We start from the raw sequence: 288358 nt of genomic DNA on the forward strand, positions 1-288358 counted from the left end.
CAGGTTACAAAAGGTACTATAAAATGTAGACTAATGGCCAAGTGCAGTGGCCAGCACTTTGGGAGGCTGAGGCGGGCGAATCACGAGGTCAAGAGATCGAGACCATCCTGTCCAACATGGTGAAACCCCAACTCTACTAAAAATACAACAATTAGCTGGGCATGGTGGTGCATGCCTGTAGTCCCAGCTACTCGGGAGGCTGAGGCAGGAGAATCATTTGAACCTAGGAGATGGAGGTTGCAGTGAGCCGAGATGGCACCACTGCACTCCAGCCTGGTGACAGAATGAGACTCCATCTCAAAAAAAAAAAAAAAAAAAAAAGTAAACTGGAGGCAAAGATACATAGACCTAAGGTTGTAAAGGGACAAATTGTGTCCTCAAACAATTGCAATATCCAGGCAGGATCTCCCAGAGATGAAGAAGAGGCCAAGGAATAGGATATAAAGTCTCCACCCTTAGTAACTAGGTGCAGGGAATGATAGCACTATTTATTGACAGCCCACACTATGCTGTGCACCTTACTGGGTGCCTTCCACCCATTTTTTTTTTTTAATATCCTTATGATAACTCTTTTAGGGAATAGTCTAAAAGAGAAGAGCTGTTACATAGTTTGCTCAAGGTCACACCAAATAGTTGACAGAATGGGCTTCGAACACAGGTCTGATTTTTTTTTCACAGTTTCAATGGACATTTTTATTGTTTATTTAATGCATCATCAATTTCGTCTACCTACCTACAAATGGAATTTCACCTTGTTTCCACATCAAGTAGGGAAACAGTGACAAAACTCATCGAAAGAGCTACCTCAAAATAAGAGCTACATCAAAAGAGAACTAAGCTAACACAGCATTCTAGATCTGACTGATTTCTAAAACCTGTGGTTCTTCCTTTAGCCAGGTGACACTCTACAGCTTCCCACAGGCAATGGGCAGGTGGAGAGGGTGGAGCCTGAGATGTTTTTGGAAGCCACTGAGCTAACTGGTATCCCTGACTCTTCTCACCTAGGTATGTGTAGCAGCTGCTTTTCCGTTAGCGCCTTGGCAGGATTTCTGGAGCAGAGCAGGGATTTTGCTAACCAGATCAGTGTATTGGGTGATGCGCTATTGAGCCCCAGACACTTGTGAACTCCTTTCTTTGTACAGTTGCCAGATAACATTCAAAACACTCCATTAAGTTTGGATTTCAGATGAACAATGAAGAATTTTTTGTATAAGTATGTCCTCAATATTGCAAATATTGCATGAAGCAATTAATTTGCTAAACCTGGCAACACTACTTCTTTGCCCTATTTCAAAATGCCTTAAATTAGATTTTTGTTTTTTTGAGAGATAAGAGTCTCATCTGTTGCCCAGGCTGGAGTGCAGTGGTGCGATCTCAGCTCACGGCAACCTCTGCTTTCTGGTTTCCAGCGATTTTCCTGCCTCAGCCTCCCAAGTACCTGGGATTGCAGTCATCTGCCACCATGCCCGGCTAATTTTTTGTATTTTTTTTTTTTTTTTTGAGACAAGAGTTTCGCTCTTGTTACCCAGGCTGGAGTGCAATGGCGCCATCTCGGCTCACCGCAACCTCCGCCTCCTGGGTTCAAGCAATTCTCCTGCCTCAGCCTCCTGAGTAGTTGTGACTACAGGCTGCGCCACCGTGCCCAGCTAATTTTTGTATTTTTAGTAGAGATGGGGTTTCACCATGTTGACCAGGATGGTCCCGATCTCTTGACCTCATGATCCACCCGCCTTGGCCTCCCAAAGGGCTGGGATTATAGGCATGAGCCACCATGCCCGGCCTTTTTTTGTATTTTTAGTAGAGACAGGGTTTTGCCATGTTGGCCAGGCTGGTCTCCAACTCCTGACCTCAAGTGATCCTCCTGCCTCAGCTTCCCAAAGTGCTGGGATTATAGGTGTAAGCCCCCACACCTGGCCTTAAATTAGAATTAGAGGGTCATTGAGTACACTGGAGTGACTTGCCACTCTACACATGTTCTTTAGCTTGAAGTTACTGGAATTGTAAGAAACTCTGAACCACAAGCACGTCACTCCTTCCACCCACACCCCATCAGGCTGTGAAATGGTTTGTCAAAGGATGTCACTCTTATTCTTTGTATTAGTTTCCAGTGCAGCAAACATAAATCTATACGTATATGTGTGTGTGTGTGTGTGTGTGTGTGTGTGTATGTGTGTATATATATATATATATATATATATTTTTTTTTTTTTTTTTTTCTGGAGACACAGTCTCACCCTATTACCCAGGCTGGAGTGCAGTGGCACAAACTAAGCTCACTGCAACCTCCACCTCCTGAGCTCAATCAGTCCTCCCACCTCAGCCTCCCAAGTAGCTGGGACTACAGACACTCACCACCATGCCCAACTAATTTTTGCATTTTTGCAGAGATGGGGGTTTTGCCATGTTGCCTAGCCTGGAATTGATATTCTTTAACTCAACAAAATTTCTGTTTCAAAACCCCATTGCTTCTAAGAGGTAGCAGAATATAACCTCTGTCCAGTCAGGCTGCACGGTTCCTGTCCCTTTTCCCAGAATTGTTCTCAGAACTCACATACTGCTAAATGTGTTGGGGGAGGGAACCTTCCATTTCTTGATGTCCTCTGTCTGTGCAAATTATTACTGAGCCCCAGTCCATATGGCCTCTTCAATCTAGGCGCTTTCTATTCTTCCCTATTCTGCTCAGGTGCAAGCATCATTCTGCAGCTTCTGTTCCATGCTAAGGCTCCAAACCCTTCTTGCACAGAGTAACCAACCCTCTCCAGATTTTTTTTTTAAGTCTACAGCACCCAGTATTCCCAGATCTCTCCACCAAGCACTAACCAGGCCCGGCCCTGCTTAGCCTCCAAGATCAGATGAAATCAGGCACATTCAGGCTGGTACGCCCTATACCTCTCCAGGTTCTTACTGCTCCACTGGAGTTCTTAGGGGGTGAAGCAGGGTCTGTTCTGCCATTTCATCCTACAAACTGTCTCTCCAGGGCTCTTCTCTCAGGGAAAGGCATACAGTCCCTCTAGAGGACACGAGGGCACCTGTGTCCAGCCCTCAAACATTTTTCCTGGGTATCTATTCCCCTCAAGAGCTTAGGTTTTCAGAAGACACTGGATATTTATTTCCTTTTCACCCTAGCTGCTTCTTCCCCCAAGGCAATAAACGCAAAATAGTTTAGCTGCTTGCAAGTAGGGGGAAAAGAAGCACTAAAGAGGAATGTACCCTAACCAGCTTTAAACATCCTCAGGCCTTTTTTTTGAGATAGGAAGTCTTGCTCTGTCACCCAGGCTGGAGTGCATTGGCACGATCTCAGCTCACTGCAACCTCCACCTCCTGGATTCAAGTGATCCTCCTGCCTCAGTCTCCTGAGTAGCTGGGATTACAAGTGTGTGCCACCAAGCCCTGCTAATTTTTGTATTTTTAGTAGAGACGGGTTTCACCATGGTGACCAGGCTGGTCTTGAACTTCTGACCTCAGGTGATCTGCCTGCCTCGGCCTCCCAAAGAGCTGGGATAACAGGCATGAGCAACCGCACCTGGCCTAGACGGGACATATTTAAAGTATGGGTTCTCAGGCCATATTCCAGACCTACAGACTTTCTAGAGTTGAACTTAGAAATCTGTCTTCTAACAAACTCCCAGTATTTTGCTTATGTACTCAGTTGCACTGGTCCTCTGACTTGCTTTTGGCTAAAACTCCCTGAAAGTCACTTTCTTTCCCACATCCTCTGTCTTTTTTTTCCTTTCTTTCTTATTCCTGTAATGGTAACATCCAATTAGAGTCCCTTCCATAGAACTAAAATCTGGTCTGTATCCATTTCTCAAAGGGAAGATAAGATGGAGGTGGCCAAGAGGATGTTCTTATGTCTTGTCTACTCTTACCTTTTTTTATTTTTTGACACGAAGTTTTGCTTTTGTTGCTCAAGCTGGAGTGCAATGGCGTGATCCGGCTCACTGCCACCTCTGCTGCCTGGTTTCAAGTGATTCTTCTGCCTCAGCCTCCCGAGTAGCTGGGATTACAAGTGTGCACCACCATGCCTGGCTAATTTTTTGTATTTTTAGTAGAAACGGGCTTTCACCATGTTGGCCAGGCTGGTCTCAACCTCCTGACCTCCTCAGGTGATCGGCCTGCGTCGGCCTCCCAAAGTGCTGGGTTTACAGGCATGAGCCACTGTATCTGGCCTCTTACCTGTTTTTTATCACATTTTTATCGTCCTGTTCTTGTTCCAGGTTGAAAATCTGAATGTAATCCACCAAACAAGCCCATCTGAAGAGCATAGCTTCAACCTGTGTCAGATGCAAAAATATTTTGCAGAAGCCAGGAGTGGTGGAGTGCACCTGTAATCCCAGCTACTTGAGAGACTGAGGCATGATGATCCCTTAAGCCCAGGAATTTGAGGTTGTGGTATGCTGTGATCAGTCCTATAATGGTCACTGCACTCCAGTCTGGGCAACATAACAATACATCATCTCTCTTTTTTTTTTTGAGACAGAGTCTTGCTCTGTTGCCAGGCTGGAGTGCAATGGCGCTATCTGGGCTCACTGCAACCTCCACCTCCTGGGTTTAAGCAATTCCCCTGCCTCAGCCTCCCGACTAGCTGGGATTACAAGCATGCGTCACCACACCTGACTACTTTTGTATTTTTAGCAGAGACGGGGTCAGGCTGGTCTCGAATTCCTGACCTCAGGTAATCTGCCTGCCTTGGCCTCCCAAAGTGCTGGGATTACAGGTGTGAGCCACCATGCCTGGCCATTGTTTCTTTGAAAAAAAAGTTTTTTTTTTTTTATTCTTGCACGGAGCTTCAGGAAAAACAAAAAACGAAAAACTTCCAAGACACCTAAATGCTGCTTGATTCTTATGGAGACTCATCAGCATTCCCTTGAAAAACTGGGAAGTTTTCCTGTGTATCTATTCCCCTAAAGAGCTTAGGTTTTCAGAAGACACTGGACATTTATTTCCTTTTCACCCTAGCTGCTTCTTCCCCCAAGGCAATGAATGCAAAATAGTTTAGCTTTTTGGGGAATAGATACACATGTAAACTTCCCAGTTTTTCAAGGTTTGGGGATACTTCTACAGGAAAGAGACTAATCTATTAATATATATCCCCAAAGTAGGTAAATTACATAGTAAGGTTTTTTTAGATTGCTTGCATGGATGTGTTTATTGTTAATAAACTTATTTGGAGAGAAGAGTTCACTCTCTTTTAAGTGAATATGGCTAGGTAGGCCATGTTCAGCTGCCAATATCATCGGCCTATTTTATTCCAAAATGAGGTTAGGAGTGCTGAGCTAAACTGGCGCCCTTAAGGGTTATATCCTAGAGACTAAAGACACGTTAGCTGAAAGTCATTCATGAGCAATGATTGGGAAGACTCACCTGCTAGGATGGTTGTTGATATTTATAAAGGTCAGCAATATTTCTTGACTTGACTCCACAAAAAGTCATGTATTATTATTACGACATCAGAATACTATTCCACTTGAGATAACAAAGCAAAGGGCATTACAGCCAGGCGTAGTGGCTCATGCTCATAATCCTAGCACTTTGGGAGGCTAAGGTGAGAGAATCACTTGGGCTCAGGAATTCAAGACCAGCCTGGGCAATACAGTGAGACCTTGCCTCTAATTAAAAAATAATAATAATAAAATCAAAGCAAAGGAGGAACGAAGAAGAGGTGCAGGCTGAGCAGGAGGCAGAGAAGTGAACTGTAGCCTAAGCAGGTTCCAGTAACTACCTCTTTTATTTTAAGAACTGAGTATCTCGTTCCAGGCTCAAATTACCAAGAAGTACATCTTTTCCTTTAAAGTTGATTAAGCAGCAGTATCTCTTCCAAGCTGAAAATATTATAGAAGATGCCAACTGTCTGCAGAGGACTCTTCTAGATGCTGTAAATAAAGAAAACTAGTTTTCCTGCACAGAATGTCCTTTTTCTCCTAAAAGATTGGTACAGAATTGGAGTTAGGAACCAAAGAAATCACAGACTTCACAGGTTGAAAGGAACTGTAATGTTCTCTTAGGCCAGTCCCACAAGTAATGGGTGAGTTATTTCTTCTGCTTCCCCTCTGAGCATCTGCTGGACTTGGGCCTTATCACTCCGGAAATGGAGATCTGTGCTTCCTGAGCAGTGGAGAGCCATCCTGGCTGGTGACAGCTGTGTCTGAGTGGGAGTCTGGAGGACGGAGGGCGCAGTGGGAACAACTTGCTGTTTACTGCTCCCTGCTGAGCCCTGGGGGCCTGCTCTGGGGACTTGGCCTGGAAGGACTTGAATCTTAGGGAGGCTTTATCAGCAAGTCTCACCAATAAAAAAGGCAATGGAGGCTCAGAGAGCTTAGGCTAAATACTCAAAGTCACAATTTTGTGACTAAGTGACAGAATGGACATCTCCGGACTCAAATTCCAGTGTGTTTTATACCATTTGAGGTGTGGTGTCACTTTATTTATATTCATCGAGTAGTTTTTTAAAATCTTAATATTGTTCATTAAAGTACGTCTCTGGCCAGGCACAGTGGCTCACGCCTGTAATCCCAGCACTTTGGAAAGCCAAGATGGGCAGATCATGAGGTCAGGAGTTTGAGACCAGCTTGGCCAATATGCTGAAACCCTGTCTCTACTAAAAATACAAATATTAGCCAGTGTGGTGGTAAGTGCCTGTAGTCCCAGCTATTTGGGAGGCTGAGGCAGAAGACTCTCTTGAACCCGGGAGGCAGAGGTTGCACTGAGCTGAGAGCACCAGTGCACTTCAGCCTGGGCGACAGAGTGAGATTCTGTCAAAATAAACAAATAAAATAAACTAAACTACATCTCCTATTTCTCTTTCATTGACAGCACTAGGATGACAGAGGTGCAGAAAGGACAAAAGAGAACTGACATGCCCTGAAATGTTATAATACATCAGGTTCAATACCAGACACCCTACATGTAGCATCTCATTTAATTTTCACCATGATCCTATAAAGTATATAGTATTGCTCCCATTTTTTTTTTCTTTTCTTGTTTTTGTTTTTTTGTTCCCATTTTACAGATAAGGAAATTAAGACTTAGAAAGGTATAAATAGGCCAGGTGCAGTGGCTCACACCTGTAATCCCAGCACTTTGGGAGGCGAAGGTGGGAGGATTGTGTGAGGCCTAGGAATTCAAGACCAGCCTGGGCAACAGAGAGAGACCTCATCTCTACAAAAAAACAAAAATTAAAAAATTAAACTAAAAAATATTTTTAAAAAAGATTAAATAACTTGCCCAAGTTCACCTAGGTGTCAAGTATTAGAGCTGGGTTTTGAATCAAGTTCTTTCTCAAAAGTCATTAAATTATACTGCCTCCCATGCCCCTAAGCAAGAGAAACTGGATATCTAAATGATCACTTTTTTTGGTGGGGACGGAGTCTTGCTCTACTGTCCAGGCTGGAGTGCAGTGGTGCCATCTTGGCTCACTGCAAACTCTGCCTCCCAGGTTCAAGCAATTCTCCTGCCTCAGCCTCCCGGGTAGCTGGGACTACAGGTGCGTGCCACCATGCCCTGTATTTTGTATTGAACCCAGGGGTTTTTTGTATTTTTAGTAGGTACAGGGTTTCAGCATATTGGCCAGGCTGGTCTCTAACTCCTGACCTTGTGATCTGCCTGCCTTGGCCTCCCAAAGTGCTGGGATTACAGGTGTGAGCCACTGCACTCAGACTAAATACCCACTTAACTTCAATTAGCTCTGCTCAGATTTTGCATGTACTTCAAGGAAAAGCCTTTATATTGGCCTTTTATCCTGAGCTTAATTGACCAGGAGACACTGATAGTCCTGTGTAAAAAAAAGTTACTCATTCAAGTAACACTTGCATTTTTACCTAGTCCCAAAAATAGCTGATGGGGATTACTTGAACAAAATAAGAGAAATTTTTAAATTCCTCAGTTTCTTCATTGGCCTATCAGTCATTCAGAAACATGTTTTTTTGTTTGTTTTGTTTTTGAGACATAGTCTTGCTCTGTCACCGAGGCTGGAATTCAATGGCGTAATCTCAGTTCATTGCAACCTCCGCCTCCAGGGTTCAAGCTATTCTTCTGCCTCAGCCACCACACCTGGCTAATTTTTGTATTTTTAGTAGAGATGGGTTTTTGCCATGTTGGTCAGGCTGATCTTGAACCCCTGACCACAGGTCATCTGCCTGCCCTGGCCTTCCAAAGTGTTGGGATTACAGGCGTGAGCCACCGCGCCTGGTCAGAAACATGTTATTTAACTTTCTTATATTTATATAGTTTCAAAAGTTCCTCCTAATTTATTTCTAGCTTTATTCCACTATTGTCAGAAAGATATTTGGTATGATTTCAATTCTTTTAAGTTTGTAGAGACTTGTGGCCTAACATGCGGTCTATCCTGGAATATGTGGCATATGCTGATGAAAATATTGCACACTTACTAAGAACTGAGTAAAAGACAAACAATAATAATGATAGCCGGGCGCAGTGGCTCATGCCTGTAATCCCAGCACTTTGGGAGGCCAAGGCGGGTGGATCACGAGGTCAAGAGATCGAGACCATCTGGCCAACGTGGTGAAACCCTGTCTCTACTAAAAATACAAAATTAGCTCAGCACGGTGGCATATGCTTGTAATTCCAGCTACTTAGGAGGCTGAGGCAGGAGAATTACTTGAACCCAGAAGGCAGAGGTTGCAGTGAACTGAGATCCCACCACTGCACTCCAGCCTGGCAACAGAGCGAGACTTCATCTCAAATAAATAATAATAATAATAATAATAATAATAATATTATACAGCTCTTAATGTTCTGATACAAGCTGTTAGGTCCATTTGGTTAAAAGCACAGTTTAAGTCCAGTTCTTCTTTTTTAATTTTCTGTCTAGATGACGTGTGCAATGCTGAGAGTGGGACACTGAGATCCCCAACTACTATTGTATTGGAGCCTCTCTCTCTCTTTAGATCTAGTACTTGCTTTATGTATCTGCATGCTCCAGTCTTGCGTGCATATGTATTTATAATTGTTACATCCTCTTGCTAAACTGATCCTTTTATCATTACATAATCACTTTTTCTCTTTTTATGGTTTTTGACTTAAAGTCTGTTTTATTTCATGTAAGTAAAGCTACTCCTGCTCACTTTTTTTTTTTTTTTTTACTTTTTGTTTTGGTTTGTATGGAATATCTTTATTATTTTTTATTTTCTGAAATGGGGTCTCACTCTGTCACCCAGGCTGGAATGCTGTGGTACGATCATGACTTACTGGATCTTTGAATTTCTAGGCTCAAATGATTCCTCCTGCCTCAGTCTCCTTGGCACTACAGGTGTCCACCATCATAGCCAGTTAATTTTTAAAATTTTCATTGAGACAGGGTTTTGCTCTATTGCCCAGGCTGGTCTCAAACTCCTGGGCTCAGGTGATCTTCCCACTTCAGCCTCCCAAAGTGCTGGGATTACAGGCATGAGCCACCATGCCAATATTGCATGAAATATATTTTCCACCCATTCACTTTCAGTGTAATATGTGTTTTTACAGTGAAGTGAGCTTCTTATAGGGAGCATGTAATTGGGTCATGCCTTTTTTTTTTTTTTTGACAGACTCTTGCTCTATTGCCCAGGCTTGAGGGCAGTGGCACCATCTTGGCTCACTGCAATCTCCACTTCCCAGGTTCAAGCTATTCTCCTGCCTCAGGCTCCTGAATAGCTGGGACTACAGGCACCTGCCACCACACTCAGCTAATTTTTTGTATTTTTGGTAGAGACAGTGTTTCACTATGTTGGCCAGGCTGGTCTCAAACTCCTGACCTCAAGTCATCCACCTGCCTCAGCCTCCCAAAATGCTGGGATTACAGGTGAGAACCACTACGCCAGCTTGGGTAATAGTTTTAAAAAATCTGTTCAGCTAGTTCATATCTTTTTGAAACATTTGAATACATTTTTCAAGGCTAGTCAAGTGAAACAGTGGGAATGGAGAAGAAACAAAGAAATCAGTAACTGGTTGCGTTCAGTAAGTTGTAAACACCACTGCACTCAGACCCTCAAGCGTTATCTTTCAAGAGGGAGTTTAATCCATTTACATTCAAGGATTTAAGGTTATTATTACTAGGTTAGGACTTACTTCTGTCATTTTGTTAATTGTTTTCTGATTGTTTTTGTATATCCATTGTTCCTTTCTTCCTCTCTTAATGTGTATCATTGTGATTTGGTGGTTGTAGAAAGTAAAAAGTTCCTCTTCAAAGTTTCCCTTCTTGTTAAAGAATAATAATAGTAAATGTTAGAAATCATATTGTTTTAAAGACTTTCTTCAAAGCCTTCTTGATTTCTGCTAATAACTCTTTGTTAAGCCCTATCATATGCAGCTGTTAAACATGCTCACAGGCATGTAGCGCATTCTCTGTCCTTGTACTTTAACCCAGATATTTGTGTGCTGGACATGCTTACAGGCATGTCCCAACTCGCAGCCTATGCCCCTTCTTATTTGGGAAGGCCGTTACTTTTCTAATTCCTTTTGTAAGCAACGGCCTCTTTTCCTTTGTTCTCCATTGCCTTTATCTATTTAGAAAAGTTTTAAGTTGTTAGCCAATTTGGTTCAGTTTAGATATGAAGATCGGACACAGCAGTTAGGACCCAATGTGTAAGGAATAACTATGCCTGCCTTTCCTTTCTTTATTGTACTCTTGTGGTAAGATGGCTAATGGGAGCACCCTTTCTGCAGAAAGTAAAATTGCCTTGCTGAGAAAACTTTTTGTCTGAATGCTAATTTTTCCTTGTGGTACCTGGGAACAAGCATTCTGTCTCTAACAGTAGTTTTCTGTAGTATTAAGGTTTGATTCTTTGCTTTCTTTTTTGTGTATCTGCTCTAGCAGTGAGTTTTATACTTGTGTGTTTTCATGATAATGATTATCATCTTTTCACTTTCAGATATTGCAATCCCTTGAGCATTTTTTGTAAGGCTGGTCTATTGGTGATAAATTTCCTTAGTTTTTGCTTGACTGGGAAAGACTACTTCTCCATCATTTCTGAAAGATAAGTTTACTGGGGACTAGCAGATTTTTCTTTCAGCACTTTGAATATATATCATCCCATTCACTCATGGTCTGTAAGGTTTCTGTGGAAAAAACTGATGTTAGTCTAATGGGAATCCCCTTATATGTGACTTGACACTTTTCTCTTGCTGTGTTTAGAATTCGCTTTTTCTTTGACTTTTGACAATTCAACTATAATGTGCCTCAGAGAGAACCTTTTTGAATTCTTCAGCTGAAGGATTTGTTTGGTTCTTTTTTTTTTTTTAAAGTTACAATAGAATCTAACTTATTATTATGAATAAAGGCCATCTTTTGGACCTGCAAATAGTATGTTAAATATTGAGGGGAGAAAGGAGAAATAAAAAGGAATATACATGAAAAGTGGGGGTGGTGCAAGTGTAGAGGGAACATTCTCAGAAAGAGGCAGAGTACAGAAGGGTATGGAGGGACAGTGGAGGCACTCATTTACGGTGTAAATGTGGGAAGCTGTTTGCAGCAGAGGAAAACAATAAGCTATTCGATGCTCATTCCATATCTGATGCTCAGTTAGGCCACTGAGGGAGTTGGTTTACATACATCATCTTATTTAATCTTTTCATTAACTGATAAGACTGATAATTGTCCTTGCTTTATATGAAAAAAACTGAGATTTACATGAGTATGTCCAGCTAATTGGTGGTTAAATTACAAGGCAAAACCATGTCTTCCCTACTCCAAAGCCCAGTTATTTTCTTTAGCATTTGATAAATTTCATTTGTTGAGAGTACTATATTTGTAACATCATTAACTTTCTCTTACCAATATATACCTTTCTCCAAGCTAAATCAGGTGTGTCCCACACACTCACACAAATTCCACATGGCATGAATCACATATACTCATAAAAGGAACGATTTCCACTTACAGCTACATACACCTAGGAGAGGTCAAAACTGAGTGCTGGGTTTCATCAAAACTGTTTTTAACCAGGTGAAGTCATTAAACAACCATAAACTTTCAGCAAACTAACATCCCACAATTAGAAATTTGAGTAATCTGGTATGTACAGAACCTTATTGGACTGCCTCTTCCAAACTTCTTTTTTTTGAGACAGAGTCTCACTCTGTTGCCCAGCCTCCCAGGTTCAAGCAACTGTTGTTCCTCTGCTTCTAAATTAGTTAAGACTACAAGTATGTGCCACTACACTGTCTTTTTTTTTTTTTTTTTTTTTGAGACGGAATTGTGCTGTGTTGCCCAGGCTGGAGTGTAGTGGCACAATCTCGGCTCACTTCAACTTCTGCTTCCTGGGTTCAAGTGATTCTCCTGCCTTAGCCTCCCAAGCAGCTGGGACTACAGGTGCATGCCACCACACTCACCTAATTTTATTTTTATTTTTAGTAGATATGGGGTTTCACCATATTAGCTAGGACGGTCTCGATCTTCTGACCTTGTGATCCATCTGCTTTGGCCTCCCAAAGTGCTGGGATTACGTGAGCCACCACACCTAGCTGCCTCTTCCAAACTTTCTGGAGTGGATTTTGTAGTGGAAGACTTTCACCTCTAGTTGAATTTAATGTGCCAGTTGGGAAGATGTAGTGACTGTTTCCAGATAGGTGCAGTGCTATAGTCTCTGTGCAGCTTTTTCAGCTGCGTTCAATGTCAGCAATAAAAAAAAAAAGACACGGGCTGTTTGTGGCAGCAGTGTAGGTTGTTAATATCCTGTGAGTTCCATGTTCAGGTGCTTGGAGTGGCTGTGGGATGAGGGTCTTAATCCCAGGGTCTCTCAAACCTATTATGGCACCCGGGTCTTGGGATGCAGGTTTGCTCTCTGTAGGAAGTTTGGATATATGTTGCCCATAGAGTTAGGATCTGCAACCCTGAGGTACCCCCTAGGAGCTTGGGCCCAGAGGACTGCATTTAATTAAATTAATTAATTTATTTGAGATGGAGTCGCACTCTGTCACCAGACTGGAGTGCAATGGCGCGATCTCAGCTCACTGCAACTTCTGCCTCCCAAGTTCACGTGATTCTTGTGCCTCAGCCTCCCAAGTAGCTGGGACTAAGGGAGAGTGCCACCATGCCCAGCTAATTTGTGTGTGTGTGTGTGTGTGTGTGTGTGTGTGTGTGTGTTTTAGTAGAGACGGGGTTTCACCATGTTGGTCAGGATAGTCTCGATCTGCTGACCTCATGATCCACCCATCTTGGCCTCTCAAAGTGCTGGGATTACAGGCATAAGCCACTGCACCTAGTCCCAGGACTGCATTTTATAACTGTGATTCTAACTCTAGTAGGGATGGGGGACAGGGCAGAGCACTAGCCTGACTCTGGCCATGAAATGGTGCTCTAGAGGTATGGGTCTGGGGATCCGGGCACACCTGCAATTCAGGAACCTGAGCCAATAGAGCTCAGTGGAAACTGAGGTCCCAGGGAATGAGGCACTGTGTAGTAGTGACTCTAGACCCTGGGATGGTGGGGCTTGGCAGTATCCCAGCCTCTGTGAGACCAGGTGCAGTGGCAGCAAGTAACCCAGAATAATGGAGCACAGTTATCATTTGGGACCTAGGTTGGGGCAGGGAGCAGCATAGTCATGATTTTATTCTCTAGGGAGAGGGGTGTCTCAGCAGCTCAGACACTAGGGGGACATTCCAGCCCCAGGGAAGCAGAGTGCTGGAGTTGTCTGGCTCGTAGGGTAAGGAGTCTCAGCTCAGCCACTGGTCTGTTTCCCTGGGATGCAGGGTCCTACCTCATCTCAGCCCAGAGATGCACAGCTGCTGAGATCGGCCAGGACACTGATTCCCTGGTGGGGGCAATGTGCCAGTTCAGTTCAGGCCTGGGGGCATGACTGTTCTGGGCAGCCTAGGTACTGTTTCCCTGGAATGCAGAGACTTGTTTCAGCTTAGGTACTGGGATGCATGATCATTCTGGGTGGCCAAAACACTATTCACTACCTGGGATCCCGGGTGCTGCTTGAACCTAGGCACTGGGAGGCATGAGTGCCCTGAGCAGCCAGGGCACTGGCTTTCTTTTTAATTTATTTTGAGACGGAGTCTCACTCTAGCCCAAGCTGGAATGCAGTGGCACAGCGTCAGCTCCCTGCAACCTCCGCCTCCCAGGTTCAAGAGATTCTCGTGCCTTAGCCTCCTGAGTAGCTGGGATTACAGGCGCGCAGCGCCACCATGCCTGGCTAATTTTTTTATATTTTAGTAGAGATGAGGTTTCACCATGTTGCCCAGGGCGGTCTTGAATTCCTGAGGTAAGGCAATCCACCTGCCTTGGCCTCCCAAAGTGCTGGGATTGCAGGCATGAGCCACTGAGCCTGGCCAGAAACAGGAAACTGCTTTAGCTCCTGCCTGAGGAGAAAAGGGGAGGGGTAGGTGGAGTGGCTTTACCTCTGCTTGGCCCCATGGAGAAGGGTATAATTACTGCTCACATTTCAGCTTAAGGATGTTGGGATACCAGGCTGGGTGGTTCAAAGGCAATTTAGCTTCAGGGATGAGCGGGGGTCTGTAACTACTTGCCCACAGAGCAAGTCACTCTCCAGTCATAGTTCCAATTCCAGGCTGGTGCAGTGCAGCAGCATGTGGATCAGGGCCAGGAGTGGCCAGTGCTGGCTCCTTCTTTTGGGGCAGCACGGCTGTGTGGACTCCAGGCAGCTTCCTCAGCTGAACTTAGTGCCTGTGAGGACTGCAGGGGACAGTGGTGAGGTTTGTAGGTGTCCAACGTTGATGTGAGTTGCTGGGATCCCCTTGTATACCTCTTTGCTGAAGGGGGAAGAAGGTTCTCAGCTGATCCCAAATGGGGGATGCAATGGTAGAGGCCTGGCATTTCCTTCCATTCTCTATGTGGTCATCCTGAGATTCGGCTATTCCTCTGGTGCACTCCAGCACTCTGTTATTTTCATTAAAATGTCGTTGTTGGCCAGGTGTGATGGCTCATGCCTGTCATCCCAGTACTTTGAGGCTGAGGCAGGTGGATCACCTGAGGTCAGGAGTTTGAGATCAGCCTGGCCAACATGGCGAAACCCCATCATGAACCTGGAAGGCAGAGGTGACAATGATCCAAGATCACGCCATTGCACTCCAGCCCGGGCAACAGAGCAAGACTCTGTTTAAAAAAAAAAAAAAGTCATTGTTTATTTGTTGTTCTGGCTGTCTTTGTAGGAGGAATGAGCACTAGGGGCCATCTTGCTAATGTTACTTTCCATTTGGTCATCTTATAATGTCTAAAAACAGGCTTGCCCCAGTGAACCCTGGTGAGCTTCATCTTTCTACCTCAACTAGCTCATTAAACCATGTTTCTAAGCAGAGACAACATTCCCCTCACTACCCTTGACACCAAACAAATGGATTTTAAATTTAATTTTAAAATGTGACCATATGAAGCTGGGCATGTTGGTACACATCTATAGTCCCAGCTATTCAGGAGGCTGAGGTGGGAAGATGGCTTCAGGCCAGGAGTTTGAGTTCATCCTGGGCAACATAGCCAGAGCATCATCTCAAAAAAAAAAAAAAGTGTTAATGTATGAAAATTGTTAAGACGTTTTTAAAAAAGAATAGTGAAGCTGTGGTGGCTTGAACTTATAGTCTCAGTACTTTGGGAGACCGAGGCAGGAGGATCACTTGAGCCCAGGAGTTTGAGATCAGCCTGGGCAACACTGCAAGACTCTGTCTCTACAAAAATACCTGGGATGCTGAGGTGGGAGGATTGCTAGTGCCCAGAAGGTCAAGGATGCAGTGAGCCTCATGCCAGCCTGGGTGACAGAGCGAGACCCTGTCTCAAAAAAAAAAAAAAAAGAAAAAATAGTGAAGGGGACACTTACCTTAACAACTTTCAAAATATACTGTAAAGCTGCTATAATTACACATTGTGGTACATGTAAAGGATATAAACAAATCATAGAGGCAAAACATAGAGTGACGAAACTTGGAGTAGGCAACTTTCCTTGCGGTCACTTATCTTTGGCAGAGAGAGAAAAAACTGCCTTAGTTCCTATCAACTGATTTACAACTGTTTTGGAATGATGCCTAATTTGAGAGTGCACATATTTTTGAGATGGAGTCTCGCTGTATTGCCAGGCTGGAGTGCAGTGGCACGATCTCGGCTCACTGCAACCTCTGCCTCCTGGGTTCAAGTGATTCTTCTGCCTCATCATCCCGAGTATCTGGGACTATAGGCATGCGCCACCATGCCTGGCTAATTTTTTTTTTTTGGTATTTTTTAGTAGAGACAGGGTTTCACCGTGTTAGTCAGGATGATGAAACCCTGTCTGTACAAAAAAATACAAAAATTAGCTGGGCATAGTGGCATGTGCCTATGGTCTCAGCTACTCGGGAGGCTGAGGTGGCAGGATCACTTAAGGCTGGAAGGTCAAGGTTGCAGTGAGCCATGATCATGCCACTGCACTCCAGCCTGGGCAAGAGGGGACACTGTCTAAAATTAAAAAAAAAAAAAAAAAAAAAAAAGATATTAAAGTAGTACAGTGAGTCTGGAAAGAGGGTAGGATCAGTAAGAGGTAGAACCAAAAAGGTAGCTTGGACTCAAATCAAGCTGGACTTAGGATGGTTTAATAGAACTAGAGCTTGCCTTTTTTTTTTTTTTTTTTCCGAGATGGCTGTTGCCAGGCTGGAGTGCAGTGGTGCCATCGCGGCTCACTGCAACCTCCACCTCCCAGGTTCAAGAATTTTCCTGCCTTAGGCTCCCGTGTAGCTGGGAACACAGGCACCCGCCACCAGCCCAGCTAATTTTTGTATTTTTTAGGGGAGACAAGGGTTTCACCATGTTGGCCAGGATGGTCTCTATCTACTGACCTTGTGATCCACCTGCCGTGGCCTCCCAAAGTGCTGGGATTACAGGTGTGAGCTACTGCATCTGGCCTTTTTTTATTTTTATTTTTTTTAAGGCAAGGTCTTGCTCTGTCACCCAGGCTAGAGTGCAGTGGCACAATCTCAGCTCACTGCAACCTCTGCCTCTTGGGTTCAAATGATTCTCCTGCCTCAGCCTCCTGAGTAGCTGGAATTACAGGCATCTGCTACCACATCCAGCTAATTTTTTGTATTTTTCGTAGAAATGGGATTTCACCATGTTGGTCAGGCTGGTCTTGAACTCCTGACCTCAAGTGATCTGCCCACCTCAGCCTCCCAAAGTACTGCGATTACAAGTGTGAGCCACCCCTCCCCGCCTAGAGCTTGCCTTTTTAGTCAGATAGACTTATGGCCTGGTGCTGCCATTCATCTACTGTCTGACTTTCAGCAATTTTCTCAAACTTCTTTTCTTCATTTATAAAATGGAGATGAAAATGTTTATCTTACAAATTGTTCCAAAGATTCAATGAAATAATGCATGTAAAAGACATTCTACATACTAGACATATATTCAGAATGGGAAAAGTGAGGGGTTAGAGGCAGGGAGATCAGCTTTTGAAGCTATGAAAATAAAGTTGGCTATTGATGAAAATGAATTATAAGATATAATTAAGCTGTGCCAGGACCGGGCACAGTGGCTCACACCTGTAATCCCAACACTTTGGGAGACCAAGTGGGCAGATCACGAGGTCAGGAGTTCAGGATCTGCCTGGCCAATATGGTGAAACCTAAAAAATACAAAAATTAGCCAGGTGTGGTGCTGAGCACCTGTAGTCCCAGCTATTCGGGAGGCTAAGGCAGGAGAATTGCTTGAACCTGGGGTGCAGAGATTGCAGTGAGCAGAGACTGCGCCACTGCACTCCAGCCTGGGTGACAGAGCGAGACTCTGTCTCAAAAAAGAAAAAAAAAAAAAAGAACGTAGTGCCTAGAAATGTTGGTCTAGCAGAGAACATTCTTCCCAAGGAAGCCACTCCCAGCTGTTATTTTTTTTCAGGCTCTACATTCTTTAGTTTTGAATCATGTGACATATGGAAATTATCTTTTTTTTTTCTTATTTTTGAGATGGATTCTCACTCTGTTGCCCAGGCTGGAGTGCAGTGGTGTGATCTCTGCTCACTGAAACCCCCACCTCCTGGGTTTGAATGATTCTCCTGCCTCAACCTTCCGAATAGCTGGGACTATAGGCATGCGCCACCATGCCAAGCTAATTTTTGTATTTTTAGTAGAGACGGGATTTCACCATGTTGGCCAGGCTGGTCTCAAACTCCTGACCTCAAGTGATCCAGCTGCCTTGGTCTCCCAAAGTGCTGGGATCACAGACGTGAGCCACTGCACCTGACCAGAATTTATCTTTCTTAATGAAAGGACTCACAACCAAGGCAAAATGAAATTTTTAGGTAAGGAGCTACTTCTTTTCTGGTTTCCCTTTGAGCAAATTCTTTCCAGTTCTCACTGAACTCCCAGAGGCCCCCAGGAAGGGAAACTGGCAGCTCCAAATGACCCTTTCCTCTCCCCAGGAGGACACAATGAGGATGCTGCAGTTGGTCCCCATGACTCCCATTCCTGTGCTAGTGGACATAGCTCGAGCCATAACCCCAAAGGCATTTTCATAAACAGCTATTCTCCCCATAAGTCCGTGCCATAGAAACACAAGGTTGTATTTTTGTTATGATAAAATGTGTGTCTAAAAAACTACCAGCAAATGTGACGGCACCGGTACTACTATATCTTGGAAATAACTGTGACACACCTGCCTCTAACTATCCAATAAAACATGTCCTAAACCCAGTTTGTTCTTAGTCATAACAGCAGATGAATATGTCACTGACCTGAACACCAGTGGTCTCACACTAGCAAGGGGAATGATGATTTGTTCATTTTCTCTTCAACTAATACATTTAGTTGTCATCTTTGATTTAAATACGAAATAGCTGCCTTCCTCTTCCTAAACCTATTCTCTAAAATTCAGATAAGCTTTGGGGTTTCTTTGGATCCCTTCTCTCCTCTCTCATGGAAGTTTACACAGGGCACCCTCCTGTCCAGGACAAGTCAGATCTAATTCTGTGTAACTTCAGAAAGGCTATTGTGAACAGCTGAGATTTTTTCTGGGAAGATTCTGTAATAATTCTGTAAGAATTCAAAAAAATTCTGTTTTTAGATAAGATTTTTATAATAAGCTACCTTTAGCCACTACTTTACTGTTGGCAGGGTGCTGCTACTTGCTGTAAAGATTTGGGCATCCTGAACAGGGATAACAGCCAGTCCTACCTGCTCCAGATACCCACCCCTCCATCACAATGGGATTGGTCCATCTGGAACTTGTGACACTCACCACACCCTTCTGTCCTCTGGAGGTGCCCAGTTCTCCCTTCAAGAGGCCCGTCTGTCCATGACATGCCAGCAGGCTGAACACAGAGACTGACAAGAGAAGTGTGGCCTGGATCCTGGCTTTGCTAAGGCTCCATCAGTAACTTCTCTGCCTCAGTTTTCCACTTGTCAAACACTTAATGACCATAATACCTATGGGTCTGTTGCTGTGGGGATTAAATGAGATAATGAATATCAAATGTTTGGAACAGTGCCTAGTACACAGTTGACCCCCAATAAATGCTAGCTGATATTATTATTGTTTAACAGTACAGAGACATGCACACATAATATGGTACATCAGATGTGAAACTAATGTCAGGGTTATTAAAGAGAAACAATTGGTGTTTTAAAATCTGAATTACACAGTTTGTATTCTAAAACACACACACAAACACACACACACACACACACACACAGAAATCTGTACCAATTAAACACAATAAAGTTGAAAGGGGATATAAATTACAGTTTTTCTTTTTTTTTTTTTAAACAGACAATAGTAAAATACTACAGTCAGCTCACTATACACACAAATCATGAACAGCAGCTTTTCATTAAGGTTTCCAATGTCTTACTCATTTACCAACTCGAAGAACTGAAAGAAAAAAGGTACAGCAGGCTGTACGCATTCTCTCTCTCTTGCGCTCACAACACATTTATAGCTGTACATCCAGACTGATTATACAGGCATCTACAGAATAGGTACAGAAAGGACTTTTGTAAAAATTTCCATACACATAATCCTTCAATGTCTCCATTCATAGGAGGATTTTATAAATGAAGACACGACAGCAGGGTCACCTGTATTCGATCATCTCCTGCAAACATGGTAAAGTATGAACCACTGAACTTCATAGCTCAGTCCATCTCCTCAGCATTTTCCAGAATCAAGCAAAATAACAACAGCAAAATCACACCACAGTGAAACCTACCAATCCAAAACAAAACCACACACACGAAAATCAACACCTCCCACCCCACCCACCCCACCACGACTCCTGGCTGTCCTTGTGTTTTCTTACAGTAATACTGCTCTCTTCATTCCACCTGCCCGGCTGGGCTGAGCCATGGTCCAGGCATCTGTGGATTCAGGGCCCCAGTCACTGTCAATGGTTATAATACAATGTCAAGTCAGCAGGTGGTGGGGCAGGTGGAAGACCAAAGAATATAGCTGTGAGATTTCTCAGTGTGCTTATGAAACAGAGGACAGAGAACGGCAGCACGTGGCTTGGTAGCCAAGGGAATTATGGCACCAAACTCGCAGTCAAACATACATGTTCACACAAAAGAGTGGACAGCAAAAATGTTGTCTTATGTAAGTTCTTTGGTTATAAAGAACAGCATTCTATAACCTTTTCTGCAAAGAGGGATTTGCAAGCTCATTCTTAGGCAATAAAATATTTTTCATCTGCTCATGTATAAGAGATCGCCCAAGTTGCTTTGTAACAAAGTCCAGTACCTTATAATTTTCTACAAATCACCTTTATCTGCATTTTAGTGTGTAGCCTTGTCTGTCTCCAGACATACTATAGATACACGTTTCATATACATAATATATATTATTTATAAAAAACAGATTAGAGCACTGACTCCAGATTCTACAGTAAGAACTGATGAAAATTGTACAAGAATAGTCTGTTGGAGTCTGTAGAGGTTTCTATACAGTGGAGGTGTGTAGTAAGTGCAAACAAAAATACTGTCACTTAGCTAAGCCAGGATTTTCAGTTCTCTTGCTTTCTGGAAAAAGCAGAGGCTGTTGATTCACCCAAGTGACAAAGTGCTGCCTCTCCCACTAGGGAGAGGAAAGGAGGTGGCCCAGGAAGTGCCCGGCGTGGCTTCTCCAGCTTCTGGTCTGAGGTCCAGCCGGATGGCAGCATGTTTTAAAGATGGAGCTGGTGTTTGCCCAAGATGACCAGGTGAACAAAGACGCCAAGCTGTGGCCTGAGGAGGGGGTGCGTGCCGCTCCTACCTCGAGGTCGTGTCTCCCTGGAATGCAGAAGCTGGTGAGTTCATGCTTCTCATCCCTACCTGCCATCCCACCCACAGCACCCAATCTCAGCCCATTCCACACCCACTACAAGAAAGGAGCTCTTCCTAAAGGGATTCACAGGATTGGTTTTATTATGGAATCCAATGCTGGAATTCACACTATAGAAGCCCTGAGGTGATGTTTCTAGGAAAAGTAATGACAGCAACACCCAAAGTAAAAGTTAAAAAAAAAAAAAAGCTAGGTTGGGTACGGTGGCTCACGCTTGTAATCCTAGCACCTTGGGAGGCTGAGGCAGGTAGATTGCCTGAGCTCAGAAGTTTGAAACCAGCCTGGGGAACACGGTGAAACCCCTTCTCTACTAAAAATACAAAAAACTAATCGAGCGTGGTGGCCTGTGCCTGTAATCCCAGCTACTCATGCTGAGACAGGAGAATCGCTTGAACCAGGGAGGTGGAGGTTGCAATGAGCCGAGGTTGCACCATTGCACTCCAGCCTGGGTGACAGAGTGAGACGCCATTTCAAAAAAGAAAAAAAAGTTACTTCTAGATGTGCAGTCCAAGTCATTTCAGCGGTTTGAACAAAAGTCCAACTTAGAGTTCTCAGAAAAAATTTTAAACCATCAAAACAAATTATTGAAACCAATGTAACAAAAACATTAAGTCAAAAATATTTTTCATTTTTGTAGAGACAAGGTCTTGCTATGTTGCCCAGGATGGTGTCAAACTCCTGGGCTTAAGTGATCCTCCTGCCCTGGCCTCCCAAAGTGCTGCGACTATAGGCATGAGCCACTGTGCCTGGTCTCCAAAAACTCTTTAATGGAGAAAAATCTCCATAATCCCATTATTTTGATATAACCACCATGTTTGTAAATTTCATTTTAAACCATGGTCTTTGGCAGGAACACACTATTCTGAAAACTTTCCAATCCTTACCTTTTCCTATTGGGTCCTACATAATCTAGGCAAGAATGGGGTTGTTGCCCCTCTTCCCTCTTCCATGGGCAGTGCTTCCCACAGTATGGCCCTCAGATGCCCTGTCTCCTATTACTCTATGGGGGTGGAAGGGGATGGGGAGGAAAGAAGGGTTTGTGAATACCTTATTTCCCCTGATGCACACTGTATAAAGCAAAATCTTAGGGCTGGAGGGCAGTGACTCCTGGGAATTTGAATTTTTAAAAATTTTATTTTATTTTTAAAATTATTTAAACAGAGACAGGATCTCACTCTGTTGTCCAGACTGGTCTTGAGCTCCTGGGCTCAAGTCATCTTGCCTCAGCCTCCAGAATAGCTGGAACTACAGGCGCAAGCCACCAAGCCCAGGTGAATTTGATTTTTTTTTTTTTTTTTTTTTTTTTTTTTTGAGACAGAGTCTTGCTCTGTTGCCCAAGCTAGAGTGCAGTGGCGCGATCTTGGCTCACTGCAACCTCTGCCTCCTGGGTTCAAGTGATTCTCCTGCCTCAGCCTCTCAAGTAGCTGGGACTATAAGCATGTGGCACCATGCCTGGCTAATTTTTGTATTTTTAGTATAGATGGGGTTTTACCATGTTAGCCAGGCTGGTCTTGAACTCCTGACCTCTGGTAATCTAACTGCCTCAGCCTCCCCAAGTGCTGGGATTACAGGCGTGAGCCACTGAGCCCGGCCGTGAATTTGAATTTTTAAGAGGCACCCTCTGCCACACGCTCTGTGCCCCTAGAGTTTGTAGCACCTTTAGGTTTGAGAAGCAAACCTAACGTTACAGTAAATAATCAGAGTCTTTGACACTGGCCTTTGTGACGAACAAGGACTGAAAAGCTGATGTATACCAGCCATGCAGCTTCTGCTTTAATCCATGTAAAGGAAGTTGAAGACCTAAACACATGCATGCATTGCTTGCAAGAACAGTGGTGAGTGACTATCATTATTCTTACGTTGGGGAAGGAAGTCTTTTTCTTCTTGTCAGAGATGACTGTTTAGGTTTTGGCAGTTCAGTAATGAGGATGCTGTATAAATGACCATACACTAAAATTTTAAGAGCTGGTATGGAAAGCAGGGGCAAAAGCATTGGGGTAAAAAGCCACATCGACGGAATAACTTGCTCAGCAAAACAAAGGGATAGAGTGGCAGCATGATTATCTTACTTTCACCAAGCCTCTTTCTAGCTCTGTCAGTTCTTTATTTTGCTAAGCCATGACTCTTCTTCCATACCTCTTACAGTTGGTGGTACTTCGGAGCAGAATACTCAGAAGCAGAACGTCTCTTATTTATATAATTTGCAATTTTCCTTAGCAATAGTAGTAAAAACTCATTTTGTTCCCATATGAAAATTAACCAACATTTATTGGCCAGGTGTCGTGGCTCACGCCTGTAATCCCAGCACTTTGGGAGGTGAATGGATCACCTGAAGTCAGAAGTTTGAGACCAGCCTGGCCACACGGTGAAAATAAACAAAATTAGCCAGGTGTGGTGGTGCGTGCCTGTAGTCTCAGCTACACGAGAGGCTGAGGCAGGAGGATTGCTTGAACCAGGAAGGTGGAGGTTGCTGTGAGCCAAGATCGTGACACTGCACTGTAGCCTGGGTGACAGAGCGAGAACAAGACTCTGTCTCAAAAAAATAAAAATAAATAAAAAAGAAAATTAACCAATATTATAAACCAACCTGAGTTACTTCCAAAGCCCAAACTTCAACTGCTGGTGAAATTTGCCCATACCTCCCCAAAGCACTTTTCCACCTATGGGCACCAAAGGACTGTCTTTTTCCAGTTCTACAATATATATGTTTTTCTCTCATTTTAATATCTCTGAAATTAGGGTGTGTCTTATAACCGTTTGTATTCTAAAGTTTAATTGGCAGTATTTTTTCTTAATGACACATAAAATAATGGATCATACAGTAATGAATCACAGATTTGATGAAGTATGATAGATGCAACCAGAATACTTTGGGAAAGCTAGTAACTGAACATCTCAGGGAATGGATATGAACTTGATCCTTATCCATCTGAACACTTAATTGAACACCAACCCATATGCCAGGTAAAAAAAAATGCACTGGTCCTATAATTTCAAAATTGCATTCTAGTTCCCAAGGCGGACTTGCTCTTCAACAGGGCCAGCTGTGCAGGAAGTGAGCCTGCTTCTCTGTGGGCTCATCTTTGCTGTCAGAAACATCTGGATGAATCTTTCCTACCAAGTCGTTGCAGTGAAGGGCCTCTGGGGTTGTATACAGTTAGACGTACTTACTGACAGCACAGAACCCAAAGGGCTTCCTCTGGAATGATTACCTGGTCATTCTCTAACTTGGAATGCAGCTGGCTGGGGTGGTGGAGCCCATCTGAGACGGTCTTGCTGCCTGTTTTATTTGGTAGGTTCTTCCTACTCGAAAGCTCTCCAGCAGAAGAATATGTCAAACCATCAAAATCTTTTCCCTCTGACACCCCCATAAACTCTGTGAAAGAATGGTCCTCAAGGATGTTGGTGGTGTGTTCTACTGTCACCTCCCTGGGGCAGAATCCTCTGGCTGGCTGGCTGCTTTTGCTAGGGCAGACATCTAGTTCTGCACATGAGCCAGTCCTGCACAGCGATTTGGAGTTTTTCTCAGGGATGCTTTGGGATGATGGGCTCCCTTTGGCTAAGGCACTGTTTTCCTTGAGTGGCACCATAATTATCTTGTCCTTTACCAAGACTTTTTCTACTTCTGTTAACTCTTTGTTTGAGGATGGCCTGAAATCATGCACAAGCGATGGTGTGGAGTGCTCGGTGGAGTCTGTGTCCTTTGTCTGAAGGGCCAGCTGATCTGAGCTGTCACTAGAAGGGACCACCATATCAGACAGGGTGGCATTGGAGGCACTGTGGGAAAAGTAGCCACTGGTAATACTGCTGGTGGTAGGGCTACGGGACACTTCTTTCTCCAAGACCCGTGAGTTTGACAGATCTACTTTTGAAGAAAACCATTCCCTGTTCTCCAAGCTGGCATTGTAAACACTGAAGTCAGCAAACTCCACAGGCACATAAGTCTGTGAACTTATCAGCTTCCTGTTAATAGCTTCCAGCTCATTTTCTTCCTCCTCAGAGTCCTATAGAAGTAAAGCAAAAGTCAGTCATTAGCTCCCTGTAGTGACTGTACTGTTGAGACAAGTTTTAAATACTTGGCTGCTAAAGGCATTTGCATTCACATGGTGTTCAGTGTTTTCTTTCTGTCTTTCCAAATCTGGCTAGATCATGCCACCTATTGTAGATATAGGTATATCAGTATTCTCAGAGACCTGCAAATATAAACCCCTTGTCATCTAATATGAAGGGTATTTAGTTCTTCTAGGCTCACTCAGTGCTAATTAGAAATCATTCCTTCCCTGGTTTAAGAGAAAGGATGGAACTGAAGTGCATTGGACATTTTATCAGTTATTCAGAATTAGTTTTTAGTTGTGATGTTTTCTCTTTTCTCGTTAAATGAGCAGAGAAACAGGCAGAGGAAGAGAAGAGCCACTCCATTTGTCTTTAGAATCTTCACCTTGAAAAGCAAAGTACAGGTAGTTAAGATAATTTGTAAAAATTTCTCAGCTATTTTATGGGGGAAAGGGGAGTTAAACAAAGAACCCAACTGCAAAAGGGCAAAAAACACAATTTCAACACTCACTTTTATATTATACTAAATATTGTAAGGCAATAAAATACTAACAATTTATCTGACAATCATTGTCTTCTAGGATTTTTGGGAAGTATGAGTAGAGGGTTTGGCTAGAAGGTGAAGAAGGCATGGCAAAGTTTAAATGAAAATCTCCTTTGTAAAATAGTTTTCAAACCCTGTTCATAACAATCGGTAAATACTTGCAAAAGTGGGTGTCACCAACTCCCCAGTCTCTCTCCAAATGAATGGTTCTTTTATTTTTGGTAGAAAAAAAATGTGGATATTTTACGTCCAAATAAAATAAATGATATACTCTCTAGCCATCTGTAATTAACCTCAGAAGCACCTAATGAAATCGTAAATATTCCTTTTAAAATGTGTCTTTCATTCAACAAATACACACTGAGCATCCACTACATGCCGGCCATCATCGTAAGAACTTGGGAATACCAACGGTGAGCAAAAGAAGGCATGCTCCCTCCCTCAGAGAATTACAACTTTGCACTCTTGCTCTTGGAACAATCCTGGACTCTGCATGGACGGATAAAAATTTCATTTACAGGAAAACTTAGATACCTCAAAAATAGCTTTCTTTCATTGGTCATCTGGTTTAAAATATCTGTACAATTAAAACAACTAGATGCATGTAAAGACCTGGAACCAAAACATCAGCCCTATTCATTAAGTTTGCATATTATTTATTTTAAGATTTATTTACATTTATTTATTTATTTATTTTACAGGCAGGGGTCCACTCTGTCACTCAGGTTGGTGTGGAGTAGTGCAATTGTAGCTCACTGTAGCCTCAAACTCCTGGGCTCAAGCAATTCTCTGATCTCAGCATCCTGAGTAGCTGTGATTACAGGTCTGAGCCACTTTACCCGGCCCATAAATTTGCATTTTAATTGAGATGGGGAGGGGGCAACATCTTCAAGGTGTGGCAAATACTTGTTTACAAATGAACATAACTTTCATCTGTTTAGATGAATAGTAGTATTTTCTTTTGCATCTCAAGATTCTACATACCTCAATAGTTTAATACTTCTTTGTTTTTTTTTTTTTTTTTTTTTTTTTTGAGACAGAGTCTTGCTCTGCCATCCAGGCTGGATTGCAGTGGTTCGATCTCGGCTCACTGCAATCTCAGCCTCCTGGGTTCGAGCTATTCTCCTGCCTCAGCCTCCCAAGTAGCTGGGACTACAGGTGCATGCTTCCACACCTGGCTAATTTTTGTATTTTTAGTAGAGACAGGGTTTCACCATCTTAGCCAGGATGGTCTCGATCTCCTGACCTCCTGCCTGCCTCGACCTCCCAAAGTGCTGGGATTACAGGCGTAAGCCACCGTGCCCAGCAGTTTAATACTCTCTTAAATGCTTCTCAGCTTTTAAAATAATTAGTTTTTATAACTAAGTTCTAAAAATGTGACTGAATATAAATGTGTAAAGGAATTGGTGATCTTAATTATTTAGCTATTAATCAAAGGTGAATATCAAATATTAGTGATAAAGTTCCTGAAATTGGCAAAACAAAATTTTTGGAGACACTAATCTATTTCCATCTTATCTTAATCTGCATTCTAAATTAAGTAGCATTATCAAAAAAGTGGGTGGGGTAGAGCATTCTTTCCCTGGGGTTTGGGGTAATGTTGGTGAAGGAACAAAGACTGAATAGAATTGTCTGAACCAGTAGTCTTTGCCTATATTTCCCATATTCTCTACTTGTCATGTTTAGACTCAAAATTAAATTTCTTTTTTCTTTCTTTTTTTTTCTTTGGAGACGAAGTCTCACTCTTGTTGCCCAGGCTGGAGTGCAATGTTATGATCTTGGCTCATTGCAACCTCCACCTCCTGGGTTCAAGCAATTCTCCTGCCTCAGCCTCCCAAGTAGCTGGGATTACAGGCACCTGCCACCATGACTGGCTAATTTTTGTATTTTTAGTAGAGATGGGGTTTCACCATGTTGGCCAGGCTTGTCTCGAACTCCTGACCTCAGGCGATCCGCTGGCCTCAGCCTTCCAAAGTGCTAGGATTACAGGCGTGAGCCACCTCACCCAGCACAAAATTAAATTTCAAGTGTTTGTATCTCTTCTATTTCCTTTTGATTTAAGCTGGCAAAGAAACACAATTCTCCAAGTCCAAGCATATATGATGCAATTAATGACTAAATTACTATTTACTATAATTAATTACTAAGGTTATTTACTGCAAGGAAAATCAAATTTAAAGATGAGAATTAGTAATTTGGGGTCCTTTATATGCTTGAAGTTATTTCTTCTCAAGACCAAGGAAAGGCCTGTTATCCTAAAATATAATTTTGCTGAATGAAATATGTAATCATGAATTTACTGAGTAGAAAAAGTTGTAAACTTATCAAAGATAATAAATTATTCCTAAAGGATTAGAATGACATTAATAAAACTAAGAATCTGCAAAGCCCCAAGAGATTAAGTTCAAATAGGTAGCAGTTCACAGTGGGGAAAATAACCCAAAATCCCAGAGGAAAAGATGAAAACAGTAGGGAAGCTTATTCCAGAAAAAGGAAAATTTAGCAGAGATTAAACATTTTCCAATACTTAAAAGGAGACTGAATGTTTACTGAGTTATTGCCAATTAAGTGATGATTTAATTGGCTTAAACTGTATTTGGAGGGAGTTTGGTTTAGACTTTTTATACCAGAAATATCATTTCTCATTGTATCTTACAGAAGAATAAACTAAGCACCTTCCTACAATGTCTTAAGGACAAAAATAAAGAAAACCCTACCTAAAGTGGTGCATGGAGTCAAGTTCTCCAGCTTTTCTATAGCTACAGTCTTCATTTGATTTTTGGAATTTAACTTATGCTGCTATTTACCTATAGACAAAACACCTTGATTTCAAAAACAGATTGAAATCCACATTAAAGCAGTGATTCCTTGTAAGGAGTTTCACTTTATTAATGTAATTTCCACTTCTATTATAATCATGTCTGTGCTGTTCACCAGAGGTCTCTGCAGAACTGTACCAGCCAAGGGCTCCAGTACTTCTGTCCATGGTACTGAGGAGTGAGCCCTTTGTCTGAAGAGCAGCCGCAGGGCATACTGGAACTGCACTATCTTTGGAAGCACCTGGAGTCACTGGAGTCCCCTCAATTATGCTGAGGAATGGGGCTCTTTGGTCTTATGCTCTTATTAACTGTGAGACTTTCAGCGAGTTGCTCAACAATTCTAACCCTTTGTTTCTTCTTCTGTAAACTAGAGGAATAAACCACATGTTATCTATGCAAGACCTAAGAGAAGGGTCATGTGGATACTAGGAAAAATCACTGACTTTCTGCTATTCTGTATGTTTTGTGACTTCAAAAAATAGACTCCAAAGGTATATTGTTGGCTCTATCTTATTCATAGGAGACATGAAGTACATATGTATGTCTTCTCAAACTGATCAAACAACAAAATATTGCTTTAAGAATCAAGCATAGCCATATTGACTATATTTTATTACAGAAGTTACTATGGTAATTAGGTGGGTTAAACAATGACAGGAACAATGTCTTGAAACTGTCCTTCTTAAGAATGATTTCAAACTCTCTTGATCAGTCTGAACTCCTGAGTCACTCTGATTGTTCAAAAGTGGAAGAGAAAAGAACGTGAATTAGTCACAGAGGAAGAAAACAGTTTGTACCCACTTATAAGAGAAAAAATAAAGTTTCCCAAAGAGAAACAGGAACCTTAGGTCAAACAAACAATGCACTTAAACTCTACCAAAGCACCCTGAAAAACTGCTATCTGGAGTGAATTAAAGAGCCCAAAAACCTCTTGGGTGCAGAATGCTCAGCAAGCCAGTTTCCTATGGAGAGTAGAGGACAAGTTTTTCAAGTAAGACTCTGGCAAGAACAGTAACACCATCAAATCCTCCTTACTGTACTCCATGGTGCATTCAGTCATAGAGTCTAACCGCTGCTTGAGACTTCTTGGGTCAACATAATCTGGTTCCATCCTGCCCTCTGCTAGCTGAAAGCCCTGAGATGGGTTTTATTTTAAAATATTAAAGGGAAAGTGAAGAAAACATGAGTCTAGCCCTGTGAACTGTGAAAATACCTGCGGAGCAGCCCAGAAAGCTCATCCAGTAGTCTCTTGAGGGTGTCCTACCAAAATGTGTTGTTACAATAGGTTTAAATTGAGTGGCTGTGCACCACAGTGATAAGCGTCATGCCGATAAACAGATCCAATCAGACACAGAGCCTGAGAATTGGCAAGGGAACAAACTAGTCATTTGGCCTTTTTTAGCCCAAACTGCAGCCCTTGTTAAAAGAGCAGGGGGTGGTCAGGTAAGTGAGGGAACAGCTCAGCAAGATCTGGAGAGATGAAGGAGCAGCTATTAATATGTGGACTCTTCTCCATCAGGAACTAGGATGGGGTTTTGGGATAGAGGGACGGGGAGAAACCAAAGGCAGAGGAGGTGAAGAGGGATAAAGAAATGGAGGGGAAATGGTGCTTTTCTTCTTTCCTCATATTAGAAATGAGAAGGTTGTTTCTGAAGATCCACTAGCACCCCAAGCATGCAGGGGGGTGGCCAACTGCACATCTGGATTAAGCTGCAGTTAGTTCTCACACAGTGTGCGTTAGGAACTGTTAAAAGATGTCACACTAATAAGCTTTGGGAATGGGTCTGGCATGGTGTCACTGGGAAATGAGACTCCCCACACTCTGCCCAGCAGAGACGATCAGATGCAACATAAGCATCAAGCAGCCTCCTGTCTCCCCGAGCTGGCTTTACTTTTCAAAGCCTAGGAAGCCACAGGAGGGTGAAAGCTGAGACAAAAAAAAATTACAGAATTCTTTCCAGGCTTGAGAATATACAGGGTTTTTTTTTTTTTTTTTTTTTAATTGAGGTATAATTTATAACCTAGGTACCTGGTATGCAGTGTTTTCAAAACTGTATCTCAAATTTATAATTTTAAAACCAAGTGCTAAGGAATGAGGTTTCACAGGTAGAGTTTCAACCTACCTGTGGCAAAATATACATAAGCCATCCTGAATGCAAGGTCGGTACCAATGTATGGGAATATATTTTGCCAGGTAATTAACAAAGGCTACCCTAGACAGTGAGATGATGAAGGGTCATGGTAGACTGCAGTGCAGCTCTAACTACAGAATTATCTTGGCAATAGCATCAGGCAACATAAAAAAGCTTCCAAACATATCGACAGCTAAATGCATGATTACTTACTCCAAGTAAGTGCAATTCCTCTAGGTAGATTAACTTCAGAATCTGGGCAATATGTATAGGCACATTAGAAATATTTTGGTATTAATTAAAGATATCTCTTTGTTACACTTTTTATAAAGACCAGAAGCAATCAAAGTGCCTTTCTCCCTTTTTCTATGCAAACTTATACTAAGCAAAAAAATAAATAAAATAAAATTGTAGATCATGGCCACATCCATGCAAAATATCTTTACCAACGGTCATATTTTAATTTTTTTTAAGACAAAGATCCAATACAAGTCTTAATTTCTTCTAGCATTTGGATGATTGTCTGTGAAAGGGCCTTAAACCCACCACCAGGCAATATGACAGAAACGGTTCCAGAACTTACAATCTTCTTCTCACGTTTGCTATTGTGTTCTACTGGCATGCTGCTGCCATTGCTTCCTGAGGGCACAATGCAGCCAGGGTTATGTGCCTGAGGTGGAGGCATGCTCTGCAAAGGTTAAGACACACAGATGCATCACACACAAAAGACGACAATGGCCAAAATACACATTAAGTACATGCAAGTTAGAAAAGCAATGCTAACACCCTTATTACATGTGAGTAATGCAGCAGCCAATTCTGCAGGCCAGAGTTAAACTACTGGAGAAATATGACAGGAATAAACAGATTCTGTGGCAAAAAGCATAATTAGTCTTATTTAAAAAACAGCCTTTTGACCAGGTACAGTGGCTCACGCCTGTAATCCCAGTGCCCTGGGAGGCTGAGGCAGGAGGATCACTTGAGGCCAGGACTTTGATACTAGCCTGAGTAACACAGCAAGACCCTATCTCTATAAAAAACAAAATTAAAAATCCCGAATAAGACAAAAAAGAAAAATAATTTTAAAAAAGCCTTTAATATTTTCAAAACACCTAGAAAACATCTTTCTCACTTGAAACATAAAAAATACTCTGAAAAGTCATGAACACAAAGAAATAAAACCACAGCAGCAACAACAAACAAGAGATTCTACCATGACTCTGCATGCTTGAGAAAGAGGAATTCGAGAACGGGGGTCCACGGAGTGATGACCATGCACGTCCACATGCAGCACTTGACTTGTTAATGCAAATGGCTGCTTCACAGGCGACACACTCTGCTCTATTCTGCACATAACAGACAAGTCAAGCATTTACCTCCTGGCTTAGAAGAGGCCTTGCTTCGAGGGCTGTCCTTTTCTTATGCTCCTCTTTTACAGGCATTAGGGGCTTGAAAAACTTTGGCGGCTGAGGAGAGAATGCTTTAAAAGGGCTGACAGTTAAGGCATGAGGAGTCTCTGATGTACAACCTGGGGAAAATGAGAAGTTATGAGTTTACAGATGCTGCACACTTTAAGCAACACATAGGAACTGAGGCAATGACCTAGCCATGGGAATATCCGGGAGAACAATGAAATTCATAGGATAATATTTGGCTAAGCACGAAAACAGATGTATACCCACCCTGTGCAATACAGGGAGACCAGACTGTAAAAAACAAAAAACAAATAGCTGGGCATGGTGGTGTGCCCCTGTTGTACTTGCTACTCAGGAGGCTGAGGTGAGAAGATTGCTTGAGCCCCAGGGGTTAAGCCTGCAGTGAGTTATGATGGTGCCACTGCACCCCAGCCTGGGCAAAAGAGAGAGACCCTGTCTCAAAAAAAAAACACAAAAAACCAAACCAAAACAAAACAAAGAAAAACCATGAAATAGATGTAGGCAAGAATAGGAATAAATCTATGAAGTCACAAAGAGTTACTAAAGTGCTAATGTATGTGAACAAAAATGAGACACCAAATTTCCTACACTCTTTTCAAGATCCAGCTTAAGCGTCACTAACCAGACCAATTTCAGCTCATGCTGATTTTCCATTTCTCTGAATTCTCACAGCCCTTATTAATACCTGCATGTTCATTTTGGCACTTTATCATTTAACATCTATTTTCTTTTTTTAATCACCAGGAGCCAAGCTAGATTAACATCTTATTTTCTATACTCTTGTTTCCACAGTTACATTTTAAGACAGAAAGTTGAGGCTCAGTAAGTACTCAATGAATGAATACTGTGTACATTTTCTTGCAAGCCTCTTTTTTTCCTGCTCTATATGACTAAGGGAGCACAATTCTTTTTTGTTTGAATCATTTCTTACCCCTTTGGCCTCTTTCCTCCCTTTCCAATTTGTTAGCATAATGGTGAATATATCTTATATTTTACCTACTAATATAAGGTATAAGGTCACAGAACTGGTTCATATAGCCAAAGAATACTATTCCCATAAAGGCAGGTAGACTATATAATTTAGGTAATAATATTACCATGAATCACTCATTTTGGGTATCATTTTTGAAAACTGCTTTACGAATCAAAGTCATGTTCTTTTAAAAATTCCTTTAGGTACACAAACATGACAGAGCTGGACATTCTTCTCGTGGAAAATAATATGATTTGTATGTGTCTCAAAACTGGACTTCAAAGTCAGGAAATGATGTATGAAAGATGATTTGGAAGTTCTAAAGTGATATACAAAAAGCCTACGATTATTTGGGTGGTATGTTGGATACAAAACAAAAATAGATCAAATAAGTGAACGTGATAGGTTCCATTCAATAAGACAGCTTTGAATCCATCTAGTTAATTAGAATATCAGCTTCATATTTCATTATATGCCACTAGTGAAAGACTTTTTTTCATGCATTTTCTAAGTAATTACAAAGAAATATCACTGCAAAATAATCTCACCACTACCTTCTTTATTCCTTCGAGGAGAATCCCTGGGTAAAGTTCCATAACATGCTACATCTTGGTAACTGGAGCTGTAGTCAGACATGTCTAACTGGTTCTCTGGCCAACCCTACAAGGGAAAAATATAGGCTAACTGTAATTGAGTCACTCTATAACAAGAAATAAAACCCAAGTTGGAGTTTCTTCTATTTTTCAATTTTCAGTTTTTCTACTCTTCTTTATTTTTATTACGAAATATTTCAAATATACAGGAAAGGCCTGAATATTATAACAAATACTGTCTTAACCAAGGTATACCCAGAGTGGATAAATGTCAATATTTTATTATGTTTGCTCAAGATTTAATAAAGTTATTACAAATGTAGTTTAATCTTTTGGTCCCATTCATCTTCCTCTCTCCCCAGAGGCAGCCACTTTGAGCAATTTGGCATATATCCATAATGACTTGATAACTTAATGAGCAAACTGAAACACTCTCAGAAGACATCTGTTCCATTAGTAATTCTGCCTGGGTAGCAGGCACAGCTGGGACCGTCCCAGGCAAACTTGGCAGTGTGGTTATTCTACCCATACTTGTGATTTAAAAGTTTCAAATAGGCATAAGGTATTGATATACAAAACAGAGAAAACTCTAGCATATCATATGAGCTTATTTAACCTTATTTCAACTTCTCAGGAGTTGACTGCCTCTGAGGACTAAATTTTAAACTTCTTAAGGACATAAATCTGTGCTTATACTTTTTGGATCATCCACAGTCTCTAGCACAGTAACTCATATATAATATGTATTCAAGAAATATTTGTTGAATAAGATAATGTTGCAATTGGTCCTTAATTTTAAATCCCTGTTTTACCCACTTGAAATAATTTTGATTATGCTATGGTGGATATAACACCTTCTCCAATCAGAATTAGACCCATAAACACACAGATATCTATTCAATTTTGTGGTACTGTCCTAGTATGGAATCTATCACAGTAAGTAACAATGTAATACTGAAAGTGCATAGCAATTGGTTAGATGTGGTGGTTCAAACCTGTAATCGCATCACTTTGGGAGGCTGAGATGGGTGAATCACCTGAGGTCAGGAGTTCGAGACCAGCCTGGCCAACATAGCAAAACTCCGTCTCTACTAAAAATATGAAGCCGGGCGTGGTGGCTCATGCCTGTAATCCCAGCACTTTGGGAGGCTGAGGTGGGTGGATTACGAGGTCAAGAGATCGAGACCATCCTGGTCAACATGGTGAAACCCCGTTCTCTACTAAAAATACAAAAATTAGCTGGGCATGGTGGAGTGCGCCTGTAGTCCCAGCTACTCGGGAGGCTGAGGCAGGAGAATTGCTTGAACCCAGGAGGCGGAAGTTGCAGTGAGCCAAGATCGTGCCATTGCCCTCCAGCCTGGGTAATAAGAGCGAAACTCCGTCTCAAAAAAATAATAATAATAAAATAAAATAAATAAAATAAAAATACGAAATTAGACAGGTATGGTGGCAAATGCCTATAATCCCAGCTACTCGGGAGGCTGAGGCAGGAGAATCACTTGAACCTGAGAGGCAGAGACTGCAGTGAGCTCACTGAGCTGAAATTGTGCCACTGCACTCCAGCCTGGGCAACAAGAGAGAAACTCTATCTCAAAAAAATAAATAAATAAAATGAAAAAATGCACAGCAATTTCACATCAAGCGTTTGAATTTGGAAATGGAGCTGTGGAGAGAACTATTTGCTTATGATTAAGATGAGAAGCCCAGAGATTTTCTTTTTCTTTTTTTGAGTTGAAGTTTTGCTCTTGTTGCTCAGGCTGAAGTGCAACAGCGTGATCTCGACTGCGTCCTCCGCCTCCCAGGTTTAAGTGATTCTCCTGCCTCAGCCTCCTGAGTAGCTGGGACTACAGGTATGCGCCACTACTCCTGGCTAATTTTGTATTTTTAGTAAAGATGGGGTTTCTCCATGTTGGCCAGGCTGGTCTCAAACTCCCAACCTCAGGTGATCTGCCCACCTCAGCCTCCCCAAGTGTTGGGATTACAGGTGTGAGCCACCATGCCCAGCCCTTTTTCTTTTTTTAAACTGACAGGATCAACCAAGTAAGCCCCAGAGATTTTAAAAGTTATGGGAAGACCCCATAACTTTCCAGACTGAGATTCTGCTAAAAACCTAACCGTGCTCATAGGTGCACACCTTATCATCTTCATCAAAGCCAGAAAGGTCTGGTCGGCTGGAAGAGACCTATAAGAGAAGAATGGTTTTATCAATGTGGTTAATATATTTAATATGTTTCTTTTTATATAAAGAAACAATGTCACAGTTGAAGCCTGTATTATTCATTCTTCTCCTCCTCTTTCTTCCCTCTCCAGTAGTAACTACCCTCAATTTGGAGTTTATTATTCCCATACAAGTTTTATATAATTTTATGTGTATATACTCATAACCAATAGTTAATATTATTTTGCATATTTTATACTTTGTATGAGTGATAACTTACTATATATGGTCTTATTCAATAGTCAAGTATTGATATGTGTACTATTTTTAGTATCATTTAGTTTTAAATATGATTTGTATATGTATGAGAATCTCTAGAGTATGTATCTAAGGCATGAAATCTCTGGGTTGTACATAAGGTATGAATATATTTTGACTGCTTTTCCATACAGGTTTTAGAATCAACCTATCAAATCTTACAAAAAATTCTGCTGAGAATTTATAGATTAGCTTAAGGACATGCCAAGTTTTTGATACTGTGAATTCTCATCAATGAGCATAATCATTATTTTAGTTTAGTCCTTTTTGTTGATAGCTGTATTTAGGTTTCTTATTTGTTCTTGATTCAGTCTTTACAGGAAATTTTCATTTTATTTAAGCTTTTACATTTATTGGCATAACACTATTCATAGTTTACTCTTATGATGTCTAAATTTCTGCTCTTTCAAGACTAATAGCCTCCTTTTAATTCCCAGTAATATTTGTATCTTCTCTCATATTTTCTTTTCTTCCCCAATCAATCCTAACTAGAAGTCAGGTCATTTGACTAGTCTTCTCAAACAAGCTGATTTTCAGTTTTGTTAATTATTCGTTTTCATTTCACATACCTCTGTTCTAATATTTATTATTCCCTTCTTTATTTGAATTTATATTTCTTTTTTTTTTTTTCTGAGATGGAGTCTTGCTCTGTTGCCCAGGCTGGAATGTAATGATCTTGGCTGACTGCAACCTCTGCCTCCTGGGCTTAAGCGATTCTCCTGCCTCAGCCTCCTGAGTAGCTGGGATTAGCCACCATGCCTGGCTAATTTTTATATTTTTCAGTAGAAACAGGGTTTCACCATGTTGGTCAGGCTGGTCTTGAACTCCTGACCTCGGGTCCACCCGCCTCAGCCTCCCAAAGTGCTGGGATTACAGGCATGAGCCCCGTGCCTGGCTATATTTCTGCTTTAATATTTCCTTCTTTCTTAATTTGAATGTATTCTGATTTTTTCCCTAAATTTAAACAATTTTATCTATAAATCTCTCTCTATGAATTTCTAAAAGATAAGGAACTCCCTTTCCCTTTTTAAAAATGATAACCACAATACCATTATCACATCTTAAAAATTTAAGTGATTCCTAAATACTATCAATTATATAGTCAGTGCTCAAATGTCTCCTAAACGTTTCACTTCACAGTTTACTTTGAATCAAGATGAAAATAGCTCATATATTGCAATTGGTTGATATACCGCTTAAGTCTCTTTGAATCTGAGTTTTCCTTTTTGAAATTTTATTTGTTATAAAAACAATTAAATTTAAATTTATTTTGAAAAGCTAGGTCATTTGTTCTGCATCGTTTCCCATGGTCTGAATTGTGCTGATTAAATCCCTGTGGCGTCATTTAATGTTTTCCTCTGTCCTCTAAATATTAGTAGTTTAGAGTCTCTCTCTCTTTCTTTTTTTAAAGAGACAGGGTCTTGCTCTATCACCCAGGCTGGAGTGCAGTGGTGTGATCATAGCTCACTGTAACTTTGAACTCCTGGGCGCTAGTGATCTTCCTGTGTCAGCCTCCTGAGTGGGACTACAAGTGTGTGCCACCACATCTGGCTATTTTTAAAATATTTTTGTAGAGATGGGGTCTCACTATGTTCCCGAGGCCGGTCTCAAACTCCTGGCCTCCAGTAATCCTCTCTAAATTCTTGATCAGATTCAGATTAAAAATATAATATATTTTCAGATTACTTCATAAGCAATTTTTCTTTACTTTTTAAGCTAGATGTTTACCTAGTTGTTTTTACTCTACTTTTTAATATAAGCACTATAAATTTCCTAATAGTAGCCCTCACTCTTTCATTTTTTTCTACGGTCTGGTATTCTGCTTTATACAGAATTATAGGGAATTTAGGGTGAATAATTTCTAAGTACCACTTTAACTGCATCTCACAAGCATTGATCTATGTATCATTTTTATTCTTATTTAGTTTTAAATACATCCTAATTTCCATTATAATTTCTTCTTTGACAGCTGAGTTCAGGAAAAGTGTTTTTCAATTTACAACTATATGAGTCACTCATCTATTTCTAATAAATGCATTGTGGTCAGAAGAAGTAATCTGTGTGATAATGATTACTGGGATTTGCTCTGTAATCCACTGTAGGACAATTTTTGTAAATGTTCACTATGTTTTAAATAATTTTCTGGCAATTCTGGAGAACAGGAAGGCTGTGTTTTTCCTTGGAAAGACCTTACTTCCACTCAGCTGCTTCTGGGAAGTGGCTGCTTTGAAGTGGTCCGTGCACTAATCTGTCCTATCTGTCTGGGACAGTGTTGTCCCTGCTAGAAGCAGTTTCTGTCAATTGGATTTTCTAGAAGAATTGGTTGAGAAAAATAATCAAAATGGTCAAAGGAACAACTAGGGACTCCCAGAGTGCCTACATGCAGTGGCTGACTCCTTATCACACTGATGGTGGCAGACTTAGCTCCACCAGGGTAGCTAGAACGGGCACAAAAACTGACCCTGGAACAGCCAGCACCTACGGACTCGGCTGCCAGGATTCTTAGCTGACTCCACCATCTCTAACCAACTAAACTCAATTTATGTCTTAAGAAACTTCTTTCAAGGAGATAACTTGCTGAACAGGAATTTATAAGATTGAACAAATGGCTCGGTCTTAGACAACCGTGCTTCCTGGTGTGCGTCCCTGATACAGAGAAGTAGGCCACACTTTGAGATGCCCACACCAGTGCCATAAGCTCTCTTGCCACTGTGTGAACTCCACCTTCCCCCACCCCAGATCCTGAGACGTGTCACACAGGAGCAGATCCTTGGCAGGATGCACTTACATTATGAACATTTGGTGTACTGAGGCTCCTCCGAATGTGCCGGGCTTTGGTGGAAAGTGCTTCTTTGACTGTGACAGCCTGTAAACATAATAATTTGAAAATAATACCTTTTTTTTCTACTAGAGATGGAGTCTCACTCTGTTGCCCAGGCTGGAGAGTGCAGTGGTGAGATCTTGGCTTACTGCAACCTCTGCCTCCCAGGTTCAAGCAATTCTCCTGCCTCAGTCTCCCAAGTAGCTGGGACTACAGGCGCATGCCACCATGCCTGGCTAATTTTTTTTTGTATTTTAGTAGAGATGGGGTTTCACCATGTTACCCAGGCTGGTCTCGAACTCCTGAGTTCAGGCAATGTCCTTCCAAAGTGCTAGGATTACAGGCGTGAGCCACTGCACCCGGCCAATACTTTATTTTTTATTCTATTTATAAAAGTAACATAGGCCGGGTGTGGTGGTTCACGCCTGTAATCCAAGCACTTTGGAGGCCAAGGCGGGCAGATCACCAGAGGTCGCTAGTTCAAGACCAGCCTGACCAACATGGTGAAACCCTGTCTTTAAAAACAACAACAACAACAACAACAACAAAGTAACATATGTTTATTTATAGATTTAAATATAGACTACTTCAGTTCTACATGCACATACATTTATAAACTGGAATATTATTTTATTCACTTATTATTTGCTTAACAATTTATCAAAAACATTTTTTTAAAGATAAATAAAACTGCAGGGTGTGGTGGTTCATGTCTGAATCCCAGCACTTTGGGAGACTGAAGCAGGTGGATCAATTGAGACAGGAGTTTGAGACCAGCCGGCCAAAATGGTGAAACCTCATCTCTACTAAAAAATACAAAAATTAGCTGGGCGTGGTGGTGGGTGCCTGTGGTTCCAGCTACCTGAAAGGCTGAGGCATGAGAACTGCTTGAACCTGGGAGGCAAAGGTTGCAGTGAGCTGGGATTGTGCCACTGCACTCCAGCCTGGGTGACAGAGCAAGACTCTGTCTCAAAAATAAATAAATAAACAAATAAATAAAACCAGGAAAACAGCAGAATGAAAGACACTTACGTTGTGAAATTTTTATACAGGTGGACAGAGGAAACGTAGAAGAGAGACCGCTAACTCTATATCTCACTTGCAAAATGACAATGAAGTGTGATGCTGTTTGTATTTTACTCATGCAGCAATTCAGGTGGGATTTCCATTAAGGGAAGATTTTTCTGATAGGCGCCAATCACATTCCTCCTATTAATTAACACATACCCTCCATAATGTCAGCTGTCGCTCCTATGAAATGACATATCTCATCTTATAGTTCCATTACTTTATGGATTATTTTCACTTGAATGTCCTGTTGTCACCTCAAAAGTTAACTCAGGTCTAAAAACTAGGGAGATAATACTAGTCTGTGGTTAAGCATATGGGCTTTGGAGTCAAACTATTTGGCTTTACAGCTGACTTTGAACCTCTTCCTAGCTGTGTAACCATGAGTGAGTTAGCTAACTTCTGTCAGCCTTAATTTTCTCATTTGAAAATGGGGATTTCAATAGTACTTATCTCAGGGGGTTATCTTGAAGATTAAATAAAATAATATATCTACATTACTCAGGCTCAGTGTATGGCAAATAGGAAGTATTCAGTAAAAGTTAGTCATTATTTTTATTACTGTTTTGCCAGAATCCTTTCAATGAGATGGCTACTCAAGTGCTCCTTCTCTGATAGACTTAGTATTTGGTAAATCAATTCATGTCTGTCCATTGTGGGTGAAGGCTGGTGATTTCATCCTTGGTCCAGATATTCAGTTACTTGCCTGCCGGAGCCGTTCAAGACTCAGAATGTTTTCCACCTGCAGCACACCCCGAGTGTACTTCTCAATGTACGTCTCCCCATCTGACGTGCCTTCGTTTTCACTCCTTGCTGCCAGGAGAGCAAGCGTTTCCCGGTCCTCTATCTCCTCAGTTGCCTAAAAGGACGGGAAGGAAATGACAATACTTTGATGTGAACAATGTTTTCTTCCAAAGTGTGGTGAGAAAATGTTTTAGAAATCTGGAGAAAGAACACATTCTCCATTATTTATATATTGATATTTTTAAAAGTAGCATATGTTTTACCTTTGGTATATTGGATACTATTTCATAAGTTACACCACAGGAATAAACTATATTTTTCAGGGATATTCTCCTCTTCAAACTCTGGGTGAAACTCTGGTTAAAAAAAAAGCTGAATTAAGCTATATGATAAATGTAAGTTATTTTGTATTTTACAAATTGTAAACGCATTATGAGTTACTATGTTTTTGATATGCACAATACCCAGCATAAGAGAAAAGAACTGAAGCTAAGAATCCCTATCTCCAATCCCAAGGGGTACTAATGTCCAGCTGTTAGTTGGGAATTAGGCTATAGAATCTGCAGCATGTTCAGGGTTTCTGTGGTTGCTTCTCTCTCCCATTCGCTGCCTTCCTTTGATCTCTCCAGGGTTTAATCAGTCATTCCTGAGAGGCCAGACAACACCGGAGAGGGTCAGTTTCACTGACAGCACCTCTGAGATAGGATCCATCAAAGCAGCAGGATAGGGATTTGTTTGGAGTCTGCCTCTTGCCCTGGTTTTGTCATTCACCTGCTTGGACCTGGCACTTAATCTCTCAGCCTCAGTTTTTCTACTTTTCAAACAGTGAAATACCACAGCTCCACTGCCTGTTAGGATTATACGTCTCCAATCAGTCAAGTTGAAAGTGCCCTTACTGGATGACACTGACCTCTGCTATCCTAATGCCCACTATCTTGGATAAATGAGAATCGGACTATAACTTGGCCAGAATGGTCACATTTTGCACATCCCCTGCATTAGCACCACAAAACACTGCTTTGTGATAGAGAGAGGGAAAAAAGTTTGAGCTTAGAGCCAGAATGGCAGAATCAGGCCTTGTTATTACCTGCTTGTTGTAAATATTGGCTGCAATCCGTTTTCGTAATACTAGCTCCATAGCAGCCGGGTGGCTGAGCTGGACTGTGGTTTTCACAATTAGGTAAATCCTTTCATTCTGTGGTGTGACCCTATTCAAGTGAACAGAATCATGCACAGAGGAATCCCAAGAGGCTGTGACTGAAACCTAGGAGTGGGGGAATGAGGGGGAGATGGAAATAAGACACAAGTCAGGCGTAGCAGTTTTACAGGGCATACAAGAGAAAGAAAATAAATCCAACTCACTGTAATCAAACAGATTTCTTTCCTCACCTTTTTTGAACAGCAACACCAATGTTCTATTTTTTAAAGTACCCAGTCTTTTTCCCCAAGGCAAACCACAGCAGTTTACTGGGAAAACAGGCCCACAAGGCATGTGTGTTAATCTGAAGCCCTTTAAGAGAAACTTGGGGGTTAATTACCTCATCATCACTGTGTTTTATGATGGGCAGGTAGAAAAACTGGCTGCCATGCTCCTTGGGCAGGATGGAGTTCACTCCAGATGCATGGGGGCCGACAAGCTGCTCATTGGCACTGAGGTCATCCGCTAACCACATCCAGGGCACAGAAAAAACAGCAGGGGGTAAGTCAGTTTTTAAGCAAACACCAAAAATTTCAATATATGCTTTTTACAGTTGAAGTTAACACATGACACATTTAATTTTTTCTTCCATTCCTTAAACTGCATTTGAAACAGAGACGCCAAGACTCACAACAGTTTTTTTCTTTTCTAAAAAATTATTGTTATTATTATTATTATTATTATTTTTTTTTTTTGAGACGGAGTTTCGCTCTTGTTATCCAGGCTGGAGTGCAATGGCGCGATCTCGGCTCACCGCAACCTCCGCCTCCTGGGTTCAGGCAATTCTCCTGCCTCAGCCTCCTGAGTAGCTGGGATTACAGGCACGCGCCACCATGCCCAGCTAATTTTTTGTATCTTTAGTAGAGACAGGGTTTCACCATGTTGACCAGGATGGTCTCGATCTCTTGACCTCGTGATCCACCCGCCTCGGCCTCCCAAAGTGCTGGGATTACAGGCGTGAGCCACCGCGCCCGGCCAAAAAATTATTTTTTAATAGAGATGAGTTCTTACTATGTTGTCCAGTCTGGTCTTGAACTCCTAGGCTCAATCAATCTTCCTGCCTTGGCTTCCCAAAGTGCTGGGATTACAGGTGTGAAACACTGTATTTGGCTTTTTTTTTTTTGAGACAAGATCTCGCTCTGTTGCTGAGGCTGGAGTGTGTGGCCTGATCATAGTTCACTGTAGCCTTCAACTCCTGGGCTCAAGATCTCCTGCCTCAGCCTCAGTAGCTAGTACATGCCGCTAGGCCTGACTAGTTTGTAAAATTTTTTTGTAGGCATGGAGTCTAGCTTTGTTGCTCAGGCTGGTCTTCAACTCCTGGACTCACGCAGTCCTTCTGCCTTGGCCTCCCAAAGCCCTGGGATTACAGGCATGAGCCCATTGTGCTCCACAGCTTTTATTCTTTAAAAATACGATAGGAGTTGGCTGGGTGCAGTGGCTCATGCCTGTAATCCCAGCACTTTGGGAGGCCAAGGCAGGTGGATCATGAAGTCAGGAGTTCAAGACTAGGCTGTCCAAGACAGTGAAACCTCGTCTCTAATAAACAACAACAACAACAACAACAAAAAACCAAACCAAAAAAAAAAAAAAAACAAAAAATGATAGGAGCCAAAAAGTTGCCTTGTGAGTCTCCTATAAGATGGAATGAATATATTCCATTGTTGTCCCAGGAGCAAGTATGTTCATTAAACAAATCTTAGAGGCCAGGCACGGTGGCTCATGCCTGTAATCCCAACATTTTGGGAGGCCAAGGAGGGTCGATCGCAAGGTCAAGAGTTCAAGACCAGCCTGGCCAAGATGGTGAAACCCCATATCTACTAAAAATACAAAAATTAGCCACGCGTTGTGACAGGTCCCTGTAGTTCCAGCTACTTGGGAGGCTGAGGCAGAGAACTGCTTGAACCCGGGAGGTGGAGGTTGCAGTGAGGCCTGGGTGACACAGTAATACTTTGTCTCAAAAACAAAAAACAAAAACCCTTAGAATTTTGTTGCTTTCTGATGTCAATTCCTCCTGTAAACTGTTGTTAGGTTTGTTGTCCTACCTAATAACTTACCATAAATTAGAGATTTTAGCAGTTAAATTATCAATTTAGAATCAAAGTTCTGAGTACTTGGGAGAAATATGAAGATTATCTTCTTCCAGTGTCCCAACGTCCTATCCAATATGGGGTTCGCCCTTCACAAATCTCTGTAAATGGCCAACCAGACTTTGTTTATATACCTCCCATGACAGAAAACTCACTATCTTATGAGGCATACATTTGACATCCAGGCTTTAAAAAAAATATATTCACATGAAGAGCCAAAGCTACCCTCCCTGTGTCTTCCATCCATCCATAACTGGGCTTCCTTCCAGAACAGAGGTTTTCAGGCTGTGTTTTGAGGAGCCCTACGGCCCTGCCAAAGGGTCTGCCAGGAGCCTGCCCACTGCTAACTCAGCAACTCTGCTGTTGTTTTCTACATATGGGATTCCATTTAATATTTTGTTTAGAAAAGGATTTTACTGCTAAAGCACATTGGAAACCATTGTTCTAGACTTGTCCAGCATCCATGTAATTGCCATATGAAGGACTACCCTTAAGGCAGGGTTATACTGCGATCATTTCTGCCATCAAAACTATTTGAGGAGCAGAGTTAAGGGCACTAGTCAGAAATGCAGATTCATAGGCCCCTGCCAAGCCTAAAGACTCAGAATCTCTGGGGGTGATTATTTCCCCGGGGAATTTCTTTGTCTATTGTTTCAGCACAACTGCTTTAATGCTCTTGTATGCAGTTCTCAATCACCTTATGTTCTCCTTTTTTGATTAACTATACACATATCATGCTTATATATTTGATTAGAACAAAAATGTCACTTAATTTGACACATGAGTGATTAGAAGAGTGATTTAAATATCAAAATAATGTGAGTCTGAATAGATTACAAACCTTAATTAAATACAATAATCCCTGTGACTTTAAGTGTCTACTTACCATTCAAGTCGAGGAAGAGAACTGGTATGTGGGTTTCCATTCCAGGAGGTGGGATCCTAAATTTAATAACAAAATTTAATCATAACAAAATACATATTTTACATCTTATTAGCTGATAAAACACCACAGAGCTGTGGAAGCAAAGAGAACCATGGCAGAGATGCAGTTTCCACTAATGAAATACTTTCATATTTCTTGACTTCCTTGTAGACATAAATCATGAGAATTAGATGAATTATATAAAAAATCTTCCAGTTATATGAGTTACAAGTAGTTAATTGAAACAAAGATTATTTGAAGCCTTTCTAAAAAGAATTCCAGTGAGAGGGAAAGGGAAGGGGATGTTGTTAGGGTGGTGATAGGGGACAGGATCCGAGCCTAGAGGAAGGAAACAAAAGCTCATAAGGACAGAAGGAAAGACATGTGAAAGGAGGCAAGCATGTGTACAGAAGAGATCGACCAGTGTTTTATCAAAAACTGGCCCAGGGACAGGTGTGGTGGCTCCTGCCTATAATACCAGCACTTTGGGAGGCCAAGGCAGAAAGATGGTTTGAGGACAAGTTCAAGACCAGCCTGAGCAGCACAGGGAGAACTTGTCTCTACAAACAACAACAACAGCAACAACAACAAAAACTAGCCAGCTGTGGTGGCACATGCCTGTAGTCCCAGCTACCTGGGAGGTGAGAGGATGGCTTGAACCTGGGAGGTCAAGGTTGTAGCGCATCAAGATCACGCCACTGTATTCTAGCCTGGGAAACAGAGCGAGACCTTGTCTCAAAAAAACAAAACACTGAAAAAACCAACTTGTCCTGCATCAGAACCACCTCAGAGGCCTCTTAAAGGGTCCCTTTAAAAATGCAAATTCTTATTTAAAACAATTAAAAAAGAAGAATCATGGGTCCTTCCTTTCTCTTCTGAATCAGAATAACTAGGGATGAGACCCAGGCCTACATGTTACAGGCCCTCAAGATGATCTGAACTTTGAAAACACTTCATATGAGAGAGACTGAAGTAAGGAGAAGAACTATCTAGAGAGGGCTTTGAGGGCCAGAACAAGATTGGGGTGAGCAGGCTGTCCATAAGAAGTGGCTGACAGAATTACTGCAAGAGACCTACAGGATTCCAGCACAACAGCAGCATCTGCAGGGAGAAACATCAGCTTACAATTATATGCCTGCAGATTCAGAGTTTCTAGTTTCATAAAACATATCATGAAATTGATCACATTTCCATTTATCATGAGAGATGCAGATATTATCACTAATATTTCTATGCTGTGCTCAAAAGGAATCTGATTTTCTCTTAAATGCCTTGGACATATAATAACAAAAATGAGAATGGGAATAAGCAGCAGCAGCTAGGATTTATTGAATGGGCATGAAAGGTATTTTATATACATTATAATATACAAGATAATATTTTAATATATAAGGTATTATATATACATTATCTCTAATTCTCACAATACTACCAAAAAGGTAGCTCCACTAATTCATTTTCTGCCCTCTTCAGATACTTTCCAGCCAAAATAAAAGAATTTCTGGCTGTCAGGAAGCCATGTCCGAGTTGCTTATGCAGAAGAATCGAGGAATATGGTATGTGATTCCTGGCCAGGTGACCAATGCTCTCTGGCTTCCTGTGGGAGACAGTTGGCTTCAGTGGGAAAGGAAAAAAGGGGCGGAAGCACTAGACATGAGTGGACATTCCCTAAGCAGCTCAGCTGGTTGGCATTTGCTGTGACAATCCTGGAAAGTCTCTTGCATGGCTCTTGCCACAGGCGACCTGTACCATCTCCCTAGGTCTGCACAGAAGGAAGGGCAGCCTTACCAGTCGGCAGGTGCCCCAGGAATCCCACTGCCTGGAGCAGGCACCAGCACAGCATTCCTTTCCTCGGTTAGCCCTACCCACTGCTCCACAAGCTGGGCTTCCCGCTCGACATCATCCTCTGTTTTCTCTGCAGAACAAAATGAGGGGATCAATGCCAACAAGAAAGAAAGTACAACTTCTCCATTTACAAGGAACAGATATCAGCCTGGGCGACATAGTGAGACCCCATTTCTACCAAAAAAAAAAAAAAAAAAGCAACAGCTAGGGAGGGTGGTGACATGCATGCCTGTAGTCCCAGATGCTCAGGCAGCTGAGGTGGGAGGATCACTTAAGCCTAGGAGTTCAAGGCTGCAGTGAGCCATCATCATATCACTGCACTAAAGCCTGGGCAACAGAGCGAGACCCTGTCTCAAAAAACAAGCAAACAAAAACCATAAACAGATTTCATTTAGTGCTATCCATAAGTGGCTTAAACATCCGCTACATCCCTTAAATGGAGTTGAGCCTGTGAAGTTCAAGCAAGGGGATGTATAGGGAGCTGAGAGGGGCTGTGACACCAATTTTAGAAACCATAAGCCAGAAACAGCAGAAAGAGCATTGGAACAGCAATTAGATGACTCAGGTTATTTTACTGGTTCTGTAGTTTGGGGAAATTATTCAACAAGTCTCCCCAACCTGTCAAACAGGGATAACAGAAGTCATGTCTACTTCACATACTTGCTGGAAGGATCAAATGAAATATGGATGTGACACTACTTTGCAGAACTATACGTGACTTTACAAAGACAGAGGATTAAAAAACACCAAAGGCCAGACACAGTGGCTCACACCTGTAATCCCAGCACTTTGGGAGGCCAAGGTGGGCAGATCACCTGAGGTCAGGAGTTTGAAACCAGCCTGACCAATGTGGTGAAACTCTGTCTCTACTAAAAATACAAAAATTAGCTGGGCATGGTGTTGGGTGCCTGTAGTCCCAGCTACTCGGGAGGCTGAGACAAGAGAATTGATTGAACCCGGAAGGTGGAGGTTGCAGTGAGCTGAGATCGTGCCACTGCACTCCAGACTGGGCGACAGAACGAGACTCTGTCTCAAAATAAAACAAAACAAAAACAAAACACACCATATACCTTACTCTGTAAAATCACCTTTATTTTCATTGAGGCTTATCATGAAAGGGATTTTATTTGATATGCTTTGAAATCCTCTTACTCATAATTCAATTCTGGGGCTCCCTGAGTACAGTCAAAGTGAGTTTTCATTAGCAGCCTCAGCACATACACAAAGCAACACCACATGTTGAGCCAAGATGTTTTCCTGAGGGAGATTTTTTGCTAGCTTCTACATGAAATGGATTCACATGCATGATGTGTTCTTTGCTGCAGAACCAACCACAGTGAGTAGACCATGATGTCTGGATGAGAGACTAAGGATTTTAAGTGCATATTTCTATCTAGAATCCAAGTGGCCACTGCTACCATTAGCAAGCTGCACCCTTGGATGCACACTTGCTTACGTATCCAAGGGCACAGCTTGCTTATGGATGGATAACAGCAATATTCACTGTGTGGCAGTGAATGGCATTGCAGGGGCCACGCTGAACCAGCTGAGTGCATGTCAATGGCCCAACAGTGGATAGGTGCCGAACTGCTAAGTGGTTTGGTTTCAGAAGTGACCCTTTGGCTGCTGTATGTCGTAGGGCCTCGTGCCCAGAATACCTCATATTGACATACCAGTATTGATCACATTTGTGTCCATCAAAATGAAATGTGAATTTGACATGTAATGTCACAGTTTTATGACATAGCTCAGAGTTTTATACTTATTACTTTCAAATTTGGAGGCTTCTGAAACCAACAATGTATAATATAATGGACTAATGTCCGTAATTGTTACAAGTTCACAAATCTAAACAGGCTGGGTGCAGTGGCTGACACCTGCAATTCCAACACTTTGGGAGGCTGAAGTGGGAGGATCACTTGAGTCTAGGAGTTTGAGATCAGCCTGGGCCACAAAGTGAGACCCCCGCCATCTATAAAACATTTAAAAATTAGCTGGGTGTGGTAGCTCATGCTTGTAGTCTCAACTACTCAGGAGACTGAGGTAGGAGGATCTCTGGAGGCCAGGAGTTCAAGGCTGCAGTGAGATATGATCCTAGCACTGCACTCCAGCTTGGGTGACAGAGCAAGACTCTGTCTTAAAAACAAACAAACAACAAAAATAAGATACTACTGTCCAGTTAGGGGACGAAAGCAACCTACTGCCATTGTGTAAAAGTGAAAAGCTCCTCCCAAAAAAGAGTTTGATCTCACATACCTGTTTTATTGCTGACTTTTTTAATCTGTTCATCCAAGTATTCTCGCCGTTTAATGAGTGCATCTGACCACCGCTCTCTTACGCAGTTTAAGTCTTCTTCCTAACATCAGGGAGGGAAAATATTTTCCTATAGACTGCATACACAAGGATTTCTTTTTTTAAAAAAAAAGATGTTTAAATCGACTAGGAAACTTTTCAGTAGGAAAAGCCATTGAACATTGCCATGTGATTAATATGCAAGAAAGCAGAGAGGCCTCAGTGACACTGCATGTTGATCAAAGATGCTGTTACCCAGAAATCGGAGCCCCTGGATCTCCAAAAGGATAATTATACTTAAAAGCAAGACAAGTTCAAACTATACCAGCTGTCCGATTTTTTTTTACTATGTGTGTATGTATATTTAAATTGTAGCTATTCATTGCAGGATTTGTGATCCCAAACAGAAGGACAGCACAAACAGAGCCCAAACCAAGGAACAACTAATGGAATGGAAAATGACAAGCATTTTCATAGCTCATAGTTCAGTAGTCTGATAACACAGATTTTCTGAAATGCAAAGAATAGGTCAGCAGATAACTTTTCAAACTTGCCACAAACATTTTACTTGCAACCACCACCGTGAGGCTAACCAAAAATCTCCCATGCAAACCCCAACATGCAGTCAGCCATGCTTTAAGAAATCCTCTAGGCAGCCACTGGACTGCACTGTGAAAAACGTGCCAGGAAGCGCACAAACAGCCGCAGGACGTTAGTCAATGGCATTGCTGAGATCCAAGGGGATAATGATATTTCCCTGAAAGTTTTTTCTTCATGGAATTATGAGTAGGGAAAGAAAATCCATCAATTCTATTAAATATGCTCTTTGGCTTGCCTAATTCCAGTTTAAGACTTAAGATGTTACATCAAGAATAGATACCTAGGACCTCTGAAACTTTACCTACAGCGTAAAGTTTATCTACATTTTTTTTTTTTCTGATTTGGAGTTTCGCTCTTGTTGCCCAGTCTGGAGTGCAATGGTGCTATCTCAGCTCACTGCAACCTCCGCCTCCTGTGTTTAGGCGATTCTGTTGCCTCAGCCTCCAGAGTAGCTGGGATTACAGGCGTGCGCCACCACGCCCAGCTAAGTTTTGTATTTTTAGTAGATATGGGGTTTCACCATGTTGGCCAGGTTGGTCTTGAACTCCTGACTTCGTGATCTGCCCGCCTTGGCTCCCAAAAGTGCTGGGATTACAAGCGTGAGCCACCACGCCCGGCCAGTGTACCCACATTTTACATCTAGGAAGGCACACTGAGAAAACATCCTTTGAAGATGTGTGTGGAGAATCCATACAAAGACTGGGAACCAAAAAGCTTCATCTTGGTTTGCTGCTTTGACCATTTCTACATAACCCTACACTCCACGGTATCAGGCCTGTCAGAGCTGACAAGGTACAATCTCAGTTTGTATATCTGTATATTTTTTCAAGATTTCCAACCAGTAAAAGCTGAGATTTAAATTCTACAGGTTATGGAGAACTAAGTACAGCCCTAATGAGGGAAGAAAGCTGGCTAAACAAAACACAATTATGTGCATAAAATGTCTTCAATTTTCCTACGCAGCAAAAGTCTTTTAAAATAAAATGTCATATTACAACAATATTAGCTCTTGGATGTAAGGAGCAGAATGCATGTTAGCATGGGAAAGATAAGAGTCCCTAAAAGATTATGAATGGATAACTGCAATATTTTAAGATCGCCCATTTTATTTATTTATTTACTTATTTATTTTTGCAGGAGACTGGAGTTTTATTATTACTCAGATCAGTCTCCAGATCATCCATTTTAATACAGTGACAATGATCTTGCTTAGCAATAAGCCAGTAAATTGAGATGGCATAGCAAAAAGGCAATTATTTGATTACAAATTGTGAACTGACAAGGAAACCTATAGGAATAGTATTGAGTTTGATTACATATAAAGCAAATCAAAAGCAAGTGAAAAACTGTATATTCTCGCTCTAGGACCCTCCTTCGTCCTCCCTGGCCTCTGCTTTGCAAATGCTGGCAATTAGCAGTAGCTGTGCCCCATGCCGCAGGATTGACAGCAGTAGCAATACCTGATAACTATCCATATCATCACCATCCTCATCATCTCTCTGGTAGGAAAGAATAAACACAAAGGACATGCATTTTGTTTTTCAAACAGCATACAGGGAAAATAATTCTTTAAGCTTAACACACATTAAAATGTACAGCTCACATAACATAAGCATAATAAAATACTAAATTGAATCTCAAAAAGGGATAATGGATTTAATTCACTTGTCTACAATTTAAAGAATTTTTTACATCAAGAAAAGAGTCAGTGAAACATAAAAACTTGGCTGGGCTCATGCCTATAATCCCAGCATTTGGGAGGCCAAGGCAGGAGGACCTCTTGAAGCTAGAAGTTCGAGACCTGCCTGTGCAACACAGCAAGACCCCATCTGTACAAATTTTTTTTTTTTTTTTTGAGATGGAGTCTTGCTCTGTAGCCCAGGCTGGAGTGCAGTGGCGTGATCGCAGCTCACTGCAATCTCCGCCTCCTGGGTCCCGGTTCAAGCAATTCTCCTACCTCAGCCTCCCAAGTAGCTGGGATTACAGGCACAAGCCACCATACCCAGCTAATTTTTGTAATTTTTAGTAGAGACAGCGTTTCACCATGTTGGCCAGTCTGGTCTTGAACTCCTGACCTCGTGATCTGCCTGCCTTGGCCTCCCAAAGTGCTAGGGTTACAGGCGTAAGCTACCACGCCCGGCCTGTACAAAAAATCTCAAAAAAATTAGCTGGATTTGATAGTGTGCCCCTGTAGTCCCAGCTACTTGAGAGACTAAAGTGGGAGGATCACTTGAGCTGAGGAGATGGAGGCTGCAGTGAGCTCTGATCACACCACTGCACCTCAGCCTGGGCAACAGAGCAAGAGCTTGTCTCCAAAAAAATAAAATGAAATAGGGCCAGCCATGGTGGCTCACATCTGTAATCCCAGCACTTTGGGAGGCTGAGGGGTATATCATGAGGTCAGGATTTCGAGACCAGTCTGGCCAATATGGTGAAACCTGTCTCTAGTAAAAATATAAAAATTAGTTGGGCGTGGTGGTGCATGCCTGTAGTCCCAGCTACTTGAGAGGCTGAGGCAGAAGAATTGCTTGAACCTGGGAGGCGGAGGTTGCAGTGAGCCAAGATTGTGCCATCGTACTCCAGCCCGGGCAACAGAGAGGGACTGCATCTCAAAATAAATAAAATAAAATAAAATAAATAAAATAAAAATAAGAAATCTCTTAGCTGGGGATAGGAACCAACATCATTGAGCCGGGCCTTACACCATTGTCATACAGACAGGTGATGTGTATTTTGGGGTAGACTATTTGAGATTTGAGATAGGCTTGGGAAGACAGAATGGCAAAACTACAAGAAAGATTCTCTTGCCCAATCTCAGTGTGAGCAATGAGGCAACTAAGCCTTAAAGGATGAAATGATTTAACCTTAGGATCACACAAATCATGGCAGTAAGAACTGTAAGCCACGCCTGTATGAGGTCTCTAACCTCAGCTGTCTTCCCTTATGAAATCATCCCAGGGGAAAGCTGGGGAAACCTCAGGCTATATACACACACGAGTCTGTACTACACTGTTGAAATAAAAGCACAGCATACTATTTGGAATATAAGGATTTTTCAGTATTCTTTATTGACCATAAAATCACTTGAGAGAATCACAACTGTTTCAAACACTGCAACATTGTAAAATAACTAAAGAAAGTAACAATTTTTGCAAAAACATTTGGCAAAATAAAGTAATCGTGTTGAAAATAAAAGGGCCTTGGTTGAAACAATTTTCCTTAGAAACTAGAATCAAGAATCCCTTAATTTAAGATTTGTGACTACAAAAGTGCTTTAAGAATATAGTCAGCTGGGCACGGTGGCTCACGCCTGTAATCCCAGCACTTTGGGAAGCCAAGACGGGTGGATCACGAGGTCACAAGGTCAAGACCATCTAGGCCAACATGGTGAAACCCCATCTCTATGAAAAATACAAAAATTAGCTGGGCGTGGTGGCACATGCCTGTAATCCCAGCTATTCGGGAGGCTGAGGCAGGAGAAATGCTCGAACCCAGGAGGCGGAGGTTGCGGTGAGCCGAGATCGCGCCATTGCACTCCAGCCTGGGTAACAAGAGCGAAACTCCGTCTCAAAAAAACAAAAAAAAAACAAAAACAAAAAATGTATATATATGTATATATATAGTCAAAATTATTTTCATATATACCTCAAAATGAACAGCTTTTTTTTTTTTTTTGCTTTGGTCATTATCAGTTATGTGACTTACTAAATATAGTCCTAATATTTAAGTAATTTTTCTTGAACGAATACTTCCTATTAACGTAAAAGAACAAATAGCTCTAATTTATCAAAACTTTTTAAACTAAGGAGGTAGTTGTATTCACTGAAAACTGGCCTAAGCATTCATAATGTAAAGTTGTTGAAAAATCAGCATATTCTGTATTGGTTTCAGCTACTGCATCAGAATAATTCTTTTTTTTTTATTTTTTGCATCAGAATAATTCTAAAGCACTGTCTCAAAAACAAAAACACTTAACAGACATCACTTGCAACATGGCAGCAAAGAAAAAAAAGCCTTTAAAATAGCTACAGTTCAAATTTCAAGAGCATATAGCACTGGGGAGAGGCTAATATTTTAAAGTTCACAATATGACAAAAATCAGTTTTAACTCAGAGGTAGAGCTTTTTTTTCCCCCCTTTTTAAAAAAAAAAAAAAAAAAAACTACAAATAGTTGCTGGACATGGTGACTCACACCTGTAATCCCAGCACTTTGAGAGGTCCAGGTGGGTGGATCATTTGAGGTGAGGAGTTGGAGACCAGTCTGGTCAACCTGGTGAAATCCTGTCTCTAAGAAAAATACAAAAATTAGCTGGGTGTGGTGGTGCATGGCTGTAATACCAGCTACTTGGGAGGCTGAGGCAGGAAAATCGCTTGAACCAGGGAGATGGAAAAAATGCAGTGAGTTGAGATCATGCCACTGCACTCCAGCCTGAGTGACAGAGTGAGACTCTGTCTTAAAAAAAAAAAGAAAAAAAAAAAAAAAAAAGAAAAAGAAAGCACCACGTACCGTGGCTTACACCTGTAATCCCAGCACTTTGGGAGGCTGAGGCGGGTAGAGCACGAGGTCAGGAGTTCAAGACGAGCCTGGCCAAGATGGTGAAACCCCATCTCTACTAAAAATATAAAAATTACCCAGGTGTCTGTAATCCCAGATACTCAGGAGGGTGAGGCAGGAGAATCGCTTGAACCCAAGGGGCGGAGGTTGTCGTAAGGTGAGATCAAGACGCTACACTCCAACCTCAGCAACACAGTGAGACTCTGTCTCAAAAAAAAAAAAAAAATTGATCCTTGGAATGTTCCTCAAGGGAGAACATTTAGTTAGTTCATGATCCACATAGTGCAGGTCACCGTTTGGAACCCACAATGTTTTTATTGAACATCAGAGATTTATTAAGCCACAAAATTTTATTGTGGAAAGAGACCTCAGAGGATTATTAAGTCTAACCTCATCATTTTGGAGAAAAGGGAACACAAAGTTTAAATCATCCAGCCAAGATAACCATTTAGTAATGCTGAACTAGACTTAAGAACCCAGGTCTCCTCACTCCAAGTCTAGTGTTCTCCTTCAACCGTGCACCCACGAAGAAGTTGATGGCTAAGTGAAGGACTGAACTGGTATGAGAATACCTACAACCCCATTTCCTGCTCCACGGGCTGCACCACACATAAGTAAAAGTCTGGTGGAGAAGCCACAGCAGTCCTGTCCTCGAACCTACATTCATACTCTGAACGAAGTGTGGACAGATGTTCCGAGCTAGAGGGAATTTTGGGCTTGAAGAGGGAAGGCAGCATCTGACAAAGCTATTACTGCCTTGAAGTTGAACAGTCTGTGCACTGACTTTTGGCTTCCAGAAAAGTCTTTGCCTAAAAGCAACGAAGCCAAAAGGAAACTGAGATAGAGGAGAAAACATCCTCAAGTTTGGCTGGGCTTAGACTCAGACTCCACAGAGGAGAAATGTTTTCTCCTCAGCACAAGAGGGAGAATGCTCTCAATCACATATGGGGGTGAGGGAGGCAGATTTAACAGTGATTCTCCCCAGTTCCTAACTCATATCTGGTAGTAAACTGGGGACTCAATGAAGCACATTCATATTTTTAGGCTACTGGGGGACAAGTTCCTAATTTTTTTTTTTTTTTTGAGATGGAGTCTTCCTTTGTCACCCAGGCTGGAGTGCAGTGGCATGATCTTGGCTCACTTGCAGCCTCTGTCTCCAGGGTTCAAATGATTCTCATGTCTCAGCTTCCTGAATAGCTGAGACAATAGTCATGTGCCACCACACCTGGCTAGTTATTTGTATTTTTAGCAGAGACAGGGTTTTGCCATGTTGGTCAGGCTGGTCTCAAACTCCTGGGCTCAAGTGATCCTCCCCACCTCAGCCTCTCAAAGTGCTGGAATTACAGGCATGAGTGACTGTGCATGGCCAAGTTCCTAATTTTAGAAATTCTTTTCATGGAGTACTGAGTAGCTCTGACTGATAATATGACCAATTCTTAGATGTTTTCATCTTTTTAAAAATGAGAATATAATGTTTAGGAAAGGAAGATTTAATGAACAAAAATGATCATAAGAACACATTTTAACAAAAAAAGAAATAAAGCTTTCAAAGAGCTGGTTTATTATGACAGTGTATGAAAATAATTTTACACTATAAATAAAAGTGGCCAGGTGTGGTGGCTTACGCCTGTAATCCCTGCACTTTTGGAGGCTGAGGTAGGAGGATCACTTGAGTCCAGGAGTTTGACTCCAGCGTCGGCAACAGAATGACACACCCTTCTCTACAAAAAATAAAAGAATCAGCTGGGCGCACTGATGCATGCCTGTAGTCCTAGCTACTTGGGAAGCTGAAGTGGAAGGACCGTTTGAGCCCAGGAGGTGAAGGCTGCAGTAAGCCATGATCACACCACTGTACTCCAACCTGGGCAACAAAGCAAAACCCTATCTTAAAAAAAAACAAACATGGATCAGGTCAGGCAGTAATGCCAAAGATACAACATATTTTGGGCCAGATATAAAACAAAATCTGCCTAAAGTAAACAACTACTATAGCATTAGGATGTGTATGTTTATAAATAAAATTATTATTAATCAACACTAAGCAAACAGATTTTAAAGCTTAAAAAAAAAGGGCAATGGATGGAAATGTTAACTTGGGGAAGACCTGTGGTTAAGGCAAGGAGTTCTGTTATATTTGCAAAAAGGTCCCCATCGGAGATCATTAAGTGCCTTATTTCTGCATTAACCAAGCTTTGTTAAATACTATTTTAAGTCTGCTTGTCTTACCTGGTAACTGTCCAGCCCTCTCTGGAGTTTGGTGGACCTGGCAGTTACACAACCGATGGCTACTGACAGGATGGCTTCAACCATAAGCGGCAGTGTCCCTGAATGCTGCACAGGTGATACCGTGACTTGCACTCTACGGGAATGACCCTGAAGAGGGTGGGCAGGCGTATGGGTGCCAGGAATGATAATAAAGAGGGATGGGAGAAGGGGATAAAGAAGGGGAAAAGGATTAGAGAACAAAGATACAAATAGTTAGAAAATTCCCAGAAGCTATGTGTAAGAGTGGAGCAGAGAGAAAACATTAAAAAAAAAAAAACAAACAAACAAACTCAGTACCTGTCTGAGTTGAAAGACGCCTCCTGTGTTGACATCTTTTGCCTGATGAAGTTCTACTGCAGCATACTCCCCCAACTCATTCAATTCTAATATGGAGATCCACATTTCTATTCTTCGAGTTACTTCATTCCACCTGCAACAGTCCAATAAGCAAGAGCATCATCGTCCAGGGACGCTGTTAGTAATAAGCCATCATTCACTGAGTACTTACTATGTGCTGGGCACAGTGCCATGCGTCTCATAGAAGTTATTTCCTTATTTAACTCTCAAGCCCACTCTGTCATATTGGTTCTTTTTGTTCATTTTATTGAGGTAGAGTGAAACGCCCAGATCTTGAGTATAGAGTTCGATGAGTTTTGAGAAATGCATATATGAGTGTAACTCACCCCATCACCTCAGAAACTTTGCTCATACCCGTTCCCATTCAATCCCCACACTCCTGTAGCAACTGTGTTAACTCAGAGATTAGTTTTCCCTTTTCTAGAACTCCAAATAAATGGAATCACACATTATGTACTCTTGTGTCTGGCTTCTTTCATTCAGCATGTTTCTGAGATTCATCCAAATGGATATAAACAGTTTTTTTCTTTTTTAATGCAGAGTAATACTTTATTTTTATATTTTATTTTTTAGATGGAGCTTTGTTCTTGTTGCCCAGGCTAGAGTGCAATGGCACCATCTTGGCTCACTGCAACCTCCGCCTCCCAGGTTCAAGTGATTCTCCTGCCTCAGCCTTCTGAGTAGCTGGGATTACAGGCACGCACCACTGCGCCTGGCTAATTTTGTATCTTTAGTAGAGATGGGGTTTCTCCATGTTGGTCAGGCTGGTCTCAAACTTCTGACCTCAGGTGATCTGCCCACCTTGGCCTCCCAAAGTGCTGGGATTACAGGTGTGAGCCACCGCGCCTAGCCTGCAGAGTAATACTTTTTTTTTTTTTTTTAATGAATGATACCAATTTACCCCCATTCACTCACTGAAGGATATTTAGGTTATCTGCAATTTGGGAATACCATTAATAGCGGTGCCATGAATATTGTATAGGCCAGGTGGAGTGGCTCACACTTGTAATCCCAGCACTTTGAAATGCTAAGGCAGGTGGATCACCTGAGATCAACAGTTTGAGACTAGGCTGGCCAACATGGTGAAAACCCATCTCTACTAAAAGTACAAAAAAATTAGCCAGGCATAGTGGCACACGCCAGTAATCCCAGCTACTCGGGAAACTGAGGCAGGAGAATTGCTTGAACCTGGGAGGTGGAGGTTGCAATGAGCCAAGATCATTGCACGCTCCAGCCTGAGTGACAGAGTGAGACTTCATCTTAAAAAAAACAACAAAAAACTCATTGTGTACGACTCTATTTGTGGACTTACATTTCCATTTATCTTGGGTAAACACCTATGAGTGGGATTCTTGGGTCATAAAAGAGGAATATGATCAACTTATCAAGAAACTACCAGTTCTCCCCCAGACTGTAGCTTGTGTATTCATTTTCATAGTGGTCTTTTGATGAGCACAAGCTTTACATTTTGATTAAGTCCAACTTGAAAATTCTTTTCCTCTATGGTTAGCACATTCGGCAGCCTTTCTGAGAATATTTGACTATCCCAAAATCCTGTGTTCTTCCTTAATCGTTATAGTTTAAGCTTTTGTATTTAAGGTTACATATGATTCATTTCAAATTAATTTTTTTGTGTATGGTGTGAAGTAAAGAACAAGGGTGATTTTTCTCCACACAGAGGTGCAGTTGTTTCAGTCTCATTTGTTGATACGACACACCATTCCCCGTTGAATTTCTTTGGTGCCTGGTAGTTTCTTTCACCATTCGCATTTTACAAAGGAGGAAACAGGCTCAGAGAAGTTAAATAACTTGTCCGAATTAACAACAGCAGACCCAGAGTTCAAAGCCTGTATGCCCCGTTTTTTTTTTGTTGTTGTTGTTTTGTTTTTTATGAGCAGCCTCCTAGGCCAGAGTAGGCTCAGAGACTCTGCTCAAGTCCTAGTCTTGACCTTGTATCTAGAGTGTACACCCAAGTACAAACCTGTCATGCAGTGTTCTTGTCTTAGCATGAAGAGAATCGACCTCCCAGATGGAGCTGCCATTTCCAGCACACCGGTGGCCCCACACTTCAATGGCCAGTGCTCCATCTGAAATGAACTCCAGGAATTCTTCTGTTACATTCACCACATAGTCCTGGGATAAGTGGGGGAAAGCAGAAGAATTATGCTTAAAGGAGTCTGTGAAATTTCCTTTTGAATTTTCAACTGTTATATAGATTTATTTTAGAGTATATTAGCCTGATCTCAACCTTAAACCCGACTCTTCTGTTTTACAAAAACCACAAGGAACCACAGAACATTAGATCTGGAACGAAAATTGGGAGGTAATTTAATTCAACCCGTTTCTTATATAAATAAAGAAAATGAAGAAAGCAAATTGTCCAAGGTCATATTGTTTGCTAGTGGCAGAGCTGAATCCACATTCTCTTACACTTGGTTCATTGTCAGTTCCACAGGACCACTCTGAGTTTCAGCTGGCATAGACTAACTCAATGAATTGTTTCTTGCCATGGCTTAGGAGAACAACAGAATTAAATTTTATATGGTTATCATCATGACTCTATGCTCTTGCTCTTAAGCTTTTCTACCCTATTTCCTCTTTTGAAAACATAAACAGGCTGGGCACAGTGGCTCATGCCTGTAATCCCAGCACTTTGGGAGCCCAGGAGATAGTGACCAATCTGGGCAACAAAACGAGATTCCGTCTCTACAAAGTAAAAATTAGCTGGGTATGGTGGTGCATGCCTGTAGTCCCAGCTACTCAGGAGGCTGAGGCAGGAGAGTTGCTTGAGTCCAGGAGTTCAAGGCTTGCAGTGAGCCGTGATTGTGCCACTGCATTCCAGTCTGGGCAACAGAGTGACACATTGTCTTTAAAGACAAAAACAACCCCAAACAGATGATTGTGTGGAAGTGAATGAATACTGAACTGACTGAGATGGGTGGCAAATCACCCAGAAAAATGCAGCAGGCAATGAGCCAAGCTAATTTCCTTTCCATTAGTTTCTCAGTGGAATCTCAGGTGGAGACATCTCTTATGACTCTAATTGGCAGAAACAGCTGTGTTATATTTATTTAACCACATACTATCTGCTTTTTAGTCTATTTTATTTGAAGATAGACCCAGAATTTAAGAAGAAAAAGAAACTTGGTGATCAACTATAATCTATACATTTTAGAGATGAAAAAATTCTAAGACCACAAGAACCCAGCAGCTCTGGGACTAGCATTTATTAAAATAGCTGTCAACCAGGACACACTTAAAATCCAGATTTCGTCTTTCTCAACAAGCAGTTTTGTGGATTCAAAGAAAGATGGGGAGGCCAGGTGCGGTGGCTCATGCCTGTAATCCCAGCACTTTGGGAGGCCGAGGTGGACCGATCAAGAGGTCAAGAGATGGAGACCATCCTGGCTAACACGGTGAAACCGTCTCTACTAAAAATACAAAAATTAGCCAAGCGTGGTGGTGCGCACCTGTAGTCCCAGCTACTTGGGAGGCTGAGGCAGGAGAATTGCTTGAAGTGGGGAGGTGGAGATTGCAGTGAGCCAACATTGGGTCACTGCATTCCAGCCTGGCAACAGAGTGAGACTCTGTCTCAAAACAAACAAACAAACAAACAAAAAAACAAAAGAAGAAAGATAGATGGGGAATATTTAAAAGAATATTCAGAGAACAACAAAACATGATTAATAAATATTTTTAGGAACAGACTTGGTGAATACAGATAAATATAGGCTATTTGTTTTCAGAAAAACTTGACAGCCTTTACCTATGTGAAGTTTTATAGGTGGTGGTACGAATTAGTTTTCTAAGTGTAGAACCAGAAAGAATAAGCATGATTTGCAAAAGAAGGGGCCTTCAGTATCTATGAAGGGTTGTCTAAGGAAAAACAAAATTACACAGAGGATGGAGCTGGTCTTTCAGAAATGACTTGTCAGTAGTCCCCTGTAAAAACTAGGAAGAGCATGTGATGTCTCAAGGGAGATCCAACCACATTCACCATAAATTCACCTTTCTCATTTTATATTTTCTCATATGATTTATGAGAAAATCTATATGAAACATATCACATCACTCATATGACACATTAGAATGTAATGCTATATTCAGAAGAATGACATGCATAGCAGCTTACATGTTAAGATGCACATGTTCTGAAATATGTTTAATGTGATCCCATTTTTATATAGCTTTTTTTTTTTTTGAGATGCAGTCTTGCTCTGTCACCAGGCTGGAGTGCAGTGGCGTGATCTTGGCTCACTACAATCTATCTCTGCCTCCAAGGTTCAAACTATTCTTCTGCCTCAGCCTTCGGAGTAGCTGGGATTAGAGGCGTGTGCCACCGCGACCAGCTAATTTTTGTATTTTTAGTACAGAAGTGGCTTCACCGTATTAGCTAGGATGGTTGTGATCTCTTGACCTTGTGATCCTCCTACCTCAGCCTCCCAAAGTGCTGGGATTACAGGCATGAGCCACTGCGTCTGGCCTTGTACAGCATTTTTAAAGGAGTTATGTGTGTGTGATGTAAAAGGGTATAGGTACATATGTTACCATACGTATATAAAAGATGTAGAGCAGAGAAAACAGTTTAATGAAATATGTAGCAACCTGTCATTGGTGGTTTATATCTTTGGGGAACAAGACTGTTGGATTTTATTTTAAATGTTTCTAAGCTGTTTGCATTTGTAATGAAGTACACTTTTGAGGTTAAAACATCTAATAAACATATTATACTTAAAACGAATGCTCATGGGGACAATCGATTGTTGAACTACACCCATTTCTTCTGCTTCCTACACAGCTCATTTGGTAATGGCATTTGTACCTTACAGTGGGAGAAGGTCACTGTGTACTGGGCGTCCTTGGACTGTGGTGAAGGTACCTCGGGGTCCACCACCGGGGCAGCCACTGTAGACTCACACTGGTCCCAGAATGTGTATTGACAGAAGACGAAATTTGAGAGGTTTAAGGGCAGCCCTGTTGCTTCTTTAATTTTTACCTGAAGAGATAAACAATACAAATAAAACTCCAATAAACACTAAACAATCTTTTATTTCAGCTACCTCAAATTTAAGAGTAAGTGATGAAATAAATCAGTCATCCATTTGACATCTGATAATATTATATCTGACACCATGTTGTTAAGGGTTGTATCTATAACGAAATCTTTATCACAGTTCTGTAACTACAGCATATAAACTTGGCAACAAATACACGCATCCCTGCAAAAGCTTCCTAATGACTGAGATGCAACCTTTACTAGAAAAACATAATTCACTAAGTAATACACACTTCCTGGATGCCAAATACATAGACACTTTTGAGATTTGATGCAGCTGTCATCAGAAAGTGTACTATACTGAAATCAAAGTACTGTCCACCATTGTATCTGCTGTTACAAACTTCAACTTTTCCTACGCTGGATGAAAAACACTCATAAGATTTTTTGTAAAATGGTTTTGCATGAAAAACATCATTTATATGAATGAGCCTCCCATCGCTGTCCTCTCACCCGACATGTCAGTTTTTTGACTCGGTGAATGATCTCCCCGCTGCTGTCTACGACTTCAAGGCTCCCGCTTTCACTGGAATTCTCCGAAGAGTCATCCTCCACCACACGCTCTGGAACAGCTCCGGTAACACGCATCACTTCCACGTGGAGACGCCCTGCAACCTGGGTCAAGGAACCAGAGCACATTAGAGTGAAAAGACATCTCGTGGGCAGCCTCGACCCAAGACAGACGGGCCTTCTACAATGGACGTGGACAGGGGTTCTGCAGCTGCTGCTCGGTCGTCCCAGAGCCAGTCCATTCCACAGTTGCCCCTGTGATCGTCCTGCCTTACTTTCAGACAAATTTGCCTTCCTGCAACTTGCCTTCTAGAGTCATCCTCAATCTTATTCTCCCACATGATAGCCCAGGAATAGCTTAAAGGCAGCTCTCATATTCTATTTGGAGTCATCTATTATCCATTTTTTTTTTTTTTTACACAGAGTCTTGCTCTGTAGCCCAGGCTGAAGTGCAGTGGCATAATCTCAGCTCACTGCAACCTCTGTGATTCTCCTATCTCAGCCTCCTGAGTAGCTGGGATTGTAGGCGTCCATCACCAAGCCCAGCTAATTTTTGAATTTTTAGTAGAGATGGGGTTTTACTATATTGGCCGGGCTGGTCTTGAATTCCTGACCTTGTGATCTCCCCACTTTGGCCTCCCAAAGTGCTGAGATTACACGCATGAGTCACCACACCCAGTTATCCATGTTTTTAAATATATTCACTCACATATTCATTTGAGTGAATATGAAATGCTTCATTCACTTATTCATTTGACCAAAGAGCTAGCTCATGGAATACCAAAATAAACAGGTTCTGCCATCAGGGAACTCAGTCAAGGAAGCCAAGACAGAGAAGTAATAACTCACTATCAGGTCAGGCGTGGTGGCTCAAGTCTGTAATCCTAGCACTTTGGGAGGCCAAGGTGGGCAGATCACCTGAGGTCAGGAGTTGGAGACCAGCCTGGCCAACATGGTGAAAGCCTGTCTCTACAAAAACACACACACACACAAAGCCAGGCATGATGGCTCACGCTTGTAGTCCCAGCTACTTGGGAGGCTGAGGTGCCAGAATTACTTGAACCCAGGAGGCTGAGGTTGCAGTGAGCCAAGATCACACCAGTGTACTCTAGACTGGGCAACAGAGTGAGACTCGATCTCAAAAAACAACAACAACAAAATAAACCTCACTAACAACAGCATAGACTAGTTGCTATAGTAGATGAATGTGCAAGTTGTTATGGGATAAGTTTATCCACTCAACAAATATTTACCGAGAACTAGCTGTGCCAGGAACTTGTGCTAAGTGCTTCGTATGCAACAGCAAACCATACTGACAAGGTATCTGGGCTCCTGCAGCTTTTATTCTCTTGGGAGTAGAGAATGGGTATGTCACTCAGACTGGGGCTGGGAGCAGGATGAAGAAAGGTTCCATAAAGCAGTGCCATTAGATCTAATCCAGGAGGAACAGCATATCGAAAGCCACACAGATATGTGGAGAGTTACTTTAAAACTTTTTTATTAAAAGGTTTTAAATTTTCTATCATGGTGGCTCTCTGGATAGGAGCCAGTTTAACAGTGTTTCTCTTAAGGCTGCCTGCACAGAACCAAATTGGAGGAAAAGGATTATCCTGCAATTTGCATTCTTGGAGTGCTTTAATTGTCTCAATTATCTTTCATAACACGGTTTCAGGTTGTAATGACTGTGGCTGTGAAGGTGACACATGTTCCAGTAATGCTGCTGTCATCCTAAACAGGGAAGGTTATTTTTAAAGGTAGATCAGATCCAACTTCCACACAGCAATTGGCACTGGAACTAAGGACCTAAGAGAAATTATATAATGATAACTGAGAAGTAAGACAAATAAGGAAGAAGTAGTAAGATGGGGAAAAAAGGAAATGAAATCAAAAGATAGTTGTTCTTAAGTTTTTTTTTTTTTTTAAATGCTTTTTGAGACTCTAATTCATTTTAATATAATTTCAGGGGGATTAATGGAATACTCAAAGCATACCACAGACTCCAACTTAAGAAGCCCTAAACTAGGGACTTATCCACTGAACCACTCTGCCACGTAAATTTATTTATTTATTTTTTTGAGACAGGGTTGTGCTCTGTTGCCCAGGCTGGAGTGCACTGGTATGATCATGGCTCATGGCAGCTTAGACCTACCTGGGCTTTGGTGATCCTCCCACCTTAGTCTCCTGGGACTATAGGTGCTCATCACCATGCCTGGTTAATTTTTTAATTTCTTTTTTAGAGATGGGATCTCACAGTGTTGATCAGGCTGGCACCTAACTGTGGTCATTTTTCCCATGGGAAAAAGCACTGCTAGGCACTGGTCCTCTGGAGGAGAATGTCCATGGGGTATTTCCATAGTAGATGGTGGGCTGTGCACTCACACCCCACAACTGGGACCCAGGGTCTATACTATGCAGCTTCACTTTGGGCAGAATGACATCTTATTCTTTGACTGCTCTAAGAATCACAAGAAATAACTTGATATTTCAAGCTACATTTTCTGAAATACCTTATGCCTACCTAGGCCACTATATCTAAATAGCTGAAATACCAGAGTTTACAAGGAGGGTAACACTGAGTAATTGAACCCTGTTTCCTTTGAGTACTTTGGATTGCAAAATAATCCTCCCAAGTTGTATCTTATAAAGATCATGTAGGGGCCAGGAAGGAACTAGAGTATATTGCAAAGGTATGAGATTACCTTTAAAAAGAGAAAGCATTATGGGAAACAGAGCTGAATCTGGTTTACAAAAAATTTCCAATTTGATTAAAACAAAGAAAAAACTTGTGAACCCCAAATACTGAATGTGTTATAATAATCTTTTAAGACCACGACTTAATCCTCTAATAATATCGATTAGCTTTAGATAAAGCTTCTACTAATATCAATTATTAGTAGAGAAAAAAGAATGCAGATCTTGACTATTTGCCCTAGTTTCTTGATCTACCTCAAGAACATAGCTTAAATAGAATGAAAAACAAAACAAAACAAAAAACTCGGACCACTCGTTCTCCAAGGCTGGCCTGTGCTTACCTCCCCCTGCTGGCTGATGATGGGGACTGCATACTGAAGCTTCACATCACAGAAGAGACATTCCAAGAACACATTCGCCACCCCGATGAGGTTGTGATTCTCTTGGGCTTCATAGAAAGGGTCACCTCGTTTCCCATAGAGTCTCTTTGCCTGAGCAGTAGGAGGAGCCAGTGGGTGGATGAATAAGAAACACAATATCAATTTAAATCATATTATTTAAAACTAGCATTTGAGAGAAAAAAATTAAAGACTCTACCCATTTAAACAGGAAGTAAAATTAGAATGTCACATAAATAAAAACTAAATTAGCCGGGCATAGAGGCACATGCCTGTGGTCCCAGCTACTCAGGAGGCTGAGGCACAAGAATTGCTTTGCTTGAACCCAGGAGATGGAGGTTTCAGTCAGCCGAGATCACACCACTCCAGCCTGGGTGACAGAGCAAGACTCTGTCTCCATTTAAAAAAAAAAGAAGAAGAAGAAGAAGAAAAACTATTGGCTTGTGGGAGGGACCTGTTTGTTGGGGAGCTAAGTGATGCCTGTGCAGAGGATTCCTCTTCAGTTCCTGTCTTGTCTTCCCTATTCACCTCATCTGCAGCTTTTTCATTTCATCTCCCTTGCCAAGTCTTCTTTCCCACTGCTAATGTCCAAACAATGGATTATGCAAGCTAAAATTACTCTTAGTAACCCAGCCACGATCACAGCTAGGGGTGCATGAACACACATCAATGAATGCAAAATCCACACTGGCTCCAGCCAAGCTGATTTTTCACAGCACTGACAAAATGGCATACATTTACTTCATTCTACTTCTTTGTACTTGAAATGTAGTAAACATGAAGCCAAATAAGAATCTACTATATGTTTTCTTCATTTAGTTCCCATCTGTGTGGGGATCACATGTTATAGTACTGATCCAACTTAGCACTTCTTTCAAAATCACTTGTACTTTATTTTCCTAATATATCACCAGCACTTCTATGTATGTGTGATGCTTAAATCACTTATAGTCTCTGTTTATTTTTAAATTTTTAATTTTTTTTTGAGACAGTCTCCCTCTGTCGCCCAGGCTGGAGTGCAATGGTGCTATCTCAGCTCACTGCAACCTCCACTGCCTCTCGGGTTCAAACGATTTACCTGCCTCAGCCTCCTAAGTAGCTGGGATTACAGACTCCTGCCACCATGCCTGGCTAATTTTTGTATTTTTAGTAGAGACAGGGTTTCACCATGTTAGCCAGGCCGGTCTCGAACGCCTGACCTCAGGTGATCCGCCCACCTCAGCTTCCCAAAGTTTTGGGATTACAGGCATGAGCCACCATTCTCGGCCCATATTCTGTTTTTAACGTAACCAAATCTCCTTTACATTTTGTTTCTCTTACCTCAGGAACTTTTTCCTTCCATTCTTGGTAAAGGTCTCTCATATCAATTAACTTATTCTCCAGCTTCTCAATGGTCCACACTTGGGTGCTCTTTCCTTTCCTCCTCACTTGGATAGCTGGCTCACTCACTATTGCACCTCTCTGCATAAGGAAGATAAACAAAACAAACACTGTTATAACTCCTTTTTCGATTGCTAAATGCTAAAGCAATATATATACAATAGTAACAGAGTAAGTTTGCAAAACACATGAAAGTATACAAAAGAAGATAAAATTCTACCACTTAGGAGACATTCTGGTTTATTTCCTATCTTCTATGTACACTCAGGCACACTTTTTAATTTTTATCACAATCAACACCAAACGAAAGTATAATTTCACACCCCAATCCTCTCACGAGTTTTGATACCGTCACCACTTTTCTTGTATTATTTAATATCCTTCATAAGCATGTCTTTTTTTTTTGAGGTAGGGTCTTGCTCTGTCACCCAAGCTGGAGTATAGTGGCATGAGCCTGGCTCACTGCAGCCTCAACTTCCTAGGCTCAAGCAATCCTCTCACCTCAGACTCCCAAGTAGCTGGGACTACAGTCATGTGACACCATGGCTGGCTATTATTATTTTTTTTGTATTTTTTGTATAAATGGGGTTTCGTCACATTGCCCAGGCTGGTCTCGAACGCCTGTGCTCAAGCAATCCGCCCACCTTGGCCTGCCAAAGTGCTAGGATTACAGGCATAAGCCACCAGGCCCGGCCATAAGCATGATTTTTTAATGGCAACATAGCAGTATCCAAGGCACATGGATTTACTACACATTTGACTAATTATTCTATTGTTCAGCATCATGGCTGCTTCATGTTTTTGCTATTATAAAGTCCACTATGATAAGCATCCTTGTATATAAAGCTTTATGGATACTTCTATGACTATGGGCTTAGAATAAATTTCTCAAAGGGGAACTACTAGATCAAAAGACTAAAACCCAGCAAGACTGATAAGACACCCCCTGACTCATTTTCTAGGTTGATTGCTGAACGGAAATGAATGGATGAAAAGTAACCTTCTTTCTTTTTTTAAATTTAGTTTTCTTTTTTTCTGAGTCACAGAAAAAAAATTTTCTGGCTGGGCACGGTGGCTTATGCCTGTAATCCCAGCACTTTGGGAGGCTGAGGCAGGTGGACCAGGAGTTCGAGACCAGCTGGCCAACATGGTGAAACCCCGCCTCTACTAAAAATACAAAATTAGCCGGGAATGGTGGTGCATGCCTGTAATCCCAACTACTTGGGAGGCTGAGGCAGGAGAATCACTTGAACCAGGAAGGCAGAGGTTGTGGTGAGCCAAGATCCTGCCATTGCACTCCAGCCTGGGCAGAAAGAGAATGTCTGTCTCAAACAAACAAACAAAAATGAAAAACAATTTTCTTCAAAGTTTTTCCCTACAGGAAAAATTCTTCAAAGTGAATGACAGGAAGTGAAATGACAGGAAGCTCCTAAATGCCTGCAGGGTTCTGGGTATTTGAGGCCAGGTATTATAAAAAGTCTTCCTTTTTTGTGGAATTCACACTTAAAAAGGTACCATAGCTGGCCGCACACAGTGGCTCACGCCTGTAATCCTAGCACTTTGGGAGGCCAAGCAGGTGGACCACTTAAACCAGCCTGGCCTACACAGCAAAACCCTGTGTCTACTAAAAATACAAAAATTAGCCAGGTGTGGTGGCACGTGCCTGTAATCCCAGCTACTAGGGAGGTTGAGATAGGAGAATCGCTTGAACCCGGGAGGCAGAGGATGCAGCACGCTGAGATGTGCCATTGCACTCCAGCCTGGGTGACAGAGCGAGACTGGGTCTCAAAAAAAAAAAAGAAGGTACTATAGCTTATACATATCCCCCATTTCAGAAAGGGGCATTTAATGGAAAAAAAAAAAAAAAAAAAAAGCAGGCAAAATATGTGTTTCTAGTTTAATTGTTTTAAAGAAGGCATATAAATTAGGAAGTCCTTCAGCCACTAAAATTCTGTGTATTCTGCTTATTACATATCTAAGACCGTCATTTAAATAGCATTCATACCCAACGAGGTATATAAAGAAGGTCTTAAAAAAATGAACACCTCTGGCTGACATGAGGATCCCCTCAGGAATGTTTCTGGGGTTTCAGTGTGAGGTCCTATTTTACAATATTGACTATTGTGCATCCTGCTGTCTCACTTGAAGGACATTCTTACCTTCCTGTTGGCACTGAGGTTTGCAGCAGGGATCTGAAGAGTCACCTGGTAATCGGTGAGTTTGCTCATTTCCTCAGCCAGGAAGTTTGCTTCCCTCACCAAGGTGTTAGCTTTAACCAGCTGCTCTCGCAGTTTTGCCAGGCTTTGTCGGAAGAGTTCATCCCTGCATGTCACAGAAAAGGAAACGAGAAAATCTAAAAGAAAACTGCAATCTTGTTTCTAAGTGAGCATCTTATTAGAAAATGGTAGAAAACTCCTCTCACGCAGTGTTTTTAAAACTATTTTTACCAGACTACCTCTAATCCTTCCCTCCTGTTCACAGATGGGCCATCTGTTGAGAACTACTGATGGGGAGCAAATTGTTGAGTGACTTAACTGAAAATCACGTTTCAAATTATGTAACATTTGAAAACGATCAGATTGTGATACGAGGATGTAAAAAACCAATATGGGAATCTTTGGGAAAAACAAATGATGATTATGACTTGTGTGTGCTGTGGAAGGGCAGTGGGGCCAGGAAGGGTTGGCAGATGAGAGAAAGCTGGAGTTAGAAGAAAGTATTTTTCATGACTTCCACAGCTGATAAAAGTCATGCCCTAGTAAGGTAGTTCTGCAGTAGCAGAAATTCTTTTTTTTTCTTTCAATTCTTTATACAATACTACTTGCTGATAAAAAGCTTCTCTAATATCCCAACTTGGTCAAAACCCTCTTGTATGTTCTCTCAGCCCCATGCCTTTAGCCTCCATAGCATTTGCCATAGTTAGAACTTTTCATTTTTACTTGTATAATTATTTGTGTAATATCTGTCTCCTACTAGGCTGTAAGTGCCCTGGGGCAGGAATCATGTCCTTTTTTGCTTGCACTACACTAGTCTCTGGCCAAGTGTATGACCCCTCATAGGATATTCAAAAAAGACCCAATGAATAAAGAAAAGAGTGCTTCTGGATTTCACATGTCAATATGGGTTCAAAAATCATTCCATCTAGTGATCGCTCTGTGCCAAATATAACTTCTCTTTTCCACCATTTATACACTGCAGGAAACTCTTACATCATAGAAAAATAATGAGCTCAAAGCAACCAAATCTCTACTCCTCACCTATCACCTTAGAAATGACAGAGGACGCACGCTGTGAGGATGCTAATGTAAAGAAAACAGTTTCTTAAAACGGTATTACCGATATTACCGGCTGGGGGCAGTGGCTCATGCCTGTAAACCCAACACTTTGGGAGGCCAAGGTGGGAGGATTGCTTGAGGCCAGGAGTTCAAAACCAGCCTGGGCAACATAGCAAGACCTCATCTTTCTTTAAAAAAAATAAAAAAGAAAGAAAAGAAAAGAAAAAGAGATAGCCAAGCGTGGTGGCTCACGCCTGTAATCCCAGCACTTTGGGAGGCCGAGGTGGGTGGATCATGAGGTCAAGAGATCGAGACCATCCTGGTCACCATGGTGAAACTCCGTCTCTACTAAAAATACAAAAAATTAGCTGGGCACGGTGGCACGCGCCTGTAATCCCAACTACTCAGGAGGCTGAGGCAGGAGAATTGCCTGAACCCAGGAGGCGGAGGTTGCGGTGAGCCGAGATCGCGCCATTGTACTCCAGCCTGGGTAACAAGAGAGAAACTCCGTCTCAAAAAAAAAAAGAAAAGAAAAGAAAAAGAGAGAGAAAAAAGGTGATATTATTTTTCCAGTCACCCATGCTTAGATTTGTTCAGTTGGCTCAGTCTCTTCTCTTTTCTACAATGTCCAAAAAATAAGGCTATTGACTCTTCCTTTGAAGCATCTCCTAAGTCTCTCTCTGTGTGTTTTATCATATTCCTGGCTCAGGTTCCTCACACCCTTCCCAATAATCTCACAGCACCCAGGCTCTTCTTGCTCCACTACAAGACAGTCCTTATCAAGCCCTACCTTCCTCAGGTCATTCCTCAGCTCAAGGCCTTGCAGGGCTTCCTCTTCTCCCATAAAATAAATCCCAGACTCTGAGTCTGTGGCCTCCCACAACCCCTATCTGATAGTTTTGAGCTTAATTTTCCCTGCTCTTCCATAAATTACCTTCTAGACAGTGGTCCCCAACCTTTTTGACAGCAGGGACTAGTTTCATGGAAGACAGCTTTTCCACGGACCGATGTTGGGGAGAGGGAGAGTTTTGGGATGATTCAAATGCATTACATTTATTGTACACTTTATTTCTATTATTATATTGTAATATATGATGAAATAATTATACAATTCACCAAAATGTAGAATCGGTGAGAGCCCTGAGCTTGTTTTCCTACAACTAGACAGTCCCATCTGGGGGTGATGGGAGATGGTGATAGATCATCAGACTTTAGACTCTTATAAGGAACATGCAGCCTAGATCCCTCATATGCACAGTTCATAATAGGGTTCACGTTCCCCTGAGAATCAAATGCACTGCTGATCTGACAGGAGGTGGAGCTCACATGGTGATGCCAGTGAAGAGCAGTGGCTGTAAACACAGACGAAGTTTCGCTTGCTGGCCCACCATTCACCTCCTGCTGTGCAGCCTGGTTCCTAACAGGCCATGGACCTGTACCAGTCTGTGGTCCAGGGGTTGGGGACCCCTGTTCTAGACTATACAAAACAGTTCTTTTGCAGTCTCCCAAATACATCTTATTGTCCTCCATTGCTTCCCATCTGTTCAAGCCAATCCACCCATCCAAAATGTCCTTCTACTTTTTCTCTGCTGGTCAAACTCTGCCTCTCAAATGTAATTGAAATCCTTCCATCTCCCTGAAAATCTCTGTAGAAGACTCAGCTTCACTGAGGTCTCATCTTCCACTGAACAACCAACAAGCTTACTGTGCAGTCTACCCACCTGGCGATTACATGCTTGCTTGTCACTCAATACAGTCACACAATCAAAGCACATGATAGTTACTAAATACCTACCAGGTGACCACATCATTCTAGGCAATAGCGATACTTCAATAAATGAAATGGATTCCCTGTCCCCTGGAAGTTATTTTCCAGGGTAGGAGATAGAACACACACAAATAACTATTAATATATAATTATAACATTTCCTATTGTTGAATAAAACTGTTCTTTAATTTACTATTATGACTTAAGTTTTCACCAGTTTATATCTTGTTTCATACTACATTCTAAGTGTACAAACAGAATAAATGATACCTGTAGCTTTCTTTGTAATTCTTACCAGTGTTTAAGTACACTTGATTTTCAACCCATCAACATTCATGTAGGTAAGAGTCCTTCATTATTTCACAACCCATCATCATGTACTTAGGTAAGAGTTCTAGCTTCTTATATAACCACATACAATTAATGACATCTTAATTCTATCCAGTGAAACCTGACAAAAATCAATAAGGCAACTATTCTTATGCCTTTGAATGACAATCCCAAAATATCTCCTTGTCTTCTTTTTTTTTTCTTCCTTCCTTCCTTCTTTCTCTCCCTCCCTTTCTCTTTTTTTTCTTCTATCTCTCTTTTTCTCTCTTTCTTGGAGATAGGGTCTTCATATGTTGCCCAGGCTGGATTGCAGTGGCTATTCAGAGGCATGATCACAGTGCACTACAGCTTGAAACTCCTGGGCTCAAGTGATCCTCCCGTCTCAGCCTCTGGAGTAGCTGAGACTATAGGCATGTGCCACTGTACCTGGCTTCTATAGTTTTTTTTTTTTTTTTTTAAAGAATTTAAACCCCAAAGAAAATCAATCTGGAATTAAGGGAAATGAAAAAAAAAAGTATTTTTTAACGATTTAACTGAAAAACACTAAGATTAAAAGCAAACCACCTTCTTTACTAGCTGCTTTTTAAAAAAAATTTAAATATTTTGACTTTCATTTTAGGTTCAGAGGCACATGTGTAGGTTTGTTATATAGGTAAACTCATGACTTGGGGGTTTGATGTACAGATTATTTCATTACCTGGGTAGTAAGCATATTACTGACAGGTTTTTTTGTTTGTTTTTTTCTGAGCCTCTCCTTTCTCCTCCCACAGGTCCCAATATCTCTTGTTCCCCTCTTTCTGCCTATGGGTTCTCATGATTTAGCTCTCACTTATTAGTGAGAACACGTGGTATCTGGTTTTCTCTTCCTGCATTAGTTTTCTAAGAATAATGGCCTCCAGATCCATCTATGTTCCTGCAAAGGACATGACCTTGTTCTTTTTTATGGTCGCATAGTATTCCATGGTGTACATGTATCACGTTTTCTTTATCCAGTCTACCACTGGACATTTAGGTTGATTCCATGTCTTTCCTATTGTGAACAGTGCTGCAATAAACATACACATGCATGTGTCTTTATCAAAGAATAATTTCTATTTCTTTGGGCATATATTACCCAGTAGTGAGATTGCTGGGTAAAATGATAGTTCTGTTTTTAGCTCTTTGAAAAACTACCACATTGCTTTCCACAATGGTTGAATTAATTACACTCTCACCAACAGGGTATAAGGGTTCCCTTTTCTTTGCAACTTTGCCAGAATCTGTTATTTTTTGACTTCTTAAAAATAGCCATTCTGATTGGTGTGAGATGGTATCTCATCGTGGTTTTGATTTGGATTTCCCTAATGATTAGTGATATTGAACACTTTTTAATATGCTTTGTTGGCCACATGTATCTTCTTTTGAAGATACTCCTACTTTTATATTCTTTAGTAAATAGAAAGGATATCAATGGGTACAATTATGCCAGTTACCCACAACAGCTAGCTGTTGCTTGGCGTAAAGCCACCAGCTCATAGGAAATGTGTTCTTTAGAAAAAGGACCATCTGATAGCCTTTGTCTGTTTCTTTCATGCACAATAAAGCATAAAGAGTAACATAAGGCCTTTATGACTGTAATCCCAGCACTTTGTAAGGCTAAGGTGGGCAGATCACCTGAGGTCAAGGGTTCGAGACCAGCCTGGCCAACATGGTGAAAAGCCATCTCTACTAAAAATATAAAAATTAGCCAGGTGTGGTGGCGAGCATCTGTAATCCCAGCTACTAGGGAGGATGCGATGGGAGAATTGGTTGAACCTGGGAAGCGGAGGTTCCAATGAGCAGAGATCACACCATTGCATTCCAGCCTGGGTGACAAGAGTGAAACTCCGCCTCAAAAAAAAAAAAAAAGGTACATAAGTATGATAAATCTTCCTATTTCAGTATCCAGACAGGTGAACGGGTAGCTCCAGGGGAAAATGTAACTGACTCTCTTCTCTATTTAACATTAACAAGTGCATGACTGCTGTGAGCCTTTCCATGCAGGGCAGGGTTCCCTCTTCTCCTCTTGGGAGTCACCTCCCCCAGGTGTGGCCTGTATTCTGCATCTCACTGCTAGTGAGAGACGCAGTGTGTGTGTGAGTACAGGAAGAGCTCTAGAGTAAGACTGCCATGGCTCTGATGCCATCGCCTAACTTACCAGCTAACTGACCATCTGGGCAAATCATTTTACCTCTCGGCCTCAGTTTCCTTATGTGTAAAGGTAGTAGCAGTTGTGAGGATTAGAGGAATACAGGAACAGCAATTAGCACCTGGGACATGGTATAAATGATCTATAGATGTCAGGTGCTACTTTTTCTACTACTGTTAATTATTATCATAACACAGGTATTATTAGGGGACTGCAGAGAGACCTGGGTTCAAACTCTGGCTTCTTCACTTACTAGATGGTTGATTAAAGCAGGATATTTAAACTTATTGCCTGACCTATGAGACAGGGATAATAGTTCCTATGGTGTAGTGCTGCTGGGATGTTAAATAAAATGCCTGGACTATGGCAAGAACACAACAGAAGTCTGCAATAACCTGTTGTCCTTATTGTGGTGGTGGAGATTATTACAATTACCATTTCCTCCACCACTCCCTCCTTTGAGAGTTCTGATATAAATATTTTAAAGTCATAAATCTTTTTTTTTTTTTTTTGAAATGAAGAAGTCTTGCTCTTGTTGCCCAGGCTGGAGTGTGATGGCGTGATCTCAGTTCACCGCAACCTCCGCCTCCCGGGTTCAAGCGATTCTCCTGCCTTGGCCTCCTGAGTAGCTAGGACTACAGGTGCCTGCCACCACGGCTGGCTGATTTTTTTTTTTTCTCTATTTTTAGTAGAGATGGGGTTTCACCATGTTCACTAGGCTAGTCTCGAACTCCTGCCCTGAGGCAATCCATCCGCCTCAGACTCCCAAAGTGCTGGGATTACAGGTGTGAACCACCATGCCCAGCCTGAGTCAGGTTCTTTCTCTGTCACCCAGGCTGGAGTGCAGTGGCATGATCACAGCTCACTGAAGCCTTTATCTCTGGGGCTCAAGTGACCTTCCCACCTTAGCCTCTGAAGTAGCTGGGATTACAGGCATGCGCCATCATGCCTGGATAATTTTTAATTTTTTTGTAGAGATGAGGTCTCACTATGTTGCCCAGGCTGGTCTTAAACTCCTGGGCTCAAGCAATCTTCCCAGTGACCCTATAGACACGCACCACTGTGCCTGGGTCATTTTTATCTTTTGTAGAGACAAGGTCTCACTATGTTGCCCAGGCTGGTCTTAAACTCCTGGGCTCAAGCGATCTTCCCAGTGACCCTATAGACACGCACCACTGTGCCTGGGTCATTTTTATCTTTTGTAGAGACAAGGTCTCACTATGTTGCCTAGGGTGGTTTTAGACTCCTGGGCTGAAGGGATCCTCCCGCTTCAGCCTCCCAAAGTGCTAGGATTACAGGTGTGAGCCACTGCACCCAGCCATAAATCTTAAACATTCACATTGAGTAGATTAATCAGCACTGAAGTTGTATTTAAATAGATTCAAAAGTGTGAGAAACAAAAAATAAGAAAAGATGCTTTTGTGTTACAGAAACTATTCAAACTTTCTAAATTTCCATACCTGCCTGTCTAAGCCTTGCAACTTGGCATCATTTTTACTGAAGGGTAAAGGGTTGTGGGGGTAGGAGGGACCCTTAACAGCTAACATTATAGTAAACATACTTAGGGTAGACAGTATTGGTGAAAGGAAAAGCTAATTGCCAGTAAGTCAGATGTGGGAATAAGAATTCTCTGCTAGGTTTGTCCCTGACACGTCTCACAACCCCCTCCCTCAAAGCCCCACGGCCTTGGGGCCTTGATTCTGGGCTGCCCAAGTTGCAGTTCTTACCTCTCCTCTGCCCACTGGGTCACCTTCTGCTGCGCTGTCTGGCTGCTGTAGGCCAGGCGGTCGGGGCCACTGCTCTGCGGCTGCCTCTCAGGGGAGAGCTGCTGGCGGAGTTGCTCCAGTTCCCGCTCATACATGAGCCGCTGCTCCTCTAGGGCACTTCTCTTTTCTTCTAGGTATTGTTTCTCCAGGACCTGAACCACATTTTGAACTGGGTCTAGTGAGCCAAGAGACAAGGCAACGTGTCTTAGCGGCGGCTAAGACAAGCATTCATATCAGGCACTACGGCCTGTGCAGACTTCCTCTAGCAAGAACACTTTTCTGCCCCAGAATCTAGCCTGTCAGTATGCTTTCTGTGAGAGGCCTAATCAGTGAAATCCTCTCAAATTCCTTGTTACTGACACTGCAGATAAATGCTCTATATGTATATATTCTCCACATCCTCCATATTACTTTCTTCAATTTGATGAGCTCATCCTCATGTTTAGATAAATCATTAATATACTACCATCAGATGGGGGAAGAGAGGGGAATGCGATCCTGTCCACTGGGAAGAAAAACTTCATGAAATCTAGGACGACTCCAAACACAGAAGCACGTAAGGTTTCATATTTCTTCATGGTCATTCATTTCTATGTCCATATAGTATTGGTTTTGGTATATGACAAAGATTTATGACTTTCATTACAAATCTTATTACTCTTGAATTTCTCTAAGGTGGGAGGAAACTTAGAGATCACAGTATGTGTTTGAAAATATTGGTTAAGGATACGGTCTGGCAATTTCTCAGACTAATATCTAAAAGGACAATTTACTTGCAAAAATAATAAAAACCTGTTTCTAACATCTCACATCTACAGATACAGCTCTCACCACAATGCACATGGGTGAAAAGGTATAGACGTACTAACAGATCTTGCTCCAATGAGCCACCCTGATGGTTGTGGTGTAGGCAAGACTAGACTTTAAAATGTGAACGGACTGGGCAGGACATTAACTTGGTAATGACCAATGAGCTTGATACTGTGGGAAGATCAAGGCTCTAGCCACAGGTACAAAAGGAGAAAGTTACTGACATGACTAAGTGAGGACAGTGTAGGGAAGCAGAATGTTAGACAATCTCCTAGTAGAACAAGAAAATCATCATCAAAGTTAGTATTTCCCAGAAGTACATCCCAGAGAGATGCATTCTCAGACCAGCCTGGGACATGATTTCCCCCTTGTACATTCACACATTTGCCTGCTATTCAGTGCCATTTATGCTGTTCCCACACACTGGCACTCAGTTTAATTTCCAGAAAAGAAGCTGAAAATTAGTGACTCAGGAGGAATTTTTATATTATCTGATGATAGCTATTGACTGACTTTTCCAAGATACCCTATCAACTTGTAAAATACACATGTAAATTGTACTAATATTCTCTATTAGTATTAAGAGAAAAAGATAACATGCTAGCTTCCAAAAATAATTCAAAACAAAGAGAAACAATTTTTTTTAAATTGCAAGAAAAGCTCAGTACAGGTGAGTTGTTTTAATAAAAATGACAACCACAATGGCAACGATAACTCTACTAGCTCCTGGCTACATCTCAGGTAGAGGTTCCACCTGCTTTGCATGCATCACCTCATGAAAGCTTTGCAACAAGCCTAAGTGTGGATATCATCCCGATTTTAAAAATAAGGAAATAATGGAGCTCAGAAAGGCGAAATAGCTGATCTACTTCACATAGCTACAAAGTGACAGGGTCAGGTTTTGAACTCAGATAACTAAGCAACCAATTGGCTGGGGTAGGACATTCACTTGGTAATAAACTGATGTGGTATTCTTACCCCCAATGTTTTGCTTACATTTAGTATTCTGTAGAGTGATACTTCTAAAAACAATACTGTTTTGTTGATATAAAATTCTAAAATTCAGCATTTTTTTCAAAGGAAAAAAGCTGAAAAGAAAAATTTTTCAAAGAAAAAATTCTTCATAGAGTCCTGATATAAGAGTCCCTAAAATATATCATTTAAAAAGCTGATGGAAAATAAACTGGGGGCCGAGTGTGGTGGCTCACGCTCACACTTTGGGAGGTTGAGGCGGGCAATCACTTGTGGTCAGGAGATCAAGACCAGCTTGGCCAACATGGTGAAACCTGTCTCTATTAAAAATACAAAAATTAGCTGGGTGTGGCAGGAGAATCACTTGAATCTGGAGGCAGAGGCTGCAGTAAGCTGAGATTGCGCCACTGCACTCCAGTCCAGGTGACAGAGTGAGACTCCATCTCAAAAAAAAAAAAAAAAAAAAAAAATTTATTAAAAAAAAAGTAAACTGGGGGGGAAAAAAACCCAAACCCCCCAACCAAAAAAAAAAAAAAAATCTTATGCAAAGATAGATCCTGGGTGGGTAAAACATTATTTATAGAGTAACAATCTACGTATTCCTAAGCATCAGAACTGCTGACAAAGTCCTACAACTTCTAAAAAAAAAATATGAGAAATACGGTAAAATTTTTGAGGGCGTCTGAAGATATTTTAAATGTAAGCTCTAGAGAAGTAAAGTTCTTTCAGAATTAAAAAATATATACACATATTTCTCAAACAGTATATAGGCTCTGGGTTTAAAAAAGGAAGGACAGGGTACTAAAGTACTTGCCATAAATTTATATTTAGACAGAGCCCAACTGTCCTAACTTAGTGTTTATAAATCTTTTCCAGAGAAACTGGAAAACACACCATTTTATAAAAATGCATTATAGGGTTTTTGCTACAAGATGCTGAATAAAATATATAATCCACATTTCCATTGTTAGTCAGTAGTGCAGAAACACACATGATCCCAAATGACTGAGACAGAGGGGATCTCACCCCAAGGTTCCATGCTGACACAGGCCACGTGAGTGAGGCTGTTTAAAACCGCACCAGTCGCTGTCATGACACAGCACTAACACTACTCACCAGGCAGGATGAGTGGCCACCGAAGTGCAGATACAGAAGAGAGAGCAGCTCAATGCGTCCTTCCTCTGAGACTCCCACAGAGTCCTATAAGCCCCATTCCCGGAACGCCCAGATCTGCCCTCACCACATACAGCTCTGGTGGAGGCTTAGGGGCTGAGTTTTTGTTTCACCTCTGATCCCCAACATTAGTCTGGAAACACCTTTCTCACAGACATCTTTGATGGCATTGTCTTTTCAAATCAATTAACCAGTTTCAAGTCTTAACTCCTACACACAGCGTATTTTAAAATAGACCATCCAAATTAGCAAGTCGATCTGACTCTATGATGTGGCCGAGGACAGAATCCAAAGATTATTCAGCCCTTTCTCAAAATACCAACCAAATATCAAGAGATTGCTCACAGGTTTCCCATCACTTTCCTTCTCTTGAATGAACTGTTTTAAAATTGAGTGAGCCAGGTAGCCAAAGCCAAGATCTCAAAGAGGTTAAGAATTTTAGGAAGAAAGAAAGGACCACATTTACTTTGGGCATAGCATTTTCTTGTCCTCATGAGTTTTTTCTTTACTTAGTAGATAACTATGCAATGAGCTCAAACTGACCCATCATCCCAAGAATGGAAAAGAGAAAATGGCACTGGTAGGGGTGCTGGTAGGGGGGTAATTTTATGAGAAAGAGAATTAGAATTAATTCACACCAAAATGTCAAAAATACTGAATTGAAGGGAAATAGGTCTTTGGAGAAAAAAAAGAACTCTTTCTCCCAATTTTTTGTAGAGATGAAGTCTCACTATGTTGCCCAGGCTGGTCTCAAACTCCTGGCCTCAAGCAATCCTCCCACTTTGGCCTTCCAAAGTGCTGGGATTACAGGACAGTGACATCGCACTTGGTAAAGTTGCTCTTTCTTTAGAGCTGCCATTGACATTGAAAAAAGAGATGATTCCTATTTTGTTTGATTCCTATTTTAACCCTTGGGAAGAAGGCATTATTGTCCACAGATACTAGGTTTCTTTTTACTTTTAATTAGATCAGTATTTACTCTAGAAACTCAAAAATACATTATTCTAACCTACTACTGGGATAATGTAGGTGAATGTATGTCTGAAAGTACCACTGAGAATTGCTCTGCTGTCAACAGCAATGAAGCCATCAATAACAGCAGTAATAATACCATAATACTTCTCAGTGCTGTTGTAAGCATAGAGAAGAATAGCTGCTGTTAGATTTTAACCGAAATCTGGGAGGCAAATGGAATTGGGACATGGGGTGTGTGTGTGTGTGTGTGTGTGTGTGTGTGTGTGTGTGTGTGTGTGTGTGTTGGTGGGGGGGATGTTTGTAATTGAAAAGGAACATTCCTCAATAAAGAATACAGAGCAACTTCATCAGCCAGAAAACTCCAGCTTCTTCCCAATCATGTTAGTTAGATTTTTACCAAAGCATGGAGCATAAGCATCTATCAGCAACAATGCTAAAAACCAGCCAAGCTCCCTCATGCCAACGCCAATCGGTTAAAAACCTTTATCCCAGTGTTTGTGGAGGAGCTTCGTCTGAAACCACATGAGAGGGAAGAGGATCTTCAAATAAGACCACCAAGGGGATGACCACCAGGCAGACAGGCTTATTATCGGGAAGCCACCTAGCAATAGAGAGGAATCGCAGTGAACACCGTCCAGCCACCAGCATGTCAGCACTTGCATCAGAGACTGTGTGCATGTCCCAGAGGGAAGCTCCACTGGAACTGGGTAAACGGTAGGGTAGGGGGAAACATAACTTTGTTTTTTTTTTTGAGACGAAGTCTTGCTCTGTAACCCAGGGTGAAGTGCAATGGAGCGATCTCAGCTCACTGCAGCCTCCACCTCCCAGGTTCAGGCAATGCTCCTGTCTTAGCCTCCCAAATAGCTGGGACTACAGGCATGCATCACCATGCCCAGCTAAATTTTTGTGTTTTTAAGAGAGACTGGGTTTCACCATGTTGTCTTGTAAATCTTGTAAGCCTCATTCCTGGAATGCCTAGATCTGCCCTCACCACACACAGCTCTGGTGGAGGCGTAGGCGCTGGGCTTTTGTTTTGCCTCTGATCCCCAACTGGTCTTGAACTCCTGACCTCAAGTGATCCATCCACCTCTGTCTCCCAAAGTGCTGGCATTACAGGTGTGAGCCACCGCGCCCAGCCATAAACATGACTTTTATATGGATAAAACCAACACTGGAGAGCAAGGCCTGATCTGGGATACAAAAGAGTAACTCATGTTAACACTGTGCATCAGGTCCCTGATGACTATTGGTTTGGCTGAGAGGATCAGAGGAATTAACAAATGCTTACTAAATACTCATTGGTTATTCAAGGAGTTAATTTATATATAAGCAGGTAGCAATTGATTAAAATAAAAAACCTATGGTCTGGGATGGATACTTGACTAAATTGATACCACCTGTAAACTCTGCAGAGTTAGCGACTAGAGATGTCTAGATCTGTGACATCAGCTGAAGCAATGAGCTCTCTCCAACGGGAGTTCCTCCACCTGGAGTTTGGAGTCTACATCCTCCTGCATACCGTGTATCCACTCAGGCATCCAAAAGATCACTCACAGAAGACTTGTTGCTCAGGCAGGTTGTTAAATGACCCATCAATGTGATTCTGATGTCTGAACATCACTTTGGAATGTCTGGATTCCTCCCAACTAGTGGGGAAGTGGGAGAGTGGAGTGAAGCTTGATTTCTAGCTATGGTCCACCCTGTACTGCAGGGCTAAAATTAACACCCTACTAATCTTAACACCCTACTCTTACCGTTTAAAGGCAGAAATCGACAAACTTTTCTCATAAAGTTTTTTCCCCATTTTTTCTTTGTGGTTCTATTTATATATATTTTTTTGAGCAGAGTTTTGCTCATTGCCCAGGCTGGAGTGCAATGGCGTGATGTCGGCTCACTGCAATCTCCACCTCCTTGGTTCAAGCAATTCTCCTGCCTTAGCCTCCCAAGTAGCTGGGATTACAAGCACTTGCCACCATGCCTGGCTAATTTTCTTTTGTATTTTTAGTAGAGACGGGGTTTCACCATGTTGGTCAGGGTGGTCTTGAACTCCTGACCTAAGGTGATCTACCCACCTCAGCCTCTGAAAGTGCTGGGATTACAGGCATGAGCCACTGCACCTGGCCTCTATACTCTTCATATAAATACATCACACTTGTTTTTCACGGTCTGGCCTTTTCTTCCTTCTGTCTTTTCTTTCTTTTCTTTTCCTTTCTTTCTTTCTGTTTCTTTTCTTTTTCTCTCTCTCTCTCCTTTTCTCTTTCCTTCCTTCATTCCTCCTTCTCCTCCTCCTCTTCTTCTTCTTCTCTCCCCCTCCCCCTCCTCCCTCCCGCCCCCCTCTACTTTCTTTTTTGAGACAGACTCTGGCTCTGTCGCCCAGGCTGTAGTCCAGTGGCATGATCTCAGCTCACTGCAACCTCTATCTCTCAGGTTCAAGTGATTCTCCTGCTTCAGCCTCCCAAGTAGCTGGGATTACAGGCATGCACCACCTGGGTAATTTTTGTATTTTTAGTAGAGATGGGGTTTTGCCATGTTAGCCAGGGTGGTCTCAAACTCCGGGTCTCAAGTAATCTGCCCGTCTAAGCCTCCCAAAGTGATGGGATTACAGGAGGCACACCACCATGTCTGGTCTAATTTCTGTATTTTTAGCAGAGATGGGGTTTCACTATGTTGCCCAGGCTGGTCTTCAAGTCTTGGCCTCAAGCGATCTGCCTGTCTTGGCCTCCCAAAGTGCTGGGATTACAGGCATGTGCCACCACACCCAGCTAATTTTTGTATTTTTAGTAGAGACAGGGTTTTGCCATGTTGGCCAGACTGGTCTTGAATTCCTGACCTTAGGTGATTTGCCCGCCTTGGCCTCCCAAAGTGCTGAGATTACAGGCTCCAGTCACGGTGCCTGGTCCTATATTTCATTTTGATAAATAAAAAAATAGGCCCCCTGAGGCAAAAACTTCATAAACAGAAATCAATGAAAAGATCAAAAGCTTTATTCCTGCAACAGAATCTCCAATCTGATGTGCCAGAGATCTGACTGATAATTATCTCACCATGTGCTCGCCTTGGCAGCACATATGCCAAAATTCTCTATGCTCAAATTCTTCCTAGATAGGCTTATTCAAAAAGTAAAGTGAGAAAGCCAATATTTAAGGGAAGAGGCTCAACTGTGAAAAACAAAATGCTCTCCAAGCCCCCTGCCGGGTAGAGGCTGCCTGTCTTAGGGTCCTCCAGGCCCTGAAGGTCCACCCTGGTTCAAGATGGGGAACCTCAGGTGCCGTAAGATCAGATGAATGGGAAGGGGAGGTTGGACTGAGCCTACAAACTGTCTTCTCAGGTGCCCCTAAATGCAGCCTTAGTTTTATCCTCTTAAAATCCTTCTAGTCCCAGAAATGTCATCTTGTGCCTGGTAACAGGAGGACACTGCTGTCTGGCTTCTAAGTCTCAGTCATCAAGTCTAGCAATTAAGAGACAGGGAGATGGGAAAAGAAAAGGCAGATTTATAAAACAACAAAAGAGGAAAGAATTTGACGTGTATTTTATTTAATGCAGGCAGGTGTGTATAGACACAGAAGAAGAAAGAAAATGTGAAGGAACACGGACTTATAGATGTGAAACTTGGAGTATAAGTCAAATAAAGAGGCTATAAAGCATTTCCTATCACTTTTGTAAAAGTGATTTGGGCTTATTAAATAAGTATCTTTGGGGTAAAATCTCCAACTGAGTTTACACTAAAATGCTATGACTTTCATCTTTCCATTAGATTCTACTTGAAATTCCTGAATTTATTTTCACTATCATTTTTGTAAAAGTGATCTGGGCTTATTAAATAAGTATCTTTGGGGTAAAATTTCCAATTGAGTTTATACTAAAATGCTGAAATGTTGTGACTTTTATCTTTCCATTACATTCTATTTGAAATTCCTGAATTTATATTCTCTTGGGGATTTTCACATTCTCAAGGATTCAGATATGACAAACTCCATAATGAGAAATTTGGTAAGGAATTCTGTCAAAATCATTCAGTACTCTAGGCCTGTGGAAACGTTACCACAATTGGCTTGGGAAGAAGAGGTCTCAAAAACGGGACAATCCATATCCTGGTTGTAACTGAGGGAGAAGAACATCTCCTCCAAATCTTGCCATTAGTCATTCACTGATGGCCTTTTAAGGAAATGAGCAGTTTTACGTGTTTAAATGTGGAATGTGGAATGACACTTTACGCATGCTTATCCCTCACTAAATGGTGTGAGATGAGGAAATACCCAAGACACTGGACTATGGAGTGTGGGTCTTACCATTACTATTCAGAGTTTTCATGATAACTTCCATCTGTGCAAATTCATAGTTATAGTCTGGTTCAGAGGAAGCCTCACTGGCTGCATCCAGGTCATGCTCCGGTGGACCCGTTTCTTTCTCAAAGTCTTTCAACCAATCACGACGCTTCCTTTTAGGTAAGTTTATTCTGTGGGGTTTTTCACCATTAGAGAAAATCAACTTGTTTTACACTTGAATAGATAACAGAAAAAAAGTATAAGAAAATATATCACAGAACACAAAGACATTACCTAAAAAAGTGATTATTTCCCCATAGGATTCGGTCACCATGCCACAGCTGGGTGGTACTGCACACAAGGGCGCCGTTCACACAGGACCTGAGAGAATACGAGGGAAAATACCAGGTCAACAGGAAGAAGCACAAGACCCTGCCCTGGCAGTCAGATAACTAGGGAGCTTTCTCTTAATAATAAATGCATTCCAACTACTACTTAAAGAAGGAAGAGCAGAATGTGTAACCACTATGAAAACACACGATCTGATCCATGAGGACCAAGGGCTGCCAACATCCCTCAGAGTGATAACCTGACACGAGGCACTCCTCATGGAGACAGAAAGCACCACCCATAGCCACCCAGCACCCTGGCACCATCCATGGCTATTCTTGTCAAAATTTGAACTGAACCTGATCAAGTTTCCACATTTAAATGCCAACTTACGAAATAGAGAGAAGAATAGAGGATATGAAATGATGCCATGGGATGCAGTGAGCAAAATCCTGACTGTGGGAACCTCTAGGATTAACAATGAGATGACTTCGGCAAATAAAATACAAAGAAGAGAGAAAGGCAGAGAGACAGAGATAAACACAGAGAGAGAGAGAAAGGAGAGAAAGGAAACCCATTTGGTAAAAGAGATCTAAAGAGGAATACTATAAAACCATGGTAGGGTCTGATCAGGATCCTAATTTCAAGAAACAACTGAAAAAGAATGCTGATGAGACAACTGGGGAAATCTGAACACTGACTGGCTGTATGATGGTTAGTAAGGAATTACTATTATTTTAGGTATGGTGATACTGAAACTATTTTTAAGAATCTTCATCTTTTAGAGAGACATACTGAGATATTTATGGATACAATGTTATAAAATCTGGAATCTGCTTTAAAATATTTTTTCCCCCATCTGGGGGTGGTAGTGGGTGCCTATAATCCCAGCTACTTGGGAGGCTGAGGCAGGAGGTTTGCTTGAACCCGGAAGGCAGAGGTTGCAGTAGGCCGAGATCTTGCCACTGCACTCCAGCCGGGGCAACAGAATGAGACTCTATCACAAAATAAATAAATAAAATAAATTTTTTTTTTTTCAGACAGGGTGTTAACTCTGGTTGTTCAGGCTGGAGTGCAATTGTGCAATTATGGCTCACTATAGCCTCAACCTCCTGGGCTCAGGTGATCCTTCCACCTCATCCTCCTAAGTAGCTGAGACCAGAGGTGTGCACCACCACACCAGCTAATTTTTTGTAGAGTATGGGATTTCGCCATGTTGCTCAGGCTGGTCTTGAATTCCTGGACTCAAGCAATGTGCCCACCTCGACCTCTCAAAGTGCTGGGATTACAGGTGTGAGCCACTGCTTCTGGCTTGCTTTAAAATAATTTGAAGGTAGAGGAAGGAGGAGGAGATATGGAAGGCATATAAAGAACAAAATTGTCTATGAGGTATTCATTTTTGAAACTGGAGGATGGGTCCATGCATAGGGTTTCATTATATTTTTCTCTCTATTTTTTTTTTTTTTTGAGACAGGGTCTCATTCTGTAACCCAGACTAGAGTGCCGTGGCATGATCATGGCTTACTGTAGCCTTGACCTCCTGAGGTTCAGTGATCCTCCCACCTCAGCCTTGTAAGTATCTGGGACTACAGGCATTGACTAACATGCCTGGCTAATTTATTTATTTATTTTTTGTAGAGATGGTATCTCACTATACTGCCCAGGCTGGCCTTGAACTCCTAGGCTCAAGTGATACTCCCGCCTCAGCCTCCCAAAGTGCTGAATTACAGGTGTGAGCCACCCCACCTAGCCAATTTTCTGGTATTTAAAAACAGAACACAACACTGGAGGTGGAGAGGTAACTAGTTAATTCAAAGTTAATTTGCCAAAGGACTGTCAGGTAAAGTTTGATGAAAGAAAAATAATGTTATTTTTGAGTTCTAATTTTCTATTTAGTTACTTTTTTCACTTAATCTCATTATCTGACTCCTGATCTTTACAGGGTTCTAAAGCTCAGAGTTATGGAGTAAGTGGAAATAGAACTCGCATAAGAAAATAGTCACGCCTTCACAGTAATCACTCTGTAATCAGAAAGCAAAACCCCTGAGGACCCAGTGCACCTTAACTTTAATACAGCTGAAAGCAAACAGAAAGAGGCAGCATTCTCCTTCTGAAAATAAGGCACACAATACACGTGAAGTCACCATGAACTTTTCTTACCTTGCATTTTCTTTTGGAGTAAGAGTGACGTCTCCATCAGATGCAATGTCAATCTCACAGTGCTCAGGCTGAATCCCTATGCCAAAAAGCTGGATATCCTGTGAGGTATCTGCACCCACCCTGGTGTGATCCTAGTAAAAGTTTATTAAAGAAAGAAAAACCCACACCATGAGTAACTCAACAAAAATTTATCACAATCAATCTGAATAACTCAGCAGCATATGCACAAAAATATTAAATGAATCCTGCCAGAGATGCTAAATATCTTAAGCATTAAAAGTAAAAAGCTTACCCTTAATACACTAAATTTTAAAAAGCATTTAAACACTAAAAAATCCCATTTAAACCAAAAAAATCCCCAATCAACAATGATTTTAGAACATAGGAAATTGGACTTGACAGAATACTTTGAGTCTCAATTTTGACTTGAACATTTCACTCTCTGAGCCTCAGTTTCGTTGTTGGCAAAACCAGGATAATATTATCTATTTCATCTACTTAGATTTCTTTTAAGGATCATCTGAGTTAACAGTGAAAGTGTTTTGAAAACAGTTACATAAATTTAAGAACTATTAAAAAGCAGTTTCATTGATAGTCATATTTTAAAACATTTAACTTTTAAAATGCTAAAAATTTTGAGTTTCTAATACTGATGTTACATAGAGTATTGAGGCCTGTGGCTCATACCATGTACAAACTTGTGTGATTTTTTTCTTGTTTTGGAATGCCTCACTCTGTCACCCAGGCTGAAGTGCAGTGGTGCGATCTCAGCTCACTGCACCCTCTTCCTCCTGGGTTCAAGTGATTCTCTTGCCTAAGCCTCCTGAGTAGCTGGGATTACAGGTATACACCCCCACGTCTGGCTAATGTTTAAGACGGGTTTCATCATGTTTGCCAGGCTGGTCTTGAACTCCTGGCCTCAAGTGATCTGCCTGCCTCGGCCTCTAGGATTACTGGCCTGGGCCACTGTGCCTGGTCTCATGTGATTTTAAGTACCTGGCATCTCAGACATACAAGAACTGAGACTATTGGTGATTCAGTCACTGCTTATCCCATTTTTTTCTATTTCACTTCAAATCGTTTAATAACTATAATAATATCTCTCTAGTTGACAGAGAAAGTATAAGGATTGGTCTTTCAATATTAAGATTTCAGAGATGTTGTTTCCCATGATCTATGAAAAGAAAGAAGAGAAAAAATAAACCAAAACAACAACAACAAAAAAGATTTCAGAGCTAATTCCTTACCCCTACTCATTGCCTAAATGGACAGATGTTAAGTTTGCTGGGGGACCTTCAATAACTCAGGGGCTATTTGTACCATATTACATCTCTAGGAAAAGTAGAAGGGGAAAGGATCACAGAAGACTGAGGCTCCTTGCTTCAACTCTGGCTTATTCTCCATTGCATTTCATATATTCACTAGGCTGATCAGAATCCTTAACAAGGTGCCTCACCGTTCACAAGGGGGCAATACCTCTGCATTTAGAGATTTAGGTGTGTGGACAGCATATGTAAGCTGCCTTTAGGTCCCCACATCCCCAGTCCTTGAAAGTTCGTTTCTGTGACTCAGAATGAGTGTGTATGTGTGAGGTTAAAAATGTCCTGAGGGCTGGCTGAATGCCGTATGTCAGTCGTGGTGTCCTACACCAATGTCCATCAGATGCCTTATTTCTCACTTTGCAGAGTAAGCAAGCAATTCTGAAAGTGTGATCTGAGAACCCCTGGAGTCTCCGAGATCCCTGCAGGAGGCTATGAGGTCAAAACTACTTTAATAGAAACATGAACACGTTGTTTGCCTTTGCTCTCTCATTTTATCATGCGTGTGATGGTAGAGTTTTCCAGAGTCTATGAGACATGTAATGATGTTATAGCCCTGAGGGCTAGGGGTTGTATGTTTATGTTTGTAGTTTAAAATGTTCTCAGTCTTAGCATCCAATGCAGTAAACACAGATATAACCCAGATACACGAAAGTTCTTTGGAGTCCTTGATACTTTTTATGAGTGTAAATGGGTTCTGAAGTCAGAAAATTTGAGAACCACTACAGTAAGCTATCCAACGTGGCATGTCCTGCGACCACAGTGGCAACAGGGTGGCCACATCCCACCTCTACACTTGAAGGGTGATTATGGGACCAAAAGTTATTTCTTGAGGATATAGGTTTACAAGGGATAGATCTAGAAGAACCTTGTTGTCTATTTAATCTAGCACGAGGGTCTGCTTTAGGCTTGTGTTGATCTTGAGATCTCCTTGGAATTACTCAGAAGCATAACTAAGAACCTCCAGAGCTTCTCAGGATCTCTGTGGAAGAACACAGATAGTCCCCAAATCCTCGTCATCTCACACCTAGAGCCTTCTCATACAAGTTGGCATCACCTCGACACCTACTGTTGCCCACTTGTGCCCCTCTGAAGCCTGGACTCACAGGAGATCAGTCGCAACTGCACAGCCCCACATGCTACAAAATAGCTGTTTTTCCTTTTCAGTGGTGATCTGAGGGCACTATCCGTCTTCTTACTTTTACTGAGGGCTAAGCTGGATACAAAAAGCAACATCACAGAGACAGGCACCCAGATTCAACTAGGAACTATATAGGAATGAATCTTGATTGCAACTATGTATTTATATATTCTCCTACCTTTAAATAATAAACCAGAAGTTCGTTAAGAGCAGGGTCTGCATTCAGGTTGACTAAGTAGCATTTGTCATCCCCCACCTTGATACCAGACATCTCCAGGGAAATCCCCATGCTTTCAAGTTGTCGTTGTCTTTCCTGTGCACAAAAACAGACAAAAGAAGGAAACTCTATTTGTTGTTCTATTCACAAGATGTATCCACGGAAAGAGTAAGTCACTGTTTCTGGGGACAATGCCAATGGGATTACACATGCTACTCTCCTCAACCACATTTACAGAGTCCACAGTGCATGACATCTTGTGGCAGGAGTGATAGGGGCACCAAGGATGAACGAGACACCATTTTGCCTCCTAAGGGGCTTAGAGTCTAGTACAGGGGACAAGACCACAAAACTAGAGGACAAAAGAGGAGAGTGCTGTGCTATTGGAAGGGTACAAAATGGCAGGGGCTTCAAAGGAGAGAGATCGTGATGGATTAAGGGACCAAGAAAGGCTGGAGAAAGAGAATACATCTGAGATAGTTCTTGAAGCATAAGAAGAATTTCAACAGATATATAAGGATAGGGTGTTCTTGGGGCAGGACATACGGAAACACAGTAAAGAAAGACTCTGGACATACTAGATGATTTCAGGGGCAAAGAACCCCTGGCAAATATGGGAAAGCAGTGGGAGTTGAGGCTAGAAGAGAAGGTTGGGTCTCTACTGTGGAAGGCCTTGTATTCATTCATTCCTTCAAGATATATTTATTAGAGTCGACAATGTAGTAGGTATTGATCTTGGGCTAAGAATACAACACTGAATCAAATAAAGTCCTGTCTTTCATGAAAGCTTATATTTTGGTGGGAGAAACAGGATATAGATAGCAGGTAAGTCAACTGGTACATAGAATTTCCAATGGTGTTAAGTAATATGAAGAAACATAAAGCAATGTTAATAGGATAGTGAGTGAGGTATAGGGGTATGTGTGGGTGTGAATGATATCTCTAAGAAACATATCAGCAGAAGGTTGTGACTGCTGTTAAGCTATTTGATGGAGATAGTCCAATATTTCCAAATGGTCAATGAGATTAAAAATGTTTCTGAAATGTATAATGTAGAGAAATTCATGATGCACATAACCCCCGAGAATTAGTCCTTCCTTTATATCTTAAAAGTTAAAATATAAACATATAGCATTTCCTAACAAGCCCAAAGAATCAAACACATTACAAAAATTACAATATGCTATATGTTACAAATTCTCTGTCAATTAGGTAGCCTCTTGGGAGGCTGAAGCAGGTGGATCACCTGAGGTCAGGAGTTTGAGACCAGCCTGGTCAACATGGTGAATCCATGTCTCTACTAAAAAAAATACAGAAATCACCCAGGTGTGGTGGCACATGCCTGTAGTCCTAGCCACTTGGGAGGCTGAGGCAGGAGAATAGCTTGAACCTGGGAGGTGGGGGTTGCAGTAAGCTGAGATCACGCCACTGCATTCCAGCCTGGGTGACAAAGCAAGGCTCCATCTCAATAAATAAAGAAAGAAAGAAATAAAATAAAAATAAAAATCAGGTAGCCTCATGCTTTGCCAGGTGATTTAAAAATCACAAAATAAGGCCAGCACGGTGACTTACACCTGTAATCCTAGCACTTTGGGAGGCCAAGGTGAGTGGATTGCCTGAGCTCAGGAGTTTGAGATCAGCCTGGGCAACACGGTGAAACCCCATTTCTACTAAAGTACAAAAAAAATTAGCCAGGTGTAAAGGTGCACACCTCTAGTCCCAGCTACTCAGGAGGCTGAGGCAGGAGAATTGCTTGAACCCAAGAGGCTGAGGGTGCAGTGAGCTGAGATCGAGCCAGTGCACTCCAGCCTGGGCGACAGAGTGAGACTCCCTGGGGAAAAAAAAAAAATCACAAAACAGCAAATATGAAGAGCAGGAAATACAAATGATATTTTCTGTAACCATGTCTGTTCAAATTTAGCGCTAACATGTCTAGAAATTTATGGGCCATATTGTACGTTGATAAAAAGACATGAAGTCAATGTCTGAAAGTGATGTTTGCTGGGCCAGGCACAGTGGCTCATGCCTGTAACCCCAGCACTCTGGGAGGCTGAGGCAGAAGAATCATTTGAGCTCAGGAGTTTGAGATCAGCCTGGGCAACAAAGTAAGATCCCAGCTCTACAAAAAAAAAAAAAAAAACAAAAACAGAAAAAATTAGCTGGGCATGGTAGCACATGCCTGTGGTCACAGCTACTTGGGGGAATCACTTGAGCCCAGTATGTTGAGGCTGCAAAAGAGCTCTGATTGAGCTGCCGTACTCCAGCCTGGGTGACAGAGGGAGACCCAGTCTCAAAAAAAAAAAAAGAAAAAAAAGGTGATCTTTGCAATCTCTGGTTCAGCAGAAAAGGGTCCTTAAAAGACTTTCTGAGGCTAGGTGTGGTGGCTCACGCCTATAATCATAGCACTTTGGAGGCTGCGGTGGGCAGATCACCTGAGGTCAGGAGTTTGAGACCAGCCTGGCCAACATGGTAAAACCCCATCTCTACTAAAAATACAAAAATTAGCCAGGCATAGTGGTAGGCACCTGTAATTCCAGCTACTCAGGAGGCTGAGGCAGACGACTTGCTTGAGCCGGGGAGGTGGATGTTGCAGTGAGCCAAGATCACGCCACTGCACTCCAGCCTGGGCGACAGAGTGAGACTCTGTCTCAAAAAAAAAAAAAAAAAAAAAATTCTGAAGATGACAGGAAACTACACAGAAAAGACAATAAATGAAAAAGAATCCCAATACTTTAGGGCTAAATTATCAAGCTACCTGTGCGATCTCTTCTGTTTTCCTCAGCTTCTCTTCCCAAGTCACTGTTAGTTCTTTTATCAGCTTTTCAGACTCTTCAAGTTTCTCCTTTAGTTCAGGGGCCTTCATGGCCTTTAAAATGAAACCAGAGATAGCTGACGTTCAAAATTTTTCCAGCATTATGTACAAGACAAACAGTTACTGTCCCTCGTAAGCAGTTAACAATAGTCTGTTGGAAAAAATTAAGTTATATGCTGTCGGGGTGGGTTTTAACCTTTATTAATCAAACGAATGTAAGAGAACATGGCTGCTCCTGTTCCAAGGAGAAAAAGAAATACCAACGTCCTCAGTGAACATGAAACAAATCATTAGAGTCATTTTATCCATCGTACTTAGATCTTACATTTAAAGCCCTAACAGATACTAACATTCAACTTTGAAACAGATAAGTAGGAAAAAAGTTTACTTAAGCAGACTTCTTTTTCAATAAGGCAGAGGTTAACACTCGTCATCAATAAATGAATTCCAGTTAAATTCATCTGCTAGAAAAGGTAAAGACTTCTCATGTATTTTAAATTTTGAATCTGGGCGTTTGGACTACCTTTCTCCACTGATGGTAATACATTTTGTTTATTTATCGTTCACCCAGAAGCAGCATAGCTGGTTAAAAGGGCAGTGGTTTCCCTTCTCATTTGTTCAGGGAGAGTAACTAAGAGGTTTCAATACAGATATCTGCAGCTTAACAAAATATTCAGGGGAGAGGTCTTTCCTTGTCAATGATATGCTTTGACACTTAAAGTAACATGAGACTCTACAGAGTAAAACTCTGTCAACAAGAAGATGGCAGAGCTTGGACAAGAAGCTGGGATGTGATGATATGAAAGCTAGCTGAGTATGCCTGAGGCTCACGGTATTAACAAAGCCTGACAGTGGCATTTAGTGCTGAGTACAGTGGGACATATATGAAAATTACAGACCAGGCCAATGGCTCATGCCTGTAATCCCAACACTTTTGTATTGGGAGGCTGAGGTGGGCGATCACTTGAGGCCAGGAGTTCGAGACCAGCCTGGCTAACATGGTGAAACACTGTCTCTACTAAAAATACAAAAAATTTGCTAGGTATAATGGCACATGCCTGTCTTTAATCCTAGCTACTTGGGAGGCTAAGACAAGAGAATCACTTGAACCCAGGAGGTGGTGGTTGCCGTGATCCAAGATAGTGCCACTGCACTCCAGCCTGGGCAACAGAGTGAGACTCTGTCTCAAAAAAAAAAAAAAAAAAAAAAAAAAGAATAAAAGAAACAGAAAAATAAAATTCGAGGTGGACCTATGTGGCTCTTCTTTTGTTTCCTTTGGTCAGGTATTGCTTGAGCCATCTGACCTAGATTATATGGTCACAGTAGAAATGCAAATAAGTAGATGATCCACCTATAAACACATTGCAGAACCATTATACTTTCCTCCTAGCATCATGACTATTTTCAAAGTTTATCAGCATTTTATTTTTTCTGGTGTTTTGCTACCCTTCTTAGCATCAATTAAAAAATTATATTTAATGCACTGAATGATTATAAATGATGATAATAAAAATCATCAACATTTATTGAGCACTTACTATGTGGAAGACATTGTGCTAAGTGCTTTCTAGTATCATTGTTAGGCTAGGGGTTAGGGATAAATAAAATTATTAAAGCAAGTCACAGGGGCTTATGCCTGTAAACCCAGCACTTTGGGAGGCTGAGGTGGGTGGATCATGAGGTCAGGAGATCAAGACCATCCTGGCCAACATGGTGAAACCACATCTCTACTAAATATACAAAAATTAGCTGAGCGTGGTGGCAGATGCCTATCATCCCAGCTACTCTGGAGGCTGAGGCAGGAGAATCGCTTGAACCTGGACACAGAAGTTGCAGTGAGCTGAGGTCACACCATTGCGCTCCAGCTTGGTGACAGAGCAAGACTCTGTCTCAAAAAAAAAAAAAAAAAGAAAAAAATTAATAAAACACAGCATCTTGTACTTTAAGAGCCACAGCCTGAAAGAGAAAGATATATGAATAAACAATTACAACGCAATGCCAAGATCACCAATGAATAGAGTATTCAGACTCCTGGCTATAGCTTTTTGTGTTTTCAATCTTCTATTGATTACTTTTTGATGAAATATGCTGATGAATCAAAGTATTTACATAGTGTCTGGCATATGAGTGATCCATAAATAGTGGTCACTAACTCTGTTTTTCTTTCTTTTTTGCTTACAAGTTAATACTCTCCCAACTTCAGTGGGGTCAGAAAAGAGTGGTGAAGGAATGTAAACTTAGAAGTGTCAGGTATACTCCCAAGTCCTGACATGTGGAACCCTGTAACTTAAATAAGGCACTTGGCCTCCAAAGCTGTCCCACTTACATATTTCAAATGAGACACTGCCTCACCCAATAATTTGCAAAAAGCAATACCTATTTGGAATAGAATATCATTATTAAAGTTTGAGTAAAGCCAAAGAAAGAAGATAACAATACAAAAAGATTTTCTTTCTTGCCAGGGCCTGATATAAATGGAAAAGTAAAAGATTTCTGAAGTATTCCTAATGTTTAATTATCCTTGATCATGCTGTTTCCATGGCTTAACAAGGAGATGATACCTAACTAAGTTCTCTGAAAATTACAAGGCCCTGTGGAAATATAGTCTATAATGTTAATAAAAACAACATACTTTCCTATTGACAATTCAAAGGCCAACTGATGTACTGAAGCGAATGGTCAGGTAGTAGCAGGAATTTTCTCTCATTTGTTTGTTTCTGTGACTGTAAGTTCCTAGGACATAAGTCTTGTATTACTCATGTTGGTCTTCACAATGCTTAGCACTTGGCAGATGCCAACAAACACTGAAGTGCTGAACCACACTAAGATGATGTATTAACTAGTCTGTTCTCACACTGCTATAAAGAAACACCTGAGACTGGGTAATTTATAAAGAGAAGAGGTTTAATTGGCTCATCGTTCCACAGGCTGTATAAAAAGCATGGCTGCGGAGGCCTCAGCAAACTTACAATCATGGCATAAGGGGAAGCAGGCACATCCTACGTGACTGAGCAGGAGGAAGGGAGTGAAAGAGGAGGTGGCACACCGTTTTAAACAACCAGATCTGGTGAGCACTCACTATCACAAGAACAGCAAGGGGGAAGGCCACCCCCATGATCCAATCACCTCCTCCAACACTGGGGATTACAATTCGATATGAGATTTGGGTGGAGACGCAAATCCAAACCATATCAGATGACCTACAACTGCAAACAATGACCTACAATTGCAGAAGAGCACACCCTTGCCAGTTAAATCCCGCAAGCCAGGGAACTTTACCAACAGGGAGCACCAGGCTGCTTTTACCTCTGCCTGAGAGAGCTGCTCTCTCAGTTTCTCAACTTCCTCCCTCAGTTCTCGGATCACTTTTGCGTTGGGGTCCTCATTCACAACAGCATGGTTCACAATCCTTTTGGCTCGGTCTGCATATCGTAACGTGGAGAGGGTCTCTTCATAGTTGTCTGCTGCTGGGCTGATGGTAGCTATCATAGAGGTTTGGCTGTTGCCTCCCAAATTGTCCTGCAAAGTATTTCAAACAGCATCTTAGGAAGCCCATTCCGTGGACAACACATACGATCAAAGCACTAAATGTGTTATGTATGACATTATTCTCTATAAAGGAAACATTATGTGGAAATGGACTTGCATTTTACAAATAATGTCACGACAAGATGAAATGTATTTTCTCTATATTCACAGCAATGAATAATGCCTGTCAAACAGCATTCTAATGGAATAAAAAGCAGTAGAAAATAGTTTTTATTCTGTGTTCCTAGGAATTAGAATAACTGTCATCAGGAAAGTTCTTTATATATTCGCTTAGCTTTGCACACACCTTTACTCTGTGGCATCTGGAACAGCCAATTTTTAGTTGGAAAAGAAAACTAGAGCAATGGATTACCTTAAGCAGCCAAGTGAGGACTGAATCTCGATAAGGCACAAATTTGTTTTTACCCTTGCCAGCTGCCTGGTCAGCCAGTGATGATATAACCAACCCCAAGGTTGTAAGCGATCTGTCAAGAAAAAATAAAAAATTAATTTTATGAAATGTTTATTTGGTTTAAATATAAAATATGCAGAACAATAAGGCTCTAAAGTTGATATAATGAAGTCCCTACTAATTTGTCAAGAAAGTGGAGGAGGAGGCCAGGCGTTGGTGGCTCATGCCCATAATCCCAGCACTTTGGGAGGCCGAGGTGGGTGAATCATTTGTGGCCAGGGGTTTGAGACCAGCCTGGCCAACACGATGAAACCCCATCTCTACTAAAAATGCAAAAATTAGCTGGGCATGGTGGCAGGTGCCCGTAAGCCCAGCTACTTGGGAGGCTGAGGCAAGAGAATCACTGGAACCCAAGAGGTGGAGGTTGCAGGGAGCTGAGATCACGCCACTGTACTCCAGCCTGGATGACAGAGCAAGACTCTTTCCAAAAAACAAAAACAAAAACAAAGAAACCCCACAAAAACCAAAATATTACAAAGAGAAAGGGCTTTGCAAATGGTTTAAATGTGGCCAGGTGCAGCGGCTCATGCCTGTAATCCTAGCACTTTGGGAGGCCGAGGTGGATGGATCATGAGGTAAGGAGATCAAGACCATCCTGGCCAACATGGTGAAACCCCGTCTCTACTAAAAATACAAAAATTAGCTGGGCATGGTGGCAAGTGCCTGTGGTCCCAGCTACTAGGGAGGCTGAGGCAGAAGAACTGCTTGAACCCAGGAGGTGGAGGCTGCAGTGAGCTGAGACTGCGCCATTGTACTCCAGCCTGGGCCATAGAGCAAGACTCCGTTTCCAAAAAAAAAAAAAAAAAAGTTAAATTCTACTACAAATAACAAAGGACACAAACCAGCAAGTGAGAGACTAGACAGCTTTATTTGTAATATTAGCAATGGATTTCCAACAAATAAGCTGTAAAGAAAGAAGCATATTTCCCATAAAACATAATTCCCCAAAGATGAGTCACTGAAAAGTCCCTGAAATACAACACAAACTCAAGATTCAGAAAATGAACCAGAATACATTTTATCAGAATGACTATTAGAATTTTAATAACTAACAGCCATTACCACAGAGTGGCATAAATATGTACATCTTAAGTAAAACAAGTCAAAAAAATTAAAATTAAAAAATAAAAAATAAAGAAGTCAGATACAGAAGAACAAATATTGCGTGTTCTTACTCATCAGTGGAAGCTAAATAATGTGGACTCATGGACATAGAGACTGGAATGATAGACAATGGAGATTTGGAAGAGTGAGGGAGTAGAAGGGGAGAGGATGACAAGAAGCTTAATTAATTTTTTTTTTGAGATGGAGTATTACTCTGTCACCCAGGCTGGAGTGCAGTGGTGTGATCTGGCTCACTGCAACCTCCACCTCCTGGGTTCAAGCAATTCTCCTGCCTCAGCCTACCGAGTAGCTGGGATTACAGGCACCTACCCACCACCACACCTGGCTGATTTTTGTATTTTTAGTAGAGATAGGTTTCACCATGTTGGCCAGGCTGTACTTAATCTGACCTCAGGTGACCCACCCGCCTTGGCCTCTCGAAGTGCTGAGATTACAACCACTGCGTCTGGTCAAGAAGCCTAATTAATACGTAATGAGTACAATGTATGTTATTCAGGTGATGGATGGCCAGGTGATGGATACCTTAAAAGCCCTGACTTGACTACTGCACAATCTATGCATGTAGCAAAACTGCACTTGTACCCCATACATTTATACAAAGACAAAGGTATATCATACTTGGCAGATTTAAAGGTTAAACATATCTAACTCAAGAGAAATGAAAACATAAGTCTACACAAAAACTTGCACATGACTATTCAAAGCAACTTATCCACAAAAGTCAAAATGTGGAAATGACCCAATGCCCATTAAATGATGAAGTGATGAATAAAATCTAGTATATCCACACAGTGGGACATTATTTGGCCAAAAAAGGGAATTAAGTCCAGATACATGTATCACAACAACTACAACACGGATGAACCCTGTCAAAATTATGCTACGTGAAAGAAGCTAAACACAAAAGGCCGTTGTCCTGGGTTGAACAGTATTCATGTCCACCAGACCCTCAGAATGTGACACTGTTTGGAAATAGGGTCCCTGAAGCTGTAATCAGTTACGATGAGATCATACTGGATTAGGAAGGGCTGTAATCTAATGAGGGAAGTCCTTATAAGAAGGTCATATAAAGACACCCAGGGGAGATGGCCACATGAAGACTCAGGCAGAGATTGGAGTGATGTACCTGCAAGACAGTGAACGTTGAGAATTGCGGGCCTTACAGAAACAAAAAGAGAGGCATGGAATAGATTCTCCCTCTGACCCCCTAAGAGGGAACAAACCCTGTTGACACCTTGATTTCAGACTTCTGGCCTGCAGAATTGTGAGAAATAAATTTCTGTTGTTTTAAGCTACTCAGTTTGTGATAATCTGTTATAGTAGCAATTGCAAGCTAACACAGCCATACACTGTATGATTCCATTCATACGAAATATCTAGAATAGACAAATCTATAGAGATGGAGGTAGTGGTTGACTAGCGCTGTGGCAGGGGGGCGGGGTAATGGAATGATTTGGGTACATGGTTTCTTTTGGGTATGATGAAAATGTTTTAAAATGAGACTACAGTGATGGCTGTTCAACTCTTTGAATATATTAAAGCCACTGAATGGCACACTTTAAAATGGCGAACTATATTGCCTGTGAGTTACTTCTCAACACAGCTGTTTAAAAAAATTAAATAAGTCCAATCACTCATCCAAAGTTAACAATTTTAGGAAAAAAGTACTGTATGTGATAACAGAGGCAAATAGGATTCAATATAAGGTAAAAACACATTTCTGCTTTAATATAGAATACAGGGCATTTTTTTTCACATTTTGCAACTATCAATTTTTTTTAACTTGTTTTATTTTAATGGTTGATCTATGTAATAATGGAGGCCAGTATATACAAAGGGGGAGCTTTTATTTATGTCTCTTCCTCCTTGGACAAAGTCTTTATGATCTCCTCCTTCTTGCCTGGAGGCCTCTTCACGGTGCTTGCACGCTTCCTTGGTCTCAGACCTGCAGGCCTCAGCCTGGGCAGCCAGGAGCTTCTTGTGGGCCTTGTCTGCCTTCAGCTTGTGGCTGTGTCTCATAAGAATCCACTTGTTTTTGAATACATTACCCTTCACCTACAGGTACAGGCTGTGATACATGTGCTGATCAATCTTAGATTCCGGTAACTTCTGAGCAGCCAGAGCAGAATCCTCATTCTCCTCATCCACATGACCTTCTCTGGTATTTGTGCATTGGCTGTACCCTTCTGCTTACCTGTGCCCATGTGCTTGCTCTTCTGGCAGGCCGAGGTGTTTTTCAGGCATCGAGCCTGGGAATGGACCGTCATAGGCTTGCGGATGATCAGACCATCTTTGATCAGCTTCCGGATCTGCTGATGGGAGTTGGCATTGGCAATTTCACTGATCTCATTGGGGTCCAACCAGACCTTCTTGCCACAGTGGAGGACACCAGAGGCGAGTCGTTTCAGAAGCTAGAGCATACTCATGGCTGTGGCCACAGCAGGGAAAGGAATGAGCTCCAACTATCAACATCTTCTATTGGAAAAATTCTTTGAACTATCCCAGATATTTTACTACCTAAGTATGGCAGATATTATTTTAACTTGCACAAACTCTAAAGAGCTCAGTGACTTAAATGTCAGTATTAGTGACTTTGTGGTTAACAGTGACCTTTCACATGAAAATACATTTTGGAGATGACATGGATTTTTTCTATCACCAAGAGATTTTCCTTTACCTTGTGGCAACTACTTATAATTTCTACTTTGACAGTGTAAGGGGGAAAAACGGAAAGTTTCTGGCACTCCTAAATGTAGAAACATAAAATCCAAAGAGCACTTTGAGAGAAAAAAGGAAAAATATGGTGTCATCAACGTCCACTGTGCAATGTCTTGTCTACAAAATGACTGAAGGGTGCCAGAATATGGATTATTTTAAGCTAGAGGCCATTGAGAACCAGCAGACTCAGGAAAAGTTCTAAAAACAGGGCATCAATTTTCCGTTTGTAAAGGACATTTCCATTTGTAGAGGTGTCTCTCTCTCTAGCACCAAGAATGAGAGTACTGCTAACAACTCTTAAAAGTGGAGAAGTGACAAAAACCTACGTAACAAACCTCTCTAGACAACTCTTGTTCACCATACTTTTCCCGGTCACCTTCCCATAACTTGCCCAAAACACCTTCCCATCCAGAAGCTCAAAACCCCTTTTCCTTTTTTTTTTTAAGACACGGTCTCACTTTGTTGCACAGGCACTGGCATAATCATGGCTCACTGTAGCCTCAATCTCCCAGGTTCAAGCGATCCTCCCACCTCAGCCTCCTGAGTAGCTGGGACTACAGGTGCATGCCACCACACCCGGCTAATTTTTTGTAGAGATGGGGCCTCACTTTGTTGCCCAGGCTGGTCTTGAATATTTTATTCCTAGGCAGCTTAAAACTGGGCTCCAAGGATCCTCCTGCCTCAGCCTCCCAAAGTGCTGGGATTACAGGTGTGAGCCACCATGCCCAGTCATAAGCCCAAGTTATAACCACCACTTTGGGTTACTCATCCCTGGGTGCTCCCATGTGTAAGCAAGATGCATATGCTAACAAAATTCTAGCTGCTTTTCTCTTGTTAATCTGTCTTTGGCCAGTCTAATTTACAGAGGAAACAGAGGAAAAATACTTTTTCTCCCCTACATCAGTATAGCACGTAAGCAGCAGCAAAGGGGTGGAGCTGTATGGAAGCAGTTACACAACTCCAGTTTCCATGTGTATTTTGCTCTGTAACTCATCCAGTTAGAGAAGTGAATCATTAGTAGAAGCTACCCCTTTTATCTAATACTATGCACATGTTCAGAACAAGAACTCTATCTAAATCTATTATCATCTCCTGGGAATAGAATGAAAATAACTGCAGTGTGAGTGGGATTCAATGGCAAGTGAGAGATAATCAGGTCACCCAGGGAGGAGGAGCCTATACTATCTTTTTCTTCTATGTTCCACTCAGAAGCAATGATGCAGGGGCTTCTGGAATCCCAAAAACTTTAGAAAGTTCAACATCTGAAAGGTGAATCACAGGCTTATATGTATGTGTCTGTGCATGTTTGTGTGTCTACACACACACACACAGACAGACACACGTAAGTATATGTGTGTGTGCATATGTATATACTTATACATGTATAAATGTTTTTTTCTTTGAGACAGGGTCTTGCTCTACCACCCAAGATGGGGAGCAGTGGTACAATCCTGGCTTACTGCAGCCTTGACCTCCCAGGATCAAGTGATCCTCCTGCCTCAGCACCCCCAAGTAGCTGAGACCACAGGTGTGTACCACTACACCTGGCTAATTTTTAAAAATTTTTGTAGAGATGGGGTCTGGCTATGTTGCTCAGGCTGGTCTCAAATACCTGGGCTCAAGTGATCCTCCCACCTCAGCCTCCTAAAGTGTTAGGATTACAGGCATGAGCCACTGAGCCTAGCCAGGTTTACATATTTTCATGAATATTTTATTCCCAGGCAGCTTAAAAATATAATAAAACCACTGATTATGGATTCTGCTAATACTGTCTTCTCAAGGTAGAGTCCAGTGGACAGCCTGTTGGCCTCACAGGTATCCAGAACAAGGGGACAGTTGTTTGCCAATTTTAGTGGCAAAATACGTTATTCCAGGAATCCTTCTGACCCTACTGAAGCACAGCTCCTGAATTTGGATATAGTAAGGAAGCTCCTGATCTTTAAATCTCTCACCACAAGTTCTGAGACAGGGGTAGGAAGTGTCTGGTTAAAGAGGAAGTAAGTCTTAAGCTAGGAGATGACTTTTATAAAAGGACAGTCATGTTTTAAGATAGAATTTTTAAAAAATCTACTTATCATAATGAAGAATTCAGGATAAAAAGAGTAAAAGAGGCTAGGTACAGTGGCTCATGCCTGTAATTCCAGCACTTTGGGAAGCCGAGGTGGGCGGATGACCTGAGGTCAGGAGTTTGAGACTAGCCTGACCAACATGGAGAAAAATTTAGCTGGGTGTGGTGGCACATGCCTGTAATCACAGCTACTTATGAGGCAGGAGAATTGCTTGAACCTGGGAGGCAGAGGTTGCAGTGAACTGAGACTGTGCTGTGGCACTCCAGCCTGGGCAAGAAGAGTGAAACTCCAGCTCCAAAAAAAAAAGTAAAAGAAAGTTGGGAAAGTCAAAAGCCAAATAAAAGCCACTCCAATAAATATAATCAGTGAGAAAAAAACTGAGTTATAATTGAACCTTTTAAAATTTTTCTGCATCTTCCCCTAACCTGCACCCATTTCCCCTGAAACTCTGACCATTAGATTTCTTTCCTTGGGAGTGGATATGATGTGTATGTTATCTGTATTGTACAGGATGGATTTCAAATGTTATTTTACTTATTAGTCCAATAATCAGTTCTAAGATCATACATATAACACTTATTAAACTTTATTGGAGTGATTTGTGTAGCTATTTCTCTGCCTTTCTATTTAGATTGTGATGACCTCAAGGGTACACAGTGTAATTTGCCATACACATTCTTCCCTGCAATTGCTGTGCTTAGTTTGCAATGGAAAGCACTCAGTAAACAACTGCAGAGTTAATCTGAGTCTAGATCTAGTGAAGACTAAAACAGGGACCTCTGTTTAAAAAGGACTAATTCAATAATAGTCTGGGGACACATTGAATGCTATTTGCTAAAAGAATACTGGTTTTCCTGGAAGCAATGTGCTGGGCTAAAAACTCTATTTTCCAAACTCCTCTGCAGCTTCGGGTAGCCATTAAACACAGTTCTGGCCAAGGAGACATAGGTAAACATTACTGGGTGGGGCTTCCAAGAAAGCTGTTGTTTTCCTGATAAAAGCAGGTACATGTTCAGCTGACAGAAGCCTGTGTTTTTTTGTCCTTCCTTGTTTTTTCCTTTCTTTAGTTTGTACTACAGATATGGATCCAATGTTTGAAATGGTAGAGCCATCCTGAGATCATGAGGATGACATGAATACACATTAAAGTTAGTAGAGCTGTGTGCATTTCCAAGATGCAATCCCTGACTTTGAAATAATTAGCTGAGGACAGGCGCAGTGGCTCACACCTGTAATCCCAGCACAATGGGAGGCCGAGGTGGGGAGATCACCTGAGGTCAGAAGTTTGAGACCAGCCTGGCCAACATGGTGAAACCTTGTCTCAACTAAACATACAAAAATTAACTGAGCGTGGTGGCACGCGCCTGTAATCCCAGCTATTCGGGAGGCTGAGGCAGGAGAATCGCTTGAACCCGGGAGGTGGAGGTTGCGGTGAGCTGAGATTGGGCCACTACACTCTAGCCTGGGTGACAGAGTGAGTCTCCATCTCAAATAAAAAGAAAAAATAAACAAATAATTAGTTGAAAGATGATGAAATAAGTGGATTTGAGTTTAGCATTCTCCCCAGTAAGTCCTCACTCTTAACAGTAAAGGACAAATGGAAAATAATATGGATGGCAAATTTTGAGGATAGGACAATACCAACAGATGACAGAAAAGCAAAGAAAATGATGATAGCTCCAGTATCAGCCTCATTTCCTTTCAAATTGTTTTCCAGTGGTTAATGCCAATCATTAAACTCAATGTTCATCTACCGAGTATCATTCCCAATCTCATTTCCATTTCATTGTTGTGGTAGAACAACAAAGTACACACTGACATTTCTGAAAATGTCAGTGTACACTTTAAAATGTTAGTGTATATTTTATTGTTCTGGGAGCGTAATATATGTTAAACCTAGAACTCTGTCATCAAATAAGTTTGGGGAATGACAAGCCAAAGTTACACTGGATTTAACTGCAGGACGTCTCTGAGCTTTTAGCACTGTGAATCTCCAAAGAAAGGTTTTATAATCATCCTTTCTCAAAATAATTTGCCCAAGGACCCTTTTCTTCCCAAAACCATTTGAGGAACTAGTGTTTGACAAAAATGCTTTAGGGAACCTTGGGTAACCCTATCACACTCTTCCAACAAGTGGATACTGTGTCCCAAGGAGCAGAGTTTTGCTGTTCTTCATGGGTCTCTCCTCTTAAATGCAAAGATGTCTATCCAGTTTTTTATTCACATGTATGGACCTTGTAACATACAAGTCATAAATTAAGAAGGACACCCACCCTTGAGTAATGGACAGAAGTAAGCCATTTTATTTTTCTCCCTTGATACAAATTCCTCTTTTGTTATTCAGGCAATACCTCTTTAGAGTGAGGTTTCTGTAAGAGAATGAACAAGAAAGTACTCAAGAAGAAAAAAAGGAAGAGTGAGTATATTAGTCCATTTTGATGCTACTGATAAAGACATACCCAAGACTGGGTAATTTTTAAAGAAAAAGAGGTTTAATGGACTCACAGTTCCACATGGCTGGGGAGGCCTCACAATCATGGTGAAAGGCAAAAGGCATGTCTTACATGGCAGCAGGCAAGAGAAAGAATGGGAACTAAGCAAAAGGGGTTTCCCCTTATAAAACCATCAGATCTCATGAGACTTATTCACTATGCCACGAGAACAGTATGGTGAAACTGCTCCCATGATTCAGTTAACTTCCACAGGGTCCTTCCCACAACAGTATGGTAATTCAAGATGAGATTTGGGTAGGGACACAGCCAAACCATATCACTGAGTCACATGAAATACTAGAAATATCATGCTTACAAATTATTCTAACAAATCATACTGATACAATCCTAGAAGTAACATATATGAATTTCTCTAGAACAAGTGTTCAATAGAACCCACTTTTGGAGATGTTAGCTTATTAAGCACAGCAACTGAAATGGAAATGAGACTGGGAATAATATTCATTAGATAAACATTATTTGCACTTAGTGACTAGCCATTATTGAGAATAAAATGAAACCATTTTCAGTGTCTGAGGGTATCAGAGAGTGCTCTATGATCCCAATGTGTTCTCAGCAAAACTGAAGCAGCCAGACTGCAATGACAAGGAAAAGGCTTCTTCATTCCACCTTCACTAAACAGGCGGAGCACCAGATTGGCTTTTCAAATGTATTCCCCTGTGAAGATGGTCCACAGATGGCCTGTACCTCCTAAGCTCTGAGCACTCCTTGGCAGTAGGCCACACAGTGCCTTAGTTCTTTAACGAAAGGAGTAACATGTGCTTAAAGTTCTCAAGAGCTTCAGGAGACATGAAGCTCCTAAATCTGCAGCCCATTAAGCAGACACTGAAGTTTGTGTGAAGTCCTTGACAAGTCTGCTTAAGAGGATTATTAATGCTCCTCCAAAGAAACCCAAGTGGGAGCCCAGAGAAAGCTTAAGAACGTGTCAGAGATTTCTTTAGTTTAGGAACTCAACTGCTTTTTTTTTTTTTTTTTTCTGAGGCAGCCTCCTGAGTAACTGGGATTACAGGCACCTATGACCATACCTGGTTAATTTTTGTATTTTTAGTAGAGACAGGGTTTCACCATGCTGATTAGGCTAGTCTTGAACTCCTGACCTCAAGTGATCTACCTGCCTTGGTCTCCCAAAATGCTGGGACTATGAGGTGAGCCACTGTACCCAGCCAAGGCATACTAAATGTTTGCTGGGATTTTACTTATGTTATTTAATGTCTCTAAGCATCAGTTTCCTCCTCTTAAAAAATAAAAATACACATTATGAGTCTCCCAGAGTGTATGAAAATGCTCTGAAAGTATAAAGAACCCTTAAAAAGGAAGATCATATCTTTTAAACTAGTAAGAAATACATCCATTTGTGAAAGAGACAGTATATAAATAAGACGAGGCCAGGAGTGGTGGTTCACACCTATAATCCCAGCACTTTGGGAGGTTGAGATGGGAAAATCACTTGAGGTCAAGAGTTTAAGACCAGCCTGGTCAACACAGTGAGACCACATCTCTTAAATAAAGAAAAAAAAAAAAAAGAAAGAGAGAAGAAAAGAGAGTCAGATGTTGAGAAAATTCCATTCAATTCAACAAGTCATTATGAAAAAAGAGCCAGTTACTAAATGATCTAAATTATGTAATCACCAAACGTTGGAGTAATCTAGTAAGCTCCATTACAAAAATTCACGTCCAAAATTAAGGGGGCACTATTTATATTTACTCTGGGACAAAAGTATCATCCAGATGCTGCCTGGCAAACAGAACACACAGCCACCCCGACAAGTGTAGCTACAGTGGCTGAGCCTGGACTCGGAGACCCACTAACTGCAACCATTCCCAAAATCCACACTTAGAACTTGGTAACCTGGAAGACATCATTAAACTGTGCTCTGTCTTGATTTTCTCATCTGTAAAATGGGGATAACGGACCCATGCCTTGATGGTGATGTGGCACTGCATATGGAGCATTCAGAATAGTGCCTGGCACTAACAGGAGCTCAATAGAGTTAGTGGTCATTCCATATTTAGGCTAGTCATACACACACACACACTCTAAATTCCAACAAGTCTACAGACTTTCTAGTGTGTGATTCCACAAGCCCCACCGGCAGGCACGGCCCAGCACTTGCAAAGTAATCCCCAGGAGGCATGGCAATCTTTTCTTTGGTATCTACTCTTTCATCACACTCCCATTTCTGCCTCCCCATTCTGGTTTCTGAACTCATTTTGGAATGCAGGGCCACAGTGCCAGTCTGGAATCTTGCAATGCGTTTTCAGGAAATACAGCTAAATCCTTTGTTATCAGAGCAGGAGACAGAATGACTGGATGATTAACTCCCTATAGTAGTGGTCTTTCCCAGTGAGTATGGCTGTGTCCATCTGATAGAGGGGCCACTGTTTTACTTCTAATTTTTAAACTTTTGTATACTAAAATAATAATGTGTTAACATCATCTTAAATGCAAGCTGTGCAAACATGTTCCTGAATATATTTCCTCTTGTCACATTCTATCCTAAACAAAACCCTAAGTTATTACAGCTCAACAGAAAAAGATTACAAGTACACACTAAACTACTTTCTGCTGAATTTGAAATCATGATAATGGTTATCCTGACAAAAAAACAAAAGCTATTAAATATTTATTCACTGCAAACTAAGTGCCAGGCATTTTTCTAAGCACATTATGGGCATTTTATCCCTAACAAATCTGTGAAGTACGTCGTCGTCGTCATCGTCGTCTTCTTCTTTCTCTTCTTCTTCTTCCTCTTCCTCTTCCTCTTCCTCTTCTTCTTATTATTATTTGAGACGGAGTTTTGCTCTTATTGCCCAGGCTAGAGTGCAGTGGCACGATCTTGGTTCAATGCAACTTCTGCCTCCCAGGTTCAAGCAATTCTCCTGCCTCAGTCAGCCAAGTAGCAGGGATTACAGATGCCCATCACCACGCCTGGCTAATTTTTTTTTTTTTTTCTTGAGATGGAGTTTCTCATAATCCAGGCTGGAGCGCAACGAATCTCAGCTCAATGTAACCTCCACCTCCTGGGTTCAAGTGATTCTCCTGTCTCAGTCTCCCAAGTAGCTGGGATTACAGGTGCCCACCACCACACCCAGCTAATTTTCATATTTTTAGTAGAGACAGGGTTTCACCACGTTGGCCAGGCTGGTCTTGAACTCTTGACCTCAGGCGATCTGCCAGCCTCAGCCTCCCAAAGTGCTGGGATTACAGGCGTGAGCCACTGACACCTGGCCAATTTTTGTATTTTTAGTAGGGATGGAGTCTCACTACGTCGGCCAGGCTGGTCTCAAACTCCCGACGTCAGGTGATCACCTGCCTCAGCCTCCCAAAGTGCTGGGATTACAGGCATGAGCCACCATGCCTGGCCACTATTATTAACTTCATTTTGCATATAAGAAAATGAAGTACTGAGTTGTTAAATCACTTGCCCATGACATACATATCTAGGAAGTGGCGGATGCAGGATTAAACCCAGGCAGTCTGGCTTGAATGCACACTCCTAAATCTGAAGTCTGCTTCCTTTAATGGTGGAAAGCAAAGAGACTTCCTCTTGCACATCACGGACTGTCCTGGGATACTGCATAATGAAAAACACCAAGTCTTTTTTTTTTTTTTAATAGAAATGAGATCTCACTACATTGCCCAGGTTGGTCTCAAACCCCTGGGCTCAAGTGAACCTTCTGCCTCAGCCTCCCAAAGTGGTGGGATTAACGTGAGCCACTGTGCCTGGCCTCATAGCAAGTCCTTTGTTAGCACCTGTGCTGAGCCCTCTGCATGGAATGCTTGTGTCTCCTGTGTCTAAGTAGCAAATTACTCCTCATCTTCCACCCTCTTCTTTCTTTCAGACTTCCTGGCATCATGGGGCACTCGTAGGCACTCAAGGCAAACAGCGAGATTTCAGTATGGTAGCTATTCAGTAACTGTGAAATTTTTCTAAGGTACTGGTATTTAAGCAGAATTAGCCTTACAAAGGGATTCAAAGAAGATTTTCTTTTCAGAATAAGCTCCCTGAGTTTATCCAAGATATAATTTGATATACAGAATTGTGACTTACATTTACCTAAGACTGCATTATATATGATACACATATGCATTTGTAACATTTTTTTGCTTTTCATTCACTCATTCATTCATTCATTCATTTTTTGAGATGAAGTTTCACTCTTGTTGCCCAGGCTGGAGTGCAATGGTGTGATCTTGGCTCACTGCCACCCTCACCTCCCAGGTTCAAGTGATTCTCCTGCTTCAGCCTCCCGAGTAACAGATTACAGGTGCCTACCACCATGCTAGGCAAATTTTTTGTATTTTTAGTAGAGAAAGGGTTTCATCATGTTGTCCAGGCTGGTCTTAAACTCCTGACCTTAGGTGATCCACCCGCCTCGGCCTCCCAAAGTGCTAGGATTATAGGCATGAGCTGCTGTGCCTGGTGTCCTGCTTTTATTTTTGAAACAAAATTGTGCATATTTATGGGGTACTGTGTGATATTTTGATACATATATACAATGTATACTAATCAATTTAGGGTAATTAGTATATCTATCACCTCAAATACTTATCATTTTTTTGTGTTGGGAACACTGAAAATCCACTTTCCTAGCTATTTGAAAATATACAATAAATTGTCAATTACAGTCACCCTATAGTACTATGGAATACCAGAATTTATTCCTCTAATTTAGCTGTAATTTTGTATCCATTAATCAACCTCTGGTTATTCCCCCTGCCCTCCCCTTTCCAGCCCCTAATAATCACTATTCTACTCTCTACTTCTATGAGATCAACTTTATTAGCTTCCATATATGTCAGAACATGGTATTTTGTCTGTGCCATTTTTGAGCAAGCCGCACCATGTAGTTTTACTTAAACCTCATACATCTTTTTTTTTTGAGACAGAATCTTGCTCTGTTGCCCAGGCTGGAGTACAGTGGAGTGATCTCGGCTCACTGCAACCTTTGACTCCCAGAGTCAAGTAATTCTCATGCCTCAGCCTCATAAGTAGCTGGGATTATAGGCATGTACCACCATGCCCAGCTAATTTTTGTGTTTTTAGTAGAGACAGGGTAGAGATCAGGTAGAAATGGAGTTTCATCACGTTGCCCAGGCTGGTCTTGAACTCCTGGCCTCAAGTGATCTACCCACCTTGGCCTCCCAAAATGTGAGATTACAGGCATAAGCCACTGCACCTGGACAAAATCCTCACACATTTTTTTTTTTTTTTTTGAGATAAAGTCTCACTCTGTTGCCCAGGCTGGAGTGCAGTGGTGCAACCTTGGCTCACTGCAACCTCTGCCTCCCAGGTTCAAGTGATTCTCCTGCATTAGTCTCCCTAGTAGCTGGGATTACAGGTGTGTGTGACCAGGCCTAACTAATTTTTTTTTTTAATTTTTGTATGTTTAGTAGATATGGGGTTTTGCCATGTTGGCCAGACTGGTCTCAAACTCCTGACCTCAGGTGATCCGCCTGCCTTGGCTTCCCAAAGTGCTGGGATTACAGATATGAGCCACCATGCCTGGCTAAAAACCTCATACATCTTAATAGACACAGGTTGTTTTTTTCTTCAACCCCGTTTACTAAAGCTGTACGGACTTTGAACAACCTGTGCATTGGAACCATCTGGCCCTCATAATGCAACAAATCCCCCCCAGAAGGAAATCACCCAGGCTGTTCCGGCACCAGCCACCTTACTTGTTAATGTTGCTGCCTTCTTTCAGTCGCTCTCCTGCAGCTCCTGTTTTAGATACTCTCTCGCTACCCGCCAGGTCTACCAAGCTGACCTTACTGACTTTCTCCCCGGAGTTCTAGTTATAGAAAACAAGACAGAGAAAAAAACTTATCAATGCAAAAAACCAAATGGATATCTACATATATATTAGCACTATAATTGAGCAATCCACCCCACTCTCACATGGCAAATTTCTTAAGTTTTTAAATGGTCAGAAGAGTTATTTGAACTAGCAATTAATTTCATAGTTAAAATTTAAATTGGCGTGGAAATGTAGCATTTTTGTTTTGCACCTGGGTAGCAAGTACACCCAGCATTCTGGAATACAGTCAGAAAGCTAGAGATTTGACATGCCTATGAGGAAATATTAGGACATGAGGATTTCTGCACATTCAGGTCAAATCCTTCTTCTTCTGAAAAAAGGTTTTAGGCTAAAGGTTGTGGTGTCCTCTTAAATATCCCTCAATGACTATGAAGCTGAGTTATTTGTTTCCATGGGAATTTCAGCATGAAAGGATATATATTAAAAGCTGCATGGTGATATCATCACACTTGTTAGGGACTTTGCACAAAAAATACCATTATTTTTCTTTTTTGCTTTTGTAGAGTCTGGGTGTCGCTATATTATACAGGATGGTCGTGAACTTCTGGCCTCAAGGAATCCTCCTGCCTCAGCCTCCCAAAGTGCCAGAATTACAGGTATGAGCCACCGCACCAGGCCAAAATCCAATTTTTTAAAAAGTCAAATACAAAGGAAGTCCTACAAAATTAAACGATTTAAGCAAAGTAGCTCATCTAGTAAGCAGAAGAGCCAACATACAGTTCTCAGCCATAGAACCCAACCATGAAAGACTTTACCTATGTAGACACTTTCAGTTCTTCCACCCGCCCCCCTGCCCAAGTTCTGCCCAATCCCTCACCCCAGACTGCAGGTCATAAAGTGTCTGCGTGATGATGATGTTGAACACAGCATGGGAGCGGCTGCTTTCTTCGTTCATGTTGGTAGCTGCTACCGTTCGAGACTTATTTCCCTCAGACATCAATGACTCAATATCCTAGGGGGAAAGCATAAGGAAAAGACCATAAGCCAAAACACAAGAATGCGGTCCTGCACACCAGGTGTATGTATTAATTATGATTCCTCTGATGCCTTTGTCACCTCCCTTCCATAAAAACCTCCCTGCCACTCCTCCATTGAGCATGGTTTGAGTGTCCACCTCACTCAGGGCTTTTTAATGTATGAAATGTTTCCCTCATCCTTTTTTCCATTTCCCAATTATCTTCTTTCTCAGCTGAGTCCCTATCCTTTTCGGGTTCCTGGGGTAGCTAATATTTATCGAGCGCTCCGATAATCAGTAACAGCAGTGACTTTATTTAACTCTAACTCTCTTGTGCTTACCAAACCGCTGATGCCTGCCTGTCTGCCTGCCTCCTTCAACACTGTGGCTCCCCGATGGCAGTGTTTCTTCTTATTCAACTTTGTACACTTGCTCCTAGAACACCTGGAGCCTACAGGGTCTTATGAAATATTTGCTGAATGAACTTTATTTTCTTGATTTTACACACAAGGATGCTGAAATTCGTGGAGGTCAAGCCACTTTCCCCACATCCAGTAAGAGGTAGAACTGGGACGCAAATCAAGAGCACCCTGGTTCCTACTAGTAAGTGACAGGATAACATCGACACTGACCACACTGAGCTAAGAACCAGAGACCTCAGTGAAGGGGCTGAGTTAGCACCTTTAGACCAAAAAGGTATCCATCATTTCAGAATCTAAATGTTTTTAAAATGATCACTGTGCTCTATGTCTGATTAGAGCAATTCTATACGTATCTTGATTTGAATGGCTGGAGAGTCACTGCACAGATTAGTTCTAGCACACTAAGTCTGGAGTGATAATGGGTCAGCCACATCCCACAGACAGCACAAAGTAAGTGCAGGGATTTGCTTGTTCCTCCATGCATCCACTCATTCATTCACATTCTTTAGCAACAAAGATAGTAGTTTGGGTTATGAGATTTCCAAAGCAATGACTGTAGAAATGGAAGCAGAATCTTGAGTCAGATCTTAACAAGGCACACACGTCAAAGAGTAAATATAAAGGAAAATAGGCTGGTCAATGGCAAGAGGAGTGAGTCAGAAAAACAGAAGAGCCAGAAGGGACAGCAACCAAGGCAGGTGACCCTGCCAAAAAGAAAGCGGTGCACTAACTGCCAAAGACTGTTTAGACTAGCACATGTCTAGAAGGACGTCACTGGCATCAGTGGAGAACAGTTGTAACAGAGTAGTATTAGTGAAAATTCGCAGTAACCTCAAAACATTGGGCCTTTCGGCCATACTGTAAAACCTTCACAACAAAGCAGCTCGAAGAGTGTGATTAAATGCCCTTTTCCTCTCTGTTTGCAGTGTGCTAATACTGGGTTTCTGAGGCCCTGAGTAGTATCATTGTGCTACAAAGCATCCACATAAAATATATCCAATGTCACTTACACACTTTGATTTATAGTCAGCTTTTAATCACATTTTTAAAAAAATGACTTACCTCAAAACTAGTGACAGCTAGTTGAGATAAACCATCTACATATGGTCCCAAAACTTTATGTTCTCGAACTTTAAGAGACTGTCTACTGCTGTGGGAGGTAGGAAAAAGGAATAAATTGAATCAGACCAAAGTTGGAAGCTTTTCTTTCTTTTTAAGTACATAGTAACCAAGATAACAGTTTCAAAAGAATTTTTAAATGACTCCTCCCCTCAACCAATCTAAAAGCTACTTTATTTGGATTAGCAAAACAATGTTACACATGAGAAATGTGTTTTACACTCTGATTTCTATGCAAAGTAAGTTACTGTTTGAAACATTCTACCTTTAGTCACAAACCTTACTGGGTTAGGCTGTCAGTTATACTTTGGCAAAGGTTGGGGGAAAAAAGTGAAGCAAAGAATAAGCCAGATCAAATTTAACCTTTAGTCTATTTCATAAATAAGCATATTCTTGGTGGATAATGTCTTAAATTGTATTTACTTTTTGAGACAGGGTCTCATTTTGCTGCCTAGGCTAGAGTGCAGTAGCATGACCCTGGCTTATTATAGCCTCAACCTCTTGCTCAGGTAATTCTCCCACCTCAGCTGCCCATGTAGCTGGGACTACAGGCCCATGCCACTATGCCTGGCTAATCTGTATGTTTTTTGTAGAGATGTGGCTTCACTATTCTGCCCAAGCTGGTCCTGAACTTCTCGGCTCAAGCAATCCTCCGGCCTCAGCCTCCCAAAATGCTGGGATTGCAGATGTGAGCCACCATGGCCCGGTCAAAATTTCTGAATTAGTAGTAAACAATGTTAAAATGTTTAAACTTTACTTCAAGTCTGCATTGGTTTATGCTACTTCTATGCTTACACTTTTTTATACAGAAAGTGAGATGACAGTACAGAGCTTGTTTATAATTACTGATGTTTGTCCTATTTAGAAATGGTTCTACTAATAAAAATTTTAAAGCTTTTTTGAATTTTTAAATGACAAACCTGGTTGGAACCCATTTGAATGGTTTATCAAAAGACAATGGAGATTAAAAGCAAAGCTCTGTCTATACCGACCATATTATATATGCCATCTTTTTCATGGCAACAGATATTAATCACCTTTCAAATTAAGAGTCAATGTGTAGCATCACTAATATATGAGGAAAAGGAGCTAAGAATCATCACTGAATGCATCCTGGCACTGTTCCCTGAAGCACTTTTCAGTTAAGCCATTTAATCTCATAACATCCCTACAAAGTAGGCTTTGCCACTTTTATTTTATTTATTTATTTATTTATTTATTTATTTATTTTTGAGACAGAGTCTTGCTCTGCCACCAGGCAGGAGTGCAGTGACACGATCTCGGCTCACTGCAACCTCTGCCACCTGGGTTCAAAGGATTCTTTTCCCTCAGCCTCCCGAGTAGCTGGGATTACAGGCACGTGCCACCACGCCTGGCTAATTTTTGTATTTTTAGTAGAGATGAGGTTTCACCATGTTGGCCAGGATGATCTTGATCTCCTGACCTTGTGCTCTGCCCGCCTTGGCCTCCCAAAGTGCTGGGATTACAGGTATAAACCACCGTGCCCAGACTACCACCTTTATTTCAAAGATGAAGAATTCAGTGTGACAATGAGCTACTTAAATGCACATGATCCAGTACACAGCTTACTCTGCTTGCCAGAGATTCTATAATGCTATTCAGTAGCAAGAAAAAGTAAATCAGTATAAGAACAAGTGCCTGTGATGGTGTCCAATATCTGAAATTCTTGTACACTGTTGGTGGGAGTGGAAACTGGTACAACCACTTTGCACTGCTGAATAAAGTTGGGAGATTCAGAATTTTGTGACTTACAATTCCACCCCTAAATGTGTTACCTAGAAACTCCTGCTCCTATACCAGGAGACCTGCAAAACAATGCTTTCAGAGCAGCACTGTACTGATAAAAGCAGGAACCACACAAAAAACAGGGGAAGTGATGAATTATTGATATAATCAGGCAATGAAATGCTAGATGACAGCAAAAATGCATTAGCACTTCAAGTATAAGAATAAATGAATCATGGTGGGGGGAAGAAATCACCAAAGCACACATATATTATGTCACGCAAAGTTAAAAATTGTGCAAAATTATTTGTAAATGCTAAAGAAGAGTAAGATAATGCTAAACACAAAATTCACAATAGTAGTTACCTTGGGGAGGGGTAGAAAATGGGTCCAAGAGGAACATATAGTGAGCTTCACAATTATGGGTCCATTTATTTTAATTATTTAATTAATTAATTGGCAGAGTACTTTTGGCTAAGCCAAATGTAGGTAGGCAGTTGTTTTCATTACTCTTTATGCCTTACAGGTGTTATAAATGTTCTTTTGTATGCATTAAATAGTTAATGGCATCTTAAAAGTAAATATAAACATTTTCTTTGATTGGGTCACTTTCTTGTCACCCACAATTTTGGACAAAATGCACCAAAGTAGTAACAGTAATCATTATTATTATTATTTAGATGGAGTCTCACTCCAGCCCAGGCTGAAATGCAGTGGTGTGATCTTGGCTCACTGCCAAGTCTCCTGGGTTCAAGCAATTCTCCTGCCTTAGCCACCTGAGTAGCTGGGAATTACAGGTGCCTGCCACCACGCCTGGCTAACTTTTGTATTTTCAGTAGAGATGCTGTTTCACTATGTTGGCCAGGCTGGTTTCAAACTCCCGACCTCAAGTAATCCACCCACCTCAGCCTCACAAATGCTGGGATCATAGGCATGAGCCGCCACTCCTGGCCTTAGTGGTTATTTTTGAATGGTGAAATTATAGGTCGTATTTACTTATTTTTATACTTTACCTATTTACCAAATTTTCCATAATAGATATTATTTGTAAATCAGTACAATTTTTTTTTTTTTTTTTTTTTTTTGAGATGGAGTCTCCCTCTGTTGCCCAGACTGGAGTGCGGTGGCACAATCTCAACTCACTGCAACCCCTGCCCCCTGCCTCCTGGGTTCAAGTGATTCTCCTGCCTCAGCCTCCCAAGTAGCTAGGATTACAGGTGCCCATAACTACACCTGGCTAATTTTTGCATTTTTAGTAGAGACGGGGTTTTGCCATGTTGGTCAGGCTGGTTTGGAACTCCTGACCTCAGGTGATCTGCCCACCTCGGCCTCCCAAAATGCTGGGATTAGAGGCATGAGCCACTGTACCTGGCCCCAAATTTTTTAATTGAAAAAAAGTAAATGGTCCCCCTTCCTCTATGAATCAAATAAATCTATTTTTATCACCTAGTTAAATAGATCCCTGGGTTTCACTCTGGGTCTACTGAATCCAGTCTCTATGGGTGGGAATCAGGCAAGGGGATCCTTAAAACATTCATTCCCCACGTGATTCCAATGCACAGCCAGGGAAAGGCATTGCTTGCCTAGGCTGGGATGTTTCAATCCTTCAACCCTTTTACCTTTAACACAGAGGTGCTGCTTTCCAATGTAAATGGAAGAACTAATGTATTATTCCTAACTCAATTTTTATGACTAGTTCATGGCGGCAAAAAAAAAAAAATAGGGGCCAGGCGCGGTGGCTTACGCCTGTAATCCCAGCACTTTGGGAGGCCGAGGCGGGTAGATCACAAGGTCGAGAGATCGAGACCATCCTGATTAACACGGTGAAACCCCATCTCTCCTAAAAATACAAAAAATTAGCTGGGCACGATGGTTCATGCCTGTAATCCCAGCCACTCAGGAGGCTGAGGCAGAATTGCCTGAACCCAGGAGGCGGAGGTTGTGGTGAGCCGAGGTTGCGTCATTGCACTCCAGCCTGGGTAACAAGAGCGAAACTCCATCTCGGAAAAAAAAAAAAAAGAATAGTAAAAACATCTTTTCAAAGGGCATACACACATAGGCAACTTTATACATTAATGTAGGATAAACACTGGGTATACTAACAGACTTTGAGAAGCTGAGGATTTCTCTGTAAATGAATAAAAACCAGCATAGTCACCAAGAGCTTAAATACGTATATTCACTTCCAATTTTAACTTTAGAATCATTTAAAAGCACTCCCCCCACCCCCGCCCCCGCACCCAAATGCACTTAATCTTGACCATTAACTTACCCTTTGGGGTCTAAAAGATCCCGAACTTTCTCATTATAAATTTCCATATAGGACACTTCAACTTTAAAGGTCTGTGACTCATTTTGCTCCAAAGAGATCCTCTTAAATAAAGCACAGCAGAGCCTTGGAATAAGGCCCAGCTGCTCAGCATGGCCCATCATGGAAAAGGATTTTCCTGAACCTGGAGAAGAGCAAGCAGAAAGAAGGATGGGTAGAGGAGGAAGCAAAATGCAATGCTTCAACCATACAAGGTTTCCCCATATGCTGGCCAAGGTCACAGAGCAGAAAAGTGGCCAGCTTAGCCTCAAACCCAGGCTCTTGGATGCCCAGGCTACTGTTCTTTCTATTACACTCAGGGCTTCCAGTGTGACTCGGCAAGATCCGGAGGGCACCTCGCTTACAGATGATATGTATAAATGCAACCACTAAAAACACATACATAAGTATGTATAGTAAAATTCCAACTATACATTATTAAGCAAGACATCATATATTACGTTATATATATTCTCTCGTCTGCATCTCCTAGTTATCCTGTGATGTGATATTAGGCAGCACTGTTATGATTGATTTATTTATTCCTACCTTATTGTTGAAAGATCTGGCTCAGAGTGTTCATGGCTGAGCCATTAGTATGTTTTTGTTTTGCTTGCTTCAACCAACTGCTTCATAAGCTTAGGTTTAATAATCTGTCATTACTTCTGTATCCTAGTGAAAGTCCTCAGTATAGGATGAAACTAAGAGTTTTTCTATCATTTTTACTATGCCATTTATACTGAGAAACTGGTAATTATTATTATTATTAATTATTATTATTTTGAGACAGAGTCTCACTCTATTGCCCAGGCTGGAGTGTAATGGTACGATCTCAGCTCACTGCAACCTCCGCCACCTGGGTTCAAGTGATTCTCCTGCCTCAGCCTCCTGAGTAGCTGGGATTATAGGTGTGGGCCACCATGCCTGGCTAATTTTTGTATTTTTAGTAGAGACAGGGTTTCTCCATGTTGGCCAAGATGGTCCTGAACTCCTGACCTTTCAATTCACCCACCAAGTGCTGGGATTACAGGCATGAACCACTGTGCCTGGCCTGCTTGATTTTTTTTTTTTTTTTTTAAGAAACTGATAATTATTTTTCTAGTTCAAATATAGGCTAAACTATAATTGAGGAAAATGACACTTAATAACTTGAAACTAGCTTTGCTTATTAACACTGAAATTGCTCAATTACCAAAACTATTGTACCTTCAAAAACAGGATTACTTTTGATCACTTAACTCAGTTAAATGTACAAAGTCAAATGCATTTTTCTGTTGCTTTTCACAGTTATTTCTATTTTTGTTTTTCATATTCTTTATTTTTTGAGACAGAATCTCATTTCATCACCCAGGCTGGAGTGCAGTGGCACGATCTTGGCTCACTGCAACCTCTACCTCCTAAGTTCAAGCAATACTCATGCCTCAGCCTACAGAGTAGCTGGAATTACAGGTGTGCACCATCACATCCAGCCAATTTTTGTATTTTTAACAGAGACAGGGGTTTTACTATGTTGGCCAGGCTGGTCTCGAACTCCTAACCTCAAGTGATCTGCCCATTTCAGCCTCCCAAAGTGTTGGGATCACAGGCATGAGCCACTGCACCTGGCCCTTTTCTGTTTTTAAATAGCAAGAAATCCATATTTAATATCATTATTTGTTAAAAAAAAAAAAATTTTTTTTTTTTTTTTTTGAGACAGGGTCTCCCTCTGTTGCTTAGGCTGGAATGGGGTGGTATGATCATGGCTCACTATAGTCTCAAACTCCTGGGCTCAAACCATCCTCCCACTGCAGCCTCCTGAGAACCTGGGACTACAGATGTACCGCGATGGACTAATATTTTTATTTTTTGTAAAGATGGGTCTTACTATGTTGCCCAGGCTTGTCTCAAACTCCTGAGCTCAAGAGATCCTCCCACCCCAGCCTCACAAAGTCCTGGGATGACAGGCATGATCCACCACATCTGGCTTATAAAAGCGACTTCTTACCTGTCTGTCCATATGCAAAAATACACGCATTATACCCCTGAAAGGCTTTTTCAAGAATTCCTTCCCCAAGGCACTTGAAAACCACTTCTTGACCTAAAAAACAAGATAAAAATTAAAAACTAATAAAAAATAATTTTTTTTGAAATATTTGTATTAGTAACAACATTATGTCAACTCAAAAAATGTTAAAAGTGTTCTGAGTGCCTACTAAGTACAGGACTGTGTATTAAGAGCTTGATATATGCAATTTCATCTATACTTCTAACTACAGCTCAGAACCTGGATACACTGTTTCCCTTTAAGACATTTCTCTAGATATTAAAGTTTTCTTTCCACTGTGAGTGGGCCATATGGAACCATCATTCAAATTTGTTTTTTTCTTATGACTAAATATCTACAAAGTCATTAAACATGAATTGCCTTATCTCCCCAGCTAGATTCTGAACTGCCACTGAACAGGACCACGTTATACACACCTTATCCCCCTCAGCACCTAGCCTGGTGTTTCGTACATGCCAAGTACTGAAAAACTGTTAACTGCTGAGGATGGATCGATGACTTCAGCTGCTGTTTGTAGATTGACAGGCACCTGTCACCTGTGTCCCCACAGAAGGAGAGGGGACAAGTTCTCTTACATGAATATCTGTGTATCACACTGCAGCTCTTGGGGCAATTGTGTCATGTACTATACTATGGCAGAGCAGGGCTGAAGAGTAAATGTGTGACAATCTTTTTTAAACACATAAAAGGGCAGCATTTGCTTTGAATTTGGTGAAATCTAATATTCATTCTGCATCACTAAGACAATTAGACTTATATTCTCCTTCCTGTCCACTTACAGTCCTTAGAACATTCACTATTACAGCATTTGCAGAAACTACTAGTTTAAGTACCTGCTTCCTCCACTGGAATGAGAGCCCTTGATTCCCCAAACTATAACCTGCTTATCTTCATAATCCTAGAGTCTAGTACAAAATGCTTAATAAATGTTGAAAGAATGAGTCAGTTTAACATTTGTATCTTACATGATAGTTCCTTTTACATTTTAAAATAATAGAACACAACATAAGCTTTTGGCTTTATGTTTTTTTCTTTCTTTTTTTTTTTTTTTTGAGACAGTCTTGCTCTGTTACCAGTGCAGTGGTGCGATCTTGGCTCTGAACCTCCTGGGTTCAAGTGATTCTTGTGCCTCAGCCTCCTGAGTAGCTGGGATTACAGGCACACACCATCACAGCCAGCTAATTTTTGTATTTTTAGTAGAGACGAGGTTTCACCATGTTGGCCAGGATGGTCTCGATCCCCTGACCTTGTGATCCACCCACCTTGGCCTCCCAAAGTGCTGGGATTACAGGCATGAGCCACTGCGCCCAGCCTGGTTTTATGTTTTTCTTTTATGGAAAGTTGGATCTGATTTTAGAAGTCTTTTATTATACTATGACATATGACGATTGCAGGATGAGACTAGTGTTTCAATACAAAATGAGATAGTATTTGTGATACGGTTTAGTTCTGAGTACCCACCCAAATTTCATCTCGAATTGTAATCCCCACGTGTTGAGGGAGGGGCCTGGTGGGAGGTGACCGGATCATGGGAGTGGTTTCCCCTATGTTGTTCTCATGATAGTGAGTTCTCACAAGATCTGATGGTTTAAAAGTGTGTGGCTTCCTTCGCATGCTCTCTCTCTCTCTTTTTCTCTCTCTCTGTCTCTCTCACCACCATGTAAGATGTGCCTTGCTTCCCCTTTGCTTTTCACCATGATTCTAAGTTTTCTGAGAACTCCCCAGTCATGTGGAACTGTGAGTCAATTAAACCTCCTTTCTTTACAAATCACCCAGCCTCGGGTAGTTCTTTATAGCAGTGTGAAAACAGACTAATACAATTTGCAACCATTATGCTGCCAAAAAATAATATTTGACAACATCAAATATTGCTGCATTGAGGAAATAGGTATTTTCATAAGCTGTGTATGGTGGGAGAATAAATGAATAGAGACATTCTAGAGGACAGCATCTATAAAAAAGAATATGCCTACACTGTCTGACCCACTGTGAGGCATTTATTCTAGGAACACATTCCCACAGAGGGCCCTGTGAAGGCTGTTCATGGCAGTATTATTCATAATACTGCAAATGGGAATCGAGTTAAATGTCCGTAAGTATGAAAGTGGGTAAGTGTGACTGTTTTATATGATGGAATATACTACATAACATTTTTAAAAAACAATAAACCCCTGAAACCCACATCTATGTATAAATGCTAGAATTAAAAAATATTGTTGAGTGACAAAAAGGCCATGTTCAGAACTGCACATAAAATGTAAAAACTTATGTCAAATTGTGTGTGTGTGTGCGTGTATGTGTGAGAAAGCGAGCGAGCTATAAATGCTAAGTGTAAAAAAATGGGTAGAAAAAATGTACCAAATTTATGTAACTTTATTTCTCTATTGCTAAATTCTACCATCTAACATAGATGTTTGGTAATTTCCACCAAACAAGTTGGTGGAATATGTGCATTTTTAAAAATGGGTGTAATCAAAAGAAGCTTTTCTAAACACCCAGGTCTTTTGTGATGAGTACCTTAAGATCTGTGTGCAAACACACATATATTCTGAGAAGAATAAGGTATAATCAAAATTATTATCCACTTCACAAATTGCTTTTATGTTATAGTCAAGTATGATAGTCTTGTGCTCACAAAGAAAATACCTGACCACTCTAGTGCATGATCTTTCATACACATTAATATTTGTTTCTCATGTTTTCTCAAAGGACCTTCCTTATTCCACATATGTTCCCAAGCACCATGCTAAAAGGCAGGCCTTAAATCTGGAGCCAAGCCCTATATCAGAGAAGACCCAGAATTAAACTCAGCCTGTGCCCAGGCTTATTAGAATTGCTCGTGGTCCTCAGCCAGAACAAAATGCCATTTGAAGGCATTCTAAAAGCAATGCATTCTTGGCACAAGCAGCTGAACGGAGCAATCCTGTTTGATCTTCCACACTGGTTAACCAGCCCCCAGGAAGGGAGTGGGGTGAGGGTGGGGACAAGAGACTTCAAGAGTTGGCTAGGTCAAGCATCCTGACCATAATTCATGATTTCAATTCATATTTAGTAACTTGGAAAAAAAGCAACAGCTTGAGTTGATGAAAGGATTCAATTGCAGAGAAGCACTGTGGTCAAAGAGATTTTATCATGGCTTCTTAGAGCCTAAAGTTAATATCTATTATACCTATTCCTACATCTGGTAGTAAAATGTGGTACTTCTCATTTCTGCTCCTGATGCTAAGGAGGCTGGAATTAGGAGGAATTATTTTTCCTAGGTTCTTTCAAGAGTGAATCACAATGCATCTTTTTCCTTGGTAGGAATGGCTTTTTAAACTAAAGATTATTAGTTGGAAAAACAAGGATGACTGCTATATAGCTATATGAAATAGGTTTATGACGTTAATGAAACAACAACCAGGACATGTATACTAAAATTGCATAAAAAATAAGTGTCAAAGAATTCCCCAGCATATAATACAAAAGTAGGCCGGGCATGGTGGCTCATGCATGTAATCTCAGCAATCTGGGAGGCTAAGGTGGGAGGGTCACTTGAGGCCAGGAGTTCAAGACCAGCCTGACCAACAAAGTGAGAGCCTGTCTCTACAAAAAATGTAAAAAAAATACAAGAGTAAATTTCAGTTTAGTGTATGACCAAATTATTGAAAATACTAAATAGGACATGACTTAACCTACTAAACTTGTATTCTTTATGCTACTAAGGAAAAGCAAAGAAAATTAATTTTTATCAACTATTTTTGTCCTGTTGGCAATGTACTTTACATATTTTATATCACTGAATCCTCACAATACCCAGGTAGGGTAGTTATGAATTATGACTGATAAGGTGACTGGGGTGTGAAATGATTAAGTCATTTGCCCAAGATCTGGTCATCAGGGCAATGGCAGGGTTTGGGTCAGCTTATAGTGACTACTTACTATCAAGGCTGATGTCCATCCATCATCAGTAACTCATGCTACATGATACTGGGAATCAGTTGCTCTCACCTCTGGTCTCCAGGATAATTTTTACAGACTCTCAGAACTCGTCAGACTGCACAATTTGTTTTTTTTTTTTAGATGGAGTTTCACTCTGCCACCCAGGCTGGAGTGCAGTGGCACAATCTTAGCTCACTGCAACCTCTGCCATCCAGTTCAAGAGATTCTCCTGCCTCAGCCTCCTAAGTACCTGGGATTATAGGTGCCTGCCACCATGCCTGGCTGATTTTTGTATTTTTAATAGAGATGGGGTTTCTATTGATATTTTATTTTTAATAGAGATGGGGTTTCTATTCAAGACCATGTTGGCCAGGCTGGTCTTGAACTCCTGACCTGAGGTGATCTGCCCACCTTGGCCTCCCAAAGTTCTGGGATTACAGGCGTGAGGCACCATGCCCGGCCAGCACAATTTTTTTTTTCATGTTCACCTTTACTGCCAGATTGTGAAAACAGTGGTTGCTGCATCTTAGGAGAGTGCCTGGCATGCAGTAGGCATTTGTATTTACTGAATTATTCCTGTGTTGATATTGCTGTTCTCAGAAAAATGTATTTTTAATTGGGAGCCTCTTCTCTCATCAGTGACATGTAAGTTATCAGAATACTATTCTTTTGTACTCCACCCTGGGTGACAGAGTGAGACTCTGTCTCAAAAAAAAAAAAATTGTTCTTTGAACTTAAAAAGAAACATTTAATTGTATTAGTTACACTTTGGTCAAAGTATGACTGTTTATGAAATTCGAATGAATCCTTTAAGACTATAGTATGCCTTTGTTAAATAAGCCAATGGGGTATGAATAGATGTGTCAACATACTATGTAGGTACTAATTCAGTAATTTTGATATCACATTTGATATCACATTTGATCACATTTTTACTAATACCCACAGTATCCTCCTGGATATTACAACAAAATATATGTGACCACCAACAAAAAAACTAGTCTCTCTAATTTCCACGAAATACTGTACATGTGATTTCAAATATATTCAACTTCTTTTAGTTACAGTTATGTTTGGCCGATAGAATATAATTCAAATTTATCATATTTAGTAAAGCTTTGTTCATAAATAGGAAAGAAAAAATCTGAGAAAAACAGAACATTAAAAAATAGAAAACAATTATACTATGTTTCTGAAAAAATTGTTTATTTTCCATGTATGTTTACAAATTTACACAAGATTGGAGTCTAGAGAGACTGTAATACATTTTATTACTAAGGCTTTGTGTCTCAAAGGCAATGTATTCTCTTTTAAGACAAGAAATAATGAACATTTTCCCATCTCTACAAATATACATCAACATTAGCATTTTTAATAGGAGCTCAGCTTTCCATTGTATAAATAATGGATGCAATCAGTTCCCTACTATGGATATTTAGATTACTTCCTTTCATTTTTCTGCAATATTTATTCTTACATGCTTACCTCTGTGCAGTTTCCTACTGACTTTGCTAGGCAAAACTTCAAAAAACCCAATCTTCAAGTTCTCTAACAATGCATGCATCTCTACTTTCAACATGCTCCACAACACTCCCTATGATCATTCTTAGTTTTGACTAAGTGAGTTGGAAAAAAAAGCCTCTTGTTTAAAAAGCCTCTTGTTGGATAATTTTTCTTCCATTGTTCATTTGTATTAACACTTTAGTAAGTTGACTATTTAAGTCCTTGGGCTAGCCATTGCTTTTCTTCTCATTAATTTTAAAATCCTCATTATACCTTAAGGACATTAACCATTGGTCTACCATATATGTTACAAATATTTTTTCCCAGTCTGTCATTTGCCTTTTGGTCTTATATTATTCTTGGTCATACAAAAGCTTCTGGTCTTTCATATTCAAATCTTTTCTCTTTTCTTTCATGATTTTGCCTGTGATATGTGTTAGGCCTCCTAAACCCTTTTTCACCCCCAACTTTTATACGACTCACCCATATTTTCTTCTAGTTTTGTTTTGTTATTATTTATTTTATTTATTTTGGAGACAGGATCTCGCTTTGTGTTCAGGCTAAAGTATGGTGTGGGGAATCACAGCTCACAGCAGCCTCAAATGACTGGGCTCAGGTAATCCTCCTGTACCAGCCTCCTGAGTAACTGGGGTTATAGATGCTCACCATCACTGCTTTTGACACAATTTGACTTTCAAATCTGAGTTTTACTCCTTACCAGCTATGTGACACTGGGAAGGTTCCCAGTTTATAGGTAAAATAAGACTAATAGTTGGTACCTACGTGGCTACTGGACTGGTTTAATAAACCAGTGTAGGTAAAGCACTTATCATAGTACATGGCCAATATAAGTCTAGATATATTTTAGTTATTATCTATTATCATCTCTTAAGTCTTTAATCAATTATAATTAATTTTACTGCAAACAAAATGTCATTATCTAGTTATTTTTCCTTCAGAATGCTCCTTCATTTCTGCAACAATTTCGTGGCATAGTTCAATTTCAAAGATAAAAGAAAAAAGGCACTGGGCATGGTGGCTCACGCCTGTAATCCCAGCACTTTGGGAGGCCAAGGTGGGTGGATCACCTGAGGTCAGGAGTTCGAGACTAGCCTGGCCAACATGGTGAAACCCCATCTCTACTAAAAACACAAAAATTAGCTGGGCATGGTGGTGAACGCCAAACCTAGCTACTCTAGAGGCTGAGGCAGGAGAATTGCCTGAACCTGGGAGGTAGAGGGTGTGGTGAGCTGGGATCGTACCATTGTACTCCAGCCTGGGTGACAAGAGCAAAATTCAAAACTCCAAAAAAAAAAAAAAAAAGAAAGAAAAAAGAAAAAAGGCCAGATGTGTGGTGGCTCATGCCTATAATCCCAACACTTTGGGAGGCTGAAGTGGGAAGATCTCTTGAGGACAGGAGCTCAAGACAAGCCTGGACAAAATAGTGAGACTCTCATCTATACAAAAAAAAAAAAAAATTAGCCAGGCATGGTGGTGGAGGATTGCTTGAGCCTAGGAGGTTGAGACTAGACTGAGCTATGATCATGCCACTGCACTCCAGACTGAACGACTGAGCAAGACCCTATCTCTTAAAACAAAACATTAAAAAGAAAACATACTTGTTCTTAGAAAGATTTCTGAAAGGAACCATTGATTGTTATTTTTCTAGCTCCCACAGAGGTCCCATTTTAAAAATATTACTGACGAAATATAATGGTGGTAACTCTTACATGTAAGGTGGTGGGGGACAGAAAGGGTGAGTATGTGTTCATGTGTACATGGACATGATGAGAAGAAGAAACAGTATTATTATTTGGGCCAGGGTATGCTAACCAATATTGTCTAGTATAGGAAAAATAATTGCTTTTTTTTTTTTTTTTGGTAACACTGAGTTAGAAGGGTACAGGAAAAAAAAAAGAAACCCCAATATAGTAAATGGTATCAGCAAATGTGTAAGTGGGACAGGTTCTAGAGTTCCCATTATTCTGCCCTTCTGGTGCCTTTTCAGCTGTTTGAACCCCTGGCTGGAGTTATACTTAACCAATTCTTTGGTTTGGTGACCTTCAGGGCACCACTGATACAGTAAAAACAACTACAAAAAAGCCCCCCAAAGCCTAAAAGGCACTATGACTCTTGACACAGTCTCTGTCCTCTCCAGCAATCAGCTCTCCATGAAACACAGAAGACAGCTACACTTCACTCTGTAATAGAAAACATGAAATATCAAGAGCCCTCATACGGTCTCTTAAAGAGACCTGGTTTATCTAAAAGACTGAAGGTTTTTTGTTTGACTTTTAGTTTTTGTTTTGTTCACTTCTATTTTTTAAACACAACCGTCCCTTTTCTCAGCAAAGGAAAAAATGACTTGCCAACTGCTTCGTGAATCTCAGTTCATGAAAAAAGGAGCTGTTTATGCTGAGTGGTGGGAATCAGGGAATTCAAACAGTGCATGGGTGGATCCCATAAAAGATGCAATATCTCCACCCTAAACGTTTCCCGACTACAGTTTACACTCAAATAGAATGAAGTGCTATTTGTCTAGGGGAAAGCACACCAGCCCATAAAGGAAAGTTCTTAAGTCCCATGGGAAGCAGGAGGATCTATGAGTATTTACTTCTATTCCAGACAAACCAAGCAAAGCCCCAACATTGTCAAATCTATGAGGCCTGTGACTTTTCAGCAGGACTGATGCCAAAAAGGCGGTGGCCACTCTGCAGATGTTAGCTCCACATGCCTGGTGTGGCAAATCCACAGGCAAGCCTGACCTCACTTGTTAATAACCATGACCACAATGCCAATTTCCTCTGGGGTTTATGATTAGACCTTCTATAATCATGTGAACAAGTCTTAAAACACAGGCATGCCCAAAGTAACCCATAACAATGTCAAAACAGCAAAGAGAGCTCCTGTATGGAATTTCTGCAAGCATAGTCACAGACCTGAGTCACCCAACCCTGAGTCACACACATGAATCTATTTCTTTTTTGAAAGAGATAGGGTCTTGCTCTGTCACCAGGCTAGAGTGCAGTGGTGTGATCATAGCTCACTACAGGCTCTAACTCTTCAAGATTCAAGGAATCCTCCTGTTTCAGTCTCCTGAGTAGCTAGGAATACAGGTGTAGGCCACTGCATTTGGCTACTTTTTAATTTTTATTTTTTAGTAGAGATGAGATCTTGCTATGTTGTCCGGGATGGTCTTGAACTCCTAGCCTCAAGTCATCCTCTTACCTTGCCCTGGCAAAGTGCTAGAATTACAGTCATTGTACCCAGCCTGATATGGATCCTTGAAAAGCTAACACCCCTTGACTCTCCACACCTGTGCATAATCTGTCTCTACTTGGAACAGCAGCAACAGGCTCAAAGCTACCTGTGTATCGGAAGATGGATGACCAAGGTAAATCTCTTCCTACAGCAAGACCCTGATAGCAATGCATAAAAGAAACCAGGGATGGAAGGAAAAAGCAGCTGTCATTCATATGCCCAACATCTGACGACTGAAGTGGCACAGGATAAAAGAATCACAGTGGGCCTTGTCCTAGAGAGTGAGAGAATGAAATGGGAGGATATAGGCCCTGTCTTGTTTAAAATCTGCATTAAACAAGGCAGACACCTATGGCCCACGGCTGAATAAAACACTAAGCATGGTGAAGCACAGATCAGACCTGGCATATAAACAAAGTATTTCTTGTTTTTCTAAAGTAACTAAAATAGAAGAGCATCAAAGATTTGAACACAATCAATAATTTCATCAGTTTAAATTGAGTTCCCGGTTTTCCTTCTTTTCCCTATCTTCTCTTTGGAATCAGAGTAGAGAGAGAAAAAATAAAGGCTGGGCTCACTATTTATGACTTGGAATTCCTGGGCCTACTCATTTGTGAGGGTGTTTTTCCACTTCTAAACAGGCACAGTGATTCTGATGAGTCTGGACTTGGCAAGTGGCCCAGCTCCAAATCAGAGCACCTGGACAGTGCAAGACCAGACAGGTTCTTCTCACATACCTGAAGGGGTGAAGAATGCCTAGCTTGGATGAAGTTTAAATACATCCCTTTCTCAAAAATCTTTGATGTATGGAAGTACAGCTTTCAAAAATTCTCATACATAGTGATTTCAAACCTGGTTTAAGTTAAATGACCAAAAACTACAGAGTTCGGATAAAGAAACTGAAGCTGTAAGGCTTGACTTGGTATTACTAGATTTAAGTTTTAATCAACTACACAAAATTTGCCATTGAGAAGCCTGGTAAGAGGATCCCAAGAAACCAGATCGTGAGGGTAAAGGTAGATCATGGACACATTTTCCACTGTAGCATCCAAGAGCTATCAGTGTTACAGTCCTTGGAAGTCTGGCTCGCAGCATGACATGGGTGACTCACCCAGACGGATGTTTCCACCACAGCAACGGCACTGGGGCTGGCCATGAGCATGGTCTTTTGTTGTTGCTGGATAAAGTGGCTGATTCACCAAGGAGAGGGGTCATGCTACCGCTGCCCTCAGCACTGGTCCCGAGGATGAAAAAAGAATTTCAAGCAACTCACCTGTGAAGAATGCCTCACAGAGTATACGTGTTGGAGTCATGCAGGAGGGTGTTTCCCACAAAACAACTGCTGACAAAGTAAACCTTCATTTCTATCTGCTTCGATGGTGTTTTATATCCTCTCTCTCTGATAAAGAAGCAGACCCAACTCAACATCTCTTCTGGATTGTGGGGTGCACAATATTTATAGCACTTGAGGGGAGGTTAAAGCAAAGCCCAAACCAAATATAAGGATCCTAGAGAACTTATGCCAGGAGTGAGGGTGCCCAGAGTAGTATTCCTGGCTAGGTTCCAAGCCAGAGCACTTCAATATGACTTCCTTAACACAGCCTCTCTCAGGATGAGAGTGGAGAGGAGCACTACAGGCTGAGTAGAATCCATAAAATTTTCACAGCATATGTATTATTGACTAACATCCACATTTACCAATGCTTTCAGTGCTCATGGGAGCAGGGCCTCTCTGAATCTCAGTTTTCTTATCTGTAAAATGGGGACAGTAATAGTTTCTACCTGATTGGGTGCTTTGACAATTTTATCACCTAGTGCATGTAAAGAGATTGGCACAGTGCTTGAAACTTAATGCTCAGAGTTGTACTGTCTATTGCTATTGTTATCCACCCCTCTGAACACAATTAACTTAAAGGATGTTTCTGGGTGCCAACAAATACCCTAAGAAATAAATGTGGACAAAGAAAGGGAAGTACTGAAGAAAGTGGGATCTGATGGGAAAGAAAATAGGGGAATAAAGGGAAAGAAAAGCATATATATTTTTACACATATATACACACTTAAAAAAATTTAACAAGATTAGCAAAGCTCATTTACCTTTTAACATCCTTTACAAGAAAAATTTTTCTTAACTGATGTTCTTGTCCAATTCTCTGGATTAAACAACATTCTCTCTATCATCTGAAATGCCCCCTGCATGCTAAATCACCCCAGCTGGGAGGCTTCTCTCTGGACTCCCACCAGCTGACTTATGCTTATACAAAGCGTCAGTTGTATTTGCTTCTAAACTGTTCTATGTCAGTTGTACTTCTCGGTAATTACATAATTTAACTAGCAAATGCAAAAAAGAGGGTTGCTGATTCTAAGAAAACTCTAAGTAGAATGCTTGGCAACAACTTAATAACGGTGAGTCATTAAAAGAAATGACAAATCAAGTACGAGTGAGATAATTTATGAAAGACCATAAATGAAAATGAAAAATCTAGGAGGATTTCGCACTTAGATTTTTTCATAAATGTCTTTTAAAATGGCATGCATCATTTATAATGAATCCTTACTTTAACAAACTGTTGAAATAACCAACTACTAGTGCTGCTCACTAATATAGGGAAAACTGTTATGGTTTAAAAACCCAATAGCTAACAATTATTGAGTGTTTCCTCTGTGCAAGGCACTTGCTGAGTGCTTCATATACATAATCTCATTTCAACCTCACAAGATTTACCATAAGGAGGTGCTGTTATTGCGTACAGCCACACAGTTGGGAAGTGGCAGAGGCAAAATTTGAGCCCAAGAAGTGTGACTCCAGAGCCTGTGCTTTTAACCACGAGAAAAAAACTTCATTTAAATAGACCACCTGAATAGTACAATAATGAACCAATATAATATGCCAGAACAAATTAATATTGTAGAACTTTGCTAAGAAATTGGTTCTATTTTGGCTACTGTTGGCTTTTAAAATGTAAGTTTTGCTACACAAATGTTCTTCTCATTGTGATTCTGCTTTGGTTACGCAATATTAAGCAGAAATCATTTCTACCTCTGAGCACATAAAATCCCCCATCATGGTAACAGAATCAAATATGGCTGCTCTTCCCACAGCATTAGTCCACAGATTGTCCCCTCAGAGTATAAAGCAATGCTAGCAGAATAAGAGGCAGACGCACAACTTTTCTCCTGAGTTGCAGGGCATTAACAATGCTCAAAAACACACGGCTTCAGCACATTTGAGCAACATGCCATATGGCAAGAACTGTTATATAATTTCTGAGTCAACAGTTTAGAATCTCTCAGGCCAGGGAATGTTCACATCCACACTGACCCCAGATATGCCACTACCAGACTGTTTTTTATTTTTGGTACAAAGATTTCTATAAAACTGGGGAGAAAATAAAAACCAAAGTTACAGAAAGTCACTGTTATCTACCAACGTGGCACATTTTAGAAATAATAAAAAATGTATTGATTCATTGTCAAGAATGCTTTAATTGCAATCAGCAGTGATTTAAGCATTTACAAAGACTGCTCTCAAGTTTATCAGTATTAACTCTAATATACGAAGTTTACAAACTTAAATGTGGATCTGCGTATATCCACATGTATATATGAAGTTCAGGAGAACATATGGGTTTATGTAGAAATGCCATGCTCCAGGTATCTAATTCTGCAGGTTATTCCTGTTTTTTCTCATTAGCGCTTACATAGGGTTTTTGCTTCAAACTCAGAATTATCTGCCAGATAAACATTATTACAACTACCTAACCAAAAGCTAATAAGAGGAAGAGATAATATATTCCAAATGTATAATAATTCGTGGCCAGGTGCAGTGGCTCATGCCTGTAATCCCAGCACTCTGGGAAGCTGATCACTTGGCAGGCACATCACTTGAGGTCAGGAGTTCAAGACCAGCCTGGCCAACATGGTAAAACCCTGCCTTGACTGAAAATATAAAAATTAGCCAGGTATGGTGGCACATGCCTGTAATCTCAGCTACTCAGGAGGCTGAGGCAGGAGAATTGCTTGAACCCAGGAGGTAGAGGTTGCAGTGAGCCAAGATTGCGCCACTGCACTCCAGCCTGGGTGACAGAGCAAGACTCCCTCTCAATAAATGAATAAATAAATAAATAAATAACATGTAAAATACCTCAAAACATGATTCAATGCAATGAGAATGGCTTAACAAATAAGCCTTTAATTTGCCTCTGAAAAGTCCAGTGGAACAGCTGTGTGGCCAACAGAAAATGGCTGATTCATGTTTTATCAGAGAGCTGGAAGGGATCTGAGATCATTCCAGGCCATTATCTCCTCCTTTCACAGATGAAGAACAGAGACCCACAGAAATTAGCTTGCCCGAGGTCTAGCAGTTTGTGGCAAAACCATTTGTCATAAATCTCAGTACACTGCATTTTCTTTCCAAAGTACTGATGCTACCACCCTGACTCCTGTCACAGTGAGACAAAAATAAAGATGATGATAAATATCAAGGGAGTGCTTCCTACTCCCTAAGCAGCCAGATACTTACTGTATTAAGCACTTTACATGAACATATCCTTTAGTCCCCAAGTCAACCCTATGAGATCAGAACTATTACAATCCTTATTTACCAATTTACCACATGTGGAAACAGAAGGATTGTGAGATTCAGTATCTCAAGTGGCCTTACACAGATAGAAGGTGTTAGAGGCAGGATTTGAACCCAGTCTGACTTAGGAGTCCATATTCTTCAAATGCTCCAACCAATCCACTGCAATGCCATTATACCTACTAGAGAATTACGTGTTTCTAAATCAGAAAGTGGAAGCGTGGAGGCTCTTCCTACAGCTTTTAATAAAGAGCAAGACATGATTGAGAATTTAACATTTTGACACACCGCACAAAACTTAGAGTTCCTATTTCTCTTTGCTTTCTCAATCCATGCACTTATCTTTCTCTTTCTCTCCCCCTGCTATCCCCCAGTTTTGAGAGCTGCTTTGAGAGTCCTGATTCAGTATCAATGATGCCATTATTCATCGAGCCTGACAAATAGGTCGTCTTCAGGAAATATGTGCTTCCCCTTCTCCACTTCCCCTATTTCCCACCAGACAATGATTGCTTCTATCTTAATGCTTTTATTCACAATTAAGAAGGAATTGTCCTTTTTTAATGAAGAGGAAATAAATTAGCATGGAAACCATCAACTAATCTAGGCGTAAGGCATTTACTAAGCAGATTATTTACAACGGACGTAAACTTGAGAGAAAAGTAAGAAAGAATTTACCTTTTGCTAAGGAGGAGGGTCATAGTATTTGTATGATAATGGGAATACTTGCAGAATAAGAAAATATCCTCCCAAATTTTGTAAGTAGACAGTGCTTCAGGGTTAAGTGGGATATGGTACTCAATGTGATCATGCAACCTAAAATTTAGTAAATGTTAGGCTATCAGTATGTTTAAAAATCACTTTTATCTTTAAAAATATATCTGAACTATTTGTAACGAAGAGCTACAGAAATCTTGAGTCTCACAACTAACTTTTATCATCTGTTCATAATGAAGTCATTTCTGGTTTGAAAAAAAAAAGGTGGTTGTATATCCAGGCACATGAGTGGTAGAGTGGCAGCAGAAGGCTAGAGTGTTCTGTGTGGGCAACAATGGAGGATGTGATTCCAGAAGATATGTAAAAGAAAGAGAAAAACAATCTTCCTTAAGCATTATTTTAACCACATCACTCCAATAGCCCATATTTTTCACCGTTTATCAGTATAAAGTTCTTAGAATTTCCTATTATCCGGCCTCACCCAACATGTGCAGATAGGTCTTCCGTCACATCCCCCACAAGATGCACCTTCTCATTTTTCTTTCTTTCTTTCTTTTTTAATCTTAACTTTGCAGCTTGGTTTTTTTTAGTTGTTTTTTTCCAAGATACACCTTCTGCTCAGACCAGTGTTACCCCATGGCTCTGCATCTTCCTTTATGGAAACGTCAAATGAAAACATCATTTATAGGAACCTTCCATTAATCAGCACATAAGGTGACCTATTTAACCATTACAGCAACCACACAGCATAGGTGTTACCATTTCTACTTTTTTCCATAGAAAACAAATTGTAGCTCAGAGAAATTAAACAAGTTGTCTGAGAGAACCAAAGCAGAATTCCTGAGATTCAAACCTAGGTCTCACATCAAAGTCCATGTGTTCTCCTTGATACCGGTTGCCTCCTCTTGCCTGGATGCCTTCTAGGCTTCCCTTTATTTATTTTTTTTTAGACAGCGTTTTGCTCTTGTCACCCAGGCTGGAGTGCAATGGCGCGATTTCAGCTCACTGTAACCTCTGCCTCCTGGGTTCAAGCGATCCTCCTGCCTCAGCCACCTGAGTAGCTGGGACCACAGGTGTGCGCCAGCATGCCCAGCTAATTTTTTTGTATATTTAGTAGAGATGGGCTTTCACCATGTTGGCCAGGATGGTCTCAATCTCTTGACCTTGTGATCTGCCCACCTTGGCCTCCCAAAGTGCTGGGATTACAGGCTGGCATGAGCCACCACGCCTGGCCTATCTGCTTCCCTTTGACTAAACTCTATGCTTAAATTTTTTTTTAATTGACAGGTAATAATTATATGTATTTACGGTATACAACATGATGTTCTGATAGATGTATCCCTTGTGGAATGGTTGAATCAGGCTATTTAATGTATGTGTTGTCTCAAACACTTATCTCCTCTATGTTCCGTCTCCTCTATGGTGCCTTCCCAGACAACTGGTGCCTTTCCAGATTTTCTCTCTTTAAAATCTGGTGCCTTTTCTCTCTCTTGAAAATCTGGTACCTTTCCAGATTTTCTCTCTCTTTGGATTTTATATAACACTTAGAAATCTATAAAATTTAGAGTTTAAACATTATCTCAAAATGTTATTTGATATGCATTTCTTTTGCTTTCTAACTTATTTTTGGATTTCTCAAGGGCTTCCTGGGCTGCACACAGTAGGGGTTTCATGAATACTTAAAAAATTATTGTGAGACCTTCTGGCTTCCTGAGTAATATGAGAGGAACCAACAATAGACACTGGGCTGAGGCACTGAATGACTGGTGAGAGGAGTCCCAGAACAGACGGTGGAGAAAGTAGACGGAGGTTATATTATAAAGGACCTCAAATGTAGCCCAAGGAGTATAGATTTTTTTCTAGCACGTGATGAGGAGTCCTGGAAAGTATCTGAGAAGTACATAAGAAGAGCTCCAGTCCAGGACCATATATTTGGCTGCATCTTGAATAACATAAATTGAACACAGTTAATAACTGGGCTTTGTATAACCATAGCACGTATCCCCATCTGTCTCTGCATCTGTAAAAAATGTTTTACTTTTGTTGATGATTTAAATCTAAAAGTACACACCTGGCACAAAAATACACAGAATGCTAACAGTCAAGACTGTTCCAGACTTTGCAAAACTTATTACATACAATCCCAAAGGGTTGATAAAAAGACAAATCAGTTACAACCAACATTATGAACTACTTATTCACTTTTATAAATTATATTGCAGTAAGTTGCAGGAATGATATCTGGAAAGGCTGATTTACCCAGTCTGAGCAACTAAAGGAATTTTCCTAGCTCAAGATTGTTAACTCTTGAAAAAATTATGTTATCAAATAATTTCTCAACAAGTTTGTTTTATATGGCAAGGAAAAGGCTATCAATAAAAAATTAATTCTCTTTAAACCAGTCATGTGCTTTTACCTCCAAATCTTTTAAGACCAATATCCTCCCTTCATTTTTGTTTTTAACTAAATGAGAATGTCATTTAGCTGATGCTAAATAGAAAAAAGAGAACACACTCATTAAAATGAAGTATTTAGTTCAAGAGATCACGGTGACTAAAGTTAATAACAACATATCGTATTCCTAAATATTGCTTATGAAATAGATTTTAAGGGTCCTCACCACAAAAAAGGATAAGTTCATGAGGTAAGGCATGTGTTAATTAGCTCAATTTAGCCATTCCACAATATATACATATTTCAAAATATCACATTGTATATTATAAGTATATGCAACTTTTATTTGCCAGTTAGAAAAATAATTTTTTTTTTTGAGATGGAGTCTCACTCTGTCAACTAGTTTGAAGCACAGTGGTGGGACCTCAGCTCACTGCAACCTCTGCCTCCTGGGTGCAAGCCATTCCCCTGCTTCAGCCTCCCAAGTAGCTGGGATTAGAGGCACCCACCACCACACCTGGCTAAATTCGGTATATTTAGAGATGGGGTTTTGCCATGTTATCCTGGCTGGTCTTGAACTCCTGACCTCAAGTGATCTGCCCACCTTGGCCTCCCAAAGTGGTGGGATTACAGATGTGAGTCACCATGCCCAGCCAAAAAATAAATTTAAAAAAAGATGAAATATCTAAGAAAAAGGGGGCATAATCAGAAGCAAAAGAACCAAAGGCTTCCTCCACCAAACCAAATGCTTCCCTCTTGAACTAAAGCAATTGTGACTGACTCCTAGGAAAGTCTATGGTCATAAATAATAAAACAGTAGTCATTTGTGTTGGATGGAATGAAGATAAAATGCCACAAGGAGAGAGCCCTAGCAAAACGTGGGGCTGAGAGGCAGCACTTCCCTGAGGGGCACGTAGTATTCATTCATAGGACCACTGATAGCTGAGGACACTCAGGACCTGAGTGGGTTTTGGAAACCACAGCACCTGTGCTCTGCTTATATAAACAGAGCAGGGGATGCCCTGAAAATTAGTGATAAGGAAAGGCATGGCAAATTGAACCTTTTCTTCATGTGATCCTCACAACGGCTACCATTTATGGCTTGAGGTGGTTCTCCCATTATCTCAAATCCTTAGAACATCTTTGAAGACACCAATAACCCCCATTACAGGTCAATAACTTGAAGCTTAATAAAAATCTATCCAAAGATTTTCCAAGTAAGTGGCAGACCCAGATTCTGAAACCAAATCTTATTGACTTTAAAACCCATGTGGTAGAATTGGAAAGAACACGTGTGAATTACATAGGAAAAGCAAAACTCCAGAGGAATTAAAGAAAATAGACTCAATGGAAGAAGAGGCCAGAGGCCCAACTCTCAGGCTTAGAGAGAGAAAACTTACCAGCATATTTTGTAGTGTTAGATTCATCCATGGACCAAAAGCAATAATCAAAGGCAAATACCTGAATGAAAGAACAAAACATTAAACTTAAAGATTAGTTAACTTCTTATGAGTAAATCAGACTGAAAAAAAAAAAAATCACTGATGAAGATAAGAAGGATGGCCATGACTGTCTGTCTGAAAAAATCACTATAGGGTTGGTGCTTTTGTTAATTATAACATTTCTTTTTTTCTTTTCCTCTTTTTTGGTCACCCAGGCTGGAGTGCAGGTGAACTATCACAGCTCACTGCAGCCTCAAACTCCTAGGCTTAAGGGATCCTCCTCCTCAACCTCCTGGGCAGCAAGGACCACAGGTACACGCCACCATACCCAGCAATTTTTTAAAAACAGTTTGTTGCAGAGAGGAGTTCTTGTCCTATTGCTCAGGCTGGTCTCAAACTCCTGGCCTCAAGTGATCCTCTCTGTTCTGCCTCCCAGAGTGTGCTGGGATTACAGAGGTTGAGCCATTGCGCCTGGTCCTGTGAAATTTCTTTTAGACTAAATATATGGTTAGCTTTCTGTATTAGAGTAAGTTGTGTATGAAAATTACTATTTATCTATAATTCAAATAATCAGATATTTTAACCAGATATTTTTTTCCACAATGCATCTGATGAGAAACAAAAACAAAAACAAAACAACAACAAAAAACAATGACTCCTCTCGCAAATCCATGGTTTCAGCATCCACTGAGCCTTCTGGCTGGATCTCCCTCAGCTCCTCAAGTAGTACTCAACCTGCATATAAAGCAGTTCCTTCTCCTAGCTTTCCATGGTACCATTACTAGCATGCTGAAGCTGAAAACTCCCCACATGCCCATCCTGCACTCCTTTCCCCTTCAGTCTCAGCATGCAATCTGGGGGTGGGGGGAAATCTTACTGTATTTTTAATATACATTTCCTTGAAAAGATGTGAAGCAATTTTAAATGTTTAGCAAGTTCATATGTTTAGTAATTATCTGGCATGTCTTTTATATGTAAAAGTATCTCTTCACGTTTTTAATTTTTAAATATATTTTTTGAGTTGGAGTCTTGCTTTGTTGCCCAGGCTGGAGTGCAGTGGTGTGATCATGGTTTACTGCAACCTCCACCTCCTGGGCTCAAGTAATTCTCCTGCTTCAGCCTCCTGGGTAGCTGGGACTACAGGTGCTCACCACCATGCCTCGCTAATTTCATGGCTTATGTTTTTCCACAGTTACTTGGCTACAGGTGGTATTTGGTTACATGACTTAGTTCTTTAGTGGTGATTTGTGAGATTTTTGGTGCACCCATCACCCAAGCGGTATACACTGTACCCTATTTGTATTCTTTTATCTCTTGTCCCCTTCCCACTTTCCCCCAAATCCCCAAAGTCCACTGTGTCATTCTTAGGCCTTTCCATCCTCATAGCTTAGCTCCCACATATCAGTGAGAACATACAATGTTTGGTTTTCCATTCCTGAGTTACTTCACTTACAAAAATAGTCTTTAATCTCATACAGGTTGCTGCAAATGCCATTAATTCATTACAGCTGAGTAGTATTCCATCATGTGAATATACCACAGTTTCTTTATCCACTTGTTGACTGATGGGCATTTGGGTTGGTGCCACGATTTTGCAATTGTGAATTGTGCCACTATAAACATGCGTATGCAAGAATCTTTTTCGTATAATGACTTCGTTTCCTCTGGGTAGACACCCAGGAGTAAGACTGCTGGATCAAATGGTAGTTCTACTTTTAGTTCTTTAAGGAATCTCCACGCTATTTTCCATAGTGGTTGTACTAGTTTACATTCCCACCAGCAGTGTAGAAGTGTTCCCTGTTCACCGCATCCACACCAACATCTACTGGTATTGAATCATTAATTCACTCTTACTTTCTGTATAGGTATTGAATGCCTACCATATACCAGGAATGGCTGGTGTTTCTTGGTGCTTTCTCTGTAAGGACTCCCATCTAACTGCTGTTTTTCTTTTCTGTTTTTTTTAGTTGTTGTTGAGATGGAGTCTCACTCTGCCGCCTAGGCTGGAGTACAGTGGCGTGATCTCAGTGGCTCGCTGCAGCCTCCACCTCCTGGGTTCAAGTGATTCTCTTGCCTCAGCCTCCCAAGTAGCTGGGACTACAGGTGTGCACCACTATGCCCGGCTAATTTTCTTATTTTTAGTAGAGACAGGGTCTCACCATGTTGGCCAGGCTGGTCTCAAACTCTCAACCTCAAATGATCTGCCTGCCTCAACCTCACAAAGTACTGAGATTACAGGTGTGAGTCACTGTGCCTGGCATTAACTGATGTTTTTCATACCCATTACCACTACTCGTGTTCCAGCTGTTATTATCAAATATGTAGAGCAATGTTCCCCAAAGTGTGCTCTAAGGAACCATAGTTTCATGACACAGTCCATGAAAAAAGATTAAATCATGTTGGAAGTGGTGTACATTTTATCCTATTTGAGATTTTCAATGCAATTCTCAATATTAAAGGCTCTGAAAAGTGTGCTGGTAAAGAAAACTTTTTTTTCTGAGATGAAGTCTCACTCTTTTGCCTAGGCTGGAGTGCAGTGGTGCGATCTTGGTTCACTGCAACCTCCACCTCCCAGGTTCAAGCGATTCTCCTGTCAGCTTCCCAAGTAGCTGGGACTACAGGCTCAAGTCAACACATTCGGCTACTTTTGTGTGTGTGTGTATTTTTAGTACAGACAGGGTTTCACCATGTTAGCCAGGACAGTCTCAATCTCCTGACCTCGTGATCCATCCACCTTGGCCTTGCTGGGATTACAGGCGTGAGCCAACGCGCCTGGCCAAGAAACCTATTTAATTGTTTAATATTTTATTTTCCCAATTCATTTGGTGAGGAGACCCTTTTTGGAGTAACACCTATTAACATGCCTGGGAATTACTACTTCTCAGCATATCCCTTAGCAAACGCAGCCCAAGTGACTCAGTAGTTACCTTCTTGGGCTCATTGCTATTGCCTTTATCTCTTGCAGTCTAAATAGTAAATGACAATATCCTGTGGGCAGGATCCTTTAATGCGTAACCACTTTCAAGAGATCTGAAGCACTGAGCATACAGAAGCCATGCTCTTTGGACTGGCATTTGAGACTGGCCACAATAGGCCCTCCCAGCCTATTAACCCCAAATTCCTCATGCTCCAGCGGAAGTTGTCCTTACTTCAGAATTACTAAGTATAATTTCACCTTTGTCCTTGTTCTCTCCTTCATTTGCACCCTTCAAAATACTTCATACCCCTTAAGGCCCAGTTTGATATATTTTTCCTCCCAGAAGCATTCTTTGGTTAAATCCAAAGGAATTATCTTTCCTTTCCCTGAAACCTTACAACACTGTTTAGTCCTTTTTGATGGCTCTTATCTCAATTATTTTATTTTTCATTTATCATGTATATGATCTGTGTGTGTGAGAGAGACTGCCTGCCTGCCTTCCCTCCTTCCTTCCTTCCTTCCTTCCTGTCATTCCTTTTTGTCATTCCTTTAGAGACAGGGTCTCCCTCTGTTGCCCAGACTGGAGTGCACTGGCACTATCACAGCTCACTGGAGCCTCAGTTAGCTCAGTTGATCCTACCACCTCAGCCTCCTGAGTAGCTAGGACTACAGGCACATGACACTATGCCCTACTAATTTTTGTGCTTTATGTAGAGATGGAGCTTCGCCATGTTGCCCAGGCTGTATTGAACTCCTGGGTTCCCATCCACCTTGGCTTCCCAAAGTGCTGGGATTATAGGCATGAGCCACTGTGCCTGGCCTGTATATGTTTTATCTCCACTTGTAGACTAAATTCCCCGAAAGCAGGATCCATATCAAATTCATCTTTGGAGTCTGCAATGTTCATAGTAGTCATTTTATAATTACTTATTAAATGATTAATGACATTAAGATCTTGCAAGGATGCAGGCACTTTTTTATATTATAAGAGACTTATAAGTTGTATGCAATACTCTCTCTCTCGCCAAAAAAAAAAAAGGCTAAGTTATGTTCTGAATATTTTCAGCACTATATATACTTTATTTTAATGCTTTTTAAAACTGATTCAGGTATATATGATGTACTCAACTTACATCATCAACCCCAGATCCAAATTCAATTTTATGACTTAAACAAACATTCACTCTGGTCTTACAATAACCAAGTTTCGAATGAACAGTTATGAAACAATAGTTTCAACCAACAGAATGTGGAATATTTACTGCATTCAAGGGTTCTTCCAATGCCTCTAGAGACCAACCACACAGGCGTAACCCAGTTAATCTTTCTGCCTCTGGGCAGGACTGAACTTCAACACTTCTAAGAGATGAAGATCTATCTTGTTTTTAAACATTTCCAGAAAAGGAGATTCCACAAACTTCCTTTAATCGCATCTCATAATACTTAACTTTTATTCCCAGGACATTTTCCTTTTCTTTTGACCTAAGTCGACTCTCCTTACTTTAAACAGCCAATAGAGCTTATTTTTCTTTCTTTCTTTCTTTTCTTTTTGAAGTATCTTTACTGCTCTCCTTCTTATATTCCAGGCACTGTGCCCAAGCCTGATGCATGGTGAATTTCAGCGACATGCAACATCCTAAATATTAAGAAAAAATAATCCCTCCACCAAGAACTTTTGCCTTTCAATCTCATTCTGTGCTCCTTTCAATAACTTCTGGTTCTGGTTTCTGCACTAAAAATAATTTGCAGTCATTATTTATTGAGCATGACCTACAAACCAGCCCTAGTAGTAGTCACCTAATTCATTAATTCGCTTATCCATTCACAAATATTTATTGAGTACCGATTGTGTGCTAAGCACCAGAATTATAGCAGTGAATAAACACGCAAAGACCCCTGGAGCTCATGAGTATCCTATTACTTGCATTATCTGTCGTAATATTTATATTAATCATGTCCCTCCTGAAGCTCCCAGTGGGGTGAAGGGAGAGAAGCAATATGCAAGCAAACAATAAATGCATGTGGCGCCAGGAGGTAATCAGTGACACAAAAATGTAACAGCATGAAGGCGCTGGAGAGAACTTGAGCAGGTCCTATGAAAGCTGGTGGGAAAGCATGACAGTCAGAGGGAATAGCAGGTGCAAAGGCACTGGGGCAGAAGGCGCCTGTGTGTATGTGTTCAAGGACTGTGTTTTGAACACAGTTAATGTTATATATAATGGAATAATCATCTATTCACTTCTTCAGTTATTGTTATATGTAGTGGAATAATCATCTATTTTCTACACGTTAATTTTTCATGCCTATCTCTAAGTTTTGTTTTAAATAATTTTTTTTTTTCCTTTATTGAGACAGGGTCTTGTTGAGTTGCTCAAGCTGGTCTCGAACTGATGGGTTCAAGTGATCCTCCTGCCTTGGCTTCCCAAAGTGTGGTATTACAGGCATGAGCCACTGCATCTAGCCTCAAACTTAACAGTTTGCTATACTTCAAATAAGGTTAGAAAGCTAAAGATTTATATTCATAGTAATGCTACTTGAAATAAAATGAAATCTACCCCAAATTTTGAAGGTCTACCTGTCAGTAGGAATTATTCCAAGTTCTGCAAAAATTTCTAACAGTCAAAGAGTGAATCACTTACAGTTGTTTTTGCTAATAAAAGGACACCTGAGACAATTTTCATTTTAAGCATTTGCCCCCTAGAATTCAGACAAATATTAAAACCCTGCAGAGGAAAAAAGAGTTCTGACAGTACTGATAGGTACAACTGTTCTTTGCTTGCCAAATAGCACCACCCTTTGAACTGCATTATGTCTTGAATTTCAAAATCTTTGATCACAGGCATTTTAGAATCATGATCCCTCAAACCAGTCATGGAGCACAGGTTGTTATTTTACTTAACATTTACTAGGAAGAAAGCTGAAGTCCAGAAATCTGAATGATTTCCCTAAAACTCAAAGCAAGTGAATAGAAAAATTCTTGTTATATTTTCCTCTCAACTAGGAGTGATCTCCCAATCCCCTTTCCCTCCTATGAAATTTTACAGCAGTTTGAGCTCCCATGACACTGATTCACATATGATCCTATTTTATGCCTTGGTTCTTCTGTGTGGGTCTTACTTCCAACTCTAAACGATGAGCTCTATGGCAGCAGGGACTGTTTTCCATGCACTCCATAGTGCCTGTTTCAGTATCTCATACAGGGCAGCCACTGTACGTAATATTTTTTCAATTAATAAACATATTACCAGGGGAAGGAGTTGGAACGCAGACAAAAGCATGGAGTAGATGTAGGAACTAATACGAATAAGCAGAGGTTCAAGCTGCAGGATATATTTTTAGATGTTTCATTACTTTCACATGCATGGTTTGGGGGAACTTGGATCCTTCAATGGTCAAATACAGGTTCGGTCACTAGATGAGCACTAGGGTCCCCTTCAGCATCATTATTCTATGGTTCAGGTGGATAACAAGCAAGGTCATATCATGCATAATTTGTAGGCTGCACAGAAATTAGAACATTTATATGTTTGACTGTCACTAAAAAAATTATGACTGTTACTAGGCAATTTTAAAGATGTTTAAAATAATTCCTTTGTCATGTCCTTGACATTTTCCTTCCAATCTCTTGTTAGTTCCATAAACTCTTTACGAATGATTATCTTTCCTTTCATGCCAAAATGTAATTATAATTGAATAACACAAGGTTTGTTACAAAAGGAGACATGGTTTTCTTAGGTCTTACAGTAGTTTTGATTTTCCAATATGAAATACATTGACATTTCGAAAGGGAGAAAACCAATTTCTCTATTTTGGTTTTTTTCTAACTTTTCAAAAAGTTTATTTTAGAGAGAGGGTCTTGCTCTGTCACCTAGGCTGGAATGCACTGGCATGGTCACAGCTTACTGCGGCCTCAATCTCCCAAGAGTAGCTGGGACTACAGGTGCATGCTACCATGCCCAGCTAATTTTTATTTTTTGTACAGATAGGGGGTTGCTATGTCGCCCAAGCTGGTCTTGAATTCCTGGCCTCTAGTGATCTTCCTGCCTCAGCTTCCCAAAGTGCTGGGACACAGTTATGAACCACCATGCCTGGCCAGAAACTGATGACTATGGAGAAAAAGTCTTATTTTTTTCAAACCCATCATATTATACTAGTAAAATTTTATTTAAGACTTCTAATCATTTCATTAGAACTCCTAACTGCTTATTTCTTCTATTCATTATGAAGTCACCAGGTCACCAGTATTTTAGCTGGAGTGTAAAAGACAGAGAACTTTGTGTTTCTTTTTTTTTTTTTTTAAAAAGAAAAGGTCTTGCTCTGTTGTCCAGGCCAAAGTGCAGTAGGGCAATCATAGCTCCCTGTAACCTCAAACTCCTGGGATCAAGCAGCCTCCCAAGGAGCTACAACTACTGGCACATGTCACCACATTTGTCTAATTATTTTTGTTGCTGTTGTTGCAAAGATGGGATCTCGCAACGTTGCCCAAGTTAGTACCAACTCCTGACCCCAAGCAATTCTCCCACCTCAGCCTCCCAAAGTGCTGAGCCACAGTGCCTGGCCTAGCAGACTTCTTAATGCATATAGCTGAGCAAAACAATAAAATGCAACCCAAGTATAAATTTCTTATTTTATCAATAATAATCAACATTGTGAGAACATTTTTGGTAAAGGCATTTATACCTTTTCAACTAAAAAAAACAGCCAAAAGCATGGATATTTCCTAGTGATTTTTAAAATCTAAAAGCCACTGCCTTCACTGTTTTCAACAAAATTTGACTCCACCTTCTCAGAATCCCACTCCTTCCTCTTAGTTTGCCCCTTAGAAAACTCAAACCAGCATTTAATTCCCTGCAGCTTGCAGTACATCTGCTCCACCTTTATCAGTCTCTTAAAAATGTTAGCTTTGCATTTTTGTGAAACCACTGAACATCTAATAAAGTTACTAAAGCTGTTTTTAATAAGGCAAATGTGTTGAATGATATATATTCTGAGGCAATGAAGTTCCAGGACTTATGAATAGGATATAGCACAGTCAAACTCCACTCTTATCTAAAAGTCATCTCTGATGGCATTTCAGCAAAATTCAATTTACAGTTAAAAAAATTCAGTTTACAGTGGCTCACATCTGTATTCCCAGCACTTTGGGAGGCGGGCAGATTACCTGAGGTCAGGAGTTTGAGACCAGCCTGGCCAACATGGTGAAACCCTGTCTCTACTAAAAATACAAAAATTAGCCAGATGTAGTGGTGGGTACCTGTTATCCCAGCTACTTGGGAGGCTGAGGCATGAAAAATGCTTGAACTTGGGAGACAGAGGTTGTAGTGAGCCAAGATTGTGTCACTGCACTCCAGCCTGGGCAACAGAGCAAGACTCTGTCTCAACAAACAAACAAACAAACAAAAAAACAAAAAAGAAGAGATCTTCTATGTTCCTTGGAGAACCAGAAGGCATCCATGTTTTAAGATATGTAATCTGTAATCATTTTTCTGATCCATAAAAACCAGATGTGCAGGTGCTTTCAACTGCATTAGCTCTGTATCCTTTCATTTGTCCTTTCAAGTTGTATGCTTTCACTAATGCTCTCCAACTGCAAAATGGTCAATTCAGAAAGCAATAAACTAATGCCCACTTGTCACCTTTTTCACTTTTAGGTGCTGTAGGGAACTCAGATATGTACTAGGCATGTTTGTGTCCTCTTGCTTACAATCTAGTTAGAAAGGCAAAACATAAAGCAAGCATTCTTTTTTTCTAACAAGTACATTTTTTTCCTAAAATCATTTTAATACCTCTCAGAAACCCTCCTCAGACACAAAGTGATTAATCTAATATTTTTTATGTCAAGATAATTTAAATTTTTGTAAAGAAGTATTTCTGGACATACAGATCTGATTTTTGCAAAGTGAGCCAAAACCTACCTTCTTTTAATTTCTGTTTCCTTTTAATGTCATCTCAAATGTCACTCCCTTATGATTTTTTTTTTTTTTTTCTAGATGGAGCCTTGCTCTGCCGCCCAGGCTGGAGTGCAGTGGCATGATCTCAGCTCAATTCAAACTCCACCTCCCAGGTTCAAGTGATTCCCTTGCCTCAGCCTCCTGATCAGCTGGGACTACAGGTGCCCACCACCACGCCCAGCTAATTTTGTATTTTTAGTAGAGACGGCGTTTCATCATGTTGGCCATGCTGGTCTTGAACTTCTGACCCCAAGTGATACGCCCGCCTAGGCCTCCCAAAGTGCTGGGATTACAGGCGTGGGCCACCACACCTGGCCTACTTATAAAACTTTTAAGGATACTATTTCTCATTATTCTGAATTTCCATATCTGTCTAATCAGATTCTGTATATGTGTATATATATGTATACATCTGTTTATATAGGATTCCCTTTGTTCTGCTACAATATTAATTCTTAGAGGACAAAGCCTTGGTTTCCCTAATCTTTTCATTTCCAAACAAAAATGCCGAGAATTTACATTTTAAAGCAACTTTTGCTGGGCATGGTGGCTCATGCCTACAACCCCACTGCTTTGGGAGGCTGAGGGTGAAAGATCGCTTGAAGCCAAGAGTTCAAGACCAGCCTGGGCAACATAGTCTTTACAGAAAATAACATTAGCCAGGAGTAGTGGCATGTGCCTGTAGTCCCAGATACTCAGGAGGCTGAAGCAAGAGGATTGCTTGAGCCCAGGTTTAAGACTGCAGTGAGCTGTGATCATGCCATTGTACTCCAGCCTGGATAACAGAGCAAGACTGTCTCTAAACAATAAAATAAAAATAATTCTTAAAAAATCATGCAACTTCCTGGTGAATTACCTTTTAGTTAAACAATCATGCAAATCTTTGTTTTCACATGTGATGGCTGCTTAAAATAGCACAGACCAGTCAGTGTAAACCCAAGATAGCAGCACCCCAACGATACTTTTCCAAAGCCTCCATTTTTACTTCAACTGTCACAGTAACAGACTGGTGTCACTCTACAGGTATCATTTTTTGTCTGGATTCCCGCTCCTTTCCCAAAAAGATATAAGCAAAGCCCCTATTCATCTGTATATTAAGTCAATGGTAAGCCACTTCTCAGCTCTGAGAGATTCCACCTGTGACCAAGAAATCTTTCAGGTATGTTGAACACAGTGAGATGTCTAGGGAAAAGAAAAAGGAAGGGGAGAGCCAGGTGCAGTGGTATGCACCTGTAGTCCCAGCTGCTTGGGAGGCTGAGGTGGAAGGATCACTTGACCCAAGAGTTCAAGGCTGCAATAAGCCATAATTACACCCGTGAATAGCCTCTGCACTCCGGCCTGGGCAACCTAGTGAGAACCCACTGCTAAAAGGAAATAATTAATAATAATAATAATAGTAATAATAACAAAAAAAGAGAAGGGAATGTAGAACTATAAGGGAATTCCTCCTTCCTGTAATTCTCTTCCTTTCCTCATCTTGCCTCCCTGCCCAGTGAACTACAACGCACACTACTCAAGACCTGCTCAAATGTCACCTCCTCCAATGTTTTCTCAACTTCCTCCCTATAATTATTCCCTCCTCTGTGCTGTCTTAGCCAACAGCTCTCCCTCTCTAACACACGCTCATCTACTTAAGCAATTGCACATTTTACATTAAATTAGGGTTGGGGGAACATAAGTGGAATACAGGTAACACTTGGCACATAGTGTAACTCAGTCTGTGGCAGCTACTGTTACCAATATTATCATTATCTACTGATGGACTTCTCTCTCCCATTAGTAGCACAGCTATCACTATATTGTTATGTACCAGGCAACAACCTAAATACTTTATATTCTCACCAAGCTGGGAGGTTTTCTGAGCCAGGGACTGTGCTAACTCATTTCTTTATTCCCTCTAGGTACAGGATAGTGTAGCTAGGTACTCTTATTTGCTGAATTAAATAGAGAGAGAAGTGAAAAGGCAAAAAAGGCCATGTGTGTGGGAGTTGGTACAGACTGTTTGGTTCTGTGTCAAAAATGTCAATGCGAAACACACTACTTCCTAGCGCTCAAATCTAAAATCAAAAGGGCTTCCCTTGGGGAAAAAAGTCTGCTCTATGTGGACTTGCTTTGCTTTGTATGAAGGAGTGTCCTCTCCTCTATACTGCCTTCTTCCTCTCTTTGTACAATTAATTCGCTGTTCACATCTGCAGACCCAGCTGCCATTAACAGCCTGTTCTGCCACTATCTACTCTGAAAATTGAGCCCCAGATCTTTCTGAAAAGCCTCATTTCTCCAGTTTTAGGAACATTAGCTTGTCAATGTCCTGTTTTGTGGTTACTTTTCAATTTTGTCAATTTGAAAGGCTATAATTAATATGAAAGTGACACATCAAATTTGTTCACATTTCACCACACCATGTTATGAGCACTAAGCTATACCAATACCAAATAAAGTTCTAGATTTCATTTCATGTTGAAATTTTTCTTTTAATGCCAAATTTCAACACTTTTCTCTTTTTCCTCTCTTTTTCCTAATATCTAAGATGTGAAGATTCATTAAAAAAAGGGGGAAGAGTTAAACTTCATTCATCTCAGAGAAACTGGACTGAAATTGAAAGGAAAATGCAGCACCGAGAGCCTGTGCAATCACAGGACTGCCTTCACTACTGCTTTTCCAAAAGCAGCTCTGCCAGCAGAAACTCCAGCCTGTATCTGAACACATCTCCTAAGGAATGCTAGAGTCATCACCGTTATTACTGGTGAGTTTTATTGACAGGTCTACCTTCCCATTTAAACATCTGTCAAGTAACAGTTGTCTTTTGGCAATGTAATTAATCATTTCCTTTACATATGCCCATATATACATACTAAATAATGTCTTGTATTACACAGTCAACACTGACTGTGAAGATGTAAAAGCCTCTTAAAGATTCAAAGCCAAAAGCATTTGCTGCACATCTACAGGGTACTGTCCCTGATCTCAGGGAATTCACAGTCTGTTCTAGGAAGCGACTGTCTGTGGAAAATACTACTCCACATTGCAGTTCAAATTTCTGTGGATGCATGGAGAAGGTATCTCTACAAAGAGCTAATTCATGCTTTCATTCATTTAATGAACAAATTTGAAAACAGGAAATCATCCTCTCAAAACCCAGACCAATATTATAACAGCACAGAGCTTCCATTTAACACTGTACACATATAAACTAGTGGTGCATAAGCAATGAAGCACTAACTCAATTCCAACTCTTTCAAATGCTCTACTCATTTCATGTTTAATCCTTTATCATTCATTTTCAAAATTCACATCGCTGGTTGCTGAGGGGTGGGAGTGGGAGCGTCACAAATGCAGAATCTGTGGTATTTCCAGTTCTTTAACATCCTGATCATTTCTCAAAAAACCCAGCCACCCAAATAACTTCTCCAACAGCACATTCAAAGGTGTTGTGGATATTTTCAAACACAGAATATTTCTTGTTCAATAAAAATAATCCAAAAGATAGGTTGCAAATGTCTAAGCATCTGCTATCAGATCCTATCTGCTATCTCTGATAAATGACTATTGTTACTCACAAAAAAAAAAAAAAAAAAAAAAAAAAAAAACAGAAAAAAAATAAAACATAGATTAAATCTAAGTCACGCTAACATCACCTACCATGAGCAATCTCTGGGTCTGGCTCAGAACTTCCAGACCAAGACCTCATTTCGTGTGCCTATCTCTCCAGTCCCCTCTGCCTCAATGCACCATGCCAGATGTATCCAGCCACAGAGAGAAGAACACTGGGCTGACTCCACAGCCCCAGGTCATCAAAGCTAAAGGACCTGAGGCAGCCCAGGGGTTGCAAACATTCACTCTCAGTTAAGTCATGCTGGAAAAGACTGATAAAGAGTTCCCTCTTCTGGGGCTTACTCAGGCCAAGTGGAATCCAAGAGACTCCCTGGTCCAGAAGGCTTTCACTGTTCTGGACAGGGAGATTGATCAGCAACAAGAAACAAGGGACATAGATATCTTTTCTTCTTGGGGGCCATATTCCACGTGACCTGGTACTCCGCTGGTGGCACTGTAGACTAAAGGCACAGAGTTACAGTGAGAACATCTGGTTCTGAACAAAGCTGGGCAGAAGGAAAGGGGAGAGGAGTAGAACCTGCAGAAATTTCAAGATAGAAAAACACAGCACTTTGCTTGAACCCGGGAGGTGGAGGTTACACAATGGCCGAGATCATGCCATTGCACTCCACCCTAAGCAACGAGAGTGAAACTCTGTCTCAAAACAACAAAAACAACAACCATAACCACAATCACAGCACTATGTTTCTGAGGATGTTTTTGTTGTTAAAAAGAGAAAAAAAAAAAGGCCTTGAGAAATTTTTAGAAATGTGATTTATAATGAAAGTGTGGTATATTGTATTACTGTTCCAAATGACTCCCGGCCCTCCTGGTAAGGAAATTACACATCCCTGCCTATCGCCACATCACATGAAACGCCTGTAGTAGGAAGGAATATAATTTCTGACCTTACTGACATCAGGCTTGGCTGTGTGACTTGCTTTGGCCAATTAAGTGTGAACAAAGTGACATATACCAGTCTGGGCAACAGCTTTAAGAAGGCACTGCATGGTTCTTTCTTTTGTTCTACTCTGCCACAGTATTAGCAAGTCCCAGATAGTGGTTGTTCCTTCAATCTTGAAGTCATACGGTACAGGGCCACAGGAAACCTCGCTGACATGTAACATCAGAGAGGTATTTTTGTTGTTTCTAGCCATTGAACATTTAAGGTTGTTACTGCTGCATCACGGAGCATAAGCAGACTCACACACAAAGCAGTTCCTTTAAGATGAACCTAGATTATTATCCACCCTACAATCTATACTCATCATTATCTTCCATCCGGTAGTCATATGAATTTCTTGCAAGTACAGTTCTGATCACGTAGTTTTTCTATACAAAGATCCTAAATGATCTTCACAGCCTACCAGATTAAGTTCAGACTCCCAACCTCTGTAAACTACATACTCTCCCAGTTTTTTAAAACACAATCTTCCTTTCATGTACTCTATACTCTAACCAGGATGTGCAACTTATTTCCTAATATATCAATTACTTTGTTTGTCTTCCTTTACACTTTACGTACATCTTTTTTTTTTTTTTTTTTTTTGAGATGGAGTCTCGCTCTTGTTGCCCAGGCTGGAGTGTGGTGGCAGGATCTAGGTTCACTGCAATCTCTGTCTCCCAGGTTCAAGCGATTCTCCTGCCTCAGCCTCCCAAGTAGCTGGGATTACAGGCACCCACCACCACGCCTGGCTAACTTTTTTTTGTATTTTTAGTAGAGATGGGGTTTCACCATGTTGGCCATGCTGGTCTCGAACTCCTGACCTCAGGTGATCCATCCACCTCAGCCTCCCAAGTTGCTGGGATTACAGGTGTGAGCTATTGGGCCCAGCCCCTACATCTTGATTCTTACCCTAATTTCTGCCCTTTGAAAACCTATCCATACCTGCAGGCCTCCTGAAGCTCCATGTTTAGCTATGAAGCCTTCTTCCTCTGAAGACACAAGACACAAAGTACTGAAGGAGTGAATGATGATGTTACCATAATCTATTTTCCATTACTTAGATTATAGTATATCTAATCTTCCTCATCCCGTTATGAATTCTAGAAAACAAGAACTACTAGTTTAATCACTCTTAAGCCCCACAAACTCCTCGTACAATACCCTTCACAGAAAGTTTTCATTTAACGTTTGCCGAATTAATACATTCTGAATGGATAAGTAAAAATAATTCCTAGGAAAAGTGCATAGCAAAAACGTTATGCTGTCACTGAGTTCACGCAGCTGCAACACTCTTGGACTCAGATATAAAAGCAAAAGTGTAAAAGATCAAGGTAGGTCTGCTGCATTTGACTGGGTAATGAAATAGGCAGAAGTCTTCAGAAGCATACTGAAAGGTGTTCAGTACTAAGCTGTGTGTTTGATCTAAAACAGAGCTGTCCAATAGGAATACAATGCTAGCCACATAAATAATTTAAAATGTTTTATACCGACACTGAAAAGTAAAAAGAAGCCCTCATGCCTGTAATCCCAGGACTTTAGGAGGCCAAAGCAGGCAGATCACTTAAGACCAGGAGTTTGAGAACAGCTTGGCCAATATTGTGAAACTCTGACTCTACCAAAAAATACAAAAATTTAGCTGTGCATGGTGGCACATGTCTGTAGTCCCAGCTACTTTGGAGGCTGAGGTGGGAGAATTGCTTGAACCCAAGAGGCGGAGGTTGCAGTGAGCTGAGATTGTGCCTAGGTGACAGAGTAAGACCCAGTCTCAAAAAAAAAAAAAAGTAAAAAGAGATGAAATAATTTAACAATATATTTAACCCAATATATAAACAATCTCACATTCTTTTTCTTTCTTGTACCAAGCCTTCTAAATCTAGCTATATTTTGCACTTACAATACATCTCAAGGAACACCGGCCACATAGCATATGCTCATAAACCACTTGTGGCTAAATGGCCACTGTATAGAACATGCAGGTCTAGAACTCACCTCACAGAACTTTCATCCTGTGAATTTCACAAATATTTTGCTTCTTGTGGTCTTTAATACAATTAATTTTATATTATATTGTGCACATATCAATTATCCCTTGGTATATGTGGGGACCCCCATGTATACCAAAATCCACACAGACTCTAGTCCTACTCTGTTCGTTCCCTGGAACCTACCGATATGAAAAGCTGGTCCTCTGTATACACAGGTTTCACATCCCGAGAATACTCTATTTTTGATCTGCATTTGGTTGAAAAAAATCTGTGCACAAGTGGACCTGGGCAGTTCAAACCTGTGTTGTTCAGGGGTCAACTCTATTCCCCTCCTCCACCCCCATTAGACTGCTAGGACTAGGTCTGACTCATGCAGCAGCTATCCACTGCGCAGAATAATTATTTGTTAAATGGAATCAACCAGGCTTCTCTGATGCTTTTGCTGATTACTTATGCCCAAATCTCATCGTTTTAAATAAAATTTTATTCTTACATAATCATCATTAAAAGTACCTTTCCCTTTCCCATTTTCTTTCAACATTTACATAGTTTCTATGAGGAAAGGCCTGTGTCTACTTAGTATCCGTCTTTATTTGATTCTATTGTGTCATTTATTCGATTTCAAGATGATTTTTATGCTTTCCAGATGTGCCTTACGGCAGGCATATATGCACTGTTTCTTTTAACATCATGATTCGGCTTTAATTTTATTTTGAAAATTTCATGACACGTCTTAGGAACAACCAACAGGATATCCAGCAAATATGTAACCACTAGGCTATACATAATCACTAGAAAGTGACAAGAATATTCCTGTGTACTAAGAAATAGTGATTTTAAAAAATGTTTTTGTGTCTCTTTTTCATTTCAGTGCTTTTCCTCCAATAAGTAGGCATATGTGGAGCTGCACACTATTTCACTGATATTTTTCTGTGGGGAAATATTTAAATATACTATAAGACTGTCTGTTCTGAAACTTTGGAGAACCAACAGGAAAAGGGAAATAAAAGCTAGATAAAGAGCACTCATATGTTCCAGCAGAGACCAATTTTAGGGATTATATCTACATTGACAATTGCTCATGAAGAATCTCCTGATTCCCTAGATTTGGCCAGAATGCCACTGCCAATACTCTTCTAATATTATGTATTTCCTCTTTATTAATAATCTCATATTACTTGTTCAACACATGCCTTCCTTGCTAAAGTTGAACTCTTAGTGCCAAGGACAATGTCTTCAATCAGCATAAAGCATGAAGCAACATTTTAGTGGGTTTCTATAATCCACAAGCTAAGATGGATTGTTCTTCATAACCCCGGGGGAAAGTAAGCTTTGTCTTTTCTGGATTCCATACTGTCACCCAACTTGTCTTAGCTTCCGACCATACAGTTTGTGTAGGGAAAGCCTGTTCTAATCCTTTCTCAAGAACCACAACCATCAGTATCACTGGCCAGAAGCTGGTCAAATTTCTCATTCCTTTTGGTGCTAAGTGTCCTTCTGATACTCAACAAAATGCTCACCGGTAATAAAATCAATCTTCAGTTATTCGGGGGATGGTCATTCAGATTCCTTACTTCTGACATTCCCCCACTTCCCTCTTCTAACTATTCTTTAACTTCTGGGCTTCTCACTGGTAAAGATGCCATCAAAGTTTGGCTAGCAGGTGGGATAAAAACTAACTAGAGGCCCTTGTGATGGGCTAGGAACTTCAATGAGGCATATAAAGTTGGTAGAATGTTGAATCTCTATTTAAAAGTGTGAAGAACTTTTCCAGTGATAAAAACTACTCTTAGTGGGGCACAGAAAAAGACTGTTTGTCCAATCAGTAAACACAGTTACCAACTGCTATCCTATGATGTTATCATGTTTGTTCCTCTACTTTCTAGAGTGTTGATACCGTGCAGTTCCAGCTCTTCCATTCACTCGATCTGTGAGTTAGCCCATGTTGTTTCATTTCTCTGAGTCTCATTTCATCATCAAAAAAATAGAAACAATAACGTGACAGGTTTGCTTTGAAGATTACAGCATTCATTACGGAATGAAATAACGTGTGAAAGTGCTTTGTCAACATAGAGTGACACTCTAATTTTATGTTAATACTGATATTAATTGTTCATGATATGAGTTTTAAATTAGGATGCTGTTTTTAGTTCTCAATGAGACAGATGTTCTACATGGGTTACAGTGATGAGTTAAATCCTGGATTTCTGCACACTAAGCCAGTATGCATGTCAAATTTCATATTAGTGCTTACCTTGGGAGGTTTCCTTAATGATGGAAAAAAAATTCAGCAGCAGGGATACAAAGAGTTGTCAACACAGCAGCCACATCAGAGGGAAACAATGAAAGAGAAAAAAACATAAGGTAAATTCAGCACGTTGATAACATGATCTGAAAGATATTCTTCTTCATGAAGATCAGAAGCCAAATTCAAACACATTACTGACTGAAGTGATCGACTCAATATTTGCTCAAAAACATGGCATGGGCATAATGAATTTCTCTCTTGGTTGCATAGAATGGATTCAGTCATTCAGATATTTTTAATGATTTTTTAAAAATGCCAATGGAAAAGCATCACGATAAAGAAAGATGCCACAATCCTTACTGCATATGATCAAATATTTTTACATCAATTTTTATACTTAAATTCTTAAATTTTTGTTAAAATATATGCATATTTTCCTTTGATAAATACATATATTCTAATATATGTGGGAGTTTTTCTCATTTAAAAACCATGGTTTTAAATAACTCATATATTTTAACACTGAATAGACATTTAAAAGCAAGTTTCCATTTTCTCCCCACCATCAACCACACATGCACTTGTTAAAAGGTTTGTTTTTACACGTTAGTACTTCAGAAATAACTGAAATTGCACCTGGAAAAAAAACTCTGAAAAGGAAATAGTTTTCTTTCCTTTTTTTCTCCAGAGATGGAGTCTCACTCTGTTGTCCTGGATGGAGTGCAGTGGTGCGATCATGGCTCACTGCAACCTTGAACTCCTGGGCTCAACTGATCCTCCTACCTCTGCCTCCCGAATAATTTGGACTACAGGTGTGTGCCACCACACCTGGGTAATTTTTTACTTTCTTAAGAGACATAATATTAAGAGTTTCTCACTATGTTGACCCAGGATGGTCTCAAACTCCTGACCTCAGGCAATCCCCTCACCTCAGCATCCCAAAGTGCTGGGATTACAGCTGTGAACCACTGCGTTTGGCTAGGAAACAGTTTTCAAGGCAATAAAATTAGGTTGACTTGCTTTGTGAATACTTTCCTCATGTACAAAATTAAGGAGCTCAATTATGATTTCTAAGGTATGCAATCCTATGACAATTCTTGGCCTTACTGATAGTTATTCTTGATCAACCTCTGATATCCTCAATTCATAAACTATAAAATTACTGTGAAAAAGAAATGGGGGCATTTACCGCATGGCTTTAATCCTTCTTCATAGGAAACAGAATCATGGGGGTAAGAAAATAGATTTTCCAGGGCAGAGGGCATGGAAAGGTACAGGCAAAAACAGCAGGATGCCTTTTCTCCATCACTGGGTGTGACACTCCTTACAGAGTTCTGAGAGACTAGAACACAACCGAGAGCTCAGTAGCAGGGAAAAGAATGTCCAATCGCATGCATGCATAATTCTACACTTTTGAGTGCAGGGAAGAAAAATCATATCATTCCTATAATGATGAAGTTGAAACATCATTTTCTTGAAATTCCACAAATTAGCTGAAAGGAAATGTGCCCTTATGTTGTTCTGTCAGATAGGCATAATGGGAATGTGATTTTTGTCTTCAGGTTTTAGAGGGGAACTAGAATAACTGGTATCTCTGGCTGCCATCAGGCAAGTCTCAACATATTTGTATATCTACCCTTTAAAAAAGAAAAACATTTATAGAGGCTATAAATAAAAATGCACAAGTGTTTTTAATTCTAAGCAAGTCATGGATTTCCATTCTGTACAAAAAACGAGATTTCTGCCATGAAAATTTCCTTAAGTGGAACACTATTCAGGAAGGCCTCAGTTCTAAGTAGGTAGAACAATAATAAAACTTATGAACCACATTTTTGACTAAGCCTTCTCATTTTGCTTGCTTTATTCTTTAAAAGCCATGTAAATCACTGTTTTATTTAACAAAGCAAAGAAAAGTCACTTGGGTTACAATAAGGCCATTATATGAAACAGCACGAACCAAAAGCAATTAAATATAGGTTTTTCATTTATGCTACAATAAACCCAGTAACCCAACAGGGCTGGGACAGACTAGGGGAACCCCAGTAAGCTCTCTGAAATTCTCAGATGCACCCTTTACATCACAGCCACAGCACAATAATCACCACCAGCGGCCATGAACCAGTGCTGGCTGCTAGCCTGCAGTACATTCACCTTCTTAGCTGTCAACAACAACATTATCCTTTCTTCATTGACATTCCAAGAAGATTTTCTTCATTCTCCTTAGAAAACCAATCCTATTTCAGCATTTTAAGCACTTTAAAAGTCTATCTTTCTCATTTAGAAGATAGCCCACTACATGGGAATACCAATATAATTCTGCTACCTTCTTTTGTGTTTCTGAGTCAAGATTGCTTATTAAGAATAAATGGAGACTGGGCAAAAAAGGGAAGCCACAAAGCTCATCTGTTGCTACCCAAACTTACTCATCATTCGGTTTAGAACAAGGATCCTTGCTGCAGAAGGAAAAGTAAATCCTGTAGTGCATTACAACTGTACTTTTGATAAACCTTTCTTGAGGTGTGAATGAGGTGATGGGCTGCTCACTCATCCTAATTCAGACTCAAGGTTACTGCCCCAAACTCCAGGGACTATATGTCATTCTTTGGTAGTTGTGAAGAAAAATGTTTCCAGTATCAGTAATACTGACACTATAATCAAATATAGTATGCTACCCTTGCTATCCTTTGGTAGGGGGGCAGGGAACTCATTTGATATTACAATGTAAAAATAAAAGATTTCATATACATATGAAATCTTATCTTTATCTTCATCCTTTTCATATATATAAACAATTAAAGTAAATTTAACAGGCTGAGATGGCTTCAAGGTCCTGGGTTTCTACATAAACAAAACTAAACTTAAACTCGGCCAATCACCAGCAGCCAACTGAGCATTAGTTATATAATCAAGAATTTTCCCCTGGGACAGTACAAATAACACAACTGCTCAAACTTTAACCCATCAAATAATTTATTTGCTTTCCTTCTGAGTTTACCCTACAAAAGCTTTCCCTTCATGCTCCTTCAGTGGAGACCTAAACTCCTTCCAGTTTGGAGCTGCCCAATTCATGAATCACTATTTGCACAAATAAATTTTTTCGAATTTTTATGTGCCAAGTTCATTTTTTAACAATATGAAGAAAATGAAATGAGAATGAATAATATAAACATCTATCAGATTCAACATAAACCATACTAAACACATATTTAAAAAATTTGGGCTGGGCATGATGCCATGTGCCTGTAGTGATGGCACTTCCTAGTGCCAGCTACTAGGAAGGCTGAGGCATGAGAATCACTTGAACCTAGGAGGCAGAGATTGCAGTGAGCCGAGATCATGCCACTGCACTCCAGCCTGGGTGACAGAGCAAGACTCCACCTCAAAAAAAAAAAAATTATAGCTTTTTGTTGGTTGTATCAATCAAGGCCATGACTCGACTAGTCAAGTACAGATGACATACCTGTGTGGCTTCATTACGGAAAGAGGCAATGATTTTGCTCAGTAAATATCTAGGGAGCTAAAAAAGAACATCACTTCAAACAGACCTAACTGACCCCAACACATAGGTGTGGTTGCTGACTCCTTAGAAAACAGCATTTCATTGACACTTGCCTGAAGGTGTATTTATTTCTAACCACTCTCCAATGTTCATCCTCCTCTTCGTTCTCCACAACAGCCTTGCTTTTAATCATGTGGACTTCTTTAAGTATTCAAGTATTAGTTCTTTTGTATATTCCAAAGAAATAAACTAAATACAATTTGACATTTTAGAAGACATTCTAGGTCCCAGGATTTGGAGAGAAAGTAAGGAGGGGCAGTTCTTATTTTCTACATTGATAGCAGTTCTATTTTTGCAAAACACTGCAGTTCCTCTTCCCTCCCAGCACAAGCAGGTTGATCTCTTCCAGGTCACCCACAGCATGAGTTTTTACAACACAACTCATGCAGTTTATGTGCCTTTATCCCACTTTGTCTTTCCCGTCTGCCTGATCATACCTGCCCACTCTTGAAGACACAGTTCAAGGCTCAACTCTCTCAATTCCTCAGCAGCCTTTGAGATTACCTTGGCCTTCACTACTTCTAATAACCCAAGATTCGTAGGGTCGACAAAACAGCTTAGCACTTACTGGCACACGAAAAGTTCTGTTGCCTTCAGTAACTTTGTCTGCATTTGAGTCTCATATATCTTTAAGATTTAAACCCCTTGAAAACAGAGGCCAGGTCACATGGTATAAAATCCCTGTCCCCAATCCCATCTATTCACGTAGGGCTGAGTACAGTGTAAGAACACAGAAATAATTTTTTTATATTAGTGAGTTAAACATAATCCAGTTGTGAGGATTTACTGAAATCACTACCGCAATCCTGCAATTTTGAAGCCAGACTACTAGCATTTAATAGCAGTGAAGACTTCAGAGACTGTCAGAAAATGCAGAATATTTCTGATGACTTACTTAAAAATAATTATTTCTCTAGACTAGCATTTCACAAGCATAGAAGTTGAATGGGATGTTAACAAAGGTCAAGCCCTTAAAAAGCTTCTGATGTCAACTAAATCGAGAAATGCTGCAGAACACAGTTAAATATGGGTTTCTTTTTTTTGGGGGGCGGTAAATATGGGTTTCTTTATGGCAGTACTTTTCACAGACTTAGACATGCTAATATATGTTGCTACTCTCGTTGTATATTCAATGCAACACTTCAACAGCAGCATTCCCCGAACTTATTTGATCACAGAATTTTTTTGGAAGAGCATATTTTGGGGAAAACGTATCAGCGATTTTAATAAACAAACAAAAAGGTATTTGGAAGGATGCAATGGGATTTCCATATTGCAACAAATCTAGCAGCTCAATGATCTCAGGTACTGACATAGTATGGCAAAAATTTGAGATGAACAAAAAAGGCTGCTACTAAAAATATACATCATTGTCAGAGAAAAATAAGTTTTAAATGACTTTTGAAATATATACCTATGTAAGTGCTTTAAGAGGTACAAACAAAATGGCACAAGAACTCACCGAACAGAGAGATCAAACCTGAATGCAGGCATGGGGATGTGGTGCTCAAGAAGAGAGAGGATCTAGAAAGGGTCTTCAAAGACAGGGCAGACTCTGACGGGAGGGGACGTGGGTGGGCCATTTCTAACAGAGGTGACTGTGTTAGCAAAAGTACTTGAATGAAAATATTCTAGGTGTCTTGGCAAGGGTTCAGTTTGACAAGATTAGAGAGTATATATGGGTGGAGGACACACTAGAAAACAGTACGGTAGGCCAGGCGGCGTACCTCACTCCTATAATCCCAGTAATTTGGGAGGGCAAGGTGGGAGGATCACTTGAGTCCAGGAGTTTAAAGGCAACATAGTAAGACCCCATCTTTACAAAAAATGAAAAACTAGTTGGGCCTAGTGGTACATGCTTGCAATCTCAGCTACGTGGGAACCTGAGGCAGAAGGATCTCATAAGCCCAGAAGGTGGAGGTTACAGTGAGCCATGATCATGCTACCACATTCCAGCCTGGGTGACAGAGTGAGACTCTGTCTCAAAAAATAATAATAATAAAAATAAAGAAAAAGAGGCCAGGTGCAATGGCTCATGCCTGTAATCCCAGCACTTTGGAAGGCCAAGGTGGGTGGGTCACTTGAGGTCAGGAGTTCAAGAACAGCCTGGCCAACATGGTGAAGGCTCGTCTCTACTAAAAATATAAAAATTAGCTGGGTGTTGTGGCACAAGTCTGTAATCCCAGCTACTCAGGAGGCTGAGGCAGGAGAATCACTTGAACCTGGAAGTTGGAGGTTGCAGTGAGCTGAGATTGTGCCACTGCACTCCAGCCTGGGCAACAGAGTAAGACTTCAACTTAAAAAAAGAAAACAGTAAAGATAAATTGGAACTATACTGGAAAAGGTCTTGAAAGGAGAAGTCTGTACTTAATCCAGTAAGTAGTACAGACCTGGAAAGTTCAACAAGGAGGAATAAAATAAAGGAGGATAAATAGCCTATTGCAACAAAACAATAAAAATCCTAAACAGCTGAATTTCTTTCCCCACACTTCACTCTGAAAGATGTCTGGGTCAAGGAGTCCTCTGACCACTGTTTATAGCATATTTACTATAATTAACTACTTAGAAGTTTGGTGGCCAAACGTTTTGATATACAATGCCCTATGCCAGTCAGTGCTTTGAGAGACGTGTGTGATCAGAGAAGCATCTTCCAAACCAGAAATTTCTCTTTCATGTATTAAACTATTTTACTGGTTAATTGTTGGAAATGGCTGCAACCTAGATCTGAAAGATACACAGTTAAATGGAATTTGCCTCCTGGAAATTAGTCTATGGATATATTCCTTATTATAAAGCCTCTGACTGTCAATTCCAACTTGGAGAACTAAACAGGTCATTGGAATCTTCTAAGTCAAGCTTTCCAAACCTATGGCCCACAGGCTGCATGGGGCCCAGGATGGCTTTCGATGGAGCCCAACACAAATTCGAAAACTTTCTTAAAACATTATGAGATTCTTTTGCAATTTTTTTTTTTAGCTTATGAGCTAACATTAGTATTACTGTATTGTGTGTGTGGCTCAAAACAATTCTTCTTCCAATGTGGCCAAGGGAAGTCAAAACATTAGACACCCCTGTTGTAAGTATTCTCCTAATCAGCAAGTATTTATTGAGTACTAACTCCAACAATGCATATTATGAGTGCTTTGAGGGAATATTTAGAGGAATTAGGCATGGTCTCTCACATCTGGAAGCTTAAAAGTATGCAAGAGAGATAGATATATACATGAATAACTAATATTAAGTGGATGGTGATAAGTGTCACAACAGGGACAGGAATGAAGAGCTATGTTCGGTTAACAAACATTTCACATGCACCATTTGCCGCTTTGTTGGGATACAAAAATAAATTAGTCTTTTTGTCCTTTAAACAAGAAATTGATTGTTTACACACATATCACAATACGATTTGAAGTGCACAGCAGCTCTACAAAAGAGTGGGGGATTCAGTGGGCAAAGGGGGAATTTTCTGGGAGGAGAAACGCCTGGAGCAGAATTTAGGAAGACTTAATAGGAATTCACCAAGCTGACAAGCCAAAGAAATGCTATCCCAAAAGGGGGAATCATCTGTGCAAAAAGCACCAGAGAACACAGCTCATTTGAGGGCCACAGACTCGTGGGATTGTTCCGTTGTCAAGCTCAGCAGTTAGACTACAGTTAGCAGAGAAGGTGAGACCTGGGATGATGGTACAGGAATGAGGTTTCATGGGACAGTGGGTACCATTTTCAACCAGGATTTATTACTTGTAGTTCAGAGATAAGTTTATATACTTGTATATCCATAATCTAACATTACCTACATTGAAAAAATATAGCAAATGCTTCTGTGAATTATAAAAAGCAGAAGGGGTTACATATGCATCTGGAAGAGCCTTTGAAACCTAACACAAGAAGAATGCAAATGCCAAAAACTTGAAGTTCCAAGACAAAAGGCTGGTTTGAACATTTTGAAAAAGAGAGTCATCAGATGATCAAACCTATAATCGCTATAGCCAAACTTTCTGAACATGTGAAGAAGCTGATTCATTTGAGAGATGTGCCACCAAGTTTGTTTCAGAAGAATACTGGATAGGTCATCCAAAATCTACTAAATTTAATATATATGCTTAGTGTCATTTTCTAATTGTTTTTCTCCTAACAATTATTTCCTCTAAGACTTCGAGCTCACTGTGGTCCTTTTCTTTTCTTTCTTTCTCCTTTTTTTTTTTGAGGAGGTCTTGCTCTGCCTCCTAGGCTAGAGTACAATGATGTGATGACAGCTCATTGCAGCCTCAACCTCCTGAGCTCAAGAGATCCTCCCATCTCAGCCTCCCAAGTAGCTAGGACTACAAGTATGCACTACCACATCTGGCTAATTTTTGTATTTTTCTGTCAAGACAGAATCTTGGCATGTTGTCCAGGCTGGTCTTAAACTTCTGGGCTCAAGCAATCCTCCTGCCTCAGCCTCTCAAACTGACGCTGAGATTACAGGCATTAGCTACTATTCCCAGGTGCTGTGGTGCTTTTCAAGAACACAATCCTTACAGGTGGCGAGGGGCAGCTACAGTTCCATGAGAAGACCTGGTAGGGCAAGAATTGGGTAGAGAAGGAAGTCAAGTCAGGAGGATGACAGACTGGGAGAAAAATAGCAGAGGTAAGAAACTCATGGTCTGGATACAATTCAAGAGTAAAGATGCAGAGGTGCTGGGTGAGATAAGATGCTACACTCGACAAGTGAAACCTAACATTTCAGAGGTAGCACATTTCAGGATAGTAAACTCTAACCTGGTCATATAGTATGTCTGTGAAATGGAATAGATGATCATTACTTTAATTAATAGCTAACACTTACTGAGTTCTAATTATGTGCCAATAGGTTTCTGTTACTACTATCTGCTTTAACTCACTTAACATATTTAATAACATATTAATGATTTCAGAGAGTACATAAAAACTCCGTTACCATTTTTCAAATGAAAAATACTGAGGAACAAAATATAAGGAACAAGAGATTGCATGACTTTCACAAGATCGTAGTTAACTGGCACCAGCACCAGGATTCAAACCCAGGCAGTCTCTGGCTGGAGCACACCATACTCTTTAACTGCTATTGTATATTGCCTCTCTCGCACCTAAGATTTGGTGAGAACTCTTTTGGCTTAGGCTAGGGTATTGATTGGATAGCAACCCATGTGGATGTTCAAGGATGTGGATCATCCATGCTTACAAGGGTTATTCATGTGGTTAATAGTATGAATTAGCTCTTCTGTGTCCTTTATGAATTTGAAGGAGAAACCTACACAGAGTGAACCTCCAAGAAGGAAAAGCATTTATGGGGGGAAAAAAAAAAGGATTAGTATGACAACGTGGAGTTAGAAGGCTGCAAACGACTACTTCCTGCTAGGGTAGTAGGAAACTGAGCACCACTGAACAGGGGTATAAACAACGCCACAAAAATGTAGATGCAGATGTGTTAGGAGCAAATTCTAGGCAGGACAGCTGGAACAAAGCTGGAGAGCACAGGATATATTCAGGGAACAGCAGGTAGGCAGAATGTAATTGAGAGCCATACAGCTGGAAGAACAGACAAGAACCAAAATGCAGACAGCACTGACTGCCATCATGACTCAGCCTTTTTCTCATAAGAAATTGCCACGGATGGTTTTCACAATGACATGGCCAGATCTGTCTCAGGAGGGTGAGACTCAAGTGTGAATATAAGAGGCCACACCATCTAGAGTCAGCAGTGAGACACCCACTGGTGAGCCTCTGCCTGGCACCAACTGCAGCCCCCACAGTGTGTAAGTTAAGACACCACTGCAAGGGCAAGAGAAAAACTAGGATGGAAAGAGAGAACACAAAGACAACTTGAAGGAAAAATCTGTTAGACTTGTTGACTGCTATGCCCCCTCCAACTCGCCATGCCACCACGTCTACAAGGATCGAACCACTGCTGAACAGCATGAAGGGACTTTCCACATGAGACTGAAGTCACAGACCTTGAAGCAGACCAGATGGAATGAATGAAGAAGAAAATGGCTTCAATTTAATTCATACTTATTATATTGTTGACAGCTTTACAAATTAATTGAGGCCAGGCATGGTGGTTCATGCCTATAATACCAGCACTCTAGGAGGCCGGGATGGGAAGACCACTTGAGCCCAGGAGTTCAAGACCAGCCTGGACAACATAGTAAGACTTTGTCTCTACTAAAATTATTTTGAAAAATCAGCCAGGTGTAATGGTGCACACCTGTAGTCCCAGCTATTCAGGAGGCTGAGGTAGGAGGATCACTTGAGTCCGGGAGATTGAGGCTGCAGTAAGCCATAGTTGTGCCACTGCACTCCAGCCTAGGCAACAGGAAATTCTGTCTTAAAGAAATAAAATGAAAATGAACTCAAAATACGTTTGCAATTTTAAAAAATGCTAATCCCAATACACCTTTGTTAAAGTAAAAAAAAAGTTTAAAAAAAAAAATTATCATGCCAGTTAATCTATTTTCATTTTTTAAAAAACTAAAAAAAAAAATAACTCAACTAATTTTGTACTGAAGTAGATAGATTTGTGGTTTGATTTTTTGGACTACTTTCTTCTGGCATAACTACATTTGGCTTACATTTCTACAAGATATAATGAAGCACAGTGGTGAGGAGTTCAGGACTGGGGCTCAAACAATCCTAGCTCTGCCGTGATCTAGCCATGTTGACCTTGGACAAGTTTACTCAAATCCCTCTGAGTCTCAGTCTCTAAAAGGGGAATAGAAGAGCACTCCTTCAGCACTGTTGAAGGATGGCATGAGGTAACATAGGTAATGCTGCACACCATTAGCATGCAGAGTTATTGCTCAATAAATGTCAGACGCCATTGCTGCTGTTACAACAAATATTCTTCATGAATTATACATGCAAAATGCCAACAATGCTCAAACTAAATTTCATCTAGGAAAAGGGTACTGGGAGCTGAAGAATGACAGAACTTCTAAAACAGGGTTCTTTCCCTTAAGAAAAAAAAAAGTTTTTAAGAAAATATGTATGATAGAGGAAGGGAAAGAATAGAGAGCCGGGGAACCAGGCGTGGTGGCTCATGTCTGTAATCCCAGCACTTTCAGAGTCTGAGGCAGGCAGATCACTTATGGTCAGGAGTTCAAGACCAGCCTGGCCAACATGGTGAAACCCCATCTCTACTAAAAATACAAAAATTAGTCAGGTGTGGTGGTGCATGTCTGTAGTCCCAGCTACTTGGAGGGTTGAGGCAGCAGAATGGCTTGAACCCAGGAGGCGGAGGTTGCAGTGAGCCGAGATTGCACCACTGCACTCCAGCCTGGGTAACAGAGTGAGACTCCGTCTTAAAAAAAAAAAAAAAAAAAAAAGTGAGTGGGCTAAAAAACCCTGGAAAGAATTATATAAATATGTATAAAGTTGGACACATTTATAAGAACTAACTATGATATTAATTTCTTTAGAAAAAGAGCAAGAGTGGTGTTACAAACACTTTAGGACAACCACACCTGACATCTGGTCTCACGTACAGCCACACCTACATGTAAGGTGCAATACAGCTCCATGACAGTGAAACTGAGGCCAAGGCAGCTGACAAAACGGATATGGGAATAATAGTCTAAAATTTAATGATACTCCTTATTTAAAAATAGATCCAATATTTTAAAATTTGCATTTAATTTCTCAATTTGATAAGTAACGGGTATTCCCCACATCTCTAGCTAGAGAACCTAGAAGTACTATCATGAGAAGCCAGCAATAAAGGTGAAGCAAACACATGGTCTATATGTCTATTTCCAAAATTAGAAACAGAAACCAAAGGAGCAAACAGCTTTCAGTTCTCTTTCACAAAACAACTTGAATTTCCAACTGAGTACCAAAAAGTAGGATATTATTACCAATGTAAGAGGTATCCTATAGGTCAGAATCAAGCATTTACAGTTGAATAGTTTGACTATTGAAGTCCAATGAAATGAATAGTGAGACAAAAATTTTTTTTAATTAACTGCTAGTTTTTGTCAAAAATGTTTTCTGCAATAAAGAAAGATGTGTCAGAAGCAATAAACTTCTGAAATAAAGTCAGTAACAGCAAAGTCTTAGAATTCTCACCATAGGGTTTCTAATAAATTCAAGTATTATAAGTTAATTTTATTATTTTAAAACTCTGATGATCCCAAAAACTCTTTTAGAGGTATGATAGTTCGTAAAAATAATACAATTAAATTCTAATGTTTTGAGTCAGTATTTTTCTTTCTGCACTGTGTACACTGCCACTCAGCAAGACTCAAGTTTTGACATACAGGCCATATCATCTCCACCGACTGAGGGGTGAAACAGAGTAGTGACCCTCTACCACTGACCGAAGCCCTCCGGGTATGCATCAAATGTCTTACAAATAATCTGTATTCAAACAATTCTTGTTAAAGGACTCAGTCACCTTATCAGTGAGTTACTGACCTCTCCTGATATCAGGTTCCTCTCCACTATGACATGAGTAACTATAAATATACTTCTAATAAAACTTTGTTGGATAAAAACATTTTTTAAAGCTAAAGAAATTTAATGTCACTCAGGTTGAGCTTAAAATCTAAAATACAAGTTTTCTTTACAAACATCATATGTTCTCACTTATTTGTGGGATCTAAAAATCAAAACAATTGAACTCAGATTCAGAGCATAGAAGGATAGTTACCAGAGGCTGGGAAGGGTTGGGGAGTGGGGTGGGAATGGTTAATGGGTAATAAAAAAAAATAGAATTATCAAGACCTACTATTTCATAGCACAGCAGGATGACTACAGTCAATAATAATTTGTGGGTTTTTTGAGACAGAGTCTCACTCTGTAGCCCAAGCTGGAGTACAGTGACATGATCTTGGTTCACTGCAACCTCAGCCTTAAGTGATTCTCGTGCGTCAGCCTCCCAAGTAGCTGCAGGAGTCTGCAAACACGTCTAGCTAATTTTTTTTGTATTTTAGTAGAGACAGGGTCTCACCATGTTGCCTAGGCTGGTCTCGAACTCCTGAGCTCCGGCGATCAGCCCTCCTTGGCCTACCAAAGTGCTAGGATTACAGGTGTGAGCCACTGCACCCAGCCATCAATAATAATTTAATTGTACATTTAAAAATAACTAAAAGAGTATAATTGGATTGTTCGTAACATAAAGGATAAATGCTTGAGGGGATGGATACCCCATTCTCCATGACATGATTGTTGTGTCTTGCATGCCTGCATCAAAACATCTCATGTACCCTATAAATATATATACCTACAAAGTACCCAGAAAAGTTAAAAGTTAAAAAAAAATACAAGCTTTCTTGTGCAATTGAGGTTCCATCACTTGATAAAGTGATAGAACATTCAGAAATCAAAATTTCCTCTTCTGAGAAAGAAACCCAAGTTAAGTTCTATCACCCAAACTGGGAATGATCTTGGCAACAGCATCAGCCTGCCAACTTTCCATAGGATGCTGGTTTGAATCAGACACCTATACTTCAAGCTCCCTGCACTTGGAGCCTGGACTTCCCTGGCTTGTGACTGTTCTCATCCTAAGCACTTATTAGCACATAGACAATGCTCATTAAATTCTACTGAATAAACTAATGGAACCCCCACTTCCCATTCTTTATCTGGGACATGCCACCCTTGTTGAGTTTTATCATGTATCTTCAAGTCTCTTTTTTCATCTCTAAATTCATGTTTGTTTTAAAAAATATCTTACAGTAAGTATAGATGGCTGGGAGAAGAGTCACATGAAAATAAACATCCTTCCAGTACTGGTTTGCAAGCACTGAGAAAAGGTTACTTGTTTCTCATTGTATCCTCCCTGTCCAGGTACTGACCTCTGAACAGAGAAACTCCAGACAGACACTGATGGTAAAAGAAGAATTTGTTGAGAACACAGTATCTATAATGTCTCCTTTACAGAACTCTTCTGAAACTTCAGACTTCCTTATATCTAATCTTTTTTATTTTTTAAATTAGTTTTATTTTTTATATGAGATAGGGTTTCACTATATGGCTTCAGCTGGTCTTGAACTCCTGGGTTCAAGCGATCCTCCTGCCTTGGCCTCCCAAAGTGCTGGGATTACAGGTGTGAGCCACCGTGCTCAGTCAAATCATTTCTTTTTAAAGCATCTTGTAGCTTCTGAATAAACTGAGACTGGTCCTTTTTACTAAGAGAATACTCTGAATTAAGAATAACAAAGGGCAGGCAAGGCAGGATTAGGGGAGGAGCAGGGAGCTAGAATGCAGCTGTTTCCATGATGGATTCTGAAATATTCTGTGAGTTTCCCAAACATTCTAAGAGTTTGGAAAACTCACAGAATCTTCAGAATTAGTGTATTCTAATATTTTATACACAGTGGGCACTCACTAATTAGTTAAGTATTTTTCTTTTCAATGAATCAACTTCTTATTCTTAAAAATCTTACATGGATGCTTCAAACATTCCTTTCTCTTACAGCAATTTAGCCACATGGAGCTGAAGCCTGTTCTGAAAGTGCAAAAAGGAAGAATTTCACCATTATTAAAAAGTTCCACCCATGCTATTCCAGCAGGAGAAACAAGATTTAGGAGAAATGTTACATTGAGATGCAGGTGAGGACAAAGAGCTGCCTGTGTCTCCTTCGTCCATGTTTTCAACTCAAAGGATGCATAAGGAGGGGATGTTCAACTCAGCTGAGCCCTGGAAGATGCAGGGTGCTTGTCAGGAACATCAGGAAAGAAAGGATCTGGTGTCAATCCAATGAGGGGGGAATTAACTAAGTCATTCATTGACAATCTCCTGAAACTGAAGGAAAATTCACAGGGACTGGGAATGATGAAGACGCAAAATGGGACAGAAAGGAGGGCTGAGGAAACCAACTTTCAGGGAAGCGCTTATTACCTGGATGAAATCTGGAAACACCACCCAGCCCTGAGCTCATGAAAGCACAGGCTGAGGCTCAGTGCCAGCCTATTTGTAAACTGTTGCTGGGTCCTGGAGGAGAGACAGCAATGTCTTCCAAGGTATAGGAGACAATCTCACCTTCCTCTGGAGGTCAGATGTCACAATACCTCCCTCCCCTCAACGGTTACAAAAGTATCAGTCCCTGATGGAATCAAAAAGGAAAAAGAAATGGTCCTCTATCACAGATGTTTCGAGAAGAATGTAGTCCAAGGCCATTTCTTAGTCTAAAGAATGTTCAAGTTAGAAGGCAAATCTCAAGTACCCATTACTAAATGCTAGAATAAGTGAAACATTTTAAATTTTTATTGCTTTTAAACCACATTATTTATAGAGACCCTTGTTTTTCACTAAAATAGTGATGTCATCTCTTCTGAAAGTTTTAAAAATATTGCTGCCCAGAAACTGAGTAGAATTAATTCAGAATAGATTTTCATTTCTATGCAATCAACCAGTTAATATAATTAAAAATTACAATAAAATACAAAACTTGAGATGAATACGAGTATATCCACAATAACTATTGATTTAGTATAATAATTTTTACATGGTCTATATGTGTATTTCCAAAATTAAAATGCATACACACGCAAATGGGAAGTTTTATAAGATATATAACATTATTTTATGTAATCACTATCCATCAATAACAGCTCTCCAGCCTTTTTTTCAAATGTTGTTGTCAAGGAAGGTAACAGCTGAAATGTCCATCTGAGAAACAACACACAGACGATTCCAGCCATGAGTGCAGGGATCAGGTAAGCACGTGGCGGGGTCTCTGTGGAGCAGGGTCTCTGTGGGGTGTTCTCCAGGCCACCTCACAGAGCTCCCGCTGCTAATCACCATGGCTACAATTCCCAGTTTGGGCGAGCCTAGTAAGAACTCACCCTGTGTTAACCAAAACAAAATTGAGCAGAGAAAACATGGCTCTTGTGCAATTCCTTGTGATGTCTTCAAAAGTCTCACACAGTGAGGCTTTCCAAAAATACAGCATGAAGCATCAATTCTTGATTTAAAAATCAAGAATTAAGCACCCCTGTGAGGTCATTCTCAGGATAAAATACACACTGGCTTATCTGCCACTATTAAAGACTTGACTTCAATTAATACATCTTTTGATGGACTCATACATTTAACTACCTGGTTTTAGTTTTACATCCAAGATTGATTTTCCATTTATGTGAGAGCTCGTACCTTGAGAGATTTACCTATGGTAGCATAAGAGATAATATATTTGACTTTTCTACATTAGGGAGTCAGAACCAAACTTCATGCTCCATGTAACAGCTTCAGGATTATTAGCTGAATAATCGCTTAGGTTATAGCTGAGACACACAGATGGCCTTTTATGAGAGTCGGTCCAAAATAGCGGCTGTGAGTAGGGTTGCAGAAGCCAGACTGGCCAGGTTCCATTCTTGCCTCCACCACTTTGTAGGGACCTTGGACCTGGTGCTTAAGCTCTCAGTGCCTCAGTTACCTCACCTGTCAAACAGAGCTGTTGTGAGGGTTAAATGAATTAACATATGATAAAGCTTTTAAAGGTGGCAGGCAGAGTAACACACATGATGCAAAGCCCTCTCATTTTCAGCCATTTATTTTACCTACAAACTTCTTTTCTCCGTCCTCCATAGAAGCACCTGCCATTGCTGATGCCAGATGCTTACAGTTTGACAGCGTACAGGATCTGCCACCTTGAGGACTCTGGGAGCAAGAGACGCCCTGTCTTCACAGCCTACTGATTCTGTAGGACATCCGTGCAGAACCGTCTAGTTTCAATGTCACATCGAGTCGAATCACCAGGGCAGGAAAATTACAGTTCAGGCCAGGCACAGTGGCTCACACCTGTAATCCCAGCACTTTGGGAGGCTGCAGCAGGCAGATCGCTTGAGTCCAGGAGCTTGAGACCAGCCTGGACAACATGACAAAACCCCGTCTCTACTAAAAAGACAAAAATTAGCCAGGTGTGGTGACGAGAGCCTGTGTCCCAGCTACCCAGGAGGCCGAGGTGGTAGGATCATTGTAGTAAGCCAAGATAGCACCACTGCATTCCAGCCTGAATGACAGAGTGAGAGCCTGTCTCAAAAAAAAAAAAAAAAAAAAAAAAAAAAATTACAGTTCAAATGAAACCCATGTGTATTAAGAATGAGATTTTAGGAGACATGCTAACTGGGCAGGATGGTGTTTCTCATTCTCATTCCCAATACAGACCTGGGAGCTGCAAATGAGTCTCTGCCAATGACATGTCTGTGACAAAAGCCACACTAGCGGCAGGGGTTCGTGGCAGTATTATTCTATAGGTTAGGAAATATGATATTAAAAAATCTTCATTGTGGACAGCAAACTAGGAATAAAAGGATTTTGATTCTAGGCCTGCATAAACCTAAAAGCAGTCAAGGGAGGATCCACAAACCCATTTTAGATTATATCTAACCACACTACAGAATAAATAAATGGGTAGGTAATAAGGAGCTTGCCCTCATGAGAAACCTCAGTGTGTATATGACCTCCCTATAATGCCTGTTACCTTCCCAGAGCAGAATTCACTAAGAGGCAAACCTGAGACCAATTCACAAAGGCAAAGGATTGCTAAATAAGGTTGCAAGTTTCTCTTCCTGTTATGCTACAAACCCCATCAGGCTAGCTGCCATGTCTGAATCGTTTTTTATTACCTCCATACAACTTAACATTTTTTTTTTTTGCATGTACTATTTATGTAGTTAAAAAGAAAAAAATCTTTTATCCATTAGGCAAACTCACAACACAGACCCAATAAACAACACTATGATGATGGAATTCTTCAGAATAACACAGTCTCCTCAAATTGTATAGGAAACTCATTATTTGTTCAAGGTATTTAGAGATTCACAGCAACAGGAAAATAGAAATAAGTGAACAGGTAAAGAAAATTTATTTAGAGGAGAGCCCAAGTGGCATTAAGCTTTGTCAGCTGAGTATTATTCATGAAGAGTAACCATAGTGTAGTACTGCATTAGCAACTTAGTTCTCTCTTCCAAAAGACCTGAAGAAGAAGGGAAGAATCTGTTAAATATTCTAAACTCATAATCTCAATTACAAGAAGCTATAAACAAAGCCACCATTACTATTCCAATACTTGAATGGACCGGGTCAACTTTGTTGTTTTTTTTTTTGAGACAGAGTCTCACTCTGTCACCCAGGCTGGAATGCAGTGGTGCGATCTTGGGTCCCTGCAACCTCTGTCCCCCGGGTTCAAGTGATTCTCCTGTCTCAGTCTCCCGAGTAGCTAGGATTACAGGCGCCTGCCACCATGCCTGGCTAATTTTTGTATTTTTAATAGAGATGGGGTTTCAACATCTTGACCAGGCTGGTCTTGAACTCCTGACCTCATGATCCACCCGCCCCTGCCTCCCAAAGTACTGGGATTACAGGCATGAGCCACTGCGCCCTGCCGACAACGTCAACTTTAAACAGGGGAAAAAAAAGTTCCCCACTGAACACTGTGCCTCCTGGAGTTGCCACTGGGCTTGGTGTTGCTGTCCCTAAGGTCACTAGAGACTGTGCTGCATCTTTGTGATGCCAGAACACTTTACTCACATATTCTGCTCTACAGGAAGAAGGAAAACGGAAGGAGAAACTAACATTATTGAGCATATTCTATATTTTACATGATTCTTTTTTTTTTTTTTTTGAGACAGAGTCTTGCTCTGTTGCCCAGGCTGGAGTGCAGTGGCATGAACTTGATTCACTGCAACCTCTGCTTCCTGAGTTCAAATGATTCTTGTGCCTCAGCCTCCCGAGTAGCTGGGACCATAGGTGCCCACCACCACGCCTGGCTAATTTTTGTATTTTTAGTAGAGATGGGGTTTCGCTATGTTGCCCAGGCTGGTTTCAAACTCCTGGCCTCAAGTGATCCACCCGCCATGGCCTTCCAAAGTGTTGGGATCACAGGGGTGAGCCACCATGCCTGGCCTTACAGGGTATCTTACTCATCAGTCCTTACCACTACTGAGGTGGACTCCTTAGCCCCATTTCTCAGATGAGTTAACTGCTCACAAGACTAAGTAAATGGCAAAACTAGTCTTGCCTAAACCTAATTTAGGACCTTTAATATATTCCCTTAACACCACAGCTAACTTTGCAACCAGAATTATTGCTTTTCAAATAAATTTCCTATCATTTCCCTGGCTTAACATCCTGCAAGAATCCCTAATGCACTTGGAATAAACAAATACCAAGTTCGTGACTGTCGTCCACAGGATATGGTAAATGCTGCCCACCTTTCCCAGCTCCCATTTCCTTTCTACCCTCCAAGAATTTGTAACACTTCCACTTTGGAGGCTTCATGCTACTGCCTGCTCTGTCAGGAATAGCTTCCCCTGCTGGTTTTTTCTCCCCCTTGGTCCAGAGAGGGCTTCCCTGACCTTCCTGTCTTGGATTTCCCTGTTTCCTTGTGACTCCTGTCACACTTTCTCGGGGTCATGGTTTATTGTCTGTCTTGTCCCCTTTACAGAGCTGCACCAAGGGGATGCCTAGGTCTGCCCTGCTTGGTGTTATGCACCCCACACCAGGCACATGGTGAGCACCCGGCCTGGGTCCTTTCCTATCGGGCCTGGCATAATGCTTGATGTGCAGGAGAGGATAAAAGTTTACTGAATAAACACATGCATACATAAAAAATAGTCTCAGAACTGTAGACCAAAAAAAGAATGTAAATGTCCCATATAGCCATTTATGACAAGTTGTACTTAAAGGGCAGCCTGTTTATATATATATAACAGTTACGTTTATTTTACAACAGAAAAAAAGATTATTTTATGTTTGTTAACTGCTGATTTTGAGTCCTTTTCATAGGAATATGCTGCTAGCTTGTTTACTGGATTAGTCAGTAGCTCTTAAAGCAGCAGGTATCAAGTGGGGAAGCTAATTCCCACTTCTGGGTCTCAGCAGGGATGTGTGTTGCGTTATTTAAACGTACTTTGTGTTTTCTTGGGGCTGCCTTCCTACAGGTAAGAGAGGCATCACTTGGAGTTGAAAGCACTCCCATCCCCGGGCATCTGCACAAGAAGCTCCCTCTGCCTGGAATGCCCTCTCCGGGGCTTGCTCCTCAGAGGAGGGTTCCCCGTATTCTCTATACTCATGTTGCTGCTGCCTGCACCACCTCCATCCCATCTCCATCCCGCCTGGCCCTGTCACTCAGTCTCCCATTACTCTGCTTTGTTTTCTTCCCAGAACCTTTCACCATGTTAAACCATTTCATTATTTATTTGCTTATAATTCATAGATATCCCCTGGATCTGATAGTTGTAAGATCCATGGAAAGAGAAGATTTGTCTATCTTGTTCCCTGATACATTTCCAGTGCCTACAACATTTTCAGGCATGAAACAGTCACTCAATAAGTATCTCTTAATGAATGGATGGATGAAGTCCTTGGCTCACATCAGTGGATCACTAGTGACATTTGAGACATCGGGGATGTTTCCCTGAATAACTCCACTCTTTGGATTGAAGACCAAGCAAACATACATACACTGCTGTGTTTTTACAAATGCTTTGATAGTGAAAATTTCGAACACATAGACCAGAATGTGAACAGCACCACACAACACCACAAAACATCACACCATATCACATAACAATAGAAACAATAATTACCAATACATGGCCAGTCTTGTGCAGGTAAAGTACTATATACTTAATGCTGCTGAAATAAGACTGTTAGAGAATCTCAAAAGTTATATTGACATTCGATTCAAGATGGATTCATATTCAATTTAGGGAAACAAACTAGCAGATTAAAAATTTCCAAAGGGCTCATCTAAGTTTCACATGGTGCTGAGAATAGTAATCATTTCTTTTCCCAGAGATTTTTCAACCCTCCTGTATCCAGAAGGAAGAAAGCTATGCGTACCAAAAATAGATGTTCTACAGCCCCAAGGGGTCAGCCATGTCTCCACTCCTAATGCATTCAGTGACGGCTTCACCCACCCTGATTTGACCTGTTCCTTATCTAGTTTTCCAGCACACAAAGCAGACAGGACAGCTAACAAGCAGGGCTGTGAGAGAGGGTGGCAGCCAGATGGTATCGCCTGTGATCCCAATACTGTGACAAGAGGTGAAAGCTGAGGGCAACCCAAGCCCCTTTCACCATGTGGAAAATAATGGATGCTCATGATGACATCCAGCAGCCTCTGGCTCTGCTACGACAGTGGAAAAATATGGCAAAATAGGGAAGGACCAGTGTTTGAAGGAATAAGCTCCAGCAATCTGAAAAATTAACTTATATTAAAATACTTATGGGAGGAAAGACATAAGCAGCAGGTTGAGTTAGAAAAAAAGTTTTTTGTTGGATTAGGATTTATTTTAGATAAAGATTCTGGACAATTTCAATGACTTAGGATTGAGCTTGCCTGGTTTCTGTTTTAGTATTTTGATCAAAAAGGGTATAATTACATGTAGTTTTCATTCCAGTCTCTATTACGTGGTCAAGGTCAAGAAAACAGAGGAGTGACCAACAGAAGAAAACATACTCCAACGAGGCACGAAATGAAAAGGTGCAACTGGGTATGCCCAAATCAGCAAGCCTCAAAGCTGTCATGAAACATGTCTAAAAAAAAGTAAAAGATAAATTAGCATCCCTAGCATCTTCACCTTCACTTCTCCCCACTTACCAAAAATGAAAAGAGGGAAGGAGAAAGGAAAGCAAGAACGTTGTTTTCTTTTGTAATCATCAAGGAGAACAATAATTTTCCATTAGTGTTTTTACACACAAAATCTTTCTCTGCTTGAGACATTCACAAAAAGAAAATTTTGGTCTGGGCCCTTTTGGTTAGCTTCCAACTTTTCTGGAACATAATTCTAAGGGCAATGACCATCCTTTAAAGCTGAGACCTTATTCTTTTCATCAATTTACAAAACTACTATTCACTCTGCTTTCATGTAAAAGTAATATGCAGCTGGGCGCAGTGGCTCACACCAGTAATCCCAGCACTTTGGGAGGCTGAGGTGGGCAGATCACCTGAGGTCAGGAGTTCAAGATCAGCCTAGTCAACATTGTGAAATCCTGTCTTTACTAAAAATACAAAAATTACCTGGGCATGGTAGCATACGCCTGTAATCCCAGCTACCCAGGAGGCTGAGGCAGGAGAACTGCTGGAACCCAGGAGGCAGAGGCTACAGTGAGCTGAGATCATGCCATTGCACTCTAGCCTGGGCAACAGAGCAAGACTCTGCCTCAACAACAACAACAAAAAAGTAATATGCATTGCTTAGAATAAATATTACTGTGAATTCAAAGTGAACTATAAGTTTGCCCTTAAAGGGTCGCATCCTCCTTCTTCAAGATAAATGCTATCTTAAGGTACTGAAAAAATTCCCCTGCAATCCTGAGATCTAGGTAAATGGAACCAATGTGAACAATGAAAAATATATAAATGATGCCTTTCCCAAAGAGTATTCAGAGTAGTATCACTGCAGCAAGGCACACTAATGGTAGGGGTAGTTGGGGAGGGGCAGAGCACGGGGTCCCATGATCAAACGTGTTTTTTAACTCCTGTCTCTATGAGCCCAACTTAAAAATTCTCAAAGCATGATAGCATATCAAGGGCGCTGAGAAGTTCTGCAGTAAATAAACTGATTTAACTTAATTTACTGCAGAGATATTCTTCCCTACATGGCAAACATTAACATCCAGTTCAAGGGAACCCACTTCAAGGAAAGTTGAACAAATCTCAAGTAACAATAATCAGATAGTATAGAAAAATATACTCACAGTCTCCATTTTATGAAGGAGGAAAAACATACTCAGAGACCTACTTTTTAAAATGCCAGAGGACCGTAACAATGATGCCAGTAACCCCTTAGTGCAATCTTTCCAGAAAATTTTTTTCTAAATTTGAAAATAAATGCAAACAGCTGAGCTTTTTATTTGCACTTTGGTCATTTCTATTGGGGTATTTTAAAATGAAACAATGGGCATGCCCCTTCACTGACTCCCTCAGTGGGGACACAAAGAAACAGAACATCTGCCAATAACTGATGAGAATCAAGGTGGGGAGAGGAAGGGAAGAGAATGCCCTTGGAAAGCCAAGTGTGGGAAGAACAAAAACTCTTGGTGTCTTCCTGTGCTCTAAAGACTAGCCTGCTTCTGGTTAAACTATTTGGGTTCCTGGCTGGCCCAGGTCTACCTGAAGCTCCAAAGCTTCCTCCAATAGAATTTTGTTTTTTGCTTACAGACATTTCACTTTTCCTGCAATTCTTATCAGCTGACTGACTAAAAAATCTGCAGAGTTTACTTACAGAAGTACTTTTATTGATTAATGAAGAGATTTTAAATCAGATTAATTTTAAATCAGAAAAAAAGGGGCATCAAACACACTAACACATTGAACTTTTAATTAACAACGTTGGAAGCATCATTGGGCCCATAGCAATTTAACTCATTTCAAGTCCAATTTAACTTATTTCAAGTTACTAGAAGGAGTGACCCCACAGAAGGGTTCATCCACAAGATCCTGCAGACACAGGACTTTAACTCCAGACCTAGGAGACTCAGGTAAACAGCTAATAGCCCCTGCAAAAGTCCATCAGAGTCCATTCTCTAGAATGTCTCCAGAAATGAGAACATCCAATATTTCCACCAAGGAGGGCAAACCATTTGGAAATTCCCAACCCCCAACTCAAGGGATCTGGCCAGAAAGTAGTCATCAACCCTTGAAGCTTTAAATGGCAAGGTGACTTGCAGAGTTTAGAGTCCATGTTATTTTCCAAATATCAGTGAAGAAACAAACCTGGAGGATGAAAAAATAAGCCATGGTACTCCATACAATGCAATAGTTAACAGCGGTGGACATTAACCACAGTTCTACATGTCAATGTGGATGAATCTCAAAAAAATAATATTAAAAGAAGGAAGCGAGTTCATGAATAATATATTCAATAAGTTTCTATTACATTTCACCCAAAAGGGCAAAACTAAAAATATATTGCTTGGGGATATATAGTCAAATGCAAAACTTAAAAAAAAAATGGAAATGATAACCATAAAAATGAAGAAAGTGAGGTTATTCAGAAGGACACTCCTTTGGGTCCACTCTTCTAAAGCATGGGGTATCTGTTTTTTCAGCTAGATGGAGAGTATGTGGGTATTCATTTTGATTATTATTAATTGCACATTTCCCCTTCTCCTTCTCCTTCTCCTTTCTTCTTTAATAAAAAAATAGTGATGGGGTCTCACTATGTGGTCCAGGCTGGTCTCAAACTCCTGGGTTCAAGCGATCCTCCTGCCTCAGCCTCCCAAAGTCCTGGGATTACAGGCATGAGCCACCACACCCAGCCTGCACATATGTTTTATCACCTTCAAGTATATTCCACAATTTTAAGAAGTAAGCAAGGCCAGGCATGGTGGCTCACTTGAGCTCAGAAGTTCAAGACCAGCCTGGGCAACATGGTGAAACCCTGTCTGTACAAAAAATTACAAAAATTAGCCAGGCATGGTGGCAGGTTCCTGGTAATCCCAGTTACTCAGGAGGCTAAGGCAGGAGAATCGCCTGAGCTGCAGAGATGGAGGCTGCAGTGAGCCAAGACCACACCACTGCACTCCAGCCTAGGCAATGGGATTGAAACACTGTCTCTAAATAAATAAAATACAATAAAATAAAAATAAGAAGTAAGCAGTGATTCTCTCCAAATACAAACATTTAAGATTTAAAAATAAAGTAGATAAGTCAGGAGACTTCAATTAGGAGAGATTCATCAACCCTGGGAAGGTCAAGAATGTCCCTGGAATTAAGTCTTCACAATTAAAACAGGAAATTCCATTACATTTTCCCTGTTTCAAAGACCTGGAGGCTGCAAGGCATGAATCCCTGGGTGTTTGTTTATTTTTCTCGGATGAGTTGGTAGTATAGGTTTTTTCATGTTTGTGGAAAGATAATATATGGTTATTGGGGTGACTCTCTTCACAATTACAGCATTAAGAAACACAAATTTTCAAATGACACTTAAGATAAATGACAAGGGCCAGCAAAAAGGCAGCAGACCAAAATCTTTCACAAGCTGCATCCCAAGAATTACATAAAAGCTTTTTAGCCATTTCTCAATTTCCTCTAAGTCTTCAATCACCTTTTCACCAATGCCTGAGCTAATAATACACTAGACATCTTCATTTCTTATCTCAGATGTCAGTGAGGGCACGACTCTCAAAAACCTTTCCCCAAGATTCATCCAGCTTAGCAGCCCAGGAGAATGATAACCAGTATTTACACGATAAACCCTCTCAGGTCAGGCCCAGTCCTCAATCCTATTGTATCTTCAGCACCCACTTCAATATCCGACACATGGAAGAGCTAAAAAATATTTTGCTTTAAGATATGACTCTCATATAACATGTTCACAGATTAAAAATATATATGTACACGACTCTAGAATTTTAAAATTATTTTTAAAGCTTTAAAAAAATTCTCAGGATCACTGAATAAATGTATGTTAAAACCGTGAGATATCCGAGCAGAGATGATATTTCTAAGCATGTATTTCAGAAACCACGTGTTCACGTGCTTAGAAATGCCACTTACACAGGTTCCAGCAGGACCCACACTTGATCTGTAACATCTTCCTGCCACTAATTACAATACTAGTTAGACCTGCTGACAATAGACATTTTGGGGATTTTTCTGAACAATCACTAGTCGTGGACTTGAAATAAGTTAAATTGCTATGGGCCCAATGATGTTTTCAATGTTATTAATTAAAAGTTCAATGTAGGTCAGGCACCGTGGCTCATGCCTGTAATCCCAGCACTTTGGGAGGCCAAGGAGGGTAAATCACGAGATCAGACCACCCTGACCAACATGGTGAAACCCTGTCTCTACTAAAAATACAAAAATTAGCCAGATGTGGTGATGCACACCTGTAATCCCAGCTACTCAGGAGGCTGAGGCAGGAGAATCACTTGAACCCGGGAGGCGGAGGTTGCAGCGAGCAAAGATTGTGCCACTATGCTCCAGCCTGGGCAACAGAGCAAGACTCCATCTCAAAAAAAAAAAAAAAGATTAAAAAAAAAAATTCAATGTATTAGTGTGTTTGATGCCCCCCCTTTATTTTTCTAATTTAAAAGCTTAAGTTTCTCTTTGGACTAATCAATAAAAGTGCTTCTATAAGTAAACTCTGCAGATTTTTTAGTCACTCAACTAATAGGATTTGTGGGAAAAATGAAATGTCTTTAAGCAAAAAACAAAACTTTAACTGGGGGAGCACCTCTTAAAGCTTACATTTATGTTGCACTAAATATTCTCTTTTTGCCCAACTCTTCCTTACAAATGCAACGGAACAAGGACAAAGAGTTATAGGAAGGATGGCATGATATGCCAAAAAGTGGATGAGAAGGGGCAAGACAGAGAAAAACTAAACTTAGAAGAAGGCTGCTAAGAAGCAAAGTCTTCCAGACAGAGATGGAAACATACTGAGATAATAATTTTTGCATTCCATGCACAGTATTTTCTTTTATTAGTGATCATAGCTGGGTATGAAAAGAAAACTTAGCTGATTCAGAAGCAACAAATTGCTACAACACAGGTTAACTGATTTCCCCACACCATATGATGGGTAATATCTAAAAAGACAGGAGATAGATGGATATATTTCTAAGAAAATTTAGTATCTTTATATATAAGCTTCATATCTGAATCAAATTAAATTCCCTCCTCCCTCTAAACACGCTCCCCAGAAAAGAAAAAAAACAATCAACAAATCCTTCCAATGTATCCATCAGATATCTGGGAGAAGAATATCCAAGAGGAGGGACAGACAAGTGCAGAAACACTGAGGCAAGCGCATGCTTGGAGCCGAAGATGTAAGGAAACAGTCTTCTTGGAATGGATTCTGAAGTTAGAGTGAAGAGATCTGATGAGTTGATTTGAGGTGTGCAGGTAAGAGAGGCATCACTGAGAACAAAATTTTTCACTTGAGCAGGAGGAAGAATAGAGTTGCCTTTTACTGAAATGGGAAGGCTGTGGGAAGAGCTGGTTTGGGGAAGAAATGAGGAATTTGGTTTCAAACATGCTAAATTTGAGATGCTAGTTAGATATCTAAGTGAGGAAGGCAACCTGAGGTCAAAATAAAGATGACACTTCAAGCTACGGACCTGAGTGAGATTATTCACTGACTCGTGTGGAGTAAATACACATGGTTTCTCTACCATCACTTTGAAGAGACAAACCTAGCAGACAAACCACAAGAGAAGGCAAAAGACTTCCTGGACACTTTACTAGGAGAGAACATAACAGTCCCACGGACAGGAGCTGATAATCAACAGTATGTACTTCAATGTATGTGCACTTCATTTAAACAAGGCTCATCACCTCAACACTTAATAAGGAAAATATCTAACTAGCAGCAGTCATTCAGTGAGAATTGGGGGGCTACTAGAGTAATGACGAAGGCAAACAGTGTTATCTGTTGGAAGGGTTTTTCAGGAGTACGGAGACACTAAAATGTCAGTTGGCTCTGGAAGTTAGTTATCAGTGAAGAGGATACTTGGCTAGGAGAGCAGCAAATCAGAAGGAAAATTTAGTTAGCAGTACAAATAGCTACATTTACTAAATATGTCAGTTATTACTAACCTGACCCTACCCCAACTCTTGAGAGAATCTGCTGTTCCCACAGCACCAGAAGAGGTAGCTATATATAATATACGATTATATATATATAATATATATAATGCCTTATGTAAAATGCCCATCTTATAATGAAGATGCTGGAATCAGACATATAATTAAAGTGGTAATCATGTCCATGTTCCTATTAGTTCTGAAAAGAAATGCATTGCTTATATTGTATTAATATATAGAGTGACCAAAATTAATTAAAATGGTGGTTAAATTAAATTTTAACCACCAAAAATATTTAAAGTGGTCATCATGTCCATGTTCCTACCAATTCTGAAAAGAAATGCATCTCTTCTCTTGTATTAACATATAGGGTGACCAAATCATTCAGTTCTTATAAACTTCCATGAGTTTCTAAATTTACCTGTCTCTTGGTGCATTTCTTTATTTTATTTTTTTTTTTTTGAGACAGAGTCTCACTCTGTTGCCCAGGCTGGAATGCAGTGGCGCAATCTTGGCTCACTGCAACCTTCTGCCTCCTGGGCTCAAGTGATTCTCATGTTTAGGCATGCACCACCATGCCCGGCTAATTTCTGTATTTTTAGTAGAGATGGGGTTTTACCACGTTGGCCAGGCTGGTCTTGAACTCCTGGCCTCAAGTGATCTGCCTGCCTCGGCCTCTCAAAGCACTGGGATTACAGGTGTGAGCCACCGTGCCTGGCCCCTGGAACATTTATTTAAAACACATGTAGGAGGTTTTTTTGATATTTAGAACAAAGTTTCACTAGCTGCTTCTCAGCTAGAAGGCATCCCCAATTATACAATTATACACTCACTGGAAAAGCACTGGACTAATAAGAAGGAGACTGAAATTTTCTTTGATGTAAAAATTTACATATAATCTCAGAGTATAATAAGTGGAGAATGTTTAAGTATATTAGGAAATACTCAGATGATAACTTGTAGCTAGTATCTGAAAGCAGTTCCTTAAAATGTAATCAGAATCCAACAATTTCGCTTCTGGGAATATACCCAAAAGAAATGAAAGCAGGGACCAGGTATGGTGGCTCATGCCTATAATCCCAGCACTTTGGGAGGCTGAGGCAGGCAGATCACTTGAGATCAGGAGTTTGATATCAGTCTGGCCAACACAGTGATACCCCATCTCTACTAAAAATACAAAAATTAGCTGGGCGTGGTGGTGCACGTGACAGTAGTCCCAGCTACTCAGGAGGCTGAGGTAGGAGAATTGCTTGAACCCACGAGGCAGAGACTGCAGTGAGCCAAGATCACGCCACTGCCCTCCAGCCTCGCCAACAGAGCAAGACTGTGTCTCAAAAAAAAAAAAAAAAAGTGAATGCAGGGACTTGAACAGATATTTGAATACCAATATTCATAGCAACATTACTGACAACAGCCAAAAGGTATAAACAACCCAAGTGTCCATCAGTGGACAAATGAATAAAAATGGAGTATATATTACAATGGAATATTATTCAGAAATAAATAGGAAAGGAATTCTGATACACGCTACAACATGGATGAACTAATATTATGCTAAGTGAAATAAGGCAGACACAACAGGATAAACACTGTATGATTCTACTTACGAGGTACCCAGAGTCGTTAAGTTCATAGAGATAGAAAGTAGAATAGTGATTCCCAGGGGTTTGGTTGGGGGTGGCGGGTGGTTAATGAGGAGTTATTTAATGGGTCTAGACTTTCTGTTTGGGATGATGAAGAAGTTCTGAATATGAATAGTGGGTGGTGATGGCTGCATAGCACTGTGAATGTACTTGATACTGCTGAATTGTACATTTTTAAATGGCTAAAATAATCAATTTTATGTTATGTATATTTTGGCACAATAAAAATACTAATTGGAGTACCATTAATTTCCCACCTCCATAGTTGCTAGGTACTAAGACAGAGTAAGAGAGTGAGATTTCTCTTAGAGGCAACAGGATGGTGAGAATATGGGATGCTGGTCCAGGCAAAAAGACTCTTGGAATAAACAAGCAACTTCCACCTGGCAGGCCTCTCGAGGTGAGCCCGTGCAACACCAAAGCAGCACCCCCTGTACCCCAGAGGCTGGCACTGGCAGATAGGGACAACGCCCTGACCACTCACAGTCGTTAGCCGGCTGATATGTGAAAGACAGGCTTCAGCAAGAGAAAGGCAGTCTAGAATCTTTTTGTCCTGTATACTGTGCAAAATCACACAGGCTTCAAGAAAATACAACATTATGAAAGCCGAAGACGTCCTGCAGAAGTTTAGTTATCTATTTCCCAGGCTGGTTTAAGTATGGGAAAATAAACTGAAGTCTGTGAGCTAGTCACCTGGGCCAATTCATCTCATCTTCATCAAACTTTGCAGGGTACGGTTTCATGAACCAAAATGACTACCCTTCATGTACATGCTTCTCTATAGCACAGGTATTTTGTGTGAACATATTTTTGGGGTTTATTTTCTAAAATGTTCAAAATACTCCAAACCTGTCTCAGATAGAGTTCAAGGAAACCTTTCCAAACCAGATGGAATCAGTAACATGAGAGAATCAAGACACTCTCAGAGCCCTAAGGTGGTGGTGTCAGTGGATCCAGACAGCTGCAGAACCTGGGAATACCAGATGCTAGCCACATCAGAGGCCACCACCAAAGGGTACAGGAGCCACAGTGGGTTCTACTTCACTGACCAAAGTGCTACTTAGGGATCGAGGGAAAAGGAAATCCAGAGTTCACTTTATTCTGCTGTATCTATTATGCTCCAAGGAGACTACAAAGCAGTGAAATGCCTCACTATAAATACCTTCTCTTTGCTGCTCTGTATCATGCTGTCCAAGAGATCTTACCATTAGACCACAAAGAAACTGTATTTCCCTGCTTCGAGTAAGGTGACATGTGTTAAATGTCACCAGAATGTAACCATCTCAAAAATTATGATGGTTAAAAAGATGTTCACAAAAAACACATGATAGAGGTCACATCCACATCAAGTCCTAAAAACTTCAACTTCAGAAATCTTGGGTCACACGAATCATTTAAACATGAACTCAGAAAGAAAGACTGGTACATAATGGAAATGTATATTTCCATTATATAATGGAAAGAATTTAATGTAAGATCACAGACACTATAAATAACCTAAAAGCTAAACACAAGATTACAAACAATTTGATCATATGAGCATTCCAGAATGAGCTCATGCCACAGCAATAACTCAAAAGAAAAGAATTCCTCAAAAAAAAAAAAAAAAAAAAACAACAAAGCAGCTCTTCAAGAAAAAGGTACAGGATTCTCAAAATTTGTTAAATCATTACCTGCTTTGTAAAGATTAAAGTATATTTTAGGCTAAAAATGAAATTCTTATCACCTGGTTTTACCTATTTTTGTGTGTGTGTGAGAGAGAGAGACGGGGGAGAGAGAGAGACAGAGAGAGACAGGTGAGGGGGCACGCAGGGAGGACAGGGTCTCACTCTGTCACCCAGGTTAGAATGCAGTGGCGCCATCATAGCTCACTGCAGCCTTGAACTTCTGGGCTCAAGCAATGCTCTAGCCTCAGTCTCCCAAGCAGCTAGGACTACAGGTGTGGGTACTACTCTCAACTATTTTTGGGGAGTGTGGGGAGACAGGGTCTCACTATGTTGCCCAGGCTGATGTCAAACTCCCGACCTCAAGTGATCCTCCTGCTTTGGCCTCCCAAAGTGTTGGAGTTATAGGCATGAGCCACCATACCTGGCCTGGTTTTATCTTTTTGACCTCCTCCCCTAGCAGGAATGAGGCACTACATGCAAACACGTTAGCCAGTCTTCATGATGGCACTAATCCCATAACCAGACAACAGTCAATGGCACAGTTGAGAGACAGCTGACAAGAAGAGCAACTGTTATACGAGACTCGCTAAACCTTAAGTCAAACAAACAGGACTAAAAATGGGGCTAGAGTCTGCCTGCAATGCTTAAAAAGATATCATTTGTGAAGTGTATTATCCTTTTGCTTTTTGAAGGATAAAAGGACTTAACAGGTGCCAAAAGTTGGCCAAGTGCTATGGAAACTAGAAAGCAGAATAAAATTACCCCTTTCCTGGAAAAAAAAAAGCACAATTTATTTTGAAATTTTCATTAATATACATTAAACCATTTGGGAATATTTGCTTAGGAAGGAAATGAAAGTATCAGCTTAGCTGGAACTGTGAGGCACCATGAAAATTTTTAAGAGAGAGCTCACAAATGCATAAATCCTTAGTTTCCTAATACAGGCAGTGAACAAGAAGTAATGAACAAATTCCTCAGGTGATAAATCATTTTTTAAAATAACAGATTCATGCATTTCCATAGAGACAGTAATTATTTTAACTTCCTGGAAACAGGGTAATAGGAAAGGAACTTACATTATCAGGAAAACACTATTCAGAAGCTATCTTGCATTTGCTAAAGTTGCCTGACCTCAGAGATCATACAAAGGCTGAGTGTTACTGCCAAATTAGCTGAGCAGGATGGAAGTTAGACTAGAAGAACCTGGCTTTGCCAAACTTTGCCATAACCTTCCCTGGGACAGAAAACCCAGGGAGTTAAGTAAGTTTCCATAATAGACCACAGGGCTGGGAAGAGACAAAGGGCAGTGGTGATCCACTACCACTACCCTGGAGTTCAGAGGGTCTTAACATGCTTGTAACTGGCATTCTCAAGCATTAGTTCACTTGATCATAGTGACAATCCAAGGTGTTTACAGAACCAATGTTCCCATTTACAGAACAGGGTTTACTCAAGGGATTAAAGAATTTGTCTAGAACTTGACAGACTCAGACTTAAAAATTAATCTCTGGATTCTAAGCCCTGTGTTTTCTCCACTAGTCAATATCCAGCAGGCTTATTTTTGATTAAGAAAGGGCCTTACTAAAATATCAATGAAACACACATATATGCATAATATCCCTGCTGTTCTTTCATGGGAAAACACCACATTCTTAAGCTTTGTTTTTCACGTGTGATGTTACGTACTGATTATTCCTAAAATGTCAAAGGCCAACTGAGAACGTTCACCTAATAAAGTGCTATTTCTAGTTCCAGGCTTTTGTTGTTGGTTGGCCAGTTTATTCTAAGGTCACGAGAGCTGGACTATCATTTTAGCCTTGTCTTATTTTGCTACCTTACACAAAGTCTTTACTGTTCTTTCAGATTTTGATGAGACCTTCCTCTTTCAAATGGATATCAAATACAATTTGCACTGATGAAATAGCATTCCATGGAGTCTTAAGAGAAGTGATGTGGCATAAAAGAATCAATTCTAACTAATGGAGCTACTGAGTACTTACTGAACACTTACTATGTGTTTACCCCATGTACTAAAATAAGAAGTGACAAATGTAACCTAAAAGCTCACACTTTGGGAAGGCAAAATAAAAAACAGGAACACAAAATATTGCATTCTTGAAGCTTTGTTCTTATTTATTTTTACATTTTTTTTTTTTTTAGAAATAGGATCCTGCTTTGTTGCCTAGGCTGGTCTCAAACTCCTGGAGACTTAAGTGATCCTCCTACCTCAGCCTCCCTGGTAGGTGGGACTCCAGGAATGCACCACCTCACCTGGTTCCATGAAGCTCAGTTGTCATAAATGATAATATTTTAAGACTGGACAAAAGAAGACAATAAAAACTGTGTTCATGACAGCGTAAGTACTAGAACCTCAAAAAAACTCTTAAATACTTTCTTCTGAAGATAATGGGGAAAAAAATAAATGTAGGAAGTATAAAAGAAAAATAAAGAGCCCAATAATCCCATTATCCAGAGATAAGATCACTATTGTTAAACAATAATGGTAAAATTTCCTTCTAGTCTTGTGTCTGTGCTTCTGTTCCCTACAATGGTTCACAAACTGTGGTCCCCAGACTAACAGCATCAGCATCACCTGGAAACTCATGAGAAAAGCAAATGCTTGAGCCCCACTGCAGACCTATCGAATGAGAAACTCTAGGGGAAGACATAGCAATCTGTGTTTTAATAAGTCCTCCAGATGATTCTGATATATATGGAAGCTTGAGAACCACGGACACATGCTAGACACACACACACAGATATACACACATAACGTTTCCCCTCCTAAATGGGGTCATGGTAGACATACTGTTGAAAATGTTACATTCCTATTTGGCACCAGGCTTATTATTTTGAAAATCACCTACATATTGCATACTGTGTGGTATGCCTGAATGCCTTGCACATGGGTGAACAGCATCACAAAATGCTTCAGAGAACAAATGCAATTAAACACCAAGAGTCAGCCAGACTAAAACATTACTGGCTGAATAAACAAGTCATTCAGTAATGTTGCGACCTTATGAAATCCATTTTTAAAATTCTGCATAGTTACGCAAGGTCTTTAGATCTTCTTTTTTAAAAAATAAGGAACATCTGCATTAGCTTCTTGGTCCTGTCTGTGAATCTATTTTGGGGTTACTTAGAAACTTGCTTTTGTTTTCCAACATTCTGGCACTGAGCAAAGAGTTCCCTGACCCACCAATCTGACACACAGGAACTGTCACCTCAACACCCTTGTATGTGTCTCTTCCACCCCACCACAGCAGAGCACTACTGCACAGATTCCAGAAAAGCTATGCAAGCTCCCACAGCTTGTATGTAGGCCAGAGGCCTTGACTCAGATAGCAGAGAGAGGGCTGAAACAAGGAGGAAGTCCGTGAGAATGGAAGGAAAAAAAAAAAACCTGGGGTAAGTGGCACCAACATCTCATGGAGATTTTGCTTAATTTGGCCAAATTATTTTTCCAGCTCTGGAATACATAACTTTCCAAATCTTTGCCAACCCCAGGGAAACCACAATAGAGTAAAGTGGAGGAAAAAGTCAAGCTTTTCATTTGCTCAAGGTCACCCAAAAAGCTTAACTGGAAAAAAAAAATAATTCACAGAAAGGTAAGAATATCTAAAGTGTATCATTGATTCTCTACAAGAAAAGAAAGACTCTGTGACCTTGGCCATGTCCTTGAACGCTCCTGGGACCCAGTTTCTCTTCTATTAAGAATAACTAGAATGACTGGAGAACATGAATTTAAGAGTTGTCAAGTGAAGGGAACAAAGGAAACCCAAGAAAGTGAAAGTATAAAACGATTTTACAGCACCTATAAAAGATTTACTGGTTGGCGATCTCTCCTCTTAACCAAAAAAAAAAAAAAAAAAGAGTGCATCCCAACTGCATCTTTCTTTGTTAGAAACGTCCTGAGCAGAGGTAGACACAGCATACCAGGTACAGACGAAGGGCATTACAGAGGAGTGGTTTATCTGCAGACTGGAGCCAGAATGCCTGGGCCTGAATACCAGTTTCACTACTTACTAGCTAGGTGACTTGAGCAAATCACTTAATCCCACTGGGCCTCGGTTTTCTCATTAAGGAAATGGGCTTAATCGGGCTTCGTAAGGATTAAATGATTATGTAAAGCACTTAAAATAATTCTCATCTATGTAAGTATTAGCTATTGTCATTATCAATAACATTATGAGGGATACTGAAGGTCCTACTCAAAAGATAGAGAGTAAGAGATGGTTAAGCTTTGGAAACATCATTAAAATGTAACATATATGCTAGAAAACAAGAATTCTGTAGCTATAATACATGACGTGGGACTATCATAAAGGCAGACTCAATAGAGTCAGAGTTAAGTAAGCATGCTACTTCCAAATCCAAACAGAGACTACTAACCACACTGTGTATTACAGAGGTATCCTTCAAAGGATGACCTTTCAACTCTCAACCAGATATCAAAGGCAAAGTAGCTCAGGGGAAAGACTCAAGGATATGGATCAGAAGAAGACCTGGATTCAAATCCTAGCACTTCTCCTTCTGAGCTATGTGACTTCTGTAAGTTACTTAACCTTGCTGAGATTTATGGCCCAGATTTCATAAAATACTTTCCTCTACCCTACAAGACTGTTATAAACCTGGCACAGGAACAAGCAATCAATAAATGTTAATTATAACAGATCAGTCTTAAAGGGAAGGTAACACTTCAAATAAAAGAGCTCCAGTTAAAGTGCAATGGCTGCTGAAAGAGGGCAAATAACCCATCACCTAACCTTCTTCTATTCTGTTACAAGAAGGGGAGGGCATGTATAGATGTGCAGGTACCTGAAGGGTGAGAGTAGCCTATTTTAGGGAGAAATGGCCCACAGGATGGCTTAGAGGTACTGACTGGACCAAGGCCAAACCACAGAATTCAAGGTTTTGCTCAGAGGCTACCCTCCTTTTAAACACAAGCTGTGCACTGAATTTTTGTCTTTGGGCTGCAAATATTGCTTTGTTTCTTCTGTTTTAAAGTGGGAGGGTTTTTCCTTGCTGTTGTAATTACACTCATTCATTCATTCATTCATAAGGGGTTTTAGTACGTTGTCAAGACTGGAGTGTGGTGGCTATACACAGGCATAATCATACTGCACTGTGGCCTCTAACTCCTTGCCTCAAGGGATCTTCCAGCCTCAGCCCTCTGAATAGCTGGGGGGACTATGCACAACCAGGCCTGTCTATTACTTTTTGAAGTGATAATTTCACCTGTATTAATAATAGCAATTTAATAATATCAGAACCCATATGCAGAGATCAAAATTAATGAAGCTATCCCTATCTTTAACAACTAGAAAATACAACACAGACTTTACCTTTTCCTGTGAATGTTTCCCCAACACACAATTTAGCTGCCCTTCTTATTATGAAGTAATGTGACATATTTAACAGTTTCACTCAAAGATTGTCATTTTATTTGACTCTGTTAAAAAAAAAACAAACCTCATTTATCATGACTGTTTTTCCTGCACATATACATACACAATTACTTACAATTAAGAGAAGGAGGGCTCCTGAAAACAACCTCCAATAGGAAACCCTGGTAATACAAGCACAATATGGGAAAACCAATGAGGATTGGCCAGAGAGACCTTCTTCACAAAAATGACAGGAAGTTGAAAGAGGGAATGAAACTATATTAATTAGGCCATTGCTCTGAAAAGAAAACCATGTTTATAATATGTTTTATGTGAAAAAGATGAAGAGTTTGGTTTTGACTCAGAGCAGATACTTCCTGGAATTACTCACAAAAACAAGAAAATAGAAGAAATGTTTTACTCTTTTTAAAATTCTATCAAGTAGCCAGGTGCAGTGTCTCATGCCTATAATCCCAGCACTTTGGGGACCAAGGTGAGTGGATCACCTGAGGCCAGGAGTTCGAGACCAGCCTGGCCAACATGGTGAAACCCAGTCTCTACTAAAAATATAAAAATTAGTAGGGTGTGGTGGTGGGCACCTGTAATCCCAGCTACTCAGAAGGCTGAGGAAGGAGAATCCTTGAACCTGGGAGGCATATAATGAATGAGTGAGCTGAGATTGTGTCACTGCACTCCTGCCTGGGTGACAGAGCAAGACTGTCTCAAAAAAAAAAAAAAAAAAATCACATTTTCCAACTTCCTTTTTTACTTTGACATTTTATCTTATTAACATGCCCTTTTAATTTGATGACAGAGATAGTAAATGGTATCCTGCCCCTGGGGGTGACGGGGGTAAAAAAAATAAATAAAAACAGCCGGGCGCAGTGGCTCACGCCTATAATCCCAGCACTTTGGGAGGCCGAGGCGGGTGGATCACAAGGTCAAGAGAGTGAGACCATGCTGGTCAACATGGTGAAACCCCGTCTCTACTAAACATACAAAAAATTAGCCGAGCATGGTGGCGCGCACCTGTATTCCCAGCTACTCGGGAGGCTGAGGCAGGAGAATTGCTTGAACCCAGGAGGCGGAGGTTGCGGTGAGCTGAGATCGTGCCATTGCACTCCAGCCTGGGTAACGAGAGCGAAACTCTGTCTTAAAATAAATAAATAAATAAATAAATAAAAACAACAGAAAGTACTTTCAATTTTCTTGTGAATTAGAATAACTATACTCCTGTAAAGCAGATTTTTAAGAAAAGGATAATCATTGAGTTCAATAACTTCAAGAATAGTAAAACCTCATGAATGGCCTGCCAAAATTCCTGCTTCAAGTTCAATAAATGTCTTTAGTGTTGCTCTCATATATCACATATAAGAGCACAGCAGGATGAATTGGTGATGCAGTCTAAAAGGAAGAGTCTATGAAGCTTTTGGTCCATCCCAAGAAAGCAGCATAAACTCATCTGCCGAATTTATTGAGAGCCATACAAACGAGCATCATTTGCCAGCTGAAAGAGTTGTACATTTACACTGTTCCAGTAAGATGTGGGTGAAAAGTAATAAATACTGGTTGATATCCTCTTATTTGTAACAACTCTACAGTAGAGATTTTTAATCATTATTTGAAGTTTTTATACCAAATCTTGATTCTGCCCTTTTTTTCAGATAAATTTAGGAAAAAACAAAACAATTTGGACAGCTTCACACAGACTGTCTGGTTTTACTGCTAAAAACAACAGGCTGGCTGTGGTGGCTCACACCTGTCATCACAGCACTTTGGGAGGACAAGGTGGGAAGATCACTTGAGGCCAGGAGTTTGAAACCAGCCTGGGCAAAATAGAGAGATCTGGTCTTCACACACACAAAAAATGACCAGGCATGGTGGCACAGACCTGTAGTCCCAGCTACTCAGGAGGCTAAGGTGGGAAGATCGCTTGAGCCTAGGAGTTTGAGGCTGCAAGGAGCCATGATCACACCACTGCACTCCTGGGTGACAGAGTGAGACACCATTTCCAAAAGCCAACAATAACAACAATAAACCCATCAAATAGAAAACTTCGCTGGATATTTTCCACCATATACTACTTCCCTCCTCCTCTCCCAACTTTAGTTTTCATATTTCAAATAATCAAAAAAGCATATTTTTAAAAATGGAGTTTTTTGGTTTCGGTTTTTTTTTTTTTTTTTGAGACAGGGTCTCACTCTGTCACCCAGGCTGGAGTGCAGTTGCATCATCTCCACTCATGGCAACCTCTACCTCCCAGGCTCAAGTGATCGATCCTCTCACCTCAGCCTCCTGAGTAGCTAGGACTACAGACAGGCACCATCATGCTGGGCTAATTTTGTAATTTTAGTGGACACAGGGTTTCACCACGTTGCCCAGGCTGGTCTCGAACTCCTGAGCTCAAGATCTGCCCGCCTCAGCCTCCAAAGTGGGATTATAGATTTGAGCCACTGCACCCAGCCTGATGTTCAGTTTTTAAAAAACAACTAATGCAATTTAAGTAAGAACACTTATTTAAGTACTTTAACTTGAACCAAGTGTTTAGACCAAGTAAAATATACACTCGGCCTAAAGTCTCCAGTATTCCTTTTTTTTGTTTGTTTGTTTTTGAGACAATGGTCTCACGGTCTAGTCTGGAGTGCAGTGGCCCGATCATAGCTCACTGCAGCCTCAGCCTCCAAAGCTCAAGTGATACTCCTGCCTCAGACTCCCAAGTAGCTGGCACACACCACCATACATGTCTAATTTTTTTTTTTTTTTTTTTTTTTTTGTAGAGACAAGCTCTCACTATGTTGCCCAGGCTGGTCTTAAACTCCTGGGCTCAAGTGATCATGCTGCCTTGACTTCCCAAAGTGCTGGGATTATAGGTGTGAGCCACAATGCTTGGCCTTCCAGTATTCTTTGAATAAAGAAAATAATTAACTAAATAGAATGTAAGAAGGATCAAACCAACAATTTAGATTTTTTTTTAAGTTTACTGATTTCCTGACACAGGGGAAAAATATTGGGTACAGTTCCAAAAGCAACTATTTTTAACAAGTTCTTATTCTAAGTATGAGTGAAGTATAAACTTCCAATGCAGGAGCAATAGTGTATGTCTGTGCTTCACTTTTACCTTCAACACAAAGCATTAGAAATGCCTTTCTTCTAATGGGAAATTTCAACTAGTTGGACCTGCCTGCCTAGCTCCTCACCAAAGCCTAGCAGACTGGCTTAATAATCACATTTATCTCAGCCAGCTCCTGGAGCGCCTTTCAAACATATCCTTTAGTCTTGCTTTTATCTTATTACAATGCAATGTAACTATGGAAACATAGGATTTCAAGTTATATTTTCTCTTACAAATAAAGAAAGCTGCCTTTTATAACTCAATTCAATCTAAATTGTGTCATTAGGGTCAACTTTTTTTTTTTTTTTTTGAAGAAGGGGAAAAAGTAAACATTTAAGTTGAAAAGAATAAAAAGAAGACAAGCATTTTAATAAAATCCAGGATAGAGTTTCTTCATAATTATAATTATAATTATAATTCTTCATAATTATCTTTCCACCTCTCACACTACTGTCTAATGGCCAGAGGACGTTGACCTTCTTCAAATTCTTACGTGACCTTTGTGAAGTCAGAGCAGAGGGCCCAGGCTTGTAGCATGCGCTTGCAGGTGGGCAAGTAAGAAACCTACACTTGTTACTTACGTGCAGACAAGAGTGGCTGAACACCATCCCATTCCTAATTAGAAACTTTCAATTCTCCCTACACTACATGCTCCCAAATCTAAAACGTCAGATGAAATATTCCAGCAAGTAGTATTCTAAAATTACAAACACAGAATCCCCAATAATATCATAAGAGAAAGACATCTAAGGCCAGGCACCGTGGGTCTTGCCTATAATCCCAAAACTTTGGAAGATGGAGGCAGGAGGATCACTTGAGCCCAGGAGTTCAAGACCAGCCTGGGCAACATAGGGAAAGCCTATCTCTACAAAAATAAAAATAAAAATTAGCAGGGCATGGTGGCACATGCCTGTGGTCTCAGCTATTTGGGAGGCTGAGGTGGGAAGACTGCTTGAGCCCAGGCAGTAGAGGCTGCAGTGAGCCATGACTGCACCACTGCACTCCAGCCTGGGCAACAGAGCAACACTCTGTCTCAGAAGAAAAAAAAAAATTAAAGTAATACTCTTGTGCTGTTTGTCATAAATATGTCCACTGTCCAATATAAAATGTGACTCAATTTTCATGACTAATAACCAGACATATCAGTTTCACCAGGGTCCCTCGCCGTGCAGTGAGGCAGATCCTGTATTGACTTATTACTGCAATACCTGAAGCAAATTCCTTCACACCTATGCTCCAGGCTTCCCACCACTCTAAGGACAACAGCAACTTCACTTGTTGGCCCTAAATAAATATTCAGTAACAGAAGTTCATTTTTGGCTAGTTGTGTTATTTTCACCATTTATGTGGGGAGAGGGAGGGACACAAAAAGGCCAAAATGGTTCTCCCTGTTTCATGACTGGCATTGGAGATTTTTTCTTTTTTTAATCTGTGCTTTCCACAGCTGTCTTGAATAAATACCACAATCAGAGTCAGAAGAAACACTGTCCTTGGCAAAGAATTCCTACTAAGGATAGTCAGTTTAAGGCTCAAGCCCTGAGCCATTCTGCTGAGCCCCATGGGGTCAGTGAGGGAAATTCAGCACCACAGAGGCCTGGCTCAGCTCCAGCAGGCAGCTGGGTCCTTACTAGAGTCCCTACCTGGCCCCTACCTGTTGGAGTGGCTCAATTTAGAGAAAAACAATACATTCTGCACTCTCCTATCAGTGCCAAGTGATCAGAAGCTCAACTCTGGGTCTGGGTCTGTGCAAAGTAATTTTCTGCAAGCACCCACATGACTCTAACATGCAGCCAGTGTTGAAAACCACTGCCTCAACAGATCCATGAACCTCTAAGCATCAATTTCCCATAAAAAAGAGGGGGAATTTTAATTCTCTCAAAATGCAGCTCTCTCTCCATATCTGAAAAGGAGGAATTACCCTTGACAGTCTCATAAGACTGTACCTTGTAAACAACAATGTTTAACCACTTCAATTTTTACAAGTATATAACAAAAAGCTAGTTACTTTCAAAATTCAAAAGCTGATGTATACTACATTGATTAGTAGAAATGAAGCTTTTAAAAAGATAAATTATTCACTTCCAACCAGATTCTTAAGATAAAATCTGATGGTTCAATTGGCTTTAAAGAGATCTTAAAACTGTATTTCCTCTCTTTAAACTATAGCTCCTTTTATCTTACGCTGACTGTGCACAGAGATTTTTTTTTTTTTAATGAAAAGATAAAGACATTTCTGCTAATGAGAAAAAAGCCCACACTGACCAACTCAAACATGTAGGAATGATTAATAGTAACTTCGTATTACTTATGTCAAACTCCATGTTAATTTGACATTATCAGAACAATCCATCCAGGGAGAAGCCTGAGCCTCTCTTCATTGCCCCTAACTTTATTTTTATTCTTATTTTTTGAAACGGAGTCTCACTCTTTCACCCAGGCTGGGAGTGCAATGCTGGGATCTTGGCTCACTGCAACCTCTGCCTCTCAGGTTCAAGTGATCCTCCCACCTCAGCCTCCCAAGTAGCTGGGATTACAGGTGTGTGCCACCACACCCGGCTAATTTTTTGTATTTTTAGTAGAGATGGGGTTTCACCATGTTGGCCAGGCGGCTCTCGAATTCCTGATCTCAAGTGATCTGTCCGCCTTGGCCTCCCAAAGTGCTGGGATTACAGGCATAAGCCACTGCACCCGGTCCATTGCCCCTAACTTTAATAAGACCTGTCTCTGTCTCTTTCACACACACACATACACCTGTGTACATGTGTGTGCATGCGCATGTCTCATGATTTTGAGATATTTATACAAGAAGAAAATGGAGGCAGCGAGAGTTTGCAGGTATTATGTGCCAGGCTGGCGCCAAGTACTTTACACATATTGTTTCATTTAATCACAGTAATCCTATAATGTGACTATTATTGCCCTAGGTCATAGATGAGGCTCAGAGAAGTTAACAAACATCATGAAAGTCAGTAATGCAACAAACTGTCTATATTCACAAGTAATATTAATGAAATACAAATATTTTTTAAAAAGTAATGAATGATTAAATTTCTATAAAGCAGATTTATGTGTTACATTTAAGTGTGTTTGCATTCCCTTGAAAAAAAAAATGAGTAGCAACAACCAGAATGTTTGTTAGGGCAAAAGGAAAAGGAGGCTGGGCACAGTGGCTCACACCTATAATCCCAGTACTTTGGAAGGCCGCGGTGGGAGGATCCCTCAAGCCCAGGAGGTTGAGACTAGCCTGGGGAACATGGTAAAACCCTGTCTCTACAAAAAATACAAAAATTAGCTGGGTGTGGTGGTGTGTGCCTCAGCTTGGGAGGATGAGGTGGAGAGGGATCACCTGAGCCTACTTGGGAGGCTGAGGTGGAAGAATCACCTGAGTCTAGGGAAGTCAAGGCTGCAGTCACTGCACTCTAGCCTGGGTGACAGAATGAAACCCTGTCTACATACATACTTACATAAATGGAAAGGAAGTCTGGAGTTGGGAGTAACCAACCAACCATTTCAAGTGGAGAACAGCAACCAACAGACCACTGGAAGTCTCTGGTAATTACAATATTTTTTATTGTTAGTTGGTCCTAAATTCAAGAGAAAGCATATCCTCAATACAGATTAAACTCCTGAGGTTGCACTGATCTCAGCAGTGATTCCAACTGTTGTAGTCCTTCGACCTTACATGTTTCTTTTTGTAACTGTCTGAGTAGAACTTGCAATAACTTCCTCCACAGTCCTGAAGACATAGTACATCTAATTGTGTCATGCAGAAAAAGTAACAGAAGTCTCTTAGTTATTGTAATGTAGCAATTGCTACATTATTAAATTATTGCAATGTAGCAATTGCTACATTATTAAACTATTACAATGTAGCAATTGCTATATTTAATACATTATTTATTACAACCCAATTAGAAAGCATAGTGCCTAACAAGTAAGTGCTCAGCAAAGACAACAGAGACCTGCCAAATGAAGGAAGGAAAAAAAAGAATGGCAATGAAACAAGCATACAGAACATGACCAACGTAATAAGAAAGGTATGAAGCATTCCTGGAGTTTGGAGGGTGGACACATTGCTCCTGGTAGAAGAAATCATGAAGGGCTTCATGAAGATGGAATAGTCCTGAAAGACGGGTATCCCATCTACCCTCTCCAATTCCACAGTCTCCCTTCTCATCTAATGAAGAATTGGGGTTATTATATTGTGGCAGCCTGGAAACATATGCTGATGACTTGATCTAAAACAAGCTTCATATAAAGAATAAAGAAGCATTAACTTTTAAATATCCTTCTAGAAACTTGACAACTAAATCTCGCTGAAATGTCAGAATCTAGTATCTCAGTTTTCTGAGCTATAATGGATTCAACATGGTACTTACAAATCTCTTTTGTCCACTTTCTTCTCATACATGGAGGATTTCCTCAAATCATCAACTTAAAACTGAAAGTCTTTAGAATTTCACTCCCTTAGAGGCTACACCTTTACCCGGAAACAAAAAAGTCATGTTGTTATATGTGGAATGTACTAATTCTTATGTATTTATTCTACAAAACCAGTTCAATTTAGTCAACTAATCTCATGAAATTTTCTAACCTTGCATGTCAAAAACCCCATGATGGTAAAGAGATGAGTCACTGACCTATAATACATATGCAATAGTGATGTAACCAAATTGGCACAAATTCCTTCTTTAAGACCTCCATTATTTTCTCCAATTGAGTAAAAGTATAAAGAAAAATTTAAATCTTAGAAAACTTCTAAGGTACTCTAGGATTCTTTTGGGGTCCTCTTTCCTCCCCCTCTCCCTGTGCATCTGCTACATATTAACACTAAAACAACAGAAGACCTCCATAAACAACAGTGCCTGCAAGGAATATCTAAGACACTCTGATGCATGTCTCAGTAACAGATGTTTCAGTGCTACATCTGAAATCCAATATTCAGTAAGTCAGTGATGATATGCTTCATTGTAACACAACAGATAAGTATAAGCTATACTTTGTTTTTATTTATAATAGCTCCTCAAGGCCATTCCAGTTTATTCTTCTTCAACAGTCTTGCTGTCACTGAACACAGTCTTCTTAGCTTTAGGGTGTGAGAATCTAACCATTTTGTTGGAGGCATTAGAACCAGAGTGATTCCTTCTTGAATATAGCAAGGGCTGGGTAAAATAAGGCTGAGACCTACTGGGTTGCATTCTCAGGAGGTTAGGCATTCTAAGTCACAGGATGAGGTAGGAGGTCAGCAGAAGGTACAGGTCACACAGACCTTGCTGATAAAACAGCATGAGGTAAAGAAGCTGGCTAAAACCTACCAAAACCAAGATGGCCACGAAAATGACCCCTTGTCATCTTCACTGCTCATTATTGCTAATTATAATACATTAGCAGGTTAAAAGATACTCCCACCCACCATGACAGTTTACAAATGCCATGGCAACATCAGGAACTTACCCTTTATGGTCTAAAAAAGGGAGGAACCCTCAGTTCTGGGAATTGTCCATCCCTTTGTGGGAAAACTCATGAATAATCCACCCCTTGTTTAACATATAACCAAAACATAAACATAAAAATGGGGAACCAGCAGTTCTCAGGGCTTCTCTACCTATGGGGCAGCCATTCTCTTTATTCCTTTACTTTCTTTTGTGACTGGGTCTCCTGCTGTCACCCAGGCTGAAGTACAGCGATGGATCTCAGCTCACTGCAACCTCCATCTCCCAGATTCAGGCGATTCTCATGCCTCAGTCTCCTAAGTGGCTGGGACTGCAGGTGCAGGGTAACACACTAGGCTAATTTTTCTATTTTTAGTAGAGACAGGGTTTCACCATGTTGGCCAGGCTGGTCTTGAACTCCTAACCTCAACTGATCTGCCCACCTCAGCCTCCCAAAGTCCTGGGATTATACATGTAAGCTACCATGCTGGTCTCTTTTACTTTCTTAATAACCTTGCCTTCACTTTATGGACTTGCCCAAATTCTTTCTTGTATGAGATCCAGGAACTCTCATTAGGGGTCTGGATCAGGAGTCCTTTTTCTGGCAACATCTTGATGTGGAAATGAAGTCTCACCACGGCTGTTCTGGAACGCTACATACACTCACAGAATCAGAGAATACCAGCAATTATCAAGTCAAGTCTCACTTCATATAGATGTAATATACCCAAGTGAACTAAACAAAAAAGTCCTGACTACAACAAGGATCTTAAATGTGTTCATGAGGGAAAAAATGGACCACACACTACATTTCTAAATATTTTTGTTACAGTTTTTTTGTTTGTTCCAGAGAGGAGTTGAAAAGTTTGGAAGAATTATCTGGTGTGTTGGTGTATTATCTGTATCCATGGTGAAAACTGCTCATCATAAAGCATTTGCTACATTTACTATTTACTTACATAGTAGGCATTTTCTCAGACTAACTGCTGTTTAGTTTGGTTACAATAGTAGTAGCAGCGATGGCGGTAGTAATAATAATAACAAACGTGACTGAACATGTACTGTGCCTGTCACTGTTCTAAGATCTGTATATACATTTTTCCTTTAATCTTTCAACAGTAAGGTATTTCTTTTGGTTTCCTCAGGGAAACTAATATCAGAGAAGGTAACCAGCTGGCAGATGACAGAATCAGAGAAAGTCCTCTCTAGGGCAATTAAATATAAGACTAGAACAGAAAACGGAGTTAAAATCCATTGTAGAATATCTTTCATAAAAAGATCAATTAACATCCTGCCACTACCACCATCCAGAGCAATGCTGTTGCTTCTCTTTTTTTTTTTTTTTTTTTTTTTTTTTTACACAGTTATAAAGGTACTTAAGGACACAGGACAATGCTTCTTAAACTTCAGTATGTATACGGATGCTTTAGGAACATTGTTAAATGCAGATTTTTCGATCCTGTAAATCTGGGGTGGGTCCTGAGCTTCTATATTTCTAATGAGCTCCCAGGGCGTGCTGATGCTGCTGATCCACAAACCACACTGAGTAACAAGGAATTCAACCATGCAAATTAAGTTATGGAGAAAGCATTACTGTTTAATTTTACATATGGTAGGAAAATGCTGTTAGAGAACCTACAGATGAAACCTAATTAGGGGTCAAAATCAACCACACAGAGACTTTACCCTTCTAGTCACTGTTTACTTCTTTCAAGAGGTAGCAGAACAGTTAAGAGAGAATGCCCTGTTCCCCTTACCAGACTAGTAAAGGGTTTTCAGGAACAGACCTCACAGGAGAGCTATATGTAAAATACAGCAGAACGCAAGGCTTGAACTAATGGCTGCATTATTAACTTGATGTAAAACAAGATTATTTTCATTTCAAGTGTTACACATTATAACAAGAATTCCTGTAGTTCGCATTTCTTACGACAAACTTTTTAATTAGTTAGGACTTAACATATGTAATTATTTGTGCAATGGCACAATCTTGGCTCTCTGCAACCTCTGCCTCCCAGGTTCAAGTGATTCTCCTGCCTCAGCCTCCTGAGTAGTTGAGATTACAGGCATGTGCCACCATACCCAGCTAATTTTGTATTTTTAGTAGAAATGGGGTTTCTCCATGTTGGTCAGGCTGGTCTCAAACTCCCGACCTCAGATGATCCACCCAAAGTGTCAGGACTACAGGTGTGAGCCACCGTATCCGGCCAAGTTTCTGATACAATAGATCGGGAGTGGAGGCTAAGAATCTGCATTTTTAACAGGTTTCAAGAGGACTTTGATGCTGCTGATCTGGGAAGCACATTTTGAGAACTCACCTTCACTGATTCCGTCTTCCACAGAGAGCACATTTTTCTGTTCATATTATATCAATTTACATAATACTCAATTAAACTCTATAATTTAAAGCCATGTAAATGGCTTTAAATTATAGAGTTTAATTGAGTATTATATAAATTGGTTTTGGTAATTTACAACTCAACAGGGAGGTGGGGAAGTACATGGCATGCAATTGGGATGCCCACGGCCAGTGAACCCACCCAGCATGAGCATCCGTTGACTTATGTCACAGAAGGAATAGAGAGCACCAGTTAATGCAGTGAACCGGTTAAATGGAGATCAGTTCAGAAAGCCTCAACCACATTAAGTTGATGCTTATAACTTTTCTACATCCACCCAACACAAAGGAGAAAAGAATCCTGAGCTAGAAATACATGGTCTTCTAATAATCATATACTTGTTGAAGATTTTTCTCTTTATTTGGCATCTCCAACTCTATGTTACTATCTGTACAGGGTAATCAATTTGGCTTTAATTTGAAGGCATAAAAATTCCCTGTTGAGACTTGACATGTGAGCCTTACCGCCTTTACCAACGACATCCTCTGAGAAATCACAAAGTAATTTGTGATTCAATACTTTATGTGACCTTAACTTTCTTTCAAAACTTCACCCTGTTTTCTGAGGAGTTCCAGTTAATTGATCCATACACACTCAAGTTCTTACAGATGAAAACTCAGGACAGTGGAATGTATTTCTGAGCGCCCTCCTGAGTTCAGTATGCCCCAAAACCATTTTCACTCCATTAAATAATAAGCATATATGCTAGAACACAAGGTACCACTCTCCGTCCCTTGACATCTCTTGGATATCTAACTGCACTGATAAACCAAGAAAAGATTAACCAATTGTGACACCTCCAATTGCACACACATGAACAAGAGGCCAAAGACAAAAGTAGTTGGCCCCTCTTGTCCTACTCCTCCCCAAATTAACTCCCCTGTCTAAACCACACAGGCATTAGGAGGTAGCAGAAGCCCAGAGCGTTAAAACCAAGCAAAAACAAAAACCATGTAAACATTCCAGCTCAATTTCACTTCCAAAATCTAAAGAAAATCTTTCTAGTTATTTATAAAATATATAACCCATGAATTTTGCATCTGATCGTTCTATGCTTGCTTCTCTTCTTGATCATAAGAAATGAAAGATATAAACACCAATGGGGGGGAAAACCTATCATTAGCAAATAAAATTACTATCTATTAAAAAAAAAGCTAAGACAAAAAGAGATATCAGAATCAATGGGAAGTTAGCAAAGGTACTGCCTATAAGTATATACTAATATTAGCAGCATTTCTAAGCTACAAGAAAAGAGAAAATGCAACTTAAAAAGACCACTTGTAGGCTGGGCACAGTGGCTTACACCTGTAATCCCAGCACTTTGGGAGGCCAAGGTGGAAGGATCATCTGAGCCCAGGAGTTTGAGACCAGCCTAGGCAACACAGCAAGACCCTGTCTCTATATAAAAAAATAAAAAATAGATAAAAAATTTTAAACAATGAGCACTTTTGGTATATTTATACAATTGAATACCATACAGCAATAAGAATGAACAATCTAGAACTACAACTAGATGATCAAAAAAATAACACTGGGCAAAAGAAACTAGATACAAAAGCACATACTGTATGATTCCATTTATGTAAGTGCCAAAATAGGCTAAACTGACTCATGATTTTAAAAGTCAGGACAGTGGCAGCCCTTGGGGATGTTAGTAACAGGAAAGAAACAAGAAGAGGGTTTCTAGGGAGCCGCTAATGTTTTTTGATGTAGGTCTGGAGTTTCGCTTGAAAATTCAGCATATATACAGAAAAAAATGCATGTATCACATTTTAATTGAAAAAATGAAAATACCACTTGCAATAGGAAAAAAATTTAAGTACCCAGGTACAAATCTAACAAAAAAGATGCAAAAACCTGATGAAGACTTTTTTATATAAAATTTGTATTGCTAAAGAAGAACTAAATAAACAGATATAACATGTTTTCAAATTCGAAAATCCAATATGGTAAAGATGCCAATTCTTTTCACATTGAACTATGTGTCCACTGCAGTCCCAAAATAGTTTTTTAATGGCATCTATAAGAATCACCAAGCCACCCCTATAGCAGAACACAATGAAGAAACTGGTCCTACAGTTATCAGTACTGCAATGTGGTACTGCCTCAGAGACAGACAAACAGAACACCGAAACAGAAGAGACAGCCCTGAAAATGATCCTCAGTTATCTGGAAACCTGGTGTGATAGAACCAGTAACACAGATCAGTGAGAAAGGCTGGACTATTCAATAAATAGTGCTAGGATAATAGGTTATCTTGATAGAGGGAAATTAATCTCTACTTCATACTATCAAAAAATATCCATTTCAAGGATTTAAATGTGAATTGTAAAGCTTAAGGCTTTTAGAAGGTATAAGACAATATTTTTATGACCTTGATTAGAGAAGAATTTTTTTTTAAAAACAAGACACATACGGTATTATCCCTTTAAAAAAAAAATAGAGATGAAGTCTCTCTATGTTGCCAAGGCTGGTCTTGAACCCCTGGGCTCATAGAGATCCTCCCACCTCAGCTTCTCAATGTCTTCCCAATTTGCTGGGATTACAGGTGTGAGCCACCACATCTGACCCATAAAGCATTCATCTTAAAAGTAAAGGGTAAACTTCACTATTTTAAAAACCAGAACTTCTAATAATCAGAAAATAAACAAAACCAAGTGAAAAGGGAAACTACAAATTGGAAAAAGATTTTGCATATAACAAAAGATTAATATGCACAATACATAAATAACTCCAAAGAATCAATTTTAAAGGGCCAAAAAAAGAGAGAGAGAGAAAATGAGTAAAAAGAGAACAGATACTTTTCAAAAGAAAACGAATGGCCGATAAATACATGAAAAGATGTTCCATTGCATTGTAACGCAGGAAATGTAAACTAAAACCACAATAAAATATCACTTCACATGCTCCACATCAGTAAAAATGTTAAAATTTGATAATGTTAAGTACTACCATTATCATATACTACTGGTGGTATTAACTACTTAGGAAATCAATTTTACATGTACATAGTAGAGTTTAACATGCACATATGCTATGATCCAGCAATCCAAATGTTCACAGCAGTGCTGTTCATAAAAGCCCCAAACTGGAAACTACCCAAATGTCCATCAACAATGAAAGGACAAATTGGAGTATATTCATACAATGGAATACCATGCAACAGCAAAAGTGAATTCAGCTACGTGCATCAACATGGACAAATGAATCTGAATCTCAAGAACAAAGTTGACTGTGCAGGTGGTTGTCCAACGGTATGTATATTTATCAAGGCTTATCAAAAGTGTACACTTAAAATGAGTAAATTTTTATTATATGTAAGTTATACCTCAATAAAGCTATTCCAAAAACAGATGAGCAAATAAAGTGGGAGGAAAAGTTCAAAAAGTAGCATTCCATTTACAAAAATATCAAAACCAGGCAAACATAATATTAAAGTTGTTTGATTATAAAGAAAATTAAGGGAAATAAATATAAAATTCAGGATAGTCATTTCCTTTCACAGGTATGATGGGAAGGACTAGAAATGGGTATAAGTGATATAAGAGACAAAAAAGTACAAGCTGGGTGGTGATACAGGTATTTACATTTTTTTCTTAACTGTTGAAACCAAATATATGTTATACACTTCTTTATTATACAAGCAATGCTTTAAATTTTTTAAATAAAGCAAATTTAAATAGTTCTATTTTAAAGAGATAAACTTAAGGAGAACAAACTTATTTTTAGCAAAATTTGATAACACATAATAATTAAGGCTAGCTTTGTTTTTCTTTCAGCTTTCTTCTTAACTTCAGAAGTTCAAAACTTCATTGCCTGTTAAATTTTCTGAATTTGGTGACAGTCTTAGAAAATACACCAAGAGCTGAGTGTGGTAGCTCATGCCTGTAATTTGGGAGGCCGAGGCGGGTAGATCACCTGTGGTCAGGAGTTCAAGATCAGCCTGGCCAACATGGTGAAACCCTGTCTCTATTAAAAATACAAAAAAATTAGCTAGGCATGGTGGCAGGTGCCTATAATTCCAGCTACTCAGGAGGCTGAGGCAGAAGAATCTCTTGAACTCAAGAGGTGGAGGTTGCAGTGGGCTGAGATCGCGCCATTGAACTCCAGCCTGTGTGTCAAGAGCAAAACTCCATCTCAAAAAAAAAGAAAATACACCAAATATTAAGCACTTAAGGGCTATATTATGTATTTAATCTACTCTCAAAGAGTTCAAAAAATAAATTATATATTTTTCCACAAAAATACAATGATAAAACAAATGTAGCAAACTTTAAAATGTGCAAGTCTGCTATTCTTGCAACTTGATATTTTTTCAAAATTCAAACAAATTAAAATTGTGTTGTCCAAGGACAGACTACAAATTCAGCACAGGAAACATTATCTGATACTGAGAATATACTTTTTTACTGAGACAGAATTTCACTCTTGTTGTCCAGGCTGGAGTGCCATGGTGCGATCTCGGCCCACCACAATCTCCACCCCCTGGGTTCAAGCAATTCTCCTGACTCAGCCTCCCGAGTAGCTGGGATTACAGACATGAACCACCACACCCAGCTAATTTTGTATTTTTAGTAGAGACGGGGTTTCTCCATGTTTGTCAGGCTAGTCTCAAACTCCCAACCTCAGATGATCCACCTGCCTTGGCCTCCCAAAAGTGCTGGGATTACAGGTGTGAACCACTGCGCCTGGTGAGATAATATGTTTAATGTCTCTATCCTGCTTTTTTCTATTCTGTTTTGTTTTTATTTTAATAAATCACATAATCGAGTTACCTGCTCTCCCTCGACTGGTCTCAGACTTAAAGATGCTGGAATAGCCAGACTGAAGCATCAGAACAGGCTTCACTTGAAGAGATTCATTACCAAAGTGTCCTAGGCTAAAATTAATTGTCATTGAGTAGTCAAGTGGTTTCATATGGCACCAAAAGTGGTGGCACTTTGGGAGAAGACCCTGTAGATGAACAAATTTCTGTTTTAAAAGAGTATAGTTTTCTCTGGAGAATAAAATGCAGAGTCAAATGTCTCCCAACTTCAGAAAAAATGACAGAATTCAACTCCCTCCCTTAAACACCATAGCTTTTCTAAAGCAAAATAAGTTATGCTGCATGAATATTGAAAAGAAACATTTTGGCTCTCAAACTTGACACAGTATCCACCACATATCTTCCATTTACTTTTTTTTTTTAAGACAAGTCTCTCTCTGTCACCCAGGCTGGACTGCAGTAGTGCAATCTCGGCTCACTGCAACCTCTGCCTCCAGATTTAAGCAATTCTCTGTGTCAACCTCCAGAGTAACTGGGAATTCAGGTGCCCACCACCATGTCTGGCTAATTTTTGTATTTTTAGTAGTGACAGGGTTTCCCCATGTTGGCTGGGCTGGTCTCAAACTCCTGACCTCAAATGATCCACCTGTCTCGGCCTCCCAAAGTGCTGAGATTACAGGCGTGACCCACTGCGCCCAGCCCAAACATCTTCTTTTTTCCTTTTTTATATTAATAGTATAAATAGGCTATGCAATAGTGAGCGAGCATAAACCCTTTGAAAGCAAAATCCACACTCTAATTAATATTTTTCAACTAACAATAAAGAGCCTTTTGCCTTTCTTTCATTATATTCAATATGAATACACATGTCAAATGTACAATATACAACACGATCTAAAGAAAAATAAGACCAGATGAGAAGGGAATGTACAACATCTCAAAGGAGATGCTGAAACTTGCCAACCACTATACATCATAGCTCATTACAAATTTGCATTAATCTCCTCTGCGTCAAAAAGGTACTTTTCATAGAAAATTATCGTGCCCTGGTTTGTCATAAGTATAAATCTTTTAGGAAAAAGTCAACAGAGTGTACCATAGCTCATTGATAAGTTAATTACTAGTGAGACAAAGCATGTGATCAATGGCTTTGGGGAAGGCTCTGTTTAATATTTATTAGAGTAACCACAAAAGCCTTCCTGCTATGAATTAAAGTCACCCTTAACATTTTAATTCCAGCTACTGAGTGATTAGAGAAATAATAGGTAGCTGCTGATATATTTCAGCACTTTAATATAAACAACTGTGACAGTCTGTAGACCTTAACTGTATAGGGAGTCTCTAAATGTATTTGATTGTTAGTGCAGGTCTCCTAAGGGGTAAAGGGGAGGAGACAGGAAAGGAAAAGAAAAGCAAACTTCTAAACACCGTCACAAAATATACCTGTCACCAGTTCTTAATTTTCTAGTTTCAGAAACCTTTGAAATTTTGATCAAAGACATGAAGTCTCACTCTTAGAAACTGTATAGACATACACAAACACACCACTTTACTTTTAATGTCGGGGGTTCACTGCCTTCAGTTTAAATATCCTGCACTACATAGTCATTATACTGCATATACAGTAATTAAAAAAAGGAGCTCCAACTCGAGTTTTTATGCCTAAAGAATGACAAAGTAAGAGGTCAAATCTAAACAGAGTTAAGAGATAACAAATGCAATACTAGTTGTTTTAAAAGTAATAATTATAATGGTTTTTAAATTCTTAAAACACAATGATTAAGTAATATATATTTCCTACAAAATGCAGTCACAAACTTATTTTAGCTATCTCCCTTCTTTCTAAACAAAGACTTGTACAGAGACAATTACTAATTAAAACCAATTTACTGAGCACTCACAATGCAAGAGTCTGCTGAAAACGAAAACTACTGACCCAAATAGTTTTCCTAGGATATAGTCTGTAGCATACTGCTCTAATTGTTTAACTTAATCCTTGTTCTTTTGTAAATCCTTGTTCAAATGTAAATTACATCTGGCAGAGTCTCAGAGCGTGAGTATCTGATTTTTCCTGTTGATGTCCATAAATACAAATTACAAATCTCTTCTTCCCCATATATAAGTAAAAGGAGAGCGGAGAACATTCAGTTCAACAAATTAGAAGGGATTTAAACAAATCTAAGTGCAAACTTTATATATTTGGTTAGAGGAACAGAAGATTAAGAATATAATGACTCACACACACGTGCTTTCAGAAAATGATTTATTAATGGATTACGAAATAAAACTCTGTAATTATGAATTTCACTGGTCAAATTTACCTTCTTACACTCTTTAGGACCAACAGATAGAAGAACACGTACACAACCACACATTCCTTTCTTACATCCCATTTGTTGGATGAATGCCCCACAGGATTTTAACAAAAGCATTATTTATTCAACAGCTGAGCATCTAACAAAATTAAAAAGCAATAACTACCTCTCAATCTGAGGAATTCATCTTTATGTGTCTAACAGTCCTCAAATACACTTTTAATCATGCCTAAAAAATGACATATATGACAAAAAAAAATACTCAAAGAAGTATCTTTGAGTATTTTTTTGTCATATATTCCCTATCTGCCTACCTAGAAAAATCTCTAATTACTAAAGAATTTAAAAATCTTTCTTAATTTTAAATTTATTAAAATAATTTCTCAAAAGAATATAATACTATTGAACATAAATGACTAAATATGTGGGATACTTAGAAACAACCACCCACCTAGAAAAATTTCTAATTACTAAAGGACTTCTAAACCTTTCTTAATTTTAAATTTCTTAATTTCTCAAAAGAATACAACACTACTGAACATAAATGACTAAATATATGGGATATCACAAACTCACTTTAGTAGAACCCCTAAGGACACCTAAGGAATTTTACTTATTATAACACTTTGCCAATAATCCATTTATTTCTCCTCATGCCACTTTTATTTTATTTTTTATTTTTGGAGACAGGGTCTGACTCTGTCACCCAGGCTAGCATGCAATGGCTCAAACAGCTCACTGGAGCCTCCTGCCTCAGTCTCCTGAGTAGCTGGGACCACAGGTTTGCACCACCAAACCCAGCTAATTTTAAACAAATTTTTTGTAGAGATGGGGTTTTGCCATGTTGCAAAGGCTGGTCTTGAAATCCTGGGCTCAAGTGATCCTCTCACCTTGGCCTCCCAAAGTGTTGGCGTTAAAGATGAGCCACTGTGCCCAGCCTCAATTTTTTTTGTAAAAAAACAGCTTTAAGATATAATTTATATGTCATACAATTTACTCACTTAAAGTGTACAATTCAGTGATTTTTAGCATACTCACAGAGTTATGAAGCCATGATCACAATTAATTGTAGAACATTCTCAATACCCCCAAAAGAAATGCCATATCCATCAGCAGCCACTCTCCATTTCCCCCAGTTCCTCCAGGCCTAGGCAACCATCAATCTACTTTCTGTCTCTATGAATATGCCTGCTCTGGGCATTTCACACCAATAAAATCATACAATACATGGTCCTTTATGATTGGCTTATTTCACTTAGTATAATGTTTTCAAAGTTCATCAATGTTATATATAGCATGTCACCACTTTATTCCATTTTGTGAATTCCACTGTATGAATATATCACATATTATTTACCCATTCATCAGTTGATGGACATTTGGTGCCTCCTTATAAAAATCTTTTTTTTTTCTTTTTTCTCTTTTTGGAGACAGAGTCTCACTCTGTTGCCAGGCTGGAGTGCAGTGGCATGATCTCTGCTCACTGCAACCTCTGCCTCCCGGGTTCAAGTGATTCTCCTGCCTCAGCCTTCAAGTTGCTGGGATTACAGACGTCCACTACCGTGCCTAGCTAATTTTTGTATTTTTAGTAGAGATGGGGTTTTACCATCTTGGCCAGGATGGTCTCAATCTCTTGACCTCGTGATCCACCCATCTTGGCCTCCCAAAGTACTGGGATTACAGGTGTGAGCCACCGTGCCCAGCCTCTTTTTTCTTAAAAGAATTTTTTTAGCCTTCAAAAAATACCTTTATTTACAACTTTTGTAGAAGAAATTTGGCAATTTATATTTACAATTTTATTTACAATTTAAATGCTCATAGTCTTTTACTAGGTTTCCACTTCAACTAAGTTATATTAAGAAAATTATTGGCCAGGCATGCTGGCTCATGCCTGTAAACCCAACACTGTGGGAGGCCAAGGTCGGGGGACCACTTGAGGCCAGGAGTTTGAGACCAGCCTGGGCAACATGGCAAGATTCCACCTCTACAAAAAATTTAAAAATTAGTAAGGCTTACTAGTGTGCTCGCAACTGTAGTCTTAGCTACTCAGGAGGCTGAGGTTGGAGGATCCTTTGAGCCCAGGAGTTTGAGGCTACAGTGAGCTATGACCATACCACTCACTGCACTCCAGTCTGGGTGACAGGAACGGACTCTGTCAGAAGAAGAAGAAAGAAGAAAGAAGAAAGAAGAAGAAGAAAGAAGAAGGAGGAGGAGGAGGGAAAGAGAAGGGGGGAAGAGAAAGAGGAGGAGGGGGAAGGGGAGGGAGAGGAGAGGGGAGGAGAGGGAGGGAGAAAAGGAGGACGGAACAGAAAAGGAGGGAAGGGGAGGGGAGGGAAGAATGGTGAAGAGGGATATAACAGGAATATATCAATGATGCTCTCTGGAGCACTGTTTATAGTGAAAAATTGAAAACAGTCGAAATGTCCATCAATAGAGGATTAAGCAAAGAAATTATCATTCATCCACATAAAGAAATATAATATAGCATTAAAAAGAACAAGGTAGACACACGTCTATTAACAAGAAAAGGAAGGTATTATTCTGTTAAGTTAAAAAAGCAGGTTAGAAAACAGTTCATATAGATATTTTTTATGCAAAACATATGCATACATAAATATACACAGGTGCCTGAACACAGACCCATATTCTTTCTTCCTCAAAGAATACACTCCAAACTTTTACAAATGACTGCTCTTAGAGAGTAAAGGGGAAGAAAGGAGTTTTTTTTATTATCTCTCCTCTCTTAACCAGAAAGAAAAGCAGAAAAAAAAAAAATCTTTAAAGCCCCTGTGTAATAGACGTCATGTAATGGAAGCTACAAAAATTCCTTGGGTTCTTTGCCTCCATCAAATTCAGAGGTAGATGCCTGGGTACGCTGAAGATTCTCCATCAGGCCGAAGAAGGTACTGATGCTGCTGGTGTTGCAGATGTTAATACTGCTTTACAAGAGTAAATTCACAAAGCTGGCAAAGCTTTAGATGAGCATCAAGCCCATCTTTGTGTGCTTGCACCGAATTATGAGACTGTGTATATTAAGTTGGTGCAGGCCTTTTGTGCTGAATACCAAACCAACCTAATTACGGCTGATGACAACAGAAGACTACGGGAATAGGTAGGCTTCTGACAAAAAAAACTAACAAAGGAAAAAACCCCATAAAGTGGCTGCTTGCAACTGTGCAGTTGTGCATTAGGACTATGGCAAAGAAACTCAGGCCAATGATACCAATGAGGAGAACTTCAAATGCAAGAAATTAACAAAATATTTAGCTCACATTCCTCAAATTTTTTTTTCTTGGAAATGGATTTAAAACAATCAAATCAGCATTTTTCCAACATCTCAACTCATATAGTTCAAGGACCACAACTTCCCACTTTTAGGGAATAGATGATTGAAGGTTTTCACAAATCCCCTGATCCCTTAGAATAGCTGCTCAATAAATATGGCTGACTAAATATGCTACCATTGTTTTATTTTAAGTATGTTACACAGCAGAATTTAAAATATAATATCAGGCTTCTTTGGAAAAACTTTTCTTACTTTTCATATTAATAACCTGGTTTTGCAGTCTTTTCAATATTATCTCTTCCTTTATATTTAAGACATTTTCACAAACCAAAGCTAAATTATCTATTACATGCATTTTTACAATGATTTTTTTTTTTTGTTTTGTTTCTGTTGATGTTAGAGACAGGATCTTGCTCTTCTCACGCAGGCTGGAATGCAGCAATAAGACCACAGCTCACCGAGGCCTCAAACTCATGGGCTCAAGGGATTCTGCCTCCTTGGCCTCTTGAGTAGCTGGGACCACAGGCCCACAGCATCCCACCTGGCTAATTTAAAAAGAAAAAAAATGTTTTTAAGAGATGAGGTCTTGCTATATTGTCCAAGCTGGTCTCAAACTCCTGGCCTCAAATAACCCTTCCATCTTGGCCTCTTAAAGCACTGGGATAGCACTGGGATTACAGGTGTGTGCCACCACACCAGGCTCATTAAAAAAAAAAATTGTAGACATGGAATATCTCTCTACAAAAAATGCTGGTGCCAGGTTGGTCTTGAACTCATGGGCTTAAGCAATCATCCTGCCTCTGCCTCCCAAAGTGCTGAGATTACAGGTGGGAGCCATGGCACCTGGCCTACAAGTATTATTATATGTTTTTACATTCAGAATCCCTGAATATGAGACTTGATCTGGTCTAATCTCCTTGATATACAAACTGAGACTAGTTTCCACAGGTGTTAAAGTTACTCCAGATCCTTCTAGTAGTAGTAAAGCCAGGACTAGAACCAAGAACCTGGGTTTCTACTATTTTGATTTAAATATAACAACAACAAATTCTATTCTACCAATTCATTTAACACCCACTCTGCTTCCTTTCATTTCTGAAGTGCTCACTTGAGTAACAGATAGGGCAAAGTTTCATGTAGACTTTTCCCCCTTCACACCAATCTGGATATTTGACCAAACAAATTACATATACAATAAGCAGAATCTTCCCTATAATTTCCACAAATATACTTGAACCAGTGCTTTTCTTGAGCCCATACAAGAATACATTCACTATATTGGATGTAATCCCAAAAAAGCCATTTCTGGGTTTAAGTTTGTCTTATTTCAGTACAGCAATGCAACTAATCTTAATGATTTGGTTGTTTGGAAAAGATAATAGCTGAAGATAAAGTCATGGTTTATTAAAGCAAAGAAACTGTACACTAAGTCTATAAGCTGTCAATTTCCTATTTTCCGTGATTCCTTTCAGAGTCTCAGGATGAGGCTGCACCAATTCAATGTAGTTTGTTTCCATGCATTAACCTCTACAGTTAATTCATGCCAATTTATGTTCACACAGCTACATTTTTGCCTAAATACATGCAAATGTATTCATCCCATCAACCACTGCCTTTTATATTTAAAGGCGATGCCACAGATAGTGATTGCTATTCTTGTATACAGGTTTGCCTGAAAAGACTGTCATATTTTCCAGACAATTTTTTTTTTTTTTTTTTTTTTTTGAGGCGGAGTTTCGCTCTTGTTACCCAGGCTGGAGTGCAATGGCGCGATCTCGGCTCACTGCAACCTCCGCCTCCTGGGTTCAGGCAATTCTCCTGTCTCAGCCTCCTGAGTAGCTGGGATTACAGGCACGCGCCACCATGCCCAGCTAATTTTTGTATTTTTAGTAGAGACGGGGTTTCACCATATTGACTAGGATGGTCTCGATCTCTTGACCTGGTGATCCGCCCGCCTCGGCCTCCCAAAGTGCTGGGATTACAGGCGTGAGCCACCGCGCCCGGCCCTCCAGACAATTTTTAAAAAGTCTATTAACACTGCTTTTAAATCTATAGTCAAGCATTTTGAGTGTGGACAGCAAGCAAAGCAACTGACTTAGGTTCACAGTGCCGGGCTCCACTTATCAAGTGTTAACTCATTCAACCCCTTACATCCATAGGATGCAAGTACTATCATCCTCATTTACAAATGAGGACAGTGAGGCATGGAGAAGACAGGTAACTCGTCCAGGATCACACAGTAATAACTGAAAAGGCTAGGATTTACTTTCAATCTGGCTCTAGAGTCTGTGCCTTTAACTACTGCTCTGTGTTACTACACTCAACAATAGGTCCATCACAAAGAAGGTCCAGAAAAATCCAGCACATGCACACTTGTTCAAAGACCATCATGCACGCAGCCAAGTGCCACCTGTTCATGGTCCTCCCTAATAGGCAGTCTTGTCCACCATGTCCTTTGTGCCTAGCACTGCAAAAGCAACCAAGATGGAAACAGGAACCTAATATGCAAGAGATTTAATAGCTAGGTAGGGACACAAGTTATGCCTAAGCAGCGAAGGCGGTGTTAGGTTGTGATGGTATGGTGATACATATATATAGATTTTTGTCCATGGTTCCTGGCTCATAACTCCCATACCCCTTGTTACAGTCTTTTGCTATAATGTTGGGGCACTTTAGGTCTCAGGAGCAGGCTTCAGGGAATAGATTCTCTCTCACTGATCTCCTGTCCTCTGATCTGGTTGTGGATCAAAAAAATCCTCATTCCAGAGAGGGTCCTGCTCCATAGTCTGGAGGAAGAAATGCTGCATAGAGAGGCTAAGAAGGAACTGAATAGACAGGCCTTGCTAGGTTTCCCCACTCCATCTGTTAGTATGAAATCACAACTTTTCTGTCCAATCACACTTTCCTTTTTTTTTTTTTAAGATGAAGTCTCACTCTGTCGCCCAGGCTGGAATGCAGTGGTACGATCTTGGCTCACTGCAACCTTGCCTCCCAGGTTCAAGTGATTCTCCTGCCTCAGCCTCCTGAGTAGCTGGGATTACAGGTACCTACCACCATGCTCGGCTAATTTCTTCTATTTTTAGTAGAGATAGCATTTCACCACATTGTCCAGGCTGGTCTCGAATTCCTGACCTCAAGTGATCTGCCCACCTTGGCCTCCCAAAGTGCTAGGATTACAGGCGTGAGCCACCATAACCAGCCCCAATCACATTTTTATACTATCCATATTCAATTATGCCCATATAACAAGGCCTCCATAAAAACCCACAAGGACAAGGTTCAAAGAGCTTCCAGATCACTGAACACACGGAGGCAGCAGACAGGACAGTGAAAAAGAACTCATCCACATGCTGGGAGGGTCGCGTACCCCATCTCCACAGGGACAGAAGCTCCTCTGCTAGGGACCCTTGCAGATCTCACCCTATATATCTCTTCATCTGGTTGTTTACTTGTATCCTTTAAGATAACCTTCATAATAAACTGGTAAATATAAGTGCTCCCCTGAGTTCTGTGAGTCCCTCCAGCACATTAATCAGACCCAAAAAGGGGGTCCTGGGAACCCCAACTTGAAGCTGGTCGGTCAGAATTTCCAGAAGCCCAGACTTGTGACTGATGTCTAAAGCAGGGGGCAGTCTTGTGGGACTGAGCCCCCAACCTGTGGGATCTGACACTATCTCTGGGTAGACTGTGTCAGAACTGAATCAGAGGACACCCAGCTGGTGTTCACTGCTTGTTGGTGGAGGAAACCCCCAGACATTTGGCCATAGAAGCCCTGTGTTGATTGTTGTGGTATGAGAGCAGAGGGAAAACACACTTTGAGTTTTTTCCAAAACACAGGTTTATCACAATATTTAAAGACATGATGTGTCTAATAGCCAGAGAGTTGTTTCGTGTTACTCCTGTTCACATTGTCATAAAGCTTAACATGACAATGGCTTCACACACTTTATCAAAACACTCTAAAAGAACAGCCTGAGGTCTTGGAGCAGTCTTCCTCTAGGAAACATTCACAGAAAACATTTTCAATGGTGAAATGTGTCTAAAAGCTCTCACCAAACCCTGCCTTTGAAGCAGCTTCTGTCCGATAACCTGACACAGAAATAAAAAGCTTCTCATATAATAGACACCTGCCTCTACAAGCTGCTAAGCTGCCATCCACAGTTACAATTACACCTCAGGCACAATGAAGGATTTAACCAAAGAATACTCACCAGCCATTCTAACCAATTGCGATCTTTGGTGGCATTAATTTCATCTACCATCTCTAGATGATTATCAGATCAACCTAAATTCCTCAAAAGATACTGAAGGTGTTTGCAAAAACTCTTCCTGAAAAAATTTTCTCTGACTCTCCATTCCTCTCAGCAGAAATGTTCCTCTCAATTGCTTTTTAAGAATACTTATTTTTGCATATGGTGCTCTGGACAGCACACATCTGACTACATCTGGTTAGACACATCAAACTTCTGAGTAACTGAAATTGCTAAGTAAAAGTTCTATAAATAGTCAAATACACAGTCTGTTGCTTATAACATTCGTTTAGAAGCTATATATAGTAAAAACTCTTCATTATAGATGTAGTACAGCTGTTACTTGAATTTTGAGACACAGACTACAATAGGTATTCTAACAGCAGTTCACTTCTTCTATCAACTATCCTCATATTTCAAATTTGACAGTTTTATTCCGTTTCTTCATCTTCACCCTGAATATACAATGTGATATTTTAATTCCATTTATTCCATCTAATCCATTGTCAAGGTGTTTTATTCATCCAAGTGCAAAACTGATTTTCAGCTACTATTTATCTTCTTCAATACCTAAAAATCCAATTACAAAACCATGTTGACAATGCTAACATTTTTGTCTTTTTTTTTTGAGACAAGGTCTCACTCTGCGCCCAGGCTAGAGTGCAGCAGTGCAATCATGTCTCACTGCCACCTCTACCTCCCAAGCTCAAGCAATCCTCCCACCTCAGCCTCCCAAGTAGCTCCCAAATAGCCTCCCAAATAGCCACTGTGCCAGGCTTTTTTAAAATTATATTTTGTAGAGATGGGGTCTCACTATCTTGCCCAGGCTGTGTCATTTATCTCTAAATAAAAAAAAAAATTACTGTAAACCATATACAGGTCACTGTTTAAGGAGCTACACACACCTTATCATTCAAAGTTTACTTCATGCTAGGTATACAATGACAAGCAAAACTAACATCATGACTGAAGCTTCATAAGAGCTTCTAGAGACAGTCTCACCTATGTTACAGCCACGCCCGTACGAAGCCATGTATTTTAAGTACATTTGCAAACTACCCTTTATTACTTATACTACACACTATGTTTGGGAGCTGCAATGCAAAAAAGAGTTTTATAAAATATTCTGTTGCCACCAAAAATAAAATTCTCGGAATACCAGATGTTTCTCTGTAGGAACACGTAAGAGTCAAGGGCTGGAAAGCAGCAGAGGAAAGAATGCATTCTTAGAAAAATAAACTGGATAGAAACAGGCAGTCAGTGTAAACAACTCTAAAATAAAATAATCTCCATACCTTCTGTATCAACAAGTAGAGAGCAGTCCTCTTGAGGCAGGATTATTTTCAATTATATTTCTTAAACCTCCACATTAACTCAAAACAAACATGAAAGTCAGGGATGCCTTATGGTAGCTTTCCTTATTCAATTAAAAGCTCTCAGTTCAGCTGGGCATGGTGGCTCACACCTATAATCCTAGCACTTTGGGAGGCCGAGGCTGGAGGATCAACTGAGGCCGGGAGTTCAAGACCAGACTGACCAACACAGAGAAACCCCATCTCTACTAAAAATACAAAAATAGCCAGGCATGGGGGCGCATGCCTGTAATCCTAGCTACTCAGGAGGCTGAGGCTGGGGAATCACTTGAACCTGGGAGGCGAAGGTTGAGGTGAGCTGAGATTACACCATTGCACTCTAGCCTGGGTAACCAGAGTGAAACTCCATCTCAAAAAAAAAAAAAAAAAAAAAAAGAAAAAGGTTTATCATGCATTCATTTTGAATGGCACTGTGATTCCTCAACCCATGGAGAAATCTTAGGCATTAAAATCTGCCAACAAGGTAAAATTATAAGAAAAGGGTATGAGTCAATGGGAAAATCACTCTTTAGTAACTAAAAAAAAGTTAACATTCTTTGAGAGTAGAAAAAAGAGAGTGAGAGTATGAAAAATAATTTTGGATTTTGCCTTAACTGGAAATGCTAATGGACCAGCCTCTGGGCACCAATGTTTGTTACTGAACTTAACAAATGAATTATAACTAAAAATAACAGTGCTAAACTTTAAAACTAAGATGTTTTTGCTAAGCAAACTCTCCTGACAAATAGGTATTTTTTTCTATATGTTAACTACGCATTTATGAATGTGATCATCCTGGCTAAGAAATCAGTGACCATCTTGGAGTAATAACCTTTAACACTATTACCCAAAGAGGATTGTCTTATACCAATTACAGTTGGGGTGGGGGTACCTAGCAGCTCCTTCCTTTACCCAGGGGATCTATCCAGATCATCACCTCTCAGGAGAAGGTGAGATTTGTAAGTTGATCCAAAGGGACATGGGTTTTAAATGTTTGAGAAAGACTTCTACATGTCATTCCTCAGAGGAATATTCCCAGGAGAATAAAGGAACGTAAAGAATTGTGGTGTCTATCATACAGTAGTGCAGGAGAAATAGCCAAGTAAAAGTGAAATGAGCTCCTACTAACTTCATCATGAAGGAATGAATTCACAGTATAACATATCATTCATCCTTTCCTTGTTTTTGAGCATGAATTCAGTACTGAACACTGCACTAGATACCTTTCATGATCCAAAGTAGGAGAAACCTCCTTTCAAGGAGCATAGCATTTTTCAGTTTAAAAAATTATTAAACAGCAGATTAATGAGTTCATAAAAATATGGTTAAAATTATCTGTATAATGTTACAGGGGCTTAACGTTAAGCCAAGAGTCAGAGAAAGAGTCTTAAAAGAAGATACATGCTGAAACATCCAAAAGGAACCAATGAACGTGAGTTTGCAGAAAGGCTAAAAGAGCATCTTGGACTGGAGAAAATACAGAAGTGGAAACTGGGATGTGCAGCTTAACGAGAGCTGGACTTGCAAGGGGATGGACTTCACTAGTGTGGGTTGGTAAGGGGACTTGGAAAGGAGCTGGGATTACAAAGGTGTAAGTAGCAACTGATGTGGGATAATGAATACGTCATTAAGATATGTGATAAATCATGTCCCGGCATGAAAGGGACATGAAACTACCATAAAATTGGCCCAACAAGCACCAAGCATAATTGTAAGCCCTTTATATTCTCCCCAAATTAAGCTGGACCATGTAGAGTCAAACTTCACTTTTAATATTTTACCAACTGACTACCATAAATTTGACATTAAACAAAATAGCCCAGTGACTATATTTATGAGAGAGATGTTATCGAAGTTATTGTTCTCTAAATCACACTGTAAGAGGACAGAAAGATACTTCACCCAGGGCTTAGTAAATAGAATGGCTATGTTCTTTTTGAGGAACTAGCTTGTTTTCTTCTTATATACAACTGTATAACAGTATTTTCCTGTTTGCACAGGCTTCTAGGATCCTCCAGCCAAATACAACGTCCACCTCCAGCAACTACATAGATTACAGTGCATACTATGTGTCTTACCTCTAGTTTCAAATTCTTCTCTGATTCTCCCTTTACTGGGGATATCCTACCGTAAGCCCAGTGTTTGTCTGTGTTCTAGGGTGCTCTGTGTTTGGTTGGTAATATTGTTTATTTTCCACAAATTAATATTTCAGAATTGGGATACGTCTGACAATCAAGGTTTAATAGTTCAACTGGCAAGGTTTTTCTTTCTTTTGTGTGGCACCTACATACCAATGTGTCTTATAATTGATGGTATTTTAGGTGCATTGAAAATATGGTAATAGGCCAGGTATAGTGGTTCACGCCTGTAATCCCAGCACTTCGGGAGGCCAAGGAGGGTGGATCACCTGAGGTCAGGAGTTGGAGACCAACCTGGCCAATATGGTAAAACCCCATTTCTACTAAAACTAGAAAAATTAGATGGCTGTGGTGGTGCATGCCTATAATTCCAGCTACTCAGGAGGCTGGGCAAGAGAACTGCTTGAACCTGGGAGGCACAGATTGCTGTGAGCTGAGATTGCGCCACTGCACTCCAGCCTGGATGACAGAAGGAGACTCCATCTCAAAAAAAAAAAAGAAAAAAAGGTAATAAATTGAAGAACAGGCTTGAAACGTCCATAAAAGGTCAAGCTTTTGTTGCAAAGGCTGAGGAGAAGAAGCAGTAAGTCACAAGAGAGACCATTAAAAAAAAGTGGAGGAGAAAATGTGTACAGGCAAGTGGTGAGGGAGGGAACAAACAGAGGACACGGACCACAGAGATGAGCACAGCCAGGAAGAGGCAGCAGCCAGAGAGGCTCCGCTTGAAAGAGGGTGGGGCAGGACACGGCCATCTGTACCGGCCCCGCCCTCGTGAACAGCTGATGCTGGTGTGGGGGCTGAGTGCAAGTCGGCCTGAGTCTGGATGTCATCCACAGGCACCCCGAGACAGCTCAGCCACAGAGTACTTCTGTTATACCTACTCTGGCCAGACAAATTCCCGTGGTTCTCTCTCTCTCTCTCTCTCTCTCTCTCTCTCTCTCTCTTTTTCTCTCTCTCTCTCTCCTTCTCTCTGTCTCTCTCTCTCTCTTTCTCTCTCTCTCTCTCCTTCTGTCTCTCTCTCTCTCCCTCCCTCCCTCTCCCCCTTCCCTCTTAGCTTCCACATGTTGGAGGTGTAACACAGCCAATCTACACCTTTGCATTTAATTGGAATCTTCCTCATGCTTGACTCAAATTTTATTTCTCCAATTAGTTCTGGCTTATTAATGACAACGCAATGAATAGATCAAGCTGATATTACCAGTCAGCCCCAAAGTTTCTTATTCAGATGCATCTGATTCAGTCCTTTACACTGCAGATCTGTCTGACCCCTCTCCCACCACACTGTAAACTCAAAGTGCATAGAGATAATCATTTATCCCATATGATTATAATTACATAACCAGAGGGTCTAGCCATGAAATAATTTTGCTTCTCTTTAAATGTTGTGACCAGTGGAAGTGGGATGAGGGAGTAAGAGTGTCACGTGAAAGGCTGGGTGCAGTGGCTCATGCCTGTAATCCCAGCACTTTGGGAGACCGAGGCCGGTGCATTGCCTGAGGTCAGAAGTTCGAGACCAGCCTGGCCAACACGGCAAAGCTCTGTCTCTACTAAAAATACAAAAAGAATTCCAGCTACTCAGGAGGCTGAGGCAGAAGAACTGCTTGAATGTGGGAGGCAGAGGCTGCAGTGAGCCAAGATCATGCCATTGCACTCCAGCCTGGGCAACAAGAGCAAAACTCTATCTCAAAAAAAAAAAAAGAAAAAGAAAAAGAGTGTCATATGAAGTAACATGAATAGATAAGGTCTTACAATATGAAAAAAAAATATATTACTGATGACTACAAAAGGGATAGCTAGCTAGCTAGCTAGCTATCCACAAAAGGGATATCTGTCTATCCCTTTTGTGGTCATGAGATTTGGAGGATAGATATGTTCTATATTTTTTTTCTTTTGAGAAAGAGTCTTGCTCTGTTGCCCAGGCTGGAATGCAGTGGCACAATCTCAGCTCACTGCAACCTCTGCCTCCTGGGTTCCAAATATTCTCCTGCTTCAGGCTCCCACGTAGCTGGGATTACAGGCATGCCTCACCACGCCTGGCTAATTTTGTATTTTTAGTGGAGACCAGGTTTCACCATGTTGGCCAAGCTGGTCTTGAACTCCTGACCTCGTGATCCACCCGCCTTGGCCTCCCAAAGCGCTGGGATTACAGGAGCCACCACGCCCAGCCAATATGTTCTATATCTTAATGGTGACTGTGGTTAACCAGGTATACGCAATTGTAAAAACTCAAGAACAAGTACCCTTAAAATGGGTGCATTTTATTGTAGATGAATTTACACCTCAGCTAGGCACAATGACTCATGCTTGTAATCCTAGTACTTTGGAAGTCTCAGGCAGAAGGATAGCTTGATTCCAGGAGTTTGTAGTTATGGTGAGCTATGATCATGCCACTGTACTCCGCCTGGGTGGACAGAATGAGACCCTGTCTCTAAACACCCACACCCACACACACTCATACCCCTCAAAAAGGTTAATTTTAAAGTATACTATCCAAGAACTAATTATTCCATTTAGAGGAAATCAGCTCCATTAACTCTTTTCCTTCTTTTTTAGCAACTCATACCATAGACATTTCCCTAATTCCTATAAAACACCCCTGAAAAATGCAAATGATAATCAGAAAAGACCAAATTTCTACTTTTTACAAAATCATTCACTGGCCTAAAGGGATGTTGTAATAAATCTTGCCTGTGCCTCTTGAAAGTCGACATCAAGTAACTGTACTTTATTCTCTATTGCCCTCAAATATATATATTTTAAAAAGCAAAGATTAAAATATATACTAAACCCAATCATTGGATAAAATATAAGTAAATCAAATATATAAAAATCAGTAGAAAAGTCAGTGTTATCAACTTTATAAAAACAGTAGAAAATGTCAGTGAGGAAGAATATGTAGGTGGAATCCTATCAAAATGAGCAGGCACCAATGCTGCTTTTTTGAAGAGAAAGAAGATTGAAGGCTTTTCTTTTTTTTTTTTTGTAAAAACATATAAAATCGGACAAAAATGATACTAGTCTGGCAAATTTTTCATGGGCTTAGGGCAGCAGAACTTCACAGCTGTCTTGATTTTATCCTAGATAAATGTTTTTAGAATGCTGAAACTTTTGTCTTTTTGAGAGGGAGTCTCTCTCTCTCTGTCACCCACCCTGAAGTGCAGTGGTGTGATCTCAGCCCACTGTAACCTCAACCTCCCAGATTCAAGCAATTTTCCTGCCTCAACCTCCTGAGTAGCTGGATTATAGGTGCCTGTTACCACATTCAGCTATTTTTTTAAAAAAATATTTTTAGTAGAGATGGGGTTTCACCATGTTGGCCAGGCTAGTCTCAAACTCCTGGCCTCAAGTGATCCACCCACCTCAGCGTCCCACAGTGCCGAGATTAAGGTGTGAGCCACCTCCCCAGGCCAGGAGGTGTTTCTCAAAGGAAACGCATATGTCCCAAATAAAAAGATAACAAGCTTTCCAAGAAGTCTGGATTTTCTCTAATTGTTCTTAGTATCATGTTTAGACATCCTAATCATGTTTAATATTTTGATATGTTCTGTCTGCAAATTTACTTAGGTGATAAATAAGTGTTGTTTCCACTAAGACCATCTAAAACTTTATAAGAATAGTATTCAAATATGAAAAATCATAGGTAGAGATGAATAAGGCTTTTGTTGTATTTGATTCCAATCTCCCACAGGCCATTTTGATGACCAGTATTTCAATAATTATTGAGAGAAACTGAGAGTTCACATGCAGAAATGGTTCTCTAATCCTTACAAAATTTCACATAGCTTTTACTGAGTCAAAAGTTCCATTCTCTTTTTAGCAGCAGGAAGGAAAATAAATTATTATTACAAGTGATTCAAAACAAAGCAATTTAACTATGCTTCATTAGTGAGATGTTTTCAGGGCATAGCAATAAAGATATGTGTGATGTTAAATCTCATTACTTAACCAGTAGCTTTATTAACAGGGTTGATCTTGACCTTGCTATTTTATTTTAGGTTTGTCTTTTTGGTGATAGATAGCACATTACCTTTAGTTATAATTTTAGATTAAGGAATAACCACAAACTCATCAAATTACTTGCTTGTAAAATTAAGAAGTACAATCTTAATTTATTCCTCAAATAGGTAGGTGATTGGATAAAAGTAAGGCTAAAATGGGGCTGGGCCAAGTGGCTCACATCTGTAATTCCCAGCACTTTGGGAGGCAGAGGCAGGAGGATCACTTGAGGCCACGAGTTCACTTGAGGTCAGGAGTTCAAGACCAGCCTGGCCAACATGGCAAAACCCCATCTCTACTAAAAATACAAAAATTAGCTGGACATAATGGCGTGTGCCTGCAATTCCAGCTACTGGGGAGGTTGAGGCATGAGAACTGCTTGAACCTGGGAGGCAAATGTTGCAGTGAGCAAAGATCGTGCCACCGCACTCCAGTCTGGGTGACAGAGCGAGACTCTGTCTCAAAACAAACAAACCAAAAGTAAGGCTAAAATGAAAATTAGCAAAGTCAACTCATAAAAATTATGTTTGTGTGTATGTATGTGTTATTTTTTTATTTCTATCTCTAAAGTGGCCTAACATAGCAACCTTAGTACCCATGAGAATACCCTGGCACACCCACTAGAATTTGTCTCTAATATCCTTTTCCCCTAAAGGGATTTAATATCTTGAAACAGTAAGTATTCAAGAGTCTGGACTTTTTTTTTTTTTCCTGACATTGAGCAGGAGTCTTTCAAAAGTTCTCAAGAATAATAAAAAAATAAAACCCATGATTTAGAAAACTTTTACTGGTCAACTATAACAATCTAAGCACTAAGAAGAAAGGAGGGGTGAATAAGTAGAGCATCTCCTAGATCTAATCCCAACACAACACAGTGCTTGATGGTTTCAACATGGATCAGCATGGATTCACTTGACTACATCCTCTCCATCAGATAATTTTGAGAATGTATCAAAAAGTGTTTTTGTTATCATTATGTGTCTCACTACTTCAGCTTCATCCTTCTGTCTTATGGTTCTTATTATAGCATGAACCATAACAACACACACTAAGAAAAATAGCTAATACTTTTTGAGTATTTGCTGTAAATATTCAAAGTACATTATCTATTTCACATGAAATTGAAAATTAAAGCACAGTGAGTTTAAGCAGTGTGCCCAAAATCACCCAGCTGGGAAGTGCAGGTGCCAAGATTGGCTGAGGGAGCCTGGGCTCCAGAGTTAATGCTCCTAATGTTGCTTCCTTAATTAGGGAAAGAAAATTTCAAATATTTCAGCAGTACCTAACTTGGTTTAGTAGACATTCTACTCCCTTTTGGTACTAAGCACTTTCTCAGGGGAAAAATAATGTGAGGAGAGAAAAATTTTGGTGAGGGAAGATGTTAAAGATAAAGCAAACTTTGGGAGGCCGAGGCGGGTGGATCACGATGTCAAGAGATCGAGACCATCCTGGTCAACATGGTGAAACCCCGTCTCTACTAAATATACAAAATATTAGCTGGGCATGGTGGCGCGTGCCTGTAATCCCAGCTACTCAGGAGGCTGAGGCAGGAGAATTGCCTGAACCCAGGAGGCAGAGGTTGCGGTGAGCCGAGATCATGCCATGGCACTCCAGCCTGGGTAACAAGAGCGAAACTCCGTCTCAAAAAAAAAAAAAAAAAGATAAAGCAAAACAGAAAATGTCAACAAGACAGAACTTTGACTCAGACTAAACCTCAGCTGAACCTAGTGCCGTAAATTTTTAGATAGTGCTACTGCCTCGAGGCAATATACAATTGTTGTGTTTTCACAGTCTTAAAAAAATAAGTAGTTATTCACTCAATGGTATAAACTACCAAGCACAGAAAAAGGAAAATGCATCACAATGTTAAAAGAATGAGTAAATTGTATTTTATCTCTAATATCTTATATTTTCAAGATGTTCAACAGTGAATGGACATCACATTTATAATGAGAAAAACGTTATGTTAAAAACAAAGTTCTTATGATTATGAATAAGGAAAGACAGAACTCATCATATGCGTAATTGCTCAAGAATGGAAAACTAAACGTCTCTAAGGCAGAGAAAACTATCTGAAGCCTTTCTGGAAGAGTGCAAGGTTCTGCAAGAGCAGAGATGCCTGGTTATCCATCTCCAGAGTCATAAGATGCCTCCCCACACAGACTGCTATCAGCAACAACTTCGTGTAAGCTGCTTCCCATCTTTTACTCCCCAAAGGAAAGACCTGCACTGTTAGGTTTCCTCCTGCTCTCAACTGGCCAGCGACTGAGCCATCTGCCTTCCTGCTCTGAGTTCTGAACCAAGAAGGCTCAGCTAAGGGACTCGGACCCGCTGATGTTTGGCAATCACTGTGAGATGTATCACAAGTAACTTGTTAATAAGGTGCTCATTAAATAAGTCTGTAAAAGCTTACTTAATAAAGTCTGTGAAGGTCTTAATAAATGCTTAATAAAGCCTGCAAATGGCTTATTTAAAAATATAAATAAAAACAGATTCGAAGTTATCTCCTGTAGACTGCCATCTTCACACGACTTCCATTCCAACGTACTTTTTGGACGGCATGCTGAGAACTGCCCACAATGCTGAGAACCCCTGGGGAACTGACAAACTTAGGCACATTATTTGACATGTGTCCTGCAGTGGAGAAAAAAAAAATGTTGAAAACTGCCACAAACGGAAGATGCAGAATTAACCCAGCAGCCAATTAGGAACCAGAGAACAAAAGTACCCAGAGATGCCCTAACTCACCAGGAGAAAGAAGAGTAAGCAGGCCAGCAGCCCCTGCCACTCACAGGGCTGTCCCAGATTCACAGAGCAGTGGACTCCAGGTGCAGGTGGAGGAAGGTGCACTGGCAATCCACCAATCTCTCCTTTCTCTCAGTTCTTTCACTCCAGCTCTCTCTCCTTATGATCACAGGAGGAACAACTTCTCATGCTAACTCACAGGAATGCCAACTAAGTCAGGTTGGTGTAGGGTCCCTCCATCCAGTCTGGGACCACACACCAGCTCTAGGTGTATAGCTCTGGCAGTATAGGAAATGAAACCATCTGATCGCACAACTTTGCCGAAGATGGAATTCTCTTCCACTAGTTACCTACATGGAATCTGCAGCTAATGCTGCTATACAGGTTGTGCAGTGAATGTTAAAAATGTGAACTTTGTCAAAGACTGGCGAGCTCCTGGCTGGGTCAACCACTACTTATCTCATTTAGTTCTAGGCAGCTACAGCATCTGCCTGTCAGCCCAAGGCAGTGGCAGCCAAAGCTGTAAGGGTCTAGAGCTACATTTGTGCTGCCATTACCCCTAAAAGCCTCATGACAGCACAAGGCTATCATCATATAACAACTTAAGGCAGAAATTAGAGGTCTCAGAGGGCCCAGATAGGAGCACTAGAACCACCACTGATGTGACAGACACAGCCTAAGGACTCTCTACCCACAGACTCATCTACCTAGGCACAACTCTTATAAAGTCTATATCACATCTTTCATTGTGGTCAACTATAAAATATCTACAAGGCACTTACAATGTACGAGGCATGTGCTAGCTGCTCAGAGAAAGGAAGAGGGAAGAAATAAAAGATAAATAAGACAAGGGGCTCTGCTGTCAAGGAGTTTACAGTCTAGAGGGTGTGATAAGCCATTTGCACAGATTCTTTGCAGACGTGGAACTGGTCACTATCTTTATTTGGAGCAACAGGTTTTGGCCACATGGCTGGAGGCTCTACTTCCAATTGTGGTGTCTCCTGCTCTGTACTCTAGTTATTGGGAGTTGGCCCTTTGCCATCTTAAACATAGTATATACTCACTAAATGTTTGTTGTACTACTTAATTATATTTATATTAATTGGATATAAGGTTACTAAGGCTTTAGTTAGCATAGGGGATTCATAAACTGCCAATACTACTTAGTCATAAATGATTTCTGAGGAAATGATTGACTGAAGCTAGTGACACACTGTGTTCAATAATATTAGGTATCTGTACTTTTATTTTTCTTCCTGAGGCAACTGACTTTATAGTCACCAAACTTATGCTGGGGACTCTTGTTCCAAAGTTTACCATCCTGGAGAGGATGAACTTGATGGCCTCTCTGTTAAAATTCAGAATAGAGATATATTTTTACTTGCATATCTAGGTATCTGGCATGCTTTATGTGAATATATTTTACCCCAGAACTGTTTACTTTGGAAATCTTTTGGGTTTTGGCATTCATTTGCTGATCAACCAAAATTTGGAAAATATATTTAATAGAAACATTCTAGTTTCCTTAGAATTGTGTTTAAAAAGTTTTAAAATATACCATACAAACTTAAATGTCTGTATATTTATTTGTGTTTTCTTAAATAAGGGATTGATACATGCTTTCTTAGAACAGTTTTTGATCCATTTATTTAATTTAGGTTTTTGCATACAAAAATTTAAGTTTTTGTGTATAGAAATACATAAAAGCAGTCCAGGCATGGTGACTCATGCCTCTAATCCCAACAATTTGGGAGGCCAAGGCGGGCAGATCACTTGAGGCCAGGAGTTTGAGACTAGCCTGTTCAACATGGTGAAATGCTGTCTCTACTAAAAATATAAAAATTATATATATATCAGGATGCTGAGAGAGGAGATCCAATGAGTGTGTGAAAGTAAATAGATTTCAGATCAGTTACATGCTTTGTGCAATTTGCCAGCTTCAATTACCAGGTAGTTTTCTCTTCCTTTTCTTCTTTCCCCAACTGCTTTCTTTCTTTACTAATCTTAATGCAATATTTGACTTAAATATCTGCATCCTGGATAGTCCTGGCCATGAGTGTTAATGACAAGCACCTCCTTTTCCCTAATCCTCTTATTTACTGAATTCTTTCTAAGGATGTTGGTGATAGGCTCAGAGAGAAGTACTGAACAGTCATAGTCATAGATTATAACCACTTAAAAGCCTTATATCCATTCACCTGAGCAATTTGTCTCCAAAGAGCATACTCTTGGCCACAACACTTGATAGTGTTTTATAAAACTATATATTTATACTCAACAGGTAACTATCAAAACAGTGCAAAAGGCAAATAAGAGATTTCCAGGGGAAAAGCTGAAACAAAGTAATTTACAACACTTTCACAAATTTCAATTTTATTTTGGCTAACTTTAAAATAATTGGCGAGGTTATTTCAATACATCAAAATACAAAAAAAAAGATGTAGCCTATCACTCAAAAAATTCAGTGTACATACAAATAACAGAGACTGGTCAACTTTTAAGGGAAAACATCCTTTAGTGATTCATAGTATGATCTGGCCTGAAGGACCCAAGATGCTCAGAGCTCCAATAGTTGATGAACTATTAGACATCGCAGACATCAGGGACATCTAACTGCACTTCACAGTTCAGGGGTCACATAGCTATGATGATATTTCCATCAATTTCCAGGAAAAGAGATAAATAATGGGTGACTTCACAATATTAAATGTATCCAAGGTTTAAATTCTGAGAGTTTAGCCTTTCTTCTATTCTGATGTTAAGCTGGCCTTTATTTTATAAAATATTAAGATTTAGTTGTGCTTTTTTTTTTTTTTTTTTTTTGAGACAGGGTCTCACTCTGTTGCCTGTAATCATGGCTCACTGCAACCTAGAACTTCTGGGTTCAAGTAATCCTCCATTTCAGCCCTGCACGTAGCTGGGATTATAGGTGCATACCACCACACCCGGCTAATTTTCTATTTTTTGTATAGATGGGGTTTTGCCATGTTTCCCAGGCTGGTCTCAAGCTCCTGGGCCCAAGGGATCCTCCAATCTCTGCCTCCCAAAGAGTTGAGACTACAGGAGTGAATCACCACCCCTGGCTTGCTTTCATTTTGGCATGATTACTTGGCATATTTAAAGGAAGTTGGGAACTCTCTGTTTATCCAAATTTTTATTTTTACTGTCTTTTAAAATCCTTAAGTCTGGGAACCAATGAGCAAGTGCAGCTAACTGTCACTCTTGGGGGAGAAAAAAGAGCAAAACTAGGTAAATAATAATCTGGCTAAAGAACTAAAAAAAAAAAAAAAAAAGGCCTGCTGGGCATGGTGGCTTATGCCTGTAATCCCAGCACTTTGGGAGGATGAGGTGGGCAGATCACAAGGTCAAAAGATTGAGACCATCCTGGCCAACAAGAGATGAAACCCCATCTCTACTAAATACAAAAACTTAGCTGGGCGTAGTGATGGGTACCTGTAATCCCAGCTACTTGGTAGGCTGAGGCAGGAGAATCACTTGAACCCTTGAGGCAGAGGTTGCAGTGAGCTCAGATGGTGCCACTGCAGTTCAGCCCAGGTGGCAGAGTGAGATTCCTTCTTCAAAAAAAAATCCTTTAGGATTACAGTAGACCATCAGTTTTGGAAACTATTTCCAATGCATAATTCATTATAAAAATGTAGACTAGACTGTAATCCTAGAAAGAGGAATACTATTCCATCAAAGCCAACAATACTTCAAGGCTTCAAAAAACTTAAAGTGACATTACCATGCTAATGTTACCTATTTGTACTGTCACTCTTTGTAAGTCTAGATGCAAAACACAGATGCTTAAAAGTGGATAAGGCTGCTCAAATTTAACACCATTATCTTGACACACCTTCCCCACTACCACCCTCCGCCCTCTTTATTCAAAACATTATCCTTGAAGCAAGTAATTTTAAGGATCTCCCTCAATGTCATAATGTAACCATTCCCTGTTACAATTTGTATAGTAATACTAAACTTTCATTAACTGTATAAATAGAAGTAGTTAGAGAGCAGAAAGGCAAAACAAAACCAAAAACTGTATTCCATTTAAAAACCTTACAATTACAAAGCTCCAATTACAACTGCAAGTTCAGCTATAAATCTTTACACATTCTCTCTTTAGCTGGGATAACAGATAGGTGGGCACGGAAGGCATCACTTCTAAGGACTTGCTTTATTAAACACTAGAGCAGAAGGTAAGTATGTTTAAAGGCTTGTTAACCTGTTCAACAAACTATACGTGGGTTTATTGTATGTGGCCCTTTCAAAATCCGGGAAAGATCTTTTCAACACTTGCAAGGGATGCCTATGCAAGTGCTTTCTGGTTTTCCTGAGGCTCCAGCTTGAGATACAGAAATATTTACGGTCATTTGTGGTGGTTGTGCAGTCTAGGGAGTGTCTCCCCAAGTCAACACAAAGGGTCAACAGCAAAGAGCAAAGCTTCCCTTTCCTCATAGGCTTCCTTCCTGTTCCTTGTCTTTGAGAGAGAAGAAAAAAAAAAAAAAACAAGGCTCCAAACTTTCTCCTCTTAGGGAACTACAAACTGAGGTTTCCCTCAAGCCTCTTCTAACAGTAGCCGAGTTCATCACACCTACCGATCAGACCCTGAAGAGACCCCATGGAATCAATAACTACTCTGCTTTTGAAAGAAGGGAGAAGAGGGCATAAACCAGAGACACACACACAATAACCTGAGTTCATCCCACAGTGGAAGATAGGAAATATTAGAGATTAACTGGAGTTTGGTAGGGTTGTAACAGAACCCTCAGAAACAAAACATGATGCCCAAGGAAGTTCTAAACCAACAATAAATGTCATTTCTCCACTCCCATACATATATACTTGTTGCATAAAACAGCTGTGTACCTTTAAGAAAACAGCTTAAAAATCACTGAGTCCCACAAAAAACACAACTGTATAAGATGAAGACTAATTAAAAGATTCAACTCAGATGACTTTGTTATAATGTTCTGGAGACACAGGCAAAGGCTACTACCCAAGCCAATTAAGGCGGCATGTATTATGCCTGTAAGGAGCCCAGGATTCTCAGCTATCTGATAAAGACTTCATGCGGCTGCTTTATTTCATTTGACACCTTCCATTCTCACAATAGCTACTGCGTGCAAACCAAGCCTCCCAAGAATGGTGACCCTGACCTCTTCAGTTCACCTAACACCCTGGCAAGTAGTAAATTAAAATGCAACCCATTTCAGCTCCTGTAAATGTTACCTACTTACTCTATTTGACTCAACTCTGTATTTAAGTACGGTTAGGATAAATCTGATATTATGACTTAAAGAAAAAAACCCTTATAGATGAGCTCATCCAGCCCTCAATTTTACAGATGAAGAAACTTAGCTGCAAAAGGATCAACAGCTATCTCAAAGATCCAGACCAAGTCAGTGGCAGAAGCAGACAGCACCCAACTTCCCACAGTTCACCATGCCATGCTGCTTCTCCATAGCTCAGATTGGAGCCTCTGCATGGATAGGGTTCCCATGGCTTTGCTGGAAATGCCACATCATTGTAGGACTGGAAGCCGGGAACTGGGGCTCACAACTCTCAAACTAGAAAGCTGAAAAAGAACCTGTGCCTCCTGACAAGTCAGTATCAGGTGAAGGATAGGCAAGTACCTTGCATCTAGATAAGTTAGGTAATTCTTTCCCCTTTACTGTAATTCAAGCAGAAACAAATAGCAAGATGCGCTTTAATTAAATACATCTGCTTAAAGAGTCCTTACGCTGGGAACCCACTAGACCAATGGTTTTCAACCTTGGCCACACATGAGAATCAACAGTCAACCATGTGCATTAACAGTCTTGGGCATTCAACCTGGTCTAACCTTTAGATGGCTATACCCTCAGACCCTGTGGAGCAAAGACAAGTCATATCTACTTTTTCCTGTTCAGATCCCTAACCTACAGAATTTATAGGTATAATAAATGGGTTTTTTTTTAGACCACTAAGTTTTAGAGTAGTTTGTTAAGCAATAATAGTAACTGAAACACCTGGGAAGATTTTTTTAAAAATCCTAGTGTCCAAGGTGCACTACAGCCCAATTAAATGAGAATCTCTGGGGGTAGGACACAGGCATCTATTTTTAAAGTACCCCAGGCAATTCTATGATGCAGCCAAGGTTGAGAACCAAAGTCCGGACCCATGGAGTTTAATACACTGGCCACATATAGCTGTTTAAATTTAAATTAATGAAAATGCAATTTAAATTCCTTGATCATCCCAGTCACATTTCAAGTGCTCAATGATCACATATGGCTAGTGTCTGCCATATTGGACAGTGAAGATATGGAACATTTCCATCACCTCAGAAAATTCTGTTGGACAGTGCTGCTGGTCTAGATTAGCAGTTCTCAAAGGTTGGTCCTGAGCTACCACCATCAGCATCACCTGGGAGCTTGTTATAAATGCACATTCCTGGCTGGGTGCAGTGTCTCACACCTGTAATCCCAGCACTTTGGGAGGAAGAGGCAGGCAGAACACTTGAGGTAAAGAGTTTGAGAACAGTCTGGCCAACATGTGAAACCCCATCTCCACTAAAAAAAAAAAAAAAAAAAAAAATTAGCCGGGCATGGTGGCAGGTGCCTGTAATCCCAGCTACTCAGGAGGCTGAGGTAGGAGAATTGCTTGAATCTGGGAAGCAGAGGTTGCAGTGAACTGAGATCACTGCACTCCAGCCTGGGCAACAGAGCTAAACTCCATCTCAAAAAAAAGAAATGCACATTCCCAAGCTCCACCCTAGGCCTACCAAAACAGAACCTTTCAGGTGGGACCTTCCAGGTGATTCTGATGCACATTCAAGTTTGAATACCACCCATCTTGTTACTACTGCCCTTACAAACTCATTTTTGCCATGTCCTCTCTCCTACTTAAATATGGAAACTAGCCATTTTGGTACTATTCTGAAAAGATGTAAGATAAAAGATATAATAATATGGCATTTTCCTCCAGTGCAATAAACATACACCTTTCTAAAGAGGACAAAACAATTTCTTCACTAAAATGTTTGCAACAGTGATGCAAAAAGTATGATTTTTAAAAATTTTCCAGCCAGGTGTGGTGGCTCATACCTGTAATCCCAGCACTTTGGGAGGGTGAGGAGGGTGGACCAGGAGGCCACTTGACACCAGCAGTTTCAAAACAACCTGGCCAACGCAGCAAAACCCCGACTCTACTAAAAATACAAAAATCAGCCAGGCGTGGTGGTGCACACCTGTAGTCCCAACTACTCGGGAGGCTACACTGTAGTCCCAGTGTGGCGTGGGGCGGTGGTGGTGGGGGATGGGGGAACAGAGGTTTCAATGAGCCAAGTTTGCGCAACTACACTCCAACCTGAGGGACAGAATGAGACTCCATCTAAAAAAAAAAAAAATCCAGCTTTTTGTACTAACAAACTGTCTTTATGAATGTGGGTAACTGAGTTGTCTACAGTAGTTACTACCTTCAGTTATAGCATTTATCTATGCTCTTAAGAAAATTATTGCTTTTATTGTTGGAAGTTCAATAGAAAAGGAATTTGACAAAAGCTTTTAATAATAATAGTCAATGCAAAGAGACTTTACAAAATGCTTCTGGAGTATGGAGCATTCTTGAATCTAAGCACTGGGAACACAAAGATAAATCATGTACAGTCCTTGCTGAGAAGAAACCCCAGAGTTTATCTGAGATACAGTTACATCTGAGAAACGTCTTTAACATAAAAGACACCAAAACAAACAAAACAGTGTGCTTTAGGGAGAAAACAAAAAGCAGACTATATGGAGAAAATTATCATTAATGTCCTCAGACAGAGATGATACCACAACCAAGAAACAAGAAAGATGCTTCAAAAAAAAAATCACGGCTGGGCACTGTGGCTCACGCCTGTTATCCCAGCACTTTGGGAGGCTGAGGCGGGCAGATCACGAGATCAGGAGTTCAAGATCAGCCTGGCCAACATGGTGAAACTCCATCTCTACTAAAAATACAAAAAAATTTGCCAGGCCTGGTGGTGTACACCTGTAATCCCAGCTACTCTGGAGGCTGAGGAAAGAGAATCGCTTGAACCCAGGAGGCAGAAGTTGTGGTGAGCAGAGATCATGCTATTGCACTCCAACCTGGGTAATAGAGGAAGACTCCATTTCAAAAAAAAAATCAGAGACTAAAAAAAGAGCTCTTGAAAATTAAAAATGTGATAGCAGAAAAGAAAAATTAAACGTAAGGATTAAACACAAGCCTTGTAAGATACAGTGGAGGAAATCTCTCGAAAGGTAGGTCAAAAAGGCAAGAGGTGAAAAGTAAAAAGAAAAAAGAAAACCACCGAGAACCAGTTCAGGAAACTCCATGTCCAAATAAGTGTTTCAGGAAAAAAAAAAAAAAAAGGAGAGAGAGAAAACAAAGAGAAAGTCTTATTAATGAACTAATTCAGTAATATTTTTTTCAGAACTGAAAGACATGAGTTTCTAGGTCATAAAGGCCCACTATTGTGATTTCACAAAAATAAAAAAAATTAAAAAAATTCTAACAGATTCCAGAGGGGAATAAACTAGGTCACATCCAAAGGATTAGAAACCCAAATAACTTCTCAACAGAAGCACTGAAAGATAAAAAACAGTGGAATAATGTCTTTAAAGTAGAATATGATGCACAGCCACACTATCAATAAGATGAGTAGGTGGAATTGAGATACTTTTCATAGTTTCAAAAAACTTCACCTTGCAATCATGCTTTCTCAGGAAGCTACTGAAGGATGTGCTCTACAAAATGGAGGCAGGAAACCAAGAAGGGAAGGAAAATAGAAAAGCAGGAGATTCCACACAGAAGAGATGTCAAGGAAATCCCCTGAATGATGGTGCAGGAAACCCCAGGAAGGCAACTGCTCCAAGCAGAGAGGGCTACCAGATCACAAGAGAACATGTAAGCAGGGCCAAGTAGAAACGTCTCTAAGAAGAGGAACTCTAGAGAGTACCTGATATGTTTGAAAGTCTTGAAAAAATATTCAGGCAGGCAGCAGAGAGTTTGGATGTTGAAGTAATAAGCATGTAGAAAAAGAAGCAAAATAAAAAAAGAGGAAAAAAGAAACAATTATTAACTCCAGGCAAAACAAAAAGTTTTGTATGACAAGAAAAGAATTCATTGAACAATTCATAGCTCAATGCCAACAATGTTCTGTGTAGTCACATAAATAATGCTAACACCAAATATTGATCCAAACAAAATTACTATATTGGGAAAACAGGGAGCAGGTGGGAAGAATTTGGGGGTAAGGTAAGAATAAATCAAAGAAAGAGAACAAAGAGACCGAATAAAAAAGTAGCACTACCAGCGTGTTATTCAGAAGTAGGGAGGGAAATTCCAAAATAATGAACTAAAACCACTAAAAGTGATTGCCTCTGGAGAAAAAAATGAAGAGGGGGACTTTTTTTGTTGTTTTTTTTTAACAAAGCCTTGTAAATTATATAACTACTTCACACTTTAAACCATGTACACTGGCTTAAAAAAACAAACAAACCAGGGTCCAAGCTCTTACCCATTAAATCTATGTTTTTCAAAATATAAGTTTGTGGCTCATTAGTGGGTTGAGAAATAATTCAGTAAGACATTGCCATCATTTTTTTTAAAATAAATTCTAAGGGGGATAGAAAATAAAAGACATTGCATATAGTTGAGTATTTTTTTCATGAACCTTTAAAATATACATATCCACATATACAGATTCTTAATGTAAAATGTATTTTTAACTGTTGACTGTCAACAAAATAATATAAAATCATCACTCTAAACTACACTGTATTATAATTACTTTTCATTTTTGTCTTTCTTTCTCTTTTCTTTTCTTTTGAGGAAGTCTCACTCTGTCGCCAGGCTGGAGTGCAGTGGCACAATTTTGGCTCACTGCAACCTCTGCCTCCCAGGTTCAAGTAATTTTCCTGCCTCAGCCTCCCAAGTAGCTGGGATTACAGGCATGCACCACCACGCCCAGCTAATTTTTGTATTTTTAGTAGAGATGGGGTTTCACCACGTTGGCCAGGATGGTCTTCATCTCCTAACCTCGTGATCCACCTGCCTCGGCCTCCCAAAGTGCTGGGATTACAGGGGTGAGCCACTGCGCCCTTTTCTTTACTTTCTTACAATTAGCTCTGTAATATGGGCAGAGTGAAGAAAAACAACACAGAAATGAGAATTCAAAGTCTCACAGGTGATTGTATAATGTGGAATATTACTGCTTCTTAGGCGACTTGTCTTTCTAGTTATGCATGACTTTCACTAATATTTACATCTCTGGTCTACAAAGACACTGGAGCCAAGGAACTATCCTAGAAGCCTTTAGAATGGCCAAGGAAGCCAGCATAGAAATAAAAACTTGCAACATATACAGACCGAATAGCCCTTATCCAAAATGCTTGGGACCAGAAGTGTTTTGGATTCTAGATTTTCAATTTTTCTTGAATTTGGAATATATGCATTATATACTTACCAAATGAGCATTCTTAATTGAAAAATCCAAAATCCAAAAAATGCTCCAGCAAGTGTTTCCTTTGAACATCATCTTGGCACTCAAAAAGTTTTGGATTTTAGAGGTTTTTTTTTTTTTTTTGAGATAGATAGGGTCTCGCTCTCACTCTGTCACCCAGGCTGGAGTGCAGTGGTGTAATTTAGGCCCACTGCAACCTCCACTTCCCAGGTTCAAGTGATTCTCCTGCCTCAGCCTCCTGAGTAGCTGGGATTACAGATGTGTGCCTGTGTGTTTTTTTTTTTTTTAAGTAGAAACAGGGTTTCACCATGTTGGCAAGGCTGGTTTCGAACCCCTGACCTCAGGTGATCCGCCCACCTTGGCCTCCCAAAGTGCTGGGATTACAGGCGTGAGCCACTGTGCCTGGGCCCCAGGAATCTGGAGCATTTTGGATTTCAGATGTTCAGATAGGTATACTCAACTGTTGGTGAATATACTAGGAAATATTTACAAAGTTGATTAAGAGGAATCTTTCTTCCACTGACCCTCCTTCAGATGATTTGCAAGGTGTATTTTCATCCTGCCATATGGAAAAAATGAACAAGAGGCTAAAAACTTTGATGCTCTTCTACTGAGAGCCCATATTTAGCCCAACATTTTATTTTTATGCAATAGGTTAAATATAAACTTTATTTTGGAGTCTTACCTTAAATTCACTTACATAAAATAATTAAGAACAAAAACTTCTGTAGAAAGTAAGTTCCACTATATTCTTTTCACATCATAGCATCACTTCCTAAAAGTCATAGGGATCAGACCCATAAGCCAACCATCTATATTTTTAAAAACCACCACTACCATTCACACTGAAAGTAAAAAAGAATGAGTAAGTATTAATATGCTGATATTAAAAGACATCAAAGATATTTCTTAAAATATGTAAGATACTTATTTGTGTATATATTTGTGCATATTAAAAATGAACATATATATCTCAAAAAAAGGCATGAGAAATAAATGACTGTGGCTACCCATTTTCAGAGAGGTGAAGCGATGGGCAAAGTAGAGATCATAGTAGGGGTGAAGAGGAAGATATTTCACTGTGTATGTCACCCTTTTTAGCAAGTTAGGGATTCTCATTCCATCACTCCCTTCACCCTACTCCATCCCTTCACCCACACCCACCCCACCCCCAGAACTGTCTTGCTTCTTTTTTTTTGAGATGCAGTCTCACTCTGTTGCACAGGCTAGAGTGCAGTGGCACCATCTCAGTTCATGGCAACCTCCACCTCCAAGGTTCAAGCGATTCTCCTGCCTTAGGCTCCCCAGCAGCTGGTATTATAGGCACACACCACCGCACTCAGCTAATATTTGTATTTTTAGTCGAGACAGGGTTTCACCATATTGGCCAGGCTGGTCTCGAACTCTTGGCTTCAAGTGATCCACCTGCCCTGGCCTCCCAAAGTGCTGGGATTACAGGTGTGAGCCACCTCACCCAGCCCAGAACTGCCTTGCTTCTGAATCATACTCCGCACCCACACTCACACACATACAATCACCCTGAAGCAATGTGTGGCAGGTATGCCTTCACTTTCATTGGCAAAGGACTCTCTCTTCATCTTGCAAAAGTGAACCTATACCCTCAGCATCCATAAGACCACACAAACGGCACCTGTCTTGGCAGGTTGCCAGGACCTTGGGTAGCATCCACAGCCCCTCCTCAATATTCCCATCACATTTCCTAAGCCCTTGCTACATGCCAGGCAGTATGCGGGAGCAAGAGGCCCAAAAAGGAGTAGGACAAGGTACCTGTCTTCAGGGAGCTCACAGCCTCAAGGGAGAGAAAGAAGAGGAAATAGAGAATTTCAAAAGTATGTGGTCCATGAAATGGCAAAAGTATACCCCAGTGTAATTTACCACATTGTATTATAACTGTTTTTTCCCCTCTCTCCCCACATCTCTCCAAGGTGAGTGACTGATGTAGGTACTGGATCCACAAGTACCTTTGAATCCTCTATGCTAAGCATGGTACTAAAATGATCTGAACTTCATAAATGTCTCCTGGATAGCAATGCAATGGTATTTTAAGAAACAAATCCACATGTCTTAACGTTTCAGAATAGGGATCAGTATACACATCAACTACTAACCTGGATGCATGCAATGTATTACAATATTAGAATTTCAGCACTGAAACAAACATCTTTAACCTCAGAGGTCCTCTGATCTTTTAGTCCTAGCTACACAGTCTTGGCTTTGGTTTTGTAAAATGGGGAAATGATGAAAGCCGACATCACCTTTTTTTTTTTTCCTGGACATCAATGTACTCTCACTTGTTTTTACTGGTAAGACTGAAAACTTTCACCCACTAACTTTGAATTTCTCCCCATGGTTAATTCGTTGGTAATTTCTTGCAACTTTCAGAAAAACAGTAATCCTCAATTTGACACAGGTTTGCCAGTATGCATTTAAAGACCTCTTACACTTCAAACCATGGACTTGTAGATACAAAACATAGTAACATTCTCAGTATTCTGCTCTTCACCTTTGCCCTGCCCTGAGCACTATCTAAAAACCAATGACAGAAATGCTTGCAAACATAGTATGAAACATTGTTGCAGTTAATCAGCCCAGAGCCCAAGGGAGAAATTGTTTCTATTTTTAAAGGCACTGTTACTTTAAAGAAAAAGTCTGTGGAGAAATGTGAAACCAAGCTGCATAATGAAAATAAAAATGCATTTGGTGTCTTCATGTGTGCAAAGACAGTTATTCTAATGTACAAGGAGCACTGTTGTGTTGACTCCTCAGTTCGTCTGTAAATGAAATGACCGGTACTAGGGCAGAATCCCATAGAAAGCTCATCTGCTATTCGAAGGATTAGATCTGTCAGAAGGTCAAAACACAACAGTACCCACATTTCAATGCTATTTTTATAGCTCCAGATAAGGGACTATCCCACTAAGTAAGCAGATGAATAGATCCTAAAGTCACCCTTCAAATCTTTACCTAAAACATCCTGATTAGTAACTAACGTCGTTCAGCCCGAAAAATGATCAACTGATTACTTAGCATTTGGAACCAACTGTCCACAGTTACGGATTGTATCCAAATTCCACAAAATCAAATCTGTTTCTCTTCACGAATGACAACACTTCATGTCACTAAACAGTAGCTAACAGTCGCACTCCTTATGGAGTGACAAGGAGCAGGTGCCAAACCAACAAGGAAAACAAGCAGCAGCTACACAACCGGAGCTAAAAAATACTCTACCTGTTCCCCCAGACTGCTTTCAAGAATCTGACCCAACAGAATTTTTTCCCTAAACAGTATAACAATATCCAGTTTAGGGGGGAAAAACATTCGTTGGTGATACGGGCATCTAATTTAATCTGTAAATATTTAATGTACTCAAGGAGTTTACTAACACCATAAAATAATCTACACTGCTATAAATGCATCTAAAACTACATCCATTACCAAACAACATTCAGTATAATGTACAATAAATACTACATTCAGTGTTAAACACAACATTTTAAATATAGCTCAGCTATTTAATATCACCATCAGAATCTGCTAAAGGTAGCAGAATGTTTGCAAACTGGATAAAAATTGCTATGCTAAACACGAAAAGCAAAGAATCCCCAATCTCACCTCCTCATTATTTCTTTCCCCAGATTTGGCAAAACTGAGCCTGAACACTACACATTATAGAATGGAGGCATTGCTTAATAATGTCACAAACCCTGCTTCAGAGTCTCTCTTCAATGAAAATCTCTAAAGAATGAAATTCACTAAATTGTAGTCCATCGATCAACAGGTGATTCTTAGAAACAGAAACTCATTCATTTCCAATGAAAATTAATTTTGTAAACTCTCCCGTTTTTTCACATACGGATATTTACAAGCTACTGCATTATTATATTGAATGAATTCCAACCGATTTCTTCTCAGAGGCTTACTAGAAAAATGCCAAATATTCAAATTATTTTGGGGCATTATCCCATACTGCTGCATGAAACAGAACAGAATTAATAAGGATCCAACAGTCACCACTTTTCAAATGCAAATATGTTGCCTTCTAGTAAATACAGCCCCTTTTAGAACATCCCTCAGTGTCTATACAGGTCAGGGCTCTACTTTTGTTTCCTTGAAAATCAAAATTCGCGCATTACATTGAGGCATTATCTCAACTCAGCCTCGACAACTAAAATAGGTATTAACTAGTCCAGCCTGAGTCTGCATCGTATAAGACTCTTTCGCTTCATTTTTTTTCCTCCCATTTTACACACACTGTCCCTCAACAATTCTGCCAAAGGAAACAAACGCTGCAGTGATTAAAAGAATCACGGGCACTGGGTTCCACGAACAATGAGGTCGTGGGCTGGTACCCTGCCCACCTCGGGCCTCAGTTATCCTGTCTGTAAAATGTGGCCGCTGGACGATTCACCTCTGGCGTCCCATCCGGCCCTCTCCCTCCCGGGTGCCTCGCAGCCCGCCAGGTCTCAGCTGACTGGTGCTGGCGGTGGCCAGGGTGCCCTGCCTGCCGCCGCTCTAGATGGAGGGAAAGGGGGCGAGGGAGGAGAGGAACTTGGACTTGCAACGGCTTCAAACAGGAGCTGGCGACAAACTTGCAGCTGCCCTCCTAACAATAGGAACGAGCGCTCCCATTTTCCTGGCTCAAACTTGCAGGACTCCGCGAGGCTGGATCCTCCCCAGCCGCCCTCTCGGAACCCGCCGTACCTTTCTCCCTGTTTGGTGTTAGAAGGAGGAGGGTGCAGGACCGTCTGATTGCCTTCCATCTCCACCACGCACTTGGTGTTCAGTTCCAGTTCTGAAAGCACAGAGGGAAAGGAACGTTGCAAAGTCCAGCACCCGCGCCTCCAGCCCGCGCGGGGCTCCGTCCCGGGAGGCGGCCGAGCCTGGAGACGGCGCCCCGGGCACCGCGGCCAGCGCGGACGCGGACACCGCCTCTGCCCCGGCGCCCCGGCCCCCCGGCCCCCCGGCCCCCCGGCCCCCCGGCCCCGGCCGCGCTCTCGCCGCCCCGGCCCCGCAGTTTCCAAAGTTGCCCCCGCCCTCAGCCCGAGCAGAAATAAAACCGAGCGGAAAGCTCCTCACCTCGTCGGTTCATGGGCCGGACCCGGACGGCAACTTTTACCTTGGTATCCGACATGTTGGCTGCACTCGCCCAGCCGCTCGCCGCGCCCGCTCGGCCCGAGGCGGCCCCTCACGCGCGGCGCCGGCGCCGCCACAGCCGCGCGCCCAAGGAGCGCGGCCGCTGCCGCTCCTCCGTGAGCTCCGAGAGGCAGCGCCGAGGCTCGCGGGCCATCCCGGGGGAGCGCGACGCGGGGCACGGCCGCGGCCCGGGGAGGGGCGGGCGCGCGGGGCGGGGCGCGGCGGCGGCGGCGGCGGCGGCGGGCGGGGAGGAGGCCTCGCCGCCGGGCCCAGGCGCCTCTCTAGCCGCGCGGCCCCAGCCCAGAGCGCAGCGCCGCGGCCCCTCGTGGCTGCCCCGGGCCCGGCTGCGCCGCCATGTTCCGCGCCCGCCGCCCGCCGGGGCTCGGGAGAGGCCGGGATCGGCCGCGATCGGCCGCGCGCCGCGCCCCCTGGAGCGGCGGGACGGCAGTGAGGCGAGCGGCGAGCGGCGCGGCGCTCAGGGGCGGCGGGAGTCCGGGGCCGGGCGCATTGTTTCCCCAGGGGACCTCCCAGGCCAAGCTGGCACCCGCGCCCGCGGGGCCCCCCGGACACCGCCTTCTGGGGCCGCTGCCAGCCGGAGTCCTGGGGCGGCCGGAAGGGCCCCGGCTCGCCGCGCAGGGTGGCCAGGCCTTCCCCTCCGAGCCCCGGCACGCCGCCCCCTCTGTCCCACACGGAGCCTGCAGCGATGTTTTAAGATCTCTGTGGTGAACCGAGACTAGAAATGAATCTGTGAATCCACCATCGAAACAGTGTGTGTTTGTAAATCGTGCTCTTCCTTCCCTTCTCGGCCTCTCCTGTCGTGGGAGGGATGTCAAGTGGACTGGGAGGGCCATTAACTCTTACATAAGAATTTAATAGCAACGGATTCTGTCATCCTGCCAAACGCAGACCTCTCTGCCAGGGCGGAACTGGGCGAATCGGATTTATTGTTTGGTTCAACAAGTGCTTAGGGGGCGCTCACCGAATGCCAGGCATTTTGAAGCGTACAGAAGTCAAAAAATCCAGAGTTTAGATCCAGGAATCTTTTGATTTTGCTTAAATCTATAAATCCACTTACTGGAAGATGCACTGAGGTCCTACTGTGTGCAGGGTGCTGTAGAGGTCACACAGAAACCTGAATAGCATGATGCAGAAGCACACGCTAAGGTGAAGGGAGGGCGTGGAGACTTACTACGTTAGACAGTGTGCGGCAGGTGCTAGGACAGGCTCCGTCTGCCTCCAACAGGTGCCAGGCTAAGAGCCTGACTTTAAGTGATGCTACCCTTCACCTTTGAACAACACAGGTTTGAACTGCACGAGTCCACTTACACGTGCCTTGTTTTCAATCAAAGTCTGATTGAAAATACAGTATTCGTGCTCTGGCACGGTGGCTTATGCCTGTGATCCCAACACATTGGGAGGCCGAGGCGGGCGAATTACTTGAGACCAGGAGTTTGAGACTAGCCTGGGTAATGTAGAGAAACCCCAACTCTACAAAAAAAAAAAAAATTAAAAATAGCCGGGCAGGATGGCACGTGCCTGTAGTCTCAACTGAGCCTCTCCGGTAACTGAGACTACAGGATCACTTGAGCCTGGAAGGTCGAGGCTGCAGTGAGCCATGTTCAAGGATCACTTGAGCCTGAAAGGTCGAGGCTGCAGTGAGCCATGTTCACACCCCTGCCCTCCAGCCTGGGCAACAAAGCAAGACCCTGTTAGAAAGAAAAAAAAAAAGAAAGAGAGAGAGAGAGAAACAAAGAAAGGAAGAAAGGAAGGAAAAAGAAGGGAGGGAGGGAGGGAAGGAAGGAAGGAAAAGAAAGAAAGAGAAAGAAAAGCGAAAAAGAAGAAAGGAAGGAAGGGAGGAGGGAAAAGAGTATTTGGCATGGTTCAAAACGGAGACATCCAACTTTTCCTCTTTGCGGGTTCTGCAGAGCTGACTGTGGGACTTGAGTAGGCGTGGTTTTGGATGTTCCTGGAACCAGTCTTCTGCATACACGGAAGGACAACTACTTCAGCCCTACCTTACTGTAGAGCCAGCTGTCTCAGTCCGCCTCTGAAGGGCCTGTTGCATCTTTCCTCCTCTCTATTCCTACTGCTGCAATCTCACTTTGTCTGTTCATTCACCTGTTCAGCAAATGTGTTCTGAGCACCCTACTATGTTACAAACACAGTTGTAGGCTTTTGGCTACAGGATCTCAACTGTTGCTGAGAAAAAGAGGTGCAATTTCCAGCCCTCTGGGGCTAACAATCTAGGTATGTGTCTACCTCTTCACTTTCGGGCTACGGAGACATCCTCTTAACCTTCCTAGCTTTGCCTCCTGTAATCTTTCCTAAATCCGGCTTCCAGACTGATTTTTCACAAAATTAAAATTTTATCCTTTGATCATGCATACTATTCTACAGTTCAAAAACGTCTCTGGCCTACCCTATTTGATATTACCTCCCACCGCTCCTGAAATTCTTCACTTCATCCAGGACCTTTTCACAACCAAAATGCCCTCCCTATGCTAAGCCATTATTCTGGCAGTTTCTACCAATGGGAATTGTAGAGGGTTGAATTTGTGTCTCCCAAAAAGTATGTACAAGCCATAACTTTCAGTACGTGTGAATGTGACCTTATTTTGAAACAGGGTCTTGGCAGATAAGTTAGGATGAGGCCATGCTGGGTTAGGATGGGTCCTAAATCCAATGACTAGCGTCTTTTTTTTTTTTTTTTTTTTTTGAGATGGAATCTCCCTCTGTCACCCAAGCTGGAATGCAGTGGTGCGATCTCAACTCACTGCAACCTCCACCTCACAGGTTCAAGCCATTCTTCTGCCTTAACCTCCTAAGTAGCTGGGATTACAGGTGTGTGCCACCATCCCCAACTAATGTTTGTATTTTTAGTGGAAACAGGATTTTGCCATGTTGCCCAGGCTGCTCTCGAACTCCTAACCTCAGGTGATCCCCCCTCACCTTGGACACCTGGCCTGACTAGTGTCTTTATTAGAGAAAGGAGAGGGAGATTGGACACATAGGGAGGAAGGCTGTGTGAAGACAGAGGCAGAGATTGGAGTGATGCAGCCACAAGCCAAGGAATGCCAAGGTTTGCCAGGAGCCCCCTGAAGCTAGGAAGAGGAAAGAAAGCCTCCAGTGGAAACACAGCTCTGCTGACACCTTGATTTGTGGCTTCTAGACATTGGAGCTCTGAGACACTAAATTTCTTTTGTCTTATGCCACCCAGTTCACCAGTTCATGGTCATTTGTTACAGTAGTCTTAAGAAACTAATACAGATGCCAGGTGCAGTGGCTCATGCCTGAAATCTCAGCACTTTGGGAGGCCAAGGTGAGAGGATCACTTGAGCCCAGGAGTTTGAGATCAGCCTGGACAACATAGAGAAACTCTGTCTCTACAAAAAATAAGAAATTAGCCAGGTGGGATGGCATGTGCCTGTGGTCCCAGCTACCTGGGAGGCTGAAGCAGGAGGACTGCCAGAAAGCCGAGGTCAAGGCTGCATTGAGCCATGATTGTACCACTGTACTCCAGCCTGAGCAATAGAGTGAGACTCAGACTCAAAAAAAAAAAAAAAAAAAAAAAAAAAGAAAGAAAGAGAGAGAGGAGGGAGGGAAGGAAGGAAAGAAGGAAATAAGTTCATACAGAATTTAATCAATGCCCTCTCTGTCTCATTTTCTCCTCCCTCATTCTCTGCCAGATCATGAAAGCCTGGAATGCCTAAGAAATTTCATGTTTATTGTGAAGGCAATGGGAACTGAATGAAGCATTTGGATTTGGAGCCAGGGATTGACATATTCAGAGCATTGATTCAGGGTAATTAATTTGGCAACTCTGTATCTGTCCCAAGGGCTATTGTACTCATCCAGATGAGAGGTGATGATAGCGTGAACAAAGCCAATGATAGGACAAATGGAGCAGAAGAAGCAGATGCAGGACTTACTGCAGTGAGAAAAGTAGAACAGATTAGCAACCAATGGGATGTGAGGATTGAGGGAGGCAAAGTATTGCAAGGGACTGGGAGGATGATGGCCCATAACACCATGAATGGATGAGAAGAAGAATAGGTCTTAAGGTGAAAGGGGCATGATTCTTTTGGCATTGCAGGTTAAAAAAAATAGTTCCCGGCCGGGCACGGTGGCTCATGCCTGTAATCCCAGCACTTTGGGAGGCCGAGGCAGGCGGATCACGAGGTCAAGAGATCAAGACCATCCTGGCCAACATGGAGAAACCCCGTCTCTACTAAAAATACAAAAATTAACTGGGTGTGGTGGTCCATGCCTGCAGTCCCAGCTACTTGAGAGGCTGAGGCAGGAGAATCGCTTAAACGTGGGAGGTGGAGGTTGCAGTGAGCTGAGATCATGCCATTGCACTCCAGCCTGGCGCCTGGTGACAAAACGAGGTCTGTCTCAAAAAAAAAATAATAATAATAGTTCCTATTGGTTCTTTGCAGAGTGACTCCTTTCTGCTTTCCCAACCCTCTCCAACTTTAAAGATGCAGATTAGTCCTCACCTCTTCTACAAAGAGTTTACTAGGCCAGGCATGGTGGCTCATACCTGTAATCTCAGCACTTTGAGAGACCAAGGCAGGTGGATCACTTGAGTCCAGGTGTTTGAGACCAGCCTGGCCAACACAGTGAATCTCTGTCTCTACTAAAAATATAAACAATTATCTGGGTGTGGTGGCACGTGCCTGTATTCCCAGCTACTTGGGAAGCTGAGGCATAAGAATTATTTGAACCTGGGAGACAGAGGTTGCAGTGAGCCAAGATTATGCCACTGCACTCCAGCCTGGGTGACAGAGTAAGACTCTGCCTCAAAAAAGAAAAAAAAAAAAAGAGTTTACTAAACAACTCTTTTTCAAAACAGTTTAGCCCTACGTCATTAGGACTTACATTTTTTTAGAGTTTGAATATGCCTTTGGGAGTCCTGTGAACCTTTTTCCAACAGCCCCCAAAGTGGCCACCCATTCTCTGCTTGAATTCTGGTGATAGAGTGCTCAAATTTGAAGAGAAGCTGAACTCAGCCAGGGGACTTATCAGGTTCTTTGCTTAGGAAAGGCCTCCATGAAGAGTCAGATTTGCATCCCCAGGGCATTTCACCTAGCAACAGAAATGCTGCCTCCTTGTGCTTCCCATTCCAAATCTAACTCCTTTTTCTCCTTTTTTTTGGATGAAGTCTTGCGATATCACCCAGGCTGGAGTGCAATGGCACAACCTCAGCTCATTGCAACCTCCACCTCCCAGGTTCAAGGGATTCTCCTGCCTCAGCCTCCCAAGTAACTGTGATTACAGGAGTGCACCACTATGCCTAGATAATTTTTTGTATTTTTAGTTTCACCATGTTGGCCAGGCTGGTCTCAAACTCCTGACCTCAAGTGATCCACCTGCCTTGGCCTCCCAAAGTGCTGGAATTACAGGAATGTCCCTCCTGGTCCAATGAGCTGTACCCAGCAGGTTACAGTCCTATAGCACAAACATGGCTGCCGGAAGCCTGGGTGGGAAGGGATGGCATGCCAGGGAACAAGGAACAGCAGTTCTCAGAAAAAGTAGGCTGTTATATGTTACGCATTTCTTCAAAAATTGTCCACTACAACCTGTTTGGCAGGAGTTCAGATTCCCATTTGTTACTCATGAATCAGTTGAAGACTAAGGGGGTTAAACAACTTGTTTCAGGCTACAGGTAAGTGTGAGATGTAAGATTCAAACAGCCTAACCAATTCCTCAGCCTTGCTTTATTATAACTTGCTGTCAGGGGAGGGTGGCCAGGGCAGTTTAAGGAATGTATTATGTGGCAGATTGTATTTTCCAAAAAGGACTCCTGCCCCACATGCTCTTCTTAAAATATAACTTTGATATTTCCACTATTGAGATAAAGGGTCTATGGTCCTCCCTTTGAATCTGGGATGGCTTGTGACCAGGCCAGAAGTGACACTATAGGACTTCTGAGATTAGGCCATAGAATATTATATAGCTTCCATAGGTACTCTTGAAATACTCACTCTTGAAACCCAGCCACCAGGCTGGAAGGAAGCCCAAGCCTACCCCTGCAGAAAGACCATGCAGAGAAATCTTGAGACAACTGAGAGACAGAGATGGTGATAGAGATAGAGACGATGATGATGAGAGAGAGAGAGAGAAGGCCTGGCCAGCTCCATCTGCTCCAGCCCCACACTGTCCCAGCTCCAGCCACCATCTGACTGAGATCTCATGAAAGAACCACAGCTAGAACTTCTCACAGAGCCCTTTTCACATTCTTAACCCACAGAAACAAGGAGAGATGATATGATTATTGTATTCAAAATTTTTATTTGAATTAATTTATTTTTGAGACAGTGTTTCACTCTGTTTCCCAGGCTGGAGTGCAGTGGTGCAATGTCAGCTCACTGCAACCTCGACCTCCCAGGTTCAACTGATTCACCCGCCTCAGCCTCCTGAGTAGCTGGGATTACAAGCACACACCACTAGACTGTTGTTTTAAGCCACTACATTTTCGGCGAGGGGGGAGGGGTGGGAATTTACTACAACAGTAACACAACAGCATGTTCTGGGGAAACTGAAGTCTTCAGAAGGTCATGAGAGCCAGCCTCAAGTACCTGAGGGGCTTCAGGTATAGCAGGAGTTAGATTTGGAGGCTGGGAGTGGTGGCCTGCCTTGCTGTGCCAAGCACACTTAGATTAGAATCTGGTACTTGGTAAGGGTTAAATAAGCATCCAGGGGTATCACCGTCACCATCATCATCACTACACTTGTTATTTGCTGATCCAGAACTCCCTTCATTGAGCATAAATTACCCAATATTATTCCGTAGATGTGACCCTATCATATTTCTTAAGTGCCCAAGGCATGTCACAACATGAAATGAAAAGCGGTCCTTAAAATAATCTCCAAGAGAATAAGCCTCCCTCAACATATCAGTGCCCAATTAGATCTCCCTGGAGCCCCTTAGAAGTACAAATTATTGGCCGGTGCAGTGGCTCACACCTGTAATCCCAGCACTTTGGGAGGCCAAGGCAGGCAGATCACCTGAAGGTGATCAAGACCAGCCTGAACAACATGGTGAAACCCCATCTCTACTAAAAATTCAAAAATTAGCCGAGCATGGTGGTGCTTGCCTGTAGTCCCAGCTACTCGGGAGGCTGAGGCAGGAGAATTGCTTGAACCCAGGAGGCAGAGGTTGCGGTGAGCTGAGATCATGCCATTGCACTCCAGCCTGGGTAACAAGAGCGAAACTCTGTCTCAAAAAAAAAAAAAAAAAAAAAAAATTGCCAAATAAAAAGTAGTTGTCAGGCATGGTGGCTTACGCCTGTAATCCCAACACTTTGGGAGGCTGAGGCTGTCAGATCACCTGAGGTCGGGAGTTCGCAACCAACCTGACCAACATGGAGAAACCTCGTCTCTACTAAAAATACAAAATTAGCTGGATGTGGTGGTGCATGCCTGTAATCCCAGCTACTTGGGAGGCTGAGGCAAGAGAATCACTTGAACCTGGGAGGCAGAGGTTGCAGTGAGCCGAGATCATGCCATTGCAGTCCAGCCTGGGCAACAAGAGTAAAACTCCATTTAAAAAAAAAAAAAAAAAAAAGTAGTTATTCATCTAAGGAGGAGTTACAGACTGTAGACCAGGAATTTTAACTGGTCGGACCTCTTCAGGAGAATCTGGAACTTTCCAATTCACCTATGTTTGTGATTTTTTTCTTTTCTCTGCTTATTTAACTAAAGTGATCAGAAAAAGAAGAAAAAGAAAAAGCTAAGAGGATGTGAGGACTTTTCTATCATGACAACAGGGAAGTTTGGGATGCTGGACAGTGTCCCATTCTGGAGTCAGCAAGGAGAAGCTGAGTGTGGGCCCACTGCATATAGGTAAAGGCCCATCAAAGAGCTGGCCCAGCCTGGTTAGAGGCCCTGGACTGGGGCCGAGCGGCCCAGCCATCAGCCATCCCTACAATGCCCACAGATCACCAGATGCCAATGAATACAGCCACGCATACTAGTCACAAAGACAGCCCTGGTCTGTGCTCCTTTGTCGGAAAGAGCTTGTTAGCATAGCTTTCCTTTAGAAACTGGAAACACCGTGGGTTCTGAGGAACTGGCAGACAACAGATCGATAAGAAACATCCCAATGACTCTGGAATCATCTCATTTCAGATGTAAGACTAAGTTCCAAAACTATTTCAGTCAGAAGTAGCAAATCAGGCTGCCAGGCTGATCTAAAAATTGCTAATGTCTTAAGTCTGCAGAGAATCAAAGGATAATCATAGAACAGGCAAACACTTTTAAATAAGAGGCTTCCTATAAATCTAGTTTAACAACCGCATGAGTCAGCCTGGGCTAAGTTATGACATGGTGACCAACAACCCTTGAATCTCAGCAACTTATGAAAAGCTATATGCCCTACATGCATGACTTGTCCATCACAGCCTGCTTGTGGTTCTGCTTCTATCATTTTCTTTCCGAGTCCCAGGCTGGCAAAACAGCCCCTGCTGAGACAACGCTGGTTTTGTAACAGAAGGAAAGGAGAAGGTGGCAGACCACACAATAGCTCCTCAAGTTTTGCTCAGAAATGGTACACATCCCTTCTCAGTTTTCACCGGACAAAGCAAGTCACATGGTCAAGCCAAGCATCAATGGGACAGAGACAAAGAATTCTCCCCCAGGGAGGGACTGCAAACCATCTATCACAAGAACATTTATATTTCACAACAGTTAACAATACATAACTTTTATTAAACACTGACTACTTACCAAGCATTGTTCTATTACTTAATCCTCACAATGATCCTATGAGGTACACACTATCATTGTCATCCTTTATTACAACTGACCAGTAAAAAGTAAAGAGACAATATAAGCAACTTGCCCAAGGTCACATACCTGGGAAGCGATGGCCTTGGGATCTAAATGCAGGTCTTCAAAAACCACAGCTCTCACTTCTACACTGTGACTGCTTTAGATGTGTTTTCCAAAATAAAGCTGCCGACCTACGTAATTGTAACGTGCATGTGAGCGGTTTTTCTAAGGGTGATAATGGATTTGCCTTGACTCATCTGTATTTTTCTGGCACAAAAAAAATAAGCAATATAAACAATACTAGGTTAGTATTAAGCTTTACAGTTCAATGCAATATGTATTCTCCACAAAAGAGTTACAGAATTTATGGGAGACAGAAAAGATGATAATCCTTTTGACAGAAGTAAGGGGTAGGCCAGGCATGGTGGCTCGTAACTGTAATCCCAGCACTTTGGGTGACTGAGGCAGGTGGATCATCACCTGAGGTCAGGAGTTCAAGACCAGCCTGATCAACTTGGCAAAACCCCGTCTCTACTAAAAATATAAAAATGAGCTGAGCAAGGTGGCGCGCACCTGAGTCCCAGATACTTGGGAGGCTGAGGAAGAAGAATCGCTTGAACCCGGGAGGTGGAGGTTGCAGTGAGGTGAGATTGCGCCACCACACTCAAGCCTAGGTGACAGAGCGAGATTCTATCTCAAAAAAAGAAGTAAGGGGTAAAGGAAATTGGGCTCAGAGTGGCAGAGTAGGAAAAGCAGACTTTGATGTCAGACCCACTGTGGTTTGTTTTCCAGCCTCTGTAACTTTTTTTTTTTTGAGGAAGGGTCTCACTCTATTGCCCAGGTTGGAATACAGTGGCACGACCTTGGCTCACTGCAACCTCTGCCTCCCAGGCTCAAGTGATCCTCCCACTTCAGCCTCCTAAGTACCTGAGACTATAGGTGTGTGCCACTATACCCAGCTAATTTTTGTATTTTTTTGTAGAGATAGAGTTTTGTAATGTTGGCTGGTCTCAAACTCCCGAACTCAAGTCATCCACCCACCTTGCCCTTCCAAAGTGCTGAGATTACAGACGTGAGCCACAGCACCCAGCCCAGCCTCTGTAAGTTACTTTTTGTGTTTACCTTGGACATGCAAGCCTTGGATCTCTTGCATGTAAGGTGGGTGTCATAATACCCATTTCACATGGTTCTTGTGAGGATTAAATGAGATAATGTATGTAGAATGCCTGGTGTGGTGACTGGCACATAGATAACAGACATTCAACAAATGGTAGTTGTTATTCTTACTGTTGTAGCTCTTGTTATTGAGGAAAGGATAGATTTTTTTTTTTTTTTTTTTTAAGACAGAGTCTTGCTCTGTCTCCCAGGCTGGAGTGCAGTGGCGCCATCTCGGCTCACTGCAACCTCCACCTCCCAGGTTCAAGTGATTCTCCTGCCAACATGCCCAGCTAGTTTTTGAATTTTTAGTACAGACAGGGTTTCACCATCTTGGCCAGGCTTGTCTTTCACTCCTGACTTCATGATCTGCCTGCCTGGGCCTCCCAAAGTGCTGGGATTATAGGCCTGAGCCACCATGCCCAGCCGTCCAGCTGAAAGGATAGAATTTCAATATGAAAAGCTGTGGAAGAGCAGAGACCAGCTGGGACTACGCACGTGGGCAGGAAAACAATGAAAGGCTGTGCTTTAGGAATCTAATCAACTATTGGATACAAAAGGGTTGACCCCAGAGAAATTAGACACTGAAAATGATTTGGGAATGGACCATCCAAGGTAGAAGTGAAAAGGGTCGGAAGCAGGAGAACAGCAGGGACAATGCTGAGGAAAAGAAGGTTCAGGACACATCTCTGGATGGAGATAGTGGTCTGTGCTCTAGGCTGGCCAAGCCCTCTTCCGTTGTCCTCTTCTGAGCAAGACAAGCAGCTGATCAGCATAGGGTCCGTGGTCTCTAGCAATGCACAGACCCATAAGCCAGCCTCATAAGCACAGTAACCTCCCCAGGGTCCCACACCTGGCTGACCATCCTTTGGGACCAGCTAAAGCACAGATTCCAGAGTCTTCCCTCAGGCAGAGGTTTAGGAGGTCTGGGCTGGCTGGATTCTGAAGTAGCTCATGCCTGGACTGGCATTTAGAAATAGCTCAACTAGGCTCCACCCCACAATGTGATGGGAGAGGGATTGTCCCTGGCTGTTGTATAACTTTGGAACATTAACTAGCCAAAACTAAAATAAAGTGAGAAGAAAGAAGAAGGCCAAAATGAAACACAGGCCTTTCCTGAGGGATTTACCCATATGTGAAGACTTCGGATTGGAAATGGTAAGATCTCAGTTAGCTGCTCCTGAGGAGTGCAGGGGACCAAGTGAACTTCAGCTTTTATTCCACAGACATCACGGGTAGAAAGTGGAAAAGCTCCTCTACCCATCTGCCAGTGAATCCATTCGTTTATCAAATGCGTACTGAGTGGTAGCATCTGAGGTACTGTAAGAGTTGCTGGGAATTCAGGAATGGCACTTTCTCTGCCCTCAAGGGGTTCCCAGGCAAGGGAGGACAGCCAGATGCAATCTAGAGTGGGACATACTCAGCCAGTTGTGTGAACCAGTTTGGTGGGAAGTGACAACTCCCATCTTGAGGGAGACTTCGAATGGGAAAGGTCATTTGAACTGGATCCTAAAGGTTGAGGGCATAGTTTGCCAAGCAGAGAAAGAGAATGCCCTAATCAGGTATCACTGGGTTGCAAGACACCGACAAACCTCAAACTAGCTGAAGCAAAAAGAGAAGTACATTGGAAGAACCCATCCTTGAGAAGTTACCACATCTCATGAAGGGCTGTAGCCAGGGTCTAGAAAGTTGGGAATTTAAGTTACTGCCTTCTTCCTTTTCAGCTCTGTGGTCCTTCATCCCATTCTCTCTGTGTTTAATTTCTTCTTCTCTCTCTCTACACAAGTTTTGTTGTCTTTCTCTGTACACGTAATGCAAAATGACCACCACAAACCCCTTTGCATATGTCCTTCTTGTTCCATGTCCCAGTGATAGCCAACCAAGCAGAAGTTAGCTATCACTGTCTTGTCTTCTAAGTGAATACAGGTTCTGTTAAAGTCAAAACTTGTTGTGGATGGAGAAGGGGTTCCTGATAAAGAGAAGAGAAACAGAGGAATCAGAAGAGTTGACAGACTGGCTGGGTGAGGTGGCTCACACCTGCAATCTCAGTACTTTGGGAGGTGGAGGTGGGCAGATCACCTGAGATCAGGTGTTCGAGACCAGCCTGGCCAACATGGTAAAACCCTGTCTCTACTAAAAATACAAAAAATTAGCCAGGTGTGGTGGTGGGCAGCTGTAATCCCAGCTACTCAAGAAGCTGAGGCAGGAGAATCACTTGAACCAGGGAGGCAGAGGTTGCAGTGAGCCAAGATCGAGCCATTGCATTTCAACCTGGGCAACAGAGTAAGGCTCTGCCTCAAAAAAAAAAAAAAAAAAAAAAAATTAAAAAGTGTTGACAGACTAAAGAAAAGGCTGGGTCAACTGAGCACATGGGATGAGCATACAGGGGAGAGACAGTGGCCAGCATGGCAGAGGAGGGAGAGAGTCACAGGTGGTGGCACACTGAGGAAAGGAGGAGAGAATTTGGTATTTTCAGGTCTTGTGTGTGGTGGGAGTTGGTAGTTAACTTCCTCGGGCCACCACACTTTCTCTGCTGCTGCGGTTCATTCAGAAAGGATATATTCTTTCATTGGGCAGAAAAATAGATACGGACTGCATCTCCACACAGCCTCCGAGCATGAGATCCTTCAGCCTCCTGCTCCTATGATCCTACCTGCTGTTTCCCTCCCAGATGGGAAGCATGTCTAATCAACGAGGGGAAGTGGCCAAAGGAGGAAGCAGGAGTGTGTGGGTCCGGTGTGGAGGAGACAAAGGCTGGGCTGCTGTTACACACCTTCAGCACATTTTCTTTCTTTCTTTTTTTTTTTTTTTGAGACAGAGTTTCGCTCTTGTTACCCAGGCTGGAGTGCAATGGTGCGATCTCAGCTCACCACAACCTCCGCCTCCTGGGTTCAGGCAATTCTCCTGCCTCAGCCTCCTGAGTAGCTGGGATTACCGGCACGTGCCACCATGCCCAGCTAATTTTTTGTATTTTTAATAGAGACAGGGTTTCGCCATGTTGACCAGGATGGTCTCAATCTCTTGACCTCGTGATCCACCCGCCTCGGCCTCCCAAAGTGCTGGGATTACAGGCGTGAGCCACCGCGCCCAGCCCAGCACACTTTCTAAGTGTTGGCGGCTGTGGGGCTGTAGTCTGGGTCTGGAAAGTTGGGAATTCAAGTTACTGCCTTCTTTCCCTGCCTTCTTTTCTCTTCAGCTAGTTTGAGTGTTTCTCTGTTTCTTGCAACCCAGTGATTCCTGATTAAGGCATTCTCTTTCCCTGCTTGGCAAACTACCCCGTGAACCTTTTGGATCCAGCCTGAATGTCCTCTCCAACATGATGTCTCTCTTAGGATGGGAATTGACGCTTCCCACCAAACTGGTTCACACAACTGTGAGAGTGTGAAGTGAGCACTGTCAATGACACAGAAAGGCATGATGTAGAAAGCATAGGGGCAGGGAATGGGGATTCTCTTGAACTATCTTGTCACCTATGAGTCACAAACAAAATGTTCTGCCCCCAGATGTAGAAGGTTGCAGCACCTTAATGAAATGGAAGGAAAGGACAAATGGCCCCAGGGAAAGTCTTGGGCTGGAAAAGCCTGTCTTTGATGCTGTCTTCCGGCCACTTTGGACACCCTGCTGCCCTGTCCCTTCCTTCTTCAGGGACTCTTGTCTGCTTCTAGACTTGTGAGTAACATATGCCATGACACCCTCACACAGTCCAAGTTATCAAATAGTGTAGAAAAATTTGTAAAATTATCAGCTAGTGTTCATCCTTTTCTCCCTCTTGTCCTTGCCCTCTGGAGCAAGCACTTTTAGAAAAAGTTTCCTTAACTTTATTTATTTTAGAAATGAACTCTCGCTATGTTGCCCAGGATGGTCTCTAAGTCCTAGCTTCAAGCAGTCCTCCCTAAGTGTTGAGATTACAGGCATGAGCCACCATGCCTGGTCTGGAGCAACCACTTTTAACTTTACATACCTGCTCTCTGTGTGACCCTGGATAAATTACACATATTCTCTATACCTTAGACTCCTCATCCACAAAATGTCACTAATAATACAACTCCTTTGCAGTTTAATTACTATTATCTCATTTATGAAATGAGATAATCTCCTAGTTCTCCAGAAAAACAAAATAGGATATAGAAAGATTTATTATAAGGAATTGGTTCACACACATATGGAGGCCGAAAAATGCCATATACTGCCATCTGCAAGCTAGAGACTCTGGAAAACTGGTGGTTTAATTATAGTCCAAGTCTGAAGGTCTGAGAACCAGTAGCATTGCCTTCTCCAGTCCGAAGGCAGGAGAAGACTGTTGTCCCAGCTTAAGCAAGCAGGATGAATGGATTCAGCCTTCCTCTGCCCTTTTTTTTTTTTTTTTTTTTTTTGAGACAGAGTCTTACTCTGTCTCCCAGGCTGGAGTGCAGTGGCACTATCTCAGCTCACTGCAACCTCTGCCACCTAGTTCAAGTGATTCTCCTGCCTCAGCTTCCAGAGTAGCTGGGATTACAAGTGCCTGCCACCGTGCCTGGCTATGTTTTGTATTTTTAGTAGAGACAAGGTTTCACTATCTTGGCCAGGCTGGTCTTGAACTCCTGACCTCATGATCCCCCCACTTCAGCCTTCCAAAGTGCTAGGATTACAGGCGTGAACCACTGCTCCCGGCCTCCTCTGCCTTTTTTGTTCTGTGCAGATGCTGAACAGATTGGGTAGTGCCCATACACACTGTGAGGGCCATCTGTGTTACTCAGTCTACCAAATGCTGATCTCATCCAAAAACACTCTCACAAACACAACCAGAAATCATGTTTAACCAAATATTTGGCACCTCATGACCCAGTCAAGTTGACACATAAAATTAATGATCACACCATCACACCATGTAAAGCGACTAGCATTGTGCCTTCACAGAGTAAAGCATTGATGTTAGCTTTCATTATCACACTGTGTCTTAATCCATTAGTTAGATTGTTCCTTCCCCCCTTGGACTGTTTCTTAAGGAATTAGCGAATGATGCAACTCAATGACAAAAAACAAAATAACCTGATTTAAAAAGTACAAATACTAGCCAGGCATGGTGATATGCACTGGTAGTCCCAGCTACTTGGGAGGCTGAGGCAGAAGGATCCCTTAAGCCCAGCAACTTGAGGCTACAGTGAGCTAATGCTCTCACTACTGTGCTCCAGCCTGCTGTGTGACAGAGTGAGACCCCATCTAAAAAATAAGAAAAGGCGGGGACAAAGGACCTGCATATGAACAGACAGTTTCCCAAGAAAGACATACAAAGGACTAGGTGTATAAATACGAAACGGTGTTCAACATTACTAATCATCAGAGAAATCCAAACCGCAGCCACAATGACGTGTCACCTCATGCTGGTTAGGATGGCTGTTATAAAAAAGAAAAGAGATAAGTGTTGGTGAGGGTGCAGAGAAAAGGAAACCCTTGTGTACTGTTGCTGGGAAGGTAGATTGGCACAGCCATTATGAAAAACAGTAGTAGGGAAGTTCCTCAAAAAGTTAACAATGGAGCTAGCATGTAATCCAGCATTTCACTTTTCAGTATATTTCCAAAGAAAATAAAATCAGTCTGGTGGTCAGACATAGTGGCTCTCACCTGTAATCTCATCACTTTGGGAGGCCAATGCCAGCAAATCACTTGAGGCCTGGTGTTTGAGACCAGCCTGGGCAACGTGGCAAAAGTCTGTCTCTACAAAAAATACAAAAATTGGCTGGGCATGGTGTGGTGGCACAGACCTATAATCCTAGCTACTTGGGAGGTGGAGGCACAAGAATCTCTTGAACCCAGGAGGCGGAGGCTGCAGTGAGTGAGCCAAGCTTGTGCCACTGCATTCCAGCCTGGGTCACAAAAAAAAATTTTTTAATTAAAAAATGAAATAAAATCAGTATGTTGAAGAGATATCTGCACTCCCATGTTTATTGCAGCATTGTTCACAGTAACCAAAATGTGGAAATGTAAGTGTTCATTGATGGATGAATAGATAAAGGAAGTGTGGTGTGTGTGCATGCATGCAGAAATAAGCCAGACACAGAAAGAAATACTGTCTTCTATGTGGAATCTAAAAAAGTTGAACCCTGTCGGGTGTGGTAACTCATGCCTATAATCCCAGCAATTTGGGAGGCCAAGGTGGATTGATAACCTGAGCTCCAGGAATTTGAGACCAGCCTGAACAACATGGTAAACCCCCCAAAATACAAAAAATAGAAAGATTAGCCGGGAGTGGTGGTGTGTGCCTGGAGTCCTAGCTACTTGGGAGGCTGAGGTGGGAGGATGACTTGAGCTCCAGGATTTCAGTGAGCTACAATTAAGTCACTGCACTCCAGCCTGGGCAACAGAGCCAGACACTGTCTCAAAAAACAAATAAATAAATAAAATAAAAATTAAAAAATTAAAAACTCAGCTGGGCACATTCGCTCATGTCTGTAATTTAAGCACTTTGGGAAGCCAAAGTGGGCGGATCACCTGAGGTCAGGAGTTCGAGACCAGCCTGACCAATATGAAGAAACCCCATCTCTACTAAAAAAATACAAAATTAGCCAGGTGTGGTGGTGCATGCCTGTAATACCAGCTACTCAGGAGGCTGAGGCAGGAGAATCGCTTGAACCTGGGAGGTGGAGATTGCAGTGAGCCAAGATCGTGCCATTGCACTCTAGCCTGGGCAACAAGAGCAAAACTCCATCTCAAAAAAAAAAAAAAATTAGAAAATCAAACTCATAAACAAAGAGTCAAATAGTGGTTGCAAGAAGCCTGGGGATGGGGGAAATGGATGGATCCATTCATCCATCAATGGACACTTAAGTTTCCATATTTGGTCAAAGGGTACAAACTTTCAGTTATGAGATGAATAAGTTTGGAGGGTTTGATGTATAGCATGGTTGCTATAGTTAATAATGCTGTAGTGTTTACCTGAAATTTTCTGAGAGCAGATCTTAAAGTGTACTCACCACACACACACACACACGCTCACACACAATGATAATTATGTGTGGTAATGGATGTGTTAATGTGATTGTGGTAGTCATTACACAATGTGTACAAAACACCTTGAATTTTAATTTGTGAATTATGCCTCAAAAAAACTGGGGGAAAAAAGAATTCAAGTGTGTAAAGTGACAGGCACATGGAAGGAAGCCAGTAAAAAGTACTCATTATATTATTACGGACAAGATACTGATTGGTTACACTTTTAAGAAAACATACAACACAAAATGACTCAAAGACACACCTGTAATCCCAGCACTTTGGGAGGCCGAGGCAGGCGGATCACCTGAGGTCAGGAGTTTGAGACCAGCCTGGCCAACATGGTGAAACCTTGTCTCTACTAAAAATACAAAAATTAGCACAGCGTAGTGATGGGTGCCTGTCATCCTAGCTACTCAGGAGGCTGAGGCAAGAGAATCGCTTGAAACTGGGAGGCAGAGGTTGCAGCGAGCCAAGATTGCACCATGGCACTCCAGCCTGGGCAGCAAGAGTGAAACTCCATCCCCATCCCCCAAAAAATAAATAAATAAAATATAAATATAAAATTTAGCTGGGTGTGGTGGCACACACCTGTAGACCCTGCTACTCGAGAGGCTGAGGCAGGAGAATCGCTTGAACCTGGGAGGCGGAGATTGCAGACAGCTGAGATTGCACTGCTACAGAGGGAGATTTTGTCTCAAAAAACAAAAAAAAACAGAAAAAGTTCGTTCTATCCCCTCCCACTCTCCCCCATACCCACCGACCCCCAAATACTCATCATGGTGGCCAGGCATGGTGGCTCGGGCCTGTAATCACAGCACTTTGGGAGGCTGCAGCGGGTGGATAGCTTGAGCTCAGAAGTTGGAGACCAGCTTGGGCAACACCACAAAACATCTCTACTAAAAAAAAAAAAAATTAGCTGGGCTTGATTCAGTCAGAACAGGGCTCAGAGCCAGAGGTCAGGGTGACTGAGGTGGAGGAGTTGTGGGCAGTGGGCTCATGGACGTCAAGGTTTTTCTTTAAAGACTCCTTTCTCATGAGGTTGCAGACCTGGAGACCCAAAGCAATCAGACTCGACCTCAACTCTCAACATTTTGCTTCGGAGTCTCTGCCAGGCTTTCTATCTACCCCTTGTAATGTGATGCTCTGAAGGCTTTGCAGCTCAGGCTCCTCTTCTGAATTCCAGAACACTGAAAATGATGTGTGCGAATCTTTTCATTTTTCCTAAGGTTGGTGCATAATGAGCACCACTCTGAATGCACAGGAGAGAAGTGAATTCATTAGAACAATGAATGCCATGGGGAGGCAGGGCTTAATTTTCTTGCGGAAGCTGGTGGAGAAAGGCCCCAGTGGATTCTTCCTGTAGTTCACAATCTGTCAGACTCTAGTGTGTCTTTGCTCCATGCCATTGAGGATATAAGTGAACCCTGCTCACCACTCCCTCCCCCCCGACTCCTGCCTCCCTCCAGCCTCACTGGTGATGTTGGACGGGGCAATGCTCTTGTCAGTAAAGAAGTACTGATACATTTGGGTTTTTTTTTTGTTTTGTTTGTGTTTTTGAGAGTGAGTCTTGCTCTGTCGCTAGGCTGGAGTGTAGTGGCACCATCTCGGCTCACTGCAACCTCTGCCTCCCAGATTCAAGCGATTCCCCTGCCTCAGCCTCCTGAGCAGCTGGGACTACAGGCACGCATCACCACACCTGGCTAACATTTAGGTTTATAAAAAAATTGTTTTCTTTTATTTTTCTTTTTCGAGATACAGTTTCACTCTATCACCCAGGCTGGAGTGCAGTGGCACGATCTCAGCTCACCGTAACCTCTGCCTCCCAGGTTCAAGCAATTGTCCTGCCTCAGCCTCCCGAGTAGCTGGAATTATAAGCACCCCCTCCACCAGGCCTAGCTAATTTTTGTAGTTTAATTAGAGGTGGGGTTTTGCCATGTTGGCCAGGCTGGTCTCAAACTCCTGACCTCAAGTGATCCGCCCACCTCAACTTCCCAAAGTGTTGGGATTATGGGTGTGAGCCACTGCACCGGCTGGAAAAAAAAAAAAATGGTTTTCTTTTAGTCATGTTAATATGAAGATAGATAATTAGGAAAAATAACAAACTAATCTTGTGTGGAATTTAAGGCAGCTGTGACTAATTAATGCATTAATTCCTGGAAATGAAAAGGCCCTTTTTGCTTCAGGATTCAGGATTCAAAATTCACGATTCAAGATCCAGGATGTGAGTCCGCGCTTTTAAACTATGATTCCTAACCTCCTAGCTCTCGTTAAACACTTCTACAGATCTTTGCCTGTTTAGTTGTCTCCCAGAAAGTCTTCAAGATGAAAGGAAAACAATAACCTGCAAAATCTTTCTCCAGGGAAAGTGACTTCGTGTGAGCTAGGAGTTCAAGTTTGCACATTAAGTGCTTGCTGATGGATGGTTTATTCCCCTGCTCACTGGCTCTGCTTTCCAGGTATCACTGCAGGTATCGCTTTGTAATTTTTTTTTTTTAAATAGAGACAGGGTTTCACCATGTTGGCCGGGGTTTCACCATGTTTAGTCTCGAACTGCTGACCTCAGGTGATCCACCCACCTCAGCCTCCCAAAGTGCTGGAATTACAAGCCTGAGCCACCACGCTTGGCTGCTTTTTAATTTTAAAAAGTGTTTCCTAAAGACCTTGGCAAAATTCTGAGACAAGTGGAAGAAATATGCCTCTAAAAAGGACTGTTCCATTTTAAACAAGGAAATCCTACATTTTGTAAAGGGAGGAATGATCTGTAAGGACAGCAAACAGATGTGTTTCCAAAAATAGATTGTGAGGCAGCATTTATAAGGCTATTGAGAACCCTGGTTGTTACATGAATGCTTTCTCAAAAAGATCTAAAAAAAAGTTCAGCCATTTACTTGACCTTAAAAAGGCCTTAGAGCTGTGTGTGTGTGTGTGTGTGTGTGTGTGTGTGTGTATGTGTATGTGCTATCCTCTACAGTCCATGCAATCATTATTATAAAAGGTCAAAATATCTTTTATTTGAAAAAAAGAGAGAAGAGTGACAATCATTTTTTCCGTTAAGAGCTTTTTAAAGATGTTATTTTAATATTTAAAAAATTATTTTCTTTAATAGAGATGAGGTCTCACTATTTTGCCTGGGCTGGTCTTGAACTCCTGAATTCAAGGGATCTTCCTGCTCGGGCCTCCCAAAGTGCTGGGATTATAGGCATGGGCCACTGTGCCTGGCCCTGGAAGAGCTTTTAATAAAAACTTGGCCACACATGGTGGCTCACGCCTGTAATCCTTACACTTTGGGAGGCTGAGGCCTGTGAATCACCTGAGGTCAGGAGTTTGAGACCAGCCTGAGCAACATGGCAAAACCCTGTCTCTACTAAAAATACAAAAATTAGCTGGACATGGTGATGGGCGTCTGTAATCCTAGCTACTCAGGAGACTGAGGCAGGAGAATCACTGGAACTCAGGAGGTAGAGGTTGCAGTGAGCGGAGATGATGCCATTTCACTCTAACCTGGGTGAAAGAGTGAAACTTGGTCTCAAAAAAAAAAAAGATGATGTAAAGGCAACTAAATGTCAATTATTAATGTAAGTGATTGTTATTTTGGAGTTTATTACAATAGTCTTTTTTTTTTTTGAGACAGAGTTTTGCTCTGTTGCCCAGGCTGTAGTGCAGTGGCGCGATCTCAGCTCACTGCAACCTCCGCCTCCTGGGTTCTAGTGATTCTCCCACCTCAGCCTCCCAAGTAGCTGGGATTATAGGCATGCACTACCATGGCTGGCAAATTTTTGCATTTTTAGTAGAGACGGGGTTTTACCATGTTGGCCAGACTGGTCTCAAACTCCTTACTTCAAGTGATCTGCCCATCTTGGCCTCCCAAAGTGCTGGGATTATAGGCGTGAGCCACTGGGTGCAGCCCTATAATGTTCTTTTGATGTATACGTGTTTAAAAATATTTTATAATACAGGGGTTTTTTTGGTTGGTTTTTTTTTGAGCTGGAGTCTCGCTCTGTCACCCAGCCTAGAGTGCAGTGGCACTATTTTGGCTCACTGTATTCTCCGCCTCCCCAGTTCAAGCAAGTCTCCTGCCTTAGCCTCCTAATTAACTGGCATGGTTGTGCACACCTGTGGTCCCAACTACTCTGGAGGCTGAGGTGGGGGGATTCCTTGAGTCCAAGAATTTGGGACTGTGATGAACTATGATCATGCCACTGCAGTCCGATCTGGACAACAGAGCAAGACCCTGTCTCTAAAAAAATAAATAAATAAAAGTAAAGTAAATAAATAGTAAATGAGCATTTTAAATCACTATAAAGATATGTTTGTCAAGGATGATAAATACAACCTATCTGATAGTTTTCTTTATTTATAAATTTTAAATATTTAGATTTTGTGAGGGGAGAGTATCTGTGTCAGTAGCTGGGAGGCCAACCCAAGCTCATTGTGTTAAGTAAATATTCCCTAGGTGAACACTATCCATTTTTCAGTTATTTACATTAGCAGTAGCATGCACCAAGTCAGAAAGACTCATAACTATTTTAGTTTTCTATTTTTTGAATTCACATCATTCAAAATTCAGAAGGCAAAAATAATATTCAATGAGAAATGTGGACAAGAAATATTGCCTGTTTCTTTCTTTCTTTCTTTTTTTTTTTGAGACAGAGTCTCCCTCTGTTGCCTAGGCTGGAGTGCAGTGGCACGATCTTGGCTCACTGCAACCTCCGCCCCCCCAGGTTCAAGTGATTCTCCTGCCTCAGCTTCCCCAGTAGCTGGGATTACAGGCATGTGCCACCACACCCAGCTAATTTTTGTATTTTTAGTAGAGACGGGGGTTTCACCATATTGGCCAGGCTGGTCTTGAACTCCTGACCTTGTGATCCACCCACCTCGCCTTCCCAAAGTGCTGGGATTACAGGCCTGAGCCACCATGCCCAGCCATCTGTTTCTTATGTTCCCTTTGAGAGATACTCTGTGCATATATAAACAAATTTGTACCTTTTTATCCCCCTTTAAACTATTTTAACCTAAATTTTAGCATGTTATTTGTACTGTTCTTCACCTTGCCCTGTCACTTAATAAGATATCTTAAAGTTTTTTTTTTTTCTTTTTTTTTTTTTTAAGAGACAGAGTCTTGCTTTGTTGCCCAGGCAGGAATGCAGTGGCATGATCATACTCACGTCAGCCTCAAACTCCTGGGCTCCAGCAATTCTTCTGCCTCAGCTTCCTGAGTAGTAAGGACTGCAGATGCATGCCACCACAACTGGCTGATTCTTAAATTTTTTTGTAGAGATGGGGTCATGCTATGTTGCCCAGACTAGTCTCAAACTTCTGACATCAAGGGATCCTCCTGTCTTGGCCACCCATAGCCTTGAGATTACAGGCATGAGCCACTGCATTCAACCTTCAAGTTTGTTTTGTGTTAGTACATGAAGAGCTTCTTCATTCTTTGTTTATAACAGCATAAGTTTTTGTTTTTGTTTTTTTATACAAGGTCTCACTCCTGTCACCCATACTGGAGTGCAGTGGCATGATCACCGCAGCCTCAACTTTCCAGGCTCAGCGGGTTCTACCTCAGCCTCCAGAGTAGCTGGGACTACAGGAATGTGCTACCACACCTGGCTAATTTTTGGTATTTTTAGTAGAGATGGGGGTCTCACTATGTTGTCCAGGCTGGTCTCAAATTTCTAGGCTTAAGCAATCCACTGGTCTTGGCCTCCCAAAGTGCTGGGAGACGTAAGCCACCATTCCTAGCCAGGCTGCATAATATTTTATAATTTATTTGATTTGTTCTTTATTGAATGTACATTTAGTTTGTTACCAATATTTTGCTATTACAAACAATGCCAAAGTGAATGACAGTGTCTCACTCTTTTGCCCAGGCTGGAGTCTAGTGGTGTGATCATGGCTCATTGCAGCCTTGAACTCCCAGGCTCAATCCATCCTCCCACCTCAGACAACTTGCTGAGACTACAGGCGGGTACCATCACCATGCCTGGCTAATTTTTGTATTTTTTGGTAGAGACAGGGTTTTGCCATGTTGCCCAGACTGGTCTCAAACTCCTGAGCTCAAGCAATCTGCCTGTCTTGGCCTCCCGGTGTGTTTCACATTTTGAAAGTCCCTTGCCATGCAGAGAGGAGTTTGAAATTCTCCCATTAGCACTTTTATTTTAACATTTAAACCCTTAATCCTTTCTGACTTTATTCTAGTTTATGAGATAAGAATCCAAACATTTTTTTCTAGATGGCTACCAGTTGTCCCAATATAATTTATTAAACAATCTTTTTCCTACTAATTAGAAATGCCACCTTTATCAGGGAATACATTTCCATTTATACTTGGGCCTTGTTCTGTATGTTTTATGTGATTCTCCTGATCTGCCTCAGCCAGATACTTTGGCCTGTATTCTATTAGTCTGGTATACAAAAAAAATAAATAGGCAGATATCCAAGACTCTGGCACAAATATATTCAAACTCCATTCAGAGCAATATATGCAATGGATGAATTGTTCTCTGGGGGAAATATTTTAAAATCCTACATCTGCTAAAATCCTATCTTCTTCATATGTTGAGGCTCAAGTCCAAACCATAGCTATTGTCAGTATTGGTCAATGAATCTTGATTTTAGAGTGAAGCAGGCATCCAGCGTCAGGTTTGGTGTTTTGTTGTTGTTACTTGTTTTGAGATGGAGTCTCATTCTGCTGCCCAGGCTGGAGTGCAGTGGCATGATCTTAGGTCACTGCCACCTCCCCCTCCTAGGTTCAAAAGGTTCTCATGCCTCAGCCTCCCAAGTAGCTGTGATTACAGGTACGCACCACCATGCTGGCTAATTTTTGTATTTTTTTTTAGTAGAGATGGGGTTTCACCATATTGGCCAGGCTTGCCTCAAACTCCAGACCTCAGGTGATCTGACCACCTCACCCTCCCAAAGTGCTGAGATTACAGGGGTTAGTCACCATACCTGGTACCCTGAGTGTCAGTTTTGATTGTTTTTATGGGTCAAGTTAGCATGTTGGTGAACTGTGCTTCTGGTTAGGATAACAAACAGATCCTGCCATTTCTCCACTTACCTTCTTACTTTCTCCCAAAGCATGGTTCTGGTTTTGTTTAGTTTCAATCAACAACCTACATACATTTAATTTATATCCTAACCTCAAACCACCCTCTTCTCGGTACTAGAGGCATTTTGATTTGTAGGCAGCTTTGAGACAGCCCCAGGACTATGCCTTTTAAACCTCCAACTTTGGGGTGTGCAATTGACAGAGGACCTGGCTGGGCTCTGAAATTTACTGAACTGTTTATGCTGAGGGGAGTTTTCTCAAGGGCTGCTACTCCCAGCCAATGACTGAGCGCAGCAGAGATGTTAAGGCAGGCCAGGAAGACAGAGAATGCCTCTCATAGCTGTCTTGGACTTTAGGACTATCTAGTGGCCTTGCTGAGCCTTCTTTAGACTGCAAAGTAGTTGAGGACACTTCTGCCCAACTTTCCTTCCTCCTTCACTTAGAGTCAGGTTTGCATGATGGTCTGATGTTTCTCCCAGTCTCACCCAGCTTTCTCCCATTTTCTCGCACATAGGCACTTCCCCTAATAAAATTCCTGCTCATAACCCTGATTTGACATCTGATTCTTGGAGGAGCTGAATTAATGCAAGCTTCCCATTCTTGCAGCCATTAAATGTGTTGTTTGGTAGTTTTCCTACATACTCATCATAAGCAGTTGTATGTTGGATCTTTGCTTCACTTTCCAATTGTGTGTTAGGAATAGCTCTTTTGCTCAATTCAGTATAGCAACCTGCCTGTTACCCACAGAGATGCAGTCAGAAATCATTACATCTGTATGGCAGTTAAGTTAGGACTTTGAGACTTCAGTGGTCACACAGCAGGAATGAATGGAATATTCATCTTAAGAACAATTGGTGCCTGATGAATAACTCAAAGAAGTAATTTCAACCTGAGTTTCATAGAACAGAACTGTTCTGTGACAGTTCTGAGTTTCACAAAGAACAGAACTGTTCCCAGAGGCTGAGATCACACTTTTATTTGTAGGTGAAGCAGGATTAATGCATCATTCTGATGAATGATGAGCAGACACACCCTTGAATTTAGTTAAGTATGCACCCTTCCTGACTTTACTCAAGAAGTTCAGTGTTTCCAAAGCTATGATTTAAGGGCGAACGTTCTTCTCTCTATCTTCAGAGCTTCTGATATTCTGGAGAAACTAGTGTTATCTGAGTGTTAAAAGTCAGTTATTAATCCTTTCTCAGAGTTCCTGATGTTATTGGCTTTCAAGCATGAGATGCTTCCCAAGAGAGCTATTGACTTCCAGTCTGACCAAATTCTTTCACGTTGTGGCGTGTACGATGCCTAAATGTGTTGGAATGTCTCTGAGATGACTTCTGCAGGTGAGTCTTTCCTCTAACTGCCTTTGGGGCTAGATCAGTCATGTCCACTTCAGTGTTGATTAGGTGTTTGTGTAAAAAAGAATTTTTAAATGGTTTACTTAATAGCTCTGATTAACACTGAGTATTTGGATCCTGATGTGTCAGTTATAGACATTGAATCTCTCATCATTAAATATTTCTGCCTCTTTCACTGAGCAGAGGAGGATGTATGTGAGCAACATATGGGTGGGGTTGATCTGAACAAGAATTTAGGGAGGAGAAAATTATACAATCTCTAATTTTTTTAGGGAGAGGCTGAATCTACCTCACTAATTTTTATCAGGCTTGGCCTAAAGGCTCCTATCTGTTAATAGACCATCCCAGTTTGGTATTTCAGCTGAAATAATGTGCAGCTCTACCCTAATAAATAAATAAATTAATTAATTTTTGAGACAGAGTTTTACTTTTATTGCCCACGCTGGAGTGCAATGGCACAATCTCGGCTCACTGCAACCTCTGCCTCCCAGATTCAAGCAAGTCTCCTGCCTCAGCCTCCCAAGTAGCTGGAATAACAGGTGTCCCCCACACATCTGGCTAATTTTTTGTATTTTTAGTAGAGACAGGGTTTTACCATGTTGGCCAGGCTGGTCTTGAACTCCTGACCTCAAGTGACCCACCCACCTCAGCCTCCCAGTGTGCTGGGATTTCAGGCGTGAGCCACTGTACCTGGCCCTAATTTATTTTTTCTTGGTCTTTCACACTCCAGTGTCAATAAGATATTGTGGGGTTCGGCCCTACAGTGTCCTGTGAGCCCCTCTCTACTGGTGCAGAGATGAGAGACTGTGGAAATAAAGACACAAAACACAGAGATCAAGAGAAAAGGAGTTTGGGCCCACAGGTCCACTGCCAACCAAAGCGTGGAGTCCGGCAGTGGCCCTGAGTGCCTGGACACTCTGACTTTTATTGAGTACAAAGGAGGGGGCAGGGTAGGTAGAGTGAGGTAATGATGTTCAGTGATGGGGTCAGATAAATCACGTGTCTTGGAGATAGGGGTCCAGGTCTTTCAAGTAGCTGAGATGAGGTAAGGAGCATAATTCGTCAGCACTTTTTGCATACTTGTCAAGAAAGAACAAAGACATTAAGATTTATGTTACTTTTACTGATTATCTGTTCTAAAAAAAAAGAGGAACCAGGTGCAAAAGCGGAACATGAAAGTGGACATGGAACGTGGCCACTGAAGCACAGCATCACGTAGAGACAATTAAGCCCCCGGATGTTTGTGGACCTACCTGACAGCCGTCAGGCCTACCACAAGAGCTTGGGGGAGCAGAGTTTTCTCCTAACTCCTCCAGGAAGCAGGCATCCTGGACATCTCCTTCCATAGCTGGCTAAACAATGGGTGCTTTCCCAGCGCTGCTGCTGCCACACAGCCAAGGTGCCCTCCAGCAGCCCTTACATGGGCATGACAGAGGGCTTAAAGTGTCTTGCCTTAGGGTCACTTCTTTCATAATGTCACCTTAGGTTCACACTTTGCAACCCAAGGAGCATTAGCAACATTGAAAGATTATAATGAGTATATATATATTTAATTATCTATACCTATGATTACTTATGTGATTATATTTCTAATTTCATCATTTATATGGAAATAGGCTAAGGCTTCAGACCCTTGCCTCGGCACTTGTGGGATCTCCCACCCACAGATATACTTATTCCAAACTAAATTCTCTAGCAGGCTACTCTTTAGGAGGCCCATTGAGCAAGCCAGCAGTGTCATGCTGGATGCAGGCTCTGCTGACTAGTGTGGGCCATTTAAAGTCATTGCCACCTATAGTTGAACTAGAGTGTTAATGAAAAGGCTAATCTCCGAACTACCCCAGAGCTGTGACATCCAGCTATTTGATCAACTTTAAAACATGATGAAGAGGAAATTCTAAGACAGAAATGAAAAATTGCCACCCGTTTTCTTACCACCTTAAATGTGCATCTATTTTATTACTGTAAAACTTATATTGGGGTATACATACAGCCTTTACATGGTTGGATCATATGTATATAGCTGAGACAGGAGAATTGCTTGAACCCAGGAAGAGGAGGTTGCAGTGAGCCAAGATTGTGCCACTGTACTCCAGCCTGGGAGACAGAGCAAGACTCCATCTAAAAAAAAGAGAGAAAATAGTCTGACATTTATTAGGGGCAGAAGACAGCACAATCTAGAGATGGCCACAACTTTAGTAACAAGATAATAAAGCATATGAAGGGTTACGGAGGAAGAGGAGGCAAAGAGGAAGAAGAGAATAAAGAGATGGTAAAAGAAGAGAAGGGCTAGACGAAGTGGCTCACATCTGTAATCCCAGCACTACCTGCTAAGGTGGGCGGATCACTTGAGGTCACAGCCTGGCCAAAATGGTGAAACCCTATCTCTACTAAAAATACAAAAATTAGCCTGGCATGGTGGGGCTACTCCCAAGTAGTAATTCCTGCTACCTGGGAGGCTGAAGCATGAGAATCATTTGAACCTGGGAGGTGGAGGCTGCAGTGAGCCAAGATTATGCCACTGCACCCCAGCCTGGGTGACAGAGTAACACTCTGTCTCAAAAAAAAAAAAAAAAGGCCGGGCGCGGTGGCTCAAGCCTGTAATCCCAGCACTTTGGGAGGCCGAGGCGGGTGGATCACGAGGTCAATAGATCGAGACCATCCTGGTCAACATGGTGAAACCCCGTCTCTACTAATACAAAAAATTAGCTGGGCACGGTGGCGCGTGCCTGTAATCCCAGCTACTCAGGAGGCTGAGGCAGGAGAATTGCCTGAACCCAGGAGGCAGAGATTGCGGTGAGCCGAGATCGTGCCATTGCGCTCCAGCCTGGGTATCAAGAGTGAAACTCCGTCTCAAAAAAAAAAAAAAAAAAAAAAAAAAAAAAAAAAAAAAATTAGCCAGGCTGGTGGTCCTGATCTGTAGTCCCAGCTACTTGGAAGGCCAAGGTGCAAGGATTGCTTTAGGCTGGGAGGTAAAGGCTGCAATGAGCCATGGTCATGCCAGTGTACTCACAACTGGGTGACAGAGTGAGACCCTGTCAAAAAAAAGAAAAAAGAGAGAAGAAATGAAGTAGAGGAAGAGAGGTTAAAGAAGAAGAGAAGGAAGAGGAGGAAGGAAGAAGATGGAGAAAAGGAAGGCAGAAGAGAAAGAGGGAAAAGGAAAGGTGACACATGGAGTAGGATGGAGATAAGGCAACTAATTAGGCTCAAGTCTTGCTCCTTGTCCTAGAATATCACCAATAGCCCTGCAGAGGGTATTCTAAAAGTTGTGGGCATCTTAGTTTAGTGCAGTGAAATATCTCTATCTGCCGTGGACAGAATAAGCTTGAGCCAGTATGGGCCACAGTAATAGGGATTTTTGATAAATGGCAAGTCTTTGCCTGGTGGCCAATGTGGTTTGGAGCAGGATCTCAGACAGTAACTGGAAGAATAAGGTCAAGTTCCTCCCCCACCCCCGCCAACCGCACCGCCCCCAAGAAAGGATGGTGGTGGCTGGATCAATCTGGCCAGATTTCAAGAAACAGAGAAGGGGACTGAAATTCAGGCATGCTTCAGTCTCAGGAGGGTGTTGGGGAATTAGGAGGCTAGGGCAAAGAATCCAGAGTTACAGACTAGATAACAAAGACAGGGATTAGGGAGACATAGCAGGTCCCAAGCAAGAGGATACCCAGGCATCACCTCATAGAAGACACTGGTCAAATATTGAAAAGCTAATTGAAGACATCATATGTTATTCATTCATTTCTTTAACAGCTTTTGATTGAAGATTTGACTCATTGTTGGGGCCTGGGAATATGAAAGTAAGAAGTTCATTGCTTTATGTTTGAGATCTCTGGTGTGGGAGGCAGATGTACGAACACAGAGCAATCAGGGCAAGGAATCAAAAGACACTATGGTGAGCTTCACAGTGGAGAGGGAGATTGAGCTGACGCAGTTCCCAGCTTGACTTTTCCCTTTGACTTAGTGATTTGGGAATCTTGAGATTCATTTTCCTTTCACAAGGAAAATGGCTCTGTGCTCTAACAGTTCATCCTCTGCTGTTTCTTAACATCTAGAAGAGTGCTTGGCACATAGCAGGCACTTGATAAATAATTTTCTTTTTTAATTGTAGAAACATGGTCTCCCTATGTTGTACAGGGTGGTCTCAACATCCTGGCTTCAAACGATCCTCCCATTCAGCTCCCAAGGTGCTGGGATTGCAGGTGTGAGCCATGGCACCCGGCCTCCATAAATAATTTTTAAATAAATAGGATGAGTTTGGGAAAAGCTGCATACCATATTTCCTTCTTGAAGAGCAACAATGCACATTAGCAAATTATGTCCTTTAAGAGACCAGTAGTAAAGAAAGTTGATTTTTTGTTTGTTGTTTGTTTTTGTTTTTTGAGACAGAGTCTCTCTCTGTTGCCCAGGCTGGAGTGGAGAGGCACAATCTTGGCTCATTGCAACCTCTGTCTCCCTGGTTCAAGCGATTCTCATGCCTCAGCCTTCCTAGTAACTGAGATTACAGGCGCCTGCCACCATGCCTGGCTAATTTTTGTAGAGATGGGGTTTCACCATGTTGCCCAGGCTGGTCTCAAACTCCTGACCTCAGGCGATCTGCCTATCTGGGCCTCCCAAAGTGTAAGGATTATAGGCATGAGCCCTGGTGCCCAGCCCAAAAGTTCTAACTTTCATTCATCCAATATTTCCCAGCTAATGTGTCCACATATCTCTTTTTTGCATAACAGTGATGCATGTCCTTTAGAACTAATGCTGTGTAGAAAAGTTTGGGAAATGGTTACCTGCTCCATCCATTCTCCCTCTATGGCTGGTGAGTGACCAAAGAAAAAAGCAAAATAGCCTTTCGGCCGGAACCACCATCTTCCAGTAATTCGCCAAAATGATGAACACAAAGGGAAAGAGGAGAGACACTCGATACATGTTCTCTAGGCCTTTTAGAAAACATGGTGTCATTCCTTTGGCCACATACATGTGAATCTATAAGAAAGGTGATATTGTAGACATCAAGGGAATGGGTACTGTTCAAAAAGGAATGCCCCACAAATGTTATCATGGCAAAACTGGAAGAGTCTACAATGTTACCCGGCATGCTGTTGGCATTGTTGTAAACAAACAAGTTAAGGGCAAGATTCTTGCCAAGAGCATTAATGTGCGTATTGAGCACATCAAGCACTCTAAGAGCCGAGATAGCTTTCTGAAATGTGTGAAGGAAAATGATCAGAAAAAGAAAGGAGCCAAAGAGAAAGGTACCTGGGTTCAACTGAAGCACCAGCCTGCTCCACCCAGAGAAGCGCACTGTGTGGGAGCCAATGGGAAGGAGCCTGAGCTGCTGGAACACATTCCCTATGGATTCATGGCATAATAAGTGTTAAAAAAAAATAAAAGACCTCTGGACTGTAAAAAAAAAAAAAAAAAAAAAAAAAAAAAAAAAAAAAAGAAAAATAGAAATTTTAAACCAGACCCAACTGCAGTGAAATTCAGAAATAAACAAATTGCAATGACCTAAACCCCAAGAAAAACAAAGCCTAAGATTATAATAAATGTTTTGAGGAGCAAATTGTCCCCTGGTTTAGATGGAAGCAGAGCTGTCTGGACAGTCTGTTGTTTTTAAAGCATAATCTGAGCTGTGCTCTGGTTAGAGGAAGAGCTATTTCCAACTGAATGCCCTCTGATCATCATTTATATTCCTCTGGTTTGATAAGCAGGGGAATTGCTTGCTTTGGAGACTTATTGACCCCTAATCAGTCATTTACTAAGAAAACATCAGATTATATATATATATATATTTTATATTTTATATACATTTATTTATTTTAGACACAGGATCTGTATTGCCCAAAGTAGATTTGTACTCCTGGGCTCAAGTGATCCTTCCACCTCAGCCTCCCAAATAGCTGAGACTACAGGCATGTGCCACGGCACGTCTGGCAACATCAGCTTTTCTTTTTTTTTCTTTTCAAGACAGAACCTCTCTCTATTGCCCAGGTTGGAGTACAATGGCATGATCATGGCTCACCATAATCTCCATCTCCTGGGTTTAAGTGATCCTCCCATCTCAGCCTCCCAAGTAACTGGGACTACAGGTGTGTACCACCATGCCTGGCTAATGTTTTTGTATTTTTTGTAGAGATGAGGTTTTGTCATGTTGCCTAGGCTGGTCTCAAACACCTGGGCTCAAGTGATCCACTCGCCTCAGTTTCCCAAAGTGCTGAGATTACAGCTTGAGCTACCACCCCCGGCTCCAGCTTTTTCTTATCTGTAAAACTGAGAAAATCCTATCTACCTTGCCATCAAAGGATTTACTGTGAAATGTCTGAAGCTTAAGCTTCAGGTCCTTCATTTAGATGTGCATCTTTTACAGTTTTTTTTGCTGCTGCAATTTTTATACTCTTTCTAAATAATATTTGGCACAGTAAATTTGTATTCTATTTCTTTCTTTCTTTTTTTTTTTTGAGACGGAGTCCCACCGTGTCGCCCAGGCTGGAGTGCAGTGGCACAATCGAGATTAAGGAGGTTGCTCACTGAAACCTCTGTCTCCTGGGTTCAAGCAGTTCTCCTACCTCAGCCTCCCAAGTAGCTGGGATTAAGGGCACTCACCAGCATGCCCAGCTAATTTTTGCATTTTTAGTAGAAATGGGGTTTCACCACATTAGCCAGGCTGGTTTCAAACTCCTGACCTCAGGCGATCCACTTGCCTGGGCCTCCCAAAATCCTGGAATTACAGACGTGAGCCACCGAACCCTGTATTCTTCTTAATGAGCACCTCTAAGTGTATAAACTCCAGACCCCATGCAACTTGGATCCCATACTAATTGGGCATGGTAAGTAACCAGACTGGAGGCTCCATGAGGGCAAGAGTCTCCTAAGCCCAGCATTCAGAACCTGGCTGACAAGTGACAGGAGTTCATAAGCATTTGTTGAGGACTGAGTGTTTAAAGATCATGTACATTCAATAAGGACTTGGAAAACAGTCATCATGAGATGGCATTTTTTTTGTATAAGGCGTCAGAGGCAGAAAGGAAAAGTGTACTCAAAGATGTTTATATGCAGAAATATGCAAATGTGATAAAGATGTTTATATGCAGAATCCACCTACAAAACCTACGAAGAATTTTCAACATTGTAGGAACAAGTTGCAGGTTTAGAAGTGTAAACTTGGCCCTTCACTCAAAATGAATATGCTCTTTCTTGTTTTACTGTCACTTAGTAAAGGCCTTCCTGTTTGGAAGCCAGCTGGGGCTGCTTGCCCTTATCTGCAAGACCATGACAAAGGGGACATTGATGCAACATTAATCATATTCTAAGCTCCATACAGTGCAGGTGAAATCATTAGAACAGCAAACACCCTGTCTGATGTTCCTTAAGAGACAGATGATTTTCTTACTCCGTGGTGACTGACATTTTTTGTAGAAATGATGGGGAAGGTGAGGACTTCAAGGAAGCCAATCAGTAGGCGGTTGGGAAAACAGGAATAGTGATGTGTGTGTGCACATGCACTCACATGCTCTTTGTTATAGCTGCCTCTGTAAATGGAAAAATCCAGCGGAATCCCCTGGGAATAGCAACCAACTGCAGCTTCAGTGCCTGAGCGATTATTACAGTAAGCATGAAGGCACTGCAGGGCTAGAGAGGTTTTGCTGTTCTTTCTCCCTCCGCGCCTCCTACCTTCTCCAGAATCCTTCCTCGAAGGCGCTCACCCTGCTCATTATCATAAAGAATGGCTGGAATGTGAGGATGACTGGGACTAAGGCTGCCATTCATTGTCTGAATCTTAAACACTGCTCCAGTCTAGTCAAAGAAAATGAAAGCGAGGGACAACCCAGCTTATAAACACTGGGTACAAGATGTCAGTGCCATTGCTGCTCCCTGGAACACTGCTATTTGTCACACAGAGTCCCATCTGTTCAAGGCAGAGGAATGCTCTTTGCTTGAAGAGGAAACGATGAATTGATAGCAATATTCCCTAGCTCTTTCTTTAGAGGGTTTGAATAATAGCCTTTCGGAAGAATGACACCTTTATTTATAATCCAATTGAGTTATGAATTTAAGAGCATTACTGGGCTGAGGTTTTCATCTGCTTTGGTGAAGCCTAAGGTGGGGCAGGCCTCCAAACCTTTCCTTTGAGAATTCTGCTCTGTTAATGAATTTCATAAATCTGTCAAGTTTTTGCTGCCCACCCACCCCGCCGCCACCGAAAAGTATTTGGCTTGATTTTATGGTGAGCGGAATTCAAAAGGCAAAAGGAAGGAAAATAACAGCTTTATTTTATTTAATTTTCTGAGATAGGAGCTCGCACTGTCGCCCAGGCTGAAGTGCAGTGGCACAATCTCAGTTCACTGCAGCCTCCATCTTCTGGACTCAAGCGATTCTCCTGCCTCAGCCTCCTGAGTAGCTGGGACTACGGGTGTGTGCCATCATGCCTGACTAATTTTTGTATTTTCAGTAGAGACATGGTTTCACCATGTTTGCCAGGCTGGTTTTGAAGTCCTAACTTCAAATGACCCGCCCTCAGCCTCCCAGGGATTGAGGAAAAATAATTCAAGTATGGTTTACAAACTGCTTTACACAATATGCTGATTTGCTGGCACCAGCTGAATGGCTGCAACATTTCGGCAGCACTCAGGACTGGTCACAGAGGAGAAAGGGAACAAACAAACAAAATAACTCAGAGATAACAAAACCATACTTGAATTATTTTTCCTCAATCCATTACCTGTTTGGAACACTGGAGGCCATAGGTATCGGTTGAGGAAAGGCAGCCATGCAGCAGGAGTAGGTGGTGTGGAAGTCATGCAAATTATAGCTGCTTTTATGACCTGCTCAAGGCTCATCTTGTCTACGTCATTTTCACTGGTTGGCAGGTAAAGCAGTGAAGGGCTGATTGGAAGTGGTGGGGTGTGTGTGTGTGTGTGTGTGTGTGTGTGTGTGCGCGCGTGCTGCTTTTCAACCTGTGGCCCTCAGAACAGATTGATCATGTGTCAAGGGTTTTTATTGTTTTATTTTGTTTTGTTTTTTGAGACAGAGTTTTACTCTGTCGCCCAGGCTGGAGTGCAATGGTGTGATCTTGGCTCACTACAACCTCTGCCTCCCGGGTTCAAGTGATTCTCCTGTCTCAGCTTCCTGAGTAGCTGGAATTATAGGTGCATGCTGCCACGCCAGCTAATTTTTTGTATTTTTAGTAGAGATGGAGATTTACCCTGTTCCTCAGGCTGGTCTTGAAGTCCTGAGCTCAGGTGATCCACCCGCCTCGGCTTCTCAAAGTGCTAGGATTATAGGCATGAGCCACCGCACCTGGCCTGTGCCAAGGGTTTTTACAGCAGAATAGCACACAAATATCAGCTTGTAGAAATTTTATTTTCTGGGATCATTTTCTATAGAGAAGATCTCTCCAATTTTCTTCCTAAAGAATAGGAGGCTGACTGCCAACTTTCTGGCAGAAAGACAAGAAAAGAGATTTACGCAGGGTCTTCACTTAGCAACAGCTCCATTGGAATGTCCCTAATGTTCTTATCTAGAGAAGCTGTGGTCAGATTTCTTTACAGAATGAATTTTTGGGGACAGTGAGAAGAAGACTTCTTGGCTATCTGCCAGGGGTGAGCAAGAGGACCCTGGAAGGGTCTCACTGCTTCTTGGATAGACTTTCAATGATTATGCCTATTTCTAGCCCTTTTATCAGCCCCGCCTTCAGCAATACCTTGCTCCTTTACACCCTGAGATTGCCTGAGGTTCTCAGTGCTCGTTTCTGGCAGGCATACAGATCTGCTGACACCACTCACCGACTGTCGTCTCTTCTGTTGTCTTTCTTTTTGAGGATTTGTCTCCTCTCCTTTTTGGTTGCTTTCCATTAGTGGTTGTGGAAGTCAGAATTTTAAAATGACACTCAAGATTTCCACCCACTGGTGTACATGCTTTGTGTAATTCCCTCCTCTGGAGTGTGGGCAGGATTTGTGACTGTGATGGGACATCACTCCCATGATTGGGCTACTGAATACTTGACTTTCAGTTAATCAAACGGGAAGTTGTTCTGGGTGAGCCTGCTCTAATCAGCTGGACCTTTGACAAGATGGTGAAGCATCATAGACATTCCAGCGGGCCTGGACTGAAAGAAAGAAACAGCCATGTTGTGAACTGCTATGAAAGGGGCACATGGTTAGCATATGAGAGTGGCTCTTGGAGCTGAGACTGGCCCCTGGCCAATGGCCAGTAAGAAAATGGGGACCTCATCTCTACAACTCCAAGGAACTGAATTCTGCTCAAGACCTGAATGACCCTGGAAAGAAGACTATGAGCTTCAGATGAAATCACAACCCCGGCCACACCATGATTTCAGCCTGGTGACAACCTGAGTAGAGGACGCAGCTAACTTGTACCTAGACTCCTGACACACAGAAACTGAGATCAATTTGTTTTTATTTAAGTCATTAAGTCACTGATAATTTGTTAGGCAGCAAAGGGTAACAAATACCGTGATGTTTCAGAGGTAGAGAAAATAGGTTACATGTGTATAGTATGTATTTTTTTTTTTTTTTTGAGATAGAGTTTCACTCTTGTTGCCCAGGCTGGAGTGCAATGGTGCAGTCTTAGCTCACTGCAACCTCTGCCTCCTGGGTTCAAGTGATTCTCCTGCCTCAGACTCCCAAGTAACTGGAATTACAAGCATGTGCCACTGCACCTGGCTAATTTTGTACTTTTAGTAGAGACGGGGTTTCTCTATGTTGGTCAGGCTGGTCTCAAACTCCCGACTTCAGGTGATCAGCCCACCTTGGCCTCCCAAAGTGCTGGGATTACAGGCATGAGCTACTGCACCCAGCCAGTACATATGTTTTTATTCACTAGCATTCTTCCTTGAAGAAAACCACTCTACTCCACTCTGTAGTGCCAGTGGGGACATCAATAGTGGTGTCCTCTCCTGTCTGACTATAAATGCAGATGGATGCCAACCAGCCACAGTGATTGTCTCAGGGATGGGCAAGTGTCTTAGTCCACTGGTGTTGTTATAAAGGAATACATGAGTCCTGGTAATCTATAAGAAAAGAAGTTTATTTGGCTCATGGTTTCATAGGCTGTATAAGCATGATACTTACATCTCCTTGAGTTCTGATGAGGCCCCAGGAAGCTTTTAGTTAGAAGAAAAGGAGAGCCGGTGTGTCACATGTTGAGAGAAGGGGCAAGAGAGATGCCATGTTCTTTTAAACAACTAGCTCTTGAGTGAACTAAGAGCAAGAAGTCACTCATCACCAAGGAGATGGTGCTAAGTTATTTATGAGGGATCCACCCCCATGACCAAAACACCTCCCACCAGGCCCCACCCCCAACACTGGGGATCACATCACAACATGAGACTTTGTAGGGCCAAACAAACCATATCCAAACCATAGCGATATCTGAGTTCATCTGCACTGCTAAGAGTCTCTCCTGGAGAGAGAAGATTGTTTTGCCCTGGAGTTGTTAAAATAGAAATACATGAACCTGGGGTGGCTGTATAAGTTATTTTATGTTGTGTTTCTGATGTCAACCAAAGCATTCTGATAAATATATTCCATTTTATAGATTGAGAAACAATGATTAGAGATAATGAAGGATTTGACTAAGGACTTATAATGAGGCAGGTGTTAGGGTTTCTGGCGTCTAACCAAGAGCCAGAAATGTCTGGCAAGGAAAAACTGTGAGAAGAAGCCTGGATGTGGTGGCTCACGCTTGTAATTTTAGCACCTTGGGAGGCCAAGGCAGACAGATGGCTTGAGCTCAGGAGTTTGAGACCAGCCTGGGCAGCATGGCAAAACCTGTCTCTACAAACAGAAACAAAAAGAACACCCCCCTCCAGCAACCACCAAAATTAGCCAGATGTGGTGATATGTGCTACTGAGGAGGCTGAGGTGGGAGGATCACTTGAGCCCAGGAGGTGGAGGTTTTGTTATACTGAGCCAAAATTACAACACTGTACTCCAGCCTGGGTGACAGAGCAAGACCCTGCCCAAAAAATAATATAAAACAACAACTGTAGGAAGACTTGCCTGCACTGTCCACCATCCTTGCTCCTGTCACTTGGCCATAAATGGTGTCACCATCTTGCCTTCACATCCCCCTCTCATCTTCTTCTACTCTGATACGTTTTGCTCCGCATCTGCCTATGCCACAGAGCAAGGCAAAGGCCAACTCTAATATTGGAACAATGCCACTACCACCAACAGCAAATGTTCCTACATTCACCGTGGTTCCTATGCACAGAATTATGTAGTAGACCAAGAATGAGTCTTAGAAATCTTATTCATACATCTCTTTTATATTTTTATTTTTAAATGTAATTTTTTTTTAAGACAGAGTCTCACTCTGTCATCTAGGCTGGAGTGCAGTGGCATGATCTCGGCTCACTGCAACCTCTGACTCCTGGGTTCAAGCGATTCTCCTTCCTCAGCCTCTCGAGTGGCTGGGATTATAGGCACATGCCACCATGCCCAGCTCATTTTTGCATTTTTAGTAGAGATGGGGTTTCACCATGTTGATCAGGCTGGTCTCAAACTTCTGACCTAGTGATCCACCTGCCTAGACCTCCCAAAGTTCTGAGATTACAGGTGTGAACCACTGCGCCTGGCCTACATTTCTCTTATTTTATAAATGATTGAGTTAGCGCCCAGTGTGTCTTACCCCAAGATGGGCAGCTTTTTATGGAAGTGGTGAGAATAGACCACACATTACCTGATTTGCAGTCCATGTTGGCTTCCAGGGAGAGTTGGAGGATACTGGTATGAATGGTCATGGTCAAGGATGTCTTGTGACTGTGGCGTGAGGGAGTGGAAATGTGGCATGACAGATAGTAAGGCTGTTGAGAATAAGCGACAGTTCCTTTTCTTGAGTTGACCCTTTTATACTGGTTTTCCTAAATGACTCACAGTCCAGGGCTGTCTCCCATCTGGAGACTCTGGATGGTTAGGGTAAACAGTTTAGATTGGCTTTGCTTGAGAACTTGGATTCAGGTATCTCTCTTCTTTTCCTCAGACATGTCTCTCCTTGTCTCTTCTTGCCACCAGAACACTAAAATTTAGAGGACTGGTATTAAAATGTGGGCTTGAAGCAGGGATGATAAATGAGTTTCAACTTGTTTATCACTCCACCTGGATGTTTTAATAGCTACTTAAAGGCTGCTTTGAGAAGGAACCTTAATATTTAGCCAGGCTCAGCATGAAAAAGCAAGTAATATGATTAATTGGTAACGTATTGTGACATGACCACTGTTTTGGGTAGATTTCACACACACAGATTCTGAGACTCAGAGAATTGTTTGCAGGATGTTTATTAGGGAGTATGCTTGAGAACAAAACTTATAAGATGGTTCATGCCTGTAATTCCCACACTTTGGGAGGCCGAGATAGACAGATCACCTGAGGTCAGGAGTCTGAGACCAGCCTGGCCAACATAGTGAAACCCCATCTCTATTAAAAATACAAAAATTAGTCGGGCATGGTGGTGCATGCCTGTAATCCCAGCTACTCAGGAGGCTGAGGCAGGAGAATCACTTGAACCTGGGAGATGGAGGTTGCAGTGAGCTGAGATTGTACCACTGCACTCCAGCCTGGGCAACAGAGCAACACTCTGTCTTAAACATAAATAATAAATAAAACTTGTAAGGAAAGGAGGGAAGAAATATGACACATTGTAGTTGCAACAAAGGCCTTCGCCAACCTCATGGGCCATCTCTGGAGCTGAGTTGTCCTAAATGTGTCAAAGGTGCCAGGCTTTAGCACTAACCAACCCCTTCCCATCACTCCCTCCAATGTTGACCATGGAGGTCCGTCCCCTTGGGCAAGGCAGCTTCCTTTGACAAAGGCCATTCCTGGAGAAGGATGCAATTATGAGCCATTGGTGGCCAACATTCCTGGTAGCTGGGGGAATGAATGCCCAGGTCCTGAAAGGGAGATCTGGGCAGCATACCACAGTATCCACTATAGCCACAGAGGTAGGAGTGGCTGAACATGTGTTAGATGTTTGTCACTTCTGGCCTGTGGGAGAAGGCCAAAAAATTGCTCTCCTGCTTTGTTTCTCCTCCCCCTCCCCCTCCCCCTCCTCTTCTTCTCCTTCTTCACCTTCTTCTTCTTCTTTCTTCTTTTTGATACAGAGTCTTACTCTGTTGCCCATGCTGGAGTGCAGTGGCATGATCTCAGCTCACTGCAACCTCCATCACCCAGGTTCAAGTGGTTCTCCTGCCTCAGCCTCCCGAGTAGCTGGGATTACAGGCATGTGCCACTACACCCAGCTAATTTTTTTATTTTTAGTAGAGACGGGGGTTTCACCATTTTGGCCAGGCTGGTCTTGAACTCCTGACCTCAAGGATCCATCCATCTTGGCCTCCCAAAGTGCTGGGATTACAGGCATGAGCCACCATGCTGGGTGCTCTCCTGATTTTAACTGTGAGCCTTAGGACATGGCAGCAAGATAAGACCATGAAACACACAAAGTCTAGTCTAGCTCACTAGGAGAAAATACTGAAATCAGGACCAAAAGTCCTTGTTGTCATAAAGTGTCCTTGCACCTGGCCTTGTCTACTGTGCAGATACCTCCCTTGGCAAACTCACATGGGGTGACAGCAGCTTCATTAGCAACTGGAGAGGATTTAGGAGTTTGGGACCCCAAATTCTGGTCGTCTTTCTCAACATACACATTGGAAACATGACTAACATCTATTTAACGGTAGCTCATTACAACTAACAGTATGATTCTCCTTGGCTTACCCCACCCTCCCTCTCCCCCATGGCTCCTAGCTCTGAAGGTGTCCATGTTGGAGGGTATCACGGCCCCAACTTGTGAACACTGGAGTCTTCACTAACTGTAGAAACAGCCCAAAACAAATGTGAATCTGAACCCTGCATAGGCGGTCATTTTTTGCCCAGGGCTTCTCTACAATTCTATTTATTCCCAATATCCTCCCAAATCCCGTAAATCTTCTCCCAACCCTTTAACTGTAAGAAAGCCCAGGTGTAGCTTATCCATGGAGCCAGAGTTGGGATCAGAATGTTCTACTGAGCCAGGACAACAGACTACCTGTTCTTTCACCCAGGTGACATGATACCGTGTTTATGCCAAAACTTCAACTTTCCCAACCTAAATAATGGATAGCCGTAATAGCAGCCTGCCATTTATACTCTACTTAAGATTAAGTCCCTTTACCCATTACAATTAAAGAACAGCAATGATCATAGCCCTAAATATGAAGCTAAACCTGCAAAGCTTCTAGGAGAAATCATAAAAAAATTTTTTATGACTTTAGGGTAGGAAAACATTTCTAAGTTACAAAAGACAGAGACAAGAAATCAAATGTCACTAAAATTAAAAACCTCTGTCCATCAAAAGACACCATTAAGAAAGTGAAAATGTATAGACTTAGAGAAAATATTTGATTTTCTCTATCTATATTTAGATATTATTATTTAAAGAGAATACAGATATTTGACAAAGGACTTTTACAACCAGGAAGGATATAAATACATCTATTTCAAAAACTCGTGCACACCAATAATAAAAAGACAAGCAATTCTTAAAAAGGAGCAAAAGACTTGAATTGGCACATTGCAAAATAAGATAACTGAAAGGCTATAAAGTCTATAAAAAGATCCTCAAAATAATTATTCATCAGAGAAATGGAAATTCAAACCACAATGAGATACCACTACAGACAAGGCAGAATCAATAAAATTAAAAGAACTAATAATTACATGATGCTTCAGAAGTGGAGAGCTGGAACGCTCATACATTGCTGATGGGAGCATACAATGGCCAACCGCTGTGGAAAGTGGTTTGGAATTTCCTTTTTTTGAGACAGAGTCTCACTCTGTTGCCCCAGCTGGAGTGCAGTGGCATGATCTCAGCCCACTGCAACCTCCACCTCCCGGGTTCAGCAATTCTCCTGTCTCAGCCTCCCCAGTAGCAGGGACTACAAGTACTCGCCACCACGCTTGGCTAATTTTTGTGTTTTAAGTAGAGGCGGGGTTTCACCATATTGGTCAGACTGGTCTTGAGCTCCTGACCTCAGGTGATCTGCCTGCCTCATCCCTCCCCTCCTTTTTTTTTTAGATGGAGTTTTGCTCTTGTCGCCCAGGCTGGAGTGCAATGGCGTGATCTCGGCTCACCGCAACCTCTGCCTCTTTGGTTCAAGTCATTTTCAATCCTTGCTAGTAGCTGGGATTACAGGCACCTGCCACCATGCCCGGCTAATTTTTGTATTTTTAGTAGAGACGAGGTTTCACCATGTTGGCCAGGCTGTTCTCAAACTCCTGACCTTAGGTGATCCACTCACCTTGGCTCCCAAAGTGCTGGGATTACAGGCATGAGCCACTGTGCCTGGCCAGTTTGGCAATTTCTAACAAAGTTAAACGTCTATCTACCTTAATGACTCAGCAATTCCACTCCTGCATATATACCCATAAATAAGTATATATGTGCATTAAAAGATTTGTTTGTGAATGTTTATAGCAGCCTCATAATAGCCTCAAGCTGGAAACAACCAAAATGTCCATTAATAGGAAAATGGATAAACAAATTGTGTTATAATAATACAATGAAATACTCAGCAGAGAAAAAGAGCGAATTGTTGATATAGGCAACAATATGGAAGGTGTTCAAAAACATTAGTTTGAATTAAAGAAGTCAGGTACTACTAAAATATATACTGTATGATCCCATTTATTTAAAATTTAAGGACAGAAAAAACGAATCTATTGTGATAAAAGTCAGAATACAGGTGGGTGAGTATTAACTGGAGACAGAAGAGGAGTTTGGGGGGTGATGAAAATGTGCCATATCTTTATGTAGAAGATGGTCATACAGATGTGTATGTATACAAAAAATCATTGATTTTTTTTTTGAGATGGAGTTTTGCTCTGATGCCCAGGCTGGAGTGCAACGGTGTGATCTCTTGGCTCACCACAACAACCTCCACCTCCCAGGTTCAAGAGATTCTTCTGCCTCAGCCTTCCAAGTAGCTGGGATTATAGGCATGGGCCACCACGCCTGGCTAATTATATATTTTTAGTAGAGACGGGGTTTCACCATGTTGGTCAGTCTGGTCTCAAACTCCAGACCTCAGGTGACCCGCCCGCCTCCACCTCTGAAAGTGCTGGGATTAAAGGCGTGAGCCACTGTGTCCAGCTGAATTCATTGATTTTTTTTTAAATGTCAAAATTCATTCTAAGCTACGTGCATTTTACTATATATAAATTGTACCTCAGTAAAGTACTGGTAAATGAATAAATAATCATAACATAAAAATGGAAAGGTTGAAAACAATTGCTGAGAATCCAATCATCCAATAACCCCAGTCTTATTTCAGTGCATATATATGTGGATAAAATATTATCGCATGTATATATTTTATTTTGCTTTTCCCCCTTACCATCATATCATAACACTTTCTCATGACATTAAAAACTTCTTGGCCAGGTGTGATTGTGCATGCCTGTAGTCCCAGCTACTCGGGAGGCTGAGGCTGGGGATGACTTGAGCCCTGGAGTTTGAGACCAGCCTGGGCAACAAAGTGAGACCCTGTATCTACAAAAAGAAAAAAATAAATTAGCCAAGCAGACATGGTGGCACATGCCTGTAGTCCCAGCTACTCGGGAGGCTGAGGTGGGAGGATCATTTGAGCCGGGGAGTTTGAGGCTGCAGTGAGCTGTGCTTGTGCTGCTGTATTCCAGCCTGGGCAATAGACAGGCCTATCTAGAAAAAAAAAAAAAAAGGGGGGGCAGGGGAGCAGCAAAAACTAAAAACTAAAAACGAACATCTTGAATCTCTGCTAGTGGCATGTGGCATAGTGCCCTGGCATTCTGATGTGGAGGCGCATGTAGTTCCAGACTGACTCATCATTTGTCAATAAGTGTGAATGGACGTTCTCCTCCGCAGGTCTCTGGAGGCAGTCAAGACAGAAGACAGATTGAGATGAGGATAGCATGGTCCCTGCTTTTATAAACTGATTGTTGAGGGAGGAGGGAAGAATTAAGGAAAGCTTCACAGAAGAGATGACGTTTTCACTGGTCTGAAGGAAGAGTCGGGTTTTGCTGGGCAGAGGGGAACTGCAGGGAATAAGCGAAGGCGTGGAAGCACAGTGTTGTGAGGTGCTGGGATCACGGATGTGTTTAAGCACTACACTGACATTATGATATTTGGGTTTAGAATTCTTTCTGGAAGCATTCTGGGTCAAGGAGGATTGGGTTTAGAATTCTTCTCTGGAGGTGTTCTGGATCGAAGTAGAAATATTGAGAGATATTAGGGACAGATAGAAAAAATAAGGGACTCCTGATAATAGACAGAATTAGTGGAATTGGGGTGGAGGAAATGTATTTCGGAGGTATTTGGGGACAAGGCTTTAGAACAACTGGGTCCTGAAGGTGACAGGGAGAAATTTTATTCAATAACAACTTCCTGCTGAATTTACAATCCTGGCTCCGCCATTGACTAATTGCCTGACTTTCGACAAGTCTTGTAACCTATTATGGCTTCAGTTTTCAACCTGTAAAATAAAGAAATTGGACTAGATTAGGACTAGATTGGATTCATGATGTCACCTTCTCCTCCTATATCAAAGACAGATGGTGATATTGAACATGGTCTTTTTCCTTGCTGAGCTGAGATAGGACTCCAGGCAGCCACCACCAATGATTTGGAAGAGTTGAAATCCATATGCTTGCCCTGGACACAATAATCTCCAAGATTATTCCCAATTCTAAAAGTATTTTTATAAATTACATAATAACGGGCAGGTACAGTGGCTCACACCTGTAAGCCCAGTATTTTGGGAGGTCAAGGCAGGTGAATTGCTTGAGCTCACAAATTGGAGACCAACCTGGGCAACGTGTCAAAACCCTGTCGCTACAAAAAATACAAAAATTAGCCAGGCATGGTGGTGCACACCTGTAGTCCTAGATACTGGGAGGGTGAGGTGGGAGGAGGATCTCTTGAGTCTGGGAGGTTGCAGTGAGTAGAGATTTTACCACTGCACTCCAGCCTGGGCTATAGAGTACAGAGCCAGACCTTCTCTCAAAAATAATAAATTAAATACATAAATAAATAAATCACATGTTCTTCAAGTGGGAAGTGGAATTAGAAAAACTACTATTAAATTAGGACATGTAAAAAAGATTTATGTTTTTGGAGGCGAATTAAGGAAGTGGCTTCTTGACTTCAGTCTCTGGGAAAGTTATCTTCCGAGAGGTGATGAAGATGCTAAAAGGCAAAGAGCGAAGTGGAAGATGCATGGACAACAAACGTGACAGGATTTTAGCCCTGCCAGTCCTGGCACAGGGACAGTCACGTCCCCGTTCATGTGAGGACAAGCAGCCTGAATCAGTGCGGCCCAGTATAGATACCAACTGATTTGGAAGCCGAAATGATGTTTTACAAAAAGGCCTATGAGGCTTTCGTATCTTTTCTCTCCAGCACTTTCTATCAACCCCTTTAGAAAAGAGAAAGGCAAAGGTTGACGGGATTGCTAGTGGAAATGGAATGGGGAAGCCTGGAAGGGAGTTCTATGCTTCCTCTGCACTATTTGACCTATAATATCTGTGTCTGTTTGGTTGACCACGAGGAAGGAACTTGCTTCTCCCTTCATTCCTCATCAGTTCACATTTCTCTGTTCCCTGAACATTCCCAGTACTTTCTGCCTCAGCTATAAAGTTGTCTGCTTTGAATTCTGCCATATTTAATGTTGAGCAAAATACAATTCTCCTTAGCAAAAATGTTAAAAAGAAACTTTTTAAGTATGAAATCTTAAAAGGTACTCAATACTATTTAAAAAGAGAGAAAATAGAAAGAATAGTGTAATAATATAATACGTCTAGTAGTGGGCTGAAAATGTTATGCCCATGTCCTGATGCTGAAAATTTATGAATGTAACCTTATTTGGAATGAAGGTCTTTGTAGATATAATTGAAGATCTGGAGATGAGATCATCCTGAATTATCTAGTGGGCTCTAAATTTAACGATAAGCATTCTTATAAGAGACAGAAGCAGAGAAGACGCAGACACAGAAGAGAAGGCCATGTGATCATAAGGCATGGATCAGAGTAATGAGCCCAAGCCCAGGAACCCTTAGAGCCACCAGAAGCTGGAAGAGGCAGGAAGGATTCCCCCTACAGCTTCCAGAGGAGAAAGACCCTGTTTTGATTTCAGACTTCTGGTCTCCAGAACTGTGAGACAATAAATTTCTGTTGTTGTAAGCCCCCCATTTTGGGGTAATTTGTTAACGCAGCCACAGGAAATGAATATATCATCACCTAGATTCAAATTCACTTTCTGTCACCTCTGCTTTACTCCTGTCTGCCTCCCTCCCTCCCTCCCTCTGTCTCTCCCTTCCTTCCTTCCTCCCTCCCTTCCTTCCTTTCTTCCTTCCTTCCTCCCTCCCTTTCTTCCTTCCTTCCTCCCTCCCTCTCTTCCTTCCTTCCTTCCTCCTTCCTTCCTTGCTCCCTCTCTTCCTTCCTTCCTCCCTCCCTCTCTTCCTTCCTTCCTTGCTCCCTCTCTTCCTTCCTTCCTCCCTCCCTCTCTTCCTTCCTTCCTTGCTCCCTCTCTTCCTTCCTTCCTCCCTCCCTCTCTTCCTTCCTTCCTCCTTCCTTCCTTCCTCCCTCCCTCTCTTCCTTCCTTCCTCCTTCCTCCCTCCCTCTTTCTCCTTCCCTCCCTTCTTCCCTCCCTCCCTCTCTTCCTTCCTTCCTTCTTTCCTCCCTCCCTTCCTTCCTTCTTCCTTCCTCCCTCTTTCCCTCCCTCCTTCCCTCCCTCCCTTCCCCCTGCCTTCTTTCTTTCCTTCCTTCCTTCTTTCCTTCCTTCCCCCTCCCTTCCTCCCTCCCCTCCTCTTCCTCCCTCCTTTCTTTCCTCCCTCTCTCCCTCCTTTCTTTCCTTTCTTCCTTCCTCACTTCCTTTTTCCCTCCTTTCTTTCCTTCCTTCCTTCTTTCTTTCCTTTCCTTCCTTCCCTTACTTATGAAGTGTTTCAAAGCAAATTTCTAGTATTATGTCATTTCACCTCTCTATATATCAATATACATCTCAGAATTTATGGACATCTTAAAATGTAACCACAATGCCAT

The 288358-nt window shown here is 41.2% G+C and overlaps 1 protein-coding gene and 2 pseudogenes across 15 annotated transcripts; 1 reads left to right on the plus strand and 2 right to left on the minus strand.

Moving 5' to 3' along the window:
- Positions 1–19417: 19417 nt before the first annotated feature.
- KIF13A (kinesin family member 13A) lies at positions 19418–242166 on the minus strand. Of its 15 annotated transcripts, none has more exons than XM_064363010.1 (41): positions 241940–242166; positions 241565–241655; positions 154819–154831; positions 137133–137193; positions 119298–119390; positions 117278–117458; positions 113203–113290; positions 111581–111715; positions 110624–110736; positions 96417–96528; positions 95822–96034; positions 92459–92569; positions 89665–89799; positions 87027–87157; positions 84831–84917; positions 84561–84727; positions 80753–80872; positions 76303–76516; positions 69195–69357; positions 66976–67116; positions 65599–65748; positions 62510–62671; positions 61823–61996; positions 58982–59133; positions 56941–57073; positions 56605–56751; positions 51284–51322; positions 49188–49287; positions 46875–47001; positions 45048–45103; positions 42415–42539; positions 41964–42140; positions 41140–41232; positions 40839–40991; positions 39032–39109; positions 35902–35949; positions 33729–33834; positions 32142–32293; positions 31349–31453; positions 24430–25221; positions 19418–21165 (listed from the first exon to the last, which is right to left on the minus strand). In XM_064363010.1, exons 1-41 carry the CDS (start codon positions 241992–241994, stop codon positions 21145–21147), a joined length of 5514 nt encoding a protein of 1837 aa, XP_064219080.1. In that variant the 5' UTR covers positions 241995–242166; the 3' UTR covers positions 19418–21144. The 15 variants fall into 15 exon arrangements, with proteins under 15 accessions (XP_064219080.1, XP_064219086.1, XP_064219074.1 ...); XM_064363004.1 differs by lacking the exon at positions 19418–21165 and adding an exon at positions 22633–23746 and having other exon boundaries at positions 113203–113287; XM_064363003.1 differs by lacking the exon at positions 19418–21165 and adding an exon at positions 22634–23746.
- LOC105733877 (large ribosomal subunit protein eL19-like) lies at positions 98553–100066 on the minus strand (annotated as a pseudogene).
- A 30008-nt stretch (positions 242167–272174) lies between the features above and the next one.
- LOC135269285 (large ribosomal subunit protein eL21-like) lies at positions 272175–272660 on the plus strand (annotated as a pseudogene).
- The last annotated feature ends 15698 nt before the right edge of the window (positions 272661–288358 follow it).

This window comes from Aotus nancymaae, unplaced genomic scaffold (genome assembly GCF_030222135.1).
Source record: "Aotus nancymaae isolate 86718 unplaced genomic scaffold, 86718_ANA_hifiasm-v0.15.2.pri h1tg000051l, whole genome shotgun sequence".
NCBI lineage: Eukaryota > Metazoa > Chordata > Mammalia > Primates > Aotidae > Aotus > Aotus nancymaae.

Excerpts from the sequence above, each read along its gene's own strand:
- KIF13A (XM_064363003.1), bottom strand. The coding sequence starts at position 241,994 with ATGTCGGATACCAAGGTAAAAGTTGCCGTCCGGGTCCGGCCCATGAAC. Across the intron at positions 113,291-117,277 it reads GATCTTTTAGACCCCAAAGG|CAGTAGACAGTCTCTTAAAG; the intron begins GTAAGTTAATGG and ends TACCTCCCACAG. Across the intron at positions 42,540-45,047 it reads TCTCTTCCTCGACTTGAATG|CGGATGACCTCAGTGCCAAT; the intron begins GTAAGTAGACAC and ends GGATGTGGTTAG.